At 41.0% G+C, this 249,001-nt stretch overlaps 6 protein-coding genes and 1 long non-coding RNA gene across 11 annotated transcripts; 3 read left to right on the top strand and 4 right to left on the bottom strand.

Annotated features, from left to right (window-relative positions):
* Positions 1-1,190: 1,190 nt before the first annotated feature.
* Positions 1,191-8,890, bottom strand: LOC116735275 (uncharacterized). The gene is made up of 2 exons (XR_004342364.1): positions 7,441-8,890; positions 1,191-7,140 (listed from the first exon to the last, which is right to left on the bottom strand). It is a non-coding gene; the product is annotated as an uncharacterized LOC116735275 (long non-coding RNA).
* A 2,267-nt stretch (positions 8,891-11,157) lies between these two features.
* Positions 11,158-16,614, top strand: LOC116735273 (epithelial membrane protein 1). Its single transcript, XM_032587028.1, has 5 exons — positions 11,158-11,298; positions 12,798-12,882; positions 14,513-14,615; positions 15,204-15,344; positions 15,455-16,614. Exons 2-5 carry the CDS (start codon positions 12,808-12,810, stop codon positions 15,610-15,612), a joined length of 477 nt encoding a protein of 158 aa, XP_032442919.1. The 5' UTR covers positions 11,158-11,298; positions 12,798-12,807; the 3' UTR covers positions 15,613-16,614.
* Positions 16,615-16,642: 28 nt separating this feature from the next.
* Positions 16,643-25,401, bottom strand: gsg1 (germ cell associated 1). The gene is made up of 5 exons (XM_032587026.1): positions 22,790-25,401; positions 19,957-20,004; positions 19,707-19,871; positions 19,503-19,614; positions 16,643-18,146 (listed from the first exon to the last, which is right to left on the bottom strand). Exons 1-5 carry the CDS (start codon positions 23,187-23,189, stop codon positions 17,690-17,692), a joined length of 1,182 nt encoding a protein of 393 aa, XP_032442917.1. The 5' UTR covers positions 23,190-25,401; the 3' UTR covers positions 16,643-17,689.
* Positions 25,402-27,335: 1,934 nt separating this feature from the next.
* Positions 27,336-46,379, bottom strand: tcf20 (transcription factor 20). 3 transcript variants are annotated; one of them, XM_032586603.1, is made up of 6 exons: positions 45,810-46,378; positions 35,206-43,056; positions 33,079-33,172; positions 32,916-32,965; positions 32,699-32,796; positions 27,336-28,874 (listed from the first exon to the last, which is right to left on the bottom strand). In XM_032586603.1, the coding sequence occupies exons 2-5, from the start codon at positions 42,103-42,105 to the stop codon at positions 32,737-32,739; spliced, it is 7,104 nt and encodes a 2,367-aa protein (XP_032442494.1). In that variant the 5' UTR covers positions 42,106-43,056; positions 45,810-46,378; the 3' UTR covers positions 27,336-28,874; positions 32,699-32,736. The 3 variants fall into 3 exon arrangements, with proteins under 3 accessions (XP_032442494.1, XP_032442493.1, XP_032442496.1); XM_032586602.1 differs by having other exon boundaries at positions 32,902-32,965; positions 45,810-46,377; XM_032586605.1 differs by lacking the exons at positions 32,699-32,796; positions 32,916-32,965; positions 33,079-33,172 and having other exon boundaries at positions 45,810-46,379.
* A 16,770-nt stretch (positions 46,380-63,149) lies between these two features.
* On the bottom strand, positions 63,150-235,148 carry grin2ba (glutamate receptor, ionotropic, N-methyl D-aspartate 2B, genome duplicate a). Of its 3 annotated transcripts, XM_032586918.1 has the most exons (19): positions 235,034-235,148; positions 232,773-233,211; positions 230,006-230,050; positions 224,981-225,127; positions 224,469-224,571; positions 179,642-180,277; positions 132,106-132,249; positions 129,282-129,552; positions 119,523-119,715; positions 104,919-105,033; positions 97,276-97,484; positions 96,718-96,889; positions 91,552-91,705; positions 89,418-89,543; positions 85,189-85,418; positions 84,931-85,091; positions 83,362-83,549; positions 76,104-76,342; positions 67,447-69,705 (listed from the first exon to the last, which is right to left on the bottom strand). In XM_032586918.1, the coding sequence occupies exons 5-19, from the start codon at positions 224,493-224,495 to the stop codon at positions 67,447-67,449; spliced, it is 5,124 nt and encodes a 1,707-aa protein (XP_032442809.1). In that variant the 5' UTR covers positions 224,496-224,571; positions 224,981-225,127; positions 230,006-230,050; positions 232,773-233,211; positions 235,034-235,148. The 3 variants fall into 3 exon arrangements, with proteins under 3 accessions (XP_032442810.1, XP_032442809.1, XP_032442808.1); XM_032586919.1 differs by lacking the exon at positions 230,006-230,050 and having other exon boundaries at positions 63,150-69,705; XM_032586917.1 differs by lacking the exon at positions 230,006-230,050 and having other exon boundaries at positions 232,222-233,211.
* On the top strand, positions 235,107-237,590 carry fmc1 (formation of mitochondrial complex V assembly factor 1). The gene is made up of 2 exons (XM_032586920.1): positions 235,107-235,305; positions 236,941-237,590. Exons 1-2 carry the CDS (start codon positions 235,177-235,179, stop codon positions 237,142-237,144), a joined length of 333 nt encoding a protein of 110 aa, XP_032442811.1. The 5' UTR covers positions 235,107-235,176; the 3' UTR covers positions 237,145-237,590.
* Positions 237,591-239,341: 1,751 nt separating this feature from the next.
* LOC116734876 (heme-binding protein 1) lies at positions 239,342-248,436 on the top strand. Its single transcript, XM_032586416.1, has 4 exons — positions 239,342-239,660; positions 246,384-246,522; positions 246,625-246,805; positions 247,444-248,436. The coding sequence occupies exons 1-4, from the start codon at positions 239,583-239,585 to the stop codon at positions 247,619-247,621; spliced, it is 576 nt and encodes a 191-aa protein (XP_032442307.1). The 5' UTR covers positions 239,342-239,582; the 3' UTR covers positions 247,622-248,436.
* Positions 248,437-249,001: the final 565 nt, after the last annotated feature.

Raw genomic sequence — 249,001 nt, 5'->3', positions numbered from 1 at the left:
ATGAAGATAAGGTGTATAAAAGTGGAACACCCAAGCAGTATGCTTTTAGTTTCAAATACATTGCAGAGACGATTATTTTTCTCTCTACGCACCAAAACACTAGGACCGAGTGAAGAGCGGCTGGTTGATTTGTAGACATCCCGCTAACACACCTGCTCACTAATTGGCACAAATTAATCGCGCATGCTCACTAGGTTCTGGACTACAACTCCTTCTGCATCCCAGTAAATATAGACATAATGAAAAGGTGAATGTATTTAATGAATGCAGCAGAATTAGATCGATTCTTCACACACACTGACACATTTTAAGCGTTCATTTCTGTCCATTTTTGCTTATTGCGGTTCCCAATGAATAAAATCCTCAAATTCTGTTTCTCCGATAATTAGAGTATTACATAACACTAATAAAAATAAATACATTTAAGCTTGCAATAGTTATGGCCTAGACTCCCGGCATAAGGAGGATAAGCTGCCAAAGGCCATTACTGAAGAAGTTGGCTGTTCCTAGAAGGCTGTATCCAAACATAATAATAAAAAGTTGAGTGCTGGGGGGAAAAAGGTTTTAAATGGCACCGCTATAATGTAATAAATCTCAAAGCAACATTCACAACATTTGAGAACTTTATTACTCACATAAACTCAGACTGGCATCTTAAAGAACTATTTACTTACAAAAGAGTAAAACTAATAATCTACACTGCTGTCTACAATATCGCAACCAGAAACTTCAGTACATTAGATATTTGTATAGAGCAACAATAAATACTGGATATATGATTTTCACATCTTCTGTTTATAAATAAAAATCTCAAAAGCATGGTGGAAATTTAGTAATTTTAACTAATAATTATTTTTCCGACTGGAAGTGACACAACTGTGTTAAAGATCAAATATTAAATTTTTTTTTATATCTGAATCATTTAGAAAATGTTAATTATTTCCAATATTGTGCAGCCCTTCATGACCTCACGGAATAGCTTCCTCCACTAGAGGGCGACAGTGCGCCACATTAGATTACTGACATCATGACAGTGAAGGGATTCTAGTAAATTGACCTTTGCCCTTCATATAAATAATTCCCGTGACTTTTCAGACTGAGCCAGTGAATTCCTTCCAAAAACCCACAGAGAATGTTTAGCTTCATTGTTAAAACACACTTTTATTTCATTGTTTACACATAAAATGCCATTTTAAAATGCAACCATTGTCATAAATTTCATTTTACAACTTCTTCAATAAGTTTTTTTTTTATGATGTCAAGGAACAGAATAATAAGTAAAACCGTCCTCGTATGCACGTCTGTCTTCCTGAAGCGGCTCAGAAACGAACCCACTTCGCTCTGCCAGATGAAACACGCAGACGTCCGGTCGCTAGTCGAATTATTCTCACGTCGCCTCTAAAACAGAACCTCGTAGAAGAGGCGGGCGGCCGATCCGTTGATGAAGGGCGCGGCGGTGGGATGACTCATATTTGGGGTTGCCTAGCTACGGCTGGGAGTTGTTTTCTTTTGGCTCGGAGCGTGAGGACGCCGTGTGCGTCTGGTTTTCATTGAGAGAGGAAGGCTTTGTGTGTGTGAGCTGGATGAAATAAAAAAAAAAAAAAAGTTTAAAAAAAGCAATGGGTGTCACTGTACTGGGAGCAGGAGGAAGTAGAAATGCTTTGCAACGACAGGAAGTGATGACATAAGGACTGCAGTAGAGTTAGATGTTGTGATTTGAGGGGGAAAAGTTGCCAAGTAACTGAAACCTCTGCGGTTGGTAATCGTGGAAACATGCTAGCTCGGCTAAATACATGAGGAAATAGTTGTTGTTGAGTGAAAACTGTGGCTCAGATGATATTTAACCTTTAGAAAATCACTAGAAATGTTTACTGTACAATAAAACTAGAGTTTCCGCTTTACAGATGCGTAAAACTGATCCCTAGCAGGTTTTATTAGTTGCTTGCTTGGCATACTCTCTTCGTTTGGCTTTAAGCTGGTATTTACTCGTTTCATTTTACTCATAAACCGAGTAGAAAGTGAGAGTGGGAAATATTTAAGTACATTTTCCATTGAGATACAATGCTCGAAAAAAGTGAGAAAGATTTATTTTTGCTTTTTTGTTACATTTAAATGGTCCAGATCATCAAACTATCTTTGTTCATATAAACAACTAGATAAAGGTCACATCAGTGTGTCTCAGATTTATTCTCAAATTTGACTAAGGCACATAAAAACCTTCATTTTGCATTTATTTGGGCCAATCAGAGGTGGAAGTATAGGTCCATGTTTGACTGTGTTTTTATTTTTGGTTTTTTGCTGAAATGTAGTTAATTTTACTCCAAAATTAACAGGACACACACCTTCCAGAAAGTGCCACAAGTAATTACTGGTGTATTTTTTTTTTTTTTTTACAATTCTTCTTGGTTCTCATTTAATTTGGTCGGTTCCTTCACACAGACGTGGCTTTAGAAACTTGACGCTAGCCTGCTTCGTCTTTCCTAAAACCATCTTTAATCTGTGTTTGACACTGTTGTTCCACTAAAACACCCAATTTTTCTCCAGCTTTTTATTGTCTCACCTAAACGGTCACAACCCAGGAGCCACTGAAGGGGAAGCCTGTCATCAAGCAGAAGACAACGGAAAACATGTTTGTCCGTGGAAATCAAACAATTTAGGATAGCTCTGCTAAACTTCAGAAATTTGTTGTTAAAAAAAAATAAATCTGCAACTCGTTGAAGGACATTGATCTAACTATAAGTGGTGTGAGCAGTGGCTGTGTTTGGTATGGGCGGTTGCCCAGGGTGGCATTAGAAAGGGGCAGGGTGACCAAGAACTAGAAAATAAAGTACAACTTATCTGTCAGTGGTTCTCTGCTATTGGTATACATGTGGAGTAATTTCATTTTGTTTCCTGCTAAGTGCTGGGATTCCAGATTACAAAAAATAAAATTGTGATCATTTTTTGCATTTTAATTGGTTGGGGGGGCAGCAGAAGGAGGGGCTCACCCAGGGCACCGGTCCTGCAAGAACCGCCGCTGGGTGTATGTAAACATTTGAGCTCATATGCATAATTTAAGAGTTTCTGTAACCGAGTCCAGTACATTTTCTCGTACAGTCACTCCAAAAGAGCAGAATTAACAGGATATTTTTGGACATGATGACTGCAACATATTAGTCACCAGTTTAAATATGGCAGCAGTTCACTAATATTATTTAAAAAAAGCATAAGTATTTTAGTGTTTACTAAGAAACCAGCATCTTAAGGTTCTCATGTTGGAGTCTAACCTGACTACTATATAAAGTATCTCCTTAAACCCGTCGTCAACCCACACAGTTTGTCACTCCATCCCTTGATGCTGCTAGAAGTCCTTTTATTTTAGGTGATAAACCTTTAAGAAAGACTCTCTGACCTGCTGTTACCTTCACAGGCATGAGCTCAGTGGAGGTGTGGGGGAAAAAGGCTGTTGTGTCGCGCGGGTTGTGCTGTGCAGGTCCAGCGGTTAGCAATGTGTTTTGTACCTGAACCGGAGCCACGTCTCAATAATCCCCGGCTGGTTAGGAGTGAGAAATGACTCCCTTCCTGTTGAGCAGTGTGAGGCGTAGAATGTGAAAATATGCATCCATTGTCTGGGAAAAGGAAGCTGGTAATAACCGCACTGCTAAGCAACGGAAACAGAGAAAATAAGGAATGGAAACTGTGAAGTTTGTGTTTGTCTTCAATATCTATGGTGACTTGTTCAGAGACGATAAAGCTGATATGGTGGTTTGGTAAACACAGAAAATAAATAAACTATAGTAAATCAAATAGGATGTGCATTTGCATTCAGTTCTTTTTTTTTTTTTTGTCTAAAACCCCTAAAAATATCTGAAGTAATTAGAAAATACAACAATCCTAAACATCCAGCCAGAACTACAGTGGAATAGTTCAGATCAAATTATAGTAAAATGTTAGAATGGCCCAGTCAAAGCCCAGAACTTAAAGGAGATCCGTTAGTAAGAAGTAAGAAAAAGTCTGTGAGAAAAGTTGTTTACTACATTCCTTCCACAAAATCATTCTCTCAAAATAGACTCTGTTCTTCCCATAAAAGTGACTCTGTCACTTTTATGCAAATGAGCTGCTTCTGGCCCGAAACTGTTCACCAACACTTTACACACGTGAAAATAGCCTGAAACACATGAGCAACTGTGCAACCCTACATCTTTGACCCCGCGGTTACATGCTGTTCCTTCCGGTCCATAATAAAAACCCAGCTCACCAGACGCGCTCGTGTTCTAGTAACAAAGTGGGCGGAGCTCTATTTGGGTTGCTAGGCGATGATTGTGATGTCAGTATTAAGAGGTTTCTGACACCAAATAACAGTAAACGATTACTAGAAAGTACATGAAAGTACATTAATGGTTTTTTTTTTAGCACTTGGACTATTTCTAGAAGAAGTGGAGGCAGTGGGGCTCTTAAGAGGGGGGGTTGAAGGGGCCACACATCCCCCACTGGAAAAGTGCTGGCCAATCATGTTCATGTCACAAAAAGGCACACATGTCAACTTCTTCAACGAGGACATAAATGTAAAAAACTAGCAGCCGTAATTGGTTTTACAAAGCACCGACTCACTGGGGCTGAATGCAAATGTACGCCACACTTTTCAGATTGCCATGTTGTTGTTTTGTTGTAGCCATGCACTGTTTTGTGTCTACCTGACATGAAATCCATAAAGTACATTAGAGTTTACAGATAAAGAGACAAAACGTGAAAAAAATTAAAGGCGTTTTCTTTCTTTTTTTTTTTAAATGCTTGTCCACCACCAGGACGTTTATCACCAAAACCAGCCTGGTGACGCCAGGAGGAAAAAGCTTAACTTTTTTTTTTTTTCTCAGTTGCTCAACAGCCTCAGGTCAGGTGGGAGTTGCAACACTAACTCTTACCTCCCCTCCTTTTGTGTGATCTGCCTCATTCAGAGAAGTATTTCACCTGCAATCCCTCCTCCTCCCTGTAAATCCTGTAAATGAGCCCGAGGGCTGTTTTCTTTTTTTTTTTTTTTTTAAAGTGAAGAAATCTCAGGGCAGGGTACGACGTTGTGCAAAACGACAAAGGAATGAGACCGCCGACCACAGACTGCAGAGATTTGTGATTGTGCAAAAAAGAAAAGGCCAGCAGTGACATGGGCAGCGGTCGGGCCGGCTTCAGGCTTTTGTTTTGAAATTCTCCTGACTCCTCTCTTGCACACACCTTTCATTTTGGGGTGGGGGGATTTGGGCTGCGTTTTGTTTAGATCCATCTCCTCAGATCCGATGCCTCACACTTCTCAGGATGATTGAACGCCGACATCAGTGGTTAGCATCAGCAGTGAGACAAACAGGCGGCCGTTAATTTGGTAATGCGTGACTCAGCCGCGTTCGCGCCATGACAGTGGAGTCCTTGTTCGAAAGCGGCCACCTCTTAAGTCATGTCTCCACTGTGTAAAATAAAATAAAAATGTCAAAATGCCAACGTGCAGGGTGGGTCGTTGTTTGAAGAGCAAATCCAGCTTTCTGACGGCGGGTTTAAAACCAAAACTAGTCCTTCCGCCCTGCGAGGGGAAGTCATTTTTAACGCAGCTGCTGTCAGCTGGGACACCGGACAAAAGGCTCGACAAAGTTTCCCCGCCTCTTTCCCACATTCTGTCACCTTGCAACCACAAAAAAATTATAAAAAAAATCTATCTGTTTTGTTGTTTGTTTCATGCGGTCGACCGACACGATCTATGCCTCTTACTTTGTTTTCTGCAAAAAGAGATCTGATAAGTGCGGTGTGCATTTGCGTTCCGCCCTTTTCCTCTCGCACCCCTGGATCAAATCCAGCGCAACAAACTTGCTGCCACAAAATCCCCCAATTGGGACGCAGAGGTTCGAAGAAAACCTGTGGACAGCTCAACTATTAATCCTGCACTCTAAGAATCTAAAGAAGTGACGGCAGCATCATGCTGTGGGAATGCTTTTCTAAAATAGCCACACCGATCAGAGTTTGACAAATTTAGGTTTGAAGTGACCTTTGAATTTGACCAACATGATTTTTTTTTACATGGAAGCAATAATAATGTTTCAGAGCAGCTCAGCAGGAACATGGGGGGGAAAAAGATGTTCTGCAGGAAACATTTGAAGAACATAAATTATTTTTGTTCAAAACTTTACTACTTTTTTTCCCCCGGTTTATTTTGTGCATGTTGGGCCAAGATAGTCAACTTATTGTTTTTGTTTGTTTCAGTTTATTATTTATGTTACTCCTAATTGCACTGACAGAACAAATTAAAGTTGTTTTTACATGTTTGACCAGGCTTGTGAATCTATCAATGTATGTAAGTGTGTTGCACCGGTGCAGAGTTATCAAATAAATTTATAATTCAGTACATTTATGCCTGTGTTTTCTTTTGTTTTGTTTGTTTTTTTTTTTTTTTTTTACAAAGAAAAGTGTTTAGTCAATCCAGTCTTTCTGTATCGGATCGGTATCTGCAGATACTAAGAATCAGATATTGGTATCAGAAGTGACAAAAGTGGATCGGTGCATCCGGGCGTGGCGGTTCAACTCCTTCTGAAAATCTGTAGCAAGACTTGAAAGCCGAGAATAAAACCGCGCGGCATTTTAAATCACAAAAAGAGAGTTTTACCTTTCTAAAAATGCATCGTCAATTCAGTCGCTTTAAGAAAATCACATGCAATGAAAAGTGAAAACTCCTTTAATGCTATGCTAAGCTGTGCTAGCAATTGATGTTGAATCCATAATGTTTCATTTTAATTGGTTTATTTTCAGTAATTTACTATAACATATGTCGGTTTAGACTTGTGCCTTTGTAAAAAAAATAAATAAATAAAAAAATGCAATATTTCAAGTTAGTCTGGCACAAAATAGCCATTAAATACAATGAAGTTGGTTGTAAGAAGTGAGATAAAGTGAGTTCAGGGGGTTATAATACCTCTGCAAGGCTGCGAGTCAAACTTCATCACCGCTCTGGTTTGTCAGGTAACTGAACCACTGGCCTCTCCTATTGGTTTTCCTCCAGGGCTTTTACAGGCACCTGATTGGTCCGTTTCTTCTGTTGGGATTTTAAAGACATGTTGTGACCAAACTCCTGCCTCCCCCCTCCCTTTCTTTGCCGTGGCATGGCTCAACATCCAATAGGTTTCCACTCTAAAAAAGAAAAAAAAGAGAAAGAAACTAAATCATAGCTGACTGATGCGTGACTCACGCGTTTCCTCTTCTTAAAATAAACTAAGATTTGAGGAAAAGCTGTAAAAGAACATTCTTTGCTTAGTGTTTTTGTTGTTGTTGTTGCCGTTCCACAGGCATTTCCCTTTGGGTTTTTTATTACTCAGACGCTGAATGGCAGACGCAGACGCTCTCTGCGCATACTGTTTGCTGCATAGATTAAGTGGCAGGGAGTGGCGCGTTTCTCCTAAAGCGAACGTTGCTAACCTTGCCTCATCTCACCTGCGGGGTGGGGTAGCCCACACCCAGAGCAACGAGCAGGTCCAACCGCATTCTGGTTTGTCCTTTTTGTCCTCAATCCTCCGCCGTCCGTCTCACATCGCGTCCTGGAAGCGGTTTGGGTCTCAAGATGCCTCACCGCATAGCTATTCAGTTATTTCTCTCCTCCCGCCTTCCCCCCCAACTGCATCCTGAGTCACGTTGCGAAGCGGGACTTGTGTTGTTTCCATGCATCAGAGGCCGAGTTACTCATCCCGGTTTGGTGTGTTTGTCTGAGGTTTTCCAGGCTGCGCGTCTTCAAAATTACCTCCCATAAAATCAAGCTGGCATGTTGAAAGGATTGTTTGAAGGTGTGGCGTCTGGGACACAGAATGATCCGTTCCAGTACATCTCGCTCCCACTCCGTTATGTAATCACGCTCGCGGCTTCTGCGTTTGACCTTCGACCCGGTCAGCCACACGCAGGCAGCCGTCTGAAGTCTGAGCCGGCTGCGTGTTTTCTCCTGACCGAGGGTCCGGTTGGTGTTACGTTTCCCCTCATGATGAGCTCAGACTCTCCGTATGTCCCAAGGTTTTTTTTTTGTTTTTTTTTTTCTTTTTCAGACGTTTTGCATATGAAAATGAACAAACTGCTCCTGATGCGCGTGCCGCCCCGACCCCCTTCAGCCCACTTCTTAATGAACTCGCAGTTACCTACAAACTGGATTTAAACTTGGAAGCCGTTTCCATTCAGCGCGCCTCCAGGCTGAAGTCGCCGTACTCGCCGTGTGTTACGCCTCCATCGCTGATTTGACGTTTCCGACCCAAACAGGCACAGATCTTCAATAAGTACACTGCAAAACATCCGAAGGTGGGTTTTGGCTTGACAACGAAGGTTGGAGATGCAAGTGAAGTCAATGGGAGAGCTGTTCTGGTTTTAATTCAAAAATGAAAAGTTCATCAAAAAATGATTCAGCAAAAAACAATTAGTCTAAACATTGTTTTTGTTTTGGGGTTTGTTTTTCTTTTAGTTCTGATAGTGCATTAACCTTTAATTGTGAGTCGTCGTGATAAATTTCTGTATCATTCTGAATTACCTTATCGAGTTAAGATTGATTATTTATTGTAAGTTGGAGGAAAAATGTCTAAAATGCAGTTTATTGAATTTTAGTCAGATTGAACAAACATCTGCCTCGATAACACACAAGAGGCGGGTCGGTGTAACACACATCCATCTTCGATACAAACACGTGATGCAAAGCACTCTGGGAAATAGTTCCCACTCCCTCATTCAGTTCTTTTTTTGTTTGTTTGTTTGTTTTTTAAATGCTCACTTAAAAACCTGAGCTCTCTCAACTTTTGGAGGTACGGCAAAATGAGGAAAAAGTTAACACGTCTCACAGCTGTAAGTTTGTCTTTCAAAACTCACATAATTGAGTTCAAAATCTTAAACCTGCAATATTTCTTTGACTTAAAGATCAGAAGTTAGACACAACTACACGTTTTTACAGTGTAGTTTATCGCAACTTTTGTTGGGATTAAATTTAAACTAAAGAGTTTGAGTTCATTTAACTGAACGACAGACGTTTCCAAGTCTTTCTAAAGATTTGTACACAAATTTAGGTCTGGACTTTGACTAGACCATTCTAACACACGACTATCCTTTCGGTCTGATGGAAGGAAAACCGCCAACAGGATCGTCAGAAATTTATCTCCACCTACCTTCCTATCTACTACCAACCAGACTAACAGTCCCTGCTGAAGAAGCGTGTACCCACAGCATGATGCTGCCATCGCTGTGTGTTTGCAGTGAGAGTTTTGAGTTCTGTTCTCCCTATTTGGGCTAAAACGTACCAGAGCACCTCCAACTTCTTCCCTGTCTTTTGCAAACACTTGTGGGGAGGAAAAATGACGAGAGGTGAATGTTTTGCCCTCCGTCGTGTGGCGGGGAGCGGAAGTAGCCGTCAGCGCCATCAGTGGGCTCGTTTGATTCCCGATGTGATTACCTTGACGCTTGTCAACAGCACATTAAATCGCGCTAACGTCTCCCGCCATCTTCGCCGTTCTGCTTCAGAGATGATGCCAAGTGTGTAGATAGTTCGGCTTTCAGCACAAAGCACTTCACCGATATGGAAATTGATGCCATTCTTAAGCAGCTTTTCTTCCCCCCCTCATCCGGAGGGGAAGGATGAGACTGGTTTCGCCGTGTTGCTGCTCTCTTCCCTCAGACATTGCCACATGTTGAGCCGTTTGACCTACTGAAAAATGATGCTACACGTCCTGGCTTCTGCCCCGGCGCCTCAGTTGTGTCGGATTTGAAACGCAGGAATCCGCTCCCGGCCCTGCAGGCCGACGATGAATAAGGAGATGTTTGTTTTTTATTACTTTTCCATTTGATTTGTTTTTAACGGATAGAAGGTTTGCTGCAGTTCAAAGAGTTTCCCCCTCAGTGTCCTGTTTCTTGCAAAAGTACAACCACAAATTTCTGGGAATTTTTTATTTCTTTTTACCAATACAAAGTACCGTCGCACATTTACAGAGTAAACGTTTCGACTGTTCAGATTTGGAAAATATTTCCGGGTCAATTGGACTTCCTGAAGAACATCTGTTAACATCCATTTTCCAGTTTTGCCGTAGATTCCCACTTACATTTAAGTCTGAAACTGGTCGGCTGATTCTAAAACACAAATATTCCTTTTTTCAAACCCAGGATTCTCAAAACGTGGTACAAGAACTTACTGGTTGTACTTGGGCTGCCTTTTCATGCCAGTCACAAGAATTTCTGGTACCAACTGCTTTCGAGGTAGATATGAATCTAGTAACTATATTGTGACAGTCAATATTAGACAGGAAACAAGTGCTGGTAGCTGCTTATTGCTAAGTCCTCCTCTCTGAAAACACCCAACTTAGATTTGGGAAACTCAACCGTGCTCCACTTGGATGTTTAGGGAACCACAACTCCGCAAATGCTCGACACCACCTCTAAAAAAACGCTGAGAAATGCCTCGTTATGCAGACGATAACATGCCTGCAGAGTACAAATGAGACGCCAAATAAACTATAGCCTCGCCTTACTTTAGTAGCTCACTGTAATCTAAATGGTACAACGTGTCTTAGAGGCAAATGACAATCTGTCACCGCGCTCATTTGGAGCACATCACTGAGAATGAAACGGTGACCATGAGTAATAACAATTGATGTCACAGCCGTGCGAAATGTCTCCCAACCTCTCCACCCTTTGCATACCAACGCGTTCCTCCTCGGTTTGCACTTAGGCAACGACTTGCACCCGTTTGCCCCCCCGTTTGTCCCCTGCTCTGTTGCCACCGGCGACATGCCTTCGTCCTGAAACACCCTGGGAAAACACTGCATGCATCAGGAGGAAGAAGCTACACGGGTCGTCGCTTACATGCCTAAATATACACGTGCGTTTCGCCCGTGGCAACGACATTGTGATTTTGCTTAGCTGGTTTGCAGTCTGTTGCCATGGCAGCGTGCGTCCAGTCAGAGTTTTAGGAGTTCCCCCCCTCAACATGGCCGGTGAGTCACCAGCGGCCCTCATGAGAGTGAAATCAACATCTTCAGCTGATTGGCAAAGGCATGAGAACGAACACAAAGCGGGGAAAAAATGACTTGCTTGGGTTTGTGTGTGTGTGTGAGAGAGAGAGAGAGAATCATATGGGCAGAACAGACAGGAGAAGGAGGCAGAGATTGTGTGAAAGGCAAACAAGAGGCTTGTCTGGGTGTGGACGTAAAAGAGGGCTGGGTATAAGTGGGCGTCGGAGTTGTTTCTTATGTTTGTGCACTTAGACTCGCAGCTTGGAATTAAGATCACTGACAGCAGGAGGAAAAGGACGTGGAAGAGACACGCAGCCGTCTAACAGTAAGTCAGAGTTTATCCCCGGTGCTTCTCAGGGCCGAGGCAGCGTCCAGGAGGGTCAGAGAAACCACATTTGATTATGTTTTCTTCTAAAGGTTTGCTTTTGGATGCTTTAATTGAAATGCAGAGAAAGAAAGGTGCACACTCAGTTGTCCACCTTAGCCTGAACCTGTTTTCCATTTTCCACCCTGTTACTCTTTCACTGCTGGTTTGACGTTCCAGGCATGGTGGGATACACTGAAATTTGGCTTGAAAATGTGGGTGAATTTAAGCAATTTAAATTTCCGACTTCTAAAATTGCAAATGAGATTTGATTTGATTTGATTTTTTTCCCCCGGGATTGGAAACTCGGCAACTGGTCCAGGCCAGACGTTAAAGTCCCTGCAGCAACATTTGACAAGTTTGGCCTTTTTGAGTGAATGTTGGAAGAACCGAATATTCCTCGATTAAACTTTCTGAAAATAAACAGTTGAATCTTTTTTTTTAATATAGATTTTTCTTTTTTTTTGAAATCTCAGCTCGATTTTATAATCTGTTTAATTTCTCGAAAGAATGTAATTTTTTTTTTGTTTTTTATTTTTTAGCTCCTCAGCGCTTTAAGCTGAAACAGCACAGGTAGCTCAAAAAAAAAGAAAATAAAAGTGAATCTCGTGGTGAAACGGGAGGCGGAAAAGTCAAAACGATGCCCGGGGGTCTGGTCACATGTCTGCCAGCTCCATGCCCCGTGCCTTCAGGAGGTTTTTCTTTTTTTTTTTTCTTTGGTGGGATGATGACACGAAACATGCCAGAATGTTTTTTTTTTTGTTTTTTTGGAGGACCCAACCCTTGACCGCTCCTTTCCCGAACCGGCACATTCCAACAACCTCTGATGTCTCCCACCCCAGCGTGGCTCCGCGCGACCGGATTTAACCCAAACGCGGCTCGTGTACACACGAGGCTCTTTACGAGCGACTAAAACTGTAATTACAGTTTTACAGTGAAAGCATGAAGCAGTTTGTAAAATGGCTTCTGCGGCTTTTAGTCCTGTTTTTAAAAAAAAATTTTTTAAAGGCAGGCAGGCAGGGCTGCATTGTGTGCCAGAGTGTGGAGGGATCAGCATCTTGGTGAGAGAACTGGGCGTGTACACTACAGTTATTTCAGGGAGTGGCAGGTATCCTTCAAGCTTTAGACAAGCCCATACTCATCTACCCACCAGGAAATCTTCCAGGCCCTCTCTGCCAACAGCTTCTGTGTTTACTGACCCCCCTCCACCTCTTTCCCCAGCAGAACCTCTTTTGTAGACATTAACCTGAGTTTGGTTCATGAGAATCCATTGGCTCTCTCTCAAAAACCCACATTAGAAATCGAGTAGGAACGCCCTGAGTGGGTGTGGCACCTTTTGGCTTCAAGCCTTTTAGAGTGAGCGTGTTGACGTCCATTGTGATGTTTTGCTTGTAGCGTCAGCTGCACGTTCAACACTGTCAACTTCAAAAACCCTGTTTTCTTTCTGTTCGTCCCTGCAGGAAAGTCATCATGCTGGTTCTCGTCGCTCTCTCGGTTCTGCACCTCGCAGCCATCATCCTGCTGCTGGTGGCGACCATTGACAATGTGAGTAACGGCTCCGTGTTGCCTTGACACGAAAACGCGTCGCGCAGGTTTGCTCAGTTCTAGCTCGTCATAAAGATTGCTCAAGAAGAGTGAAAAGGATAGCCTAGCAAATGCATTTAATAGAGTACCTATAACGGAGAAATAGGCGCAAAGAGAAAAAGATATGAATTCGGGGACTGACTGTCTGACAAGACAACCCCGATCCCCGTGGCAGATGTCCATCCGTGACATCTGCCACGCTCCTCCTGAGCAACATGCTAAGACTGAAGGGTGGGTCTTTGTTTTGGTTTCTACTCTTCCAAAATGTGTCTTGCCAGCAGGGGGCGATAACGTTGCGATTAGCATAATCAAGCAGATGAGACAGATGTGTGTGTGTGTGGGGCGGAGGGGGGGGGGGGGGGGGGGGGGGGGGGGGGGGGGGCGGATATAAAAGATGTTATATTATTGTTGTGACTTTTTTAACACAAAAAGTGAGAAGCAAGTCTCTACATCATCGCTTTCAACTGTTCTTGTAATTATCTCAGGATGTCCACACGCTTGAGAACATTGTAAAGTGCTTTTAAAAATATCTGATTTGAGATGCAAACGTAGCAGATAATATACGTTTTACTAAATATTCAGGTTAATATGAATAGAGACTTAAATTCAGATTTGGCTAAAGCTAAGCTAACTGCTTGTTCAAAGAGGGGCGGGGCCTGGAGTTGACTTCTAGCATCTTGAAACAACTTCAGTCAAAAACATCGTACTAGTTCATGCTAAGGCTATTTTAGCATTTTTTAAACCATCCAAACATTTGATATGGCTGATTATTTACATGGAATTATTGACATAGAAAACAGAGGTTGGAGGCGGTGCACCACCTCTGATCTTCCTATGTGAAACACAAACTAGTAACGGAACATGTAAAGGGTTCCAGATAGAGTAACTAGCTAAAAGAAAAGGTATAGCAAAAATAACAAAATAGTAATAACAATTTAAAACTAAATATTTTTTCTGCTTACTATCAAACAAACACTTTAAATATTCAGCTCTCGGTTTGTTTCTCTTAGGAAAATCATTGGTGGCGCACCATTTCTTCCCTTATTTCCCATATAAATCAAATTGTCTGGAACTAACCACCCAATGCAAACATGACCACGGTTTTAAAGGTTCACGAAATGGCATCAGCACAATAAACTTAGAGATTTTAGTTGTTTTAAGTCGTGAACTTCAACGACCAAGAAAGTAATCTAGTGCAGGGAAGATATTGACAGCATATAACCTAATCTAACAGACCCTCAGGTCTCTAAGTCTGTTCACCTGTGTGTCGTCTCTCTAGACTTTCATTCCTTTCCTGTTAGCGTTTCACTCTTCCGTTCCAGGCCACGTACCCGTCATTTCTCTTCGACACAGACAGATGACAGTTAGTTTAACGAGCCAACCTGCACACGCTGCTCAAGATACATTCAAATATCTAAGATTCCTCTGAGCGGTGAGGAAAGAGTATTGAGTAATACCACGGCTATGCGGCATCTGTCCTTTCAATCGACACACACGTTGCCTCTTCGCTAAGGCTAACTCATCCATTGACGTAATGGAATAACAAAATGGATTGTGTCAAAGGATTTGATTTGGCTGCTCTCCCCATCAGGCCTGGTGGGTAACTTCTACCACGAGCACCGACGTGTGGGGGCGGTGGTTGCTGACAGGCAACAAGTGGAACTTGACCGATCTCCCCGCCAGCTATCCAGCAGGTAAGCATCAACTGTCTTCCCAAAACACTGATGAATTTCACCTCGATTCCCAACCATGCGTTATCACTTTGCTCACACGAGTTCACATATTGATTGTTAGCATAGGAAAAAATGGCTCACCACTAATTTCACAGTTTAAAAAAAATTTTTTTTTAATGAATCTCAACTGGATTTGTTCATCTATTCTTTAAATTATAAAATACTCGACTGATCAAATTAGCGCCGCTTGGTTATCGTTTTTAAAACACAGCGATATAATCGAAAGAAACATTTATCCTGTTTGAAAAAAACACAAGACAAGAGCACTGTTAGTGCTAAAATTGGGACAATCTTCCATTGACTGAACTTGTAAAGTGTAAGTATATATATTTACATATAATTTATAGATTGTGATTTGGGACAAACAAGGGAAACAACCTGAAAATTATATACATGTCTCTAATAAATGAACTAATAAATGTTTTTTTTCTTCCAAAAGTGAAGATTGGGGTCTTGTTTAGTATAAAAACAATCTGTTATGATGTCACACGCCTCCTCCTTATTTGAGCCCTCGCTGATGTATGTTGCTCTCTCTGGCGCCCCCTGCAGACTACCTCCAGGCAGTGCAGGCCACCACCGTGCTCGCCTGCATTTTCTCCATCATCGGCCTCTTCGTGTTTATCGCTCAGCTCTTCACCCTGCCGAAGGGAAACAGGTTCACCGTCTCCGGCGTCTTCCAAGTCCTCGCCTGTAAGTCGCGCTTCATAACAACGTTTCTGCACGCTTCCCGACGGGACTAAATCGTCACCGTTCTTTTCTTTTTCTCACCCTCCCTCCTCCTCCTTCATCATCCTCTTCAGCTTTGTTCATCATGATCGCAGCGTCCATCTACACGGACCGTTTCCACGTCAACGAGCGCAGCATCGGTAACTACGGCCACAGCTTCATCCTGGCGTGGATCGCCTTCGGTTTGACGTTCATCTCCTCCATCGTTTACTTTGTGCTACGCAAGAAGTAGCGTGGAGCAAGTTGGACACTGGATCACACTCCACGTTGTTTGTGTTTTTGTCTTTTTTTTTTTTTAAAAAAGATCTACTCTTTCAGCTACAATCCTGTTTTTTTTTTTTTTGTTCCTTAATTAAATTTATGCTGCTAGTATAAAATCAACAGACCTGTGGATATTTTCACATACACTTAACGTTTGACCGACTTTGCCTTCAGACGGTTCCTTCGACTAATGAAGCAGGAGTCGAACTCAGTCGAACTCAGTCGACCTCGGTCGTGTCCAAGTGTGTTTTCAGCCCGGAGTCGGGCTGGCTTTCTTCAGGGCATCTAAGGATACGTTTTTTTTTATTATTTTGTTCAAGCTGAACAGAGAAATCCTTCAGGTTTACGATAAATTCGAACTTAATGATTAGTTTTTCGTCGAGTAAGTCACTATTTTCAAAGAGATCATTAAGTGCTCGACTGGCGGCAGCATAACGATGATCAATAAATATTCAAGTGTATTTTTTTAAAATGTACTTTTACATTTATGAATATGTATGTTACAGTAGATTTTAAAAAAGGGTATTTTGTTATTTTCTTTGATGTTTTTGCATTATTTTATTGTTAGTTTATCAATTTTCTTCTATCTTCTCTAATAAAAAGACGTTCTCTTACTTTATAATGCTGAACTAAAATGATCGAAAAGGCCTTAGATTAAATTATGCTCCTCTAAAAACGTCATAGATATTGGAATAAGAGATATTTGTAATTAGGAGAGACTAAATATTCTGGGAGTGAAGCTGTCGGCGCCACAGATTTATGTCAATTTTAGAAAAATCCAAACTTCGTGCGGAAACGCCGTTAAAATCTTCCCACCAGCCGTGTTCCCACAAAGGCAACCGTTTGAGTAATGAAGCGCGAGACATGATGTGTAAATAGGATTTCTTCCCAACAAAGCTCAGTGTGTCTGATGTTTATTTTTGCTACATGAATGATCCTTCACAGTGATTTTTGAAATAAAACTTTTCATTCAGTGGTGACTTGTCATTTATTTGTTTTTCCCCCAGCGTTGCAGTGAACGGTGTAGTTCAGCGATTTTGACTCAAAGGTGAAACAGACATCCGGGATCGATGGTTCACAACAAGATATTCGTTTGAGTTTAAAACAGAGATGAGGTCATTCATTCTGTGTTTAGACAGGTGACTCTCATTTAAGGACGAAATGCTGAGAATGTTGCGTTCTTTTCTAAGAAAAGGAGAAAAATCCAAAAATTGTTCAAAGAACTAAACTTTAAAAGTTGATTGGAGAGAGAAAACGCGCAGAAAATTATTGTCTAAAATCTCAAATTCTGCAAGGTGACTTACTATTTTGTTGTATTTATATGGCAATAATTACACATCAGTATATAACGGAGGATTGCTGTGTTATTTGAGTCCTCACTGATGATGACTGTATGTTGAAAGAAAATGGATAAATGTGGATAACCGCGGGACAGCAACGGACAAAAACCTGTCCAGAAAAGTTCTTTTTGAGATATTTTCCTTTTAAATCAAATTTGTAATAGAAGTAGACCGTTACGTTTTGCAGTTTCACTGTATTTTCCAGTCCGTACCTTCAACACTTCATAAGCAGTTACATAAAAATAATACATTTAAAAAAATTAAAATTTGTTTGGTGTTTCGAACTTCATAACTGTATGCTTATTGCAAACAAATTATGTTTAACTGCATAGATGTACATCTTTGATCGATATCTTCACAAAGAGACCAAATTTACTTTCACATGGACTCTAAAGGGTTGAAAGAACAGCAGCTGATTTAATTCAGGTTTGCTGTTTCGGACTTTTTTTCTTCCACTGAATTTTCCATCGAAATCCTTGGACAGAGTGCTCTGTGAACAGACAGGTTGTTGTTGAGTTACTGACCGTCTGCTGGTCAACTCAGTAGTCTTCAACCAAAACCTAACCTACTAACCTTGTTAAACATAAGTCGTTTTTGACCAAAAGTGTTGATATGTGATGATATGCATTTCACTTTTTTGAACAAATTCACTGAAATAAATTCCCTTTTTGACGATATTCTGATTCGCTGAGATGCGCCTGCGAGAGTTCAAAGCGGGCTGTAATCCTCGTCCCGATCGAAGGGATGCTCCCTGCATCCCGGAAGCATCCTGTGAACGGAGATGGAGGGCGAGAGAGACGGGGAGGACAGGGAGAGGCGGTGGAACGGGGACGCGGGTGCCGGGTGGGGCGGGGGAGGAGGGAAGGAGTCCGAGTGAGTCAGGGGAAGCGAGTGGGAGTGGGTGAGCCTCGGCGAAGCGGGCGGCGGAGGCTCGTAGTAGGGAGACAGGTGGGAGATCACGGGGGCAGGCGGAGGGGCGGACAGGGTGACGGGCAGGTTTGGGGGGGTGTAGTAGGGAGCGGGTGGCAGGAGGCCCACGAAGTTAAAGCTGCAGGGGTTGAGGCTGGAGCTACTCCTGGGCCCCACCATCAGGACCTTCTTGGTGTAGTTGTTCAGGGTGGAGACGCCCGCCACCATGCACACGGTGAAGGCAAGCCACACCAAACTGACAGAGACAAGAACAAAGAGGCACAATGTTCATAACGGTTTCTGAGTCTGTTTCAATTAAAGTGCGAGCAAAAACAGCTAAATCACCGCAGGATTTTTCTCTTTTGTTCTTTTAATCAATTGCATGTGTTTGTAGAAATATGGTTTGGTTTATTTGTTGTTCGGTGACCAGAGCAACCATTGGTAAACGCCAAAAGTGAAGGGGTCCTGTAGGACTTGCTTGTTTGTAGGGACTTCTGAAATAACAGGCAGGTACCAAGTGACCCAAAACCCTAACCGAACCCCACTAAAAACTGGGGTGCGAGAGGAATTCAGGGAGGCTATGGAGATCGACATTTGCTTGTCCTAAGGCAAGCGACTCCAACGGGACACAGGATGTGTTTGATTTGGGAACCTTGACTCCTCTGATGATTGACTGGCAGAACAAGTTCTTTCAAATATCCTTAATGCGTTCACCATTGATTAGACATGGTCATGGGAGCAGGGAAGAAGTAAATGCATCACCTTTACAAAGGTTGTTTCAATAGTTAAAAAGCTCCCCAAGGACAGTGTGGCAGGAGTGGATGACTTCTGTCCTGGGGAGCTGAAGGATATGGATACCATGGTATTATCATTGCTGGCCCATGGAGGACTGTAACCAAATGTCAGGAGTGGTAAACTGCCCCCCTCTGGATAGGGGGTCAATCACTGCCCCAAACAAAACAGTCCAAGTATCTAGAGTGTTGGGAGAGAGATAGTAACTTCCCCTTATAGGCCTATTAGCTAGCTAGCTTGAGGGACTCCTGCTAGCTAACTAGCTAGAGAGTGATGGGAAAGGGATGTATAGTAGGTTCTCCTGCTAGACTTGCTAACTAGCTAGCTAGCTTGTGGAACTCCGGCTAGCTAACCAGCTAGTTAGTTAACTAGTTAGATAGGTGTGGTCAAAAAAACTGAGATAAGTCTTGGATTCAATTTACCCTTCCTATACCGGGAGGGTAGCGAGGAAAATTTAAGAGCAGAAAATACTTTTTTTAATATAAATTAATTGAAACAGAAGTGACCCATTACAATATTTGGAATAGTAAGTATACCTGCAGCTTTGACAAAAACATGACCTAAAATAAATTAATAAGTGATTACAAGTTCATTCTTATTTTAAAGTTGAAATCTGAACATTATTTCAGAATATTAGGACGAACCTCTCCTGGCTGCAAATCCCCATATTTTTTGTCTAGTTTTACTATTGCTTTACTTTTCCACAAAATGTTACGGTTAATATCATATTCACACGCTTTGAGTTTCCGGCCATGTTGTTTCTGCTTATAAGTGCACCTTTAAAATGTTCCGATTCAACAGAAAGGTCCAACAGACTCACTAGAATGCCCAGGAGTAGCCGTAGCTGTGAGGTTTAAAGTCTTCTGGTCCCATTGAAACCGTGGTCTGAAACACCTGCATGAACATCATGTGACCCACCATCCCAAGAAGACCTGCAATGCACAAAACACCCCCAGAAAAAACATCAATGATTTCAGTTAAAACCAGCAACCCAAATACAGATCTGAGGCGGCAACAGCTGTACCTCCCAGGACCGTGAAGACAGCTGCAAAGGCGTTGAGCATCTGGCCCCAGCGCAGCGTGGAGGGAAACCAGGCTGTGATGCACAGCTGGGCGGACAGCAGCAGGCAGCTGACCAGCAGCAGACCGATGTACATGAACTCCAACGTGAGACACAGCCAAATTATTGCTGCACAGGAAGAAACGGAGGCTCAGAGCTGGAAGAACAAACATGGATGTCAAACAATCATCCAGCAGGAAGAGGGAGAATTTACCTTCCTCTGATTCGGGAGTCAAACTGGAAAACCATCGACATTTCTCTTCTAAAAAGACAACAAAAAAAAAGGGGGTTATAAAATAAACTCACAAATCTGTATGGACAGAAAACATAACATCCAAAGTCCTCACATTAAACAACAAGAATTACATCAGAAACCTTCTTTTTTTTCTTCTAGAGGAAACCCCAAGTTTAATTAAGCACATCCATCAACTATTATGTAGCAAGACCGTTTGCACATAGCGCTTCTAATGCCGGGCATAACCTGATGGGGGATTATAGGATTTGTTTGGTGTAAATCTGCCAGCATGGCAGCAGAAAGAAAAATATTAGCTGCACCAAAAGCTGAAACACAGGCTAGTGGGGATTTTTTCCCCCCCCTAAGACGTTAAAAATAATAATTTAAATAGGGGAAATTTCCCCAAGATATCAACCAGAAAGCAATTATTGCTCTCAGAAGAATCTTGATTGGCTCCAGGCGCATGCAGCAGCAGCAGCAGCAGCATCGTCCCGTCTCAGTTTTTAGTTAAGCTTCTTTGCGGCTTGATTGCCAAACTGTTTAAATGATAGCTCCAATAATCTGCCTCCCAACTCACAAAAGGATGAATCTTAAAGAAACAGGTGCAACTAGGGACGGCAGGAGAAAATCAAGCATACATCAACGACATGTACTACAGTCGGGAAATAGAACGGACCAGACGCCATTTTGTGCTGTCAGACGTCTTTTCTAACTTTAATACAGTCGTCATACACTTCGATTTTTTTTCCAGTCTCAAACACAAACTTCAACGTTACTTATGTGTCAAAGTGACATAAGGTAGTTCTGATTTGAAGTGGAGAAAAACAACAACATTAGAGACGTGGTTAACATCTCTAAAGCCAATCCAGAACAACCAATCGCCTCTAATCAATAAAAAGGTAGAACTGAGTCTGCTCTGATTGGTGATCTTCGACTGGGAGCATTTCGTCATACGACAAGCGTGGCGTTGGGAGGAGGTAGAAATGCTCAATGTTTTCACAGATTATCTGTCTTCTGTCACGAAACTGACAGTTTTAGCAAATATCAAACTTTTTGGCCTACATTCAAACTGTTTAAAGCTAACGCCACACATAACCCTGAGCCAGCCAAGAAAACCTTAGAATTATGCGTTACTTCTTGTTGATCTAGCACATTGAATCCCGGACGTACACTTTAGTTTTTGCATTTGAACTTCTTGTCCTTTCGTTCTAAAGAGGCGAGCAGTTGCTCCTACTGCGCAGAAGTTAAGAGGCCGACGGTTCAGCTCCCAACGTCGTTCTTGCTCAGTCCATCTAATCAGCTGCAAACGAGACGATGATAACTCGGCCCATGTTTGTGAATCCTGTTAACCTTTCTCCTCCCTGGCTTTTAATCCATAATTGAGTCTTGCTGTTGAAGTCTAAATCTCTGTGAGCAGAACTCGCCATGGTGATAATCCTCTTTGGGCCGAGCACACAGCACCACAGTCACACATCTACATGGGAGCCAAGGAGATCCTGGCTCATCCAAACTACCGTTCTGTGCCCCTGCTTCATAGTGGGACCAGTAGTGGCCTTGCTACATGCATTTCCAGTAAACAGCATGTTATTGCAATCCCTCATGATGAGATTGTTTTAATATTCTAAGCGTCACACGTAAAAATGGATTAGCATCTTTAGATTTCCTTAGAAATCCGTTGTTCTTTCATTTATTAATTTTCTTCAACCTATGTAATCCCTGTCAGAGCTTCTAGTGACATGTTCAGGCTTTTGCATCAAACAACAACAAGAAAAAAAAAAAGAAAACAAGCAACGTTGTCCTTTTACATCCAGCCATTGATTTCCTATGCAATTCTTCTCAATTCTAACTTCTTGTCGATGCTCCATCTGATTTTCTCCAATAGAACTCGATTTCTTTGGTAGAATTTCAACGGGGCCAATCAGCGAACAGGAGGAGAGGTTGTGAAGGATGACGTTGATTTTCGGTAGAAATGAACCAAAGTCGTTCAGTGGGTTTTTTGGTTGCTATTCCAAAAATGCAGCCGCCTTGTTCGGCTCCCCTCTTCTCTCTTTGCCTGGCAGGATTGTTGTTCACAATGCAGGCAATTTCCTGTAAGCTTCTTAGCATTAAACTGGCTCATTGCATGTGCCACGGGCAAACGTTGGAAATTGGATGATTAAAACCTCAACAGAGTCCACGCTTTCCTTTCCTTTTTTAATTTCACGAGCTTGCTGTTGTAACACAACATCAGTGGACATCGATATAATAACGCCACGCAAATTGCGTTAGCCGGTTTGACGTTAGCGGCGTCTCCATTTCTCCTCCCGCCTCTCAACAGAGAACGTCCGGTCACTTTTCAAAATAAGAGCATCAACATAAGTCACTCCAACGGTAGTGATAGAACATCCTGTCATATTTCAAAATAAGAGCATCAACATAAGTCACTCCAACGGTAGTGATTTTTCTGAGACGTTTATAAGTAGGGTGGGCTAAATGTTGATATCTTTCACCACACTAAAAACAAAATTGGCTTTTGTTACTAAAATAACGTGAAACTGACATAAGGAGTTAAAAACAAAAAAGTTTTATATTGAAGAATATATACTTTAACTGGCCTTGAGACAAAGAAATTGTACCTTTAACTTCATATTTTCTTGCTCAGTTTTTTCAAGTAGTCACTGCAGATGGTTTCTGGCGATTTCTGCTGCTGGAACTAGCCAGTCCTCTTTAGGACTTTACTTTTGAATCTGCAGAGAGCATTGTCTCTTCATTTTATTTACTTTTTTTTTCTTTCCCTCTTTAGGGCCAACCGACAAAACCCTCGCTCTCTCACCCCATTCGTCCACGTAGATGTTCTCCTCGCAGATGATGAACAGGCCGGTGTGAAAGTTTGGGAAGACGAAGCGGTCGTCGCCCGTCTCCCAGAAGAACTGGATGTTGGAGGTGTTGGACACGCCCGGCACAGGGATGCACCGCTTGAACTTGGTGGCCGTGCAGAGAGGCTTGGGCACCTTCTGCTGGCCCGTGCACCAGAAGGAGGAGGTGAGGGCCACGGTGCTCAGCAGGAGGGACACGACTGTCTGGAAGAAGGACAAGGAAGGGGAGCGCACTCTCTTGAGGAAGGCCATCATGGGAGGAGGAGGAGGAGGCTGGTCGAGGGAAACAAAAGTTAAAATAAAGATATCTGATCCCTTTTTTTTGTCTTTGTTAGAAACGCTTTGTTGAGATGACATACAGTTTTTCTAACTAAATCTCCAAGGAGATGCAACAGATGAGTGCATGTGAATTCTGTGTAATATACTCCTAAAACTTCTGTGTGTTTTGTTGTGATTTTGATGTGACAGACCGATACAAAATGGAGGACAGGAAAGGAGAAAGGCTGGAGGTTCACCCTTGACCGTAAACAGCCAGGGCTAAAGTGGAAGACAGCGAGTGATCTGCTCAGCTGCGTCTCATTTTAGATGTTGAGCATGGACTATTTTCTAAATGTAAATACGGAAAGAAAAAAAAATCAGAAACTTTTCTGCTTTTCTTTTAATGTTGCAAAAGTGCGAGAACCTCATGTTTCAACTCTACAATGAGCTACAGATTTCCCTTTCTACAACAATCTAACATTGTTTCTTTCAAATATTACATTTTCTAAACGAGTCATATTCACACAAAAATTATTTTCGCCTTTTATTGATGATAAACAAAATTGAAATAATTACTTCTTCCACCACGGATTTGGATCAAAGCATGTCTGAACGGCTCAGTGAGAGTCCAGCCCGACTGAGAATCTGTGGCAAGACATGAAAATTGATATTCACCCAAATCTGGGTTTGAATTATTTTGCAAAAAAGAAATATAATAATAAATTTCACTCTCTAGAGATCTGCAACCTCCTTAGACCATCCATTGTGGCTGTAACTATGGCTAAAAATGAAAAATCACAGCAAGATATATAAAAAAGTGGATGTAATAAATACATGCTGTTTTTTTTTTTTTTTTAACTAATAGTGCTAGGAATATTTTTTGCCTCTAGGTTGCAAACTGCCTGCTTTAAAAAAAAAAAGATACATAAAACGTAAACATTCTGGTAAGAAAGATCTATTTATTCCCTTTCAAGTTTTTCTTGAATCTAAAAATTAAATTCCTACAACAGATATTGATAAAAGTGGCTATTATGTTTTGAAGCGCCTTGTATCTTTTGTGGCTCTTCACGTTGTCTAGCTGGAGCGAAGACAAAACCTGCTTAGTGCTGTAAAGGTCGCTGACCCCTGCTCTGGCTGGACACGGCCTGTAGAGAAAAACCCAAAGGAATTTACCAGACAGTAGCTGGTCTTCAAAGTACTGATTCAGAGGCCTGAACAAAACTACACATCACACTGTCACGACTTTTTTTTTTCTTTTTGCTGATAGAAAAAGAAAAAAAAAACTTCAAACAATGCGTCATTCTTAGCCCCACTTCCCGACGTTGTGCCGTTTGTGTTGGTCGGTCGCAAAAAGTCCCAATAAAATTCACAGAAGTTGCAAAGGGCTACGAATGAATTTTTCAATACGCCAATCGTTGCCAACTTTTGCAGACAGACAGGAACTCACACAGCCCCAATGAAGACGTATTATATCAACTGGAGAGGAAATCTGGCATCGCCATGGAAACCATCCAGGGGACGGACGCGACACATCCGAGCCAAACTGTGTGTTGGAGACAAAGGAAGGATTCTTACCTGCTGTGCGTCTTCCCTCAGCCTCCTCTTGGAGAGAAAAAGTGGAAAAGAAGTGACAGCTCCCCACTCCCACTCCGCTCCACTGATGAGGGGAGGATTTTGGTCACCACGTTGACCTCTACGGGGGGGTGTGACTGTCACTCCGACACAAGCAGGAGCGTATCTCTCAATCACACACACACACACGCGCGCGCCTTTAATCCAGCCGTATAAATAAATCCAAAACAGACAGCTCAGGTCCATCTGTTTCAATTTCATTCCTAGACTCATCTTGATCCTTTTCATTCCCTTCCTCCCTTCCATCCCCCAATCTCCAGCCAAGCCTTTTCAGCCTGCACAAGCAATGTCGGTTTAATTTAACCTTGACACACTGACCAAAGCTACATATACACACACACACAACTTTAAATTTGGAGAGAGAAACTGTATATTGATGAGCAGTAGGACCTTTGGAGTCTTAGTCGGGATACTGACAAACAGCATTCATACGAAATTCATTTATTAAGACCTGATAGGTGCAAAGCACTGAGCTCTATGTATGTACCGCTCCTTTAAATAGAGTTTGTCCCCCACACAAGTTTCTGTTTTATACTTTTTTTTGTTACATTTTAATATTCCAGGCTAACAGTAAATTTCTGCCACAAATCTCAAGATGTTTCGAGATTAATCTATGAAATTTTCAAGAAAAGAAAATATATATATATATACTGTATATATAGTACAGACCAAAATTTTGGACACACCTTTTAATTCAATGAGTTTCCTTTATTTTCATGACTATTGACATTGTAGATTCACACTGAAGGCATCAAAACTATAAATAACACATGTGGAAATATGCACTAAACAAAAAAGTGTAAAACAACTGAAAATAGCCCTTATATTCTAGTTTCTTCAAAGTAGCAACCTTTTGCTGTGATTACTGCTTTGCACACACTCTGCATTTTCTTGATGAGCTTCAAGAGGTAGTCACCTGAAATGGTTTTCACTTCATAGGTGTCCTGTCAGGTTAATAAGTGGGATTTCTTGCCTTATAAATAGTCATGAAAATAAAGAAAACCCATTGAATTAGAAGGTGTGTCCAAACTTTTGGTCTGTACTGTATATATATATATATATATCTGAGCTTAGAAAGTATAAATTTCGCTAGAAAAAACCCCCTCAGTTTTGAGAATACTCAATTAGTCGAAGATTTTTTACATTTCTTTTTTTTTGGCAGAAATGCATTTTCCCCCCCTACCTACAATGGCCCTAACATGCTGTTGTAAATCAAAGAACCTGTGTGAATTTTAAAAGTTTTCAAATGACAACTCCATGTATTAAGGCTGCGGCGTCCAAAGTGCTGCCCGGGAAGCTTTCTTGCAGGACCCTGGATGAATTTGTGTGGCCCTGGACCACCGTTCTAGAGTGAGGCCAACACGACCTCTCATTTTGTTCCAGATAAATGCAACAAAGCGGCAGCTGACAAAGTCTGTTGGCACCTTAACCTGAACTGTGTGCGTTGGTCAAGTGAGGTCAAGGTTCGTGATAATTCTGGTAGAGGATCTGTGAGTCCGTGGGTGCGTTTTTCTTCAAATGGCTTATGAAACTTTAATAGAGAGCGTGGCGTCCTCAACTCCTTGTAAAATGAGATTTCCATCAGAAATCAGATGGATTCTACTAGAAATAGAAAAGAGTTGTCTCTGGGTCTTCCAGAAGAGTAGTGATCTAAAACGTGTGTCAAACTAAAACGTTACTTACATAAATATTCAGCCAAATGTCCTCCCAATTCTTATGTTGTCTGTCTAGCAGCAGAAAATCTGCGATTATGATTGCAGAAAAAAAAAAAAATCACAAGAAACCCAATTGTGAATCCTGGAGGGACTGATCAATGTGAAAAGATATTTAATTTTAAGAAGCACTTATCGAATGCAGAGGCAGCTATTTATTATTCTTTTATCCGTTTTTTTTTTCTCTTTACGGGTTTTATCGGTACATTCTGGCACAACCGGCCCTTTTGAGTGCATTCATGATTTTGAAATTGGGCGAAAATGAAAAATAAAACAAGTTTGAGACCTTCGCTCTAAAACAAATCAATAAAGAAAAAGGCTCCACCGGTCAGCTGCGTGATCTAATAAAACGTTACAGAAGACCCGAAGCTGTTCCGCTCGGAAGAGACGGTACAAAGTATTAACTAGTTAGATTAAAATCAGCTTAATCTGTCTTAGACGAATCACATAAAAAAGGTTTTATAGTCTGTAACACAAACAACAACCAAAAAAAGAAAAAGGAAAACAGCTTTTCTGCTGCATCTGCCACGTCGTCCTTGTAGTTTTGTTCCCGGATTATTTGCATCATCCTGCCGGTTTGGGAAACAATAAAATGAGCGTTAAACTTGAGCTCCATTAAGGCTTTCTCAAGCCCTACGATTGTTTTCGTCCTTTTGAACAAATCAGCGCAGGACTGTTTAACTATTGCCTGAAACCTGCGGTGAATGCCCGTCCTGGGCTTGCCGCAACAGGTTCTTTAGACTCAACGGTGCGTTTGTCAGATCTTCTATGGAGGGTGTAACTGTGTGAAACAGGCCCTGCCTGTCAGCTGGAAACATCGAAAGACATGGAGGGGAAAGAAAAAAATCAGAGAGAGAGAGAAAAAACCCGCACAAATCTGATGGAGAAGGCTGAAACAAAGTTGAAGCATTTTTAAGTGTATTCATAATTCATATACATATTGACAGGTTTCTAATACAGCATGGTTTCGATAGTGTAACTGTCTTTCAGTTTGACCTTTTTTTTCGTTTGTTTGTTTTGTACAAGAATAACAATAAAAAGTAATAAAGACAACACCATGTATGACTCACTTTGAAATCTGATGGCAATGGATTTTGGATCTTCCGCTTCATTTGCCGCTGCTTCACTGAAGTGGGAAACCTCTCTCGAACGTACTTGGTTCTGGCTCACTTTGACCAGGACAGAAACGGCCGGTCGCGTGGCAACGCGCGTCCAAAAGCTTCGGGTTCCGTCTCGACTTCGAATGTTTCGCCAGCGTACGAGGAAAAAGCTCCCCGTTTCGTCCTTCATGTGTCCTCCCGGTTAGAGACGGCAAGCAAAGCCTCGGTCCATAGTGTTATCTCGTCCTCTTACAAGTCTCTCTCTCTTTGCACATTATGAACGTTCTGTTCTTGAAAAATAAGACTGTCCATCTGATTTTTTTTTTTTCTTTCTCTTTTTAATGAATACTATCTGTACCGTAAAAACCCCTGTGATGAAAAATAAGAACACTTTCCAAAAAGGACCAAAAAAATGGAATCAAAGACCCAGATATCGGCATTTTCCCCCCCACCCACCCCCAGTCCCACGCGCGCGCGCACACACATCGCTCGCTCATTCACAACTTGGGTTTATTTTTCTTTCTTTTTCTTAAAGGCAACAGATGTCCATTCTCCAAGGCAATAATGTCTTTGTGGCAATCTCGACCCTGACATTCCAGACATCAGACGCTCCGGCTCTTTCCTTCTCCAGGAAAAGCGACAGAAAAGTATAAAAAAATAAAAATTCCAACTCGGGTGTTGATTGAATATAAAGCGGCATACATCCATTTTGTTGTCATAAGTAAATACTGACGAGGATACAAAATAATGAGGATTAAAGTAATAACTGCGATCATCCTAATACCATAACATAAAAACACTAAACTGGTAAAATGACACCAACTCTCCAAGAACATCTTTTGTTTTTGTTTGTTTGTTTGTTTGGGTTTCGACACCCAACTTGCTCCCGCTACATCTCTTCAAAGCAAACAAAAGGATAAAAAAAAGGTAAATGATGATGCAGAAAATGATAAGCAAGAGTTTAACGCTTTATGTTGTCTGGAAAATCAAAGAGAGCCTAGAGAAGAAGCTTGTCTCTTTTTGTTCTTTACAGCGAAATCCCTCCGTCAGTCTCGACGTCTCATTTCGTCCCCGCTTCGATCGCTGTAGTTTGTCGGGGGTTTTTTTAACGGTTGTGTTTAGTTTTTTTTTTCTCAGCTAAGTTCCTCTGTGTTGTTTCTGCTTTTGAGTAAAGAGCGATGACTCTGGTAAAAATGGTTTGCTTTCTCCGTTGTCCTGTGAATGTAAGTAATGCTGATTCAGTTTGAGAAATTGTACATTCCCTTTAGTCGTTCTCCTCGACGAATCCCTGTCCGGTCTCTTCACATTTCCCCCCACCGAGGCCTACTGTCCAAGGTACCCTGTGAAGAGAAACAGTAATTATCAATCGCAACGTTTCTATAGAGCGCCTTCCAAAAGTATTCGCACACATGTTGCCATGCTACAAAAACAAATCTGAACGTATTCTATTGGGAACTTGTGTAAAAGACGGCGTAGTTATGAGGGAAGACATTTAACTATACAATTTGTGCATAAGACTATATAGTAGTGGTGTTCTTTCCTCAACTCAAGAGGGCCAAAAAACCAGATTGGCATGATCTGTGTGATGTCATCAACAATCAACAACGTTCATAAATGACTGAGAAACTAAATCTGTTGAATAAGTGCTCAATATGAACCCAAACAAATAATATATCACTCAGCTAAATTACTAAATATGTGTAGGAGGATGCTCTCTGGATAAATAAGTACTCCTTCTAGGTTAGAAATGCCAACATTAGGCATGAGGTTTTATTTATTTTTATTTTTTAAACAACATAGATTTGGTTTCCTTCACATTCGGAGCCAGCTTTACGTCAAACATTAATCGCTGCGGCAGCTTAAAGTGAGTTAGAAGCTCATTAACAGCCCGTCTCAAACTGGTGTGAAGCACGGTGTCATCTGCATAAAGACGCACTTCAGGAGAATTCATTCCTCCTAAAGTTATTGATAAAATTAGAATTTGAAAATCTTCCATCTGCTTAACAACACCCAAACATGGAAGTAAAACATTTCTGCTTCCTGTCCGATGCATTGTTAATGTCACTGTTAGGTAATCAATCAAGTATTGTTTCATTTGATTTTACATTTTCAGAATCTCAGCATGAACTAAACCCAATTAAACCCTTCAATTGAATCAAACGGTGCTCTTAGTAATAAGTGTCCGAATGAGTTTGTGGAATTAGAACCATCGCTCTCAGGACGGAAAACAATAATAACAATTAAAAAAAAACTTGATTTCTACTTTATTCAGAAATAAAAAGTTAGCTATTTGTTACAGAAAAATAAAAACGCGCCTTTAACAGCTGGTACATCCTGACATCTGATCCCTAGACAGACGGATCAAAGCTCAAAGTCGTGTAAAAAGAAAATATCTCAACTACTTTAAACAGAATTTACTTTTTTTTTAGGTTGTGGATGGGGAGCACAGGAAAAACAAGGGCTGGGAAACACTTGTTTAGATCAAAGAAAATTCAGGTTGATGTTAAAAGTGCAACAGTTAAAATCTACTCCTGAATCCAACCGGGACTCATGGCGAGACTTTAAAAGAAAATGGATTTTCGACAGATGTTTTCCACTGAACCTAACTGAGCTTGAGATCTACCGTACATAAAAAGGAATAGGCAAACATTTCCATCTTTAGAAAGCTGAGAGATACAACCGACTGCCTTGAGGGAACTGCTCACCAAAAACTACGTAACCCTTTCCCTTCCAGTTCACAAATATGCACCACTCTCTGTTGGTCTATCACCTATAATCAGAATTCATTAAAGTTTGCGGCTGTTGCATGATGTGAAAACATTCAATGAGGAATGAATACTTCAAACTTTCAGAGGTAAAACTGAAAGAAACAAAAAGGGATGCGCCCCGATGACAAAGCCTGAGCTGTACATCGGCTTCATAAAACCTATGTCAACAGACAGAAATACGAGCTATACTGTATGTGGATTGGTTTCCATGGAGACTGGTTGGTTTGAATGTGAGGGGGAGGAAGTGACAGCGAGCGACAGGAGTACAGTTACAAAGGTGAGGGGAGCAGAAGAATGAAAAGGAGTGTGGCTCGTGCAGCAATGAGCTAAATGACATAGTTTGGGAGGATGAGGTATGAATGCACCGATCCACTTTTTTCACTTCCGATACCAATACAGATATCTGAGGTTCAGTATCGGCTGAAACTAATCCGATACAGAAAAACAGTGCTGAATTGACAAAAGACGTATTTTTCCTTTTAAACACAGACAGAAATGCCCTGAATTCACTACTTTATTTGCTAACTCTGCACCAGTACAGCACATTTAAATACACCAATTGCTTCAGAAGTTTGGTCAAACATGTAACAACAAAAGAACTTTAATTTGTTCAGTCAGTCCAATTAGGAGCAGAGCAACCAATGTAAACTGAATAAAGAAACTGATAAACTGGCTGACTACCGTGGTCAAACATTCAAACAACAAACTGCAACAAACCTTCGTTCAAATGGTTCAGAAAGTGCAATTAGGAATAGGAATAAGAATTGCTCAGAGCACAACGTGTTCAACAGATCTGCCCTTGTGGATCAGGCACACTGTCACCAATAGCCAATCTAAAATTTGTTTCAATATCGGCCCGATAACAACCAGTCTAAGATAATGAAAAAAACTGGCAATAATGAGGAAATACTGCCATATTTATTGGCGCCCTGGAAAAAGATGTCTTTGAGGCCTTGAAAGAAATAAATCTCTCTCTTTTCCAACAAATATGGAAGCATGCTGTGTGCTTTAACCATGTGACGTGTGAAAATTTACGATTTTATGATCAGATTTCCCGACCGTTTGAAGAGAAACAGGCCAACAACATCAGAAATCTTCCACCATGCTCAACACTAGGCATGAGGAGATTTCCACATTTTTGGATTGTTTATTAAAAAGCTCAATTACCAAACCACAGAGTTCCACTCGAACTCCCCATGTTTATGTTTGTGACGGAAAAGGATTTTTCCTCGCAACACACTCATCTGATTGGTATTTAGATATCATCCGATCGTTGCTATGGAGATGTGGTGACTCCAAGATGCCACTTTGGAGGTTTCTTTCACTGCCGTACATTCCTCACTCTGCATGGCGATGAGATAAACATCCAAGTGGTCGCTGGTTAAAGAAATGAGTCTCTGTGTCACGTCATGTCTGTACCCCAGAGCAACAGGAAGTCATGGGTTCCTAATCAGAAGTTACATGATTTTAAAGGCATTATTACACATAACAAATGTGCAGAACAAGATTTTCTTAATTTTGGGTTTTCTTACCCGTTGAATGAATGTATTCAAATTAAAGGTTGGATGAAAAAAAAAATTTTTTTTTTTTTTATTCAGACTTAGGAAGGTGAATTTCTTTTTACTTTCCAAGTTTCAGGAAGAATAATTGTTTCCTCGGGTTTCTGTCTTTCTGTCAGATGACCCTACTGTGACTGTGGTAGTCACAGTAGGGTCCTAAGAAGGCTAGTTAACCTTCTAAGGTCGTGGTTCTGCACACACACTCACAAACTCTAACTAACACACTAAAAGTCCAAAAGACTCACTGAAAACTTCCCTAGTAAAATCCAAAACGTCACTGCGCTCCTCCCGTTTCCAAAACTCTCTCCAGAGCCCCTCTCTCACCACGTCCATCACTCTACCGTGCCAGCATACTGACAAAAACTTTTTCATTGGTTGTTGTAGAAATGTGGTGCATTTGAGAAAATCGAAAAAAAATTGGTGTCATACTGCATTTAAGCACTTAAAATTATGGCGAAAATGATTGATCCCAAATCTGGTTTTATTTGGAAGTAAATAAAAAACAAAACCAATATAAAAACACTACTTTCATAAAGTTTAAAGTCTGTGCTGTCCAACCAAGTTGAAATGAACACTTGGCATGCTGCCGTTTTGGTTGCAGTAGCCTTTTGAATGCATCACGTCACGCCCGCCCCAGCGAGCGGACATCGACCTTAGAGGGCTAAGCTGCGCCTTTAAGTAAATCATGCAAAAATCTGAGAAAACAGAGAATTTATCATTTTAAATACAACTTATTGGAGATGAATAACTTTCTGTTTAGGTTTAGATCTGAGCCACGTTCTGCGATTCAATAAAAATGTAAAAAAAAAATCTGGTACCAAGTTAGTGTTGACTTACAGCTCCCCAAATCCGGCTCCTCCTTCTCCCAGTTTCCCTCAGCCTCTCCCTGACTGCTCCACATACACTGGCTTGGCTGGCCGGATGCTCTGGGTAAACTGGATTAATGGGGAGAAAAAAAAAAAAAAAAAGGTCACGACAGTTTTCCACGTGTGGGAATATTCTAATAAACGGATTAGTGAACAAGGCAGAGAAAAACGAACCTCTCCTTCTTTACCTTGTGCTTCGGACACCTCAGCGAGAAGTTATCTTCATTCAGAGAACAGTCTGAGTAAAAGACAAACGGATGCCAAAAATGAATGGGGAAAAAAAACCCCAAAACACAATGGTGCTAAAAGAAACAACAGACTTGGCTGTATGTATTTCATGCACCTCCTCACCTGCTTCAATAGCACACAGGTAGTGGTAGCGGAGCGTGCAGCCTTTACTGTAGCAGCCCAGCGTCGAGCCAACCATCTCGCAGAACGAGCAGCTCTGGTGAATAAACAATAATCTTAAAACTGGCAAGTGACCAACAGCTTTTAACAAAGCTCATACTAGATATAAAGTTAGGGCTGCTATAAATATGCTTTATTACTTTTCCAGCCTGAAGTTTTGACATTTGCCATTAGTTCTAAATAGGGGCGCACCGATTGCAGTTTTACGGCCGATCACAATCTTTAAAACATCTGATTTGCCGATACCGTTTTTTTTTGTTGTTTGAAAAGTTGCTAAATATAGTGGCACATTTGCTACGTTGGGAACAGAGGGGTGACTATTGTTAACCATCCGGGTCCATCAGTCAGCCCTCTCTCACGGCAGAGCACAAGAGGACAGTGGCTGATTTTCAGACATTCGAGGAGGGAGCAAAGATTGATGGATAAGATCGGTTTCACATGTAAAATTGGTCGACCACCAAAATGAAGGAAATCGGGGCCACTTCTTTGGCCAGACAATTTATCGGTGCACCCCTAATTCTATTAACACTTTCAGAGTAAAAAACATTTACCATAGTTGAGTTTTATGATCTGTATGTCCCAAAAATCTTCTACAACAAATCTGGTCTATTTTAACACCTATAACATTTATAGAAGCAGGCAGCGGTTTTCACATATAGAAGTAAAATAAAAAAAAAATAAAAAACGAGTTTCAGCTATTTTTCTTGCAGTGTCTGGAGATCATTTCTAAACAAAAAACAAAAATGTCTCATTAAGTTGTAAAAGTATCTCTCTCCTAATTATTTAATATTGATTGCACAATAGCAGCACTAGTAAACCTCTCTCATGGACTTTTCAATTTTTCTTTGCTTCTCTTAATGAGTTTTTCTATAATCTGCATCAGATTGTGGATTTTTTTTTAATTTAGAATAGGCTAAAGTAATAAAAAACAATGGTGCTGAAGGAAACAACAGACTGGCTGTATTTCATGCACCTCCTCACCTGCTTCAATAGTAGGTGAGGTAGTGGTAAGTAGTGGTGTGCTATTGAAGCAGCACACCACTACCTGGTGGTGTAGTCCCTGTAATGATAACTATAATCATTTTTATCCCTGAAAATGATTACAGGGATCTTCATGTCTGGTATTCACACCAGAAAATGCAGATTCTTTAAACCACTGTTTGTAAATTGATTCTTTTACTTATCTATTTATTTTTTTTGTTTCTGTTAACACACACTTTTAAATATATATATATATATACAGTACAGACCAAAGGTTTGGACACACCTTTTAATTCAATGAGTTTCCTTTATTTTCATGACTATTGACATTGTAGATTCACACTGAAGGCATCAAAACTATGAATAACACATGTGGAAATATGCACTAAACAAAAAAGTGTAAAACAACTGAAAATAGCCCTTATATTCTAGTTTCTTCAAAGTAGCAACCTTTTGCTGTGATTACTGCTTTGCACACACTCTGCATTTTCTTGATGAGCTTCAAGAGGTAGTCACCTGAAATGGTTTTCACTTCATAGGTGTTGCCCTGTCAGGTTAATAAGTGGGATTTATTGCCTTATATGAAAATAAATAGTCATGAAAATAAAGAAAACCCATTGAATTAGAAGGTGTGTCCAAACTTTTGGTCTGTACTGTGTATATATATATATATATATATATATATATACATATATATATATATATATATAAACTGTGTCACTGATTTGTTTATTTGGAATTTAAATTACTTTTTTTATTATTATTATTTAAATTTACCTAGAGGCCAAAAATGTAGTACAAAAAACATAAAAAATCCAATATTGACCCATCTTCAAAAGCAAAACGATTGACTTGGACATAAACCTACCTTTCAAGAGGAAAAACAAAGAGAAAAAGATACAATTTAGAAACAAGTTTCACTAAAATATTATTGTATATTTTATTTTTTGTTTTTTCCTTCATCTACCTATGATGATGTCATTGTTATGAAGCATTTTGGTCACTTGAGATTGTTGTAAATGTCCCATAAGTAAACGTTGACTTAACTTGTGGCATACAGTAAAAAGGACAAATACAGCTGATACTCACAGTTTCTCTGGCTCCATCTAGTGCCTCCTGCAGGCCGTACAGTCTCCCATTGACGAGGTACACTCCACTTGTCCACGCTATACATCCTTCATGCACCCACAGCTCCTCTGGGTCCATGGGCATCTGTGGCAGCTGTGCGAGTTGTGCCAAGGGCCCCAGGGAGTCCAAGGCAGGCGGAGGGGGCTGAAAAGGCAGGGAAGCCTTGCTGTTGGATGGAACCATCCGAGGGGAGTCCTCGCTGGACTTGTGTCGCCTTTTAAAGCGGGGATGTGAGGTCAGCTTTCTATGCTGAGGTCGCTGCTGAGTGTCGTCTGTCAGCTGCTGCTGCGGCTTCTGTGCCTGTTGCTGCTGCTGGTCGCCTTCAAGGTCTGGCTCTCTTTTAAGCTCAGGGATAGGTCGCAGATCGGGGCTTTTCTCCCATGTTAAAGGTGTTTTGTTGCTGAGCTTTCCGGGCATATACATCATCATCATCATCTCCTCTGTTGGGGCTGTGAAGGCAGTTCTCTCTGCTGGGTTTGAGCAGAAATTGTCGTTCTCAGATGAGGGCATGTTGAACTGAGCGAGCCGTGTTGGTGTGACTTGAAGTGTACTCAAAGCGTTCGTGTCTAAATTTGGTCCAGTTTTGTTTGGGCCTGTAGAGGGCTGACACTGTCTGATCTGGGGCTGGTTCTTGGGGAGCTTTGCGGCGTATTCAGCCGGATAGTATGGCCCGTAGAGATCTCCAAGATGTTTGTAGTTTGCCCATTTCTGGCACAGACAGCACAGCAGGCGCCCGGAGTGATTGGTTTCTGTGATCACAGACCCTGTAACGACATAGCCAGATGAAGGAAGTGCTTTGCCCGACTGAAGTGTGGTTTCCACCTCATCCGTCTCCCTTTTCTCCAACTCTCTGTCTCTCCGAGATAACTGGGAGTAAAGCGCTGAGGTCAGGAGCGAATCAATTCCAACACCTCCTGCTTTTCCTCCCGCTGCACTGCGCTCTCCTCTCATTTTGTCGTCCTCGGCGTTAACAATAGTGCACACAGCTCCGATCTCAGGTATTTTTTTCTCCACATGGATGTGAGGAATAAACAGGCCTTTTCTATTTGGATCTGGGCAACCTCTGTTTGTGCTGAAACTCCCCGTTGCCCCCAAAGGTGCATCTGGCTCATCTTTAGATATGGGTGGCGCCGCAGGTACCGGTGCTCTCCTCCTCCTCCTCTGCCGCCCCCTCGCCTCCAGCGCCTCGCCGTCGACTTTCACGCCTCTGCGTCTGCATCGCACCTGTTTCGCCTCAGTCTCTGGCTGCGTGTCCTCACTCTCGACGTCGGCTTTCACCACTTGGGTCAGAACAGGGGGGGCTATTGGAGGAGTGTTTGTGTTTTCTGACAGAGTGGGTATAGTAGGGGTTGATGTGCTGCTGGGAGTTTGTGTTGCTGGTGGGGTGGAGGCAGGCGCTGGGGTTGGAGGGGGTGGAGTGGTTGGAACTGGGGGAACACTTAGAGCTGTGCTCTGTGGTTGGATTTGAGCCTGGGCCTGCACCGGGACTTGGGTTTGAGCCCGTTTTTGCTTATTCACGCTTCCAACGGGCCTGCCCTTCTTCTTGCCAGATGGGAAATAGCCCTTGGGCACAACATTCTCCAATGGCTTTGAGTCAGTCGGCGACAGACTGGACCTTCCAGAGGACATCTGATGTTGTCTGTTCAGCATGTGGCCTTGGTGGGGCGGGGTGGTCCCGTAGTAGTCGCTGCCAGGGTAATCCTCAAATCCCATGCCAGATTCTTGGAGTTTCTGTCGAAGGAGGTTAGCAGCAGACTGCTCTCCCCTTCGAGTCTCAAGCTGCTGGTATGTGTTTGTAAAATGCTGAATGTCCGACAGGGCGGATGAAGACGGAGGCGGAGAACCCTGGACCGGGCGGGGAAGAGGTGGGGGAGGAGGTAATGGGCCGAGCAAAGCAAAGTCTTCCTTATCACCTGATGCAGACGCCACGGTGGCCCCTAAACCGAAGTCAAAGTCTTGCTGCTTGACTTGAGACGATTGATGGGATTCACATGGGAAGGAAGATGTGGGTAAAGGCCCGGTTTCATCAACTCCTCTAAATGGAATCATGTTGTTTAATGAATGACTTTCATCCATGTAACTATCCTCTCCTCCTGCAACCCTGGGGAAATTTGCCAAGTCTTGATCCTGTGACTCATTAAACGCTGGGATGTCTGAGTGCAAGAAACCAGGGTAATGATTTGACTCATCATCGGTAGGGGCTGCTGGCTTTTTAATATTTGGGGTAATTTTCTGCACTATTGCCTCCAGTTTCAAGCCTCGTCCTTTTCTGGCAGCCAAAACCTTGGTGTTACCACCTGAAGGAGACAGCGGTTGTAGGAAGCTGTTCTCACCTGGCTGTGGGGAGGAGAGCCGAGGACATGGCACCTCTGTGGTGGATGAGTCATCGTCGTTGTGATGGCTGGGCTCAGACTGAGCTCCAGGGGAGTGATGAGAGTTTGTAGCGGCTCTCTGCTGAGGTGCGTCCTGGAGCAGTCTTTTTGCAGGAATGGGAGATATGAAAGAGCGAACCCTTCTTCTTAAAATCAGGGGATTTGTGTCTCCGGAACCTCCGGTTTTTGTTGGACGCTGTGGCTGAGTGGTGTTTGTGTCTGAAGGAGGCTTAGAGGAGATGGATGGGGAAGGTGGGCAGGTATGTTTGGCCTCCTCTGTAGCTCCTCTGGATTCCTCGGATTTGACAGCATTGTGGCTGTGAGTCAGTTGTGTCGGAACGTGACTGTGTGAAGCTAGAGGAGGAGGGCCAGGAAGAGGAGGAGGTTGGGCTCTATAGTAGGCGTCTCCCTCCATCATCCGAGCGCCCTCTCTCCTAGGATGTGTAGACTCCCATATTTTCATATCATGGTAAGGATTTTGATGATGCACTGACTGAGTTTTGCTCGTGTGTTCAACTTGGATGTCAGCCAGTGGGATTAATCGCTGTCTCTGCTCTGACTGGTTAACCTTGTGTCTCCCAGGAGAAGATCCATGCTGCATCATCATCATATCCTTCGGAGGCCTGTTTATGGCTTTTACCCACTCACTAATGTCGTGAGGAGGGTGTGGGGGGCCACGTGGATGCGGATACATTTGAAGTTTACTGGTGGATTGAGACTGAGGAGGTAAATGGTGAAAGGGATGGTGAGAGGAAAACTGCAGATTACTCCGTGACATCACGTTGTCTTCTCTTGAGTCTCCATATTGGTACGGAAATGTACCACTGCTGCCGGACGAAAGATCGACTCCATGAAGATATGAGTGATGCCTTGTTGGTGAGGTCAAAGCAGTCATGCTCACAGGGTGTGAGGGCATGGGGGTTATATCGACAGTGCCGCGCCTGTAGGGGTCAGCACTTACCCCACTTGACAAATGAGGAGGTTTAGAATGATACTCCGCCTCAGATTGACTGCCATTATTCTCATTTTGTGAATTTCCAGACTCTTTGTGCACCATTTCCATTTTCACTTGCTTTTCTATAACATCCTTTTTACTGAGATCACTTGGTGCAGCTGGAGAAGAAAATGGTTGTTGGATCACCGAGGCTGCACTCTGACTTTTCTCCCGTTCCTTTTCTTTCCCCCCCTCCCTTTCTCGCTCTGGTGTGCTACGTCGGTTCGGCGACACGTCGCAGATGACGGATCGCCGTTCCGACGGGGCTAATGTGGATCCTGATTTCTGGGGCTCGGTTTGAGAAGTGAGAGTTAACGGTTCCGGCTCTTGCAAAAGGAGCTCTTGTACATTAGATAATGTTTTTCTCTGCGGCATAGAGAAGTCAGATAAGTTGATGTGTTTAGCTGGGGGCTGCTGGGAATCTACAGTCTGTGCTAAATGGCTCTGGGACACACCCGTGTCAGGTTTTTCAGCATTTTGAATAATCTTAGCATTAGAGACCTCTGACTTTACTAAGGACTGAATATCTGTGGCAAAATCCGGATCACTTCCATGTTTCTGATTTGTGGTCTTTACAATTTGAGCCGAGTAAGACAAACCCTCAGTGATGTCAAGTGAATGTCTAGATGGAAACTGCTGTGGGGCTTGATGACGTGCAGGGAACGTCTGCTCCTGTCTACTATAGCGTCTGTCTAAATTGTAACCCTGAAGAACTTCTTGCAGGAGACTTGGGAATTGCTGCATCTGTGAGTTCTCATCCTGAGCTTTAGACCCCACCCCATGACCTCTCTTCACTAGCATCTCAACCCCAGAACTGGACCCATCTTTTGGATGCACATGACTGTAACCGACCTGCGAGAGCTGGTATCCAAAGAATCTGGGGTTTGTTTCCATTACAGAGCCTGTGCCGGCCCTCACTCTGTTTTTTATCGACAAATCTGAGCCATATGTTGATTCTGGGTAGCTGTATTTATGCGAAGCAGTTTGGGGAGGATTCGGAGACCTCCCACTGTTTGACTTTTGATGATGGGACGAATACAGACTAAGATCTACACCTTCCTCCCCATTATGACTGCTTGCCTCTTTTAAATAAGAGAGTGACATTCTCTCTTCCACAGAGTTGTCTTGGGGATGCTTACTTTTGTCAGTGTGACTTGAAACAATTACACCAACGCTACTGATGTTTTGCTGTTCCTCTAATGCCTGTTTTTCTTCCTCCTTGTTAATGTGCGACTTGGACTCTGAGTGCAACATGCTTTTCTTTTCCTGGCCATTTTTTGCACTCATTCCTCCATCTTGTTGCATTTGGCTGCTGACCTTCTGTGTTTTCTCAGCTGCTGCTTCACTTTCCTTTTTAATTTCTCCACCTCTATGGTCATTATATGCCAAACCAGTTTCTGGGACACAATTCTGTGTTGTGGCAGGAGGAATATTGGAAGAGGAGGAGGGGGATGAGGAAACTGGTGGTGCTGAATGTAAAGTTAGACTACCTTCAGAGGATAGAGATCCTGCTGATGAAGGAATGTTAATTTCTTTTGTTTTAGTTTCTGCTGCTTCTTTTGACTGTGATTCGAGGACGAGTATTTTAACATTACATGCCTGTCCAGGTTGCGTTTGGGTTGGATTATAGCTCGTAACTTCAGACCCAGAGCTCGCACCACTCACCTGCCTTGCTCTCCCCCGCTCCCTCTCAGCCAGCTGCTCCTCTGGCTCCACTTTGGTCCCAGACGGGGCTCCAACAGGTAGCAGAGTTGAGTCTTCCTCTGCCCCGTCACCAGCTCTGACGTCTTTGACTGTGCTGCCGCTTGAGGCTGCACTTAAATTCCGGCTCCTGGGTTGCGATGGGGGCACACAGTGCGCCGCGTGTGGTGCTTGCCCGCCGTCTCTCTTCTTGTGCGAGAACACCGTGTCAGTGAGGAGCATGTGCTGTACTGTGTTCGGTAAATTGGCTACTTGGGAGCTCAAGGCATTGAGACTGTTCAGACCGGCATCCTGCATTCTGTCAAGAGAGGAAGTGGAATAAACAGAAGAGCCTTCCTCTCGGGATCCCTGGCTCATTTTATTTCGACCCACTGGAGGTAGGCTGCTCCCCCCAACTGCGCTCAGGCTGTGAGCTTTGTGGCTGCCACTGCTGCCGCAACTACTGACGCTGCTATTCGAGTTGGGTGTGGGACTCAACTGAGGTGCGGTCTGCAGTAGCCTACTGTGGCCAGGGCCGCTACGGGTGCTCGACATGGGAGGGCCGTGATTTGAGGCATTCCCAAGTGCCTCAGAAACCCCCATTAGAGGGGAAGGAGAAGAGCTACAGCTGGGGGAATGAACTGCAGAGGCAGCAGGGGAGGGGTTTGATATCGGGCTAAAGTTTTGGTTCATTTGAGTTTGCTGCGCATTAGAATGCATAGGGGATTTGGCTATTTCTTGGGAGGATGGCTGAGCTATACTTGGGTTGGAGGTTTGATGATGTTTTGCAAAAATGCCGCCTGCAGGCGGACCCTGGTGAGGCATTTTCAGAGATCCGTCATAACCAACCCCTAAACTGTGCTGCGAGTTTCTGTGCTGTAGTGTGGCTTGCTTGTGAAGTGAATGAGACTGTGGGAGATATCCGGAATAATTCGAAGCTGGGTAGCTCTGCTGAACATTCTCCACAGGGCCCACGTTATTAGCAGTGCCTGTACTAGAGACTGAATTGGAGCTAGTGTTGACACTTGGGGAACTGTTGACTTTAGGATCAAAGCTGCTGTTTGCAGCTCCATCCAGATATCTCTGCAGAGGTGGGCTGTACATTCCAGATGACCCTGTGGATGCTCCCCCCTGTGGAGAGTAATGGTACTGTGGGGTCATCCTGTGCCCGGAGTGTGGGTAGTTTCTTTGCTGCTGTGCCTGGTGGACAGGAGGAAAGCTCTGCCCATGTTGGCGCTGTTGCATTTGAGAGCCTGGAACTGACTGCATCACAGGGTTCTGATTCATATTGTACTGATGGGAAGGAGAGAAGGCTCCAGCAGCGCCCCCTGAACCGGCACTAGAGCCATAATCCACTGGGTATGGCGACATCAGGCCAGACGATGTAACAGAACTGGATCCAGGATGTCGATACTGGTGAGGTATATGTCCATCGATACCGGGGTACCCAAAACTTCCCCCATAGCCCATCCCTCCCCTCCTATGTCTGTCTTTTCCACCCATTGAAAAATAAAACTCCATAGCCTCCTTCCTGTAGGGGTTGTTATTGTTACCGGCGTGGACGTTACCCTGTGTTGGCGGAGGCTCCAAAGCTCCTCTGTTCCTCACGCCGAACGCAAGCATGTGGCTGGCTTGGCTCGGATGGTGGTGGCCTCTGTGAATGCTCTGCTGCTGCATCCCGACGTAATCTTCCATCATCCTCGGAGAGATCTGGGGCTCCACTGGCTGAGGGGGATACGGCGGTCCGCCCACGCTCCTCCCGCTGAATCCAGGAGGGATTGAGGGTGGAGCCGGGCTGTTGGAGAAATTCTGCATTTTTTCCCCCCGAATTCAGATTTAAAAAAGGAAAAAAATCTGTGAGTGTAAATAGAAGGGAATGCTTCAGACTGAAAAACTGGCAGGCTTATGGCAGTAACCATGAAGAGAGTCAACAGCCTGGCAGGAAAACAAGAAATGGTAAAAACTATACATTTATATCACAGATATCAAAATCTCCTCCTCTGGGGTTATTTGTGGAACTCTTTGTAGTTTTATCAGTGACCAGTAAACCCCAAAAAACAGTTCAGCGTGACTGTTGATTGTTTGCTAATCTCCAAAGTTTTCAGGAGATATGCAGAGATGCATTAGTTCATTTCCAAAAAGCGAAATTTGTTTGGCACAGTGAAAGAAATATCATGGACTTCCACATGGCCAGCAGGGATTTTCTTCATACGGATAAACTCCACAGACGTTCCAATCCAAAAGTAAAAATTCAAAACTTCAGAAACAAAAGTCTCAAAAGACACACGCAAGTTGCTCTGTTGCAGTGATCCTTTAGCTCCTTCTTGTGTGCGACTGTCTGTGGATTTGACTCACACCTGTGTGACACAAAACCCACCCGGAGAGAATCAAAAAGTCTAAACAGTGATCCTCATTAATCATTCCAAAAAGCAAAGTCTCCATGGATAGTCTAGTCAGCTTTTGGGTGCCAGATGAAATTATTTTTACACTCATTTGACCGGTCGATGCATTTGGTCCCTTTTGCGGTACTCTTTTTTTTTTGGGGTGTGTTCAGACTTCTCTGAAGGCGGCCGTGCTCTCCCGGCCGCCTTCAGCATTCAATTTGCTGTTCTTTGTCAACCGTCATTTAACTTCAAATAGCTCCACGGCAACAGTTTTCCAAAACAGGGTAATCCATTTATTCCACCTCAGATTCCATCAATTCCAGTTTGGGTTATCTGTAAATCCGCACACAATACAGCATTCAGGTTTCCATCAGATGTTGGCCTGGAAAACAAATGAAAAAAGAAACGTCAAAGGACTAAGGAAGTGTAACATTCTTAATTTTCAATTAAACAGAACTTGAGGAATATTCTAATATGCATTATAAAACAAGAGATTTTAGCTGAAACTTTGATCATTTTTATCCGATTCAGATTTTGGGACTTCGTTGAATTCTGACCTGCTGATTCTGAACCATAACACATAAGGTGTTGTTCGCTCACTGATAAGAGTTTTGCTATTGTAATTCAACAGAAAACGTGTGAAATCAACAATTAACCCAATTTTTGCATAAAAACATCAGTCCCAGACCTTTATCTGACATGTAACAACAATCACCCAATCAGAGCCAATTGTTCAGGGAATTTTAGCCAATTCCAATCTCTGGCCAAAAGGTTTGAGCCTCTCCACAGGTATCAATAATGCATTTAATAAACTATTTATTTATATTAATATTTTATGATTTTTTAGCCCTCCTGAACTTGGGATGTTTATTTTATTGCTGAAGCTTTACCTATTTAATATAAACAATCAAATATACCTAAAGATGTTGCAACTACACTGCCGTATAATTTCAGCTCAATAACAGGACGCAGTGTTTACTGAAGCAACAATGATATGAGCATTACCACATGGCACTTATATTACCCATTCAAGTCATCACTGGATTTTAATTTAATATGAGCACTGCATTAAATTCCTGCTCGTATTTTAATATGCACTGTGAGAGTGTTGCATCTGTTCTTGCTTTAACAATACATGCTCTCGCCGTCTCCTGTGGCCTATAGCAAACAGATTTGTTGGAAGAAAAAATAAAATACAATTTTTAAAAAGCTGGGGATTCATTTTAGCCGACAGAGTAACACATCCGCAAAACACTCGCTTTTATTATGTAAACAAATAACCTTGTGAAAGATCCGAGACAAACTAAAGTCCTTATCACATGTCCAATACTGGGACTTGTTTTGGGAGATAGCTGGAGGCAGGATCGCACCAGCTTTCATGGGGGGGGGGGCGGGGTCAGTATCTTTAATTGCCATTTGTGAGGACAGGCCTCTTCATCTGCTTCAACTGCATTGTAAAAGTGTTAGTAGTCCCCCAATACAACTGCGCGTGGCTTCTGAAACAAAGGCCACTCTGTAAAGAGTGTGCTGCTGAATGCAAAGCATGTGGTAAAACAGGGCCAGGAAGGGCTGCAAGCCCGAGCGACAACAGCCAATCAATCAGAGCGGCGCTGCGGCTTGGACCGCTTCGTTTTGATTGCGTTTGATTTCGGAGCGCAAATCTGAAGGACAGCAGTTCTGGAGGAGTTATTCATTGATCACAACATCCAGGGTTTATACTAATTTGTTCAAACCCCGTGTTGAAACTACATAGCTTTTCAAACTTAAAAGTTTTCACTTGATTTTGGGCAAAACCTTCAAAAACAAGAAACTGGCGTATGACTGACGGCTGGATGGATGGATTGACGGACTGATGGGGGAAGGGATGGCCAATGAATAGAAGGACGGATGGATAACAAAAAAATGGACAGAAATGATGGATGGATGTTTATTATCTACATAAAAATGGTTGAGAAACAAATAATGGATGGCAAACTAATAGATAAATGGCAGCAGGATGAACTCAAATTTATGGCTAAAAAACCCCAGATAACAGATGAATGTATAGATGCGTGGATATTGAACAGAGGATAAATAATAAACATATGGGTGTGGATGGATGATCAACTGAAAAAAGGGGAGAATTGTTTGATGATGATGGACAATTAAATCAAGTACACTTCTTAGAACAACCTTTATGTGTCAAATAAGGCAATGGAACATGCAACAAACTGTACTTTTTTTTTTTTCCCATTTTCTGTTCCCGTTTTCCCAAATTTCAAAAAATTGGATAACAATCAAATCGTAGCCATGTATTCCCCTTCCTGTTTAGGAACCCTAAACATCTCATTGTGTACTACCAGGCAGCAGCATTTCCAGCCCACAAAACAGTGCAGCAGCAATAAAAAAATACAAAAAAAAATATGTAAAAAAATCTGGCTGTCTCAGTGCAGCCTGTCAGCCAGTCAATCATCAGCAGAGCTGCCTAATTGATGCAAACAGACGCAGTGTTATTGCAGAGAATGAGCCAGCGTTAGCTCTGGTTTGTTTGTAAGGTTTGTCATACTGCCATCAATACCACATTGGGGGGCTTCTTGCACTGCAGATGTAGCGGCTACACATTAGCCGGTAGCAAAGAATACGCATTACAATTAGCTTTGTAGTGCTGCTGCCTCTTTTAGCCTTGTCAGGTTAGCCCTAGCTAAAACACCTCAGATATCTCCAATTAAATATGCGAGCTAGCCACGTAAACTGTGAGCTAGCTAAGATGGAACCACTCGATAGCATCCCTGAGTCGGTCTGTTTGTGTTTATTGCGTTATTACAAAGGCCACTGCACACAAAACGTATAGTTAAAGCAGGCTAAAAAGGAGCAGCTACTGAGAGGTGATTAGGTGCAGATGTTACTCCCTCGGAAATTACCAGAGCCTCTCAGTAAATGGGTTAGCTAGCAGCAGAAATAACGTCTCCCAACAGGAGACCTGCCGTGACTACCGCGTTACAAAAAAAAAAAAAACAAAACTGCCGTCTCGCAGTCTGACTTTTAGTTGTTGTTGTTTTTTTTCCCCCCCTAAATAAACACAGCAAACGTTCCCCGGAGGAGAGGAGAGGAAAGTCAGCCGGAGAGACGGGGCTAGCTAACACTCTGAAGGCATACCTGGAAACGCAGCAATACAAGGCCCCTCGAAGAGTGAAAGGCTGTTTTGTGACAATCCCGCTGCTGTGGCAGGAAACCCCAGCCTAGAGTCGACCGCTCCGCCGCTTTCCCCCCGCAGCCTTCCGAGCCCAGACTACCCCGAACCAAGCGGCGGCGGCGAAGTCGGGGGCCCCGTCACGACACCCAGAACCCGGGCCTTTTCTTCTTCTCTTTCCTTTTGTCCTTACACCTCCAGAAATGATGAGAGCGGAGCTCAGTCGGGGTGCCTGTGGGTCCCGTAACCAGCGAGGTCCATACACCCCCGCCCCCTCCCTGCTCTTGTTCCCCTCTCTCTCCCCCTCCGTTCACACACCGCTGAGGTGCTTCCACCTATGTCCAACTAAAATGAAACGCATCGCTTTCTCTTCCCTCAAGCCTCCTTCAACGCGCGCAGACTGTCCAGACGTGCCTTCCCGTCACTGGAAATGCACTTCCATTCCTCCATCAGCAGCTCCAGATATTCGCTTTCCTGTTTTTCTTCTTCTTCTTCTTCTTCTTCTTCTTCTTCTTCTTCTTCTTCTTCTTCTTCTTCTTCTTCTTGCAACAGAAAGACCGCCTTGAAAATGCATACACACTCATATTCCTGCACACCCCCCTCCCTCATCTGTCTCCATCACATCCCTCCACCTTCCCCTCCTTTCTGTGAAGCTTTGGCTTTTTCATCGATCTTGGCGTATTTCTGCCACAAAATCTAAATATTATATCAGTGCTTACAGATGGATTTTTTTTAATTTTTTTTAAAATTTTTTATTTTTTGCATAAGCATGCTGTTTCCTCTGCTTCTTTGTTCATATTTCATGTCAAGTGAAAGTGAATTAGCCTGATGAAGGCACCAGGGTACAAAGGCAATATGGAGAGGAGTCAGGACTGAAAGCAATAAAAGAAGGTTATGTCTGTAATGAGCAGGGCAACAGATGGAGGTACGTTTGTGAGGGAGAAATACGGTGCACTGGTTTGAGGTTCTAAAGATAGCAAAAAATAAAATCTAACACGTTTTTAGAGACGATAAAAAGAAAAAAAGGAAGGGATTTCCGCCGACACACTTCATGTAGAAAGCTAACAGAAGAAGAAGAAAGAATATGTCTGACTCTGCTTTGTATTTGAGTCGATGACATCACGAGAGGCTCAAGAGAACGGAGCTGATCAGCTGATGCTTGTAAATATTATAGCAGATGAGAATCTGACAGATTTCAACTGCTTAAAAGCTTTCGGGTTTCATTGGAGCTAACCCTGCTCGTCTGATGGCTCTGATGGACCACAAGTAGAGAGATATTGGGTATAATTGACTATAACCATTGACTGACTGGTCTCAAATCCAAAAATCAAATAAAGAATGAATTTAGACAGTAGGATTTCACAAAATACAATATACAGTAGTAAAAAAAGCACCTGGACCATCCCACAATTATCCCACAAATCCTGCTCAGGGCTACAGTATGCAACTCAAACAAAATAATGTTTTTTACATATTTGTTCAAAGTCGTGAGCGCTCCTGGTCAGAAACAACCAGTCAGAGCCAGGAGGAAGGTCTTCGTTAGCACTGCTTAATGTGCAACGGTCAGAGAAACAACTTACTGGCTAGTTAGCATCAATGGCCATGCTAATTAGCCTTAGCATTCAATGCAGGCTAGTGTTGTGGGGAACCAGCTGCAGTCACTACAGAGAAAAGGGGGAGGGTCTTAACAGAGTGAATTTAAACATATATATCAAGGTAGTAGCTTTAAGTTTGCAAGCCTCATTTACATCAGAGGATGTAAAAGGTTTGTTTACTCAAATCGAAGGAAACTTTTAAGACATGTATTAACTCCCCAGTCCATTACCACTGCCACTGCAACAGCGGAGGCGCAACAAACAGAAACCTTTCTCCTGGTTCAATTTATTGTGTTGTCTCTAGCCTGGCTTATCTGCACTCACACAGGGCCCGCGAGCGAGGCACAGTCTCCAGCCAACGTAATGATGTGCCCTATGGCCCCCCCAATCCGCGGTGCTGCACTTTTAATACACTGCAGTGTGTCATACATGCAGCCTCTTACAGCCACAACACGCGTCCGTACGTGGAACCGGCATACGGATGAAAGGCGGACTCCATCTTTTTATTCACAAACAGTTGGCGCCCGCCGTCCGCATTCAGCCAAACACTTAACCCGTCAATCACGGACTAACATCTTCCCGGTTCCCAACCAACAGTTCAATACATTTCATTCCCTTGCAGATGCACGTCTATTTCTATCATAGTTGCCATAGCAACTGCATCACAGCGCCTTAACGGAGGATCATTTTTACGCTGCCTTTTATTTTTCATTGACGATTTCACGCAGGCTCCCTTTTCCTCTTTGTCGGCGCAAGCAAACCCATCGCGAGCGGCTCGTGGTAGCCACAACAACAACAAAAAATAAATACATTTTTTTTAAAAATGTCGACGGGAGGGAGCAGAGGGGGCCAGATGAAGAGGGCCGCGATACTCAGGGCCAACAAGCCAGGCAGCCAGGCCTGTCCAATCAACAGGAACGCCTGCTGAGAAACACTCAGACTCTCTCCCTCACAGGCAAGGTCAGAAAATCTTCCACAGAGGAAGCTCGAAGCGCACAGATGTGGGGGAAAAAAGCAGCCAGTTTAGAGAGCATAAGGTTTAAAACATCTAGCGAATACAAAAAAGAAATAGACATGGAGAACACACAGGAGAGTGAAAACTGCATTACAGCTCCCGTAAAAAGGGAATAAGTCAGGAATTTTGAGGTGAGGTAGCAAGCAGTTAATATACAGTAGACGACACTCATGGTTATCTTTCTTTTGTACGGATCAAAATTCTGATCTGAAAACTTGTGCCTTGCGTCTGTAGGTTGGTTGGTGCTAACAAATGTTGTGCGTGCGTTTACTATTGTTAGCACCTCCACCATTAGCAAGTGACATCAGCATATTTTGTTCCATGAATCCCGATTAGTTACTTGGTCCCAAACCAACTAGTCAAGAGATGAGCGAAGACTAACATGCTCTATTTCTGTCTTAACATCAATCTAAGCAACTGCAGTTTACAGTTAGTTTCCCCCCCCCCCCCCCCCCCCCCCCTCCTTTAAACTTTTTTGTTTTTTATTTTTTGCATTGGGTGGTTATCTATAAAGATCCTGTGCAGTTGTGTACTGAAATAACAGAAACGCAGCATAAAGAATAAAACGATATTGTTGTAGACACTGGTAGGTAGGCTAATAAATCAGGCTGGAAATACTTAGCAAGTTTTCATCTCAGTATATGTTTCCCTCAGGAAGATTAACAGTGTTGCACATCCTCCAACCTTGTTTTGATGCAAGAGAAGGTTCTCTTAAACTTTCAAGCTCCTCCGACATGGAGTAGCAACTCACGTTTTAGCAAAGCTAGCTGTGCTAAGCATGCTAACTGTGCTAATCACTAGCATAATGTTAAAGACAGTTTGCAACTGTTTTTATGTTTGTTCTAAAATAGTAATACCATTCTTTACAGTGACTGCTCTTTTACAATGGTGAGATATTGCTCCTCCTTTTTTATACTAATAATTAAAAACTGTTTGCAACAAGAAGGTTTGTATTTGTTTTTGAACAATATGGAATCAAGAACATAAAAGATATATGTACGTATATATTAAAAAAAGTGATATTGCGAGAAATCTTTTCATTTTATTTTTAAGTTCTTCTTCTAATCTGAATAGACAACATACAAATGGGTCCAATATCGCCCCCTATCACACTGTACTGCAAACATGGCCAGAAATATTATAAATAACCGCATGTTCTCGTTGGCTAGGTCCAAGTAGCTTGTGTTCACTGATCCACAGAAATATGCCAAAAAATAAATAAAAATCTTATAGACTAATTTTACATGTGGGTTTGCAGCAACTGCTGTAGAAAAAAAAAAAAAACAATAACACAAAAGCCACCGTCTCTTTGCACCAATTTCTCACAATCTTTATAAAGATGTAAGCCAATATCTGCGCTCAAAAGAGAAAAGGAAAGAAAATCTCTTGACAAGTTTAAACCAAGTCTATCATCTCAAATTGAAAGCTTTATGTCTGTTGTCATACAAAGGCTTCAGCGGAGTAAAAGGCCGTAAAACTGTATGTCGCTCAGTCAAAAGAACAAGTGATAAAATCTCAGCTGGAGCACAACACCTGTGGAGATGGAACAATGGCTAAGTGCCTGCAGTTTGTGCTCACCGAATGCAATCTAGTTTTTCTGCGTCACTCTAATGGTAAAGTGTGATGCTACTCAGAGAGGTTTTTTCTGACCGGTGCTGATTGCTGAGGTTTTTGGAAACTTAATTCACATAGGGAATAAGAACACTGTAAAAAAAAACAACAAAAAAAAAACTAATACTTTTCATATTGTAAACCATTGTTAGACAAAGAATACTTTAGATTTTTATCTAATGCTGTAACGTTGCGTTTAAAAACGTTCTTGTTCATAGTCTTTTAGAACGGTGTTGATTGATGGTTCTCCAGGCGTTTTTAAGGTTTCTATTTTGCACTTTGGCTGCTAAAAGCTCATTTTCCATCCAGCTCCAGAACACAACCTTTAACATACTTGGATGTATGTTTTTATAAAATGAGCAAAGTGGACAAGTAAACGTCTAAAAAAAGTCTTAATAAAATACACAGAGCATATGAATAGTTTCTGTGGCATACAAGGAACATTTGGAGTGGCATATTTTACTTTGTGACAGGTTGTTGGCTTCACAATGTCCAATGATGGGATTTTTTTTTTTTTTTTTTTGGTCAAGTTGTCTGTCTAGAGGCAACACAGATTCATCCATTGATTATAAAGAAAACATTGTTTGGGAATTATTTGAGGAGCAAGCAAAGTAAGAGCAAGGGGAGACAGGGTCCAAATGAAAAAGTTCAATGAAATATTACAATATTATAACATCCCTTTAAACGAACTAATACATGTCAGGCTTAAAGATAAAAATAAATAAAAAAAAGATGAGACATGAGCACCACTTTTCTAAAGCACTACTTCTATTTACACGTGAACATTTGCTCATACATAGTAGTTTTAGTTTTTAAATCTAATTTCTTCTTCAGAACAGTAGATAGAAGTACATAAAATGATCAGGTATGACAATAACACCACTAACAGATGCTGTTTTTGTTTTACTATTTAACACAAATCATTTTATAGCAATTTTGTTAAAACTTTTAATAGCCAAGCAAATCAATTAAACATGCAATATTTTTAATAAAAAGAACAAAACAACTTGATTTTTATTTTTTAAACTTTTTTTCTACATGAATGTAGAATCAAAACGGAAAAAAAAGAGTCTTGCTTGTATTCCTCATCAAAAGCATAAAATCTTCTCAACCAAGACTGGATATGGATTCCACTGTCTTTGAAAACACAGTTTACTCAAGTTTTATTTTTCGATAAGTTCGGCTTTGAGTAAAAGTCACTGGATGGATTTGGTCCAATTTAATGTGAAATTAAAGTGAAAAAAGAAACATGGTTAATATTTGTGCTATTCCTAATATTTTTCATTTTAAAAGATTTTAACTTCGCTGGAAAAACTTGACCCTAAAATATTTTAAGAAGTGTCTAGCGGCTGGCCAGCTTTATACAACTGTTCAATTGCAGTTGAGGGCCGCAGGGGGGGCAATACCAAGGGCTGGAACTGGCCCCCGGGCCGCCCTTTAGATGACCCGGTGTTAGTGGGTGAGATGTAAATGTTTGGCTGAATATAAGCATCTTGTTGGCAGGTACTGAGCAAATTGCATGAGTACCAAATTTTAATTTCTGAACCAGATGATCTCCAAAACTGCAACTCTAGTTTGGTCTTCCAGGTCTGCAGTGAAAAATGTTAGAAGAAGTTCAAGGAAGGAAAAATGAACAACAAACATGTTCGCTGAAGCCCAGAATTCGTTGGTGACCTAACTGGTAAGAAGAGGGCGATGGGATCAACACATTGCTAGGCAAGTGGTCATAAAGCTATGCCTAATTTGAGTGTGTGTTTGACACCTCAAACACACACACCACACCTTACAGCCTCAGACAACAACAGCACTCTGATCTGTTCAACGTTTGAACTAAAAGCTGCATCAATCCGCAGTTTTTCAGACGACCACCAGGAGGCAGCGTCACACTATAAACAGCCATGGGAGATGTGTTGCTGCTCACAACCCATTGGCCTTGTGATGTAGCATTACACTGAACAAGATGACAAATATCCCTCCTAAAACGTGTCAGTGCCTTTGAAGTGTACGCGTCTCAAGCTATGCTTTGTGCAATTTTTCCATCTTTGATCCTTCTTCCTCTGGAATGCCTCACAGTCTCACAATTAGTGTGGCGTGGACATTAGGCATCATGTCGGTGTAAAGAGCACCGCTTTGATGCTAAATTACTGTAAACAGTTAACTGTCTGAGGCAGCGGTGAAATGAGTTGCGGAGGTGATTGTTATGAAGGTGCGTTGACCCCCACGGCGGTCTTGGTGAAACTGCTTGAGATCAAAGAACATAATGGTGCTCAGATGAAATGCCCTGGCTTTCAGGAAGTCTCTCACTGTTTCTTGAACAGAGGTTGATGATGCAAAGATGGATCCTCCTCAGAGGAACATGACACACACACACACACACTGGTCCTCTCTCTCTACCAGATCCAATCAAGCAAGTTGATTCCTCAAAATCACAGCCGTCGAACGATCTCTCTCACTCTCTCACTCTCTCACTCTCTGAAGCACACACAGACACACACGCACTTACCTCTGTCTGATCATTTGTGTGCTCACCAAAAAGATGAGGGCTGGTTTAAGGCATTAAACTGAAGCAAAGCACCGTCAGTAGCAAGCAGAGACCAGAAGAGAGTGCTCTCTCCTAATGTCCCTCGCCACTCTCCACAGCGCTCCTTCACACTGAGGCCTGCTGTCACACTCTGCCCGTCTCCTAGCAACCTCCTAACCCTACCTCCAGTCACTACGGATACCAGGAGAGATGGATGGAGGAAGGGAGGGTCTCAGACTTGTGAAAGAGGAGGAGGACGGTGGGCTGACTTGGCATCCCGACCGGCGGATGTGATTGGATGGAAACCTCAGTAAGTAGTTGGCGCATTGAGTTATTGGGGATGATCATGGCGGAGATCAAGTTTTTCAGGGCCACACGTAGGTCACAATTGGAGTCAGCGATTCCAGATAATGTGAAGTGCAGGAGAGTGATTGCCTGAATTTAAGCCAGCTTGTCTTGAGGGTCCCCTTTGTCTCAACATCTCCTCCTGTTGTCTCTTTTGCTCAACTACAGAGTCCTGCCTGTAAAATTTGATGGTGCCATCATCATCTCTGTTCTGTCCTTGTGACTCATGACGGGTCTCTGTTCTTTATGACTTTGCTCCTCCTTGGAGGTGCATACTTCATCCCCAACCTCAAGGTTTGATATATGGTTCACACGGGGAGTGGAGCTGTTTGTGCACAACGACAAAATGTGCATACCCTGCAAAATGTCTGATAAAACATCATACAGATATCATATGTAGTGCGTTGCAGTTGTGCCAAGCAGAAAGGTGAAATGTAAGGAAAGTGATACGTGACACCACTATCCAGTGCAACCCATTGTCTTTAGACGTCGCCTGATCAGTAAACAGAGACCAGGAAGTGGTACACATTCAAAAGTCACAAAGGAGACACACTTTCCACACAAATTTGAACAAGGTTTACCACACTCCTTGCGCTGACCTTACACAGCGATGGTCCGACGCCCCGAGGCGGCCGTCATGAGAGGAGGTGCCACACAGAGGCATGCATGACAGAGCTGGGTCTGGAAGACAGAGCTGCCGTCGGGGTCAGGCCGGTGCAGAAAACGAGCAGTTCGACTGAAAGCTGACACCGTTTTAACGGCGACACGACTCTGAAACGATCATGTTGAGGTATTTGGCCCTCATTGTTCATTTAACTAATGAACTGTCTGAATTACGGCACTTTCTACTTGTAAATATTGTAAAAAGAATTCAAGGATGGACTTGAAATTGAACTATAACCCTTCCCAAATTGAAAGTCAGACACAATTGCATGTTGAAGGTGATTACTGATGTCTTGCCATCTTGGGGTTGAAGTAACACATATCAATAGACTGCTATAACCTTTACCTCTGAAGAAGTGCTTGATTAGTAATGATCTCTTAAATGTAGCGACACCTACCTGCTACTTTGTCTCCAAAACCCTGAGGTAGCAGCAAAGTTATATGGAAGCTCATCACTGTTGCTTCCTACCTTCATCTCTTAATCTTTTGTCACAGGTTTGGGTTCTTTATAGTTTCTTGTTTTTCCACTTAATCCCTTAGAATGTTCATTTCTAGAGTAATTGGTTGTTTGTTGGTAATAATGGTGAAATACTCAACTATGAGTCACTATTATTGACTGGGAGGATCGGGTGGTATTTCCACACAACCAATAAGGCAGTAAAGACGGATTGATGTGGAAGACTGAAGAATCTTTTGAAGAAGTTTGACACAAAGAAAGAGCTGAGTTTATGCTTGAGTTTCTTCAATGACGATGAATAACTCGACTGAGTTTTTCTCTCGGTGGTGGACGGCCATTTGTTGAAATGAAATCTATCTTTCTTTCTTCCGTCACTCTGGTTGGAGTGCATGATTAATTGTTGCCTTGATTAGCTATCTGATTGGCTCTCTCTTAAAATAATTTTTAAATCCACTTTATGTTGGTCCGTCTCATGATGAAATCTTAATAAATCGCAGATTCGACGAAATGTGGAAAAACTACAAGCGGTATGAATACTTTAGCATGGCGCTGTGTGTATGTGTTGTGTTTTGTACATAGGTTCTTAATACGTTTTAAAATGTAGTGGTTACGCATAATATGACGTGGCATAAATGTGAAATGATGAGACGTGTTTAATGATTATAATTGTGCTTCCATATCTCACGTCACATCCCGCCAGGATCGGTGATGTGTGACGACAGGGACGGAACCCGATAATAATAATAATAATAATAATAATAAAAAATATGCAGTGCAGAGTCGCTCTTCTAAAAGAGCATTCAGTTCTTTTAGAAGTACCGAATGCTCTTGCCACCAGAAATGTCGCAAAACGCCCAACACCTGGTGAACTAGAGATGAATGAACGAGGAGGAGAGGATGTGAACGTTCTGTGTTTCTCTGTGTGTATGAGAGAGACTGTTAACAGAGCAAGCGCTGGCTGCTGTTGCCAAGGCGACTCTCTCTCTCTTCCTTCTCCTCTTTAACCCTTTCTCCTCACCACTTCCTTCTTTTCACCTTCTGTGTTTTTAGCGTCGCGGCGATCTCTCACTTGTTGATGTTCTGTCGCGCCATCTGCGCGCGCCTTTCTGTCGGCTCGCGGCGCTTGCGCAACCTCCGTTCCGCGGGAGCTCCGCGCGCTCTTATCTTCATCTTGATTATTCGTGGCCGTCATGTTGGCACATATGGCACGTGCTTTGTTAGCCGTGAATCACTCCGTGCAGCAGAACAGCGACAGTTTGTGCCGAACCGTGTTGAGCATCAGGAAGTCATTGTTTCACTCCAGATTGTGATGATTTCGGAAACTTGAAGACATGGAGGAACTTTTTATTTATTTATTTTTTCTTTTTTTCCCCACTGCTGCCATGAAGGAAAGCAATTAGCAAACCTGAAGCAGGAACAGAACTCGGGGAAATTGCTGATTTGGAAATTTTACTAAATGGACAAAAGCTAAATTATCATTGTTTCATGTATTTATCCCAATGTCCTTAGAAGTGGTGCCACTCACGATTCGTCACTTTTAAAACAAAAAGTTACATTTGAAACTATTTTTAACAAATGATTCATTCGTTAAATTAATCATTCATTTAATGGAGGAATATATTCGTTAAATGAATGATATATATATATATATATATATATATATATATATACAGTATATACTGTATATATCATATATCAGAATATCTCAATTACGAGACAAATAATCTGTGAAAAATATCAAGCTCCTCTGCCATCTGCAGAAATACAATGCTCTGTCAAAAACAACCAAAGCCAGAAGGCGGGTCTTAGAGCTGTCAATCATACCCGTATACACGCTGCTGACATCCTTCCTCTATGCTATGCTGCAGCTGGTTCACCACACCGGATCCTGTTATGAATGCTAAAGCTGGCTAGCATGGCCACAGATAAACAGTTTTCCTTAATGTTAAGTTGTTTCCTTGCCATTAGCACATTAAGCAGCGAGTATTTAGGATCGATAAATAAAGCAAAAATACAGATGATGTGTTTTTTAATCATAAAGTCTAATCTATTTTCAATTGTTTTTGCAAATATATAACTTGAAATAATTTATTAAAATTGACTGCCAGTCAAATCATTCAAACTGTTTTTCTCCTCAAGCTAGCTTAGCATGGCTAACTACAGTCAAATTATTATATGAGATTAGCATAAATGCTAAATAATAAATAATAAATATTGGGAATAGAGAATAAAAGTGAGAAAAATCATTCTAACAATTGATGTTTCTTTACATATTTTGTAGAATTGTTTGTGGGTTTACATTCCCCGTCTAGAAGCTGCAGCTGTTTAAGGGGAAAAAGTTTGGGAACCGTTGGTTTAGGCATGTGCAGTGTCTCCATGTGAACAGGTTTTCACATTTTACTTCTAAACCACATTTTCAACTGGTTTAGAGATCGGATTATTTGAACCTGACCTTCAAATAAAGTTTTGCTTAGACTGGTATTCATCTTTGTTTGCTGCCTTTTCTTTGTGTCACTCTGTCAGTTCAGCTCAATTTCATTTATGTTTTGATCCGATTGGAGTTTGCGTCGCATCTTCAGCCCGTATGGTTTACATCAAATTATGCTGTCGTCCTAATACATCGGTCTTCCCATATGGTCGTCGTCGTTATTAAAACTGTGCCGTCGCCGTTGTTTTTACGTCGCCGCACGTGCGGTTGTGCAGTCCAGGTGCTGTTCTGAAATGAGCACCCGATGTTGCTTCGCGAGGAGCACGATGCGTGGTAATCACAGCTTTCAGCCAAAATAAAGCTTAAGCAATACTTGGTTCACCATCTGCAGGATGTATGTGCTCAATCAGCAGGTGTCAAACATGGAGAATCTGACTGCCATTTGTTTAAATCCAACAATCGAGTTAAATTAGGTGTTCCTGTTCTGCCTTTTACTTTATATTACCTCAGCTTGAAATGCATCATTGACATAGAAATGTTACTGTAGAAACATATGGACACTACTGTACACTCACAGCGGCCTTAGATCTTGTTCTCTATTTTTTTTTGACATATCTTGTTGCTAGGTAACTGTTAATAGTTAATGTTTAGAGGAGCTAAAAAAAGAAAGTTGAGGTAGTATAGGAAAAATGTAAGCAAGAGCAAGAAAGTGAGAGATTATACATAACAGAAGCAACATTTTGCTAAAAGCTCCCCTAAGGACTTACAATGAAACAACAGTTCTCTTCCCTGGGATGTCTACCGTCCTCTTCCTCCTGAAGCCAGTGAACTCTTCGTCATAACTCACAGGCCCCCTCCAGCTTTTAGTCCCAATAACTCAGGCTGATGAACACTACAAGGACTTCTTAGCTCAAGAGCCGAGAGGAAGAGTAGGGTAGGAAGAGGAGGGATGGATGCTGGGAAGCATCCGTTTGGTTGGTGATTCAACAGATTTTCAGTAAAAGGAGTTGTTGTGTTGTTGAAACAGGATATCTAAGTTTTTCTGATCTTCATATTCACCTCCCCCTAGCTTGACAGAACCAACACCCGTGTTGGTTCTGTCATTTACCTTTCTTCAGGAAATAATCTCCAGTATTTTATTGTTATTTGCCCAGGCCTGCCTTCCATCCAACAGCAAAGGAGCAAAACGCTGCAAAAGACAGAGTGAGGCTTTTGCCCTGCGAAACCTTCAAGTTTCAGATTCCAGCCAATGTTTTTGCTGGGCAAATTCAGTGGAACCCCCGCTCCATTTACTGAAGGAAGAAATAAAACGTCATGTTAAGTCGTTATATAAGACATTGTCCCACCCATTTTTGCAATTATTCTTCTCCCAGAAAACCTTATAAGGTCTCACTCTCTCTCTGGATTACCCAGAGTTCAGAGCTCTCTCTTCTCTGTAGCTCACTTCACATTTTGTTCAACAGGATTTGGACTTAGGACCCGAGATGCCCATTGTGCATTGCTTCATTTAACATCAGATAAAGCTGACTTGGGTGAGAAAATAATTTAATTAATTCACACACCATGGGTGCATGAATAGCCTGTTTACAGCATCTCAATCTTAGATTTTAACTTGGTCAATTCAAAACTTTAAGCTTTTTCTTAATTTTTTTTTAGATGTGTTGATGCAGGATAGCTTTTCAGTGCCAGTAAAGATAGATAAATCAGTAAAGATTGATATAGTTTTGGATCAAAACTATATAAAACATATCCATGGTGCAAAGGATGTTAGTTTGTTAAAATATGGTGCTTGTGCGCCCCGTCTTCCGATGCCACCCTGGGAAATTGCCTATATATATCGAATGAAGACTAAAGTAAAGGTTGTGTTTCCCATTTTGCTATGGACTTTGAGTTGGATCATTATATTTAACATTTTTCTGACATGTCGTGTGCGACTGGAATTCAATATTGGCTAACGGCTAATCTTAAGTAACCTGCCCGAGGGCTAATTGTTTTTTAAGAAACATCCTTAAGTAGGAGAGAAACCACAGATAGCTGGGATGATGCAGCCCTGTGGCTCTTTAGTGGCAGCAGATTTTAGGATTGGTTGGTTTTAAACGAAATATCAGTAAAGGTTGAGAATAAAAAATAAAAAAAACGTATAAACAGAGTTTTAGCTGGGTGTAAAGCGAACTGAAAACCTTCTAAACAATGAAAAAACCCCAAAAAGCTTCAGAAACACAGACTGATTTAAAAACATCAGAACTGATGGGGTAATGTCTGTCTTTCTCCCCACACGGCACCCAACCTGCCTTTGACCAATTGAAAACGTGGGCAGTGGAGACTGAACAGGAAAAAGGAGCGATTAATATTTTATCACTGTACCTGGCAAAGTAAATGTTGAGTCCCAGCCGCTGATAAACAGCCCCATCAAGCTCCAGCAGATATAACGTACTCAGTTTGATGTAACCGAAGGGCTGTAAAAACCTTAATGCATCTTTGAGTCAGTCTGGATAAGATGCTTGACTAAATGCCAGAACGTCACTTCGACAACCCGCATCGCTCCACTCAGCAGAGGAGTGAAAAACAAGTCTGCGTTTATAGGGTGAATCATCTTCCCAAACCACCGCGTTAAACTTAAGTTTATCCTTTACTTCTGATTTTAAGGACATTACGCCTTCATCTCCAATCATTAGCACCCAAGGTAACAGCATGTTTTCGCAGATGATTTCCTTTGGGACATTTTGTCCATCTACTCATTTAGAGAATGTCCTGACTAATATTTATGCATGTGAAAAACACTTATTAGCAGCAGTGTCAAGTGGAAGACAAATGGCCCTCTTGGTTTCGGTTGGATGTTAAATGTAGAGACGGGACGACGCTTCAGTTTCCTTCACCATCATTGACCTAAATCCACTGCAGTCAGGAAATAATGAAGGTTTTCCTCATTGCTCAGAGGACCAAAAGACTGCGAATCCAAGCATACTCCCCACTTTTTTAATCTATACTTTAAGAAATCTGAAAAGCATGCATCACCTTACTTGTGGTGGTCTATCACAGAAAATGCCAATAAAATATGTTAAACTGTAGTGCAACTTATATATACTGTATATATACAAGTAGTTTTTTATACATTTTTTAAAAGTGTCACCATGTCATGACGGTATGAGAAAGAAGATCTGTGAAAAGATCGAGGTCCTCAAAGTTCTCCCAGTCCTGTGAAGAAATGCGCCGCTAGTCAAAAACAACCAATCAGGAGGAGCGTTTCAGCGTATACTTCCTGTTCATTGTACTGACAGCAGAGAAACTGTTGCTTTTTTCTTCTTTTGCTTGTTCGTAGAAAAGATTAAAATGACCAATACTAATAATAAAAGAAAACTATTTATCCACCATCATTGGTGGCCATGCTAACTAGCTTTAGCATCCATTGCTTGCTTTGTTGTGGTGAACCAGCTGCAGCAAAGAAAAAGAGAGATGTTTGAAGGATAAAGGATTGTGAGCAGCATGTATATGAGCTAGATTGACAGCATTAAGACCCGCCCCCTGGCTCCAATTGGTTGTTTCTAGTTAGCGCTGGGATAAAGAGGAGGAGATTAAAAAGAAATTTCACAGATTACACGTCTCATATGGTTACGGCAATAACAAATATGTAAAAATTTTACAAAATTAATAAAAGCTACACACTCCAGCTTTGACGTTTTGAGAAAGGGTTGTTGTTGTTACCGGCTACGGGTGCCACTCAAAAGCCTTGGCAGCGATAGGAGGCGAGAGAGCAGCCCGGGAGAACCCAGAGGAGCTGGACGGCCTCAGATGAGCTTGTGTGGAGCGCCAGCAGCAGTGTGGGTGACGGAGGGGGACAGACCCCGACCCAGCTACCCCTCCATACCGTCACCATATGGCTGCGGTTTCTCAGGCAGCCCTCTCCAATCGTGTTCTGCTCCTGCAGGAATTCCTGCGGGCCTGGAGAGGCAGAGCGCCAACCTGTGTGTGGCAGCAGAATGTCCATGCTAGCATCACAATTCAACCGTCCCACGGAGGAACGCATAAAGACACGAGACGAAAAACATCATAAATCATTTCAAACGACATGCAAACTCAAACAAGTGAAGGTTTTTTTAAAAAAACAAAACAAAAAAAACAACTCACTGCCATCCATCTGAAACTTATACTTTTTATTATTAATACTCAACACTTCATTTTGTTCATCATGTACAAAGAGAAAGAATAGTCTTATTTCAGCACTTATAATGGTAGATATCGGCATTATCCTTATTAGAAGTACTTTAATGATGTTTTTTTTTTCTTTTTTGCAGTTTTGTCATGACATGGTTAAATTTGCTATTGAGAATACGTCAATCATTTTGAATACAAAAAAAGGTGAAGGTAAATACTTTCCCCCCAGTATTTGGTATATACAGAACCTGTACAATTAGCTGTTTTTGTGTGGGTTTTCTGCTGTAAAAATTTTGGCATTATTTCAAAGAAAATGGCCAAGAAAAGAGAAAACAATGGCCAGGAGCAATGTTCTGCGCATGATTACGCATACAAGTGGTCACTACTCGTATGTTGCACTTCCGCCAGCCATGGTTACTGTGGTCAAGTTATGCAGTCTCAGTGGTTTTCGGCGACTTTGTCTCGCTTTGGGAAATACATTGTGTTGCAACCCCTTATGCAACACTGAGGACATACCTCAGCAATGACAGCGGGTGAAGATGGGAAGCAGGAATATTAAACAGAACTGTACACAATTGAGTAGAAAACTTGGTGTGCATCAATATGAAGCAGTATCAAGAGATAGTACACATACAGCACATTGAAAAGTAGTCCAACCCCTTAAACTCTAACACATTTTGGGGTTTTATGTGGTAAATCGACACAAAGCAGGGTATAATTGTCAAAGTGGAAGGAAATTTATATATAGTTAAAAAAAAAAATATAAAAAAAAGTGGTATGAATTTGAATTCAGACCCCTTTTCTTTGATACCCCCAAAGAAAAATAACACAACCACTTAATTTCAAATGAAAACCAGTAGCATCCCCAGAGTGTAATTTGATCCCATCTCTGGAAAACAAAGACAAATTATTTTATTTAGGGGTGTCAGAGTAGATGTGGCTCAAAGCAATTATGTCAAAATTTCAGATCTTTACTTCTAAAAAATTTTTTTTTTTTTAAAGTAGGCTGCATTCAACCACGTTTCCTTTGATACGCCTAAATAAAAAATGGCTTACCTAATTAGTACCCACAGCCAAAATGTGTAATTAAATATAAACAGAAAAAAAACTTTCATTTGCGGAAACATCTGAAAACCATTTTCCTTTAACCGCCCTTACTTTGACATGCCTAAATAAACAAAAATAAACAGACGTAGTTATTGAATAGAGGCCAAAACTATGGATGATTTTTCGTAAAAAATTTGGCAGATCCCCAGTTCAGCTTCAACTCGCTCACGTAGATAAAATCCCAGTAAAAGGTATTGCAGTTTCATGTGACAAAATTTAAGAGCCATGAATTATTTTCGCAAGGCACTGTATACACAGACAAACACACACAGAGGTCTGTAACTAAAATATGAAGGGGGGGAGGAAATGTTTTCAATGAACAGAGAGGAACTGATAGAGTGTGAACTGCTTAGTTACATAAAGGTTCAGAACAATCAGTTATATAATATCACAGTTTAATTCTTCCTGTCTGCATGGGGTGACATCACACGACTGACTCATATTTTTTTATTATTTCTTCTTTCAAATAAACGCAAGCAGTTTCAAAGACAGGAAAGTGAATGTCATCACACACCTGTTTTTCTTTGCTCCCCTGGTTCGGGTCGGTGCTCCTGATCGAAAAGAAAAACAGCCACTTCTTCTTCTTCTTCTTCTTCGTGTGTTAACACCGGGGAAAGAGGGGACACAGTGTTTTGCCCTTCGTGAACCAAATATGTTGTGACATGCTCGTTTGCAGAAACCGGAGACTGGGACCAATTTGGCCTTAAGGGGGGACTAAAGACTCCTGACAAGCCCAACTTAATCTGCTTCACAGCCGGACCTGAGCTGTAGGGGTGAAAATCTGACGGTTGGTATGTTTTTTTATTTTATTTTAATTTTTTTAACAGTATCAGGTACACCTCTACGGACCACCGTGATGCCTGTAAAACAAGAGCTGATAAATTAGCATATTTAGAGTACAATATGAACATTATTTGTTTGGTTGTGCTGTTTATTGCAAATGACTTGAATTATTTCAGTGCCTTGTAGAGGGGGGGGGCCGGGGGGGAATGGACCGCTAACAGAGTTTATGTGCACACTGATACATTTTTCACTTTTCAATCAACCCTGTGGACACGAAAGCAGTTAGAGAGAAAAGAAAAGAAAAGAAAAGAAAAAAAAATAACAGTGGAGAGATGAATTTCTTCTCTCAGGGTGTTGGAGAAGATTACACAGACTTATTGGAATTAGAACCACGCAAAATAAGGAGGAGGAAAATCATTTCCGAATGCATGGCGTCCCACATGCAAATTAATAAAGCTGTTTCCCTCTCTAATGCAGAGGAACACACAAAAGAGCTGAGATAAATAAATAAAATAAGAATAAAATGAATGAGAATAAGGAACATTTTAGGGCTTTTCGGCTGTCAAGTAACAGTTTAAATAAAGAAGCGGGGGGAAAAAAAGCCTGCACAAAATGAGACACGACGGAACTAATGTTTCACCTTTTAATAAGGGGTTGCACAAATGCATTTCAGCCGCACTCTCACGGAGATGAATCTGCACTTCAGCTTGGTTGGTTTCTCCACAATATTTTGCTGAAAGTCTCAGCAACATCAACACTGGAAAAACGTCCAGTGTACCTGTGTGTGTGTGTGTTTAATCTTCCATTACCACAGTGATGTCTATCCCAAACAAAGAGAGGGAGCAGGATAGGCCGGGCCGATGATGGCTCTAAATTCTGTGTGCAATTACGGTTTAGAGCCCAAGTCCAAAAAAAATGGGCAACAAAAAAGCACAAACGCCTCGAAAACGTTTAAACAAGAATGGCTGCTTCGAAATGAAGGATCACAATATACTGCTGCCTCTATATGCAAATATCACCTCTGTATACATGTAATATCGTATTATAAATGTTTAGATAATTGAATCTATGCTGACAAGCATGGAGAAAGAGCTTATCTTAAAAAGATAGTCTAACACAATCCAAGGGAAACTTAACATAGACTCCTAAAACTAAGCTTTCCCTTTTTAATCACTGAACGTCTACACCTACAGTAAATTATCCTCAGTTTGCAACAATTTAGAGAAAATAATAAGAAAAAAAATTTCAGAACTCTTAACATAATCCGTATTGGTAAAACTATTATAATCAAGTAAACATGAGATTTAAAGAAAAAGAAAAAAGGTTCAATTATATCACTTATGATTAGTAATATTTGTGTCTTATTCTATATTTTGCATATTTTTATTCATATTTTTTTTTATTTTATGAGTTTTTATCACAGTTTTATTTCTTAAATTGTAAAACATACTGAAAGTTACATCCTGTCTGTCTGTTTACTGTACAAAGTGAAAAGATTCTTAAATATATATTTATTTACATGAAAAAGATCGAACATACTAATGCTGACACTGATGCCCAAACCAAAGTCTCTCAGGTTCTTAAAGAGGCAGTTCTGAGTTTTTGAAGTGAGGCTCTCTAAAGTTATTACTAGTGATAGCTGCCCTAGCCGTGACAGAAAAATGTCATGTTGCAGTCGGTTTATAGAAAGGTTAAGGAATTATCTGATTTCAGCCAGAAACATGTCTAGAAAACTTTCCAATAAATAAAATAAAACACTAGATTAGCAGATCTTACCTGTTTGTGCAGGAGCTGTTGTTGTTTTCTCAGACAAATAACATGCAACCAATGTAGCTGCATATTATTTGCAGCTAGTCTTCCACTAATTAAATCTGCTATTATGTTGGTTTATCAAAAGAAATGTATGTTACATGTGTCTTAACGCGGATTAAATAAACACATTTTATGTTTAAAACACCACTGGTTTGCAAAATAGATGTGCACTGGGGCAAAATGCGCGGCGTCCTATATTGGGATAGAGTATATTAATATGCTGTGTCATCACCTTCTTTTTGTCTGACCATCTTGGGCTTAAAATGTAATGCTCTATAAATCTAAGTGCGCCCCCAAGAGGTTAAACAATCCCAAGATGAAATAATCAAAAAGTAGGTCAGACTGCCCATCTGTTGGAGCCACTCCAAGTATTTAGCACGAGTGAATTTTCCAAGCAAACAGAGCCTTTGCATGGTGTCGCGTGAAATTAACTAATGTTATTGTCGGATCATTGCCGTGGCATTTTTGCAGCACCTACATTCCTTTTGTAGCAGTGGCGCGTAAGTGTGCCGTTTATGGCGTCTTTAGCTGTAAAGGCTCATGCCATGATTTTTCCATATGTTGAAAATAGGCAATGCAATCTGGCTTAACTGGTGATGAAACTAGCAGCTATACTGTCAAATCTGCAGGAAGACTTTGTTGATACTCTATAATGTGATTGATGTATAACAATGTTTTCACTTTTCTACTTAACTCACTGAAATAACGGATCTTTCTAGTACAGCTAAAGAAACTACTCTTGATAACATCACAGAGCCTCACTTCAAAAATCTTAACTAGCCATTTATTTCTGCATCAAACCCTTCTTCCTCTTTGCCGAGTTTGGTTCACCTGAACTTTCAAGATGTGTATAAAAATTCCAGAGATCCCAAGTTATTTATTAGGAGTGTCTTGGGGTGTGTGTGTGGGAGGGAGGGTGCATCTGATTTAAGGCTAACTCGATCAGTCTCAGTGTTATCCGAGGAGTTAGGGAGTACAGGCTGTTGAAGTAATGAATATTTAACAGCGTGATTAGGGGGGAAAAAAGCACTTACTGTTGAATAATGGTCTGCTTCTCTTCAAACGCACAAACACACATATCAACCTATTGCATGAGTGCTATAATATTGGGGTGTGACATAATTACAAAAATCATTTAACACACAGTCCGGTAGGTCCTCTCTGTGGCCAGTACTCCTGTGTGATATCTCTCAGCCCTTGAACTTGTGACACCAACCAATCATAGATCGGACCTTCAAATAACTAATAGAAGCCTCTGAAGTCTGTACATGATGAGTCATCAACTTGGGGGAGAGGGATCGTAAGGCATGTCTACTGAGTGCCTGAACCTACACTGAGTAAAATGTCCTGTGCAATAAATGAGGCCTCTTTAGCTAAAGACTATCTACAACAGTCTGAGTAAAAAAGAAAAAACAATCTTTCACAAGACAGCTGCCTTCCCGTTGCCTAGCCAGTTCCTCAACTCTGCCTTTTATCAGCTTCTTCTACAACTTTGTTGTAGCAGGTCTGCATAAGTGACAGTGCATAATGTTGGTTTTACACAATGTCCAAGCAAAGATTTCTGTGCGAGCCTTCCAGACTGTTGGTGTGATGTGAAGTAATGCTAGCAAGAACCAAGTGACAGGTGTTGTGTAGGATGGATTAAACAGGTGGTCTATAGGCTTCCGTTGCTATGAACTGAGACGCATCAGCTTATTAGTAACAGTGGGACATCCTGATTACGACTGGTTCATAAAACACCATCCATACCTGACATATGAAATATTTTTACGAAGGTATAAAAGATCTCAAACAGCGTCTTGTATGGACACCATCATCATCTGCAGCCTGCTGTCGAATTTCTACAGCGGGCTTGGCTCATTTGATGGCAACACTGGGCAGCCTGAATGAGCGCTGGTCTGTTCTGGTGCAGCTGCGTGTGAACTGGAGGATACTTCCACTGGAGACCTTTAAGGCACGTCCTTCCTCTCAGTAGCTTCTGGTGAAAACGTTCTTCACAGTAACACGAGTTCAGACTGACAAAAAAACTGAAGAAAAACAAAAGAAACTGTGTGTGTTTTTAAGCATGTGCGTGCTTGATTATTAGGAATGTCTTAAAATATCAAGAATTTCCCAGCTCCAAATGTGTCTTTGAAATCCTGGAGCAGATACACTAATGGTCATGGAGTAAAATATTCTACAGAAATCAGAAGAAAACACAGGAGTAAAAGACTCAGTCTTTCTGGCTTGTTGGTTGAACCAAGAACAATCTTCCTGGCATCACCAGGAGCAAATGGAACACAACTACTACAGATACTTAGAGAATAGTCAAATACTATACCAACAGAATACAAAACAAAATGTCTGGTCTCACAAGCAAAGTTACCATAAACAGCATGAATGTCTTTGTTATTCACAACGTTATTGTTGTTTTTATACCCTGTTTTTCTATAAGAATATCTTATTATCATTCATGATTGTATTTCTCATCAGCAAACAGCTCTTTAGGTGTCAAAGATATGGAGGAGAAGCGGGGGCAGAGAAGAAGAGGAGGGTTCAGGGGGAGATGTCCAAGACAGGCTGTGTTGTGGCTCTAGCGAATGTGACGACGTCTAATTTCTAAATTGTCACAGGGGCACATTGGCAGTTCTCTCCCGTTGCCGCTCTTGCTGTGGTTCCTCACAAGGCCCCAACAGGAGCCCTCAAACTGTGGCCCCTGTAGAAAACTAAAACAAGGTGATGCTTTGTCAAGATATCAATCACGCACAGTGACTTCTAGCACACTGGTGGCTATGAGGATGGAACTTGTTGAAGTGTAGAGCTTTTGTGAGATTAAAGATAATGTTGATTGATTGTATGTGGATGTAAAAGTAGAGTAGCTTTGGCCATTTTGAGAGGTTTAGCATCCTTTACCCCCTAAGGATGTCCTGATTTTTTTATTCCCATCTTCATTCTCTATCTTGCACAACAGTCTCTACCTGTTTTGCCTCTGCCACTCATTTGACCCCTCTTTCAGTCATCTCTTTGTGTCCCCATGAACTCAAGCTGCTTTGTGTCTATATAGTTCTAAGAAATACCCCTGATCTCCAAACACTTTGAACCTCTGTTGCTCTCCTCCTTCTTCCTCTTTGTCTCTTACACGTCAGACTCAATGCTAGAGAGTTTCTCGTACACATGGCCATTGCTTCCATTGAAGGGACGTGGGGGTCCGACTGCCAACATAGACCCGTGATGGTTCATCCCACCAAGGCTGAGCTCTTTTGGGAACCGGGGGGGCACGTTGGATATCACCCCAGCTGTGGCAGATGCTGGCAGATATGACGTTGCACTCAATTGACTCCTGAAGTCACCTCTGCTGTTCTGGGCAACTTGTTGTTGCTGCTGCTGTTGCTTTGTCAGGTAATATTGTTTGGCTCCATGCATCAGACACTGGTCATCGCCGAAGGTGGGTATAAAGGGGTTTTGGTTTACCCGGTCAGGGTAAAGAGATTTGGATAAAGAGAATGCTGCCCCACCTCCACCTTCCATCAAAGATCTGTCTCTCATGTCTCTCTCTCCAATGGAGCGGCGGTGGAGGCCCTCACCACCTCTGAACAGTCCGAATGGGGAACCAGAGCCTTTTTGGCTCTCACCCCCATAAAACAATGGGTCTCTGTCCCTTTCCCTTTCTGAGCCCCCATGGCGTTCAAATATGTGTGCAAAGGGGCTGTTTTCTTCCATGTAGCGTTCTTTCTCCTTCAAACTAACACTCCTTGGTGGGGGCAGCATTCCTCCCATCCCAGGTCCTCCCATGCCTCCCCCTAAGCCTCCCATCAGACTTCCCATTCCACCTGATTCCTCTTTCTGAAGGTCAACAAATGTGTCGTACGAATGTTGACGCCTTAGCTGCTTCCCAAATCCTCCACTTTTTCTCCTCTGCTGGGCCTGAGATTGAGCCTGAGGGCCTGCGGCCATACATCCCACTCCTCCCCCGCCTTTCCCTCCCCCCATTTGTTCCAAGGGGTGGTTATTGTCCTCACTGATATCGTAAAGGTTTCCTGTCTTTTTACAACCCTCACAACGCATGCAGGTTGCAGAGCTAGGGCGGCTGCCACCAGCTGAGGACCCACAGCCCATACCACTTGAATACCCACCACCTCCTCCATGAATGGATATCTGCTTGCCCCCACTAGCTCGACAGTTCCTGCACTCCCATTCTCCGCCTGCCAATCCAGACCCTGGTCCACCTTTTGAGTCAGACTTTTTGGGTTTGCTTTTCAGAAAATCTTCAACTGGCACCAAGGAGGTGCATGTTGGCACTCCTCCATCTCTGTTTCCAGGGCCCTCCGTCAAGTCCACATGCTCCCACTGAGGGACTCCCTCTTTGGGACGAAACTGGTCGAGATAAAAGTCCCGAACACTCTCCTTTTCCCTGAAGAGGTAGGAGTTCCCATTGTTGTTTCCTCCTCCACCCCCTCGCTTACGTTCAGAGGGCAATAGTGGTGGGGAGACAGAGCGTTGGCTGTGGTAGTGGTGGTGGCTGATGTGGTAGGGTTTCCTCCTGTAACCCAGCTCAATTTCATCCAGTTCCCGTCTGGACTTTGCAGAGGCCGGCCTCTTTTTTAAGCTGTCTCGGTACTGTTTGCGCTTCTTGGCATTACCCTCCAAGTTTCCGTACGTTACAGTGTGTGTGGAAATGTCTGAAACATCTGAACGTATATTTCCATCATCGTCTCCTCTTCCCCCACAGTAGCTAGGTCCCGGAATGTAAGTGGAGCTTGAGGCACCACCTTTAAAGGAGAACTTCCCGTAGACGTCAGGCAGTCCTCCCTTAAAGCTCTGGCCTGAGGGAGGAGTCTGTCCGGACAACAGGTCAAACTTGCTCATGTTCCTGTGGGTCAGAGCTGAGCAAGGTTGGGTGGTGAAGATGGGAGCCACTCCCCCACCCAGGCTGTCACAGTCAAACATGCCACCCTCCAGAGAACTAGCACTGCCCAAACTGTGGGGTCTGTTGGGAGGAGGACCAGTGAGCCCTGGGGTTGAACCATGGTGGTGTAGATAGTGATCCTGGTACAAATTACTGTCCTTGAGATGAAGGTTGCCAAACGTCCTCTCCACTTCACTGATGTAGTCACTAAACATGTTGTCTTCAGGCATGTAAGGAGGTTTGCAGTCGGAATGGCCAGCCAAGCTGCGGCGATGCTCAGAGATGTCATAAACAGAAGAGTCTCGACGGATGAAGTCCAGGGCACTGTGCGGCGAGCCATTCACCCCTGACAGGGAGGCCATATTCTTGGCAGTGCGTAGCAGGCGCATGATGTTTGAATGGGTGTTGTTCATGGTGGCTGACGGGGAGTTCAATGCAGAGCTGCTCTTCTCTTCGATTTGGACCCCATGTATGCAGCTGTATATTCCCTGTAGAAAAGAGATACGGAGAAGGAGAAGCATTGTCAGTGTTGCACTTTAATGGTAAATGGCCTGTTCTTGTATAGTGCTTTATCAAGTCCAGAAGACCTCAAGCACTTCACACTACTTTCAGTCATTCAGCCATTCAATGGATAGTGGCCACAGTAACCCTGGGGCAGTCTGACAGAGGCAAGGTACCACCGGACGCTTTGACCACCACCAGCAATGAGCCGTCTTTCCCAAGGATATAATGACAGAGGTGGACGGAGCCGGGATTGAACCACCAACTTAACTGATTGACGATTCTTGCACAGCTATGATACAATGCTTCCGGCCACCATCTGCATAATTACCATTTTTGCATGTACAGTGTCTTGCAAAAGTATTTTTGCTGGATTTAGGTCTGAACTTTGACTGAATCATTCTGAAACATAAACACTCTGTATGTTCAAGGTCTGTCCTGCTGGAATATGAACCTCAACCCCAATATCAAGCCTTTAGAGGCCCCTAAAAAGGTTTTCTTCCAGCACTGCCCTGTTAGCGCCATCCTAAATCTGCTACAGAAGAAGGAATACATGTAAAAACTATAAAGTAATTTTTCATAGCTAAAACTGCTTCCCATTTATTCTCTTTAAAATATATTTATTTTATCCTATGAGGTATGAGAGTGTCTAAACATAAGAATGAAATAATTGTATTTTCCTGCCTACTTTGGTTCAGATTTTCTGTCTTTTCTGACAGGGATGCGCTTCTTTAATTAGCACTCCAGTCATTCCTTAGACTCATAGTTAAGGATAACACAAATATTAAGTGGCTATTTCTTAAAGTACCAGGAGCACTTAAAGAAATATTTCAAGACTGGTGCTGAAAAATAAATATGTCAGGCAATAAAAGTTTGGTTATCAACCTAATAAATAAACATTAATTATTCCTTCTACATTTTATTAGACTGTATTAAAAAAATGCTTAAAACTGCATCCTGACAAATGCTTAGAGTGTAGAGGACAAAAAGTTAGAACAGTCGTATATTGTGAGTAAATATCTATAAATGAATCTACATTTAACAGGATAAGGGAGAAAATCAAAAGCAATGTGATGCAGCATGTTCGCTGCTGTGAAACAGAGTACAATTGATCAAACAGCACAACCCTGGAGAGAGAACGGAGCGACTTGATGCTAGGTGATTGATATGGGCGGAGGGATTATAAAACCCTTTCAGATCCACTGGTCAATACCTTCAATCAATGCAATTAGAATCCAGCTCAACTATTTCCTCTGGCAGTTATTAAAAACCTCAGTTTCACAAGCCTCTTGGCGCCGCTGGCAGCAACACAATTCCTACTGTAAGACAAAGGCCACACTAAGGGGGAGACAAGCTGAGCCCCTCAGAGACAGAAAGACAAACGGCTCCATTTGCATTCAGTGATGTACGATACAATATTCAGATAAAAATGGATGTTGAGCAGAGGGCAAACCAGGCGTGACAGACGAGAACCTTAAAGGAGCAGATCAATCGCTAAGACTGATTCTTCACAGGAGGTTGCTCTGGATAATGGAACGGCAGCTGGTCAAAACTCAGCTGATCTGCGGGATCAGAAGTCTTTTACTGTTTGGCGTCTTCTCCTCGAGACCCTCGTAGTTCTTCCACAGTTCACGCATTTCTGGTGATCTGGACTGCTGCAATGGCGCAGAAAAGGCTTTGTTCTAATATTTATTTTACAAGCAGTGATATTGCTTTCATTTCACAGTCTGTTAATAGCAAGAGTTGTTGGGAAAGTAGGTGAAGCTGGAGAGGCACTTGGAGGAGGAAGACAAAAACAAACCCGTTCACCTGGTTTGATGATATTTTTGGCTTTTTCCACACAGAAGCATCTCGTCCTGGTTACTGAATTTGTCACATTTTCCCTCAAAAAAAAAAAAAAGTACTCAAATGTACTTTCTGGTCAGTTTAATTTTTTCACATTTTGTTACTCTAACAAGAGATACTAAGAAAAATAATTAAATTGGCCTAATTTCCAAATTCCTCGTAGATAAACCTGTTTTCTCAACATTGAACAGTAACATCGATGCATAATTTTACTAGATATATTTGTACTGTTTTTGCCTCCAGCAGTTCATTAGTTTAATCATTCAACTTTTTTAACTGTTACTAGCTTAGTGAGTTTGTTGAATAACATGTATATTGTATTTATTCCACAGACATGTAATATCCTGTTCAGATAACAGCACTGGACTTATTCCTTCATCTATTGTTATTTTAAAACCAAAACCGTAGCAGGTTATTTATAGTTATTCATAGTGAAACTAGACTCCTATAATGTTGAGGGTAACAAACTGTCTTCAAATGTCACCAAATTAGTAAGTAGAGTCCACTTGTGTGAATTTTAATCTTGGCATAAGTGCATTAAAGGCCTAAGAGGTGTTAGACAGAGTTAGTGGCCATCTGGACAAGCTGCAAGTCAGAATACCCTATAGTGGAAAACATTTTGGTGGCAGCCTCATGCTAAAGAGGGGTTTTCTCAGCAAGGAAGTGGATCAGCGTTGATAAGGATTTCGCTAAATACGGGACAATCATACACTGCAAAAAACACTAAATACTACTGAATATTTTTGTCAAGCTTTTAATGCAAACATCTCAGTACATTTGAAATAAGACAAGACTAACTTACAAGTAACTTTCCAGCAAGTTACAGAAGCTTGTTTTAAGGAAATACTTTGTTAATCTTGATTTTTAAGAAGTACTAGTTCCACTGGCATATTATCTCACTCCTCACAAGACATTCTTCCCATGTTCTGAGTAAAATAATCTGTCAGTGGAACTAGAACTTTTCCATCAACATTAAAGAGTTAAAACAGACTCCTATGTCTCTAACTTAAAGTTACCTTTACGTTAGTTTTGTCTTATTTCAACTCTACAAAGATATTTTTACTAGGAACTACACCAAAAATACTTGGTAAGATTTTGTGTTTTTGCAGTGTAGAGGATAACACTGTTAGAAATAATTAAAAAGCAAAACCTTCATACTAAAGCACAGATTTACCTTCCATCAGAACAATGATCTCCAACACACAGAATGAGATGAAACAGTTAAGATGAAACAATAATTATGTGTTAGAATGGTCCAGTCAAAGTCCTAATCCTGTTGAGAATCAGTGGCAAAACTTGAAAACTGAACATCCCATCCATATTTACCTACACTGAAAGAAAGAAAGAAATTAGATGTGCAAATCTGGTAGAGCTCTGCATGTGTCGGTTTATCACATGAAATCAAATAAAATTCCTGTTTGTGGCGATAACATGATGGGATGACAATAAATTAAGAAGTGGGAACACTTTTTCTCTACCTTTATCTCAGCATAACTCTCCTTCCATAACAGATAGAGAACACCATCAGCTCTATGATCATGGATATCACAGTTAGAGAGGAACAAAACTGTAGATTGTGTAGCACCTCCTAATTTATCAAGGTCCAAACGTTGGCAATGTTTACGCTGCGACGCGCAAATGAACTTCCAAATAATTTGTTGCGCAGAGTGCAGCGATCAAAACCTCCGATACGTTTACAGTTCTGAAGTCATCAGAGGCTTTTTAAATCAACACAACTCATTTGTCTGAGTGTTTTCAGGTGGGACCTGAAGGACCAGGCGAGTCTGAGGAGAGCCGCTCACGTGACCGCGTGACTCACGGCAACCGTGACGGATATCATTTCTCACTGCGCCGGGCCTAAAAGTTAATTGCGGCAATAGCAATAAGCTTTATTAGATTAGGCTATGAAATTAAAGAAAACAGAATCTGTCTGAGGAGCAGAACAAGAGAGAGAGAGGAAAAGAAAGAAGAGAAAAAGGAAGAAATGGCTGCTGCTGAGGAGACAATGTTACAGTAAATGAGACATGGACGATATGATGCTTTGGACATCGGGTTGTGCTGAGATGATAGAGAGTCATAACTCCTGTTGATGTTTTCCTGCCCAGTGCTCTAAATGCAAATCACTTCTTTCTATGAGTGTCTGCCCAGAATATTTTCTCATATTGAATCATCTCACTGTAGTCGTGGACACGCGCAGCTCATTCATTTTACCAGGCTGCGGTACGGACGGGCGTAATTTCTGCCATTAAGGACGATCGCTGAATGTTCCACAAAGCTTAATTGGTCTCTGTTCCAGCCATCCATACAAATTGTAATGATGCAATAACAATAATAATAGAAAAGGAAAAAAAAAAAAAAACATAAGCGAGCGGCTCGGCTTTGAAAATGAGAAGTCAAATGGCGTTTGAGAGGCAAATGGAAATCAGGGTTTGCGCCACAGTTTTCATGAAAAATTCAATACTGTTCCAGATTCGGCTATCCCGGATCCCCAGTAACTTTACGATCGTTTTAAAATATAAATGACCAAATATTCACTGTGGGTTTATGGCCGATACATCTGCTATAAGCAGACTCAAAGTATGGAAGAGAGACTGGAAGGAACCAAAAGAGTGCAGAAGGAACCGAGGACATCCAAATGGACAGAAAGATGCAATGACACAAGGAGGCAATGGAGGGAAGACATGGAAAGAAAGAAGCAAAACAAAGAAACAAGAAAAAGATGGAAAAATGGAGGATTCAATACAGGAAGGGTAGAAGGAAAAAAGTATGGATACAAGGAAGGACAAAAAACGGTGAAAGGACAAACAAATGTAAGACAGAAGTAGGAAAGAAAGAATGAATCAACTTCAGAAGTAAATAAAGAGCGAAGGACAAAAGAACAGAACGATCCAACGAAACAAGGGAGGTTAAAAAGACAAGGAAGCCTGCAATCAAGAAGGAAGGAAGGACGCAAAAACGAAAGGAATGATGGACACAAGGGAGGTATATAAGGAGGAGGGAACATAAAGGATAAGTAGGTAAGAACAGAGGCAAATACGCATGAAAGAACAGACATATAAGGAAGGACAGAAGTGAGGACAACATTTTGTTAGCTAATAATGATCTGAAAGTACAAATACTTCATTTGTACTTGTACTTTTGTACATTTCAGACAAAAAACCCCCCAAAACAATAATGAAGCTCTGTATTATTCCAGACTGCCTAGGAGGACTGGTAAACGGACACGGTTACACACAAACACACATCAACAAAATAAAACAACCATTATGGAGATAGTAATGAAAGCTGGGCACTCAAGCATGATCAGAGAGCTTGGAAACGATTTTAGCTTTGCTTTCTGGCTGCACAGCTCCGTCAAGGTAACGGCACACCGAATGGAGAGAGAAACAGAGAGAGAGAGGAAGAGCAGCAACATGTGGCTCCTCTGCTGTAAATTAGCCACGTGGTTCAGCCTGCACAGGTTCACCTTCAGAGGCATGCAGTGAATTACACCACAGCCAAGTCAAAACAATTGGGATGCAAATCCAACACCTTGAGGTGACTTTGGTCTCCTGGGACACGGTAATCTACCCTCACTGGTTCAGAGGCTGATTTTTTTTTTTCTTCCTTGAGTGAATTATTGATTTCAGCTCAGCATTTTGTAAATGTTTACCTCATGGGCTCCAGGAACGCCTATGAATCACAAGAAAAACTAAAGAGGAGAGCTTGTTGTTTTCTGTAAGCGACGAAAGGGAACGTCTGCCAACCTGTGGCCATCAGAAAATGGAAAATAAATACAGTGCCTTAAAAAAAACCCCATTTAATCTGTTTGTACTTTTCTACATTTGGTAACTGTAAAGGGAAAGGAAACAATTTTGTAAAAGGCAAAAAACAAAAATTGTATTGAATATATTCCAACTTTTTCTCAGTTAGGAAGTCTTTAGTGGCATGTCGGTCTGCAGAATCCATTTCAGACTGAACAAAGTGTCGGTGAACATCAATTTTCAAGGGTTGACAAAGATTCTTAACTGGATTTAAGCCTGCTCTTTGACTAGGCCATTCAATCATGTGGATATGCCTTAACCCTTCCAAATAAGGGTCAGTGGAACAAATTCAAGAATTATTTGCTACAGGAAATAGATGGTTGAAAAAATGCTTTTGAATTCAAAGTTTAATGTTTTAAAATGATTCTATCAGTGTCTTTAGTGCATGATATTTTATATGTAAGGACATGAATACTACTCAACTCGTCTGGACCAACTGTAAAAAAGAAAAAAAGTACATTTCTGCAGTTAATCGCCGGCTGCTGTTGTTGCCAGAACTCCATCATAAAATCTGAGGTAAAACATTTCTTTCTTTCTCTTTTTCCTTCTTTCTTTCAGCGTTACATGGCACCGTCAGTTTTAAATTGTTTTTTAGCTTACAAAATTTTCCTGTCACAATTTTACAGTTTATGGCCGTTAAATATGCAGTATTTTTTTTTACAGTGTATATTCGGGATGTCGTGCAGTCCTCGCTCCCGTTTGGCCCCCCAACCCCTTCTCCCTCTGTCGCCTCTCACCCTGCTGACGCTGAAGACGAAGCCGGGCTGGCCGGAGCAGACGCCCATGAAGCAGAAGCGCAGCTGCCAGTAGAACCAGTGCTCGCAGATGAAGGTGATGAGGGAGAGAGCCATGGCGGCGCCCAGCATGTAGAAGACCCCGGCCATGTTGTCCACGTCCAGCTGGCTGGACATCACCTCGTTCTTTTCGTGGTGGCAGATCCCCGTCAGCCACAGGGACTCCAGCTCCTCCATCTCACCTGGAGGAGGGGGAATGACATTGTAGAGAGGGAATATTAGGGGAAGGACGAAGGCAGGGAGAAGGTGAGGACTGCAACAGATGGTATGACGGGGGAAGGAAGCGGGGAGAGATGGATGAGGGGCGGAGAGGGGGAGGCATAAGGAGTTGATGGAGCACTAAAACAGGCAGTAGAGGCGTACAATGAAAGGTTGGGAAGTGGTGGGAATGGACATAAAACACACAGCTGAGAGGATGGATGTGAAGTAAAGAATTGGCGTGGGACGGCCTGAGACGCGGAAGTGATGACGCAGCAGATGAAACAAGGGTTTAATAAACGGTTCGAGGGTTTGCGAGGGACGAGGGCAGCGGCCTTCACAGCAAGACCGGCCAGTAGAAACACACACACGCACACACACACACAGTCGCACATCGATGACATCAAACGGTTCGGTCCCAGCATATGTTCGCAGGTGCGTATGACGCCGCTCCGTCAGCTCGCGGTCCCGTTTGTGGGTCACCTTCTGTTTCATCACAAGCTGCTCTCAATCAGAGCCGAGAGAGGCATGGCGGGAATCGCTTAATTAATCATACAGTCAGCGGCGGCGGCTGCACCGTCAGGAGAAAGCAGAGATATAGAAAACGCACGGCACACCTCCTCTGTGGATCTGTCGACGAATTAGGCAATTAGAGATTACTTTTGTTTTAATTTTCTCATTTTGAAAGTGTGGTTATGTTTAAAAATATGGATTTCTGCTTTTAAGTAGAGCTGGAAGTAAGTCAAGATGCAGGAAGTATAAAAAGGAAGCTGTGCATTCGATGCTTCACATCTTGTAAATAAAGAGAGAGGGAAACAGGACGTTTGGTGATATGGTATGAAAACCTCTCTCTCTTTTTCACTGATAAAACCTAAGAGATGTTTTGAACAATAGGATAAAAGGTGATATGCATCAAGTGAGGTAGTTTCTTTGAATGCAGAGAGATTTAACTGGGGACAGTGGGCAGTGGGAGGAATAGAGGAAAAAACTTTAGTCTCTCAAGAGTGAGAGTTAGCAACCCTGATTCGGTCGCGTAACAAGATTTTGTAGCAAAGGACTTCATGATATTAAAAAAGTAAACTAGTCTGTCTTGTGTATCGAAATAAGAAAGTTCTCGACCTGCTCTGATGGTAAGAACAGTTCTCCAAATGCAATTTATTTGTGTGAATTACCAAGGCTAGCTAACAACGTCGAAGTCAGTATGGGATTTGTACCGTAATTTCCGCACTACGAGCCGCTACTGTGAACACTGCGATGTGAGTAATGTGCGAGTTTATACCAAAAAAAGGCTGGAGTGACCAGAAGGACGGCACAAGTTAAAGGACAAATTCACCACCAGATGTAGACTGCCATCTGTCTTTTTTTGTTAAATACTGAGACTGATCAAACTTGAACTGGATGAATAAATATACAGAGTATTTAAAGCTTCAGACTAAGCCTGCTGCAATAAATCAATTAATCGCGTGACAAATTAAAATGCGCTCGGTAATTTCCATTTGCGTGGCTGTTCATTTTTCTCGTGTCTCTCTCTCTTTCTACCAAAGACTGGATGACAAAAGTCTTAAGTCTGGTCCATTGGTCTCCACAAGCTCCTTTTTAAAAGGCAATTCTGTTCACAGAGACTTCATAATTCATTTGATGCATTAAATGTCTTCCAGTACCAGTGTTAAATGTTCGTTAGAAATTCAAGTTTATTGATCTTTGACACGTGTACGTGCGTTATTATTCCACTACCTTTGAATCACTTGAAAATGATCTCAAAACAACAATATTATTATTTATCATTTGGGATAATGTATCGTCCAGCAGAAGTGTCGTGACTGGCCTATTTCAAGCTGATCAAACCTTTTTCCGATGAGAACATAAAGAGCATCTCCAACAATAATTTGTGGCATTAGAATCACTTCAGATTTAGACAAATATAATAAAAACACTCAGTGAGCAGGTTAAACTTTTTTGAGATCTTCTGATTTTATGCAGCAAGTCTTGGTTGATCAGAAAAAGGTCAAGCCACGTGAACATTTTCTATTTTATAGAAAAAAAACTGGAATTAAATGTGTGGTTTCTGTTTTTGTAGGACAGCTCTTGCATATACGTTTTGCTCCTGCCTGCGTCAAACAACCCACACACTCCCTCCACAGCGAACCACGGGGCTTTCCGCGTGAGCCGGATCCCTTTCTAGGCCACTAGGAGCCGAGTGGACGGCAAGGCGTGGCAAAGTGACATTGAAATCCTCAGAGGTTGTGAGATAGGGGCCACTCGGTTCCTGCAGTGGCACGGGATGGAGGGGGAGTGTTACAGCGAGCCGACCCATATTCACGTACAAACATACACAAGCGACTCTGAAAGTTGGGACGAATGTAGCCAGATCAGAAACTGCTGGTACTGGTGATCGATAAGTAAGAATCGATAAATGGAGAAAACTTATTAGACTCTTAGGATGTAGGCTGACGAAAATAATCATCTCTCTTAAATACGCAGGATCTCGACACTTTCTCACTCGTTTCACACGCATCGGCTCATTTTCAGAGGGCTGACCCATATTCACATGTGCGCGCCTTCACACATGCACTCTCACACAGCACCCAGTGTCGAAATACACCAGGAGCTATGCTGGCACCCCTAACTGGGACACAATGAAGCGGGCCTCCGGACGGCCCTCGTTTCAGGAGGCTCACAATGTGCTGGAGCACGTCCAGCCGAGTTGGCTCCGAGACGCGAGAAAACCTCCAGACACATTAAACTTCTCTTACATTTTCCGTTCTGCGTTTAATTGCGTATCAAAAAAGGTCAGCCTGATTATACAGCGGGTGCAGCTGCCGAGTTTGGCATGGGCTGGCTTTCAGTACGACAAGGTTTGAAAGATGTTTCAAATCAACTTAAATGGGCAGTATAATGTAAAAATCGACTTCTTTGACCTTTACATCATGTTGTAATGTTATTCCCTCATCAAAAACATACCAGGAGTTTTGCTTTGGTTCTTTCATGCATGTTTGAGAAATCCTTTAATCTCCATGGCAACCATTCGACTGTCCAAAACGCCTGGTTGGACCTAGCTCCACCTTCGAGACCCAGTTCCTCCTTGGGCCTACAGTTTCCATGCTTCCACCTCTCCCCTTGACTTCCCCCACTCGGCTCCTTCAGACTAGCCAGCAGCAATTAGCAACCACCTGGTGGAGCTGCGCATCAGCTGAGCTCATTATACGAGCTGCTTCTCAGTGCAAAGCTGGTAAAAACGTTGAAGGGTTAATAGATGATGACTTCCTGTAGGCGGAGCTTCAGAATAGAGCAGGAGTTTCTTAAAGACACAGAGGCCCAATTTCAAGGCGTTTAATTACAAAGTAAAATTTCTTTTAAGTCATATTTGATTCATACAGCATTTTTATAACAACTGAAGTTACCATAGTTACTTGATTGTGCTGTAAAATGACACTATATGCCTGGAAAACACATAATACTGCAATTTAAGAATGTCTGTCAGACCGTTCCTACTGTTTGAACTCTTTTTAATGAGATGTCAGAAAAGGCAACAGATTAAACAGAGTTTTCTCCAGATGTTCAAACCTTGGAGTAGATGGATGCAGTGCTGCCCCCGACCCACCTGTAGCTGCGTAAACATAGTCATTGGCTGAAAGAAGATTCCCCAACACTTTTACTCTCTGTTTTAAAGGTGCAACAACAATGGTGTTTTTTGTGTTGTTTTTAGAGAAATACAACAATGAAACATCAGCTTTTTCCTATCTGGATAAGTTAACCTCTGAGGAAGCAGAATACAAAACCTGTATTAATATTCTCAAGATAAAATACTTCAAAATTTCTTCTTCTTCTTGTATTTCTAAGCAAACTATATTTAAATCAGTACATCAGTGCCTCTTTGACTCTGTTTTAAAAATGTATAAAGTAGAAAGCTCTGGTTTAAATAACTTAAAACAGGTTGAACATGCATGTGGACTTATTGAGGAGGCTTGTTTTTAAGCTAATAGTGACTTCTAGACTCCCAGAGCAAAAAGGGGAAATGCATACTGGGAGAACTGGTTCACCTGGCCAATCGACACAGAAATTCTATTTCATATAAAGAGCCGTTATTATAAAAAGTTTGTTGAAATTTAATCGATGAAAAGCAGAAAAATGCCAAATATTTGGCCTAATAAGCACAAGAGGACAACAAAGATTGCTGAGAATTTTATCAAACAAATGATTTAAACTTAAATATACAATAGTAACATAAAATACGTACATGTGCAGTAATATTTTACTAGCACTTTGTGGTACAGACCTTCTGTATGAAAATGATTAGCTGTACTCTACCGCTTCAATCTGCACAAAGAGCGACTTTCAGACGACATTTAATCGCCACTTGTAGACGATTAAATGTCTCCAATAATGCTCAAGTTGGAGCTGGAATAAAGCAGCGTTTCAAAAGCAGAAACCCTGGAGAGTTTGGGCAAAGTCTTATGAAAGCCAAGCGCGACCATAAAGCCGAGGATCCCCACAGCGGAGCTAAATCACAGGTTGCATTAAAGCTCGGCCTTATCTTTCCTTGTCTGAATCTACTTTACATTTAAGTCGCAAAGCCAATCAGAGACCAGTTCCTTAGAAAAGCCAGATTTCTTTTCTCATACATGCTAATCAGATGGATAACGGCTTAAAACACGATAACTTATTGTCCTGGAAACGGCGTTGTTGCACCCTTAAGGCACTGTACTTTATAGAAATACAGCAGCAAATTCAGAAATGGAGACCAAAAATAAAGAGAACTAAAGTGTGTTGAAAATACACTTTAGTTTTATGTATCTGTCCCCTACAGGTTTAAAGGGAAAGCAGCTCAAACCGTTTTCCTGTCTGAAGCACGGATTGATGTGAGCATAGTGAACAAAACCTCTTATCTTTGAAACCTCAGAGGACTTTCTGTGACATTCTCCGACTTTTTTTTTTCTTATAGAAAACGCAACAACAATGGAGAATTAAAATACGCATCTGAAGATGATTGGAAATATATATGTAAAAACCCAAATTATCTGTACACAGTTGTCCATCCTTAAAGGTCTAGGCATGGGTAGCTGCCAGTAGACATGATAGGCTGACATTTGTTGATTAGCTGCTGAATGGAGCAACAGCGTGAATGCAGATACGTTAAAGAGATAGCACACGGACAAGAGCAGTCAGCTTGATTAAAGTTGAAAGAATCTGGATTTTTATCGACAGGGGAGTTGAGCTATAAAAGTACAGAAAAACTAGAAGATATTTTTTCAGCTCTAAGCCTTAAAAACAAGAGTTTCACTCATCAATCTGGCTTCAACTGAGTCAACTTTAGTCTCTTCGTCGTTTCGTTGCATGTCGTCTGCTTGAAGAACCTTACACCCCAGTTTCTCTATATATAGACTCTACAAATTATTATTTTACTGTCAGCTGAAGACAAGAGGCAACAGTAATAGCAAAATAATGCTTCCACATCTCCTTCCTTCACATTTAAAAATGTAGGATACTTAGTTTTGTCATCAAATATATATTTCTGGACATGTCGAAAAATTTCCCCCCATGAGCGCCACAGCTCTGGTATCTGATGGTGCGCATATACATCACTGCTGCAGAAACAAAGCAGCTACGAGTCACATAATCCAGCGGCGGCCCAATAATAACATCACTTAATCTTACTCTGCGCTACGCAGACGCCTCCTCGGACGGTTGAAACTGAAAGAGCAACTTAAGGCACACCTTACTTGGATTTATTCAGTTGTCAAATGGGGTCACGTAAAGTTCATTTAAGCTTCATTCCCAGTTGAAGAAAACAATGAAACCTTACAAAAAGTGACACACCCGGTCATGACGCAGCAGAATGCTGTGAACTCCGTCTCACATCTCTCAGTATAAACAATATTAAAAGTGATGCCCATACTTTAAAGACAGGACTCTATGTTCTATAAATCTAATTCATGCCCTCACGCTCAGACTCAAGTAACAAGGGTTTTTCAAAATGGCAGCATGTACGACACAATAGAAAACAGTGTGACAGCAGCTTTACACTTCTTAACAGAACTTTTAGTTTTTGACCACTGTGATATTTTGAGTTTTCAAGTGTTTTGCTTGACAAACAGAAACAGAGCTATTTTTGTCTCTCTCCTGGATGAGATATTGTCTTAGATCAGATATTTTCTCTGAATCTTTCACCAGAGATTGACAGCTGTAAGGCTCCTGACTTCAAACAGTCATGGCGTCCTTTCAGAGCCGAGCTCTGTTTAGTTTTAGCTAAATGGATCAAAATCAATTTGATGAAATGTCAACTCTTTTTGGAGGCAGCATTTTCGAAGACACTGGCAAAACCAAAATGTAGAAGGACCCAGTGTCGTTGCTTTAAAAGGTGATGCAGATGTTCCAGTATTTTTTTGTCGACCCGAATATTGCCTGTATGTCTTCTGCTGTATACCTCTGCTACTTTCTGCCATCTACCTCCTTCAACTTCTTTTAAATCTGATTAATACAATTATCAGATGAGTAGGAGCTAGCTTACGCATGCAATGGTTAGCATGGAGCAGAGAAACAGCAATGCGTGGTTCATTATTGTTCCGGTTTTTGCATTTTTCTTTGCAAGAAGACCCTTTAAAATGATCTTCTTAGTGACTTTAAACACCTTTCTTTATTGATGTTAGCAAATTTATCCCAAGAATAGATTTGCGGCCAACTTGTCAATATGCTCTTTTTCCAATTTCTTCCTCCATCAAGCTTTACTTCAGCAGTGTCTTCATGCCCCCAGCTACAAGCAATTCCCCTTACGAGGACAGTGTTATCAGCGTTAAAACAGATAACAAGTTGGCTTCATCCTTTCCCGCTCGCGTCAAGGTCGTTGAGAATTTGTGATCAGTTAAAATACGGTCGCATATCTGATGCATTCGCACGCTACTAAACCGCTAATCACATCAGTGCAGGCTTCCCGCGCGATGGAGTTGCAGGGAGCGCTAAGCATCTATAAATAAAAACGGTGCGGGAAGCGGCGAGCTGCGCTCACCGTCGCCGAAAAGCTGCAGGATGGCCAGGTCCACGTGTCTCTTCCACCCAGACTCCTTCTGGATGGCGATGCCGTATCCCGTGGTGGCGAAGATGTAGCCGCTGCCAATGGTCACCAGCTTGCAGCCCTCGTCCCTGCCAGCCATGTAGTTCAAGACGGCGGCGTCGTAAATGAAGGCATCCAGTTTGCTGAGGAAGGAGGGGAAAGAGACAGAGAGAACGGCAGGGAGAGAGACAGATAGGTTGCAATTAATTAGCACTTAGAAGTCAGACAGCTACAGCTACAACACGCCAATTAACCTGCTAAATAGCACTAAGCCGCCGATAAGAGTAATAGACTTTCAGTTGGTTTTGCCAGTGGCTGAGGCTGGCAAGCAGGCTGGCGAAAAGGAACGCACAGAGGAAACTGAAGAGGGGGACTGAAGGTATTATTAAGGTCATATTACAGTCCTATTCACGTTTAGACTCAGTAGCAAAGAAAATGATTTTTTTGTTATTTCTACTGTTTGGCAATGAGCTTCTTGTTTCTTTCGTTTTTTGAGAGTTCACAAAAAAACTAATACATGTTAATTCAGGCAAAGTGTTGAAAAAAGATCTTTTAAAAACGCATCAAATGTTGGTTTTCAACGCCATTCGGTAATTAATATTTCCATTGCATCATTATGCTGTAAGTACAGTCTGCCCTCATCCAGTCCTTCACATCTAGTTCACTTCTCTTCTATTCCGTATATTCATATATTTTACTGGGGTAAAAAAATGCTGCTCTCTGTCAAAAAATCTTTTTTTTAAATGGCAGAAAATGCTATTTTTCTCTAATAAGATTCAGATTTCTGTAAGTGTGCCGTAATTTAAAACCAAGGCGTTTTCTTCCCTCTCTTCTGAGCCTAGATACTGAGATCAAGCTGGTGAAGACTCACATCAGCATGTCAAATGCTTGAAGTGGCTCCAACAGCATTGCAGTCCGACTTACTTTCTCTTCAACATAATTCATTTAATTTTACCACTTCACAGCAGTTATAGATTTTGTGTAAGGTGTTAAACTTTGAACTCCAGGTGGTAAAGCGATCATCAAGCACACAAAGAAAAGCAAAACAATAAATCGCTGATTGTCATATCAACTTACTCTGTTGGTACACAAAACTTTACACCTTTTATCCAAATAAACATGCACTATGCAAACAGGGGGGGCGTCAAAAATGAGAAAAATATTTTATAAACATGGCAGGACTTGATGTTGAACTTTTCTTTTTGATTTATTTTTCTTCTTAGAAAAATGCTTAAAAATGAGTTTTGAACGCAGCTACGTGGAAAGTTAAGAAACAGAAAGTCGGCATGGCGACAACCTGAACCTCAAACTTTCACAAAACAGTTCCCTCTCCAGGAAAATATTCAGCAACTTTCCCTCTAAAAAAAAGTTAAGATTCATCAAACGTCTCTCAGCTTACCCAATTCATTGGAACTTCAAATTAATGTCGAACAAAAACTTCTGGGAGAACTGGCCTGATCTCTGCTGGGAACAATGCTTTTCAATCTGGTTGTAAACATGTCTAAACCATGTCGAGGTCTTTACCCGGCCTTCAGACTCTGCAGAGCTTCGTTGACGTTCCTCTGATGGAACGCGGTCATGTAGGTGTGCATCTCTGGATAGTTGTTCCTGATGTTTCTCTCCGTGCTCCCGTTCGGGACCGTGCCAAACCGGAACGGAGGAGAGAATTTATTGGGACTCTGGAACTAATTACAGGAAAAGAAATGAAAAAAATCTTCACAGCTTTTTTTTTTTTTAAGTGATACAACAGGACCGCTCTAGGTTAGAAACCCTCAACCTTACCTTCTTGTCCGAGAGACCCGTGACTTGATCCACATATTCCTCTTGGATCATGAAAGCAGCCAGGTTGGCAGTGTACGAGGCCAGGAAAATGACAGCGAAGAAGGCCCACACTGACACCATGATTTTACTGGTGGTGCCTTTGGGGTTCTGGACTGGCACGGAGTTGTTGAAGACGAGACCCCAAAGCAGCCAGATGGCCTTACCGATGGTGAAAGACGGGCCGTGAGGCTCTGAAAGAAACAGGCAAGGTGTGTTAATAAAATTTAACATTTTGATGACTTTCTGAACCAGTGGCTTATAAAATAATTTACAATTGTTTTCGTTTTCATTTTGCTATGTTACAATTTAAAAATGAATGTTTTTTGAGGGGGAGAGGGGAATTAAAATGATCGATCAACAAGGAGACACAAGATTGTGGGGCCTTTCATTTTTATATTTGTTGTAACTCACATTATCCAGCAAAGTCTTTACTATGATTCAAGTAAATAAACTCCAGTACAAGCTTTCGCCTTCAGAACTCTATTAAGTTTTAAAAAGACTCCACCTGAATGATCGAAGATTAAAAGTGATATTTGTGGAAGGAAACTGCCCGATTTTGCTCGCCTTCCAGCAGAATGATGACCCTTAAATGGCAGAGAGCGACAACAAAAGGTTTAAATCCATGCCAATTTATGAGTTAGAGTGGCCTAGTTAAAGTTCAGACCATAATCTAAATGAAAACGCGTCAACATCTGAAAATTACAATTAGGGTTACAGGTGGGCTTTTATCGTCTTGTTTGTTGTGATAAATTTTTTAACATGATAAGATTGTGATTTATCGTTGACGCAATAAATTCCAATTAATGATGTTTTAAAAAAAACTAAAACTGTTTTGTCTGGATTATTTTTACTATTTTTCTCCACTGTTTGTACAACAATGGTGCATCAATATTAGTGTTACAAAACACACTTCTTTATGTGATTGGTGTCCTAAAGAAGCGCATTACAAATGGGAATGTTTTTAAGAGCAATATTTGTGTCAAAACCAAACAATTATCATAAAAAAACAACAAATAAATAGCTATTATTGTCCCTTATCATTATCACAATATACTACCACAAAATATGGTGATAAAACTTTTAAGTCCATATCACCAACCTCTGGTTCAGGTTCCTTCAGTTTGATTTTGTGAAGAAAAACGGTCAAAAATGTGGAAAACTGACAAAGAAAGAAACGCAGAAAACTTGCATCTGCACCTTTTAGTATTTTTTGGAAAATAAAAACAAAACCGTGTGTTATTTCGCTTCCACTTCAGACTTGTCACACAAAATCCAATAAATCCATCAGACTTTGTGGCTGCACCATGACAAACAGGGAAAAGACGTTTTCTCATCGCTTCACTTCATTCATATAAGTAGCACAAATCACACCTTAATGAAATTGTTCAGTTTGTCTGTGAGCTGCTATTATACTGCAATAAGCGATCGCTGTGTTGTTGTTTTTTTATGTTTGTGTGGGTGTGTGTGAGCAGGAAGGGGTGAGTGTGCGAGTGTGTGGATGTGTGTTTTGTTGCAAAGTGCTTTTATTTTTTTATGTTCTTGGACAAACTGACTTCATACGGCGCCAAACGTTCCTCTGTTAAGTCTGCCAGCCAGAGAGCTGCCTAAACGCACCCAGCAAAGTCTTCACAACTCGCCGATGTACTCATTGATACATTATTACGTCAGGTCCTTTGACAGCAAACTTCGATCTGCACTCTTCATGACACCAAACTCCCACGACGCAACAACAAAACAAAAAAAACAACACACACACAAAACAAAACACAAGGAGTCCTAGGAAAGAGAACAGGGCTGTGGGGAGAAGTTCATCTTCTCCAGCAGATGATGAAGGATGAGAGGGATAAAAAAAAGATAACCACTGTCTATATATAGACACATCAGAGATAGACTAGAGGGAGATTGATTTTCCTCTTCTTTTTTTTTTGTCTCTCATCTGTTCAGATGGTAAGATCTAAGACGAAACTAGCCTCATGGTGTCATGTTTTTTTCGTTTGTTTTTTTTGGAAATATGGAAATTTATGCAAATGGCCGGTCCAGTGTGAGGGGAAGCAGCGGCAGAGTTCTGCTGAAACCAGTGTTTAGATCCATATGATGAAAAGAGAGCAGAGAGGTGAGGAGGAGGAGGAGGAGGAGGACGAAGAGGAGGAGGATGTAGGAATAAAGGCATTGGGTCAGTGAGAACGGCTGGTTTGCGTGCGGGGGCAGTGTGTTTCTGTGCCTGTCAGTCTTTGTGCGTGGCTAACACACACACACACACACACAGTTTGCGTTTGTGTTGTTGCAGAGAAGAGGAGCATCGTCTGTGAAGCATCTGTACTATCGCTGGGAGAAAATGGCTAGTTGGAGCATTACTCATCTAAACCTCTTTGTTTAATGAGGTTTAAACTGTCATTTTCTCTGCATTCACTCCAAATTTCTGTTTTTTTTTTGTTTACTACTTTCCTCCCCCTCCTTTAAAAGTTGATTGACATCTTGAGTTAAATATTAGCATGTTTGTTTGTTTTTCAGGAAAATTGCAAAAACCCAGAAAGGCCTGGGAAACCAAACAGTCGATCTCTGCAGATGCCTAAAATCTGCATTTCACCTCAGTTCCCCTGAGTTCACACTTTTTTCTTTGATTACAGCTGCAGGTCGTTTGAGGTACGTCTCTGCCAGTCTTATACGTCTAGATAATATTTTATCCTCTTTTCTTCCTCAAGCTCAGTCTGAGTGAACAGGGAGTGTCAGTGAACGTCGATTTTAACGTCTTATCACAGATTTCTCAATTGGATTACGTCTAGACCAGAGGTCTGTACTCTCCACCATCCAAAGTGACTATTTTTACCTTCTCTCCTGCCAAATACATTTTGCCTGGAGCCACAAAGTCTACACAACAATTTTGAATGAGGCAAGCCTATTAAGTTTTCAAATATCCATTATTAGAGAGCTGAACAATATTCTCAAAACCGATATGCGTTAATTCAGGAGAATATCATGAAAACGATGCGATAGAATTTCCAGTGTTAATGTCTTTCTAGTAATCAGGGGTGAAGGGGTATTCATTAAAAAAATAGCAAGGAAGAGGGAAAAGACGGAAGTAGGTCAGTTCTGCTAGCTTGACTTTGACAAGTCAAGTTGTAACATGTAGATGTGCAGCAGAATTTGACGTGTTTTGTTTCAGTAAAAAATTAAAATTAAAAACCGGCCTACACACCAACTCTAACAAATCATCAGTAGAGCAGGTGTTTAAATTAGCTAACCAACCACTGGTGTGGTAGCTAATAGCTAATAGCAGCAGTAGCTAATGTACCACAGCGATCACTTCTTAATAATCGCAACATAAACATCAAGGCTGAAAACATAATAATGTAACGGACTGAATGTTCTGTTCGTTGTGTGGGAAATATTTGCGTTTTTTGGTGTTGGATCCTGATGCATTAGTGGCGTTGTCGTCAGTTGCTATGGTAACGAGTCTGTGTGTACTGTAGAGTAGCAGACACAGAGAGCAAGAATGTGAGTGGTTGTTCTTCTATGGTTGTTCTGCGTTATTTTCCCCTTTGCTAAATTAATAACACCTACATCTCCAGGTTTCATTTAGTTAATGGAGTTGTTCTACTGCGACAGCGCGGATAAAAGAATCGTCTTTTTGCCCAGCATGCAAAACATGCAACATGTCTGTAGAAATCCTTTGGCCATGTGTAATTCCATTTAGTTTGCATTATTCAATGTTATTTGAAATATATACAGTATGTATATATATATATATATATATATATATAGAAAGAGAGAGAGAGAGATACAATTTTTTTTTCTCCTGTTAGGTTAGTGCTCTTGGGGACCCCCTGGTGGTGTGGAGGCCCTTAACTTGCATATTTGCCTTTGGCCGGCTATGGTTTTGTGCACGTTTGTGTGTGTGTGTGTGTTTGTTTGTAATACCGTGTGGGGACCATTTTCCCGACACATACTACGTTGTGGGGACCCACTGCTCCTTGTGGAGACCAAAGCTTGGTCCCCACAAGGGGAAACACTGTTTTTGGGTCAAGGGTTAGATTTAGGACTAAGATGTGAATTGAGTTTTGGTTAGGGTTAGGTATGTCATGAATAGGGTTAGGGTAAGGGTAAGGTTTAGGCTGTAGAAATTAATGGAAGTCAATGGAAAGTCCCCACAAAGATAGTCACGCGGGTGTGTGTGTGTGGGGAACTCTCACCTCTGCCATCAGCCAGACAGCGGTTGTAGCCCACAGGGCTGATGTACTCGAACACGAACACAGCCACTGCTGACACCAGCAGCAGCATCACGAACATCATCACCCACACATCTGCACTAAAGGGCTCTGAAAGGGTGCAGAGGACGAGGAAGATGAAGGAGGAAGACAAGGGATTGATAAAAGAAGGAAGCATGGTTGGAAAGAGATGCAGCAGAAAGAATATTTCAGAAAGGAGTCGTAAGGAGGAGGGAGGTGGTGAAGAAAGGAGGAACATCAGGAGGGAGGAAAAGTTTCCCTTGAGCAAGGGCAGCAGAGAGAAAGAGAAAATGAAGCGAGAGAGAGATATGCAAATGCCGGGTGTCATATTGAAAAGAGGAAGGGAGCGTCAGAGAAATTGAGTAGGAGTGGGAAACATAAGAGGGCAAAGAGAAAGAGAGAGAAAGGAGCAGTTAGCTGAATTATCATGCAGCTTAGAACACCTTGTCAGGGAAAGTTTACTGAAACTTATTTTAATGCATTTCCACCTGCTAGATCACTTTTAATTCCCTCAGTTTATGAAGGAGGAGAAGTAAACAAAAACACTTAGATCTAACTAAAACACCTGCTAAACTCACTCAAGAGAACAACGTCTAATTAAAAGAGCCTTTTGTTCTGAATGAACCAAAGGGCGGTCCGAAGACTTTAACAAAAACAATGGAACCAAACCAGCCAGAGGGGAAACTCAGACCAAACATGGAGAAGCAGCATTCAGCTTCTACGCACCACAGATCTGGAACAAACTTCCAGAAAACTGCAAAGCAGCTGAAACACTGAGTTCCTTTAAACCAGGGCTAAAGGCCCACCTGTGTAGAATGGCCCTTGAACCATAATAAATGACACACTGACAAGCATATTTGACGTGTATTGATGATTTTGATTATGGCGCTTGACAAAATGTAATTTTTGCTACTGGTTTCTGAAATTGGTGACTGTATCATGTTTTTATGACTTTTTATTTTTACATTTTTTGATGTAAAGCACTTTGAACTGCCTTGTTGCTGAAATCTACCATACAAATGAAATTGATTGATTGATTGATCGATTGGTTAATTGACAGTAGCTGTGACCTAGTTCATGCTTGAACTATGGGTATAATACATCGCAATATAACATATCAGGGAAAAATCTAGCGCTACCAAATTGCAATATCAATGTGTGAAACATAATAATGGCAATAGCATCCTTGAATGCAATACTTGGTATGTTATTATATTAATACGCAAGCAAGTCAGTAATATATTTGACCAGTTAGATTGACTCTCAGAGTCTCTGTGAGAGACTGAGAAAAGACTGAGAAAAACTTTGATAATTTGCAACACACATTGTCATTTTAGTATTTAACAATAACATAATGATTTTAACTTCTCCTATAATGGTGTGACAAGAGCAGATAAGCATAATTATTTCCTTATCTTTAAAAGAGAGTTTTCCAAATTTCCAACAATCAGGCAGAACATGGCTGAATTATGGCGAATTTGGTAAATTCATAGACTGTAAAAGGGTAACATGAATATAAACTATCAAACGTAAGTGCTAGCTATTAGATAATTTAGAGAAGCAATGATGTGCTGTGTATTCATCAGCTACCACATCTCACTAAGTCATTGAATTATTTTTTTCAAATTTCCAGGAAGCCAGGTAGGATAGTCAAATGAATCTCATCTAACTTAAACAAAACATCTAAAATTGCTGTCCAACAAGTACAAAGTACTGCCAGTTGCATTCTTGGATAAAGACAGTTTTTATATTTGCTTTTGCACATCGGTAACAACCTTTCCATATCCTGCATCTATTTTCAGCATCAGTTGCGCATCCTGGTTGTCGATGGCCAGTGCGCTGCGTGTTTCTGATGTGTCCATCCACCAATCGAGCCTTTTCAAATGGTACAATTACTTCCTCAGCATGTCATCGAGCTCAGCATATGCCTGGTAATGAACCACTCATTTGATTCAGGTGGGTTGAACCAGGAAAACATGAAACATTCAGGACACCGGCCCTCAAGGATCGACACCAGACACCTCTGCTCTAGATTTACTCGATAAGTGGAGGGGTTTTATTCATCTTTTAAAGATGGCGGCTGATCATTGCTACTCACCTAGAAATGCGGAAGGTGAAACGGTGCCGTTACTGCGGGAAACCATGACGCTAATTCCGGTTTCGATGAAGGGAACAGAAAAATCGATGACCTCTGACCTCTCCTCGTTGATGGTTAGGGATCCGACAGCCATGTGGGCATTTTTTAACACAACCTGGGCAAGAGAAAAAAAACGGCATCCGTTGCTTAAGCAAACATTGGAAATGAATCCACTACTAGAGCAGAATTAAGTCAAAAAGCGCAGTAAGTGAAAGAAAAATCACTTCAGCAGGGAATCTTAAAGAGTTCCTGACGGGATGCGATCTTAACGTGTTAGACTGGCCTAGTCAAAGTCTCAACCTGAGTTTGATCAACAACCTGTTGAACAAAAAATTAGGGAGACCTTCTAACCTCAAAGAGTTGGAGCTTGCTGCCAGAGATAAATTGTCAAAATACCAATAGAGACGAACAAAATTGGTCAGAAATTAACAGGGGCTTTGACTGCTGGAATACCAGTAAGATTCTCCAGTTGATTATTGACAAATGGTATAAGAAACTTTTGTCATGCCAAAATTTAATAAAAACTGAATTTTTTAGAGCTCTATTGTAATTAGTCCTACAGTGTTTACAGAGTCTTTAAAAACATGATTTGTGAAACCTTAATTGTATTTATAAAAACACAACATGGGGATTTTCATTTTTTTCAAACAGCTGTGCTAAAAGTCTCATGAACTCAGCATCATAATGTGTTGTGTCGTCTGGTTAGCTGATGGTATAGTTTCACCAACAACTAATGAATTGTCCAAGAAAGGCAAACGCAATGCTGGAGATTTTATTGTCTAAAAAAACCAAAAAAAACAACAACAAAAGAAAGCAGTTATGCTAAAAACAACATAAAAACAACACACAAAACAGAAAGGTGTCCAACGCCTCAAGTTGAACGTTCGTGCACTTAAAAGTCAGTCGGGTGATGTCGCACGTCAAAGACGGAGGTTGACGCTAATTCCAGTTTCAATGAAGGGAACAGAAGAATCGATGACCTCTTGACTTTTGCCCTTTTTTTCCCTTTGCGGGTCTCTTTATACAATGACTTGTGTGAGGATGTTCTAGCCTCTTGGCCTCATGACGAAACAATTACAGTCTTTGAAAGCAGGTGGCCGGCATATTTGAGGCCCCAGCACAGCAGGACTTCACAAACACAATCTCTTGCCACTAACACACATTGGACGGGTTCATCTGAACAGACTGGGGAACTTCAACCTACGGTAGTTCTTTCAGTGAACCAAACTGATACATTTTCATCACCATTGATGTGTAGCCCTTTAGAATAGGGAAATGTCTGTCGTTTATTTTAAGTGTGACACTTTACATTGATTCTGAAGAGTTTGTTTCCACAATGCCGGCTTGATTTTTCAAAGTACATGTGAGTAGGACATCACCGATTTGTTTGCATTGCCTCATAAATCATCAGAGAGGAGCTTCTCTTTGCTATTTTATGATGAAACCATGTTGTAAATGTGGTTATAGATAGTTTTCTTTTTCCCCAACATGAACTTGCATTAGGCCAATAGGTGATGAAATCACTGTGTTAGATGTCATAACCTGTTGAAATGAAGACTATAGTAAGAGAGCGTAATGGCATACTTCAGCAAAAACAGGAAAAGAAGTTATTAATACATGGAAAGTGAGGCCTAAAACTGGAGACACTGGAGACTAAGATGCAGTATGGCGTGTAGCGACAGGAGGCAAAACTACTTTCCTCGCAGAGCTCTAGAGTGGACACTCGTGATGCTCACCAGGCCACAGAAAGAGGGAGAAAGACAGAAGGAGAGAGGAAGAAAGTGGGTTACCACAGTGGGTCATGGCTACTGGAAATAGCCGGTTCAGTGCCTCTCGCTACCTGCCTAACTCCCTTCAGTTCTCCTGCACAGGTGGTATATTTAGACCCAAATTTCATAGCCTTAAAGCATTGGGGTAAAGTGGGACGAGATTGTCTCCCTGAGTTAATAAGGTGTGTGTGAGACTGTGTGAGTCAAAGCTCTGCTGTGCGCTTCAACACTGAGCACTTCCGTGTGAGTCATAAAGGGAAAAAGAGAAAGAGACGTGAGAGAAGCTTTGTTCGTCTACCTGTGAAGTGGACCTTTTCAGGCAGGGGAAAATGTGACATGCCTGCCTTGCAGATTATCTGCCATTCTGTTGTTTGCGCACGTTTGTAAGTTTTCAGTCATATTTATTCAGAGAGTATGCAAGAATGGATCTAAATGTGCATCGGAGCCTGCGTGTGTACGCCTGAATGCGCGAACATCTCCCTGGGGAGGCGAACGAGTGGATCCAGCAGTGTGTTCACTTCCCCTTTCACCATTCGCTCTCTCCATCTCCCTCCTACGGCTTGTTCTCTCCGTGTTATGAAAGTGACCCATGTGGGTGTTATTGAGAATGATTGAGCGAGGATCTGTGTGCGTTTGTGTGTCTCGGTTTGTGCGTGTGTTGACCAGTGTCTTCTGCAACTCTCTTAGCGAGGCGAAATTCAGAGTGTATTGTCTCTAATATTACAGGTTTGGAGCGCGAGTCGGTGCGGATCATGAACACAGATTCTGGCTGCCACAACAAAGTCAGGAAAAGGTGTGGGGCCTCTCAAAAAATTTGATGATTGCCTTTCTTTTTATTTGTTTTTCATCTTTTGAAGTCTGACGAGTGGTAAAAGCATAGAGAGATCTGCTCAGCATCTCTGTGTCAGTCAGTCTGTAAATCAGCCTATTGACAGTTTGACACATACTCTTGTTTTAGCAGCGTTGAAAGAGTAGGTGGACAGAAATATGTTGTCAACAACACCATAAAATTTATTTATTAATAACAAATCTGAAAGTCTTTACCCAGTGATTCAAAGATTCTTAGAAAGTCTGTCATGAAGGAATTTATTGTCGAATTTCCCTAAAATGTAAAGTATCAAAATTAGACAATAATGATCAAGTATATCATAACCCAAACTGTCTAAAGCTTTGGCTCAGTCCACCTTTATTTTACCATAATCACTGTAGCTGCAGACTTATCTGGTTGCTGCAGGTTCTGAGTTGTTTTGGTCCATTGTAGTTGCAAGGCAAGTATATAATTGCTTTAGTTATGTACATGGATGTTCCACAAGAACACTGCATCTGTGTGACGTGTTTGCCTATCTGAAAGGGATGCCTTTTCTTTGGTATATATTGTAACATGTCTTTAGTTTTATATGTATGTAGCTAGCTACATCTATAGCTACATAGCTAGCTAGATAGTTATCTACATAGGTAGCTATTCAGCTAGCTCTCTAGCTAGCTGTGTAGTTATCTACAATCTATTTAGCTAGATAGCTAGCTACATAGTTAGATATCTAGCTAGATAACTACATAGCTAGCTTACTAGGTAGATATATAGCTAGCTAACCAGCTAGCTATATAGCTATATATCTAGCTAGATAGCTACATAGATAAATAACTAGTAGATAACTACATAGGTAGCTTATTGAAATGGTAACTAGCTAGCTACACTAATAGGTAGATAAATAGATAATAGAGATACAGAAATTCCTCTTGAGTCTTACTCTCCTCTTTCTTTAATCTTTTATAAATGTTTTTGTCTCTGTGCGTGTATGTGAGTTAGAGAGGTGAGACAGAAGTTCTTGAACGCAGCTCTTTGTCTTCCTAATGACCGCTCCTCTGGGGGACAGGACGCATTACCGTGCTTTTAGCCTGGCTGACAGGGTTTATTTCAGGTGACCACATTTACAGTACCCACTAAAGACGCTGGCAGGATGACAATAATGGCTCTACGTGAGACATTAAATGGGTCGGTTTTAATGTAAATTGAATAGAACTAGTTCTAGTGGGGTGGGGGTAGAAGCATGATGTCCGTGACTTCTGAAGGTCTTTCGTGTAAACGTTCAGACATTGAGCCACTCAGCATGTTTCCAACGGATGACCTTTAGGGTACAATCGATTGGCTTACCGCTTTCCTCATTAACAAAACGCCAAGATCAGTCAACAGAAACACAGCTGGCACCTACAGACTTAAGTGTGAAAACTGACAGTAACCTTGCCACGGGACCAATGATCATTAGAGGTGTTGTCAACACCAAAGCGATTGATTTTGGCAGGCTGAAAACAAGATGCTGTAATACACATAAGAGGTAGTTTGGCAAGGGCCAAAGTTTTTGATTCAAAAACCCCAAAATCTGAATGGAACTAAAAATATAGCTATAACATTTTAAATAAGGGATAGACTCTGTTCAGGTAGTTGATGAAGTAGTTTATTTTCCTTAAGGACTTTAATTTAGCCCTCTTTAATTCCTCAAGCGTAAGGGAAGTTAATCCAGTACTGTCAAGTAGTGGAAACTGAAACATTTTTAAAGACAGAAAGGTCACCTTAACACTTGCCAGCAGAATAAAAGTACAATTCTTCTCTACGTTCTCTGTCTAACAAGTGACATTTTGAATACCTTTTTTTAAATACTTGGCAGGACTAAACTTTGGACTGGACTGGAAAATGATTCACATACTGGGCACAGAGGTTTGATATTAGGTCAATTACACATCAAAATATATAGAGATTTATTTAGTCTTGACCCAACCAAATATAGAGCAATTGCTTAAACATAAATTTAAAGGAGAGTTGCAGAATTGCATTAAATCAAGGGCACTAATGGAAAACAGCTGAAGTTTGGACCCAGATGACGACTACATTTTCCCCCCTTTGCATCATTTGTTGTATTTGCAATTATTTACTGACTAAAATTGACTTCAGATCTCTGTGTACCGAAGGCTGTTTGGTAATAGAGCATTTTCCGTGCTGACCTCAAACACTTCACAGCTCTCCTCCTGTCTTCACTTGACACTGAGCCAAATACAGCACAGCAGCACACACTTTGACTGCACAGGTTCTCACAACACCATAAACCTCGGTAATGTTATTAACAGTGTCACAAACAGTGAATTAGGTGCAATCTTCATTCGCAAGTTTCGCACGACAAATGATAAATGACATGGCAGTACAATTTTCAGGGATATGACAGAGTTGAATTTGTTGACCTGTGAAATCTGTCGGATCTGCGCTGTTTAAACACTGGAAGTGGAAAGCCAGAGCAACAACAAGGAGAGTAAACAGAAATAAGCGACAGGGAGAGGGGCTATAAAACTTATAGACTTTTCCCCTCACCTCTCCCACCATGCCGTTCCAGGTCCCGTTGATCTTTTTGCCATGCTTCCCGTTCGTGACCAGGTACAGGTCGTACGTAAACTTGACCGACTTGGCGATCTTCTTCAGGATGTCGATGCAGAAGCCCTTACAGCAACGCTTGATGTAGATCCCCGACTCCTTGGTCTGATTGCTGCATAAACAGAGAGATAAACGGTGTTTAATCCAAAAAGTGCATCTGTCTGAATTAGCGATTTCACTCATGAATGCTGTTTAGCGTTTCTGGCTTTGTCATTCTCACACTGTTGAAGTGTGAAATTATTCTACCTCCGGTGCTGTAAAGCAACCGTGAGAAACCTCCATAATTTACTCGGCTGCCAGTTTTTGTTTTTTGTTGCGGATGCCGTTTTTGCTACGGTCAGTTTCAGCTACTGTGACAGATGGGCTGGGGATGAGGAACGAAGAAAAGAAAAAAAAACGCAACAATCCGTAGCAACATGTGTGAAGATAAATATGTCACGCTTTGTTAATCTCGACTCTGTTAAACATGATTTGGTACATCTTGGATCACAGACTCACAGCGTTTTGATCTGTTTTCTGCAGGGGACGGTATTCCTCATGCAGGTCCCACTCAGCGGGTCCACGTCTTCCACGATGACGAACGGAGCCTCTTCCAGCGTCACGATGGACAGGTGGTCGTCTTCCCTGGTTGCCGCCCCACCATACAGCTCGTAGCGAGGCCACACATGGTACTTCATGGACAAGGAGCCGTTCTCCCATTTACCCACCTGCAGAGACATGCAGGAAACAAATTCAACGGTGTTTCACCTTCAAGACATCTGTTTTTCTCACAGAGTGCCATCCAAAGGCATTCATGACCATTAAAGGGGAAATAATATGCATATTCCATGCACATAGTGCTATTTTTAACTATGTTACCTTCAGTTATGATAAAAATATTATATACATCAAACATAGCTTAAAAAAAATGTTTGACTTTGCAATTTAGCACTTTGAAATTGGACCTCTGTCTCTTTAAGAAGCTCCTGCTTTATCAGGAACTCCACCTTCAGGAAGTCCTAGCAGCAACATTCCTCTATTAACCCTTTAACAAAGTTTTTACCACCTTTTCACTGAGCCGTAGCTCATATGATCACCTCAGTAGACTCTCAGATGAGCTTTGTCAAAAAGGCAGTGTTTGGTTACACCGCTCTTTTTCTGCACCCAGTCTGGTTGCCACGGGTGATTAAAGGATTTCTCAAACACGAATGAGCAATTTGTCACTTTTTAGGTGATTTTTAGGTGGCTAATGACAGTACTGGAGTTTGCTTAATGCTGTTAAAGTAAAAGAGATGAAAACAAATACAAGAAAACGCTTTTAAAAGATTTAATTTAGTAGAAAACCCATGCATCATTTTCAGTTAAGCTCTGCTTTATGTCGGCTTATAACAATTGTGGCTCTGCTGAGATGAAATGTGGTATGAATCCCTTTGTATGAAACTGTAAGTAAAACACAGATGAAACATTTATTCTTTTATTATTGTTGTTTTATTTTTTTTAAGTGTTTTTTTTTCCCCCCCCCCCACCAGCTCCGCTGTGGACGATTGTCCTTATAAACATTCAACGCCTCACCTGGCAGGAATCAAAGTTAAAAATTAAATCAGAATGCATTTCACACTACAGTAGCTTCAGTCCATAAAAAAATAACGGCTGCTCTGCAGCTACAAACAGTTCTGAGGCATATCATCAAAGAGGAATATGGAGTATGCATGCCTTACAGCAAAAACATCCTCACCCAGTTGGGATTTTAAAGCCTCATGTCGAGCATCCTGCATTTTATTGCAGGTGGGCCATCTGCCCGTGTAATACACAAGTTAGATCGGGTGAAAAGAATCTAAAGAATGATAGTTCATCCTTACTGAAAGTTGGCAAAAAGAGACGAAAAAACAAAACTTTTTTCGGTTTCTTAACCCGGCAGCTTAGACAAACAATGCGGTGGGTCTGGTTGCCTTGCGGTGTCAGGTCACATTCTCCTGTTGAATAATTGACAGGACTGACCAAACGGAACAATAGACTGTATCTGTTTCAAGAGGGCGAAGTGAAGAGGCCAAATCAATGAAAAGGAGACAAAGACGGCGGGTTAAGCCGGAGAAATGATAACCGGATCACCATAACGGTGACAAACGGAACAAAAGAAAGGAAGAAAACGAAGATAATGAAAAGTAAAAAAAAAAACAAAAAAAAAGGAAATCAAAGACAACGACGTAAACGTGTCCACAGAACCCACAGGCATTCAAGTTGCAAATGCATTTCTGAAAATTATTGTGCGGAAGCATGGGTGCATGTCAAAACTTTGAATATCATCAAAAAGTTAATTCAATTCAGTCATTCGATTAAAGAAGTGAAACTCGTATTTTGTAAAGATTCATTACACACACATTAACTTATATAATAAGCCACAAAGGAAGGATTTTAATACAAAAATGTCTGAGTTCTGAGTGCAACATGTCTAGTATAAGGTGCTTTAAGAGTGGCCTTCAGGTAATCAGCATTATTTAGTTTGGTGTCTCTCGTCTTGGTCCTGACAGTGCATGATGGATTCTGTGTGGGGTTCTGGTCCGACCATTTCGTTAACCTATCAGTCATGGCGATGGCGTGGTCATTAAAGCAGGCGTTGGTGTCTTTGTGAGTATAGGCAGATGCCAAGTCCTGCTGTAAAATGTATTCAGCATCACCATTAAGCTTGTCAGCAGAGAAGAATGAGTCCTTTGGATTATGGACCAAATGAACTGCAGCAAATCAACACCAGCAGATGACAAGGCTTCTAAAATCGTCACTGGGTGAGTTTACATTGATCATAAAATTATGCAAATTGAAAGTAAGAAAAGAAATTTGCTTAACGGAAACAAGCCAATTTGGAAAAAAAATAAAAACGTGGGTTTTATGCTAAAAGTTGTTGCGCTAGATTGTGGTGATTTTTCAGTTATACCATAAAAGATTTTGTAAAAGTTTTGTAAAACTGCAATCAAAACACTTTTTTTCGCATCACATGAGTCACGTGGTCAACAGTAGGACGTTACTACTGGTGAAAACGACAAAGAAGATGACAGGAAGTACAGTAGTAGGAGGTCGATAATTTGTTTTTGTTTTTTTCAGACAAAGTGAAGCTGAGCTCTCAGAGCACCGCACACTTCATAAAAAGTTCATAAAACTCTTCTGTAAAATCATCGACTACAATTTCCCCAAATTGCATATGCAGCTGCTCCAAAGTAGTAGCAGCTTGTTGCTCCAACGGCCGATGTTTCCTCTGACTGGCTGATAGATGATAACCCCTAGCGCCACAACTGAATTATGAATAAATGTCATGTAACTGTTTACATCTGTAGCTGCCATGATTTTTAATTACTTATCATGTGAACAACCTTATTTACATGGGATTTTAGTTTCATTTCTTATTTAACAGAAACACTACAAGTGTAAAATTGTGTTATTTCAACAAAAATGCAGACAAGAATTTTAATGGAAACAGTGTGAGCTGTGGAAACTTCACACTGAACGTCAAGCAACTTTTTCCAACGCACTTTTTACTTCCTCTCAACTCAGTACTTACATTTTGATCTGAAAACTATAACAAACCAACTTTTAAATGACAAATTCATCGAGATGCTCCTGATTGAGGGATTGTGCTTGCATCCAAACATGCGCTGTTTAAATATGGAGAGGAGAAGAGAGGAACAGGAGAGGGAGGGGCAGGACTGAGACTGGTAGTAGAGAATGAGAACAAGGTTAACCAGAAGGACGAGGTTGATACAGAGGATCAGGCAGAATTTAGATCACAAGAAAAAAAACAGAACAAAACCAGGAAGATTTAAAGAAAACAAGCTATAAAAACAGATATTTCTGCTGAATAAAAAGTGGAATCTGAAGTAAACGAGGGTGGTAAGAGAGTTTACATGGAACTCATTCAAATGCAAAATGCTGGATCTTGAGTAGAAGAGTGTCCAGCTGTACGTCTGGAGGGCCCTCCAGCCCCTGGAGCTCTACTCCACTGAACAAGCATCACCAATTAGTCAATTTCTTCACAATGCCACTCTGGAAAAAATAAAAAAATAAGATAAAACTACCTGGACATGCCAGTCCCCTTTCATCAAGGGGAACAGAGGGGGATTGAAGTAGAAACGGATCAGACAATTCGCCACAGCTTAATTCCAAGAGCAGGGAACTGTGGTCAAGTGTGTAAAGTCCAGTTTGCACACTCATTAAATATGGAAATGTGTTCAAACACATCGCTCTCTCCTGGGGTGGAGGATACAACACAAACCTGGCAACGCAGCCTGGAAAGGATGAGGCCGAGGCTGTGTATCCCTGGAGCACAAAGCAGCTCCTTTTTTTTTCTGTCTGGACCAAAACGATGTGAGAAACGAGAGGAGAAAGATGGGAATGGACGGGAAGCGGACGTTACCGCACCACTTTGAAGAGGAGGCGGAGGGAAGAAGGAGCCGGAGGTCATCGGAGACGGGGGTAGGGGGGTGAGAGTCGAGAAAATTTGGAAATCAAGTTGGGAATTAAACATGAGCGATAAAGTGGGGAGGTTGAGGTGGAGGAGAAAGAAGAGGGAGACCAGGGGGGAACGACTCACCTTGTTCTCTGATCAGAGGACAGAATATAGATTAGAAAGGCAGAAGAAGAAGAGATGTACGGAGAATAGAAAGCAGTGGGGGAGAGAGAGAGAGCGAGACAGAGAGAAAGAGAGGTGAGGGAGTCAGACGGAGCAGATCTCCAACACAGATGCGTGCTGACTCGGCAGGTGGCGGCCGGCGACAGGTTCATTTTGGGTGGCTTGAATTATCGATGCCATATGTACACCGCTGGCTTCTCTGCTCCGCCGTACTCCGTCGCTTTTTATTCTGTTTATATCATATCATATAACGGATTTTTAAAGCCGGGTTTTGTTCAAAACAAGCTGAATCAGCACGCAAAGTTTACCAGAAGTTTTGTTTTTCCTTACTGCTAATAGTATCCCTCTTGTTCCATTCAAAGGCCTCCATGCTTATGAACAATAGATGCTCTGTTTAGTCTGTTTCCTCCTGTATCTATAGCTGCCGCTGTGCTAAGGTGGGGGAAGGTGGGTATCTATAATAGCTCGAGAGGTGGGCGACACACTCCGGACGGACTGCCAGTCAATCACAGGGTCGACTTGAAAAGACAGGCAATTATCGGCAGGCACATCCACACCTACGGGAATTCTGAAGTCAGCAATTAAGCCTAACCTGCAAGTCTTTATGCTGTGGGAGGAAAATGGAGTCTGCAGAGATAACCCAGGCACACTCGGGGAAATTATGCACGCTTCACACAGAAGTACCACACAGCGAGCCCGCAGGTTCTAACCCCGAGGATGCGGAACATATGTTGTGGAGCCGAGTTTCAGAGTCTCCATGGATGGACTGAAGTTCAGCAGACAGGAATGTTGTTGTTGTTTATGCTCATAAAAAGCTTTCGAGTCGACATTCCAAGTGTTTGTGAACCGCATCCAAATAACGGAGCTTCACTGTAACATATAGTGGAATCTGATTAGATACACAGATGTACAACTACTATATCTGTGTCGTTTATGTCCAAGTTTACAGTTTCACATTTTACTTTTTTAAGTTTTGTCATGTTACAACCACAAGACCCATTTAGGGTTTTTTTCAATTTGATGTGATAAAGCAACACAAGGTAGTTCATAAAGTGTAAAGAAAATGATGCAATATTATCAGTTTTTACAAAGAAAAGTCTAAAGAGTATGTTGGAGATTTATTTTCAGAACTATCTTTCACTGCAGTTCTACCCATCATGACTGACAGTCTTTTCTTTTACCAGTTTATCATTTCAAGTTCAGTTAACTGGAATAGAGTGTTACGAAAATCATAAATTTTCAAGTATTGATACTGATTCTGAACCAGATTCTGGTCAGTACCTTTTTATTTTATTTTTTTTCAAGTACATTTCAGAAATGTGTGTCGTGGATTTGTAATCCACCACCTTTGCCACCAGGAGACACTCGGTGAAACCAATCTCCTTCAGAAGTCATTTAATTCACTACAGAAATATGAAAGTTTACCAGAGGGCAATCCCATGGTAACACACGGTGGTTGTGGCGTCATGCTTTGGGTAAGCTTCTCTTCAGCACTGGTTAGAGTGATAAATAGTTCAAATAAAGGCACATTTGTGCGTTAGAATGGCCCAGTCAAAGTCCAAACCTAAATCCACTTGAGGATCTGCATTGAAACTTAAATACTGTCAGTATTAAGTTTGAACTGTTAGGGAGCGATACAGGAAAATGTATGGGGAGCCAGAAGGGTCAAAAATAAATTCATCGGGCGTGCCGTGGTGGCGTAGGGGTTAGCGTGACCCATATTTGGAGGCCTTGAGTCCTCAACGCGGCCGTCGCGGGTTCGACTCCCGGACCCGACGATATTTGCCGCATGTCTTCCCCCCTCTCCTTCCCAGTTTCCTGTCAGCCTACTGTCATATAAGGGACACTAGAGCCCACAAAAAGACCCCCTGGAGGGGTAAAAAAAAATAAATAAATAAATATATTCATTGCTAATTCATTAATTAAATGTACCATGAAATAAATGTTTACATAATTTATTTAATAGACAATTGGTTGCAATGACTGCAACAGACTGGCGGCCTGTCCAGGGTGACCCCGCCTCTCGCCCGAAACGTTCGCTGGAGATTGGCACCAGCAGCCCTCCTTACCCTACTAGCGACAAGGGTGTTAGAAAATGGATGGATGGATGGATGGATGGATGGATGGATGGATGGATGGATGGATGGATGGATGCATTGAAAGAATTCAGTCATCAACGTCGAGTGATGGGGCTACCACTGATCCATTGAAATCCATTAGTTTAGCCTGATTCCTAAAAACTCAAACTTGTAACAGTGGGTGATGATGGCGGATTGGATAAAGTTGAATTTGGCTCAAAGAATCAGGCTGAACCAGTGGAGTTCACCAGATCAGTGGTAGCCACGCCGGTAACACAACCTCTCAGCTTTGACGGCCAAGTTTGACTGATAAACTTATTTTATGGTGACCCTGCAGGAGCAGGAACCATGAAATACTTAAATATACAGTACAGACCAAAAGTTTGGACACACAGTTGTGTCCAAACTTTTAGTCTGTACTGTATATCTGCATTTACTTATCTGCATTAGCTAATAAGCTTGGATTTTAACAATTTAATCACATATTAAATTTAAATATTTGTTTATTTCATGGTACATTATTACATGGTACAATAATGATAACACATCAAACTTATATAGCGCTTTTTGGGGCACTCAAAGACAATTAATCAACGATTTCGTGATTTATATATTTAATTTTGTCCCTTTTGTCCCTCCATAAAAATGTTGCTGCTGTAATTGTAGCAAAAGCTGACTCTTCAATGTATAAATTAACACACATTTAACATTTTGTTTTTGTTTTTTAAATGTCACAACATCTGGCATTTCCTTAGCACTTTGTAATTGAGCTGGTGTACCACATAAAATACCAATTATAATTGTAACAATAGTATTAACATGGCACTGGATATTAGGTAATTGTTCTTCAAATTATTTGAATCATTTCCAGAACACCTTTCTAAGGGCAAATGTCAGAAAAAAAAAAATAAAGTCACCTAAAAGTAACGTGAACAGCTGGATTTCACAGGCTGTAGCATACAAAAAGTGTAGCATGTATTGTTTACATCCCTTTTGCACGTCGTTTTTAGTCAACCTGATTCTGCTTCTTCAAAAAAAATGACACTATTTTATAGTAAAACAAAGTTACAGTTAAACTAAACATACTAGCGCCATAAACAGCAGCATTAAACTGTTGAATATCTACTTTTAGATCAGCAGTCTCTGCACATCCGAAGTCAAAGGCTTCTACTGAATTGAATGGCTCAAAGGCACCTTCACCGAGTTGATGATATCTAATCAGAGCAGCGCTTCAGAAGCCTAACACCGTTTAAATGCTTAAACAGTAAGAATCCGACAATAGGTCCGGAGGGAGATGAATACCTGGACCTCCCGCTCAATCCACCCGTTGTGTAAGCCAACAATTAGCTTCGAGTGTAGCTTAAAAAAAAAAAAATGCATGGAGCAGGTACAGCTCTTCCTCCAGATATCTGAAAATTGAGTTGCAAACAGACAACCAGACGCTGCCACGTCTCGCTCCATCTTACCCGGTCCCACTGTCTCTCTTTGTTGAGCAAAATAATGACAAGCTTGGGGTGCATCTGGTACCCGTCTTCGCTGAACGACAGATTGCGCCCCTCAAATGTCACATTCATCAGGTACCTGCAGAGAGAAACAAGGAGGAGAGGGAGAGAGCATCACTTGCTGAAAAACATTGTTGTCAGCGCCAATTTACATATGTCCTACATTTGCAATAGATGTCTAAGTATATCGTGTTGAGTGGTGTGGTTGCTTTTAAACAGTGAAGAGTCTTTAACATCTTATGCATCTTTGCTCAAAAACGTAATATTTAGACAATGTCAAACAATATTCTTCTCATTTTTATTTCTCTTTCAATTCCAAAATTCTACAAAATAAACATGTATATTCTAGGTTCATGGTCACTGCTCTCTCAATCATCTATAAGAACAGTTCCAATCTGATAGTCAATGACTTCACACAACTGAAATGAATCTTAAAAGTTACCAATCATCTCCTCAAGGTTGCAAAACCCTTGACTCCTTACTGCCCTTGTCTGAGTTACAAAATCTCCCACACCGTCATCACTGAACCATGGACTGCTCATATTGTCTGATTTTACTTATATGGTCCAAATAAAATAATTTTGTGAAACCACTTAGTATTTCCCACTCTCTTTTGGTGTACCCCAAGGCTCTGTGCTTGGACCTCATCGTTACTTAGCTCCTCCCAATTGGCACAATTTTCCATAAATGACATTTAATTCCAATTGGGATGTGGGCAACACCCGTGCGTGTCCATTAAGGGTGTTTGCTATGGCAAATTTAATAAATGAAGAAAACAATCGGTCCCATCAGTATGCAGATACACAATTATATTTCTTTCTATCTCTTGGATATCTTCAGTCAGTGATTGATAGGGCATGACACATTTCTTTTAAATTAAAGAAATGTAGATCCTTCACCTCCTCAAAGGTCTGAAAAATCAGCCAGGAGCTGCGTTTCCATGAACCATGTAATTGCTGTATTTGACATTTCGAAAATAAATTTGTCTAATGGAAGCACGCTAATAAAAAAAAACACAAAAAAACTTGCCTTTTGATAAAAAGTTTGGGTGCTAATGAGGCATTTTGTCCTAATCAAAAATAGATTTATTTCACAAAACTGCAATACAAACACTTTTTTCGCATCATGAGTCACATGATCAACAAGTGGACCTTACTACTGGCAGAAACCAGTAGTAACAGGAAGTAGACGACAGGAAGATGATGGCGCGGCTTGTTTTTTAATGACTTATCGTGCAAAAAACCTTCATTCATGCGTAATTTTAATCTGCTTTTCTTCTTTAATGGAAACATGGCAATTGCAAAAGTGTGTTTTTTCAACATTTGTAATGGAAACGCAGCTACCGTCCTCTTTTGCTCTGCCATGAGAAAGTGCTGACTGACAGACTTGGCCACCAGGTCAGGTCTGCACATGTGCAGAAACAATAATCATCCCCAATCGCAACTTTCTCACTATATTTAGTGACTCAGAAATAAACAAAAGACAAAATTGGTATAGGCCAAAATTGGAATCACTGCACCCCCTTTTGTCATACCACAGTGTCAGGCTAATTTATTGCATACAAGAATCAAAATACTTGCATAGCTTATGCGAAAGAGGAATTATTCTTGAAATATTATTTTCAAGATGATAATGATCCCCAAACACGCCAATAAGTGAAAAGCATCTTGATTCCAGACCAATTAGAGTAAAATTATGGAGTAGCCAGGCCAATACAAACCCAATGATGATACTGAAAACAGAGGAACTGACCAGTTTGATACAGAAGAACAGGAAACTAGCATTGACCAAACTAGGGCGACTAAATACTCTCCAGGGAGTCATTTGGGCCAGAACCGCTGTTGTTGTGTGACTTTTTAGATAGTTTAAAGATGTCTCACTTCATTTTCATTTTAATATTGCCCTTACAGTGCGACTCTTGGGAATTCCTACAGGTAGAAAAAGAGAGCAGTGCAATGAATGCCATTATTTTACGGACGCTGCGTTCTATACTCGTCATCTAAAGCAACAGGGCGGCAATTTCAACAAGGCAAACATTTACCGACAGGGCTGGTGGAAGACGACGCGCCTGTGGAGACAAAGCAGCTCGCATTTTGGCGTGTGCACATCTGGGTTTGTAAAGGAAAGTAAGAAAACCTTATTGCTTCTGCCAAACCAGATCGTTTGAGCCGTCTTCGAGCGAACGCTGCACCTCGCCCCCAGGCAGCCTCGCGGTGATTACGGTCACCGTGTGTGTAGGATTTTCATGTCAGGTGAAATCATCTCTTTCACACAAACACACACACACACATGCAAAACATTTTAACGCTTTCAATCGCTCACGCTGCCATCTCCTCCTCACTTTCCCTGTGACTGTTTCCATGGTAACCTTGCATCAAAACCGTGCACAAGTTACATATGATTATATGAAAAAAAAAAGATAAAGAGTAAGACTAGTGAACCTGACTTTAAAGTGATTATTTGTAATGCTAATAGGTCTGTAACTCGATATCTCCTACAATGCGTCTCTGTAATTCGACTTCCTGTATTAAATATTGATATTTTCCAATGGGCTCTTATGATCCGAATCTTCCCATCTCATGCAGCCCCATGTGTCCGACTAAGAGCCCCGTCCTGAAGAGTCCTGGCGCTGTTACAAAGTGCACAGAATCTGCTGCATAAATCATAAGCCATTTACAAAATGACTCGACACCACGGCAGCTTTAATCTTTACTGGGGGGGGAAAAAAGAGAGAAAAAAGGAAACAAGCGATACGCGGTCATTCAGATGGTGTGTGTGTGTGCATTTCTGATAGCAGCGAAACACAAGCATAAATGTGTTGCCATGGCACCCACTACCACTGTGATTTCTGAGCCAATATGTGGCCGTTGCTGTGGCAACGGTAATCTCACAGAGGGTGGGAATGAGACTAAGTGAGGGGTGGGCTTCGGAGGGGAAGAAAGAGGAAGCAGACGGGTGCTTACTACTACACTGTAACGCACTAGAGGTGGGAATTATGGGCTTAAAGTTTTCTTATGACATTTTGTTGTTCCATTGTGAAACCATAAAAGTGACAATAAGAACTATTTATTAGGTCTTCTCTTTAGGTAACTGTGTGCTTGTGACTGCATCATGGCCCCACAAACACAAATATCGCTCTTGAAAAACATTCCTCTTTGCTTCTTCAGGACACCAGTCGCATAAAGAAGTGTGATTTGTATCGCTAAACTGCACACAGTAACTGCATTTAATCATATTTTCAACTTTATTGACATTTATTGATACTTTCATTGAACAAACAGTGGAGAAAATCCTGAAAATGCAGATACATTTGGGGAGGTTTAAGCATCACCAATTTTAATTTAGTGATGCTTATTAGATTATTATGATAAATTTAGTATAATAAATAATAAACACACCTCATCCGCTTCTCGTTGTGTGACCAGGCTGGTCACAATACCAAAATTTTGCTGGACGACAAAACTGACCCAGAAATTACTGCGATAACAAAAAACACAAACAACACAACCCGATAAGAACTCGTCGGACTATGTGAGCGACGCAAACGTTTCCCGTGCTCGCTGCGTGGGCCTGACACAGATAGGTTTCAGCACATGTTCTGCCGTGAATAATGGAGGAGCCGCGTGAAACATTGATAAGTCAGTTTTAATAAATTAACCGCAGCATCAATTAGTCATGAATTACACTCCTTAGCAATTATTGTACTATTGGATTTGCGAAGGGGGCTGAGGGGGGGGATAATAAAATCCAACGTGAGGGAGGATAAAATTACCCATATGGTGATGTGGCATATTGTGGCTGTGCAGCGTACACACATGGGGTGTACAGTGCGAATGGGAGACGAGGTGCGAAGTTGTTTGTTGTGTGAACGGGGTTGTACTCTCAAGTGTGCATTCAGACTAGATGCATAAACACTCTAAAAACACAAAGTTGGTTTAACTTGAGAGCTGAGTGACGGATCATTCACAGTTCCTCACAAAGGCATGTTGGCATTTGACTTCATTTTGGGGCTTCAGACTAAAGGAGGATGAATACAGATGCATGCCGCACTTTTCAGATTTTTAGACGGCAAACACTGTAAAAACCATTCATCGTTTTTCTTATATTTCAAGGTTGAACTTTCGTTTACCTGAAATCCAAATAAAATAAAACATTTTGTAGCTTGATGTGAAAAATCTGGTACAAATACTTTTGTAAGGCATTAGTCATGGCTACATTTACAACCAAAAACAAAACCATACTTCTATTTCGTTGTGTTCATAATTTTAACAGGTAGAGCCAAAAACGACAGAGCAGCTACTAGAACTGAGACATGCGGCTCTGATTTGATTTATTTTTGGAAAACGATGCGTCTTAAACAGATTGGGTTAACATCCTTGAAAAGAGGAGAGACACCTGAGGCAATGCTTGCCTTTTTAAACTCCTATTTCAGAGTATTTTGGAATGAAACCTGCATAACATAGGCACAGGAAAACAAATGAGAAACCTTTTAAAGCCCGCAGCAGAGACAACTAAATAATGCAGCTCAGTAAAAGTAGGGCTGTGCAAGAAAATGACTATTTTTTCTAAGACAAACGCAGCTTGTTTAAACAAAGTTTTCAAACTGTATTACGCCCTGTAAAGAAAGCTGACTGGAGTTAGTTTTTTGTTTTTTTGGTGGTATGGACTTTCTCTCAATGCTCCATGGGAATTTAACATACTGCCTTCCAAATTCAGCTAACTAGTAAACAGCGTCCACCTGCATGTAATTTAGTCTGAGTGTAAATACAGATGTTCTGTAAAGAGTACAGGGGAACAACAAATCAAAGCAGAACCGCTCCATCCCTGGAGAAAACTCTCTCAGCAAACTAATTGGAGACATTCATTTTTGATTTTTCCATGTCCTCTGTGGTCTGACCTGGCTGCAACAAACTAAGTGGTCTTTTGTAAATAACTGCTCAATTTACATGAGCAAATATTTCCATGGATACCTGCGTTTTGTGACCGTGAGAGCACATTAGTGTACAGGAAGGCCAAGAATCTTGTTATTTTATAGAAACAAAGAACTTTAGGAGAAAGGCAATAGCAGGTCACATAAATTAGAAACAAAACCAGTAAGACAACTCTTTATTAAAGGCTTATGGAAGTTTTCTTATTGATATTTTCTGACCGAAGCGGTATTTACAGTATGTTCCTAAGACTTCTCTCAGATTACTTTAATACAACTTGTGCTTTTAAGGCCAAGATTTGGGGTGTGTACAGTTGGACCAAACAATAGTTCAGGTCTCGTCAGCCTTTTACCCGTTTAATCAAGCAGGCATGAACAATGAGCAGTAGCTGTGATAATCTGATTTTAAAAAGTTATTTTTCCTGTAGAGGAAACCTGGTTAAATCCATCCATCTTCAGAGGGTTGCAAGGTGGCTGGTTGAGAGGTGAGGTGCAGTGGACACCATATTCACAGGATTAGCAGGGTTTCTCCCAGAAAACTTGCTAAGCACGGTGGTCGGGGCGCTAAGGCGGTCCAACGGGTTTTTGTATTAAAAGATGGTAAGTAGACAGGAAATGTAAGGTGTACAATTCCCTGTCTGTGTCACCACCGAATGAGTCCAGCCAGACCAACACAGACTCCAGTAAGCATTTTATCACAAACTCTTTTCCCACCTTTGACAACACTTTTCTCTCCCTCAGCTCCATCAGAACTGGAGAGATTTCGTTTGGGGAAAAGTGTTTGCCTGGATGTCTCACTGCTGAGTGGATCAGACTCGCACGACATGGGATCGATGAAGCCTCTATAAACACCCTTTCCCGAGCGAGACACCTCCTGGTAACGCTCAGGTTAATGATGGACTGGAAACTGGCATTCACCCAACTATTATGGAATTTGTTGGAGAACGTAAAGTAGTTCTCCTCCTTGTTTCCCATGTCAGTTTGTCCTTGTTGTGTGGCTTCTGTCCTCTCCACATCTGGGACGTCTGAACCAACTCCCTGTTCTGAATTGTTAGCCTCCCCGTCCGGGTTGGTTTATTCCTTTCGGAACAGTTGAAAAATCGCTCACAGCGGCTTTGCTCTTGTTCTTAGAGCCACCCCAGCCGGGGTAGCCTCGTCTGTGGGAACTGTTAGCAACACACCACTGGTTGGGGTTTCACTGATGTTTTTATCGGTTAACTGAACTTCCCTGTCCGGGGAACAGTTAACCTCAAAAACAACAGAAACCCTACAATTCAGAGATTACCTTTAGGACAAACTGGTGGCTGTGACGTCTCTGACTCTCTCTGCCTCTGAGATAAGTTCCCCATCTGGGGAACTTGGTAAATCAAAGACGCTGGTGTGTGTGCCTTTTAGTGGAGGCTTATCTGGCAAAGCCAGAAATGAAATTGAGGAAGTCAAAACTTGACACGTCAGTTCAGCAAAGGCTTTTGCTGTGAGGTCAGCCGCAGAAAAATCTTCCCCAGCCAGGTCAGTGTTTTCTTTGGGAACAATTGAAATTTAATTAATTGGAAGAAATTGCATTAGGTTTTCTATGACTTTAATATGTCTGCTATAACTAATGTATATTCACATATAAAATAGTTTCATTTACACTTTTTTTTATGTTCTTGTCATGTGGTAGATCTCAGCCAGCTGCTGAGAGAAAAATTACATCTTGGTCTCAAAAAGTTTGGGCACACCTGATCTACAGTTTTCCTTACCTCCGCTCTTCGGGGTTCAGCCAATCAGTGCCAAGGGTAATGAATGGCGCTCCTGGATTGGCTGCTTTACAAACACTAGGCAATACCATTTTAAGTATCATTGCAAGTAGCAAACTAATAGGGTTATTAAATGGAGTCATGCGTCAATGTCTGAAGCCCTCCATCCCTGCTCAAAAAAGTAGTTTGTAAAATTCAGTTGGTAAAAATGTCTGATTTTTAGATGAGAAAAACTCAATAATAACTGGCATTTCAAAAAATAACTTAACACGTTCACCTATGATTTAATCAGGAGACGTGTCAAACCAGGAAGACGCAGGTCTGAAGAGGGTCTGACAGACAGCAGTGGTTCACACTATTGATGAGTAAGAGTTTTATTATTCATGAATGGATTGCACAACAGGACTGAGAGCCAGCTGCAACTGTACAACAGGTAAAACTGATGATTACATGAGAAATTACAAAGAAAGAGAAGTGTTCGACTTTTTAACATGTCTGCATAGAGCTTGGAGGAAACGACTGAGTGAAGGATATTTAGGGACAGACAGATTAAAATATTAAAGTTCAGATAAAAAAGACATGAGGATGGATGATAGGGGGAAAAAAAACAAGTTTTCTTGACCTAGTTCCAATCATCCTCCTCAACCCCCCTCAAAAAAGAAATGCCACCTTTCAAACTCCTCCCTCTGATCTGCTCCATAAAAACACAGCCAAATGTTCTGATCCAGACTCAGACATGGGGGAAAACAGAAAAGCCAAGACAAACAAACGCACAGAAAGACATCTGAGGAAACAGAGGCGCACACTCATCCCTCTGCTCCGCCGGGTCAACACGCTGCCTCGGAGTGTTCTGCACCCACACACACACACACCCCCACACACACACACACACAGATGCTCCACTGAAAGCTTACCGGGGGCCACGCGAGTTCAAACCCGTCCACAGAGTTTAAAAGCACTTGACACCTTTCCAACTCCGAGCTCATCTGGAACCTGTCCACGCCTGGCAAGGTCAGGGCCGCCGTTGTCAAACTCATGATTCTCGCGCCGTTGTGTATTGCTCACAAGTGATTTCCGCCACCATCTTTTTCTGTCTCTGCGAGCTTTCGCCTTTGTTTTTCTTCTTCTTTGCTGCTATCTTCTTTTGTCAGGCGGGTGCTGTGGCGTTAGCTGGAATGTCACGGCGCTGGCTACGAAGGACTTCATTCACTTAGTGCAGTCATGTGTCCTTCTCTCGTAAATGCTGAGCCAGGCAGAGAGCGTGCCATCGGTGTAAGTCGACCAGATGACAAAAACCCCTCGGCAGATCGTTCAACGTAAGACAGGAACTCACACTGGGTGAGGTTTTCAAATCCGGAGCATCGAAAACTCAATGCACATATTCAATCAACAGTGTTGTGATAAAAATGATGCATAATCCAAATGGGAAACAGACTGTAAAGCCATGTAAGATGTTAATTAGTGACTTGCGCTTATTATGAAAAGGCTTAAAATATATGCAGCTTTTATTGCTGCAGCATGATCACTGAAACAAGCAGATAAAAGCTGAAAAAGGAGTTCATTTCTGTCAAAAACCTCTACATTTATTTGACATATTTACAAGAAAAAAATCTGGACAACCTGATCATTTTTCACGATTAAAGGCATAAATTTACAATATTAACTTAGATTTTCTTTGACAGTGTGAAGTCAAATATCTACATGAAAAACCGATTATAAAATTAGACATTTGTGACAAAAAATGCTTAGATCCTCTACATTAGGACTGAAGTGGTAAATTTAGGAGATAAACATCAGGATATGAAAGTGTCAGCGGTACATCAGGGCTCTTTTATTGTATCAAAACATTTCACCAGGAAGGCCTTGAACGGGAAAAGGTGTTGCCAAATACACGCCTAAGAGTGAAGAAGAAGCTTCAACATGGCTGCATTGAGTCTGCACCCAGAAAAAGAAGCAGGATGTACCAGTTAGTCTCTGGAAAATATCCGGATGCATATCTCCTAAGTCTACCACTAAAACCTTAGAGGGTTTCTGGCTCTTTTTTCAAAAATATCTGACATTATAATAATCTCAAATACTTATAATTTTTTTTTTTTGGTTTTATTTTGTTTTGTTTTATACAAATATCTGACTTGACAATGTCAGAGAATATCAGAGATTTAATATTGTACATTTACTCCATTAAATGTGAAAAATTTGCTTGAAGTACCAGATAATATCAACTTATTTTTCTACATATATAAATTAATGTTGACATTTCCGAATCTTTTTTATGCATCAATCTGGGGTCAGACTTTTTTTTTCTTTGATCTCGCCTTATTACTCCATCATCCTTAAATTATTCTTTACTTATTGGTGTTTATTTGAGTTTCAACAAACCACTTAATGGTAACCCATGACTTCCTGTTTCCATGGGGTTTAAATATGAAGTGGCCCGTTCCTATTGGACAGCGGACACAACTCTGATTGGGAATCACTATTTATTCTGTCACCACAAAAGATCTGCAGGATGATAACAAAGAAAATATTACAAACACACCTCCAGAGCTCCCAGTTGGAGAAGTGCAGCATCATGAGATCACAAAGTCTCCATAGCAACCACCAGCATCTACAGGCCAACTGATTGTAGAGTTTGCCAAACTCTTCTTCAGATTTTGTTGTGTGAATGGAGAATCTGCGACTACAAGCCAAATCAGAATCTAGAAACATTAAAAGAACATAGCTACCCAAAAAACTAAATACAGAATATGTGACAAAACCAGAACCAAGTCATAATCAAAATACCAAGCTAAAGGTCAAACCTTCGTCACTCTCTGCTTTATGGATTCAGCCTTTCTGTGTGAGATTATGGTGCTGCAGCAAAAGATTAATATACATTTAGGTCTTTTTACGCATCCTTCATCGGGGAAATCATTAAATGTGACAGACAATATATGAATTCTTCTCCACAATATAAGCTGCATATTAGATGTAGAAACAGAACCAGGTCAAACAGACGATTCATTTTAATTTAGAGGTTTCAATGAAACAGGAGGGCTTAAGATCTTCTCCAAACTGGATATGTCTAACAACTGTGCCTTTCTAAGATGAGTGACCAATGAGTGTGGAAAATTCATAGCACCATTAGAAAGAGACGTCCATGTGTTTTTAAAGATGTCCTTTTGATTGCTAAGCTGGAGCGTTTAGCAATAAAAGTGTGAAAACAAAATATTCACAGCACCCTGTTTTCTGTTTTTCTTGCATTTTGTCCCTCTTTAGTGTATTAAATGTTATGTGATAGACCAACACAAAGTAATGCATAACTCTAACATTTGTGCTTTTCATTAGCAAATAAATAGGAGAAAGTCATCAAAAAAAAAAAAAGTTTTGTCTCGTAGTGTAATGTTTTCAGAGTGGTTTAGTGGTGCACAAATGACAACGCTTTTCCTTTTATTAAAAATAAATCGCAAAAGAAAGGAGCTTCAAAACGTCATGTGAAAAATGAAAAGGCTGTCATAGGTTTCTTATGGTCTTTCCTTGTTTTTTAAAGTATTTCATCATTCATAGGGATGCACTGTGGAGATGTACAACATGGTTCTATAGTCCAGCTAGAATAGAAACACCAGCTAAATGTTAAAGTGTAGGGGTCTTGTTTCATCCAGCTGACTAGCAGTGCACAGAACCAACATGACAGGAGAAATGTAAATCAGTTACTCTATCATCCATGTGGCTTTAGACTTACTTCGACACCTAAAAGAACTTCAAGCTATTAGAGTAAAATAACTGACAGTTCATGAGGTTTGAAATTCCTAAAAAGAAATGTAAGGGAACTATTTAATCACCAATGATATCGATGACATCATGATGAATAACTAAAGCAACATTGACAGAAATGTGGAACATATTTATCACAAATACTCTGCATATCTAGTCACGCTCTCCTGATCTGTTGTTTTGATTCTCTAAGGCTGTTTTCACACCAGGTAGTCCGGTGGACTCGGCTGGATTGGGGACCAAAACTGGCTGCACCAAGAACTACAGAAGAAAACGACACAAAAACCTCTGAAGAAGACACTGAGTATGTCAGATTTTTGCAGTTGTAGGATTTCTATTTTGTCTCTGATAAAAGACTGTGAGCCATTTCTCCCACTAGGGCTAGACTCACGCGTTTGTTTTGGTTGCATTTACCCAGAATGCCTTGCATTATAGTCAACTTCCTCCTTTTGGGGCGGTTTCCGGTCCGCTTGATGTTCACATATACATTGAACTGAACCGAAGCATAGGTTTTCTGGCGGACCACAGTTTGCTTTTTTGTTCCGCGTCAGAGTCCAATTCACACCTCCCCAAAAGAACCAGACTTCTTCCTAGCCAAACAAAATAGACTCAGCTGTGAACTGTCCAGGAAGTGGAGCATCCTTCCAGCCAACTAAGAGCTTCATTCAGTTCAGAGCAGATAAACTCTTTGCCAATTGCTAATCTCCTGATTGAACACTTGAAGACAAAGGTTATCACCAAACAAATTTAGTTAAGGCAGCGAAAGGCGAAGGATCTCAGCAGCACTCGCAACTGATCTAATCAACTACACAGCTAAGTTGATTATAAAACTGCAGGTCTGAAGTGCAGACAATGGCCGGGGAGGAGCAGAGCAGTGCAGATGAGAGGAAAATCACCAGGAGGACAGAAGAGAGGACAGAAGGTGTGAGCACCAATTCACAGAGGTGAGCGTAAAAAGCAGAATAGATGAAAACAGACGTGGGGGGGAAAAAAGGCACCAGAGAAGAAGAAAAGAGAAGACCGTGGGGGCAAGGCGGACAAAGGCAAACAGGAACGGGGTTAGGATAAGGTTCAACAGAGCAGGGAGCGGCGCAGGAGAGTTGAACAAAGCAGTTCAGGCACACACAAACAGAGTAGGGGAATAATATTCCAGGGGCAGCAGCAGCTGCCATGAACTCCACCACTGGTTCAAAGCAGGAAGCAGTAGTGAAAGAGCAAAACCTCAGAAAGGAGTAAAGCACAGACTGGGACTGAAGTGATATCAGAGGAGTACACGGCTGAGCTCTGAGGTTTTGGTGAGGGCTGCTGGGGTTCACATGCAATCAGCCACAGAGGTGAGCATGTGTTTCTGCTGATGCCAAAGTGGGATGTTGGAGTGTGATTATAAAAAGAAAAAAAAAAGGTGGTGTTTTTGTATTAACTTAAGCTTCTGGTGAGCAGCTAACACCGGGATGGCAGAAAATGTTGTGCGCAAAGTGTTTCTAAGCCTTTTAAGCAAATCTTTTTACTTTGTCACATTATTTCTGTTCAAGCCAATATACATACACCCAAATTAAAATTAAAATACTTCAGAAGTCATCTGAATATGAAAATAAACTATATACATGTACAGTATATCTACTAGCTATACAGTGACTAGCTACTAGCTTGCAGTGCTAGTGGATATACAGGCAACAATCCTAAACATACAACCAAATCCAAAATGCAATAGTTTAGATTAAAGCCATTTAAAGGAATGCCCAAGTCAATGTCCAGATTAAATCTGACTGAGGAAAAGTGCCAAACCGTGACCATCCATTCTCAAAGTAGATCAAGGTTTTTTGGTAGAGGCTTACCCCCAAAACTTTGCAGCTGTAACTGCAGCAAAAACTGTTTCTAAGCGTTATATATGAACAGAAATCTCGTCAGATCTTTTTCTAAAAACTTGTCAGAAAACATGCATTATTTTTCTCCCACTTCATATTATGCACTGCTTTGTGTTGCTCTGCCAAAATTGAGGTGTTTTTCATAAGGAATATCTAAAAGTGAAAATGGACAGGGCACAGGGGTCTAAAATTCTTTTATAGTGTGTGTGTATGGGTGGGTGTGTGTGTGTGGGCGTGGGCGTGTGTGTGTGTGTGTGTGTGTGTGTGTGTGTGTCCCTTCAGCTCCATTTCAAAGCAGCATTGTTATAAGACATGAGCAGGAAGCCGATTTTGTCACAACAGCAACCAGAGTGGTGTCCTCACTGAATCACTGACAACCTCTTCAGTAAACACGCCTCAGACGGCGCTGCTTCTCCTGCACAGACAGACCTGTTCGGTCCTGACGGCATTAAACCCCCCACACTGAGTGAGCCGACATGGACAGCGGCGGGAAGGTGAGACTGCTCCTGAAAGCACTCTCCGGCGCTGTGCTCTGGAGCACACCGCGACAGGGGACGGCGTTCGCCGACTGAAACGCCACTGGGAGCAATTAGGCGGAGCGCGGCGCGGCCGGACGCACGCTTCGAGACCGGTTCAAGAGGCCTGCTGCTGGAACGGACGGCTGAAGGGGCGGGCTTTCCTTTCAGGGGGATAACAAGGGGATCTGATCTCTGTGTAGGGAAGGTGTGGGATTGGCGTTCAGGAGTGTGGACCAGCATCTGTGTTCTTTTGCAAACATGCTGATCTACACCAGACTAAGACGCTGAATCACCTGAATGTGTCCTTTTATGAAGCAGCTGTATGTGGCATTTTCCCTTTAATTAATCAATCCCATATTAATCTGTGTTAATTTAAAGGAAAGTGAATGCTTAAAACTTAAAAGTATCTAATGTTTGTCCCCCCAGCACCAGTCTTGCATTCGATTACATTTTAAGATAACAAATGTGTGATAATTCGCTGAAAGTTAAGAGAAAAGTGTAGTTTTTAAACCCATAAAGATTTATTTTAGATCTTAAAACTACAGTTTGTAACTTTTACTACAAATATATTTTTTTACATATTTGCTGAAACTGACACTATGTTGTGATATTATTGTATGAAACAGACAATCTGAAAAAAAGAGCTCCTCTGTCTTCTCCCAGTGCTAACTAGAAACAACCGATAAAGCCAGAAGGAGAGTCATAGAGCTGCCAATCATGCGTGTGTACTACCTCCTGATTTCCACCCCACACTTTCCTCTCTGCTGAGCTGCGCTTCCTGATAGCAGAGCCAGTTTGTCGTGAATGCTAAGGCTAGTTAGCATGGCCACCAATGATGGCAGATAAACAGTTTTCCTGCAAAGATAAGTTGTTGAGCAAAAATCTGCTTGGTCCAAAACATTAAAAGGACTAACAGAAATGTTGCAGCTACCCACATGAAAAGGCCAAATTGGAGAAAGATTTTATGGTCAGACAGAACAAATATAGAGCTATAAGAAAAACCTTTAAATAAATTAAAGTGAGGCTTTTTTAAGACAGGGCCCGCTGTCAAGCATGGCGGTGGTAGTATCATGCTTAGCTTCCAGAGGAGGAGGATTGCACAAAGTGTCTTGAATAATAACTGCCGAATTATTTAACTTTGCTTCAAGTCATCTGCTTGAAATTTGAAATGTACATAAAACTGTGTTTTTCCACATGCGACGGATGGCAAACACACAACAAAACTGGTTTCGTAAAGTATAAATCAGGCTGATTTTTAAAGTTATGGAGTGGAAAGCCAGAAGTTTTTCAATAGCTACAAAAAGTGTGTGGTTGAGGTGCAAGTTACGACTTAGACACCTATTCTAATGTTAGTAGAGGTGTATGGAAATATTTGAGTTTACTTTTGAGCCTGTAGGAAATATGTTCAAAAATTGCCATTAAAATTACATTTTTGAAACTTTTTAAAGTTCAAAATGAAAGTTATTTGCTGTCTGATGACACCCCAACAAAAAAGGAGCAACAAAAATGCTTTGACTAGATATGTTCGGTAGATTAAAGACCATGACGAATGTACGTAAACGCATCAGACTTGGACTTGGTTTCTGTGAATTCCTATTGCTAAATGTCTCAGCATTAGGGACAAAGATTCTTGACCTGGTGAACCCCAAATTAAACTTTTCCCTGAGGTGTGGAACATTGTTCCCTAATTGATCCAATTGCTGCATGAGTGCAGGTGTCTTCCCGTTAGAAAGTGTAAATACGGTTTGCTGTGTCCTCCGTCTTACCTGAGGACTTCATTGGGGTTGCCTGAGATTGGGGTCTTCTTTTCCGGCGCTCCATGGCATTCAGATTTCAGCAGGGTGTGAGGTCCACGGTCCATCATCATGGTGGACGTCGCCATGGTGATAATCGCCACACCGTCCCGAACACGGGCTTCCAGACCGTAGTCCCACTCGTCGTAGGATACGGAGAGCAGACCTGCGACGACGAAGCAGGACGACGAGGTGAGATTCAGAGTCCTGACAATATATGCTGTGAATAAGTATTTGCCCTTTTGTTTTTTCTCTTTTGTCAGATTTAAATGTTAAGCTTATCAAATATTGTCCAAATTCAAAGATAACCTAATAAACCTGCCTTCTGCCCCCTCTTATTAAATCACAAATTAACCTAGGTGACATCACTAGCTGCACCCACAGGTGATTATTGTCAGACCAGCAGAACAAATAAATCAGTAAAAAAAACAACCTGTTTCACAACGCCAGGCTATAAAATGCTGCACTTTCATTTAATTAAGGAAGATATGAGTCAGCTGATTCTTCTCCAGGCAATTTCTAAGAAGAATGAGGACAGGTCAGCCTTGCTCAACACAGAGAATTGAAAGTCCGACTCAGTTTTGCCCAATACAATTGACGTGTCAACAAGATTACAACAGTGGGTTAGTCCATAACATGACATAACTAGTTTTTCTATGCTAAATAGAGACATTATTTACACATTACATATCAGCTGTGATTATTTCCACACTGTCCTGGACAATGTGCTTCTCATTCTCCCTTGTACTTTGTAGTTTAACACTCCTAAAAATGGTTGTAAAAAGGAATAATGGAGGAACGTTGTTGTGAAAAAGCAGGAGCTTCTTAAAGGGACACAGGCACAATTTCAAGGCATCAAATTGCAAAGTCAAATTTCTTTTGAGTCATATTTGACATTGTTAGCATTTCTATACCAAGTGAAGGCTACTTGATTGGGCTATAAAATGATGGTATGTGGCTATGAAAGGTGAGAAACAAAGTCTTGGACATCTATCAGTCTTGATATTCTTTGGGATTTACAAAGTAAATAAGTGCCATTATCCACAAATAGAGAAAACGTGGGAACAGTGGTGAACCTTCCAAGGGAAGCTGGCATACTGACTGACTTCAAGACAGCTTCCAGGACTTTGGGCTTGTTTTTACTAAAGTCACTTGTAAATTTAATGAGTCGTGGGTTGCGGTTTTTTGGGCTCATTTTTGAATGTTGCTCATTTGGGCTTGGACATAAGAAGAGACACATGAACAGCCCCAGAATTTGTCTGACATCCAGTTAGTCTTAGTCAGACTCTCCCCATCCATTATTTCCCGGATGATCCGTCCCGCTGTGTCTTTGTTAATGTCAATTTAATATATTTGCTGTGAATGACGTCGAGTTTCGCGTTGCGCTCCAAAAAACTGCAAACATCGAGACTAACCTGGACAGCGCAATAAACGTGAAAACAGCCATGAATGAACGGGTCCGTAACTAAACGGCATTATAATTGTTAATATTAAGATAAGTGTCACAAATCTGTGCAACAGGTCATCTGAGTTGTGGAGTTGCAGGAGGAGCTCTGTGCGCTGCGCTCTGACAGTAAATGCAGGGCCGTAACGCAGAACCTGGAGGCTGTAGGGGCCTGGGGGGGGGGACATGTTCTAAATTCCTATTTATAGTTTTCCAGACAATAGTGGACCACGCAAAAATTACTAACGTTTTTTCTGTTGTCTATTATAGCCATTAAACAATCTCCCATACAGCTCAACCATATAAGTGGAGACATACAGTATTGTTGATGTTACCATTATGAAATAACTTGCAATTAAGTATTGACAATGATCAATGTAAGATGGCAGAGGGTTGTTGTCAGCAACTGTTGACAATACCTAAAAAAGATACTTTTAATGTAACTTAGTTACTTTCCAAATCAAGTAATCAGTAATTTAACTAAGTTACTTTTTCAAGGAGTAATCAATAATCCAATAAAAGTTACTTTTCAAAGTAACTATGCCATCACTGGTGCCCAGTTGATTTTTTTTTTCTTTTTTGGGAGGGGGGGGGATTTTATTGTAATCCATAGGGGGGCCCAGAAGAAAATCTTTGGGAACCACTGCCTTAAAGAGTTTGTCCATCTGTCCAAAACAGACTGGCCATCTGCTGGCCTTTGTACCGCCTGTAACCTTTTCTCTTGTCTTTTTTTTTTAAAACCCTAGTTTAAAATCTTTACAAACATGTACTTTCATTTATATGTTTTGGTGTGTTTATTTTTCTCAAAGCCCATTTCTGAGGGTGACCTTGAGAAAACTCAATCTTCATTACATTGTCTTGTAACCAAGTGCTTAAACCATTCAACATAATTGCCTGAAGCTCTGGGAATTGTTTTATGTTTTCCCATAAAGCTGGGGTCACATCCGGCACTTTGTTTTTGCTCGTTATCTTATTTTGGAACAATATTAATCTGAGAGGAATTAAGAAAAGGGAGCAGACTAAAGTATGATGAGTGTTGATTTATTTTGAAAATCATCCAATCGTGCATCTAATAAACAGCTGTCATTTCAGATTAAAATCTATATTTCTCATTCAGAATGTAATTAACTAATGACAAAGCATCAGCATTAAGAGATGAGACGCAGTGTGTGTTGCCTTGTGCAAAAATGTTTATCTCTTTTAATGACAAACTGGTGTCGTGATTTCATCTCGTTTAGATCTAATGACGCTCCTCAGATCGGACTTACAACAAGTCCGATTCATTTAGGAGCTCATTCATTCCTCTTTGGGAAGCAGGTTTGTGTATTTGTACGTTTAAATCAGTTACAGGTCTGAATACGCAAACTTTTTAAAATTTTGTCTTAATGTGTTAATTGTTAATTGTTGGCCAGGTGTCAAGGTGAGACCCAACAGATTTACTTTCACAGGCGGAGCATCACGGCTTCCGCCATGACGCTCTACTTTTACCTAAAACTTTATTTGACATTTCGTTGGGTTTATTTCAAATGTAATGGAGACAAGGTGCTTTAAGCCAACCAATGCTAACGTTAGCCCAAAGCGCATAATTTTGGTATTATACTATACGCAACACATAGTGGCGCTGTGCTAGAGAAGCCACCAAAGCTAATGGACAGAAGAGAAAGGAGGTTATCCAGGTAGATGGCTAGCTTAGCAAAAGGGTAGGGATAGGGTTAGGGGGCTTCTTATACATATAATTCAAACTATTCCCTTCTGAGCTCCACTTTGGTGTTGAGTGAAAGGTGCACAGCTAATCTCAACATGTTACTTTGCTAGAGCTACAACCCTTTAAATCTTTGCCTGTCATTTAGGACATGGAATTATTTACACAAACAAACAAAAAAATCAGTTCAAGTTTGTTTGTATAGCAGGTTTGCACAAAGCAGTTCAAAGTTCTTTATATGATAAAACAAGAAAAACATTAATACTGCGCAAATGTATCAGCCAAATCAATAGTTCTTTTAATCTGTGTGAATCTAGAAAAAACAAAATTCAGAAACCAGGAGGCTTTACACAATACAAAGTTGTATTATTGTAGTGCACTGAATTGCTCTAGTTTCCTAGCAACTATTCATGACATTTTGCCTCAAAGTGGGGGTGCCATTTAAGAAAGCCAGTGACTATAGAGCGAATTGTTTACCTCAAATTCATTTTAATTAAAAATGTACATTTCTGCCAGCTGTCCATTTCGGTACGTTAAAAAGCAACTGGATTTCTGTCACCGTTTCGGTCTTTGGCCCGGTTCATCTCGCCATCCATCGCTCCGTCTTCCATTTAGCCCCGTCCTTTCGTCCTCTCCCTGTGTCTTTCAGTTGATCTGCGGCGATCTGACAGTGTATGACCACATGTCAGCCAGTCCACTATCATGTCAGTGGGCATAAATAGACAGGCGGCCTGGCAACCTGCCCTCCTCACGGGGCCTTAGCGCTGACAGCTCCGGCCCTTCAGGACCACATCTAAAAATCTCACAGTTTTGACACTTTCTTCAAACTCGCTCCCATAGCTTGTTCCTTTTTTTTTTTTTTTTTAACACAAAGTCACTGCTTGTATCTTATGGGAAGGAAGCGGTAGGAATGTGTGACATGTGCTCTGAGGTGGGTTCCTCTGCACTTTGGGAGCAGATGGATTCATTCCTCTCTCAGGAATTGTTGAAATGTCATAACACGGCCACGTAAACCGGTGACGTATAAGCTCAACGCCACCACATCTGTGAAATGTTTCACCGGCTATAAAAAGCGACTGCTGATTAAAATCTGGATCTTCCTGTAATATGCTCACCAATAAACTCTAAAAAAAACATTAATCTTTTATTGCAGCTTTTCAAAAATGCAATCTTTAGTTCACATACTTTTATGTTCTTGTGACGGGGGGGGGGAAATCCCCTCCAAGAAGAAGTAAAAATATTTGTTGTTACAAAACTCCTACAACTAGCAGCATTAATAACAATTCATAACAATTCCTATAAAAAATGTAGCTGTATAATTTTAGTAATTCAAACTTTGCCTAACTTTAATTACCAAGTCATGTTTTTGGTTTTTCCTAATATGGTGTCCTATATCATTTAGCAACTCCTCAAAATTGGAAAGGTAAGGGAACATGCCATTCAGGTGAGGCAGAAGTGTGTTTTGAACTTTATAAAACAGGAAGTGACTTCAAAAACACAGCCTACATTTTCTCATTTCTACAGTCAGAGGAATGAAATTCTCCAGATTTTTTGAGGAGGCTAGTTTCATAACACTTTGTGTTAAGTGTTGTACCAAGGGCAGAATTAAAGTTGTACTGTATTATTCTTTATGACTGTTTTACGAAGCCCAAACTTTATTTCAGAAGAAGTTCATTGCTACGAGTCCTGCATGTGCAGTGGCTTGCAAAACTATTCATACCCGTTTAACTTTTCATATTTTGTCACATTACAGCCACAAACGTAAATGTTTGAATTTTTTTGTGAAAGATCGACACCAGGTGTTCATAGCCCAACCATGCTCTAAATGTCTCCATAGATGTTTCCCTGACCTGTCTAGACTGAAACTAAAGCAAAATATACAATCCATGTAACACTGGTGGTGACGTTTTTGGCACTTTATGGAAAAATAACATGTTTACAGTGAAGATCTGAATGATTTGTAAGCAATGTGCGAACATGACAACTGGCTATCCATTAGCAACAACAATGCTAAAAGGCCTAGTCTCTGGATTAAACTACAACCTTGTTAATGGTTTTTTTAAAATTATTTTTACTTCATGACAAAGTCTGGTTTGCATTTATTGGTTTAAATTTCAAATCTAGAATTCTTAGCTTGGTAGCGTATTTATGTCAATAATGATTACCATTTGAGTGATGATGCTAGCGCATAGGAGTACAAGCAAAAAGAGAAATGTGAACAGAATGAACAAGGAGCAGGCGGGAGTAAGACAGAAACCTTACAGAAATGACAAAAATACAATAAAATGAAGAAAATGGAAATGCTAATTTTGACAGAGCAGTGAGTTGCTTCCCCAGAGAACGACTTAGCGAAGGCATCACTGGAATTACCCCTGAGGTTTGGAAGCACTTCATCACACACCGTGCAAATTATTAAGCGCACCAACCAAGCAAATTATCCCCACAGCCAGCATGCACCTTCTGCTGAACTCTGAACCACAAATCATCAGTTGCATGCTACGCCACAGTGTCGTCTCACCCCATGTTTGTTTAGAAGTTGGTGCGCTTGACTGCCCCTGAAGGCATCATGTGGCTCCTTTAATGTTCAAGTTGAGAGAAGAGATAAAAGCTTGCTGAATGAATTTAGGGGGCAAATATTATGTGTCCTCTTTTATTACAGAAGAATTTGTATGCTGGGCGAAGAGGACTATTATCTTTTTCATGACAATGTTTTTGGAAGAGAATTGTTTTTTGTCTGGATATGAGCATTTCTCCACTTCAGCAGGTTTTTCAGAGTCTTCTACACAATGGTTCTCAAACCTGTTATCACAGCTACTACCAAAGTAAATACAAAGACTATCTTTTGAACTTTTTGAAGCAGTTGTACAAGACAAGATAAATGAAAGATATTTTATACATTGGCAGTGCATGTTTTGTTGAATGATGCCGTTTAATTGATGCATGTGTTCCAGCTTTACCCACAAGTTCAAATTTTCAGGTTGGAAATTGGAAAAGTTAAAAGATAAATCAAAGGTACCACCAAACCAAAACTCAAAATCCAATATGGCCGCCTTACATGTAACCTTAGTCAAAGTCAAACTGAAAAAACTAAAAAAGTTTTATTTCACATCTAGTTTCTGGTTCAGTCTTTCACACTCAGTGACTTTGTTGCCAGAGAGTTTAAGAGTACAAAAGGAAGGCAGTAGCTTGTAATGCTAGTAGCTAGCCTGATACTGAAAACCAACGGCCATTGTTCTTGGGCCATTGTTGTCGTTTCCATCATTGTTGATTTTTTTGGATCTATCATCCAAACAATTAATACACACTTTGCTTCTGAATACGCCTAAAGGCATACTACAGTTTGAGAACCATGGCTCTATTGCAAACCATACATTAAATGTTATTGTATCCACACGGTTTCAATAAAGGCCTTAGTGTTTTTTGCAGCAGACTCCTCCACAGCACGGACGGTTCCTTCGGTCAGAAAGAGGAGCAAGGCAAATTACATCTCAATAAGTTATTTTAACTTTAAAAGATTAGATTTTATACATTTTTGGATTAAATCCTCACTTTTTTTCATCTTTCTGAGGTCCCGCCACTTTGACAAACACCACTCAAAAAGACTTGCAGTATTGACTAGTGGGGAGTGAATACAAATGCAGTTGAAAACCATTTATCATTTCTCTCCCACGTCACAATTAAACACTACTTCTATCACCTAAAAGCCCTATTGAAAGATATTTATATGTGTGGCTGTGACAAAATGTGGCAAACTTTAAGCAATATCAACACAGTTGCCTGGCACCAGCAACAGCAGGGCCATCTACAATCTGACTTATGTTTCAGCATATTTCATTCACCATGAATTACACGCTTTCCTCTCCATTTGATGCTGTTCAAAATCCGGGCCTGCTTCAGCTAACGTGTTCTGGCACATTCTGTACCTTATTCATCACGCATAAAACGAGAGGTTGACATTTTGCCTACTATTTGTCATTACGTCCCATTTGATTTATGCCACGATAATTCAGCTTCAACAACGACAAAAAAAAAAAAAAAAAGCAAGGTTTGTGTATGTAACCACTCTACAGTTCCACTTAGCAATCAGTCAGGCAGTACACAAACAACACGATTATCTCTTTGGCCGCATAAATCAAGCGGAAAGTCATTATGTGATTTAAATAACCAATATGGTGATGGATCAAACTTCACAAAGTGAAGGTGCGTGAACCCACCATTTTGGCTCCGTAGGCCGACATGAAAACACACTCAGGGGCGGTCCTGGCCCTCGGCCGACATGCGTCATTTAGATTACAATGTACCGTCGCTGACACACTTAAGATCTCGTTCTAATATTTGATTTGAAAAAATGTGGGAGAAAGAGTAATACTATAAACACATAGCAAGGCACAAATACATACCATGCAATGAAAAGTAAAATAAGTGAAGCTGACTAACTGTACCATTAGTCAAACATTTATATAATTATGTGTACCACATTTTGATCAAGACACAAATTTCATTGCACAACCGTCAGTTAACATCTAAAGTTGTTTTAAAAGACAGTTTAAACTATTATACTCCAAGAAACAAATTAATTTGGACAACTATTGTAAAAAAAAAAGTTCTACTATTTGTGAAATAATTATTTTTCAAACAAGAAATAGGCAAAAGATTTTACTGCAAAAATGTTTACTAGTGTGGCAGCTGATGCCGCCCTAGAGGTGGAGTCGCCCAGGGCGTCTGCCCACTTCGCCCATATCAGAAAACAGCTACTGAACACACTCATCGATACCATGCAACACACTGGGCTGCGTTATTTTTCTCCTGGTGCTCCAAGAGGCTCACTTTCTAACAAAAATGTCCAAAGGGGCAGTAGAGGTAAGAAGTTTCCCCCTGAAACTGCTGAGGACAGGCAGTGGTTTAATCATCACTGTAAGTCAAACACCAACAAGCTCCTCGTGTGCGCACATCCACCCTGACTGCGTCACGGCGGGGGGAGCAGACAGAAATAAAGTGACGTTCTGATGGTAGAAACGGCAGCTCCAGGCCTAACACTGAAAGGTTTGGCTTCCCGCTGGGAGCTGGCCTTCCTCAAACAGCCTGTCCACCTCAGAGTGCTGCAACTCGTGTTACATTTGGCAGCCTGACAGGTGTGCCTGATAGACCGCGCGTGCAGGTTGAGTTCTTAATGCGCCCCAACTCAGAAGTCACTTGAGTTGACCTTCAAAGGTTAGAGCCACTCCGGCGGTGATGTGGGCGGAGACGAAGACGAAGAGGCTCCTAACTTATCATTACAAAAGGTCGCTTTGTTTCTTTTCTTTTCTTTTTTTGTCTGAGGAAAAGTCCCTAACATCCGGACTTAAACTCTGCAGTGAAGAAATCAGTTCTCAGCAGACCGGAAGGGAGAGAATGACGACTTTAGGTAGATTAAATCAGCTCCTTTTCTTTAGACATAGAAGCACGTCAAGTTCGGTTTACAATCGGTGTTGAAAGCTGGTTTCTTTTTATTTCATCATGCCATAAAATGGAACAGACCACTCTTTCTTAACTAATGGGCCCCAACTAAAAAGTGGGCTGTGGTTCACTCAGCTTGATTTATTTAGATTATGGCTGCAGAACGGATTTACACTTCATAGAACAAGAGGAGGGAATGCTTCGTAACTCTTCTCATACAAGGTGATGATCTCGAACTAAAATAAAAAGCTAACATTAAGATTTAGGGACACAAGTTGTTGACTATCTAAAGATGATTGCTCTCATCAACTAATGAGTAATTGATAAGCTGTCATTTTCTAAAAAAACTGAGCTTTCTCTTATAATAAGAGGGCTAATTATCTTTCCATGACATAAAGGGATAAATTTTTTATAATATGCCTAAATCCCCCAACCCCTCCTCACACTACGTTTCAACATTATTTTGGGTGAGCTGTATTAAACACTGACTGAATAAACAGGAAAAAATAGAAAAAAAGAATAAAATATGTGAAACACTTAATTCCCCATGAACAGAGAAATGTTGATACAGAATCTGTGGCTGTGCTTGAAGGGATGTTAAAACTTTGCTTCATGAAATGCGACAGCTCTCAAAAGTCAACCGCGCTCAATTTTTTCCATCATGTTACAACTTTTCTGCGTATGCCCTCCGCTTTTCTGTCATCACATCCTAGCCTTCATAGCACATCCGTAATTTTTGGTCGAGAAGTTGATGCTGCTCTACCACACAACTCGGCTGAATGAACGCTATGAGGTTTAAACTTAGACAGCTTGTCATGTGTTCATATTTAAAAACAGAAACGCATAAAGTGCATTTCCCATCCCAGACCGAACTCTGTTTGCACCGTTTCTCTTTTCCGTTCTGGTAAGGTCCCGCCATCTTTATTTTAGCAACTGGCTCAGTTTCAGAGTGACCAATAGCGTCCTCTGCTGGATGGCAGCTAAACTACAACAATGAAAAAAGGTCTAAGGGAACGTCATCAGTTAATCGATTGGAACAAATTTTTGTCTAATAACCATTTATTGGTAATAAGTAGATTCATTTTTTGCTTCCCTAAATAGGATAAAATTGTATTAAATTCACAGAAAAGGAGCCATTTTTTTTGCCTACCTGTGGGAAACTCTGCAGGCACTACGACAGTGTCTCCAGCGACCAGCGAAGGGACGATCCACGTGTAACCGTAGCCAGTGATCCCTACGGAGTGGGCCACCTCGAAGATGGTGTTGGCCTCCTCTTTTGTGCAGTAGAGAAGAATCACGGGACTCTGGAGTTTCTTTAGCTGGTTCTGGATCTTTGAATCACCGTCATCCACGGACATGTCAAGCAGGAGAACTTCCTCCAACTCCCAGCCGACGAAGCTGTTCTCAATGGTGTTTCGGATCTGAGACGGACATGGAGAACAAAGATGGGTTATGAGGAAGAACTTCATTAACATCCGAATCCAGTAACATGGCAATATACCATCAAAGCCAGTGTTATGCCACCATATGTACAGATTAAAATTCATTTGTTTGCATTTTAATTCAAACATGGTTATAACACAATACAGCCAAATTCAGTTGCTGCTAAATTATCTGAGGAAAACGTGACTCCAGTTTCAGCCTGAAGAAAAAAAAATCCCAAATGTGACATCATCAAACTTTTGTGTGTTTTAAAATTCAGGTTGTGGAAAAAAAAATAAAAATCTTTCACGTTATTGGCACTGATATGATTCCTGAACCACTCAGTATCCTCAGAACAGTCAAAGCTGAATATAACTTGAACACTGGTCAAAAATATTTGTTTTGACAGAAGTTATTTTCTACTTACAGTACAGACCAAAAGTTTGGACACACCTTTTAATTCAATGAGTTTCCTTTATTTTCATGACTATTGACATTGTAGATTCACACTGAAGGCATCAAAACTATGAATAACACATGTGGAAATATGCACTAAACAAAAAAGTGTAAAACAACTGAAAATACCCCTTATATTCTAGTTTCTTCAAAGTAGCAACCTTTTGCTGTGATTACTGCTTTGCACACACTCTGCATTTTCTTGATGAGCTTCAAGAGGTCGTCACCTGAAATGGTTTTCACTTCATAGGTGTGCCCTGTCAGGTTAATAAGTGGGATTTATTGCCTTATAAATAGTCATGAAAATAAAGAAAACCCATTGAATTAGAAAGGTATGTCCAAACTTTTGGTCTGTACTGTATATGAAAGTAAAAAATAGTTACAGTATAAAATTTTTGTAATTCTTTCCTGGATTGGTTTTATGTCTTATAGTTGAAGACCAAACAAAAAAAAAACACCCACGCCACTGTCTGAAGTTAAATCAGAACAAACTTCTCTCGTTTTAGGTTGGTTAGGATTACCAAAATTATTTTGATCTTATAAAGGCGACAATAATGAGATTTCATTATTAATGCCTTCAAAATGAGAAGTTTACATGCAGAATGATTACTATCTCTTTAAGGAATGAGAGAAAGCTCAAAAGAAAAGTTTCATCTGATTGAACTTCTGACTGTGTGGGGGGAAAATTTAGATAGTTTTCTTATTTTGTGTTTGTAAACTTCTTGTTACTTTGAGACATAATATTGGTAATGCCTCATTTTTAAGCTGGTGGATTTATTGCAAGTCAACACTTTGAAGCCACAGTAAGAAATGTGTTGGATGCATTAAGAAAGTGAGAAATGATGCTAATTAAATGTCTATAAGGCAAACATGAGGGTTGAAAAGTTTCCAGGTGACATTCACATGAGACCAGCTGACAGGCGCCAAACAAACATCTGGCTGCTTTGAAGATTTTTTATTTTTAAAGAAAATCTGGGCATACGTCGCAAAAGCTTTGACCTTTCTCACATTTTGTCACAGAACAAACAACAAACGTTTTGTGTAAATGATCAAAACAAAGTAGCGCATAATTGAAAAGTGGAAGGAAGAAAATCTATAGTTTTTGGTCGACCAACATTTTTCTTCCATTTTCTATAATCTACTCAGTCTGCAGTAAGGAAATATGGTTATAATAAACTCCAATAAATAATATCTGCCAGCAGAACCTCCCTGGGGGGTTCCTTCAGTTTGATTAGGTGTTTTAGTTCACCATATTTCATACGAGTGAGCTGGACCAGATCAGAGCCGAGATAAAGAGCATTTAATATAATTACATGCAATGACATTAGAATCCACATGAAATTTTAGGACTATTCTAATCATCCATATTTCATGAAAAGACATTTATGTGTAGCAAGTAGAAGTAGGGAGGCACAAAATGACAAGTTTTAGGTGCAAAATGAGATTTGAAAAGGGACAAAAGAACCAAAATGACGATGTTTTACTTTGTTTTATTAATTAAATTATATTTTACTGTCCCTCCAGAATTTTGTAACTTTTTTGGTGATTCTATTTTACAGTCAAAATTGCAGATTTTGTGGTGCTAACTTAGAAATATTTGTAAGGAAGTTTGCAATATTTGCACTTATGTATATTGTAAAATGTGATTTTTTTTTTTTTGTTACTCACCATATCAATCACAAACTGTAGCTGGACCTCAAAGCAAGGATGAGGAAAATGTGTCGTAAAAGTAAGAAGTACTGCCACCTGCAGGTGGGAGTTAGTCACCCAAACCCAATGTTTTTGACCGTTTTTGGTTACATTTTTCAATAAACTCAAAGTTAGCTCACAAATAGCTTGAAAAAATGAGAGAATCTGTTTATTTGCTGTGAATTTCCAGGGAATCGCAAAGAACCGGAGTGATTGGTTGAAGTAATTTAGCATCTGGAAGGCCACAGAAAAAGCAATGACGGACCAAATTTGACCACTGGGCCTTGAGTTTGACACGTGTGACGTATCGTCTCGATAACATACTTTGAAGATCGTTATATATTAGACAAAGTAATAAAAAGATCAAGGGGGTGTTAATACTGTACATTCATGATCCTCGGCCTTACCTTGGTGACGAAGTCCTGGTAACCGGGGTAGTACGTTGTGACGATGGAGAAGATGTACCAGTCGTACTCCTCCATGATGTTCAGGATGACAGAAGCCTGCTGCTCGATGGAGGGGCCAAACTGAAAGAACATGGAGTTGTCGTCCTGGCAATAACAGAAAAACAAAGACAGAGTGAAAACGGTTACGCAACGCCGTACGACACTGGCCTGGACTTTAATTTAGCTGGCATTGCACACAGAGGAGAACGGCCACGACTTAAAGGACAGTGGCGGGTTTTGTAACATTATTGGAGCGAACATTAATTTAGCCGCCTTTCTTCTCTGGCTCACTGAGGAGAGCGACAAGAGGACTCCTGTGGACTTGTAATGATACCGGTCATCATTTTCATTAGTTCCCTTTATGACGCCTTTAATGAGTTTGTGGCTGGAACAAATTCTGTGGACTCAAAGCTGCCGTCTTTAATCTTGTCAGCCGCTTTCATCAGTTTGTTTTATTACAACCAACAAGTCTGTTTAATGTTAGATTAGATAATATATTAGAAATCGCACACGTCGAGTGAGCGATTTTACCTCACCCAAATATCCTCTAGCCGGGAAAAAAGATGCGAGCTTCGAGAAAGTGAATGAGCAAACATGGCAGAAACTGCAAAGGAAATTCAAAACGTTCACAGGCCGCATCCCCTCGCCCAGGAAGTGTTAAATCTCAGTTTGACAGATAGAGAACAGGCACCAAATAAATAAGCGGTGCCACCTAACAGACTCTTCAGCAAACATTTCTTAAACACTTCTTTTCAAGCCTGCGCGTTGCGATTGGTGTTGGCACCAGATCGCTGAGCCAGACAGAAGAAGAGGAGGAGGTGAGAACTACTAGTCTAGACACGGTCCAGCAGTTCTGCCTCATCAGGTGGCTGTTGTGTATGTGAGTCGCTGTGTTAAGAGTCAAACTCGATGTACAGTAGCATGTTCATTTTCCTGGAAAGCCATGCTGCAAACGGGCCAATTCACGTCAACGAGTTTTTTCATTGTTTTGTGCATTCGAATGAGGCGATGAACCGTCTTCGAGGTTCTTTCAGAATCAAATGCTCAACGCGAACTGCAGTGACTGATTCACCTGTCACTGCAGTTCCCCTCCTAAACACCAGGCACCACTAGAGAGGAACGTGTCACTGGCTGAATAAAGAAGAGTCCAGCATGAAGTCATTCTTTATAAACAAATGCTTCAGATTTACATTAAAAGTAAAAAAAGTGGGAAACATTAACTGCAATCAGAAATTCTTCTGATTTTTAAAGCAGATGAGTCATTTTTAAACACTTTCTTGGCATGAAAGATCTTCACTCAAAGAATTGCTATGACCAGAAAATAAATTATTTTTTTGAGAAAAAAACAACAACTTTCTAGCAGGAATATGTCCAGTGGATGTGTTCTCAGAACACAAAAAACCATTGAGTGAGCGTTCTTACAGTACTTTACCCAAATATCCTTCAGCCAAGAAAAAGAGATAAAGTTTATGAAAGTAACTGAGTCAGAAGGACATTTTTCTCCACACCCACCAAAACAGAGTTTTGCTCCAGAGTTATGAAGCAACTACATTTTTTTAAATAAAAGATAAGGAACGACCCAGTTCTGAGAGATGAGGGCATAACTCAGTTCATGCCCCACATGTAACACTGTTAGCTGCCAAACTATTGAGGTAAGAATGGGTCTTGTTTGTGAGCATAAAGTTTCCAAGCAAAAAAAAAAAAAAAAGCTTTGTCTTCTGAAGTCTTTTAAACCTCTGTGGCTCACATTATTGTCCTCTCCAAATATTCCTCTATTTTTCTCAGTGTCTGAGCCAAATGAATGGCTTTCCTTCCAATCACCACAAATGGAGCTTGAAGAGAACTAAGTATAGATGGACACAGGAATTAAATGCTATGGCAGACCTTGTCCCCACCACAATGCTCTGACAGCTACATAAATGAATAATACAACAAAACTGCAACAAGTAAAATAATATGAGACTTTCAGCAGCTTCCATCTACTAATGCTATGTGTTATAAAACTGTGCGTGATAAATAATATGAAGTAGCCTTCCGGTTCTTTGGACAAAAAGAGGGAACTGCTACATGTGCATGTCTGCTGTGCATTTACTGTTGTGGAATCACAATCCGACCGGACTTACCAAACAGTGCTTTAACTTCTAGGTAGGGTGCCGGTTTTTTAGGTCTCGGGCACCAACTCTCCTGACTTTTTTCCATCTCTGAGCAAACATGAGCAAACATTTGATTTGAGCTGGAGGCTTTTCCCACACAACTTGAAAATGAATATTACTATCTGGAGCTAAAAGCGCAAATACAATTTTAAAGAAAAGGTTGTAAAAATGATGATGTGTGCCCTTCAAACAATTTCTTTAAATGTATTTAATGGTTTATGTACAGACATGGTAAATTAAAAGTACATAATCTGCTAATCTGGGTTTTGAATTATTCAAATCTAACATCAAGAGCAAATTCCACCGAAACTGAAGAAGTATGTGGAAAAACGAAGCACAACCCCCAGTGGTTCACACTCCCCATTTTACAACAAGCGCTTCAAATATGAAATTTGGTCATTTTCACAGACTTTGAGTCATTTAAAGGGTCACTAAAATGGTATTAGCCTCCTTTGCTTTTAAAGCTACATTGAATAAGCCTTATCTAAGGAAGTAATCACTGTTTGATTATAGTGAAGAAATGGTGAGGGTTATCTAAAACAGGTCTGGTCATCTCTTCATAACATATTTCCACTGTAAAAGCTCTGACATATCTCTCTAACCTGGACCTCCCTGATCACAGAGGTAGATTTACATCCACTCGGATTCACTCTTATCAGGGCTTTAGCAACGATTTGACATATTTCATTCAATTTAGTTTCAAGTCAGGTAGCTTAAACGTTTAAATAAGAATACACAATCTCATAATAAGGTGACTGTGTTTTATCTGGCAGCTTGCTTCACTGGCAGCTTTCTTAAGATGAAGATATAATGACACACAAGCACTGACCTTGCATCATCTTCCCATTTTCACTTCAACGCATTCCTCCATTTCTCTCTGTTCATCCTCTTTCCCCTCTCCCTCCCCTCATTTTTCATCCATCTCTATCTCTTTTCCCGCTCTGCCGTACCCATTAATACCACTGGAATCACGGACAGGGCACACTTATAATTGAATTTCCAGACTTGCGCCGCACGCCCGTTCCCCCCCCTTTATACTCCACAGAGCGCCCTCGTCGCCACGCACCCCCGCCTCGCCGATTCCCCTGGGTTCCTCTCGCCGTATCTCTCTTCATAAGAGCGGTATTAAAGCGGCGCCTAACACACTGAGACCAGAGGTCTGAGGAATTTATATTAGGCTGGGGAGGAGCGCACGCTATGAGAAGAGCCCCAAAAACAGAAAACCGGAAGGAGGAAAGGAAGGAAGGAGAGGAGAATACAAGGACTGACCAAAGAAGGAAGGAAAGAAAAAGGAAAAAAGTATACAGGAGAAAAAGAAACAAACAAATATGGACACAATTTAATAAAAATGAAGCAGAAAAGACAGGGACACAGGAAGAGAAGGACAAGAGCAAGTATATCAGCAAGGAAAGAAGGATAAAGGAAGACAGGAAGTAAGGAAGAGAAGAAGGGTTGAAGAATGGAAAGAAGGAAGGATGCCAATAGTAAGGAAGTATGAAAGGAGGAGAAAAGGAAGAAAGGAGGGAAAGATAAGAAGGATGGGAAAGATAGGAAGCAGGGAAAGAAAGAAAGAAAGAAGAAGGAAGGGAGAACAGTAAGACAGATGAGGTAGTTCACAAGTGAGGAAGGATACAATCAAGGCAAGGAAGGATCAAATAAATGCATGAGGAAGGAAGGATGGATTGAAAGGAAGGAGGAGCAAACACAGGGATAAAAAAATGAAAAAAGGAAAGGAACAAAGGAATGAATGAAGAACTGAAGAAAGAAAGGAGGAAGCAAAAACATGAGGATGTGTACAAAGGAAGACATGAAGAAGGAATTATGGGCATGAGGAAGGAAGTTGGGAATGAAGTGGTGGACCTGGAAGAAAGTAAGAAAAGAAGGAAATACAAGAGGGAGGAAGGATGGAAGGATACAAGCTGAAGGAGGAACATGAGTAAAGACGGAGGGAGGAGAGAACGCAAGAACAAAAGAAATTACAAAATGAAGTATGTACTGTAAGGGAGGAAGTAATGAAGAAAACAAGGAAGCATAAAAGGGAGTAAAAAAGCTTATGGAGAGAAAACAGAAGAGTAAAGGAAGGACACAAAGTTGACAGAATGAATGGGAGGAAGGACACAACATTTAAACAGTGGAACAGAAAATAAATACCAATATTCTTTTTAATCGTACTTCTAGTTAAATCTTTCCCCAAACGCATCCAGAGCAGGAAAATACTGAAATCAATTCCAGTCTTTCCTCAAAACTGCACAGGAACCCTGAGGACGAGGCTGTGAGTCAGTCGACTGAAATTAAGTCCTGCAAAACGCTACTCTTCATTTACAGCTACACCAATTAGGCTTTGGCCACATTATCACCTCTGCTGGCACAAAGTGATCGATTAGCGAGTATTAAAACTCCCAGAGGGGCAGAAAGGCCAGAGAGCCACCCGGCCAGATGCAGGAAGGCGGCCAGGACGGCTTTAATCGGGCCGCCTCCTGACGTCAGTGCTGGCTACTGTACACAGAAAACAATACGAGACTACGCCACATGATGCGGCAGAGTGGATGCTCGGTGGAAGCAATAAAAAGAGAGAGAGGAAACAAACTAAAGCAAGAATAAAAAGATAGAAATGTCCAAAAAAAAAAAAAGGGGGTGGCGGCAGAGATGTGAAGCCTCCAGAGGGACAGGAGCAGAGGACAATGTGGTGACAATGGGATGAATGGAGGAGCGAGGGGGGGCCGTGCCGGCAGATGGCTGTGGCCCTGCATGGAGCGGGGCGAGCGGCAGAGAGCCAGGAGTCGCTGGAGGGCGTGTGTGTGTGTGTGTGTGTGTGGGTGTCAGGCAGTCGGCCAGGCGCTTACACAGAGAGGGAAGGCGACTTTGCCAGAGCTGCCCGACCGCGGAGGACAGCCGCTGTCAGGGGGAACGACAGAAGCGGGACGCGGGTGTCCTCCTCTGTGGGGAAACCTGGGTGTGCTGCAGGACAGAAAGGTTTCCGTGTCTCCACTGACGCGCGTGCAAGCTTTATAATCCTGAATACAGGTGTGTTTTCATTCATAATTCACAACTTTGTGTCAAAGACGGCAAGCTTATTGACGAGTGAAGTTGCCGTCAAACGTTTGTGTTGCAAAAGTTTGCGTTTGTGCCGCTATCGTTTTAAAGATATCAATCAATGTTTCCAGGGTTAATCAAAGGTCAACCAGCCTACCCACATTTACAAAATCACACTAAATATGGTGTTAATCAACTGCGCAGCAAAAATATTTGGTTTGTGCCGTTATAATTTTTAAGATTTACAAAAAAAAACTCCAGACGTCGCCACATATCAGCTTTCCATCCGCCTCTCTCACTACATTAACAAAATCAAATGAAATTTGTGGTGTTAATCAGTTTTGCTACGTTGGTGAAGCAAAAAAAAAAAAGGGGTTTGTGGTTTGTGAAGAAGTTTCCAAAGGTCATCAGAGATCAGTGTGTTTTCCAAGATAACATTGACAAAACTGACATAAATAGTTGTGTTTTTTATTTGTGCCGCTATCATTTTAAAAACCGTTAGTAAATGTTTTCAGAGGTCATCAAAGTCCAACCAATCAGTCCACATTCACAAAGTCAAACAAAATATGGTGTCAACCAACTGAGCTAAGTTTGTGCAGCAAAAATTTTGGTTTCTGCCGTTATAATTTTTAGGATTTACAAAAGAGATCACCAGGTATCAACTTGCCTTCCGCCCTCCGCCACATTAACAAAATCATTATAATTAATCGCAGCATGTTTGATGACGTCGAGTAACACTTAATATCTTTCAAATGATAGCCGCACATATAGAAATAGCATAAATGTTTGACACCAATTTTGTTTAATTTGAAGAATGTGGCGGAGGAGGGCGGGCAACTTCACTCAGGCAGTTTGGTGTGTGTGTTTGTTCTTTTGGGTGGGTGGGCGTGTACGTGTGTGTGTGGGGTAGTCCATGGTTGATGGGCCATGGTGTGCTGTAGTTGCTGTCTCTGCCCCAGAGCTTTCAAATGAGCGCACTCACACACTCCTGAAGCACTTATTCGACTTGAAGGCTGGGAAAGTCGATAGCTCAGGTACTTCAATTACACACACAGGGGCACATCACTGGCTATGAAAGAACCAGATTGGTTGCTGCGCTCTTCCTCTAAAATATGCAAAAAAAACCCCACACAAACACGCATGCACATTTGAGCGGTCTCAAACATATACATCTGCACACTGCCAGCGGAGTGCGAGCACGTGCACAAACGCATCTACGAAAGCTGCAGCACGACCGAAACGCGCCGTGAATGACGAACCAGGATGAGCCTCAGCACTCGTACCTGCTTGCAACGGTGCAGGAAAATGCCGTGAGAGGATCTGCTTAACGGGAGAGTGCGCCGTACAACGAGCACACAGCGAAGGTGAGAGGGAAGGCGGGACAGTACGGGGCGAGGGTCAACATTCACTCCTCCGCCTACAGCGCTGTGTGCAGATGTGCCTAAATGTCACATCAGAGGGGACATGAATGGGACGTCATTTCAGCTGATGAAGGTTTTATTGCTTTGGGTTATGCGCTGGTTGCCACAAGAAAGTGAGCAGCAATGTTATGGCTACAATATATAGTGGTCAAGCTGTGAGAGGTTAGGCTAAGTATAAAGAGTGAGCACTTCATTTTCACTTGACCCTGGCTGGCAGACAGTGTGCATCAAGTTAAAAATCAATAAAAAAAATGTTTTTAAAGTCTGTGTGATCCGTTTGCCGCGATCAGTTTACGTTCACACAATATAATGAAATAGGACATCTCCAAATGACAAATGATGCTTGAAGCAATGGAGAAGGACAAGAACATAAGGTTAGGTAGTTTTTCACACAAATTAAAACCTTTAAGGGTCAGTTTAATGTAAAGCTGACTTTTTTTTCCTTTTTTTTTTTTTAGCTTTACATCATGTTATAATGTCATTCTCTTTATCAAAACATACCAGGAATGTTGCTTTGATTCTTACATTCATGTTTGAGAAATCCGTTAATCTCCCATGGCAACCTTTCAGCTGTACAAAATGCCTGAGTGGACATAGGGGTCCTCCTCGGAGCTGCGGTTTCTGAGCTACCGCCCTCAAAGAGCAGCCCTCCCCCACTCAGCTCCTTCAGACTAGCCAGCAGCAATTAGCAAACGCCTGGTGGAGCTGCGTTTCTGCTCAGCTCATTATATGGGCTACTTCTCAATGAAACACTCGTAAAAACATTGATAAAGGGTTAATAGAAGATCGATGCTGTGATCATTTCCTGAAGAAGGAGTTTCAGGAAGAGCAGAGATTTCTTAAAGAGACAGACGCCCAATTGCAAGGCGTTAAATTACAAAGTCACATTTGATATATAATAGCTGAAGGTAAAGGTTACTTGATTGTGCTGTACAATGGCAATGTGTGCATGGAAAACACTTAATACTGCCCCAATAAAATGTCTCATGCATCTCAGCATACTGTAATACTCGTAAAGAAAGAAATCAATGTCCTGAAAAGTTTTATGCACTAAATGCTCTTTGGAGATCTAATGGCGCACGCTTCAATCCATCATCTGAAAATGACAGCAATACGGTAAACCTACCAATATACAGTCATGACAGACCAGGCAGGAGGACCATTACCCAGAAAATTAGCCAAAAAGGTCCCGTTAACTCTGGAGGAGCTGCAGAGATCCACAACTCTGCCCCACTCAATGTGCCAACATTACAAAATGCTACCAACGCCCCTGATGGATGGACAAAGACTAGCCAAGACAAAGCCAAGGTTGCCTCAAGTATTAAAAATTGATGCTCACAGGAAAATGTGAGCATCAATTAAAATGTTTCTTAAAATGTTTATTTGTAAAATAAAGCTCCCCTAACGGTTATACACTACTTTGTGTTGGTCAATCACAAGAAATGCTAATAACATCCATTGTACTTTGTGAATGTGAAGAGGGTCGAAAAACATGAATACTGTTGCAAGGCAATTCTAACTGTGATTTTGCCACATAATCTTGGATTACGTTCTGGAGCTGTACGCACATCATTTGGGTTTTTTTTCGTCCCCTGTAAGAGGAACTGAGATAAAAACAGAGATAAGAAAATGTAAGCCGTAGAGCCAATGGAGTATGTCGCTGGGAGGGTTTTTGGCAATGCATATTTCTGTCCTGCCTATAAAGGATCCTTTGAACTTGAACAGGGGGGTGTTGCTATTGACTGCTGCTGCACTTCCTGATGGAGAGTACAGCCAGCGTGGAATAGAGGAAGAGAGAGAGAGAGGATGGAGGGATGATAAAAGAGAGTGCTGGAGTGGGAGGTGAGGAGAGAAGGAACAGCTGGCCTTCGCTTTAATATATGAACTGAAAAGACGGTGGGAAGGAGACAGAAACTCACCACAGCCACAGGCATTCATCGGCAGAAAATGATACGAACACCGCCGACGTTCAGCTCTGATAAACCACATGCGCCGAAATTATTGATAACAAGCTCCCTCCCTCCCCGCACTTCACACACACACATATATACACACACACACAATTATTATCTCTACCTCAATTAAACCTGAGCTCACTCCCAGCCTCCTCGTCTCCTTCTGTTTCCCTCTCCTCGTGCCCCATCGTCACATCTCTTATCAAGCAAGCCTACTTATCTTTAATCAAACACATACAAGCTTAATTGGCTCGAACATTTGTCGGAGCGTCATCTAATTAGCGGTGACCTTATTTAAGTACTTTTTGAGTCTCAATTAAAAACGGACACGTCTTCATTAAAGCGTTGGGCTGAATCCGCCCCAAACTAGCTCGGAAAAGCAAAGGGACGCGCGTGCGGCCGCCCCACACGTCACGCGCGTTAAAACTTAGAAAGACGGAAATGAGAGAAGTGGTGGGGATCAAATCAAGTGTCAGATGAGGTTCAACTTGAAGCACAAATGCCAAAAAAAAATCGAGCAAGTGTTTCTCTGTGGCCCATTTCTGCTCCAAGTTTAGCCGAGGACCTAATGAGGCAGTCTGGTGCCGCTGCTCCTGTTTGTCCTCTGGTCCTTGTAGGCCGCTAATGGGTCTGTCACAGAGCGAGTCTGGCTGAGCCTTGTACAACCAGGCGAACGAGGCTCGACGGGGGAAGGTGAGCGAGTGAAACGCACAGCTGTTCACGTTTTGTGTGAGTTTCTGCTGCTGAGAGACGCTAAATGAATATTAGGCGAGATGGAATAACTAATGGATGAGTGAATTCTGTAGGATATTACAGATTAATGGCTCATCGAATGGTTGAACCCAAATGTAGGGGTGGACAGTGCCGTGTGGATTTTGTTCACAGTTGTTCATTGTTAATCAGAATATTCAATCTGACATGTAAAAAAAAAAAAAAGATTATAAAAAGTGTAAAATGTAAAGTATATAACCATTTAAAAAGACAAATATGTACCGTCTCCCCACTGTATGATGCAGTCACCTCTGAAGATATGCCAAACTTTTCAAATTAATATTTGTAAATAATTTTGAAAGTTCATTTCCGCTCATTTTTGGTCTGTCACATAAAATTCTAATAGAATAGATTGAAGTGTGGTTATTACTTGAGAAAAAATGTCAAAAAGTAGGTATGCATACTGGAAGCAAGCTAGGTAGCTGGCCTCGACTACACAACTGATAAAACTTGGTGTCATTTTGATTTAAGGCAGCACCTTTCAAAAATGTTTGACCGGATAGTGAACCACACATTGTTGCACCTGATAGTTCGGTAGACTCTGTTGGATTGGGTACCATCATCTGTTACATTTTCAGCTGGTGCGGTTCGCTTTCACACTACAATGTGTCAAATGGTTCAAACCCTTTGGAAAACCGTTTACCTCCTAACCTGAGGTGGCGCTGCACAAAGACTCATTGAAGGAAACGACACAAAAACCTCTGAAGAAGACACTGATGTATGTAAACAAGAATGAAGTAGCGTCAGATTTTAGCGTTTGTAGGATTTCTCTTCGTCTTCGGTAAAAAATTCCTTGGTGAAAATTCTCCTGCTAGTGTTTGTTTTGGTTCTATGTACCCAGAATGCCCTGCGCTTCAGTCTACTGCCTGCTTTTGGAGCGGTCTTTTTTCCATCACAAAATGGAAACGCCTGCAGAAAAGCTAGTCCAGACTAGCTATAGCTTAAAACAGAAACTTTACCTGCTTGTTAATTCAAAAACAAAACAGAAATTTAACTTGGGAAAGGATAATTTCTTCAGTTCAAACCAATAAAACATCCGATTTGCTTCATAGTATATGGGATGTGTCCTGTGTCCACAGATGAACCTAGCCAAAATAAAATCAGACCAGATGAGTGCCACAGCAGTAAGGGGAGTATAGGTTGCATAGCTTCGGGTGGAAGCTATGTGGACGCTGAGGTTCACCACAGCGTCCCGAGGCGAACATGAAGTGGTTCGAGGAGTCACGGGGGTGAGCATGCTTACGCAGGCAGACATCTTTCTTCTTGTACCTCGATGCAAGCGAAAAGGAGGCAGGGAAAGGTGGTGCTTGTGCTGAGCATCAGAGAAAAAGAGACAGAGACGAGCTGCGCAAAGGAGTGAGGGGTGGAGGGACATCCAACCAAATCCGGGGTCTTATTAATCCATTTATTTCCCTCCAATCTCTGCGTCCGTCCACTGCTATTTCCAGCGCTCTGGTCATATCGTCTGATCGCAATCTCTTGCTCTCGCTTTCCCATAAATCTTATATCTCGGCTCTTTCGCCTCTACTCATATCATCTCAGCCCATCATCCTCTTCTTTTTCCTTCTCTCCTTTTCTTTTTGTCTTCCTCTCCCGGCTCTGTCGCGCGACCCGGGTGGCACCTGTGCGGCGGCGTCAGTCGCAGGCACAAAGCCATCATCGTGCTGAGGCTGTTTCTCACCACTTCACACCCCACAAAAAAAAAAAAGACAAGAAAAAGACGGATTCAGTCCCACAAACACACCCCCACACACGCCCCCACACACACACACACACACACACACACACGCACGCACCCCCCCCACTGGCATCTTTGTACATCCAGGCAGTCTCATCCACCCTCCCACCCGATTCTACAGTTTATCTGCAACACGTAACAGGTGCAAATTAAACAAGGTGAGGATCTGGAGGCAGCCATTAAGGAGATAGTTATGATACTGTTCAGTCTGGCTTTTGTCGAGTAGCTGTGAGTAGTCAATATCTCTACTGCATTAGAAATCCGTCTTAAAATGTTTATTTGTGAGGGATCATTTTTCTCTTCTGAGATGATTTCTCGGATTTTGATTGGTTATATGGAGTAACCAAGCAATGTGGAGCAGGTACATAAGTTTCTATTATCTGTTACCCATGAAAATCAAAATTACAATATTTCACTCCTCCTGTAATGAATCAATGTAATACGAGTTTCAAATTAGGAAGAAATTCTTGTTCCTAATTTCTGAAATTAGGAACAAGAAATTATTCCTTTCTGCATCTTCCTGTAGAAGATGTAGAAAAAGTGTGGAAAAAAAAGTTTGGAGATCCACAGAGATCATAAAATTGGAGGTGTTGGATTCTGTGATGTTTTCAGAGCAACACTGAAAGGGTTTAATGCCACCCCTGGTCAAAGGCGAAACTTCTCCACCCGCAGAACAATCCTCTCCAAAGAAGGAGGAAAAAAAGGGAAAAACCAGCCTTCCTTCCTCTTTCATCTCCTGAGCGTTCTCTCTCTTTTAGTGCCCTGCACTTTTAGCTAAATTTCCCGCATTTAGCTGGTAGCTTCATATCAAACGTAACTTCACAATGAGCATGTAGTTCTACTCTCCTACACCACCGGGAACCAGAGGTCAACAGAAGAAGCTCTAAGGTTTTACAAATGCTACGAATCAATGAAATGATGGAAAGAAGCAAACCTGAGGAGCGTCTGTGCACTGATTTCTCCTCCCTCACTCACGCGGACCACCCTCTCTGCAAGAGCAACACGATCTCTCGCTACAAACCTCCTCTTGGGAGAGCTGCGAGCATTTAGTGTGGCTTCAAATTCAAATTCTAATCTGTTTTATATGCGTGACGGCGGCAGAGGGATGTCTCCATGACGCAACATGTTGGGAGAAAGGCTGAGACAATAAGCCAATTTGCATGCTCCTCTTTCTCCACTCTTCCCTGCATGTCTAACGAACCGTGTTTTGGCTTTGAAAATCCGTCGCATAAAGCCCTCGTGTCCTCTGCCTGCCACCCTGCCTTGTTTTTCACCGCTCTTTCAAAGACGCTAACATGGAGGAATGCTATTGCTAGCAGGTGGAGTACAGATCTAGCGTTAGTTGGGACAACTGGAGGGAAGTTGGTTGCCTCTTTCAGTCCAGGGATTGATTGTTTTCCACACCTTCCCTTCTTGTATTTACAGTTGCAGGAAAATGTTTGCGAGCTAGCTTCAACGGTACAAGCTAAAGTCTCTGTTTTGGTTTATGATGCTGGTTTTCTGATTCGCTCTCTTTGCTTGGCTTTTCATTGCCATGTAATTGCTGTTAATTGATGCACAGGATCCCGACGGTAGCACACCGACCAGCACATTCACAGCAGAGAATAACCCAGGCGTGTAATTGAGCCTTGCTGTCTGCCGTCAGCCATCGCAATTCAGCCTGCCAAAGTAAATCAAAGCCTTATCAAGTTCCCGCTAATGTACACTCAACATTGTAACTGCTCATGTAGTCCACCAATAAAAAAAAGGGAGTTCAAATTATAGAAGAGATTAAAGATAAAGAATTTATTCAGATTCTATTAAGGCTGAAAATGTTTGTGCTTTTAATCAGACAGTGGCGTGTTTACAAGGTTCATCAATAAGTTTTTTCTCAAATGAAAATGTCAAAGATTTCCTGATTTCCTAATTCTTTTTTATTTATTCTTTTAATATTAGTTTAATATTAATAGTATGGATGGACAAATGGGTAAGTATTGGGATAGTAATGTAGAGATAAATTATACAAAATCAGGAATCGTTTATTTAAAGTCAGATCTACTCAGTCGGATTTTGCAATTAACTCCCTCCTTAAACCAAATCCTTTGTTGTGAAAGAAGTTTGAGCACATAATCCTCCAGTGTCAAAGAAGAACTGCTGATTTAGCACTTTTACAACAAAAACAAACAACAACAATCAGAAAAGTCTAAACTTTCCTCTAAAACCTGTGCACCACCTGCTGCCGTCAAGGTTTCCCCAGGAAAACTTGCTAAGCCTGGTGGTTGGGTGACTCATCCAGCGGCCTGTAGTGTTTTTGAGTTAAAACTGTTTAAAGTTGACAGGAAAGTTGAAAATATCACTTGATGATTATGTGTTATTGGAAGACAAACACCTGAACACCAACTATAAAGTCTTAAAAATGCAAAAATTAAAAAGACTTAAATAAATAAGCAATGCTAAGCCTGGTGGAGGCGCAATTAAAGCCTGGTGGCCCGCCAGCCTTACAATACAATGGGAGAAACCCTGTGCCGCGATCAATAAGTCATATTTGATTGAAAAACAGTGGGAAAAATCTTTTTATATCATTAAAATATAATATTTCATATTTTCATGATGAAAAAATGAAATATGTGTGTGTCTGTACACACACAAATGTCTTGTCGCTGTAGCAGACACATAAGACCTGTGGCTTGTCGTCTCTCAGCAGGAAGAAGGAGTCCTCTGCGTCTGCCAAAGCTTTTTAGCCACAACAATATCTAAATGGCACACAAAGGCCCATTAGAGTCATCAAACCATTACACCAGCAACCGGCAACCTTCAACTTGGCAATTACATATATTTGATTCACTCTCACAGCCCTGCGCGCACACACTCACACACACACCAGCACACGCCCTCCTCCTGTCTCTCATGCATGTGCTCCCTCTCTCTCGCTTTCATCTCTTCCCTCTGCTTCCATTTCATCCTGTTCTTTGCATGTGACCATACCGTCTCACGTGCCATCTCTCTTCATTTGTCTCGCTCTCTCTCTCTCCACAGCCGTCGTCACCTCACTACGGTGCCGGCAATCAATGTCAGGATCGATTAACAGACTTGAAACCGCTGGATGAGGAGCTTTACGGCACGCTATCCGCAGTAATCATGGAGAATATGGAAAAAGGTTTAGTGTTCATGGAAACAGTCGGCACAGAACCAGACCAGCTTCCAGAGACGATGTAGACTGAAGGGAAAAGGAAGCAGCTGTGGAAGTGAAAAAAATACAAGCTTAGGTACAAAGAAAAAAGAAAACAGGGATTGAACGACATCTGGAGAGTAAAACCACTCAACAAAAAGTTATTGACACTCGTTTGGTTTTATGTGCATTTTCTGTGGTTTGTCACTTTCATGGATTGTTAATGTCAAGAGATGTTGTAGAGAAGAAGAAAAATCCCTCTCAAATATCCTCTCCTAGTCCTTTTCTTTCTGATGCTGCTCAGCCAACTCCGACAGTAATAACTCTGGAAAGCAAGCGGAGATGGTAATGTTCTGGAGCGTTTTGTAAATACTCGTTCTTCCATCTTTCCATTAGAGATGTCAAAGTGCATGCATTATTAATGCCAGGACAGGTTCCTCCCCCCCCTTTTTGGTAAGTCTGCAGCCTCATCATTAATTCTCAACATCCTGCAAAACCAAAAACTGTAGTTTAAACAACCGACCTTTTGCCTCACAGATACTGCAGAGACACTTCACTTCCATTCTCCGGAAATTCGTCGATGTTCGTCGAAAATCAGACCAAATGGTCACGAAAGCTGAAAGGGTGGCCACATGGGGGCTTACACTGCAAAACCACAAAATCTTACCAACTATTTTGGTTTAGTTTCTAGTGCAAATATCTTAGTAAGGAAAATAACTTACAGGGAGCTTTTCTGCAAGATATAGGAGCTTGTATAAGCCAATAACTTCTGAATATTGATTGAAAAAGTTCTGCTAGATTATTTTACTGATATAAAAAATGTTTCATGTTTCATTGCCACAATAAGGAATAAATCAATCAATTGCATGAAAAATGAAAATGGCCGCCGTCATTTTCATTTGGTCGTTAAAGCGATGCTCCACTTTAACGTTTTTGAAAAGATGGAAACATTCGACACGAAGTCGTTAGTTTGCACTACTTGCCACTTTTGCCAGTTTTCCCTGTCTAACCTCAGTAATTATTATATTTTGAAATGCAATTTTGGATACAAAGACTTCATAATCAATTTGAATTATTACTGTTTTGGATATTCAAAATGTTTTCTGGTTACAGTCTTGAATGTTTTTTTAAAAATCCCTTTTATTTCCAATCTTTGAGTGGGTGTACGTGTGTTAATAAGACATTATTATTATTATTATTTTATATTTGTTCAAAAGGATCTTGAAATGAGAATACTGTCATTTATCACAATCATTTCTGGGACAATTTGTCATCCAGCAAAATTTGTTTTTGGGACAGGCCTAATATGTTGCTGATTTAATAATAAGAGGAGCAGCTTTTAAATCCTAACCTTCAGAACAATTGCAGAATTCCTCCATCGATTTAACATTTGTATTTAAAATGGCAGTAAAACAGCAGAAACACTTTAAATAAATGTATAATTGGGCCAGTAAATATGAAGCTATAGAGTTTACAGCTACAAACAAACACCCAGCACCTGTTTGATCCAAGGCTTCAACTTACAAAGAGGATTGGTTTAAACATTTTTATTTTATTTTTTTTAAATTTAATGGTGTACTTTTATCCCTCGGTACTCAGAGGATGAGCGCTTTATCCACAGATTGTGTTATGGCATTAAAGTCTTTCAAAAGGAGCGTTTTGATCCTCTAAACTGATGTCAGGTAAAATATTCAACACAAGCACCTCTGTGAAGCCGCTGATTGACACCTGGGTTTACACAGAAGACAAGCTGCAGACTAAAACACACACGGAACGACCTGTTAACCCTTTGGCTGCGATTTCATAAGTGATAGAATTAAAATAATAACTATATACTGTAAATACTAATCATTATATTTAAGGAGGCCTCACTGAGGGAAGCGGTCGACATGAATGTTTTGAGTGAGGGAGCGGGTGCAGCCGGTTTCAGCAGATAATCGCTCGGCAAGAAGTTCCTGTGCCCTTGACACAAAAGACTGTGTGAAGCTGTATAACTTGTTTTTGTTTAATCGTACATGGACATGTGTTCCAGAAGATATGCTGTGTAACCCTGAATCACGTTGCAGCTGTGTGACCGTAGAGATGCAACGTGCATGTAACTGGGGAATGAATGAAATAAAAAGAGAGGGTGCGGCAGGACGTATTTTCAGGGCGGGTCGAGATTGTAACTGAGTACGTCTCTGTCCATTCTCCTCGCGAGTAACAAGAATCTAACTCTCTCTTGGCTTTCCTTGTGTCTGTATTTAATGTTCTAGGTGCATAAACCTGACAATAAGCATAAACAGCCCTGATGTATGGTTTCTGACACTCACACGAGCTGGTTAGGATTTCACACCGTGCTCCCATCCCCCCTCTTCATCTCCTCTCCTCTTCCCTTCTCTCCTCTTCTCTCCTCTTGTCGGCGGCTGACAGTTGGTTGCGGCAGCAGCCGCTGAATACACACAGCAAAGGTGTGAGCTCCTCTTCCTCTCCCTCGCTGAGCGTCTGTGTGCACGCGTACACGCAGTGGTGCACATGTATGACTTTTGTGCTTGTTAAATGTGCGAACCCCCGGCGCCTGAAATCTACCTCTCAATGCAGAAGATATGGGAGGTGCAGTGTTGTATTTTCAGCCAAACACACACACACACACACCCACGCCCACATGTGAGCACACTCTGGAGCCTGTTTTTTTTTTTTCTTTTGGCAGACATATCCATTTTTCTCCTTGCTTCCCTGCATGCTGTGCCATAGATTAGAACTTGAATTCTGCATCTGGAGCTTTTGCTTGTGGCGCTCTCCATCTCTGTCTAAAACACAAAAATGAAAAATGTTGCTGTGCGTTCTCTGAAAACTTTGTTTTTATCAGTTTTGCTCATATACAGACTCATTTATTTGTCTATTCTTCTCTGCAAACAGTTTCTGAGGATTTAGATTAGATGTAAGCAGCACGTCAATCCTATCATCAAAGACTTGTGGCCTTTGACTGGACCATTCTGACAAAAATTTTGATTTGATCTAAACCATTCCTCTGCAATTTAAGATGTTTGTATGAATTGTTCTGCAGGAAGGTGAAACTCAGTCCCAGTCTCAAGTCTTTCGTAGCAAGTAACAAGTTATTTTATTTGCATAATTTCCCTATATTAAGCTCTGTCATATCATTAAACCTGCAGTATGTAACCTTTATTAAAAACTATATGTTTTTTACATATTTGTTAAAACTGAAACCATGTTGTTACAGTATTATATGAGACAGATGATCTGTAAAAATATCAAACTTCTTCACCTCCTCCCTGGGCTACTATTGCCGTCTGAAGAAATTCACCGCTCCCCACCAAAAACAACCAATCAGAGACAGGAGGAAGGTCTTAGCGCTGTCAATCAACCTCGGGTATGCACTGTTCAATGTGCTAATGGTGGAGAATAACCTTCGGTTAAAAGAAAAACCATTTATCCGCCGTCATTGGTGGCCATGCTAACTAGCCTTAGCATTCACAATAAATTCTGTTTTATGTAAAAAATACAAACAAACAAATAAAACTGCTAAGACCCGCCTCCTGGCTCTGATTGGTTGGTCCTAGTTAGCACTGGGAGAAGGCAGAGGAGCTCCATTTTTTTATTTTTACAGCTTATCTGGCTTGTATTACACTGTCAGAACATAGGGACAGTTTGAACAAATATGCAAAAAATATATTTTTTAATAAAAATTACATACTGAAGCTTTAAGTCTGACTTGTTGAAGAATAGCATCCCCACAACATGATACTGTTGAGTTCAAAGTGACGTGCTGCTTTCCATTCTTCCATAAAGGCCGGACCTGAACTTTGGTTCTCAACACCAGAAAAAGTGATTTTCCGTGTGTTTCTCTGCTAAACTAATCTCTTTTTTTTTCAAGCCATCTTTTTGCTGCTAATTAGTCCTCCTTTTCTGCTTCATCATGCTACTCATTTCCTTCGTTTTCCACGATCGAACCTGAATTCATAATCAAACCGCATTAATTGGAACAAAGAGACGCTGAATTATCACATCACGGCCGTGCTTGAGCTCCCACAAACAGGCAAAAGAAAGTTGAGGAAATCAATGGCAGAACTGGAAGTAACAGTGGGGGGGAAAAAAAATCCCAAAAAGGCGTGAAACAGAAACACAGGTGAGAAAACCGTGTGAAGCACAGCAGCACCTGCAGCATGAATTAAAGTGAGAGGCCGACCGCATTCACCAGACAAATCCCTCCACAGGAAGAGGAGGCGCGGTGAGGGGGCGCGCTTTTACAGCGAGCCCGAGAGCTGAGCTAGCGCGCCTCGGAGAGTACTTTCAGGGTATGAACTCTAAAAGCAGGCATAATGTATTGCACAATTACTGGCAGAGGGTAAGTTGCGTAGCTTAGTTACTGAGCAGGCATGCTGGGCTTCAGTCCAGTAAATAGGGCGACAGAGCAACAATAACACGCACAGGCAGCACGCATTTCATTAAACCCGTCGTTAAAAAGCAGCGTCGGAGAACTGGAGCCGCCTGCCTGCTGTCCCGGCACGTTTGACGTTTTATTAAACACAGCCCATCTCTGTACAATATTGGGGTCATTACACAAGTTAATTATTTGCTAATTAGGAAATTATTCTATGATACATGCTGCTCCGTAATGAATGTCTGCCATGCAAACGACAAAAAAAGGTTCCCCCTCTAAATTTTCTCTAAAAGGATTTTACAAAAATCGTGGCTCTATAAAATGAAACGGCAATAAAAGTCAGTCGAAATTAAAAACACTGAATAAAAGTCGAAAAAGTCGGTTGTAAAAATATGTTAAGATACTGCAGCTGTATTTGTTCATCATAACTGAATTCTTTGTGCATTTATGTACTAGGAAATGCAGGTTTCCAAAATACTACTTGAATATATCAGAGACAAGGAAAAGAAACTGAAGCATTGGTGGAAAGCAAGCTAGTTATAATGTCTTATAATGTGTCCTATTTTTATACCGTTTGTCTGTTGGTTAATTATTTCTTGTGCAAATGTTTTATTTTGTTGGTATTATTATGTTTTGACTTCTTTTAATAATACGTGTACTGTGTTCTGTCCTGTGAATTGTAAAGTGAGGTTGTTTTTTTCTGCTTAATCATCTTAAGACGAAGGATGAAATTTAGCTAGTTTACCGATTCCTGCATATTTACACTGCTATGAATTGTGGTAATGTTGATTAATGTCCACTGTCCGAATCAAATAAATGAAATGAATGTTTTCAGAGTTTCATGAGAACCTGAGCCGTGAACACAAAACGACAACTACAAAGCATGTCAGCATCATCCTGGAACAAAACTTGCCTAGTCAAATTCCTGATCTAAACCCAGTTGAGAATCTGTGATCAGTGTTGATACCAATGTTTTCAGGTGCTGAGTTACCTTGTAACAGCGAAGAGTGAAAAATGTAATTCTCTAGATGTGAAAAAACTAGATGAGAAATTCATTAAAAGACTTCCAGGTGTGTCCACAGTATCTAAGGGTCATGAAGTGCGGGGTGTGGTGGTGAGGCAGAGGCAACAGACCCAGGTCGAGATGAATGATGGAAGTTTAATGATGAAAATAAGCCCAAATAAATTCAAAAAGTCCAAAAACCTGGCAGCACAGTTAAGCAGAAGGCTAGGGCTCAGCACTGGTAGCAACAGGCTACACGCATGGACAAGAACACATTGACAAGGACCCGACAAAGACACAGACACACAGGTGACACTAAATACACAGGAGGTAATTAGGGAACGAGAAACACCTGGGATTAATCGAGGGGAGACAGGACAACACGGAGACACAGAGACACAGAAAACTCGAAATAAACACACAGAAAAACACGGAACATGACACTAAGGGCGTTTTCACACCTGACAGTCCGGTAGACTAAATTCCACTGGGAACCAGTATTGTAACATTTGTTACATTTGTATGTATTTGCCTTCCCTCTGCATTGTGTCAAATGATCCAAACTAATTGAAAAACCTGTTCCCCTCCTCGCCTACGGTGGCGCTGTACCAAAAACTATTGAAGGAAATGACACAAAAACCTCTGAAGAAGACACGGGCCTAACTTACTTCTTTGCAAAATGTCAATAAAAATGGTTTGTTAGCAGTTGTAGGATTTCTTTCATTTTCTCCTGCTAGAGCTAGTCTCGCACGTTTTTTTTTTTTTTGGTTGTATTTACCCAGAATGCCTTGCATTATAGTTTGCTTCATACTTTTGGAGCAGACTCTGGTCCGCTTGCATCCACATAAGCAGTCGAATCGCACCAGAGTTCACTTTAATCACGCAAAGACTTTGGGTTTTAGGCGGACCAGAGTTTGCTTTTTTGGTTTGCATCAGAGTTCAATCACAGCTCCCCAAACAAACCAGACTTTCTGGACAAATGGACTACAGTTTCATTAAATTGAACTGAACAGGGCTGATGTGAACGCACCTTAAGTATTGACTTAGAAGAGTTGAATACTTCACCTTCACCATTATGCACTAGTTTGTCTTGGTCTACCACATAAAGTCCATAAATGAGCTGAAATGTGGGGTTGTGATGTGACAAAAGCGGGTTTGAATACTTTTACAAGCTTTTATAATCCAAATAATCTGAAAAATCCCACACTGAGCACAGCATCCGGGCTCCGCCCACCCATCTTTCTTCTCAGGGAAATTAAATAACCACCTGACCGGGATTCTCATTAGTCTAAAGGGGCAGGTGCCCCATCGCCGGCATTTCATTTCCATCAGGCCCTCTACTTACAGAGACACATGTACAGCGTGAAGCGTGACTTGGTGCTTTGCTTTATTTGTCTGCCCAGGTGTTTAAAAGGGGGAGGAAGAGCCGAAAAAACCGACGATGGGTGAAACTGTAACACAGGAGGAACCAGAGAGTCAAATCAGGAAAAAAACAAACCAAAAAAAAATCAGTTCTTCCGCTTCCTTCCTTTTTGCTCCCGCAGCTTCGTTTTCATCCATTCTCATCCCGAACATACATTACTCTTCTCCTCTCTGCCGCTATCTTCCTAACAACTCCTTATCTGCGGCGCGCGCGTCCTCGACACACCCTGTTCCCGTTTTCCCACGCTCAATCTTCCCTCCCCGGCTGTCCTCCTCCCAACGCCTGATAATTCCCGTTCGCCCTCTTTATCCAGAAGCCATCGGTCCGTCTTCTTGCACGATGCACGCCCTTCTGATTGGATTACTATTATTCTCGCAAATGGATTTTTTTGTCCTGACTATGCAGCGTTTTGAATGAATATTTAAAGGGGAATTTCGAAAGTCATCATCCTCCAAGATGAGTTATTATGCAGGACGCAGCTGGAATTTAGAAAGCAGTCAAAGTGTGTTTTTCATATATATCTACTTTTTTAATTTGGCTCATCTTGGCTTGACTCTGTGTGCTCCTCCTTCCTCTCTTTGTCCCTCGCCTCCCTTTGTCCTACTTTTGAACCCAGTTATTCTCTCCATCTCTCTGTCCACCTGCCAGAACCTCACTCTCCCTGCCATTCGTCCTCTCGTCCTCCCGCCACCCGGCTTACTTCTCCCCCAGTCCCACCATCCTGCCGCTCTACTCTTTCTCCCTCCTCAATCACTCTCCCCCGCGATGTTAATTCAAATTGCCTGGTTTGGGAAGAGAGTACAGTTCCAATAATGCCGAAAGCACTTAAGAGAACATAATCAATCTTGCTCTCTATCGCTCCGTTCCTCCACTTGTTCCTTTCTCTCCTTTTTCACACCCCATCTTGTATTCCCTCCATATGTGCAGCAGGAATCGTTCCCCCTCTCTCCTTCGGTTCTTGGTTGTAATCTTCCTTTTCTTACTCGCTCTCTGTCTGCCAGTTTCAACACCTTTCCCATCATTTCAGAGTTCTATTCGTCTTGAAGGGGAATTAAGGAGTTGAGGTGGTTCCAACATGTAGAGAAACGTGGGATTCACGCAGTAAAACTGCAATAACGGAGACGTAGCAGCATGTAAACAGAAGTAGGAAAGCTGTTAACAGTGTCAAAAACTATAGTAATAAAAAAAGTGTGTATTATTTTTCAGTGTGGGGTCCAAGTTTGATGGGGCTTAAGCAGAACCCAATGAGTTGGGTTACATTTTTTGATAAAAATGTACTTTTAGGAATATTTTACTATGGACTATAGGTTGTATTTCTACCAGAGTCATTTTACTATGAAGTATTGCTACTCTTACAGGAATAAAATTTCTGTATACTCATTGTGAGTAAGTTCACTGAGTGATGAACAAGCTTGTTTTAACCAAACAAGACAGAGACACACCTGTTCTTTTTTATTGAAAGACACTGACATTGAAAAGTTTTTCTTCTGCCTGATTTTGTTAGTTTGTAATCGTCTTCTATGAGTTATTTTCATTTTGTCCTTAAAATACCCAAATTTCCACATAACTTTATATTTGGCCAGTCTGATGATGTCATTTTTTTTATTTTTTTTTACCCCTCCAGGGGGTCTTTTTGTGGGCTCTAGTGTCCCTTATATGTCAGTAGGCTGACAGGAAAAAGGGGAAGGAGAGGGGGGAAGACATGCGGTAAATGTCGTCGGGTCCTGGAGTCGAACCCGCGACGGCCGCGTCAAGGACTCAAGGACTCCAAATACGGGTCGCGCTAACCGCTACGCCACCACGGCACGCCCTGATGATGTCATTTTTAAATATAAAATGCTTGTTTTGTTCGTACTTGACTAGCCTTCTTACCAAATACTTTTGGTAATTTCTTGGACGGTTACTTTTTACTTTTACTTGAATAAAAATATGTTGAAGTACTGTTACTCTCACTTGTGTTAAATTTTTCGGTGCTCTCTACCTACTGCTACTAAAACACTACCGATATTTCATCTGTATCATCGTTAGCTACATATATAAACAAAACGTTTCACTTATGAAAAGAAAATCACAGTTTTGTTCAATTTCGAGTCTCAAGAAAACGTCTTTAAGTTTAATTGGTTGTTCTTGTTTTCTGTACATATCTATTAGTGTATTTGCTAAGTTAATACAAAACTGAAATAAAATAAAATAGAAAACGATTGTGAATCTTAACTGGGGAAACAAAATGAGGAGAATCTCAACAAACAGATTGATACGTATTAAGTGTGAGTATTCAAGAGCTCTTGGTTGCCCCATGCTGGTGTAAATGTCCTAAGCCATGGCTTAGTTTGTGTATGCCTGGTTCTGGCTCTGAATACCTTTTCTGTTTGATATTAGAAGCAAGTTACAGCTGGGTGGAAAAGAGGGTGAGTTTAAAAAGGAGATTTAACTAGAAAACAAGCGATCCAACAGCGATGACTTCTGAAGACGAGGTGAGGTGTTCAGTGTGGGTTACAAAACAATGAGTGGGAGGTGTTAATTTCACTTCCAGGAAACACATTAACTTAAAAAAAATGATTGTTGATAGCATGTTTTCACAATAATTGGTCAGAGAGACGAAAACAGAAGTCATAATTGGGCAGAAACCTGCATAATGGCTCCGGAGGATGTTTGTTTTATAATTAGGTTGGCTATTAGGGTTCACGGGTCATTTAGTAGGGGCAGAGACTGAAAAGTATCGATATTTCTGAAACATTTTCTCTTTCAGAAGATGCTTGGGGATCCTGATGAGTTTTGTTATGAAAGGTTAAATATAAAATGAAGAGCTGGACGCCGACTAGAGGTCGCCAAGCCCACCGATAGTCAAACAGGTAAAGGTCACAATAGCTGTAGTTTCCATTGATCATAGAACTACACAAATTGGAATTAAGAAAATAAATTCTGTTAATGGAAACATGCCAATTTTGAAACAAAAACAAAAAAACTCACATTTCAATCAATTTCAATCAAACACCAATTTCAATCATCCGCATTGAAATTGGCATATTTCACAAAACTGAAACAGAAACACTTTTTCACATCACACCAGTCGTGATCAACAACCGGATGTTACTACTGGTGGAAATGACGAAGAAGACGACAGGAAGTGGTGGGAGGATTATGGCATGGAATGTTTTTTTAAAGACTTTATCGCGTGAACAAACTTATTCATGGGATTCTAATTGAGTATATAATGGAAATGCCACAATTGCGAAATTGTGTTTTGTCAAAATCAGCAAAATATCAACAAAGTACAGCTAATATTGAAAGGCACGGCTGGTCCCAGGGATATGAGAACTAAGCCACTGCTTGGGCCACCAGACCATGAGGGCCTGTAATAATTGCTTAGGCTTAAATACATCTCTATTTGTTGTTGTTTACAGTGAATAAGAACATTAAGTTTGAAGAATCAATATGGTAAATATCTTAACATTGTAAATAATTTAGAATTTGCTACATTTACTTTGCAGAAGTTGCCATGGAGATTAGATGATTTCCCAATCATGCATGAAAGAATGAACACTCCCGGTACGTTTTTCATGAGTGAGTAACATTATGACAATGTCGAGCTCAAACAAGCCGATTGTGAACGTGAGCATAGTTTTTGACACTCGTCTTTCTTTCTCGGTCCTCTCATAGAAATGCCGCTCCATTTGCCATTGCTGACTCTTTCATTTATATGCATCTGCCTGAACCGTCACCAACTTTTCCTTCACGCCTGAAAAAAAGGCTACGTTTTTTACCTCGAAAAAAATATTCCATTCTTACTCATCATCTTTTTCCCTTGTCAGCCCGTCCCCTCGCTCTTTGATGTACACGCACACCTGTCTTCAAGTGTCAGCTGCTCTCCCCCCCCGTCAGGATTACGGGGAGCCAGGTGAAGACGAGAAGTGGAGATGAAGAGACAGGAAGATGGGGGAAAAAAAGGAGAGCTGGATGAGGAACAGGAACAGGGTGGGAAAGGGCTGAGAGAGAAAGAGAAGGAGAGAGCGGGAGCGAAATACTTCTAATTCACAGAGACAGCCAGCGTTTCCACAGCAACATGGTTGCCATCGTTACAGACCTGCTAAGGATGCCATTAGTCAGGAACTAAAAGAGAACGCCACTCAACGCTTGTATGGGGAACACAATATTACACACAACTGTCTCCTACATGCGTTTCTACATCCTACTACTCTGACACACACACTCACACACACACACACACGCGCATGAAGCCACCCACACAGCATTCTGCCACCCCCCTCCTAAACCCATTTCACCTCGCAACTCAGTACTGCTGCTGCCACTTCCCCACTGCCCACACAGGAACTCAAACAAATGCAGACATATACTACTCTACCTCTCACCTGCAATCAGTCCTGCTGGGGCTTCTGGGTAATAAAAGCATCCAATCATTCCGTCTTTTTAAGCCGTGCAAGTCTCGGCTCATCAAGACTTCTCAGAGATCTTTGTGGGGAGAGGGGGAAGACGGACTCAGCGTGCTGCAGTTTACTGGAAACAACCCAAAAGCTTGTTTGACACCCATTTATCCTTCATCTGGTTCTCCAACTGTAAAAAACACAAACCCAGGGCGCGCCTCTTCGCCCCAAGAAGGTCAACGCAGCAGAACCCGACCTTGGAGACTGCAGAGAGATAGTTTCCTGTTGGTATTCTGGAGAGACGTCGATAGTTTGTCACATTTAGCATCCCCATTCGGCGACGAGCCTTGATGAGTCAAGATAGACTGGCAAAGAGATGGAGGGCATTAGAGAGGGTTTTTTTAAAACTAGAGGAAATATTTGGCTTCAATTTCAAAACAGCAATTCTGATATATTTGACTTCACAATGCGACTTTTGAAGAGGTTTACTAAGAAACTGGTAATCTGCTGCACTTACGAAAGTTTTCAAACATCTTAAAAATTTTAACATTTCACTTCATCACAAATGAAACTACGGTCTATTTTGTATTTTAATGGAAAGTGGAAAGAAAATTACTCAAGTAAAAATCTCAGAAGTCAGTACTTCTAGATTCATAAATGTTTTCCTATTCATTACAATTCAAAGCTGTTTGCTTTCTCTTGCCAGACCTCACCTATCCTGTGGCTTTTATTCAAAAGTGACCTTTGACCTTAAATTCTACAGATCCATTACACGTTATTGTTTACGTCCAGAAATCTTGCAGTTCTCACAACACTGGAGGGCAAAAAGACAATTCCTTCACTTGCTGCAGTAAAACAATCCCATTAGTTAAATAAAACCTGAAGATGTAGGTGTTATTCATTTTTCCCAGTGCGCCACAACAAAGGGAAAAATAACACAGAAAACCCATTGAACAACAATTCAAAAATCACTCAGTCTTATTTATTCCTGGCTCTTTGTGTTGACTACGCTACACACAGACCCGTTGCCATAGCAACCGACTGACAACTCCACTAGTGTGTTATGATTCAACACCAAAAAAACAAACAAGCAAACATTTCCTACAAAAAAAACCCCAAAAAAACCAGAATATTCAGTCCGTTACAGTTTTATGTTTTTATATGTTTGTTTTGCGATTATTAATAATTGATCGTCTGAACACAGCGGAAGTAGATTAGCTAATTTAAACACCGGCCACTGGTGAGCTGGCAGAGTTGGTGTGAGGACCATCTTCTTTTTTTTTTTTTACTGAAGGAAAACACTGAATTCAGCAGCACATCTACATGTTAAGGTTGGCAAAGTCAAGCTAGCATTCCCTTGCCATTTTTTTAAAATTAAAACTTCCTTCTGACCTGTAAAATGTGATACCCTTGGACCTTGTTATCTAGGTGTCATGATGACATTTACCAGCAAAGCGCTGCGTCCCCCTTTTTCTTTCGCAAATCACGCATACATTTATGATTTAGCTCAGTAAGTTGACAACTTGACAGCTAAAACCAACGGCAGTCATAGTCGGCGGTTCTAATGTTAAAAAAGCTGTAAAACTTCCGACAGCGTGAGCACATTTCCCTGTAAAGCACTTTCTCCAAGTCCGGACACAAGACAGCATGTGGACATCACTGTAGGCAGCGGACACGTTGGTCGCTCGCCGCTTCGCTCTGGGCAACCCGAGACAGCAACCCAGTTTCCACGGCAGGGTCGTAGAGCCAAACAGAGCTTGTTCATAATCCATCGAGCGTAACAGAAATTTCATCTCCACGTAAAGCATGTTCTGATTTTTTTTTTTTTTGGTCCTTGTTTCCAAAAGAGTTCAAACAAACAAATGTTTAAAGCAGATTCATTCCTAAATGAAATTCTCCACAAAAAAAGAAACAACCTTGGAAAGTGCTTTTATAGTAATAGTACAGAAAATGAAACATGTCAAGGGTTACAGTCATTTATTAGAGTATTCCAAAATGAATGCCCTGCCCTGTAAATCTTGCTCTGCTATTTCATTTACATTTAATCACGCATCCTCCAAGCCAATGGTGGAAAAAAAAACACAAAAAAAAACAGAAGTGGTTGAGGACTCAGACGCTACATCCTGAATTATACGTGAAAATCTACTTCAGCTGAGTGAGGACTTAACGGGCTATGGGCTCATCTGCACTGGACTTAATCTAATCACTTGTGTGATATTAAAGATTATGATGCTGATACCGGTCCTGGAAGTGGAACATGCTCAACCTCTGGGGTTATTCTGAGGAGAGGAAATACAGAACGGTTCGGTAACATAAGGAAGTGATGCATTTTCAACAGAAATGACTGAAAAAAAATTAACTTGTCTAATTGATATACTGATTTTTACAAAAAAAAAAAAATTGCTCCTTATAGATCCCATGTGGGAAAAGTAATCAGCATTGTCGTTAAATCATGAATTGACTGTAGTTAACCACACTCATTTGGATTGTGAAGATAAATTTCAATAGCTACATACACACACCTGATTACCGTCTGTCCTGTAGAACAAAATTAAACCTATTTATACAAAAGTGTTGTTTGCACAATCTTTAACTCATATATGTGTCTTTAGTAGAATCTGTACATACTTTTCTCGTCTCTCTATTGTATTCAGCACTACTGTACAATCTCTATTCTTTTCCTACTGTTAATGTTCATTTTTGAGAACCTGTTCTAAGGCAAAACCATTGTTGACCATAAAGACTCGTTTGCCAAAACATCTGGATGATTCCCAAGACTATTGGAGAAATACTCTGTAGAGGGAAAAGACAAAAGCAGAAGTTTATGGAAGCTGTGAGTCCTGTTACATCTGGTGTAAAACCAACACAGTAACTCGGAAAAACAGGATGTTATACCATCACTTCAACATGGTGGTGTGACGGTCTGGGGTTTGGGAACCTCGATAATTTGTGACATATAGAACGATACATTCTGCTCTCTGCCAGAAAACCTGGAAGGAAAGAGCCCGGCAATCGGTTCATAACTTTATTAACAAGTGTTCTTGGATAATGATTCTAAAAAAAAATCTGTTTTTTGAAGTGGCCTAGTCAATGCCTTGACTTAAATCGGATAAAGATATTGTGGCTTGATCCAAAAGCTCAAAAACTATCCAATACGACTTAATTCAAAAAAAAATTTTAAACGAAGAAAACCTTCACTCATCGCGAGACATCACAGCAACATCAACAATGGCTCAACTAGTTATTAGGTTTAGAAACTTTCACATACGGTCAGGTTTACTTTGTTAGATTTTTTTTTTCCCTACGTAAAAATTATTGTTTGAAATCAGATTTTTGTATTACTGTCTGACAAAAAACTTGTTTTATGATTTGAAACAAATGTCACAAAACATCTCTAAAGCAGCAAATGTTTTCTAAGACTGTATTTCATTTATCCAAAAAAATACAAATAAATCTTTATTACGGTTCCGATATTGATTAACAACCGTATGGACTCAGGGATCTAACTTTGCATTGTGAAACAAAGAGGATTGCTGTGGATTAACATAGAGAGTTAACTGCAGACTTTCTAAAAATAAGCAGGACGTTTTTTTGTCTTTTTTTTTGTAGGGACAATATGCTACGTTTCTCACAGATGGCTGACCTGCAGCTGTCACAAACATGCTTTATTGTTCAAAAAGGCTTAAAATCTCCACAAGCTCACTTCTTCACTGTTTTCCAAAAAAACAAAAGGTAAAATATTCATGTCAACGTGAACTCTGTGCATCTGCGGCTCGTGTCTCGGAGTCATTTTGTCATTTCGTTCCATGAAATCCAAGCAATGCACAAAATGTAATGTGAAGAAACGCTGTAGTTCTGGCACACAGGACGGCATAGAAGGCGACACGCTTGTTCCCCTGTGTGCATATCTCTATCTGAAACGCATGTTTCACATAGTAACTACCTCCAGCGTCAGCCAAACCACTTATGTCAGCAGCACTGCTTATGGAAGCACATACGATGCAGCAGGCAGCAAGATGGTGTGCAGCCAAGAGCATTCTGACAATGAAAGCTCATTTTGATGAGGGAGTGGAAACACAGGCCACTTCTGACGCTTTTTCCATTTCTGTCCGTCGCTGCCGAGCCAAACAATGAAAACAACGCCAATCTACAAAGTGTTGAGATCATTGAGTTTATGCTCGAGTGTAAAAGAGTGCCTTGCTAAAGCTTTAATGTTACTCGGCACAGTGAGCGTTTGCCACGAACCGTGTAGAGGCGTTCACGACACGAGACCAAAAGGAAAGTCACAAAAATTTCACAGTGAATACTTATAAGAAAATGCATGCTAGTTTTGCAGTCAAAAAAGGTAGCATGCTCCAGACTCTAACTGTCCTGCATAGTACGTCTACTCCTCTATTCATAAATAAAGAGAATACAGAGAAGGATCATATTTGGCTCTGCATGCGTAATTCCTGAAAACAATGTCAAAGATTTACTGCTGACTTATCCTATAGGAGCGATTACTTCCCTCAGTTACGTAACAGCCAACGGCTTTATGGCTGCTGTTCTGCTCCGCGTGCTGAAAAACATATTTCACAACGTGGTCACATGTCATCTTTATAATGGCTTTTATACAAAGTGCTTTCATAAAACGGGGATGAAATCTTTCCACGCTCTCCACCGAAACCTACGGGTGCACAAGGAAATGTGGATTTACGCCCCTTTCAGCCGAAGAGCAGCGATACATTTGTTCTCGTCGAAATCCACCAGGGCACTTTATTTTTAACCTTTTTTTTTTTCTTTTTTTTTTACCTCCGTGCATCATACTAACCATTCTAGATGTCTCCATTACAACATGGTGCCATACATAATATAAACTCAGCATCTCATTTCAGGTCTTTAAACTAGTGCTGCTTTCTCATCGCATGGGGGGGTCAGGTGCCAAAAGGATCCAAAAGCCAGTTCCTTCCAAAAGGAACTGGCTTTTGGAAGCTGCTGCATGTCATATAGTTCACTTACCGATATGAAAGTGCAGAATGCAGTATAGCATGATGCCCGCTTCCCTTCAGCAGTCAATTACTCCTAATGGTAAGCAAGGTAATAATACAGCACTGGCTTCATGCTCCATATCCACGCCTGTCTACCAAAATAACCATAAATCAAAAACGGTATGGGGGGGGGGGCGAGGGGGTGCGACGGTGTGAGCTGTGACCCAAAAATGCCACAAACCCAAACGTAACGCTTATTGATGTCGATTAATAAGGCGCAGGACTGCATGGGCGCAGATGATGTCCTGGTACAAAGAGTTCTGTTTATTAGCCTGTTGCATTGTGTGAAAAGCCCGCCCCACCAATGCCTCCTGCCAATAAAAGTCTATTGAGCCAGTTTGACTTTGCTCATGCAAATTAGCCTTTAGAGGAGAAAAAAAACTGGAAGATAGAGAAGAGCCTGACAGAAGCCTGATATGACCGAAACAACGACCAGTGATTGTGATGATGATCTCTAATTACGAGGACGATAAAGGGAGTTAACAAAAAATAAATAGGCTAAATAACTTCCATGATTATGTAAAACTCATTAAAAAATGTATTCAATTTGATCATTAAGTGATTAAGAGCCTATTTTAGGTCATTTATACTTTCTATCCTTCATTTGAGTTACTAAAACAGACCTTTGGACATGTTATAGTCTGTCTCCAATGACAAAAATATGACTGCTATGTGATTTTTTTGTGTGTGTATGTCCATAAAGTGCTAATTGTTATTGTAACATTTTTCAAAATGTCTTTAAGACAGACTCTTTAGGTTAAAGTGTTTGCTTAGTTCAGAGGTTTTCAACCTTTCTAACACTAACTAAAATTCATCCATAGAGCCACAAAACTTACTAGGCACAGTGAAAAAGAATGACTTGTCAAGCTTCTGAAATGTCCATATAATATATATATATATTTATTATTATTTAATTATGGTTTTTTTTTATTTTTATAAAAAAAAGCTAAATAGATTTAATTTTTATCTTTAGGTTGTAGAAAACAGAAACAATTCAGGCTTAGGGTTATTACATATTTAAGTAAAATTAATAAAAGATGGCTCCAGGTAAAATATATGTAGCACACAATCTCCTACATTATGCAGACTCTCCGTCTGCACTGTTGAAGATTCACTGTTTGGACCAGCTCCAACTGACGGCAGCCTGACCTATTTTCTGATACATATTTGACCAGTTAGGAGAACTGTATGTTGAGCCTTTAACCTTCATTTGATCATATTATAAAATACAAAATGAATGATGACAAACTGACAGGAAAGAAAACTTCCTAAATCCTTTATCCAAATACACACATATTGTCCAAAACGGGGATGAATCTACAGTGCTGCACTACGGAATCTACACTTCCAAAGTGTAAAAAAGAAAAACAAAATGCAACAAATACTTTAGTCAGAGATTCTCTGTATATAAAGATGTTACCATATTCATGTAAAGCCAATAACACTGTTGTAGGAGGGATTATTACATAACAATTGTTGGCGTTCTTCTTCAGAGCACCACTACCAAGTCTTCAAAGTCATATTTGTATTTTCTCAAGTTTCTTTAATATCCACAAACTTTCTGGGTCAAAAATCACTTTGCCATCCAGTTTAAATCATTTGGCCACAGATAAGGTGAAAGAACATTCTTTGCAATTCTCTCTTGTGTCAGATTGATTTATAACAACTGATAAATATGGATACGGTGGTGCAGAATATGATAAGAAAAAACTAATAAAAAGACATCTGAAACAAAATCTTGAGTGCATTATTGTTTACTTCCTGCTGCAGAGCACATCATGTGCCCTGTATGTCTGGGTTGGCACTTCAAAGGGCCATACGAGTGATTATGCTTGTTATTTTTACATGTGAAGAGGAGAGATTCATATGCGGGGAATGAAATAAGCGTTTCTTTATTTTCAGTTTTGTAAAAACCGATTTAACGAAAACATTTTATCCCACAAAACTGCCACGAATCGGGTAATAAAACCGGCTGATCATGTGTGATGCGACGATAAGCATATTGAGCCTGAGGAGTCCAGGATGGAGTCAATTTTCTCCATCCTGGACTCAGAATAAGACGCCATACATCCCGGAGGTAGCTTTCTTCCTTTCACAATACTGTGCCGTGTGTGACTCATATGTCTGTGTCTGCGGCGCTGGAGGCCGGGCAGGCCGCCCCGTCGACCAAACCGCAGACGGAGACGGGAGTGAAGGCCTAAGAAGCGACGGAGCTCGCTGTAATTTGAGAACAAACGAGGGGAGGGGCGGGCATTTACATTCATCACAAAAGCCTCGACTCGCAGGACGCGAGAAAGAAAGGAGAGCGGAGCAGCTGAGATAAAACAATATATATATATACAGCGGGAGAGACGAAACCAGACAGAATGGGGTTGAGCAAAGAGATCTTTGCTCTGTTTTGTGTTTTTGTTTTTTTTTTCTTGAACCTTAAGGAGTGCTTGCTTTGTTAAGAACCTAAAAACACAAGGTGCTAAGATTAAAAAAATAAGTGAGCAAACATGAGAGCTGTTTTATTTGCAATTACACCAGGAATAAACTCACAATGCAGTTTCCAGGTTGAGCTTCTTCTGTTTTGTTTTTTAAAGCGCACGGCTCTAGAAGAATAGAAACCTCTGGGAATGTTCCTCCTGTGGCTTCATTATGTTTATGTTAGAATGCACCAAAAAAAAGTACAAACCGAGGCCTTGCATTTAAGATATATTATCCTACCTGTAGGTGCTTAGATTAGAATGAGGACTGTGAAAGAAAAAGACAGCGCCCTCACAAAAGTATTAATATTTCTTACTTTCCAAGCATTTTAATGGGATTTCGGGACGTAGACCAAACAAAGTGGACCACAACAGGGAAGTGGAAGGAAAATAATGCCTGGTTGAACATTCATTTTAAAATTTTGCCTCAGAAACCCAGTGGGATTTAGGTCTGGACGTTGACGGGACATGAATACGTTTTGATCTAAACCGTAACATGGCAGATCGGATTGTGTTTACGGAAGAGGAATAGAGCCATTGAAAAAAAAATCATTACATAAAAAAAAAAAACATTTCTCAAACTTTTAAGTCTGAATTATGAGGGGGAAAAAGCCCTAATTTCTACATTAAAGTCTAAATTAGTTGGAAAAAGCCAGAATTTTGTGATTAAAGTCTCAATTCTGAGAATATTCTGAGAAAAAAGTCAAAATAATTTTTGGCAGTGCCCCTAATCAAGTTCCATATTATGTTTGTCCTCTAATTTTTTTTCTTTTTCAGGATTGACTTGTATTTAGCTCCATACACCTAACAACTGTATGGATTGTTAGATGTCTGAACAACTTCCACCTCTGAACAACTTCCCAGCATGATGCTGCCACCACCATGGTTGGGGATTTTGTGTTATATTCTCCCACCTGACCTGAGCATCTCTGCAGCTGCTCTGAATAATTCTCTCCTCGTCAGTTCAGGCCGACATATAGGTACGATTTTCAGCGTGCCATGAACATATCCTGCAAACATCTTTAGATGATTTTAGCCTGCAGGCTGCTACGGCAACCTGCAGATCCATGCGTGTCGGCTGCCTCTCCGAGTCTCTCTGCCAGCAGCTCTGATGTGGCCAGCTTGACTGAACACCGGTGAATAATTAAGTGAGCACATCACAGTCTTGCGGTTTCCTTCGTCTACATCTCATCCTCTTCCATCTGCCATTCTGTCTTCTTTACATGCCCCTCCACTTGTCCTTTCTCCTTCTCTTTTTTTAATATGTTCTCTCTCTTTCTGGCTGATCTCCTGTTTTTTTTCTCTCTCTCTCGTTTGTGGACAGACTTAAGAGATAATTTCACAACACAGAAAGTCAAGACAGAGAATGGACACTGTTAAAACAAATGCAGGGGCAGCAATTAGAAATCATTACGTTACTACACATGAAGGCTGAGAGGTTTGAGAGGTAACAAGTGTAAATCTTGGTTAGTGATGCAATGTAGGCTACATAGAAGAAAAACCAAACAAAACAAGAACCGAAAGAGTCGAGGCAAATGATCGAAACTAAAGTAAAAATGACTTGGACGCAAACAAAAAAAAAAAATCCTGCAACTTTTCATGAGCACAATAGTTCCCACCTCTATTTTATGGGTAGGTGAAGGCAATACTGCACCATTTATTTTATTCTGGAAGAAAAATCTTCTTAATATGCTGATGATATTCTTTTTCAGAAAAGTGTTTAAGTACACTTTTCGGAAAATTCTCCCTTTTGCCTCGTCGGTCTATAGAATGTTTTCAGAAAAGTCTTTCGAATCGTGTCCAAAGTGAAAGATGTCAGACAATGCATCAAAAATGTAAAAAAATTAAAATAATCTAAAAAAACACCGGACGTTAAGATGCTTCTGTCATCACCTTTGATCGCCGCTCTGAGCCACACGTTCCCACAGCGAGGACGCGGTGAAATCTCGCTCGGTTGTTTCCTCACAGGAACACAGTGGGTGTTGCTGGGCCAGAATCTGTGGCAGCCTGTTAGCCGCGGTGTCAATGTCCGTCAGTGGCAACGAGAGCGGCAGAGGTTTGAAAGTGGACAGACGGGACGTGTTGTGGTGACTAAAGGGGGGCGGAGGGGGTGGTAAAGGTTAGAGAGGAGGATGTGAGGGGAAGTGTCACAAAGCTTCGGTAATTAACTAGCCCTAATTATTAACGTCTTTCTTCTACTGTCCAATATGGAAATGCACCGACTCTCAATTATGCAAATATGGAGCCCCATTGCCTTTGCACTAAATCAGGGAGGAGACAGGCAAAGATGAGGTAAAAATGGGTAAAGGTAGGTGCAAGGTGAAAGGGGGGAAAAGGAAAATGGCTGGAGGTCAGACGAGGAAATTTTGTGCAAATATGAAGGTCATGATCAATGTAAATAGTAAAGGAGAAAGCAAGGGAGAGAAAATGTGGCTGATATTACAGCAACAACACAGATTTGTGGAGTACAGGAGAATGACTTCCAGGTTTATGAGTTACTACACCAAACAAATTCCCAAAATTCAGCTGGCATTTCCATATAACTGAGCGGAAATAATGTCCATCACTGTAAACAAATCTGCAGCCATAGGACAAGAAACAAAGGCTTGAGAAAAACGTCTGTGTGTTTCACTTAGTATATTAAGTTTGATATACAATAAATTTTAAATTATATTCTAATTTACTGAATATGACCGAATATCATTTTGCAGGGGTGAAAAATGACTTCATAAATATTACAGAAATATTATATTACCCAAGTTCTCACTCATTATGGAGTCTTTAAGGCTCTTAAATTTTTTTTAAATCTTCACCGAAACAATAACCAAAGCACACGAAAAGCTACTCAAAGTCTTCCATTACTGCACTTAGTTTTGTGACAGGAACACGAGTTCTCGACGGGCCTGGACTCAGGTGAGCGGGGTGAGCGAGCGAGTGAGTCACCACTCTCTCACGTCTGAAGCCTTCTCTAGTTGAAAAGTGGTGGAGAACAGGGAGAGAAGAGACACGGCGTTGCCCAGCGTAAAGATAAAGGCCCTAAATGATGACGCCGTCTCCTCCAACACTGTTTTTAAGAATTGCTTTTGATGGGTGGGCAGCCGATTTTAGTTTGATCTCCAACAGGAACAGGTCCGTCTACTGCGGCTCGTTGTTAGTCACAGCGTAGCAGCCCGGACTCGTGCGTCTTCTAGCTTCATGGAGTCTGACTACAGCGATGTCTGATCAGCTACCAAGCAAACTGTTGCAATCTATCTGCCAGTAGTTCTTCATCACACTGCTGCAGTGGGCTTTGTCGACCTTTGACCTGCTGATCAGGTTGGGTGATGCCTTGTACCTCTGGGAAGTGTCTGGAACTTGATGCAGTGGATAATAACGGCTTCCGGTTGAACATGTTTCTGTGGGATTTTAATAAACCTGGAGATGATTGGTCACATCTCCAGATTCTGCTTATTAATACGTCTGTGAGTAATTTTGTCGCTCTAGTATTTTCAGCATGAGCTTGACATGTCTGCATTGATGAGTTAAATAATATAACTGTTATAGAAATAAGGTACATGTTAGAAATATACATACATTCATTGAGGGAATTTTGATAGAGTGATCAAACAACCAAGGACACTGATTAATTATTATTTTTTTAATTATTTGGTTGCACAAATTTGATTCTATTGTGAATTTTCCATATCCACATAAGCTAAAAAAATAAGTAAATAAACTTAGAGGGTTTACATTAAGTTTTTAAAGAACACTGTGCCCAACTTGCTAGCCTGGATAAACGTGGGTATCCCAACAGGAACGTGAAAATGCAGAGTGTTCTCTCACCTGTAGTTGCTTTGTTTTATTCTGAATCAGTTTAACTGGTAAAATAAATAAAAAAATAAAATAAAAAACATTTTTACTAGCCTGGTCTCACCACCCTTTACTAAAACTATCTAGAGTGCCACTGAAAAAAAGAAAAAAAATATTCAATTATAATAAGTTCACAATTATGCCAGAAATTGATTGGCTACTACAGAAACTGCCTTTCAAAGTATCAGTGGAGACTTAAATATGTGTTTGAGCTTGAATGTATAATTTTGACCCTGTGTGGATTTGAGAAAATCCACACATTAAATAAAGTTAAATAAAATGCATCACTGAAAAGAGCTTTACATTCTTCTCATGATAAATGTATGTTAATTTTTGACCAGCCCTGTACACATCACTTAAAAAATGATGAAATCCTACAAACATTTCAGCTTTATATTGTTAGAATATGTGTAAGCTACACATCCCAATTTTTCTATTTCATCTTCTATTTCGTGGAGATGAAATGGAGGAGGTGAGAGGCAGGCAGCTCAGGGAGGCTGAGGTGTGGATGAGAAAGTTATGGAGGGAGCTAAATGGCCTGGGTAAATTGAGACCAACAGGGTTGGAAAATAGGACACATAAATTTAGGACTCGCGATATTTTTCCCCACGTCTTCCCGTCTCGCTCCCTCTCTCTGTAGAATAGTGGAACACACACAGTGGGCCGTAACACGAACTAAACCAGGACAATGAGAAAGTGGGAAGAGACACAAAATATGAGGAATTTAGCGTGTGAGCCTGAATGGTTGGTGGGTCAGGTGTGACCATAAAGTCAGCACAACCATAAAAAAAAACATTTTCTACCATTTCTTTATCTCTTGTGCGAAATAAAATGTTTGACTTTTACTATTTTGTCATAAATCTGTTATCAAACTTCGGTTTAATTATGGCTCGTGCAGTTAAGGACAACATTCATATTTTCTTCTAAGGTTTTGATTTAATTTATGTTAACTCTTAATCCGGCGGCACTGTTGTGTCTCTGCTATGTGTCTCAACGGTGTGAAGCTACGGTGCTTCAAGTATCACCTTTCGATGCATCTGACACTACTTTTCTGATTCATTTAGTTATAATTTATTTGATCAATAGACTTTCTTCCCGTTGAAAGGGAGTCATTTCTTTCCACAGTCACCACATGCTTGCTTAGGCAGAGGGATTGTTGCAAACGCAGTAATTCAGTGAAATCTACGGAGACAAACAACTTTATTAGTTGGTAACATAAACTAAATTTGCGTGTACTGTGTTACAGCTAGAATCAAAGTAGATTAATGTCATTAAATTTAAATCTGAATGATTAGGTTGTACCGGATTGATCTGATTATATATATAATTTTTGAAAACCTCTATTTTTAAATCTCATTAAATAACATACTTTCTCTTTGGCTTTTAACCCAGAGAGAGTTAGCATTTAATGTTGAGTTATATTTCTTATAGTTGTCGTATTTTTTTATTGTTTTCCTTTGGTTTTCTATTTTTGTTCAACACTCTCGATCAGCTGCTGTGTTGTATTTGATGGGATTTGGAAATAAATGATGGCATAGTAAACGAATAAAGATTTGTTATGAGAAGTCATTTTTTTGTGCAACTGTTCATTCAACTTTAAAAAAAGCTTCCCCTCCAGGATTTCCCTAGAATGCAGTTAAATTTGCTTCCCGTTTTGTTTTCTAATGACAGTTCCTCTGCGCTTTCAATTCGTCCTTCATTATCTTTGCGTGTTCACTCTGTCAGTAACCCCTACCAATCTATAGTCAACTACCTTTTTTGTCAGATCAATATATGTGCGTTTAGCTCAGGTACCTTTCCTGTTTGCTTCATGGATCGCCTGCTCTTTTTTTAGAAGTTTTAACCTACCTGTGTTTCGGTCCGTACTCCCCGGTGACACTCTGTGTCCCAATAAAAGGAAGAAGGTGCAATCTCCACATATGTGCAAAAGTTTCACACAAAGAAATTTCCAGGTCACTGCTCGTGAAACTCAAAACGGCAATGCTCTCAAATGATGAAAGAGATGCGCCTGTGAATCTGGGGTGAGGAGATGCAGGTAGGGTGTTTTACGGGGCACAGATCGAATGAAGGGGACAATTAAAAAGGGAAAAAATAAAAAGAAGCAGGAAAATAAAAACTGGCACACCAAGAGGCACGAGGCAAAGGAACACTCACTTTTAATTGTCTTATCGTTTACAAATGCTCCTAATTGTGACTGTTTTAGCAAGGACATGGCGCTGCCAAGCTGAGCAGTACAGGACCTCAGTGATTACTACTACAATAGGCTCTATTGTACAACGTTAATTGCCGATATAAATGCAGAGAGATGTTGTTGAACCTCAGAAGGACTGAGGCAGTGCACTCCAAAGAGGATGCAGTGTTGACGGGAGTCGTCGGTTTTTTTGGGGTGGAGGGTGAATAAAAACGAGGGACGGCTTTCTCCAATGATCCGGTAAATACTGGAAGCAAGGGGGTACGAAAACAGTACGGGTGGTAACTGCTTCGCTGAGTTCACCCATGAGCTGTGATTAAACGCTTCACACGAGCGGACACAACAATTACCCCCAGACGCAGTTCAACGCCGGTTCTGCACTATGATCGGACCTGTTTCCTCTGAAGAAACGTCACGAGGACAGACGCGGGGACACAGCTGTTCTCAGACTAAATTGCTGCCTTTCTTCTCACAGAGAGACAAAAAGCACAACCACAGGCCAATGACCACATTGGAAACGATGAAAAGCTGAAATTAGTTGGGCAAAAGTTAACAGTACATTCATGAAAAAAAGTCTTCCTGCTTTCCCCCGTGTGTCACCCTGTATATGCTCGCAATGGGAAAATGCTACACATTATCCCTGTTCCTCTCAGGTCATCTAAATTGGCTGCCTTGCTCCTTTTCATTAGTTGCAAACCGTCTTGAATTTAAATCCTATGTGCAAGTGGATGTTATCGCTCCAGATCTGCAGCAGCAGCCGACTCTCATGGATTAGCTCTGTGTACTTATTGTGCTGTGGCCCTGGGGTGATCAATGACAACTGCAGCTATTTGTACCGCTACAAAAGCCAAAGCTTCTAGACAAGCTGGGGAAAAATAGCTCAACATGTCTTGATAATATGACCATTAGCCACAGCTTTAGATGGCAGTGATTGCTGCAGTCCAACAAACTCTGTGGAGCAGCAGGGAGCTGGGCGACCCGCGTAAAAAGACTGGCAGTAACAACCACAAAGGCTCCATGCAAGAGTTCGTACTCTTGAACTCTGTCACATTGTGTCAAGATTTCAACCAAAACCAACTAAACTAACCAATTAACCAAACAGTCATGTTTTTGGACCGATGGAGGCAACCGGAGTAACCAGAAAGAACCCGTGCATGCACAAGGAGAACATGCTAACTCCATGCACAAAGACCCCAGGTAAGTCAGACATGCTACCTTCAGGCTTGATGCAACACCATCAAGCCTGAAAAATGACTGGAGATTATATAAATCTCCTTTTTTACGAATGAAGACAAAAATTGACATGCACTTTGCATTCATCAGGTCTGTGTCAATGCTTTATAGAACCACTCTGTTATACTGTATCTCCTCCCATTTGCACTGAAATGTTTATACATTCTTTTCTGAAAAATTGCTCAAGCACAGTCAGGTTGGATGGAAATCATCAATGAACTTCAGTCTATGGACTTTTAAGTGGAGTCTCCAATTGACTTGGATTCCCTAATAGCCGCCTCACGAGCTCGGTTCTTCTCTCTTTGCGGTGGAGGACGGTTGTTTACAGCACAGGCAATTTCCGGTAAGCTTCAAAGGGTTGAACTGGCGCATTACCCATGCCACAGGCTAACTTTAGCAATTGGGTAAAATTTAAAACCTCAACAGAGTCCATGCCTCTGGGTAGGAATCGTTTCTCAACAGCCGACTTTCCAGACTGTACCAAGCAAAGCGTAAAACAAAGGGCTGGTTTTTACCAAACTAGATGAACTGGGGTCCTCGATGGCACCTTTAGATGTCTCCGCTGTCCTAAACACTTGAATTAAATGGCTGAACTGCCTCACAAACATCCAGTGAAGCTCTACAGAACTCTGCTATTGAGCTAATATTGCAGCCACATGAGTTAAAGTAGAGAGACATCTTAAAGTTGCAGGACGCCAGCCAACAAGGACTGAAGTTTGAGGCTACTGATCTACTGTTATTAAAGTAAAGGCAGCTAATTGCAAATGAATGCCACACTTTTATAAATTTTCATGCCAAATAAAAATTCAAACCATTTATAAATCTCCTTCCAGGTCATAATTTATGCACTGCTCTGTGCATCCCAGTAAAACAGACTGGGGAGTTATGGCATGTGACAAAATGTGAAGAATACTTTTTGCAAGTCATTGGCTAAACCACTGGAAGAGTCCCTTTGCCTTCTCCGTCTCTTCCTCCTCCTTTATCACGCCACGTCTTTCACAGATGTGGGCACAGCTGTGCTCTATCCATCCCTCTTCTTCCTCAGCCCTCCTCTATTCAGGCTGTGATTTCCAGAGCAAAGAGGCAGCTTCTGTTTTCCTTCCATGGATAGACGGCATCACACCTGCTGCAAACACCCTCCCTGTGTCACTCCGACTTCCCCCCTCTCCTTCGCTCCTCTCCCAGTCATGTGGCCCTGCACTCAGTGCACTCATCCTCTTACTTACCGCCTGGTCCTCCCTCACCAATCTCATTCATTGATATAGATGCGAGTGCCCTTTGCCTTCCTTCCTTTCCCCCTACCTTCCCCATTCAACTTCCTCCATCTTTTCAGCTCTCCTTCTTTCAGGGTTTTTCCCTCTTTCACACCGGCTACAGAAGAACTTCCCGTTGGCATACAGTGTGTGGACGTGTAATAGGCGTGGCAGCTGGAGTCCCACTTTTTTATTGCTGAGCCGCTTCTGCACTTCCGCTCCGTCCTCCGGAGGAAACCGTCTAAAATATCCAGTTTTGTACTCATTACGGATCCCGGAAGGCTCAGAGGGGGGAATGGGGCTTATTGAGAGAAGGATGCGTGGCATGCCTCAACTTTGCGAGCGATGTTTAATCTTACCGGACTTAAATGAGTGTCTGTGTCTCCCAGCGGCACGCAACAGTGGGCTTAGCTTTGTGTTTTATCTCTGAACACCTAGAAACTCTGTTTGTATGCAAGAGCAAGAAAAGTACATTCCTGATCATAATTCAACGCGACGCATCGTGCAGCACAACGGTAGGCCTCTCCAGAGAGTAGATTTTATGGAATTATCTTGTATTAGTCCTTCAGATTCTCGCTACTCTCACTAAAACCCTAAATGTTGTGTTTTCTCCCTGCCGTGTCGCTCCCTGTTACCCTCTTTTCCATGGATGTGTAATGAAAAAGGAGGGGTTGTCTTGTCAACTGTAATAGCAGTATTTGGCCTTCTCCCAAGATGGGTGCAACCCTGTGTGTGTGTGTGTGTGTGTGTGCGGGGGTGCGTGTGCGTGTGTGTGGCACAAGGCCAGAGATAAACAGCACCCTCTGTCAGTCCATTTTCTTGAGATGCTCAGTCAGAAAAGGAAAAGACAAATGGCCAATCGTTATTTTTCTTAAACTCTGCCACAATGTCTCAAACTTTGTCTTTTACTTTTACTTCCTCCTCTTTTATTTGATCTCAGCTGGCCAAAAGACAGGAGAAACAACAACAGCCCTCTGTCTTCTGCCGTCTCTAGACACTGTAGGGAACCATCAGCCTCATAACTCATACAGCACTCACGGCTTATCGAGGAAATTACTTTTATATTGAGCGTGAATCGCACGTTATCCACAGGTGATGAGAACGTGTGTCAGTGGTGAAACCTCCCAAGAGTCGACCACATCTACTCAAAGAGCTCGTTAGCTGAATTTCCATTCGTCTCAAAATTGTGCAAATTGGAATTATAAAAATAAATTGGCTTAATGGAAACACAACAATTTCAGGAAAAAAATATTTTATACAACGTTTTTGCGGTATGATGGCGTGATTTTTCAGCCATACCAAAATGTATGTATTTGGCAAAACTGCAATGTTTCCATTGCAGTTTTCATTGCAATGGAAACTGCAAACTGCGCTTATTTGTAGGCAGTGGCCTCCTTGGACAATGCAGCTGGCTGCACTAAAGGTTGCTCAGTATCATATAATTCATCAAGAGTTGATAAGAAAAAAATGGCGACTACAATTTCACCAGAACGTCGCATACATAGCCGCTTCCAAGTATAAGCAACTTGTCACTCCAACGTCTCCACTGATGAGCGCTAGTGCTGTGGCTGAATTATGTGTACATTCATCACTGACATGATTTTCAATGACTTATCTTGTGAACAAGCTTATTCACATGCAATACTTGTCTAATGTTAACACCGCAACAGCAAAGTTGTGTTTTTCAGACATTAGTAGAATATTGGAAAAGTTTTATGTACATTTGCAACAGAAACACGTCTACTGAGAGCTCATCCGATAGGTCACAAAGGAACCCACAATAACATCCAAAGCACAGCTAGCCTCATCGCTACGGTAAAGCTCAGTGTTCATGATTCAATGGTGACAAAGGAGATGGACATAAATGGGATCCATGAAGTTGAGTCAGTGTTAGAAACTGTGATATTCAGCCAGGGTGGATCGGTCTTAACGTTGTGTTTGTAAGTAAAAATGTAAAACTCTTGCTGTGTAAGCTAACATTATCAGAAAGATGCCCAACAGAGAAGGAGATGACTGAAACAAAGTGCTGGGGATATTTAGTTAGTGGGATTTGGTTAGCCTACTTCTATCATGAAGTGCCATGTTTGGTTCAGAATCCATCCTTTCTTGGTTCCACCTGCTTTTGTCTGATGTGGTTCTGGTTCCTGTAGCGGAAACCTGCCCAAACTTCGCATAGCACATGATCGTAAACACCTGCAGTCCATGGGGTGATTGACCCTTTTTGACATGATTGATTCGGCTTCATGGCTCAATGGAAGCTTTTTTTCCTTTCCCTAGCCATTGACATTCAGGATGTCAACTATTTTGTCTCTGATAAGTCTGCTGTAGGCAGGGGCGGACTAGTACAATAATCCAGGCCAGGAATTTGAAACCATTCCAGTGAATGAATGCAAACTAAATGTAAGCAGGTTTGGGACAAACAGTTGTCTGTCTGCACTGGCAGTGAACTTTACATTGAAACAAATGGAAATGTTTAATATCAGACAAGAAACCTGTTATACATATTTTTCAAAGTTGCTTCGTCAGTCATATTTCTGTTTCCTCATCAATATGTGGAAGTTTTGAGCACTACCGTTTTCCAGCGAAAGGGTGTGCGAGTAACTTGAGCATGCCCTTTTTAGCATAACACCTGCATATGGACCGTGGTGTGTGTCTGCATTGCTGTAACAGGCAGCCTCAGAAAACGAAGGGGATACGTCTGTCTTCTCCCCATCAAACTTGTGGAAGTTTTAGCCAGGCAAATACTGAAGCTGCATGAATTGTTTTTTATTTAGTGCGACCTGAACCAAATCTTTGGTCCTGCCCTTCAGCAATCCTGAGCGGTCCAGGCCAGCGGCCAGGCCAGCGGGAAATGTCCCAGTGCTCCCGATGGCCTGGTGGCTTTAAGTAAACAAACACCACAACAAATAGCGTGGAGTGTCAGAAAGACATTACTGTTTTGAGAGACCAGAAAAATTGGGAGAAAGATTCTGTACCAAGAGTTTAGTGAGACTAAATAATAAAATTCTATTTCTTGAAGTGGCAGGAAAGCAGAGTCTCTTGGGAAGTTTTTTTTTTTTTTGCCCTCTTCTCTTTTGCCTCCCAGTCTGAATTTGTCGATCACCTCTCCAGCACCTTCACAAGCACACTTTGATCAAGCCAAACCCTCTTCACCCAAGTCCTACCTCTCCTCTCCCAGCTGCTTCTCTTTAAAAGCACAATTTCTTCCACCCAATCTCATTCTCTGCTCACAATCTCAATTACTCTACTTTCCCACATGTCTCGCTTTTTTTCCCCCCTTCTCCCTCCTTCTCTCTGATCCTTCTCTATCGTATTTTTGCCACTCCATTGTCTCAGTCCATTAGGCAGACACAAATCCGTTTGGAGACAGAGCCTGAGCGCAACCCCGTCCTCACTCTCCAGGGCCAGGAGAAAGCTCTCAGGGGAGGCAAACTCTGCCTCGTGGCCTGGGAAATCCATTTAAACCTTTGCCACGGAATACTGCTCTTTCCTGCTGCCTGCTGCACGTACAGTACATGTGCTTAATAGGGAATGCTGTCCCTGCACACACATACAAGCCCGCGCAGAGGTCTGTGACTCTCTTCACTTCCCAGCTGCTCTTTTATTCTCCTACAGGCCTCGAACTTTCAGTGTAACGTCAAAACATTCATTCAATAGGCAGTCGACAGGAAGACCAAGATTGAGGTACTCATCAGAAATGTTAGTATCTACAACTTACTAGGTAAATGGTCAACAAAAATAGTCAACTGTGATTTACAGCTAGCAGAAAACCATTAGGAGACGCTGATCGTTATGATCTATGACAAGCTACCAACTGTTAGCAAATACAAGTTGATAAGGGCAAACACTCAAGTAATTGTTCACTTTCAGAGGTGAAAGATTTAAGAAGATATTGGTCAAAAGCATTAATAAAGAGTTTATCAAGGCCGCCAATACTCTGTTTAAATCACGTGGCAGCCATATTGATTCTTGAGTTTGGGATTAGGGATTAAAAATGGCCAAATCTCCAACTTAGTAGTAAATGAACCACACAAATAAAGCACATACATCCATCTCTGTATCATCTATCCTTCCATCCATCAAGCCAAATGTAGAAACATTTTAGCAAATTTCTAAAGAACATTTGTATTTACTATTAAAAAAAAAAAAAAACATACGAATTTGATGGGGTATAAACAATTTTGAGCTTAATTTGTATATTGTCTACCAGGAATCAAACTGCCAAATGTGGGTGTCACACAGCAGTCCACAGCAGTGTGTATGAAGGAGTGCATTTTTAAATGGAAGCTGACGGTTCCCCGCCATATCTTCCCTTCCAGCAGTAATGAGAAGCAACAGAAAGTAGAGCTTCAGTGGTGGCTGCTGGTCTTGTCACTCCAGCTCATGTCTCTGCAGCTACAACAACCTGTTGACACCAGAGGGTCACCAGACAAATGCAGAGATGACAACAGAGACACCGATAGGACGGATGAGCCAGAGCGTACTCGAGTGTGGGCTTTACACTGCCACTTGAAAATGTGTCTCACTTTCCCCAATACAAACAGCATGACCAAAGCAAGTTCAGTTCAGTTGTGCCTTATACTCCCTCTTTAAAGTGAATATAACAGTTAAGTACATCAGAAAAGTCAACATATTGTCAGCAGCTGAGGAAACTCTAATGGGTGCATGAGGTTTCACTTTCTCCACATGGATGGAAAGAGATTTTGTTTTCTTAACTGGTCATTTTTCAGTTCGGCGACAAGACAGCACAAACCGAATGAGCCGATTTTGCTCAAATACAGATCTCAATGGGCCACAGATAAAGCAGCAGCAGATTGCTTTATCCCATTAGGCAAGGCCTAGTAAATAGGCAGAGATCTAGCGCTCTGTCCTGGTGCAATCTCCAGCTGATCCTGTCGCTGGCATCAGCTCTGTTGGCAGTTTGTCTTTCAAGTCAGGGCCCCCAGCTAAGCCCACCTGTCTGTCTTTATGCACATGGAGATAATATGAACCAGCGCGGTTCACTTTCACACCAAGTGAGAGCACGAACTGAGGCGTTTTTCTGTTTGCAGGATGCGGTCATGAAGTCACAATAGTGCAAAAGAGGCATGCTGAGGCTAATAATGGTAAAGCGCATTAAAATCCAGATTGAGGAAAAGTGAATTATGAGAGCAAAATTTGTTAATACCCTGCGTTTCACCACCAGATGAAAAGTATTTGCATTTACCTAAATGTTTTGGATATTTAATGAAATTTTAACATCAGACGATTTTATTTCTTGAGAAAAAACGCACAACTCTTCCTTTAAAATATTTTGTGATTGACCAGATTTTTTGGGGGAGGTGCAATTTTACAAGCCACACTGGGGATTGATTATTGTGAGACAGGTAGAGGTAACGCATCACTTAAATAGAACCTGTCGGATAGCACAAAGCAGGCTAAGAGATGACAAATGGTCATTGACAAGTCTATAATTTTCAGAGGCTTAGGGATTGCAGCAAACCACAGTGGGAGCCATTTTCATGATGAAACAATAGCAAATCTTCCTTGAAGTGGCTGACCTACCAAAAATTACTCCATGAGTCCACAAATAAACATACAAAACAGCAAAGGAACTGGCGTGCAAATTTAACTGGCGTGCAAATTTAACTGCACGCCAGTTAAATTTGCATTTGTTTTATGAAAAACAAAAACAGAAGTAACCTGCAAATACGCAGATGAACACTCCAACTCTGAGCTTCGGAGGCCAATGAATCAATATATGTAGCCACTAATTATCTGTTTTGGTTCACTGGTATACATTTAATCACAGTAAAAAAAAAAAAATTATTTACCTTAGAAAATAATTCATGCCAATGTACCAATAAAGGCGGCCAAAGTACCACCAGTGGTAAATGTGCTTAAATTGCACTTTCAGAACTATGGATGCAGAGGTTGGTGGGCTAATCAAATCTATTAAGGTTATGCTGGACTAACAGCAGTCTGTAAAAAGTGAAATCTGTAGGACATTTTTGCATAAAAGCAGGACAGAATCATTGGAGAAGAATTCTAGAAGCTTTTGGTTTTCTGAAATCTTTCTTGAGTCCTACCTTGGCGGCCATGATCATTGAAGAGCCTCCACGTACTCCAAGGATGGGAATGTGGGTTTGGGCTGAAATGAAGTCCAGGATCTGAGCGATGGCTTCCTGGTCTGTGTCGTCCCCAAAGACGACACCCTGCAGCCAGTGCTCTGTCATCAGGTCACAGATGCTCTTTATAATGCTTTTGGGGTCCGTTTCATTCATGGTCAGCACCTCCACGTTCGGAGCTATGTGGAGAAAGTCCTCCTTCTCTCTGGCCCCTGCCAATGCCACCTCGCTGGAGTTCCCCACCAGTACAACAGCGATGCTTAGGCCCCGCAGGATGTTAGGCAGGGCCATGTGGTGCGGAGGGGGCTGAGGGATGGGCATGTAATGGCCGCCACCGCCTCCTCCACCCTTTTCTCTCCGTGAGTGACAGGCTGGGGGTAGGTGGAGAAGACAGAGCAGCAGAAAAAGGAGAGGCAGGCATAAAGACGTGCCTGTGGTGCGGTGAACCGATGGAGATGGAGGTGGATGAAGGGTCCGAGCCCCATGTTGCACCTGAGCAACCATTCGGGGGGAGAAGTGAGCCCCAGCATGTTGGTGAGGAAGGGAGGAGCTGCAGCGTCCACGAAGAGGCATAATGTAGGAGTGGGAGAGAAATACCTGGAAAGACAGGAAATGAGCAGGGAGTAAGGGAGAGAGGAAGGAGGTGAAGAGAAAGAATCAGAAGTTAGCATAGAGTTGTAAATCAATTGAATTCAACAAAAAATTCAAATGTTACATAAATCATATGTTTCAGATCATATCGATATGCTCAAAGATTTGGAGAATTGGAGTAATGGGGAAAAAAAGGGAAACCCTTGTTCTAAAGCATCTTTGTAGATCGAAGAAATCATGCTTGACACTTAAAGCGACAATACAGAAAACAATGTCAAACATGAATCAATAATGTATGCAGAATCTGGAGAATGAAAGTTACAGTACATGTTACAGATAAGACGCTGGTTTCTTGATTGGATGGGAGAACAGAGGGACACAAGGAAAGGAGCAAAGGAGAGAGCAACAGAGAGAGGAGATGTAGGGGAAGAAATGAAGCAAGCAAACGCAAATGACAGAAAGGGCAGATGGAGGGAAAGACAACTAAACGTCAACTCAGGCTGAACTGACAAACTGTCTGGAGCAAGATGAGTGACACACCAACCCGAGACGCAGACAAACTGACTGATGCTGAAACTAATTAAGTGATTGACGGTAGAGGCGCTCTGGACAATTCACAAGGCTTTGAAATGAAACCCGCCCTCTTCCTCCGTCAGCCCCGGTTGGCCTAGTTTAACACTCTTCTGCTGTCCACCCCTCCCTTCATCCTTACACTCCATTTGTTCTACTTGACCGTACCTTGCTCTCACTGACTGACTCCCTCTTTTTCAGTGCTTATTTATAGAGTTTCTTAATAATGGGAATGCAGATGGGTGGGAGGGCCTGGCGAGACAATGAACAGTGGGCAGAGCAAAACGGAAAATGGCAATGAAACTTCAGAATCAAGAGAAACACTGTGATCTTTCTTGCTGTGGAGTCACTGAGCCAGTCATGGTCATTTTGAGGAAGTTCTGTTGGACCACAGGGTGGCAGGAATGCATGTGGGAGCTATGCAATCCTTGTATAGCCAGAGAAAGAGCTCTGTTGACATTCCCAATCAATATTCAAGCTTGTTCTCAGTGCAGTGATTCCGATTTGTGTTGTTTAAGGCCAGCATCTCAGCATATCTGTGGAGAAGAAATGTCTGGTTTGGTAACCTCTGGCTGTTAGATGATGATGTCTTCCTGTTGACATCTTCAAGTCATAATCTGTCAAGAACTGGAATGGTTCCCAAACGAGCGTGAAGGGATAAGAAGGAGAAGCACAGCCTCTGTATCTGACAAACAGGGGTTTGATCTGGAAAAAGGTCGCCTGGTCCTACAAAGTTGAGGGTAATTTCAGTCTTAAGTGTCTTGATGGTCTATCCTACCATCACTCTTCTTTATGAGTGATGGTAGGATAGATCTGCCAATGGACAGAGATTGCAGAGTTGTCAGCAACAATATGATTCCATCTCTGGTTTGTCATGGTAAAGAAAGAATAAAACTAAAAAGAAAAGCTTTTTTACTCTTTTGTCTATCTTCAAACTCCCACCCATTCTCAAGAGATGTGATTGGAAGATTGACAAGCTGGATAAAAGCAGCTTTGTTTGTGGGGAAGGTGGACTCAGATCTCCCTCATCCATGAAAAACTAATTAGAGTCACTGCTCTGCCCCGTCAAAAGGTCCACTGGAGGTGATTCTACTGTCCGATCTGGATACCTCCAAGAACCCATGGGAGATTTGCAAGGCATGTCACTGGGAAGAGACCCAGCGGCAAACCAAGAAGAAACTGGAGGCACTTTATATACTTCCTGGTAAGGGATACCTTGCTATTTTCCTAAGTGAGCTGGAAAGGGCTGCTGGGAAAACGGTTGTGTGGAAAGGTCTGAGATATTGGCAGGAAAAAGAGACAAAAAGCTGCAAATGAAGTAGGAGCTCTCTTAGAAGACTGTTTGTTACTGTATGTTTACATGTGACTGAGTGGGAGGGCGTTCGTCCTCCTGAGTTTGTTCGCATATAGTCAGAGTGGGTGTAGGTGGAATGGATGTTTGCCTCACTTTCGTGGGCAGATGATACCAGGGAAGATGTGGATGTAGCTGCTCATAAACTTGAGCGGCGCATCGTGGGTCTAACTCGCAAATTAATGCAGCTAACGAGGCAGATGGAAGTTACAATGGCAAACAAAAACACTCAGACAATATCCACCGCGTGAAGCTGACAGCTGATAAGACGGGAATGACAAAGAGGGAGGAAAAAGCAAGAAGAAGATTGAGGGAGGGATAAAGGGATGCATGCGGAGATGACAGAACAACTTCTTAGGGGAAAACTAATTGCTGGAGGTTCGTCAGCTCTAATTACAGGTCCCTGTGTTAATATTCAATTGCACACCACTCCACAGGAAGGGTGGCGAGGTGGGAGGGAAAGGAGGAGGGAGAGATAATAGGAGGCACAAGGACATGAAGTGGGGATTGGGGAGAGGAAAGCAACAGTGCAGACTGGAGGATGGGAGAGAAAAGGGAAGAGAAATTCAACGAGAAGGATGGAGGGAACGAGAAAGACAGCAAGGAGAATTACAGAGAGAGAAAGATTTGGCCTCTTTGAATCTGGACTTCACTGGCAGCACTCTGTTTCCATGGCAACAATTAAAATAGGCCTACATATACAGACACAGTTGATGGACACTGAGATATACACATACCCACCAGCATGCACCGGCGTTTTGTAATAAGCACTGATCACGTAAATGCGGCAATACAGTCTAGAGTGCACTCACTCTGCTGTGCATCGCTGAAGTGGATGTACTTAAACCAAAGTTCCCGCCGCACACACCAAGATTTTGGACAGATTTTTACAAATAAACACACACAGAAATGCTGCTTTTCATGCATCCTCTAACAGCAAAATTACCATCTTGTTCTCCCTTTCGCTGCCTCTAACACAAGTACTCAGCACCCGGCAGCCACGTACACACACGCACACACACACTCGCTGGCACTCGACGCAAACTCGCCACCCCCTTACAGATTATATTAGCCAACAAACTGTGTGATTTCAATGATCATTCAGAGAGATGCAGCCATTAAAAAGGTCCCACAGTGACTGGAAGAATGTCTCATGAAGGAACACAAGGGGCATGTATTCACCTGTACATTGCACAGTTGATGTTATGACACTAAGACAACCCCATTTTCTCATCAGGGAACCTACCATTTGCCCCATTACCCACACAGGGAACATAGCAGCCATATCAGTTACACAAATGTGCCCTGCAGTTTCTACAGACTGAAGACCGTGCAGGTACCCAGGGTTAAAAAAGAAAACAACTTAAATCGATAACATTGGTGCAACAAGGATAAATATTGCACACCTTATTTTCAACATAAGTACTGGGTTTATACTGCTGGAAGAGAAGTTGAGAAGTTTTACCCAAACATCGGCTAATATATATATACTGTATATATATATATTTATTTATTTATAGAAGGATTGTGTCATGCTCCACAAACTGCCATTTTGAACTCTACGGCTAAGTATGTATGTGCTCCCATAACTTGGATGATGACTTTTCTATTGGCTCGTAAAAAAATAATTTTCATTTAATGTTGGGGGAAATTCCAGTTTCAGGAATTTCCCATGATAATGCAAACGTAGCCCAAATATTATCTTGTGTCTTTTTTTGTGTAGTTTGCAACACAGTTTGGCCTTACTGTTGAAGATTTAAAACAATCATTTAGTTGATTATGGGTAGATTTTTATTTTTATTTTTTCCAAAATCAACTAAATAGTCTTTTGGATTCTGTTTTTAACTTCATAAATATGCAGTTAAACATTTTTGACGATCATGCATAATCAGCCAGTGCAAAGTCCAGATGCAATTAAAAATTTGAAATAGCTTTTATGATAATTTACCCATATGTGCATGCTTTTTGTTTACAGAATAACAGAGTACTTTGGAGAAATTTTGTGACAATAAAATTGTGACTTTTTTTTGCTCATTATAAGGACCAATACATTTTTATCTAACCACTAAAAAGGCAAAACATTTATGTCGAAATGTCCAGTTCAGCATTTTGGCACTCAAAATTGTTTGAGTGCTGAGGAAAATCCCAACAGATTTATTTTCACGGGTGGAGCATCACGCCTTTCTCTACAATGCACAACCTGACATATCAGGGTTTCCCCCAGTGTATTATTAGCCTGGCCCGCCATGCTTTACTAGCCCCTCCCCCAGGCTAAGCGTTGCTTGTTTATGTTTTTAGGAAAATAATAATTTAAAAATCGCTTAATGTTTTTTTCTTTTCTTTTTTTAAGCCGGATTGCAAGCGTCTCTGTTACTCTGAGCATTTCACTAGCAGAGCAGATTTATTTCTAAAAGATACGTTAATAGTTGATGCATTTTAAGCCGACCAATCACAAAGCTTGCGCCTCCTCGCGCGGCAGCTGCTTGATGAAGTTTACCTCAGCGCAGATCGCGCGCGCCTCTTTTCACTAAAATTGGACACAGGCTCACCTGTATGGATATTTACATCAGCTTCCTGCGAGGATTTATGTTTTTTTGGAGAACTCAAGGCAGGAGTTTAAAACCCACCGCGTTAGCTCTGGTTTACGTGAACCTCAGGAATAACTTGTAGTTGCGAATTCAGAGGTGCGTTGAGGGAGCAGTGAGAATGATTTATATTTGTGAACGAACAATTATGTGCGGTGTTTACATCTCGAACACGCTGCCCAGCGTGTGGCTCTGTCTGTACTGAAAAAGTTTATGTATTTGTTCCCGGTTGGCCAGAACGTCAGTGGTTAACGAACCGGCGCTAACCTCATCATGCAGGTTCAGCCCGGCGAGGAGCTTTGGCGCTCGCCTTGTAGTCACGCATCATACTGGTTTTATATATATATATATATATATATATATATATATAAATATATATATATATATATATATATATATATATATATATATATATAGCCTATATATTTTTTCTTTTTTTTGTATTATTTTTCCAAACCGTATCAAATGCGTTATTTAGTCAGCCAGAGTTAATGCGTGCACCCTCTGAAAATCTCGTCCCGTTAACTTTAGCAACCAGAACAGTTTCTGTGGCTCTTATTAAAAACTCAACAGACATGAAATGGAAGAGCTACCGAAGCCACATTAGCAGCATTAAATTAAATCTACCGCTTATTGCACATTTCTGTGCGCAGTGCAGTGGATGTAAGTCATCATGTGGGCCGGTCCTACGCTGCATGAGGCCTTGAGCAGAATTTGACCCTTTTGCTGCTAAAATCATCAGCACCTCTAAAAGCTTATTTGTTAGATTTAGTGAAATCTGGGAGGGGGGGAGACGTGTAATTGGCCAAAATAAAAAGCAATAAATTATAATTACAGTTTACTAATTTGTATTTGTGAACAAACAGAACTTAAACTCAAAGATTAAACTCACAGCATCAGACTGTTGCTAGGGTAACAAAACAATCTAACTATGAATACTGTTGTTTGAACTTCTACAAAGTAAACTTGGCAGCTCCTTAAAATCTTACATTTAAATGTTAACCAATTTAAAATCTTTTATGTATGCTGAAACCATTAAATCAAATTTAGCAGCATTGATAATTCCAATAAACAAATGTTACATTTATGTGTCATCTATGTTAAAATATTAGCATTTATGGGGCCCCTGAAGCCCTGGGGAACTTTATGGAGCCACTGACTTAATTTGAAGTAAACAGAAGTGCAAATAATTAATATTCATTTTTATCGTATTTTTTGATTTGTTGTTTTTAAGAGTAGTTGTGGGTTTAAATAGCGTTTCACTGGCGATGTTTTCCCGTTACATATAGTTACTCAGTAATAATTTCACATTTCTTGTCAATTTAACATAATTTAATACAAAAACCCGGTGGACCGCCTTGGCGCCCCGACCACCGGACTTAGCTTGTTGTCTGGGGGAAACCCTGTTTATGTACATAAACACAAATTGCTTCGGGTTTATTTCTAATGCAAAGGGCACAAAGACAGAAAAGAAAGGGAGAGAGGTGGGGCAAAAAGTAAAAAAAAAAAGAAAGGAGATAATAGAATGAAGGAAATACACGGTGATATCCTAGAAGTCTGCTTCTACACCTCCAGAAAGAGAGAAAAAGCAGAAAACTCTGATCCTTTTGTTATATATATGGATTTATAACGTTTCTTAAAATTAAGGATTTCAGTGTTTAAAACATGACTGTCTTCATTCCTAACCTAAATGAATCATGTTCATTTCACTGTGATTATTTTACATTTCATAATTTTTTTAGTTAAAACTTTTACATGAGTTTGCTACCTGATACGACCTAACCAGACTTCTCTTCCACATGAAGGAATACAAGGAGGTAAGATGGTGAAATGCTGTATAATAATGTTTATGTCAGTGAGTTGTGCTAATGACTTTACTTTAGTCTTGGGATCGAGTTTGGTTCACTTAAAATAACATTCACCCATTAGCCTTTAATCTGCTAAGTAGTTAGTACAAGCTTTGTTAATTATTCACACTTATACCAAAGAACATGTCATCAAGTCAGTTTTTTCTAGCAATATTTTGTGCAGAGTTTTATATTGAGTCTGAATTGCTGCCTCGCAGCAAGAAAGTTTAAATCCCATCGTTCCTGCGTGGTGTTTGCATTGTGGGCGTCTCCCACAGTACCAAAACATAAAAGTTTGGTCAATGGGCTACTGTAATTTACCCCTGGGTGTGACTTTGTGCATAGTTATTTATCCTGCAACATTAAAGCAGCGGTAGAAACGGGTTAGATCAGTCCATGTTTGACCCAAGAAAGGCTTAGCAAAATAACCCAAATGAGCTGATTTTATCCCATCAGCTTTCAGAATGTATGTGTGTCCTATTTACATGAGGGGAAGAAGAGTACAAGAGTAGTTAGAGGCAGACCATCTAACTGGGGCTAGTCCTACTTAAAACACTAATTTCTTTTCTAAATTTCCCAAGTCAGTATGTCCCATTGGGATCTAGTAACAGAAGATTCGATATGGAGTCAGTGATATCCAAGGAAAAGAAGCCTTGTTTCTCCATGTTCGATAATAAATCCTTTTGTTAAACTAACACCACTGTTAGGAAAGGCTCATATTTCACACCTTTCACAAACACCAAGACAGCAGTTTTCCTTTAAGAACTGAAGTGGGCCTAACGCATTGAGCAGTTGCCACATTTTACACAAACATATTGGGAACAAAAGGTAGCATTCCTGCCAAGAGACCGATGCCATCAGTAAACGCAAAGAAAACTTTTCAGGACAAGTCAAAACAGCGTTTTGTCAAAAACTAATCTAAAATAAGAAACGATGTAAAAACAAAGCAGTTCATTTATTATGAAGGAAGAGTTTTGAAAGCACTGTGAATTGATGTAAAACAGAACAGTGAATACCTCTCACTGCGGCTACTGTGGAGGCCAGAGGCAGATTCAGTCATATTGGAGCCCAAGGCGAGATATAGGCTTCCGGCCCTCCAGTTCCCTATTTTGTCATTATTTTTTAACCGCTATTTCTCTAAGACCTACTTTCTGCTGATTGTTTCTTACTGCTGCAAGTAAGAAGTTTATCTAGTTTAACTCACATTTGCTATCTCAAAATCTCTATAAGAGCAAAGAGATCTTGAAGTTCTTGATTTATAGTACCTTAAGAGCTCTTAAGGTACTATAAATGTTTATAGATGTTGAGGTTAGTTTTTCTGAATACAATCAGCTTCTGACACTGGTAGAGGCACACCCCAGCTTGTCATAAATAGCACTATATATATACAGTATATATATATATATATATATATATATATATATATATATGCATGTTCTTAATGATGAAATATAGATAATCGTGTTCTTAAAGGGCCAGTATTATGTAAAATTGACTTTTTTGAGTTTTACATGTTATAATGGTATTCCCTCATCAGAATCATGCCTATAATGTTGCCTTGATTCTTTCATGCATGTTTGAGAAATCCTTAAATCTCCCATGGCAACCATTCAGCTGTACAAAACGCCTGGGTGGACCTAGCTCCACCTTCGAGGCATAGCTCCTCCTCAGAGCTGGAGTTTCCAAGCATCTGCCTCACAGAGCAGTCCTGCCCCGTGACTCCCTGACTCTGCTCCTTCAGACTAGCCAACAACAATTAGCAAACACCCTGAGGAACTGCGCATCGGCTGAGGTCATTATAGGAGCTGCTTCTCAATAAAACGCAGGTAAAAACATTGTTATAGTGTTAATAGAGGAGTGATCTTGTGATGGCTTCCTGAAGGTGGAGTTTCACAAAGAGCAGGAGGTTTTAAGAGACAGAGGGGCAATTTCGAGGTGATAGATTACAAGTCAAATTTCTTTTAAGTCATATTATATATATACGTATATATGCAGCATTCTCTCCTAGATGAAGCTGCTAAAGCCTAAAAGGTGTATTGCCAGTAAAGTCTTCCTTTCCTCTAACATAGAAAGTACTACTAGATTAGTGCTTTGTTTCGTTTTTTGTGTATGCTCTCTATTCTCAACCTCCAGATGCCCGTTCACACTGAGCCAGGTGCTGCTTGACTTTTCTGCTTGCTAACAGGGAGCGTTCCTCTACACCAGGGGTGGGCACTCCTGGTCCTCGAGGGCCGGTGTCCTGCAACTTTTAGATGCATCTCTACTTCAACACACCTGAGTCAAATAATGAGGTCGTTAGCAGGACTCTGGAGAACTTGACTGCACTTAGGAGGTGATTCAGCTGTTGGATTCAGGTGTGTTGGACCAGGGAGACATCTAAGAGTTGCAGGACACCGGCCCTCGAGGACCAGGATTGCCCACCCCTGCTCTACACTGTCGCTACATGCATGCTTGGTACGAGGGGAAGCTGCAACTCAGTGATTCGATTCAAACTGCTGGATTTCCTGAGAAAGAAAATGTTTTTTAACCAATTTGAATAACAAATTGAACTTGCACTACACTGTTTGATAGCTGGGATGAACTGGAATGTACATGATTGAATTTAAATTACTTCTTTAAAAAATTCCATGAAATGAAAAGTATTGTGAATTGGTGCTAAATAAATAAACTGAATGAAAAATAACTCACCTTATTTGACTTTCACCCACTTTATAAGTGATTGTACTTCCGGAGAGGTTGTTGTGACATTATTAAACTGTAGGCCTGTGTCTCGTGCCATTTGGAGGTGATTGTTAACATTCCCTCTAGTCAAAATACCATTCTCACTCGTCAGAATTGAAATTATCAACCTATCCTAATGTCAATCTTGGTGCCATTGGCAATTCCCTATGAGCTATACCGCACAAATATATGACAGGAGCAGAAATTAGCGGCATGCAAGCAAAAAAAGAAACCAGAGGAGTAAATGGGAGAAATAAATAACAGTGGGATTCCAGTTAAAGAAAGAATGTCTTAGAGGACAGATATCAATATATGAGACATGTCCCTCTGAAAGGAACTACCAAATATGGGCTATGTCATCAGGAACTGCACAGCATGGCTACCCAATGTTACAAATGGATAAACAATTGTTTTCTTGACACATATTGTGTATTGGCAACATAGTAAATATGGAGTGAGGATGGGACACAACATTATTTATGCCACAGGGAGGCAAGCAAAGTGTTGTTTGTGAGCATAAAGTTTCTCACGCTCAATAAGAAAATGCTTTAATTGCGATTTTTAATTTTACATGTTTACTATTAGCACAAGATGGCTGCTCAGGTCCACAGATGTAAAATAATTAGCTGCACTAAAAATGTGTTATTTCAGTGTCTGAGCCAAAAAAAATTCACAGATAATTTCCTCTTCCTTTCTGACCTCCACATTTGTAGCATTAGCTTAAAGTGAAATGTTTGCGTAAGAACAGAAGGCAGACTTACAGAATGTGCTGTGTGATAGATGGTGGCCTGGTCAGAGTGTTCTGACAGCTACGTTTCTAAAATGAAGCTAAACCATCACAAATTAAAAATTATGAGTAGAAAAGTGAATCTTTTGGCTTTTTCCATTCACATATGAACGGAATATATTAACTTTTTAAAGAAACACTTGAGGAAAGGGAGTGCTCTTGCATGGCAATGTCAAAGATTATTGCCAAAATTTTCAAAATTATTATTATTCATAGTTATTGTCACATGTAGTGAGTTACAAGAACGGTTTGTTAGATCTCCAGGGTAGTACTTTCAGACAACATTTCTCTGTCATTGTAACTCCTCACTGGACAAATTCTAATCAAAATATTTGAATTATATATTGGAGATTTTAGCATCACTTCATGAATAATCTGTGATGCTTAATTTTAGCATTCTGTATGCCTTATTCTCAACTAAACCGTTATTTCCCCCCCATCTTTTGTTATTTTTTAACAAATGTTTGATTTTGGACATTGAAATGATTTTAGCTATCGTGAACCGCAAGCTCGGAACATAATTAAAGGGAAAAAGCTGGGAAAAAAATTATTACACGTGCTTTTAAACTTTTAGATAATTGAAAACACACAAAAGACTGAGCTTCAGGAAGTTAGCACCTTTAAACTGGAACAAAAAATCCAAGCGTATTTCAATACGTGGCCATAGAACAAATGTCGGTATGTGTCAAAGGACCAGGATTTTAATTGTGTCCGAGCGCTTTGTCCCTGCTGGGGGCGGATGCTGCTGCCACTCTGCTGTTACCATGGGGTGAGCATGCTCGCTCTGAAGCAGCGTTCAGGTAAGTGGCACTTGTCGGGGTAATATCTCACGAACGGCTAATCAGTATTACTCATGTTTCCTGACAGGAGTTTTATGATGTTGCAGACTACAGTATGAATTCCTATTTTAATTTGATGGTGGAGGGGGAAAATAACCCTGCAGGATTATTTCCTTGTTGGATATTACTAGATCTGCTGCCTTTGTATGACCTACTCGAGGGAATGACCAGATGTAACATGCCGTAAGCCAATTAGGTTAAAAGATGGTGATTTGGGAAGCTTGGCAGCCCTAGCAAGCAAACGGGGTCCAAGTAAGCCCAAATGCACAATAAAGAAGGCAATAGTAATTAATTTATTTCAGACACAATATGGGTCATACTGCTGTAGCGGAAATGAGGACATGAAGGATGGCACACAAACAACAACTCCTTTGCTGTGTTTTTCACAGATCTTTTTTTTTCTCTCCTGTTTGAAACAGGGTGGCTGAAAATCGGCTTTCCAGTAAATCAAAAACAGCGTCTCGCTTTACAGGTGAACAAACAGGCCTCTTGTTTGAGCTTTGTATTTAATATATGGGGCCCAACGCAACTCCTTTCCAATTACAACATATTCTGCTCTCGCTGTGATTAATCTACACCGCACAGGAAGCTTTACAGCCTGAAAGGTTTGTGCCCTTGTGGTGCCATGTAAATGTGTGTTTATAGTTGATGGATTCAGTCTGAAAGGCAGTGGCCAGTGCCAAAAGCAGTCTGCTCTCTCTAACACCTTTTCAGAGACCAAATTTATGCTTTTTTTTTCTTCTTCCTTTTTGCTCACATGAAAGCAAACAGAAACATGGAGCTTGAGCACTTATATAATCTGTGGTGGTTCTAGCATGAACTGTAATGTAGAGGGGAGAGAAAATTTGAAGCTAGATGAGAATAAAGTAGAAGATATGTTGAGAATTGTAATTTTAAGCTGAGCAACTCTTCCCATATTCCTGCCCGAAACTATTTGAATCTTTTTAGCTTTCCATAAAGAAATCGGTGGAAGAGAGCAGCACTCTGTGATAAAGGCATTGATGAAGCTATCACCATGTCCAAATTGCTTCCATTGTATCTTCTAAGCACTCTGGTTGACCAGATATCAATGATTTTGTAAGCACTGTGGGAATACAGAAACTGGCAAACGATTAGCCGCTAATGATGCTAAAGTTAGCATCTACTTCTGGAGCTTTCTAACACAAGACGCAACCAAAGGACAATATATGAAGAGGTCAAACCTGGACTAGATCACTATAAACTATATGGAGATTTAATTCAAGCATAACCTGTGAGTTATAACATCTTTACTACAATTTTAAAAACAAGTTTTTTCTCAAAATATTCCTGTGTCATTGGAGCACTTCTGACTTTAACCTTTACCAATGTAAACATTTTCAGAGCAGGTTGTGTCAGTATTAAACATTCATCCGAGTGAGGAATGACTTTAACCCATGGGCAAGCCCCGGCTCCCGTGGAGACTTGACCAGGCAACACCTCGGGTCACCGCGCAGCGTACAGACGGAGACAGAAATCAGCTGGACGCCAGATCCGCTGCCAAACCTGCGATACTCGAGATTATGAAAGCGCCGTTGGTCTGAGGAGTGAGTCCATGAAGTGTTCGGATAAATATTCATGTAGGACTGACTGTGCAGTCTGCTGTGGAGGTGGAAGGTGGTGTGTGTGTGTGTGTGTGATTAGGTGTTTGGACATGTGTCTGTACACGGTGTTCTGATGCAGCCACTCACCACCTCCACCCCCGCCTCCCCTCCACACCAGCGCAGGGCCAGCCAAGGTTTGCAGTCACATGTTCGCCGGGTCTCCAGGGCTAATCGGCAGGTACGATGGTCACCGTTTCCAGAAAGAAGGGACCACTGAGGAGGACATCCCTATCTGCCCCATAAAATTTGCCCTCTCTTCCTTCCTTCCTTTCTTTCTTGCTCCACACTTTCGAGCCCTTTCTTTCACTCCTGCATCATTTTGCGCCTGAACAATGCTAGCACTCAGTTTTCCCACTTATCTCTCTCTTGTGCTCGCACTCTCTCATCACCCTCTTCTCATTATGTGGTAAGTGTCAGGTTTGTCGATGGCGTTATTTGCAGGACAAAGGAGACTGTTAATTCTTCATGCTCATTGTCTGGTTTGATATTTCGGAAAACAGCAGAGGACGACGTCGCGACGGCCTTCCCACACGTCTCTGGAATATTTCTAAGTCAGTTGTGCTAAGCTGACAGTTTTCCCCCTTTTAATTCAAACGACCATGTGTCGATGAGAGGCTGACATGCCAGCTGCTGCAGCAGCAGAGTAAGGACCAGGCCTTCTGTCAAACCCACGCACACTTGAGCCTACTTAGAAGTCTGACTCTTTTGTCACCACTACTTTGTCGTTTCACTGTAGGATTTTTGAAGAATGAGCAGAAACCTCAAATGTACCTTTAAAGGGTATTTCAAAGTGCGGATTCTGTTACAAGTTACGTTTATTTGTATGGGCAGTTCAAACATTACACAATAAGCAGGCGCGCTTTTAGCCTTAATTTAAAGCTCCTCAGTGTTACAGCATCGTTTTCTGAAAGTTTGGTCCAGATTTGTGGCGCATAAAAGCTGAATGCTGCTTCTCCATGAACCTGAAGAGATCTGATTATAAATACAACAGGTCTTTAATGTGTTTTTCTACTAAAACGTTTAGTGATTTATAAACTAAAATAAGTATTTTAAAGTCTATTCTCTGAGCTATTAGGTGCATATTTAGGTGAATGTCACTGAACATTTAGACTAGGGCTGTCTTAGCACTGTTGTGAGCACAGAACCGGACTGAAGGACATCAAAGCGGTAGGTGATTGTTAATGAGCTATTTAAAAGATTATTAGCAGCTATTATCTTACCTGATAATTCTCTTGCTGTCTTCATTTAGCATAAATCTATATCAGCTGGCTCCGGAGACTGATGATAACAGCTGATTTTTTTTTTACACTCAAGCTAATGATTATTTAATTTGCAGAGGACATGGAGGTTGGAGTTGGTGTGCCACATACTGAAAACTGAATATCTTTAGATTCTTATGTCAAAGTGACTTCCTGATAGAGAGCTAGTACATTGGACCCCGAACATTCAGTATTCCCAGAGACATTTGCATATGTCTGCGGAACGCCACTCCAAATTATTTGTGGAAAATCCATCTATTTGCTATATTTTACTGTAGCGCATGTCTAAAATACTCAAAAGAAAATGCAGCTTGGGAAGATGAAACACCTAGCGACAATGCTATGTGCATGCTACTGGCTGGCATATACAAAGCAGTCAAATAAGGAGCACTATTCATTTTCCTCAGGTATGATTGGCTGCAAGCCTAAGAGCTGAGATAAGAAAGACAGTAGATTGTAGATATTAGCTTCTGTAGGAGTTCTAGGACGGTTTTCACTGTGTGTATTAATGCATAATGTGCATAACGCATCATCTGGATTCATACAAAAGATGCTAGGAGAGTTAGCCACTGCAGCGAGGATATTTAAGCTTATAATATATGAACAGAAACCCACTCAAGAATTGCAGAATGGTCGAATAAGAAATTTGACAGACTTCGGCAGGCGTTAAAAATTTCCTGGATACAGTCACTAACATAAAGTAAAGCAACCTAAAAAAACAGAAATTTTACAAAGCTTTAATTTATTTTTTTACTAGGTTTTACAGTACCTTACTTTTATGTGACAGTAAGTTTAATTACTGTTACATGTTGCATTCTCGGAACGTGCTTTAAACAGGAAAATGACTGGTGGCGCACCACTTCCTTTGACAGTTTCCCATTTAAAAATCCGTTGTAAATAAATGTGCGTTTAATAACTACATAACAGACATTTTCAAGTTTTAAAAATAGCATTAACGTAACTGCAATCTGGAATCAACTAATTTGGGGTGTAAACAACATGACGACACCAGAAGAGTCATTTTTGCATATAAGATATTAACTTTAAATGAACCTTGTGACAAACATCCTGTGGTAAAGATGGAAAACCGGTAAGACTAACAATTTATTTTTGTGAGTGAGCAGGTCAACTATTGATTAACACGTTAATGGATAAAGGTTGTGCAACAAATTGTGTGCATAAGAGATCCAGATCTATCCTATCCATCACCAGATGGATCCTATCACTGCAGCAGGCACTTCCTTTAAGGCGTCAGGCCACCAAATTTAAATTTGATGCGGGCGCAGGAAAGATGCCATTACTTTTCAAAAATCCAAATTTAAAAGAAGGTTTCCAGTTGAATTTGGGGATGAAGATGCCATGAGAGTTATCTGCTCCAATTAAGATATTACCTCCTCACAGCCTTTTCACATAAGCTACTTAAAAAATCCTGGAGTATCCCTTTAAGCCTCTGTCTTGAGTGAGACTGTGGAAAGTGACTAATTCGTTTGAACATGCTGTCCAAATCCTGCATTTTTTTTGCTGTTATATTCAGTGGGACTCAAGGACAAAATCGTCAGGCGACACTTTGTTCTGACCCAGAGAACAACCGCTGACAAGTGAGGAAAGAAAACGTTACCTGGACAACCTCTTTGACCACACAACAGCCAGACATGGGGGCGCTTGATAAGTCACACACACACACACACACACACATTCACCCCGTCTGTGGCACAGTGGTGGGTGGAGAAAAAAAAAAGAGGGCCCACAATAGCTCCAAACTCAAACCCTGGTTCGTATCTTAAGGCTTAAATATTAAATGTAGCTTGAAATGCGATTCATTTTATAGTGTTTGGACTTGATGTTTCTGGATATAAAAATCTGCAACTAAAATGTAAAGAACCTGGGATGCCATCCAGATTTGTGCCAGTTTTTAGCTTGATTGGCCCTGACCCGTGACTAGCACAGTGGAAGCCAAAAAATTTAATCTTTATTCCAGTAAGTGAACACACCATTTCTAAAGATGATGATGTGGTGGTAACAGCTCTCTTCGGTGTGAAAGAAATGCTGTTTACCTTTTGGTAATGCCTTTTGTCTAATTAATGCTAACTTTGCTAAGCGCTAATTGTCTTCTGCGAGGAATGAAATGCAGTTTACCTTTTGATAATGTCTTTTTTTAGTAATGCTAACTTTCCTAAGTATTGTCTGGGAGATTCTGATCAGTGCATCTCTGTCTTTCACTAGAGCATTCTTAAACCCATGTCGAGATGGATGCGAAGAATAGAAAGTCGACATGTTTTGCCATTTATGTTGTATTTTTGCATCTGAATGATAGGAATAATTACAAACACAGATTACTTTAACATATGGGACAATTGTCCCAGGAGAAAAGCAGCAGGGACACAATCACTTCCTATACGAAAGCTCTGTGATTACGCCTCTGCATACATTTTCTACCTTATTTATAAGCCAACAGAGTGTGCGTGGGCGTTTAGGCGTGTGTGTGTGTGTGTAACCTGTTGTGTTCAATCCTGCAGGTGTACAGCTCACCACCTCTGCCTTACAGCCATGACTTACATGAAAAGTCCCGGGTGAGCAGAGTGATTTCCCTCCCTATTCAGAAAGCCCCTTCTTGCTTTGTTTAGCAGATATTTTTTATCTAGAGGTCGTCTGTGAGAGGTGATCTTTTAGAGCACATTACTGATTTGAAAATAGATATATACTTTTTAGCATTTTTCTTCATCCACAAAAGTTCCTTTGAAAGTTTTGCTGCTATCAATCAATCAATCAATCAATCGATCAATCAAATGTTATTTGTATAGCTTATGCCAGCAGCAAGGCATTTCAAAGTGCTTTAGATCATAACAAACACAAAAACACAGAGTCATGCAACATAGGATCAACAATCACAATGTTACATTAAGTCGAGTTTCATCATTGAATTTGTAATTGATTACGTTTCAAATACAATTCTAAACAGGTGGGTTTTTAGTTGAGATTTAAAGGAAGTCAGTGTTTCAGCTGTTTTAAAGTTTTCTGGAAGTTTGTTCCAGATTTGTGGTGCATAGAAGCTGAAAGCTGCTTCTCCTAGTTTGGTTCTGGTTCTGGGGATGCAGAGCGGAACCAGAACCAGAAGACCTGAGAGGTCTGGAAGGTTGATACAAGAACAGCAGATCTTTAATGTATTGTGGTGCTGAGCTGTTCAGCGATTTATAATGCTATGCATTACACAGGGCATGAATTATCTCTGAAACAAAGGAAAATCAAAACTAGACATCAAATTACATTAACTAAGACAACAAAAGTATAAACATTTGTAAATAAATAACATTAATTTAAAAAATAACAAAAAGCCCCTGTTTTGGTGCACAGACAGTTTCATGCCAGTTCTACATTTATACATCCACTCCTTAATAAGTTATGACTCCCAAAAGTTCCTGGAACCTTTTTAGGACTAAATACAAAAGCTGACGTTGACCCATCCTCACTGGCAGACAGCCCAAGTGTTTACTGATGGTAGTGATTCTGATGTGATGGATGCAATGTAACACCAGCCCTCAGACAAACGACGCTGCCCTCCTCAATTACAAGACAGCATGAAGTGGCTCTCCATAATGAATTGATAAGATTACGAGGTTATAAATTCATTCTGGCCTGCCGCCAGAAATCTCTTCAATGCAAAGAGGAAGAGAGGATAAAAACTTGTAAATATTCAGCTGTTTTTAAAAAAAACCCATCTTAACAAGAACGTTAACAGTTTGTGGGCGTCCCAGCTTTAATGCACATAAGTGCACCACTTGGTCAATTATTCTCTCTGAGGATAAGGTTTTATGAACTTACAATCCACTCCTTAATACCCCTTAGTATAGGATTCTGTGCAATAAACAAGACAAAGCATCGCCTTCTAAGCTGATGTTAGACTTTGTTCAAGCCTCTCCTTTCTTGAGGTAATTGCAGTAAGTGCTGGGAGCCTCAAAACATCTTTGTGGTGCTGAATAATTTGCAAACTGGCAGGAAAAGCTGGATTGTGATTCAACCAGGTCGAGTTTGCACGTTGGTACATGTAGTCGTACTAACACATGCAACGATGCATGGAGAAGCAATGGATAGATGGATGTTTTTACATTGCTTATCTGTTAAATACATGTTAGCTTAGTATGCATAAAGAAAGTACCAAAAACACATGAAAAGTCCTAATTGACATTTCATACCTCAGTGGACTGATGTAGTCACTCAAGGAATACATCACCATTCTGAATCTTGTTTTTTGTTGTTGTTTTTAAGCAAAAAAGACAATAATTAGATTAAGATACTGTGTAAAGCAATCCACACCAAAGCAATGCAGGAATAACTGGTCCTGATGATCCGCCTACTTGTTTTTAAATCAGTAGCTCACAGAGTGTGATATAACAGCGGTACAGTTCGAGCAGCTCAAATAGCAGTGACTGGAGAGTAGCTCGCTTATGGCAAGACAGTCTGCGTATTAATTTGACATCTTTGACGACACGTGTCATTTTGCTTATTAGTTTGTGGTTTTCCATACAGATTCTGCTAGGCCTGATACGCCTGCAGGCACCAGCAGACAATTAACAAAACAAGCCCGATGGGAGAAAGTGCCTAAGATTTTGAAGCCCGTTTACTTTTTGTTTTCACCTTAAGAGAAGTTATTCAGTCGTGTTGCAGAACATTGGACACTTAATACTCACACAGTTATTTTGTTCCATTTTCATCAGAACATTGTCAGTTAGTTTTGCTCTAAATCAAACTTTCTGATGGCCTACAGGACACCTTTCAGTTCAAATTGGAGGAAAACATTTTAGATTTTAAAGAGACTTTCTCGATATGCAAAGCTTTCATTGCTGTATGTAGAAGCTCTTGGTTTCAAGAGTGGATTCTGTTTCTGTCTATTTCTTTGAGTGTTGTTTTGTGTCAAAAGAAACACCAGGTTAGAGCATTAACTTGACTTCCCTTCCTGTTGTACTGCATTTCATAACAAAGACCCAAAAGACAAAGGTTGATACCAAACTGTAAATTGTGTGTTTTTGCATTTGGATAATACATTTTAGCTTTTGTCTACTTTGAATTCGGTCAATCTTAACAGTCCAAAAGATTTTTCCAGCTGCTTTTTCTCATTCTTGTCACACTTGATCACATTTGTGCATATAAAAGTATCAATAACTGTTACTGTGTGACGTTCTGTATTTGTAAAGGTCCCTATTGTTCTCTCAGTGTCCATTATAAAGGTAAAAACTGAGCAATCTCTTTTGATTGCCTACGCTTCGACATCGACAGCTGTAAAAGTAACGGGCTCTTCTTTGATGAGATTTTAGTTGCTTGGGGGGGGTGAAGAGAGAGGGACTCGTCTTGCATGAATTGAATTCAACGAGATGGCCACTTTGATATTAAATATTGATCCCCATAGATTAACTATAATGTAGATATGCAGCCTGCAATCCCAGCAGCGACTCCTGGCAGAGCTTAGGCCGGAAAGCTGTGCGAGTCCTCCACAAGACGGGCCGAAGATGCTCCCAAAGGAAACGGCGCATTGTGTTGGGAAGAACACGGCGTGGCCAGGGCCCCAGACTCCCTCGGCTAATTTACTGGGCAGAGACAGTAGCAATGCGAGCCATTTTGTCATCATTTTGTGAAACGCAGCAGCTGTTGAATGGGTACAATTGCCCGCAGCTGTTTGATGATGATGTGCCTGGTTCTGCCACTGAGAGACAGACACATGGATGATGTACGATTAACTTGCTGGTTCTTACTGGGTCCATCATGCCAGGGGCTACACGCCATAGCGGACGCAGCTTTGTCTGATTACAGGTTGACTTTGTTTGCTGTCCACGTGAGCATCTGCGGTTGACGGCAACAATCTTGCTGTGTCCGTTAGATGTTTGCTTTTGAGTATCGGGTATCTTACAGACACAAAGACACAGAGATACTCGAGACTGGAAAATGTGTTTTGACAACACTCGGAGAGATAAGAGGCAGGTCTCTGGAATCTCACTCTGGGACATATTTTTCTATTTACACCTCCTCTACTACGCAGAAGGGATGCTTAATCCTCTCCGTGATTTGTGGCTTCACTGCCAAAATCCCCTCACTCTGTTCTTCTTCTCCTCCTCCTTTCTTGCATTTTTTTTCCTTTCCTTTTTTTATCTCTTACAGTCCATCACTGCTTTTATGTGGAGTCATGTGGCAGTCAGTTCAAAGGTAGGGTTTGGGACAGAAAAGAGCCCAGTGCATTGAAATCCCCCCAAACCTCCAATAACAGTCCTGTAATCACTTTTAATGTGTTTTATTGTCATCTTTTTCACAGATTAGACCCACAGTAATCTGTCCTCCTCCCTCCATCTCATTCCAAGCTGTTATTTTTGGCACCAGGATATTCTGCTTTTTTGGATTAGTAGGTGTGCAAGTGTTTTTTTCCCCTCTCTCCCTCTCAGGCTAAGTGAGTTTATGTGTGTAACTGAACGATACAAAAAGACTACTTTTTCTGCCACTATTTTCCAGGAAATATTTCCAAGTTGATTTTTGGATGGATCTGTTTCAAAGCAGAAGATAATGTGGCTCCAAACCCAATATTTGCTGCATTACATGGAAGGCTGTATTGTATAGAGGTCTAACTCGACCTTATGTCATGAGATCTTGTAATAATGTCACAAAAAACTGGTGTTAAAGTGAAGTCTATGACTTTGTCCAGTCCTGGTTTTATTGCATGTCGTCTTCGTACTCGGAGGTCGTATTGTCCGACTTCCCAGAAAAACAACAGCGGGAGGATTTAAGTTCAGAAATCCTCCCAGGAAAGTCAGATTTCATCCAATAAACCAGGGGTCAGGGTGCAATAAGTCCCCTCTCTATACAATGCAAAGTATATTTCCGACTTAAGCTATAAAACTTAGCACTGCATCCCATTAGACTAGTGACACATATGGTGAAATATCTAATGCTGAACACTTCCAATGTGTTGGAATGCAAAAAACAGAGAAAAAATATTGTCTTATTGCATTTCTTATAGTGATTAACACCAAAATGAACAACGAATCCCACCGTTTTTGAATGTGTGGTGTCATTCTTCATTAAATGACATATCAGGAGCCTTCCTGACTGACCTGTGTTGTGTGTGTGTGTGTGTGTGTGTGTATGTAGCCTAACTACTATTTACTCTTGCCATTTAAATATGTCCTGACTGATCAGAATACAGTTAAAGTCCTGCTTTACATTTATATAAAAATGTTGCATTAGCTTTTACCACCTGTTTTTTTTATTGCTTTTTAACCGTCACTAAGGCTACTTTAAAGTTGTAAATGGGTCTCAAATGCTTTAAAAAAAAAAGTAATCTTTGTTTTAAAAAAAATCTCATTTTGTGCATAAAAACCTGTATCTGTATGGCAGTAGACAAGTAGCATCCAATGCTACTTGTGTATAAATCTCATACACCTCAATCCCATTTTTGTGTATCTACTTGGCATTTAAGTGGTGTTTGAACACTCCAGTGTAGATATTCTACTTATCAATCCAAGTGCTACTAATGTATCGCAGCAATGAGACACTCATTGAGTAATCTCATGCAGCAATATGCAGACTCTCTCTCTGCACTGATGAAGTTTTGTTATGCTTTGCAATGCTGACTGGTCAGAGATGCTTCATTCGACATGCTATGACTTTCTTTCCGGTTACTCAACAAATAATTTGACCAATTGGGTCTAATGGTCTGCTAATTTCCAGAGCATTGGGTATGGAAAAAAATAAAATCATGAACAATTCAAAGATGTGACCGAAGCTGATGCTCAGAAACGCTCTTCATTTCCACACATTTAAACCCACATAGCCAACGGCAAGATCACAGCAGCTTTAAGTACACGAGTACACATTTTATCAAAGAAGCAAAAAGTAATCTTCGCATATAGGAAATCCAAATTACTTTTGGTTTGCAATGTATCATTGTTTAAATAAATGATAACTGCACAAATTCAAGAAAGCCCTGTGAATAGATTAAACAGAAAAAAAGGTTATGTAAAGTCACCCGCCTTTAATCTTTTGTAGACCCCTCTAATTCATATCAACCTTGGAAAGCACACAAAAAGAGCTATCTCCTCGTTATCACCCTGGGCTGAATACTGACTGATGATTTTCATTTTCAGTTATCGGCCACGTTGCTAATTTTACATTTTTTTAATTAACTCCCAAGTATTCTTGGAGAAGACTCACTCTGATTAGAAGCTGCAGAAGGGTTAAGGTTTTTACCCTTTTAGACGTCAGCACAGCTATTCCCCTTGTTTTTTAATATAAGTACCCACACGGCCACTTTTCATCTGCAACCTTTTTTCGTGTAATTTATTTTTTTTTCTCACTTGATCGTTACAATTTTCTTGCCTACCCAAAGCTGTCATGACTCTTTCACTCTCTTCCTCTCTCTCTTGCAGCCTTCCCCGGCCCGCTGTGTGGAGCACGGCTCTGCTGGAGGATGGTGATGAGACTCCCCACAGGGATAATGACATCTAAGAGTGTCTCTCCAGCGGATGTCCCCTGGATTTAATGCCATCCAACGCTTAGCCCAAGAGAGATGTGCGCCCCCGAGACAGCGGCACAACACACAGGCGCGCGCGGACAGCCGGTTCTGCCAGTTCGACAGGCAGCCGTTCGTTGAGATACACAAAGAGACAGTTAGTCAGACTGGCCGGCTAACCGGCAGACATCTGGCAGGAATAGAAGCAGACAGGAACAAACACACTGACACAGGTGAACAACTACATGAGGTGGGTGGCATCACAGTAAGACCAGTCTCCACACAGCTAAGACAGCTTTTCTAATCCACCACTAGTACAGGGGCGGGGATATCTACTGCTGTGTATATAAAACTAGCTTGATGAGGTTATACATCCTATCAGCTAACTCACTCAACCTATGATGTAAAAGATCTGTTAAAAATAGCCTTTTCTTAGAGAACACCGCACAGTCAGGGCATATAATTGAATATGGTGTAGTAGGACGAAGATTTTAGCAAGTTTTCTCTTTTTTTACGGTGGCAACTTGCATCGAGTCTGGGCTGCTACGACAATTGATGGCATGAAATGCAATTACTGAAAAATAAATTAAACTTAGCCACCTCACTAAAAATCCATACGCACCGTGCTCAGCCCTTAAGCAAAACAACTTGCTGGCATCATTTCAATGATCTCAGGAGAAACTGGTAACGAGGAAGGGGCAGCCGTCACTGTTTTCGTTTTGATCGAATCAGAGAAGCAGAATGATCGCTTTAAAAAGGAGCGCCGCTTAAAATCATTCTTCTTTTGTCAGCCGTGGTTACCTCCAAAGAAACATGTGCTGTCATCATTACTTTCCATCAAAATGGCTTCATGGGTAAAGATATTGCTGCTATTAATATTGCACCCGAATCCAATAGTTATTTAATCAGCAGGAACTTTAAGGACAGAGTTTCAGTTACTGGCAAGAGCTGAGAACCAGCCAGTGCCAGGACTACGCCCTAAAGAGGATTCAGCTGGGGGATCGGCTTGCCCCCGGTGCACAGACCGCTCCAAAATGGCGGCATACAGGTCAAGATTTTGAATAATGGAATGGTTTCAAGAAGGGCAGCACAGAGACACTTAGGGTGATTTCACATCATTCTTGCTTAGTCCGCTTTGATCAAACTCTTGTTCGTTTAGAAAGGTGTAGATATTCAATCGAACTCTGATGAGGACCAAAAAAGAAAACTCTGGTCTGACTAAAAACCTAGGTCTCGGTTCAATTGAAATTAACTCTGGCACGGTTCAAACGCAAATGTGAATTAAAGCGGACCAGACTGCTCCAAAAGCAAAGAGCGAACTACAGTGCAGGGCATTCTGGGTAAATGGAACCAAAACAAACCCGAAAGTCTAAAGTTCGAGGGAGAAATGTCCTGTGCTCTCTTACCAAAGACAAAAGAGAAATCTTACAACCACTAACATCTGTCTCTACTCCATCTTTGTTTACTTTTAGTAAAGGCGGAAGTTGCACTCATGCCTTCTGAGGTTTTTGTGTTGCTTTCTTCAGTAGTTTGCCTCCACAGGTGAGGAGGGAGAACAGGTTTTTCAATTAGCTTGGATCATTTGACATATAGTGTGAAAGCAAACCGCAGCAGTTGAAAATGTAACAAAAGTTGCAACTTTGTTCCCCAATCGAACCGAGTCCACTGGGCTATCAGGTGTGAGTCCACCCAAAGAGACTATCTTAAAGAAAAGCATGAAAGACAGACTGACATTCTGCTATATCTGAAACGACCAAAGAGAAATGACAGGTGGATGCCGACTTAGTCAGTAATGGATTTTGACAGATTACCCTGTTAGCAAGTGAAGTAAGTGGCTGCACAGGCACCTCTCCCTCATACCTGACAGTGATGTTATCATTCCAGTGTTCCTGCAATGCTAGCACCATTCATACGAGTTCATATCTCTTAGAATCTTGTCTCAATGGCATAATACTGATTTCATTCATAATCCAACCAAAAAATCTAATTATTGTACGTTCCATACATACCAAGGATCAAATTGCAAGCGCTTTGCTGCCACTTACGGGTCAGAGTTTGAAAGTTATCAGTCATGTGATTTTTACAGTGTTAGGCTGTTTTGTAAAATCATTTTAGTTTGGACCAGAATGGATTGTACAGAAACTAGTGTCGCAATTTCAACGTCCTATTTATTTGTAGCAGCATTCATAAAATAATTAACATTGATCTGGAAATTTTTGTAATTACTGTTGCATCCAATTATGCCTAATGTCACTAATTTGCATTTTACCTAAATATCTATTGTTTGTGCATGCATTCAAATAAATAATTGAGTTAATTTAGCATCTGCTTGGCAGCAAAAACAGGATTTATTTTTAAATAACTAAAAAAAATTCAGACAGTAAAGAAATTTAAAGGGGCTTTAGAAACAAATAGCAAAGTGCTTTTTAAAATGTGTCTGAAAAGTTAGCGTTCGCTGTAAGTGGTGACTAAAATGGCTGTCACAGCTGGGGACGACGTGTAAAATAATGTTTAGAACAGTTACTGGTGCACCAAATGCAAAGTGTTCACTTATCCATATTTATGGATGCAAATAAACCCAAACGGTGGCAGCAAATAAGGGGAGCATGTGTAAAAAAAGATCTGATGCCAGCTCAGGTCAGGAGACCTCCAGAGCCTTTCTGTGCCTGTCGCCATGGCTACCCGGCGGAGTCCATTTGCAGAGAAACAGTCGGCAGGGTGAATCGCTCCAGTACCTTCAATTAGCAACCCATTATCATTCATGAGTTTGTTTGTGCAAGGCTGTGAGATTGAATTCCTGTTAGCCCTTTTCTCCCCGCACACTCGCCCCGGCTGAAATAACGGTGAAGCACGCAGCCGCGGATTCGGCCGCAGCAGCGTTGAGTTCCAGCACAGAGCTCTCAGTTCATCCTCCTTTCTCCCTGGCACGGTGTCAGTTGGAACTCCCAAGACATTCAAAGTTCAGAATTTAGCAAAATAGCTATTTAAAGCTGCAGTATGTAACTTATGAAAAATATTTTTTGCATATTTGTTGGAACTGTAACTACATTGTGACAATATTGTAATAGAGACAAAATTGAGCTCCTCCGCTTTCTTCTGTGCTAACTAGAAACACCCAATCAGAGCCAGGAGGCAGGTCTTAGCGCTGTCAATCACAATACCTTTTGGCCTTTGACCTCTGGTACACTGCAGCTAGCATAGCCTCTTGTCAATGCCAGGCTAGTTAGCACTGAAGACGGTAGATAAACTGTTTCTCCAAGTTGTTTCTCTGTCATTAGCACATTTAGCAGCGAGTACATAAGGATGATTGCCAGTGCTGAGACCTTCCTCCTGGCTCTGATTGGTTGGTTTTGGTTGGGAGCGGTGTATTTCTTCAGACAGCAATAGTAGCTCAGGGAGGAGGTGGAGGAGATCAATCTTTGGTGACAGTTTTACCCAATATGAAAAAAAAAATCTTTATCAAAGTTACACTCAGCAGATTTAAGGAAGCTCTCTGAGAAGAGCTTTTGAGAGTAGCCATCTGACATTTCAATTTGAACGCTATTTATTATTTTCCAACAATATATTTCTGCTATTATCATTGCCCGTTGTGCAGTCAGAAGAGCAGCTCTTTCCATCTGCTAAATCTGCACAAGGAGCAGAAAATCAGCCGACATGTTGTGCACTTACTTCTCATCCTGCATTGCCAGAGGGCAGCAAAATCTCCATTGTTATGATCGCAACACTAACCGTTCTCTCTCTGATAGGACCAACAACAACATATTTCACTCTCGATGCAACACAATTAAAGCAGTGGCAATAAACGCAAGACAAACCTCTGGCCTTACAGCTGCCTCTGGTGCTGTATTTGCCCTCCTGGCTGTTTCATGTGATAGAATGGTGTTGACCCCAGTGGTGCCAGACCCTCCATATCAAGTTATTATATTTATGCAACCGCTAAGCTCCTGTACTATTTCACAACGCTGTCAGCCCCGAGTTGCTGTGCATGGAGGAGGATTGCTGTGGACGTTCTCAATTTATTGTTGAAAATTGAGTTGCAAGCAACAAGAGAGAACCTGAGAAAGAGGGATGGGAGGAGGAGGTAGGAGAGGCAAAGAAGAAGAAGAAGTGAGCCCTGTATATTTTATTCAGTGGCAGCGGAGTACAATTCATAATCAGGCCAGACTGATTCACAGTTTTAATTAAAAAGTAGCCTTATAGTGCCGGTGGTAACATCTTGATTTATGTAGACCCAACTGCAGGCTTCCATCACCATCGAGAGTGAGTTCACTGGGGGAGAGGATGGGCAGGGTGAGGAGCAGGGGGTGCTAACACTGAGGGAGGGGAGGCATCTCATTCCTCACAGCAAGGTGGTAGGCTCTGTGGGTGTCTCTGTGTGAGAGCGTCAGACTGGCTGTGTGCAGGTCTGTCTGTGTATGAGCCTGACTGATACTACTGCAGTGTTATAATGAAATGGATTTCCTCTGTTCGTGCATTTCTTTGTCTAACGTAGATGTCATCAAGCAAATGTTTTTATATCTCACTAATCTGAGTTATCCTTGTCTAATAAAAGCAGAAAAATCCATCCAAGCCAATCTGGCACTATTAAAAGATGATAACTGTCTCCTTTAATTCTTGACTTGATTATTAGCCCTATTGTTTGTTCATTTGCACACAGAGGCAGATTCTTGCAGTCTGGTAGAGTCAAGTAATCACTTATCTGCACCTGGCTGACAACACAAAGACTTCCAAAAGCAACACAAATTAAAAATGGATAACAAATCAAGGCATTGGCATCTATCAGTCTGGAAAGCCTTTTTGAGGCTTTGGGATTAGTGGTGCACTGATTTGAAAATTTGGGCCAGTGTTGATACCCGATATTAATATTGCTTTTATGGCCAAAAACTGATATGTACATCACTTTCCTAAAATTATGTCCTAATAAATCTTTTGCCCAAGAAAATGATTTTTTTTTTTTTGTCTAAATCACCTTTAGCAAAAGATGGCAGACCTTTATTTACTCGGAAGGTGACACACATCTTTTTATTTAATTTTTCTTTTTGTTTCTTCTTAAATTTGTTGCCACCAAGGGTGGCATCTTTGCTCCCTTTTCATTTGAAAACTACACAACTTGTTCCATTTACTCAGTCATCTAACATTAAAATTCGCTCGAGGATGTGAAACACTAAAGTGACAAAAGAGGCTAAAATGCCTTTTCACATCATTTTCCTAACTTTGGTTGTCAGGAAGGTATATTTAGGTTCCTCTGGGTCTGCTGTCCTTTATGTTTAGAGGTCTCTGTCCCAGCGCACCTGATTCAAATGATTGCATTACCGCCTCACTATGCCGTTAAGTGCTGCAGAAGCCTGTTAATCGCCCATTTAAGACACGTGTGTCAAATTCCAGTCCTTAAAGGAAAATGCCCTACTTGTTGGAAATTTGTCCCTACCCCAACACATCTGATTTAGATGATTGAATTACCTCCTAAACATTTCATCAAGTCCTGTTAAAGGCTCACTGAATTAGGTCAAATGTGCCGAAGCAGGAGCACATCGAAAACACGTAGGGCATAACTGGACACCCCTACACGTCTACTGTTATGTAAAATTCTATTTATAAAGCATTTCCTGGTTATATTCTCTAATAATGTCTTTTTTTTTTGTACCTTTTTTTCTTTTAATCAAATTTAGAAAAGACAGCCAAAGACGGTTCTCTACTTCTTATGATGCTGGCCTATTTAGAAACTAAACAAGATCAACGTAAATTAATCAAGCTTATTCTCTTGACTTCTCTCTGCTGTGCTCATTTTCAATTCAAAACAATGTGAAAATCTGGGTGAAAAGTGAAAACATTATGTATATTGGTGTCCAAATGAGAGTGACAAGCATTTGGGGGAAAAACAAAAGCTAATCAAGGCTAATTTTTAAAGCATCAATGGGCGTTCATCTTATTCTAAATGAAGACAAAGACTTCCCAATGTTAAGTAGCCATAAAAAGATATTTGTAGACATTCAGCATCCAGTCATGAAAAAAAAAACAGTAACTGTGAACGGAGTTCTTGTTCGCATACATGTTGGCATGAGCGCTACAGCACAGCAAGCTACAGCTTAAAAATAGAGTGAGGTAACCATTATGCACATTTTTATTGTAGAAGGTGTATTCTGTGGAGTTGCTGAGGATGTTGTAGCACAGACACAACTAAAGTCTCAGGTTGAGATCAGACATTATATAACAAGTTTTGTAAAAACCAAGACACAAAGGGAGTACATGTAATGAATGATGGAGAATGTGTCAGAGAGGTAAAGATGCCTTTTAAAAACTGGAAAAGGGAATGAGTGGGAGGACGAGAGCCAGCTATGACAAATGAGAAGAATGCAGACTAATGAATAAAGACATGAACACAGAGGGAATAAAACACAAGATGATCTTACCAATCAAAAGCTTCAAACATTCTTAACCAAGACACAAAAAGCAGAACACAAGAAGTACTAAGAAACACCAAGGAATGAGTTAGTGACAATAATCATCAAACAACCATACACACACACACTCACTGAGGATTTTAGACGGACCAATTAACCCGACAGTCATATTTTTGCAGAAAGACGCCTGGTGGGGATTCAAACCCAAGATCTTCTTGCTGCAAAGCAACAGTGTTACCAACTGTGCCCAATCAAAATGTAGAAAAAAAGTACAAAAAGTGGGAACCAAACAACACAAAGACTTCTGGATCATCACAGTAGCCGTTTCCATTGACTGTATAGAATTGCGCAATTTGACATTTTGAAAATAAATTCGCTTAATGGAAACACACAAATAAATTTTATTTTATTTATTTATTTATTTATTTTTACCCCTCCAGGGGGTCTTTTTGTGGGCTCTAGTGTTCCTTATATGACAGTAGACTGACAGGAAACGGGGAAGGAGAGGGGAGAAGACACGCGGCAAACGTCATCGGGTCCGGGACTCGAACCCGAGACGGCCGCGTCGAGGACCCAAGGCCTCCAAACACGGGCCGCATTAACCACCACGCCACCACGGCACGCCCACAAATAAATTTTAAAAACTCCAGTTTTTCAATAAAAGGTTTTACAGCTAGGATGAGGAGGTTTTTAGGCTGTATCGAAATTGGTTTCTTTTTCAAAAGTGCAAAGGAAGCACTTCTTTTCACATCACGAGTCACATGATCAACAACTGGATATTGCCATTGGTGCAAACCATGAAGAAGACAGCAGGAAGTGGTTCGAGGATGACGGCGCCGCATGTTTTTTAATGACTTGCATGATTTAATGGCGTTACTCAGCGGAAACACTGCAATTGTTAATTTGTGTTTTTTCTACATTGATATCGATAAGGTTTTGTGCACATCTGTAATGGAAACGGATCTAGTGAGAATCCACCATGATTAAAGTTCCTTCAGCAAACACTCACACACTGCCAGCGAAAAGCCAAAGACAAAATTTACAAATGATTTTCTGTGGGTGGTGACCTTTACTCATCAAGATGGGTGCAGAGTTGAAGTGGAATGAATTACTGGGGAGGTATGGAGAGCTCTGAATTTAAAAAAAAAAAACAGATCCAGCTAATTAATAATTAACATCTCCAATGCATTCTGAACACTTATTTTGATTAGCTTATGTTTGTAGAAATTGATGTTTATTGAAATATTCACAGCTTTTTATGATGCTTACAAAGCAAATCCAGAATATGAGCTTATATTTCCAAGTCTGGTTCAACTTTGGTCACCTTTTCATCTTATGTCTACACAAACAGTCTGACAAGCTTAAAGTTATTAATCTCCTGTCTCAAGTTTTTAACTTAATCAACAAAATAAGTTGGCTAAATGGATATCATGAGAGGATATAATAGATAGGCAGGTGGTGGTGGTGTAGAAAGAAGCTAGCACCCCAAATTTAACCAGGGCTGATGAAATTTGCTTTGGTCTGACAGTAATGTTACGTTTATGTCAGACCCTCCATTTAAATCACCACTGAAACTGAATCTCTTGATATGGTCAAATTTTAATTAAAAGGCAGTGAGGAAGAAATGAGAGACGGGACATGAGAAAAAACATAAACGACGGCCAGAGCGCGGAGGAGTTCTGAAGTGAGATGGAAAGCAGGAGAGAAGACGAGAACGATGGGGGAAAAAAACGCTGAGAGAGATTACATGAGCGAGATAAGTGGCAACTTATTCTGCAGAGAAGTGAAAACAGAACATCTCTGTCTCTGCAATATTGTCCTTCCTCTGCACTTATTTTCAATGGCTTACAGGGCTCTCTCTCTCTCTCTCTCATTTAATTTTTAAGGGCTAGTTCCATCACAATTGTGACAGAAACCAAAGTGCACACATGTAAAACCGCTGAATCACATGCAAACATGCGCCAGAGCGTACCCTGACCCTCTTCCCACGACACATTCATCTAGTGCTTCACTATAAAAACACAAAATCCTTTGGTCTAGTTTCTAGTGCAACTATTTTAGTACACTTGAAATAAGACAAAACTAACTTACAAGTAGATTTTTCAGCAAGATATAGTAGCTTGTTTAAGGTAAATAATTCCTTAATATTGATTGAAAAAAGTACTAGCTATAAGTGAAATAATCTGCCAGTGGAACAAGACATTTTTACCATATTATAAGTGAAAATGTCTTGTTCCACTGGCAGATTATTTCATTTATAGCTAGTATTTTTAAATTAATATTAAGGAACTATTACATTAAAACAAGTTTGTGCATCGTGCTAAAAAGTTACTTGCAAGTTAGTTTAGTCTTATTTCAAGTTTACTCAAATATTTGCACTAGAAATTAGTCCAAAAATACTCTAAGATGTTGCCCATATACACTTTGTATGAATAAATCTCAGACACTACAGAAAGGTAACTTTCTGTACTTATATTTAATGAAGGAACTAAAAGAGATCTTGCATATTTCGACTCATTATTGCAAGACTTTAGTTCGACAAGCGGGAATAATCCAAGTTTTTTGTTGTTGTTGTTTCTAACTGGTTGTTAGTGCCAACTCTTTTACAAACAGATGACTTTCCAGATTGTTGGGTATCACACACCATCTGGTTTGCTGATTGTTTTTCATGCAGTCAGAGGTGGCACAAATGGGTGCCTCCTTTTGTTAGTAGGGCATAATATTTCACAAGCTTGGCGCAGACAGAGAGAGGTATCTTTGAGCAGTTATGTTTTGTACAAACTGGACCTTGTTTTAGGATCTTTTCTATTCAGCTCAACCAGCAAGAGAATTTCAGGTCTGAGTGAAGAAGGCTGATGTTTTGTGAACCTCGTTGTTATAGTTGTGCTTATGTTTATGATGGCAGGAGTGAAAACTCTTGCCTGGCATCCCTCCCAAACAGTAGTTTGGCACATACACAGCCTCCAAAAGTCTGAAATGTTCTTTTAATGGTTTTCCAGCTCTGGATAAATATGGAAGAATGAAAACTGTGTTTGGAAAAATGTTAGAGTTTCCCGTCTATCATTTTGTGATTTGAAGGATAAGAAAATGTTAATCCAATCCGGTCCTTTTGGGTTTGAAATATGTTACTTTTATGAAAAATTACATTTTATGACTGATAAAACAGTCATAAACAGAATTAAGGAATCAAAGATACAAAATAGTGGTTGAGAGACTGAATAGTAGCGTCCAACTTTTCCAAATCTAGTATCCACCTGAAAGATAAGCCAACTTGAAGAGCCACTTTCTTGTGTCATCTGTTCATCCATCCATTGTCTAAATCTGCAACAAATTGTAGTGTCATGTTTGGGCTGGTGGGCGAGAGACTGCATGCATCCCGGACAAGACCCAGTCCACTAAAGTGGCAACACGGAGATGGACGGCAATGAGAACCGAGCACCAACATACCAGACACTTTGAGGCCAGATACACTAAAATCATGATTTTAGCCTGGAGTACCTGGAGGGAACCCACACATGCACAAGGAGACTTGCAAATACCAAGCAGAAAAAGGTCATGATGTAGCATGGCAACAGTGCAAACAATTGCACAAACATGGGGCTTGTGTTCCTTCATGATTAAAATAAGTAAATAAAACCCAATTAGTTTAATGTTTTGTACTCAGCTTTTCAAAATGTTACAAAAAAATAACTGACAGAAGAAGACACTTTGAAGCTAAAACTTGAAATTTGTGAAATGTTTACTTTAAAATGACTTTTTAAAGGTCAATTAGAAGCTTCTAGAAATGCAAAAGTAGAAACTGAATAGCTCAATGTCTCAAGCTGTATTTGTGTCACTGGTATAAAATTTTCGCTGCACTAAAAGGATAATTTATGTTAAAGGTTTTAACACGTCTGTACAAACGGTGATGCTCACCAGTAACATCTTCCAGTCATGATGCTCTCTCATCGCTTTATATGCACACACTCTTGCTTTTTTGAGGATTCAGAGCAATAGAGAAGGTGCTATCTCTTGTCACCCTGAGGGTTTCCTTGCATTATAAAGGACATCAGACTCCTGGGTGACAATTACAGATTATGTCAAAGGGTAGTTTTGTCATGACTGACAATGTTATTCCAGTGGCCCTGGACAGAAATATATTATCCAGGTGTCAGACCTGAATGTGCCCATACAGGCAGAAAAGATGCTGCTTGTTTTTAGACATGGGAGGAAACACAATTCTTTTCAGCGTCTTTCGGACTTTGTTTAAAGTAAATACACTATCAGAATATTGTTAGCAGCTTCAGCATGTAATGTTCTTCCCAACAAGTCTGCATTGTTTGTACTTTGCCCATTGATGGTATGCTGTAGTCAATGAAACATGCATTTGTTACCTCTTCAATTCGCTCTTTCATTTTCCTTTAGACGTATATTTTACTCCCTCCGCATTGTGACCAAAACTGCATCACGTATTAGCGGTGCAGCCAAAGCCTTAGAAAGATAAATAGGCACATTATGCGAGAGCCCTGAAGCAGAAACAGCTTGAATCTTGAGATAAGCTGTCAGTTTTCACTATTAATATGAATGTCCCAGAGCCCTATACCAGCCTGGGACAATTTAAAACAGATAATCCAGCTCCAGCTTTTATCATAGATGAATTTAATAGAACATATAGATGACTCAGCGCACTGGCGCGTGCATCGTGCAACGTTTCACTAGTCTCTCCTGGATTGGCCAGTGTGTGTGTGTGTTGTGTTTTTCTTTTTTATCTTTAGTTTCTGCAGAAACACACACTCTCACACACGCATTCTTAATAAGGTTGCCATCAAGGTCTGGCCGCGTGTGCATGTTCTAATTATCTCATCTTTTAAAGGTGACACATTGTTGGACTGGGGTTTAATTTCACACCTGATCCTCCTCTAGCCTTGCTTTTTATTTACACTCCACCTCCAGCAAAACATCTCACACACACGCCCGTAAGTAGTACACCTACTCCCAGGACTCTATTCTCCAAAAGTAGTCTTGTACCCTCACCATCACCCCAATGAGTCATACCACTCACTATGTGGCGTCCCATACCGATGAGCTCACGGTAGATGAACTGACGAGCTACCGTTTTGCATACCACCTGTGTTAGAAAACAAGAGTACAGGAAAACTCACTTTCCAGCCAAAACACAAAGACTCCAATTAGACGGCGTCCTCTGCGAATCAGACAAACCGCAGTCAGATTGTATTAACATCACATCAACTACCGATTAATCATTGTTCTGAGAAGAACTGCGTTTAACTACCTGAGAGAATGAAGTCGCAACTAATTACAGTTTAGATCTGGGAGGGAAGCAGCATCCAAGCTTAGCATGCCGCGCTTTAAAGTCACAAAACCAGTGGATTATGCTAATGCTAGTGCTAGCAACATGAGACTGAATTTCTCTCAAACACTAAAGGTCTGTGCTGCGGTGGGCGATTTGGACTTGAAGGTTTATCACAATATTTTGTGGTACTATTGTGATAATAATAAAAGTGACAATAAGAAATATTTGCTACTTCTTCTTCTTTAGTGAACTTGAGGTATGGCTGTGACTGCATAACGCTGCAAACAGCTCCACAAATGTAGCGCTTGGAAAAACTTTATGACACGCTACTTTAGGACACTAGTCACAAAGAAATGTGATTTGCACCACCACGCTGCACACATTAACTGTATTTAGTCATTGTTTCAAATTTGTTGACATTTATTGATGCTCTCAATGGGAAAACGGTGGAGAAAATGGTCAAACTAACAATTGCAACAATACGTAGAGCTTTGGGTGGTTTCAAACAACTGGAATTTATGGTGACAACGATAAATCAATATGTAAATTTATCGCAATAGTACAATTAATGCAGACTCCTTGTCTGTACTACGTGATAATCAGACGTCTTAGACAAAATCTTTTGTCGAATGAATCTCTGGCAGTGGTTTAGGGTCACTGCCACTGCCTCAGAGATCTAGAGTCAGTTAGTGTTACAGACGCTTTATTGTAGAGATTATACGAATAAAGACGACCAAAATCAAATATCAATCATTGAACTAGATGGATATCTCTACAAACAAAAACACCAACAAAGTAAATCATTTTAGACAAATCGTTTACTTTGAGTACAACATGAACAGGCAGGAACAGCCAAAACGGACAACAGTGAAGTACCACTTCAACACAGGCTGGCAAACCGGTTTAATCCTCTCTTTAGAGATTCTATTAATACTGCTACAAATTACACAAATAAATAAAGACATGAATCTTTAGCAAATGAAAGCACCTGTGTGCATATTTTCAGAAAAAAAAGCATTTTTAATACCTGAGTTTTAAAGTAAAAAAAGAAACAACTATCCTGAAAAAAAAAAAAGATTAAGATGGCAAACTTTTGGCCAACATTATCTTTCTTCGTGATCGTTGGCAGAAAAAGCAGATAGGAACAAACTCCCGGTGTGGATGAAACTGCCGGTGGCGATTTTCCAACTGAGCAATTTTATACTGTTTTCAATAGTTGTGATACTCCACGCTGGCTCCCAGAAATCGATGTGAGATGCAAACAGGAACAATCGACTGAGCACACAGACGAAGTTAAATAGCTGCAGGAGCGCTGCATTGTGTTCAGGTGCATTTTGTTTAATCAGTCAGACTTTGACAAACCCATTATGTCTGTGTGCTTTAGAATAGCCCATGTGACATCTCCTCTCCTTCCTTTTGTCTATGAGCCCGATTTTTTTCCCAGCATTTTCCCATTCGACACTGCTCCTCTCTCCAACCATTTCTCTCTGTAGCCTATCTCCCACATATCACAGCTTTTGACAGTATGTGAATGGGGTCCCTCAGGGAGGTATTAGCTCCCTATTGGGAGTTCTTCTGCTATACTCCTAGCGGCCATTTCCCCCTCCCCACTCTTTGACACAAAATAATCAATAACTTTTAATATAGAGTCCCAGCGAAGGGCTGCTGCAGGAGGTTTTGGGCCAGACTGAGGTTGAGAGACTGAAGTGGGGGCAGATCATGCTGTGGTGAGCCCACAGATAGAGGGTGAACATTAGCCTTGACATTTCAGCTGAAGCGGAGCTGAGAGATGCCGCCTGACATTCGGCTCTGCTAACAGAAGAAAGCGTATTCAGGGATGGTTTAGGGTCACTGCCACTGCCTCAATGTTTTATCTTCACAGCTATAGAGGCAGTCTGTTAAAGATTTTAAGAGTGGCAAGAAGACAGATGATACACTGCCGTCTAGTCTCTTATAGCGAGGCAGGGGATGTAACTGACTTCTGTACAACACTAGCAGCGGGGGTCTTTTGTTCCTGCTATACAGTGAATTATAGTCTGGCACAGCTTATGTAATCGGGGTATAAAAGTGACGCTGCGCCGGAGAAAAAGAGATTTAAATAGAATTAATTAGTTGCAGCTTCTGTATAACAACATAATCAAGTCTAATTGTCCAGTATTAATAACCCAGCAGGACACTGGAGTCGCTATTCCAGAATAGTACTGGATGCACCTTTGAGAAGATAATTCAAGATTTTTGAAAAGGGGGATCTAACATTGGTTTGTCCTGGAGGCAGAAGGTGATGGGTAGTTCAAGAAAAATTATAAACGATCCCTTTAAGCTCTGTTTAGAGCCATTTCTGAGGAAATCTAATCATGTCTGATACTAACAAAAGAGTTTCCTGAAGAGCTTCAAGCCAGAGAAACTGATATAGAAGTAAAGCATTGTTAGAGCAGAACTATTACAGATTTTACACTGCCTTACCTTTCTAATTCTGAACAGAAACATCTATATGTTACATTCTGATGGAGGTCGTTGGGGGTGCACCACCTCCTACGTCTGACTCCTGTGTAAGTAAATAACCAACATATAAATGCAAAGGTGTTTGCAGGTTTTCTCTATCCATGAGCAGCTCTGGTCCACTGTAACCTGAAACTATGTTGTTGAGAATGCAGTTGTTTTAAAGCCATAAAGTCCCCTTTTGTTTTTGCTTGTCTCAAACTAATCTTCTAAGTAGTTATACTAAATGAAGTTTAGTTATTTATAATAGTTATTTACAGTTAGGCATGAGACTGCTGCCAGGATCAAGGTATAACATATATAAAATGTTACCTTTCAATAAACCATCTTTATATGTTAAATTCAATTTATTGAGCTCTCAGAGAATGTTTACGAGTTGTTGTTTTTTTTCCATCTGTATGGAGCCCAGAGTGCCTGTCCCCAACCTGATGCTGCACACTGTCAGTCAGCTGGCTACACTTTAATCACACTTACAATCCGCTGACTGGCATTTTGAGCAAAGATCTTGACTGAATAACTTGTTGATCAATAAATACCAAAAGGGGTCAAATAGTTTGTAAAGTAAGAATTTGGGAACTAGTGCTTACTCAAATTTTAATAAGTGAATATTTTATATTTTTGCTTTGTCATTTTTAATATAACAATAATAATAATAATAATAATAACAATAATAATGTTTCTTTATTTTAAATATATACGTTAGTACCATAACATTAAGAAAATATGCCATTTTTAGAAAGTTACACCTTACTTTAAGAAAAATATTAACTGCTTATAAGGTTTTAACAGAATCTTACCGTAAAAATAACAGCCTATCCTTGTAGAGCAAGAAACCCAGAACATCATTTTAAGTGGCATTATTTTTCACCGCCACTCCAAGCCACAGCACACACATGTAAAAGTGTGTTTGCTTTGCAATCATGCATTGCCTCACCTCCGCAGCAAAACAATCAACACTCTGCACCGTTACTCCTCGAGGCGCAAGTACAAGTGTTTCCTGTCAATCACGGCTGCATAAAGATGCTGACCCCTGGCATTCATGCAGCAAAAACAAATCGTTCACCTGCCTCCGCAGCCCAACCTTTAGGTGAGAACGGAAAACGGCAGAGCTCAGAAAAATGATGGAACACACTCAAAGTGAGGAGTTGGGAGAACATGAACAGAAAAAAAAACACGTTTTTGCAATGTCAGCACACGCAGTCACACATATGAATACAAGAATAAAAATGTGAATAAAAACAAACGCTGGGAAGAAAAAAGACGCTTTCATTTCAGTTAATTGCAGCTTGTTCCAATCAAGCTTACAAGACTGTCTCTTTGGTTTACTTCAGTATGTATTTACAATAAAAATCTAAAACAAAAACAAACCTCGCTCCTTCACATGTCGACACTGACGCCAAATCAGGTAGAGCAACCAAAAATGATCCAGTTCTTCGCGGCTCAGTTCACATAATCAGCAACTCATTTAGGCACTAGATCTATCCAACAACTGGAGCACAAACATTGACAGCACCTGAAGCCTCCTCGCAGCAGCGTCTGAGCATGTGCCAGAAAACAACAGATGCCACCAAAGCAAATGTTGGAAGTGCAGCGCTCGGCTAATGACGGGATCTGCAGGCCGTTTTCCAGGTGACTTATGTTGCTGCGTCTCAGCCGGGGGGGGGGGGCAGGGATGAGCGAAGCCCTATCGATCCGGTGTCCTGCAACCCCATTCATCCTACCACACGGATCCTAGCAGTCGTATATAGGTCAAGCCAAAGCATGTGGGTTCGAATTTAATTCATGCTAATGAGCATTGGACTAAAATAAACAACCGACTGGGACCTCCTCCATCTTATTGGATGTCAACGTTTTACTAGGTTATTCTGTGAAGAAACGCAGCATCGTAAGATGCCCAACATGCTCAGTATGATTGGTGTTCATTAAACTGAGGCAGGCCTGAATGTTTTAGGAAAATTAGAACCATTAGATTAATGAGATTTGCCCACACACTGCTGCGGGGAAAAAAACAACAACAACTTTGGATTATTTGGAGGACGTGCAGCAGAACAAACATATCAAAGGTCATCAAGTCAAAACGGTTCGACTGTTTACGTGGCGTCCACAGAGACGGGTTCTCGATACATACTGAAAATATATATCCATATGTTTAGAAATAAATGCAAAACCGTGATGTGTGCCACAAATTTGACTTTCTTTCCTCCCTCTTAACTTGCTGATCCCCCGCCCCCTCCCCCAGTGCTCTAATTAAAGACGAATCATTCCATTTTAAAAAACTGAAAATATAAAAGAATAGTGAAAACAACAACTGTTTTTTCTGTGACATTACAGTAGAGGAGAAAACAGAAGGTGCTCATTTATCTCACTGCTACACCCTAATGCATTAATGTGTCAGCAGAGAGAGAGAGAGAGGAAGGATGACCCTGGAAAAAAACAAACAACAACAACAGCATATCTTTCACACATCAAAGATCGCAGCCTCAGTATATTTCACCAGTTTATTATCTCTGACTGATGACATGGCTTCCCACAGTCTGAGTGGGAAACTCGTGTTGAATGGATTTGACTGAAAAATGATTGAAAAGCCACACTGCAGTTAATTAATGGCACTGGGCTGTGCTGATATAATGAGAGGGCCGGAGTCCTATTAAGCTTAAGGGACACAAGGGCTGGAGGTAGAGGCTTTTAGAGGGGGAAAAAACTCATGAGCCATTATTATTATAATATGTTCTCATTTATTTTTACCCATCGTTTTTTTCTAGAAAAACTACCAGCTTCATGGACTTCAATAACACTTTTAATAATTAGAAGAAAATTAGTAGTCTGTAAGAGTAAATGTGACAGAATAAAAAAAAAAGGTTTTGTAGGCTCTAATGGCCTTTATCTGACAGGTGTCTGACAGGACGGACCGGGCTGAGACTCGGACCTGTGACGGACGCGTCAAAGGCTGCGATCACGCTGCAGCCTGAAGTGACCCAATTCTGATTTTTTTTTTTGTCAAATTGGATTTTCTTGCCTTGGTCGTTCACACCTCCACATAAATGCGACCCGTATTTGTTCTCCGGTGTGAACGGGCAAACGACCTGAAAGTGTCCCGCATGCGCAGTGAAGGGCGCAATAACGTCAGTGTGTTCAGTGTTTTGCCATCAGTCTCTGCTGAACAATGCAGTTGTTTTAAACATAATAACCCCTGTTCTCCATAAAATGGACATAAATCCGTTTTGTTAGTATGTTATTTTTAAAGAGGCAATAAAACCCATTTGGTTTATTACAAATTCAGATTCAGTTTGTCTAAAGGTAGATTAGGAACAACATCTTGACAAGGTACAGCATCTGCCATGAACTTAATTTTGTTTTATTCTAGCGAGTTATGTTTCTAAAATTGGAAGACATTTGATAATTTGCACGTATTGAAATAGCTTAAATTTTTTATTTTTTTTTTCTCCCCTCCAGGGGGTCTTTTGTGGGCTCTAGTGTCCCTTATATGAAAGTAGGCTTAGAGGAAAGAGGGGAAGACGTGCAGCAAATGTCGCCGGGTCCGGGAATCAAACCCGCGACGGCCGCGTCGAGGACTCAAGGCCTCCAAACGTGGGTCGCGCTAACCCCTACGCACCACAGCACGCCTGAAATGGCTTAAAATTGACCTGAAATTTATACTACTCTGGAGCCAATTACGGCCTCAATCCAATAACATTCTGCATTACAATTATTTTTAACAGTGTTTTTTTAAAGATCTTTTCTCTTTTTAAAAGTGCATGTCTTCACCAACTGTAGATCAGGTGTGCCCAAACTTTGAGACCAAGATCTGCTTTTTCTCTCAGCAGCTGGCTGAGATCTGCCACATGACACGAAGATATAAAAATTGTAAATGAAACTATTTTATCTGTGAATATACATCAGTTAAAGCAGACATATTAAGAGTGACAGAAAACCTAATGCAGTTTCTTCCAATTAATTTAATTTCACATAATTATCGCGGTACAGCCACTGCAGTGAAGACATCTACAAAGGGGGATTCATTTATGTCTATGAAAAGGACATAAATGGAGAGGAAGACATCACTCAACAGGACATGATGGTTTCTCCTGCCTCTCCTTCTGACAACCACAAAGGTGCTGTTGGAGAGGACTTAAAATTATTTAATTTGGAAGAAGAAATAATCTTCCAATAAGATGAAATTAGTGATCATTTTGAGGCAGGAGAAGTTTGAGTGATTTGGACTGAAGATATGTGTTGCGATGTGTTCACTGACTTAAATTTAAGGGATAAAAAGATTTTTCAGGTTTCCTGTTTGCAGGTTTCTCTGCGGGCGCTCCGGCCTCCTGCCACAGTCTAAAATCACGACTGTTTGGTTAATTGGTCTCTAAATTCTGATTAAAACATACATTTTTTGAATAAAACATCAGGGCTGCACAGTGGTAACAATCTTGCCTTGCAGAAATAAGTCCTGGGTTTGAATCCCCGCCTGGGTTCGTTCTGCATGGGGTTTGCATTTTCTCTATGTGCATGTGTGGGTTCTCTCCGGGTACTCCGGCTTCCTCCCATAGTCCAAAAATATGACTGTTGGGCTAATTGGTCTCTCTAAATTTTCCTGAGGTGTGAATAAATAATACATTTTGTGAATGAAATAGAAAAAGTACATTTTATTAATAAAATTGTGAATAAACTATCAGAAACAGGGTGCAGTGGGTAGAGCACACGACCCGTGTAGAGAGGCCTCAGGCCTCACGGGTTTGAGTCCCGGCCCGTTGACCTTTGCCCCATGTCTTCTCCCCTCTCTTATAAGCCACTTTCCTGTCTACTACTATGAAATAATAATGTATGTATGCATAAATATACATACACATGTATATATACTGTATATCTACAGTATGAATCGGATACGTATTGGATATCTGACACATTTGAAGAAAATTCGACCTGTGTTGTTCAGACTGTCATGAAAAGATCAGATACAGGTCGCATTGCGTCAAAACAAATTGGAGCTGGGTCACTTCAGCCTCCAGTCTGAACGCACCCATAGTCTAAAGTCGTGACCAGGGCCGGTCCAAGCCTTTTTGGGGCCCTAAGCAGCTTTTTTGGGGGTGGGGGCCATACCAACATGTCAGCACCAAATGATTTATTATTCCTAAGCAACTCTTATGTGTGCAACACATGTACTATCATAAGAATCATTTGTAAATAGCATACATTATACTAGTGACATTATTACTGTTAATTCTAACCTTACAGGAGTAACGAAGAAAAATAAAAATCGTCTGGATTTTGAAATGCAGTGTATTACTTAAATTTTAAGTGCCATTTTATTTTAACTATCTGAAAGTAACATCAGTTGATAAACGCTAAATTTAACATCTTATATTTCCCCAGTGGCAGCAGCCATCAACAGGAAGAGATGAATCATTAATAGTTATAAAAAACAAGACAGAAATTGTTTTTCCACGTGTAATAGCATTTAGTTTGCAATATTCAATGTTATTTAAAATATATGTACTTTTGTCTATCATGCTAGTTTGGTGCTCTTGGGGGCCCTAATCAGCCGCTTAGCTTTCGTTGCTTTGGGCCGGCCCTGGCAGCGACCTTAATTACTTTTTCATTATTGCAAAACAAAAATATGAACAAGACACAACATCTATGTGGTAATGTTTTCTGACGTACGGTGGTAGTAGGAAAAGCGCCGCGTCAGCAGCAGCAGCAGCAGCAGCAGCTGAAGTCGCGGTGTGACTTTCAGCTAACGACGTAGTGGCCGACGCCGAGGCACTTCATTACAAAGCTGCTCCGCCGCTGGCCGAGGCAGCTACTTAAAGTAATGGGAGAAACTGTGTCCTGGCACTGCTCTCTCACACACACACACACACCCACACACCCCCACCAACACACACACTGCCTGCATACTTCATTACCCCCACTGCCACAAGTTCCTGCTCTTCCCACAATCGCTGGCTCCCATCTCTTACTAAAAAACAAAGAAAATTCATTCCTTCCTCCTGCACCTTTGAAACAAGACTCATGGCTCTTTTAACGTCACCGCTGAATAATAGAGTGCGAGAAGAGAAGCAGGGACCCGGAGGGAGGGGGAAGAGGGTTGGTTAGACAGGTGCAGGGTGTTAGATAAGTAGTCGACGAACAACTTAAATGGAGTGTTTAATAAAGCTTCATGTTGGGGAAGAAGAGAAAGAAAAATGACGAAGTGACCTCTCGTGAGAACTTGTTGCAAATGTGTTTGCCCTTTGTAATCTAACATCATGAAAAATATGCCTTCTTTTATCTTATCATACAAAACATGCAGCTGCCCTGTTTCATCCACATTACACACAACTTTTGACATGTTACAGCCACAAACTTCAATATGTCTTACTGGGGTTTTATGTGGTATGGTGTTTAATTATGAAACAAAATGCTTTGGTTTGTGGAAAACTAACATTACAACCATACAACGCGACATGGTTGCTATGGGAATGCTTTTCTTTAGCAGGGACAGGGAAGGTGGTCAGGACTGATGGGAAGATGAATCAAGATAAACGGAGCGCAATACTGGAAGAAAACATGTTGGAGGGAACTAAAGAGTTCAGACTGAGGTTCACCGCCCAGCAGGAGAGCAACTCTTAATATGCAACCATAGCAACAATGGGATTACAGTCAAAATCCAGAACGAAAGCCAGTTAAGAATCTGTGGCGAGACTTAAAAACTGATGTTCACTGAGCTTAAAGTTATAGTATATCATTTTAATAAGAATATGTTTTTCACGTATTTAGTAAAACAGTCACCATCTCGTGGTGTCCGACAGATAATCTGTGAAAAGATCGATCTCCTCCAGCTCCTCCTTGAGCTACTATTGCATCTGAAGAAGTACGCCGCTCTTGACCAAAAACAACCAATCAGAGCCAGGAGGTGGGTCTGATTGGGTCATGTACTCGCTGCTCAATGTGCTAATGGTGGAGAAACAGCTTAGCATTACAGATCAACCTTTCATCCGCCATGCTAACTAACCTGACCATTCACAACATGCTGCAGGGTACCAGAGAGCAAGGGGGGGAAGGGAAGAGCAGCGCCACATGAAATTCTGATTAACAGCGCTAAGACCCACCTCCTGGCTCTGATTGGTTGCTTCTGGTTAGCACTGGGAGCACTGGAAGAAGGCAGAGGAGCTATAAAATGCTATAAAAAATTACATAATGCAGCTTTATGGTATTTTGCAAAGAAAAACAGGCAAAATGTAGTTTCTAAAGGTGTAAAGCTAAAGAAATAGTGGCAAATACAATGCATGCCAAGTTTTTAAGATATTAATTTGGAAAATAAATAAATTTCCCCTCTGCTTTACAGTTTTGTACCCTTTCGAGTTGGTATACCACATAAAATCCAAACACAACACATTGAAGTTTGCGATTTACATGGGTCAAAATGTAGAAAGGTTCAAGGCAAATGACTACTTTTGCCAGACACTGCACACACTGCGTACATGAACATATCTATTATGAGTTCCTGTCCCAATACTTTCACACTTTGACCACGAAATCACATCCAACTAATCCTTTATTTGTCTGATCAGTGCCTATAGAGCTATAGAAATGATGCAGATAGTCGATCTGGCCTGGGGTCAGGCCAAACGTCCGCCGACCAATGCGCGCCATTGATCAAGGCGCGCGCCACTCTACAAACCAAGGATTAAACCATTTATTTGCAGGCTCTACCTTGAACCCTTATCCTGACCCTCAAGCAAACCTGGCATGAGACACAAAGCAAAAAAAAAAAAAAAAGCCTCTGAGGAGTTTCAGAATATCCATCATGGAGCTTAAAGGAGAGGCACACAGTTACTGGGAAGCTGCAGACGCACAAACACACCACGCAGCAGAGATAAGATGGGTTGTTACAGCACGTCTCTACGGGGATGAGAAAACAGTGGAAGGAGGCCCCATGCATCAATATTGTCTTACCTCGTGTTTTGCCAGCCAAAGTCTCATCCCAGCTTCTCAGAAGTAGCATGGTGGTGCGGCCTGGGACTCCTCTCTCCCTTTCATAGCCTCAGACTGAGGGAGGCTGGGGGGGGAATCAACACGAACCAAAAGACAAGATGAGTATCGACCGGGAGCAGCTTCTGGATTTTTAAAAAACGTTCAGATTTATGGATTTTTGCTTAATAACGCTGACTGAATAAAGGCAACGCGGCGACTATTTTTAACAGAGTACAGGTTTTTTATTTTTGAAAAGTAATGACTATGGTTTATAAAGAAAACTCTTCTTTTCTGTTCTGCTTTTTGTGTTTGCTTTAACCAGCTTTGCAATGTTTTCGTCGGCGGTATAAATGGAGTTCAGATGACATAAATCAAGATGTTCACTAATCACTAAGTTTAAGAATGAAGCACAACTGCTTCACTCTTCTATTTTTTCCCCTCCAAATTCCACCTTTTTTTTTTTTTGTTTTGACCGTAAACAAGGAGCTACTCACAAACAACTTGCAGCCGTTTTAGGTAAAATCCTCAGACGGTCAAGGGAGCAAAGCATCAATGCTGAGGTAATTGCACTCCACTGGACCGGCGTCACTTCTCTTCCTAAAAGATGCTCGGAGAATCTTGTTTTTCTTACGTCTGCCACTCTGTTATTGCAAAGGGAACAAGGAGGACAGAGGGTTAGGAGCAGGCCCCGCTCATTCAAGACTCTAATTAAGCTGCAATGTGCTTTGGCATGATGTGCAGTCTCTGATCGGCTCTCCTTCGAATGAATAAATCTGGTTAAATGGGTGGGGCGAGTTAAAACGTACAACTGAGAAGTTAAATGGTTGAGTTAGTTGAAATGGGTTCCTGTGCAGTTCTGACAAGGTTTGAGTGTCGTTCTTTTTCTAAAGCTGGATATGTGTGGGGAAAATAAAATATGAGTATGGAAAAACATGAGCTTAATTGTATTTTTTTTCCAGTATCTTTAGACAAGAATCTGAATTCAACAACCTAGTAACTAGTCGTTTTGTTGCGATATATATTTAGATCTTGACGGTTATTTATGCATTTTTATCCAACTCGCTGATCATTTCCGATTACAGCAAAACAAACCCATTAAAAAAGAAGAAGGGGAGATTTTGCTGTTATGGGTTTTCTTTTGCCTATATGTACTTTATAGTGGCTACTAGGTTCTTGAACTGGGTTTGGTTTAGATATTAAGAGTAATTGAAATATTTACTCATTTTGTGACACAAAGGTATCACTTATCACAAATTGTAACAAAAACAGGATCTCTATTTCTTCCAAGTTAACCCTATTAACTTTTTTTCCCTTCTTCTTCTTAAAGTTTGACCTGAAAGAAAAAAGAAAAATCTGGAAAATAGTTGTATGCTGTTAAATACTTTGTGGTGAAAAAAACCCAACAAAATAAAGCCCAACTAGGAGAATGGTTTGTACTGAAATATTCATTATGTCATAAAAACTGATGACCAAAATAAAAAACATTTTAAAAATTAAAAGTATGACGTTTTGAACTGTAAACCTTGTAGGAACTTCAGATCACTTTCTACATTGCTATTTTGAAAGAAAGCCAAAATGTGAATAATTTTAAATTAGTATCCCCAAAAGGCGGTACAAGTTGGCGGGAAAAGAAAACTGATAGAAAAACAAAAGAAAGAATCGAATAAAGCCGATACACATCTCATATTTAACAAACAATAGTACAAGAACGTCTCAGTTTTAGAGGCGTGTTTGAGCCAAACTTTAGGTGAATAAATGATTAAGTGAAAAATGTTAATGAATAATGAACCAGTCTCTGCGGGGCAACAGATTGTTCTTTTCATATTTAATAGATTGATGGGCCTCACACACACACCCACACCCCCACACACACACACACACACACACACAACAGACGAAAACGCACATGATCACAAACACGTCGCCTCACAACGAGCGTGGTTGTTTTAAAGCGTATTAAAGCAGAACGATTTTCAGCGGCCACTTGACGCTCAGAGGCATTTGTCGAACCTTCGTTCTTAGCTCAGTCCTAATCCTGTAAAGAGGCCTAACTGCATTTCTGTGCACTCTGTGTACATCATTTCTCATGGACAGCGTCTCTGTCGATGCGAGTCCTCTTAATCAGCTCAGATGAATTATTGAACAGCCTTTTTTATATCAGATCATGACCCATATTCTGTTTTCTTGAAGTGAATATACAGCCGATAAAATCCAGATGTACTTTTTTTTTTTTTTCCCCCTTTTCGGAGTTGTCCCACACAGGTTAGCAGCTCTGTAACGGGTGAACGGGATTGAGACGCGAGCGGGCCCATTACGAGCTTCAGATGGAGCTCTGCGGACTGATTTTCTCATTTAGAACAAGATGATGGATGGGGTCGTCTTGCAGCACCGCACATAAAAGTGAATCCGAGGTGTTGGGGGTTTGAAGCTCGCTCTGCGCCGACGGTTCTGCTGCGCACTGTCAGAAGCGGCGGTGAATTAGGATCCTGTGATCCCTAGATGGCACAGAGTGGAAGTCAGTGGAATACAAAACACCTAAGCGGAGGGGTTACTGCTGGCTCTGTCGAGGCGGGCGCAGCGCTCGGAGCCACAAACAGGAGTTGCTTTGTTGTCTCATTAAGCAGCAGAGAGGCAGAGTGGAAATCAGTAGGAAGAGGGGATAGGATTATGAATCTCCTTAGCCCCTGCTGTCTTCTCTCCATCCTGTTTATCAATGGAGACTGCAAACGTGGCGCCTTTAAAATCTCTCAAAGGGAGAGTTTGGAATCGTTCAAGGTTAAAGGTTGGAGGCAGTTCGTATTTTTGCCTGCAGACAATAACTCTCTTGCATCTTTACCTTGCATAAATTCCGATTAGTTTTTTGCCCCAGATGCTGAGGCTAGCTTCTTTCTAGCCAAAAGTTAGCTAGTCTAACCGAGGCCAAGACTAAAGTGCATAAATCACTGTAACAAACTCCAATTTCAACAACGCTGTTGCAGTTTTTGCAAATATCGTTTCAAAACCTTTAAACTTGGAATTGGACAGTTATTCACAGTTGACAGGAAGCTAGGACGTAGTGTGCCACCAATGATTATCCCTGTGAAACACTAGTTCAAAATTGAACATGTTAAGCTTTTCTGCCCAAAGAAAAGTAAAATATGCAGAGTAGAGATCAAAACAACAAGGTTTGCTTGAACTGCTTTGAGCTTTTTTAAGATAGAAGTGTGCTTTGATATTGCTCCTTCAATTGTCTGTTGGGTTTAGTCGTGAACTTTTTTGGGTTCACTCCTACTAAATCAAAATAGTCTAGATCAGCAAAAACTATACAACCCTTCCAAAAAGCACAGCTTTCCAAGATTTGCTAGTATAGATTAAAGAAGTGTTTGCTTTAAAGTTAAATGTCAAGTCCAGATGAGTCAAAAGTGCTTTCTGTTAGATTCAGTCATCCATTCATGCACACATTTACACGCTGATGGTAGTAAGCCACAAGCAAAACGGTCTGACATGGCGCTTGAACCGGCTACAGGTACATTACAGGACACATATTAAACCTTTATAGCAACTGACTTTATATGTTTTTTGACAGGAGGTTTTAAATTTATGCAGAGTGAAGAATGAACCCCATACTGTGTGATCTATTGATAAAAAACAAACAAAAAAACTCAACAATTGAAAATAAAAAGAACCTGTCCATATACTTCTAACTACAGTACGTTCTAATGGGGAACTTCTATGCAGAAAATGAATGAAAGTTCAGGAAAAAAACAACACGAAAAACATTTTCCATCTTTGTTTCTAAAAAACCGGTAAGATCAACAGATTGTTTTGACTAACTTATTGAGACTCACTTTGGGCTACATCTGAACCTGCAGGGTGTTGACCCCTTAGTCTGGGAATAAAACTAATTGGGAACATAACTAGTTTTATGCTAAATTACGATTCTAGAAGAGATACAGAAAACAATATAAATGCCTCAAACCTTTTAACAAAACCACACTAATTTCTATCATTTTCATCTAATAGATGTATCAGAGTGGCTCAGTTGTTGGAAGACAACGGATTTATTGGTTGGTCAAATTAACGCCAATATATTATAAATGGTATTCATTTGAAATAAAGTTCAAACTGGGTAAAACAATTACTGTAGTTTCAAATTAGCAGCTAGCATCTTTGTTTTCTATAAATCAAGACTAGTTTTTGACCCGGAAACTAAACCTTTTCCCTGTCAGATTAGCTTTTAGCTAGCTGTTTGCTAGTCAGCTATGGGCCAAATCTAAACATCTTACAAAAGTCCAATCTCAAACTTCATAAGGGTTTATGCAAATGCAATTTGATGAACAGTTTTAGTTTTCATGACATTTGGATTAGTTATTTACACCAGAAATGGAGGAAGGAGGTTGTGCATCACCAAAGATCTTCCCAGAAAGGTTATGCTTTTTTTTTTAATGCTTTTATTGTTATGCTTTTCCCGTCCGTCTAACAATTTGGTAGTAAAGTATTGTAAGGTAAAAATCTACAAAAGAAATATTTGCGATAATATCTGACTTTTTCCTTTTTAGATTGAAACTTTTAAAAGTGGTACAAGACTGCTTTGTCTAAGTCCCTGTCAGAAATGGTGTTAGCTTAAGGGTCTGGGACAAGAACTAATCTTTATTTAAACAAAATAAAGATACTAATACTCGTAAAGATATTACTATCCCTTCGATCTGATCTGTGATTAGAAACAATAAGATGATGTCTTGTCTTCAATTGTGAGGAGCTGAAAATTCCTGGAAGTCCAGCTTAGTGGTGAAGTTTTTCCAAACGATTTATTGTTCAATTTAATTGCTGGCAATACAGGTTAAATGTTATTCATTGGAAACTGGAGACAACATTTACTCTTGACAGCAAGACATCAAGCTAGATGATGTAATTTTATACGTATGAGCATGATTACAATTCGCAGAGAAAACATGTTCCATCCATGGTGTCAAACCCCCTCTATACCTGTATTTACAACTGCTTACTTCACACCATCGATGTGCTCTACAGAACTAGTGGATCAGCTAAAGCAGGCGTACGAAATGCCTTTTTCCAGCTAAGCGTGCTATAAAGTCCACATCAACATCCATTTTGACTCCACTGCCTATTCTCAAGACCACACGACAAACATTACGCTTGACCATAAAAGACTACCACGGACGGTCTCTGTAATCATTACGGCGGCGGGCCATGTGTCAGGCCGCAGAGCTTGAGCCCCGAGACGTCCGCTTTGCAGCGTGGCAGCGGCGGTGACAGCTCTGACAGACTACCTGAGCGTAAGTACCCATCTGCGGAAAGGCTACGGAGGGTCACATGTGTGCCAGGGAGCAGCTAGCAGAATGGGTAATAGACCCTGAGTTTATGAGAGCAGGTCTCAGGTGGGTTTTACAGGTGTGACGCCACAACCTTGACTGAGCAAAAGCACTCACACAAGCACAAACACACACTTGCGGTGTAAATCCAAATCACGCTGTCAGACAAATGATTGGAAAGTTAATCAGAGAAACAGGGTCAATCACCGCTGCACGTGTGGTAGATAGATGGACAATGGGGTCTGTGTGTGTCTGCGATGAGAAAGAGATGAATAGAATGGGTTTGTATGTGCATTGTGTTGCAGATATAGAGTAGGAATTTGACTCTGGAGTAACATCATTATCACGTTCATACTGCTAAAGCAATTTGGGTTTTGGTGGAATAACGTCAGATAAGAAAAATTGCTCTCAGAAAGGGAAATGTAGGTTTTTTTTCGTCGTGCAGATTACTTTATTGATCTACAAATACAACATCTTCCCGCACCGAGTAACAGTTTTTTTTTCCCTCCTCCTTGTCCAGAGCGAGTAGCTATACAGACCAAGGATTTGAGATGGAAATTATTTTGACATTTGAAGTTAATTTTTTACAAGGCCAGACAATCATTATTCTTTCATTTTGATTCTCATGAATTAAAAAAGGAGAACGAAAGGCAGAATTAGTGGAGGAAAAGTAAAAAAAAAAAGATGAGGAGGTGAAGTTTGAGACCTATTAATGATGTAAATAATCCACCAGCATTTAGCACTTAGACCCACACACACACACACACCCACACACACACACACACACATATATCCACGCATGGATATGGAAAAACGTCGACTCGAAGACTAAATCAGCTCTTCGCCATCCAACAGCAGCAATTGAATGTGTGGATCCAGAGAAACATACTCACCTACTCAATTCTAAACAATGAAATATGTGAAATGTGTTGAGTTTTTGTAGGATGGAGAAATAAAAATCAAGGTCAACCGACAAAGATGCTGCTTCAGTCTTTAATCCATAGTTGTGAAATCCACTTAAGATTTAAAAGCTGAGAGACAGATCAGCTTCGGTCCTTTGAAAATTGTACAAAAAAAAAGAAAGAGAGAAAAAAATCTAAATCAAATTGAATACGTAAAAGTCCAGAATTTTATTTGTTTTACTTTTAAATATATATTTTTTGGTCATTCAAAATCTAATCCAGGATTAAAGGGTAATTCCACAGAAAAAAAAAACATCTATATCCAAAGTCCCACTTTTCCGACGTCTTCATTCGGTTTTAAATCTCCGTCAGAAACAGAATGGAAATATTAAAGAACGTTTAAAAAAAACTGAAAATGAGATGAATTGTGTGATCTTCCTCCAATGTATATGTATTTTTTTTGCTATTCATGTGTATGCCTATGTGCTTTTTGCTATGCCTTACTACTCCAGATTGTTCTGTTGCCTTGCAGTCAAAAAGATATTTAGCTGTCTTGTAATTCAAATAGTGAAGTTTAATTTACAAAAACAATTTACAAAAATCTTCCTTTGATTCTTTTTCCACAGCAAAGAAAAATGAAATAAGGAATAACAAATCAATAAGTGGGATCAGTGTGTAAGAGATGATTGGATGTTAGCAAAGGAAGAGAAATGAGTAAAGTAGGTAAATGTGAAGCCAAAAAAATATCATAAAAAAATTTTAAAAACTCCTGGAAGACTTTTTTTTTTTTTTTTAAATCCAGTTTTTTTTCCTAGTCCATTCTCTGTAGGTGCTTGTGTGTGTCTGTATGCAGGAATGGGAGTCAGTTCAGTTCGGGAAAGATACGAGACAGAAAGAGGGAGGAGGCAGAGGGGAGGAGAGAGGAAAAGAGGGCATCGAAAACGGAGCCAGAGGACTGTGCAAACACAGATGACGCCCTGGCAGAACGAGCTTTGAAGCGACCGCGTGAAACGGGCCCTTCCTGCTCGGTCTGACCTTCACCTGATCAAACGGGGGGGTGGGGTGGGGGACTGTAAAACCGACGCTTTTCAGCAGATGAGGAAGTTTCGTGAGTTTGTGTGTGTGCGCGTGTGAGAGACGAGAAAACAAAAAGGAACAAACATGTAGACGTGATGAAGCCGCTTTAATGGATACAACACACTTCTTAAAATGTGACAAGGCAGTCGAACGTTTCACGTCCGTGATGATGGCTGGAGAAGGTGCTCGCACGATGAGTCACTTTAGGAAGAGGGGTTAAAAAAAGAAGAAATGAAGTCAGAAAACAAGGATGAAAGAAGGAAGAGTGACGTAAGGAGGGCAGGAATCAGCTGAGAGCGAAATGGGAGGAGAGCCATGGATCTGCTAAATGTGTGCGTGTGTGTGTGTGTGTATGGATCATTGTCAAGGTGTGCTACAAACACAAAACGTCTCGCACACACAGGAAGGAAACAAAGACAGACACTAAACACTAATCAGACCTACCTATAGTTAGAGTTAGGGATCAGCCAGATAAGATGCATAAGGAGGGAAAAAAGAAGGGGGGAAATAGGTATAAAAGTGAAAAAGGCATAAATAGAACGAAAGCTAATTAAAAGACTCTATTAGAGCTGCTTAAAGGAAATAAATAAAACGACAGGTGGAGTCAAAAAAAAAAAAGTAGCCAAAGTTACGGGTGGAGGGGGAGGAGGATGAGGCAGGGAGGAAGGGAGGGAAGAAGGAGGGAGCGTGGGCTGCACAGGGAGGGAAAGCAATGGAAAGGGAAGGAAGAATGGATGGAGGGGATAAAAGAGGATAAAGAGGGGGAAACAAAAATCCCCCTCCTCTGTCTCTTTTTCTCTGTCTTTCTGCTTCTCTCTCTCTCTCCCTCTCCCTCCTTGTCTGGCTCATATATGGACAAAATTGTTGACCAGGTAAATGGCAAAATAGATGAGGAGGCAGAGGACCGAAAGAGCGAGCAAATGAAAAGGCAAAGCACCTCCCAGCAGCGCAATGAGGAAAAAAAAGAACAAAAAACGAAAGATAAAAGCAAATACTCCGGTGGCCTCCGTCGTCTCCAGTCTGAGAGTGGACGGGGGGGGATTGGCTGGTGCCAGTTGTTCCCCTTCCCCGGCTTGCCTTCCGCTTTCTTCTCTCTCTGTCTCCCCTGACAAAAAGCACTTCCCATCCAGATGACGGAAAACCAGGCACAGATGTCCTCTCCGCTTTTTTCCTCTCAACTCTGCTCAGACGCCGCACGCCCCACGCACAGGCGAGACATTGTTGCAGTGGCAACGGACGGCGTTACCAATATTGCTCAGTGTGAGAAAGAAAAAAGAAAAAGGAAAGAAAAAAAAAGGCATCGTTGGGGGGGGGAGGTTCGGGGAGGGGAAGTTGATGCTGCTGCTGCTGCTAGTCAAGCACAGCCTACCTCATGAGGAAAGATACTGAGCTGGAATTGCTCTGTCTCTCCCCCACCTCCTCGCTTGCCCATCCCTGCAAAAAAAAAAAAAAAAAAAAAAGATAGGAGGAAGGGAGGTGAGCCCACTCGTTGCATTAGTATTCATTGAAAGAGAGTGTGTGTGTGTGAGGGAGAGAGAGAGAGTGATATGGGAAAGGTAGAAGGGGGCCTTCCAATAAATGTCGAGGAACCAAACCGGTGTGAAACTAATAAGAGACTGGCTCCCTCTAGAGTCCATCATCAATACACGAGTTTTGGGAAACATTCATGTTCAACTAACGTTCACCAGTGGAAAAATTTAAAGTGTTTTGTGCATTCGGATTGTTCGGTGGTGGCAGCATCATGCTGTGGTGAGAAATGAACATTGATGTCTGACCAAGCTTGAATGGAAAAACTCAGATCTAGATGTGCAATGTTGCTAAAGGCATGAGCCAATAGACTTACAGCTGTTGCTGCTAAGTATTTTTATATGGTGGCTGAAGACAAGTGTATGCAGTTCAGATTCTTTTTTTAACTATTATTAGAAAGTCATGCATCATTTTCCTTCTACTCCTAAATTATTCACTACGTTCTGTTGGGCTATCAAGTAAAATCCTAATAAACTACATTTATATTTGACGTGTAACATAATGTGAAAAAGAACAAGAAGTGCCAATACTTTTGCAAGGAATTGTATGATTACTTGACGTCAAGGTGACGTTCAAAACGATTTACTGCTCGGTGTAAGACGAACTCGTGTAATTAGTTTTCTCTCCCTCTACTTTTCGGGTTTCCACGAACTCCATCTTGTTGAACTCGAGAGCATTAAAGGACTTCTGATTCATGTTTGCATGGCTGTGAAAACAAACCGTCTCGTTTGCATTTCGCCCTCACCCAAACCCACTGTTGCCATGCCGATAAATTTGCTTCCACGCCTGTAATGGCTCTCAACAGACCGCTGTGCTTGGTTTTTCTTTCAGTTTTGGACATTTGTTTTTAAGCAAATGATCATGTGACATGGCACACATCGCAAACCACAAGCCAGCCTGCATGTCTATGTCATTCTTATTTTTCAATTCACTTTTGTTTCCGCATGTTGCCATGTTGTGGCTCATAACTTTGGCTAAAATGATAAAGAACCAGCTAAGGTGTTTCTTAATACAGATATAATGAATGGAGGTTTTATCTGTTTTTAAATTTTATCATGAAATAATTGCATTAAATTTTCAGAAGGATATTAAAAGTACCAATGGCAGTGTCTTAGTTCTGTTTTTCTTGTCATTGGGTGCCTTTTTTTTTTCTTTAAACATAATTTTTACACAAATATAAACAACCCCCATAAGAAAATTTATCCTCTTTTTAAATGCTTTTCTGTATTTCAAAACCTAAATTCAAATAAAATGGTGGCTCTTTAAGGATGAGCATCACAGTAGATCTCAAAAATTGCGATTTGTCTTATTTTAAATGGTTTAATGTCATGTAACATCTATGGAGTCAAGGCAAAAAAAAATAATTTTCCATGATATTTTATTTATCTATTTATTGTGCTTTGATATTTACATACACCTACACACTACTTTTGTGAATTATCATAACACCTAGTCAAAATAAAACAGCTCCAACTGACTCGGTTATTAATTATTGGAGCTGCTCAGCTTATTATAGATATAAAAGCTTATATAAAATTTTAAATTATATTATTAATAAGATTCAAAAAAAGGTGGTCCAAACGGTTTTCTTTGATACTATATACTTTTGTTGCATTTTCTTTTTTTTTTCATATCAACATTAATTTCATTCTTGATTATTTTGATTTTTTTTTTTTTTTTTGAGAGGCTGCACAACTAATTATGAGTAAAGCTATCAAAGAAACATTACCTGTTGCAGAAGCCAAAGTGCCGTTGTGTTCATTATATGCAAGATGCCGCCATCTTGTGGTTGGCAGACAGAAGGGCAGCGCTGGGTTTGATTGGGACTGTCTGGCTGCCTTGAGCTGCTCCACTTCGGTACATCGTGGAGAGATGGCGTCGCTGTCATCTCCTCTGAGAGCCTGTAGAGGAATATTGAAAGAGTTACGTGCCATTCAAGGGCCGAGTTACAAACAGTCGCTGGCTTATAACTACGTCATAGATCAGTTTCGCAAGAATAAGGTGAGTTTAGTCCCAGCTTAGCAAAAGGCTAATATTAGCTAGGCTGCTACCAGCATCCTTAAGTCTCGTAGCATATTCCTAATAAGTCGTATTAAGCATATGCTAGTTGTCAAAGCTCTTGAATCGTTTATAAGCAAGGCTAATGTAAGGAAAACAGAACTTGACACTCACAGGCGGTTGCCGTCAAATAATAAAACATTTTAAAAAGCAAGGTGAGTTGTTGTGAAGGGCATGCTAGCATTAGCCAACGGCAGTCCTCGAGCGCCACAGTCCTGTAACTTTTTCGATGCGTCCCTTCGTGCATAGTGACATAAAATGACTGAACTGCTTCGCTATCATGCTATGCTGATTAGCTAATGTTGGAGCCAGGTGTGTTGAAGCAGAGACGTAAAAGTTGCAGGACACCGGCCCCTGAAAACTGAAGTTTGAGACCACTGGCTACCCGTTGAATTAACTTTATTAATGACTGCCGTGCAACTTTCTTGATAGGTTGTTTGCTTGTTAATTCAGTTATAACAATTTGCTGTAGATACCTGCTTTAGTGGTAAATAGAGAGACAACTATAAAATACTTTTTTTTTGCTCAGGACACTTTATGTAATGTAAAACCTTAACGACGCCTTAATAGTAATAATAATGCATAATTAATAAAACAAGGTTTCCCCGAGAAAATTTGCTAAGCCCGGTGGGTAGGGTATCAGCAGGCATTCACCCAGTGATCTGCCAGGTTTTTGAGTTAAAAAAATGTTTAAAGTTGACAAGAAACTTGAAAATATCACTTGATAATTATATGTTTTTTGGGAGATTAATATCTCCCAAAAACACCAACTATAAAGTCTTAAAAAATGCAAACATTAAAAAAAAAAAACTTAAATAAATAAGCAATGCTAAACCTGGTGGGGCTACAAGTAAAGCCTGGTGGCTCGCCAGGCTTATAATACACTGGGAGGAAACCCTGAATAAAGGAATGTGTTTATCTGCAGTAAAAAGTAGATACCTCCTCAGTAGACACCTATTTAGGTGCTGTTTAATGTTAAATAAAATGATGATTTGATAGTTTATAACAAAATAATTATTCTAAGCTTGTAATTACATGTTTAGCTCTGCTTTTACCGCTGCTCTATTTCACATGTGATTTTCAAAAATCACTCCACATTGTCCAGAATGCGTCAGTGTGCGTGTTGTTTGCCATGTAGGCTTAGAGCTTGCATTATTAATGCTTGGGAGAACATGGCTCAGCAGGAATACTGAATGCATGTCTTGTCACTGAAGCAAAACAGCTTAAAGCAACTCTTGCTAGTCATGTCAAACTGTGCATTGCTCTCTAGGCTCTACAGTGTACATTAAAGTATCTAAATGGACCCTACTCTGTGCTATTGTACTTGCAGTGGCAGATGAATGTCAGAAAGCTCTTCATTGCGCTTCCCTTATTTGCCTGAAGTGTATTCACTCAGTTATTCGTACACTTGACGTTTTTGCATTTTTAGAACTTCATGAGTTGGAATACCAACTCGGTCACAAGTCAGACCATTCTTATGGTTTCATGCCAGGGGTTTTTCTTTAAAGTGATGGAAATTACTGTCATTTAATCGTTTTACAAAGAAACGATTTGTTTCTTTCTTTTTCCTGATCGCAGGTTACAGGGGAAAGGTACTGCAGAGCCCAGCAGGAGGCGTACCACGCCTCGCTCACATACCTGTGTTTGCTGACGTCCACCAGGAACCACCTGGCCCTCCACAACCTCTACCATGGCAAGGGAGAGCGCAGCCCAGAAGAAGTGGCCGGCCTGGTGGGGCTCAGGCTGCCCACGCAGCCAGGAGGGAAAGGCTGGGAGAAGTAGGGACAGCGGAAAGTCAGTCTGCGGGAGAAAATCAGGAAACGCTCCTGGAATTACATCTATATGGACAGTGGATGGATCGGCTGCCTTCATGTAACTTAAACTCTAGGAGTTTGCTTGTTGTGGCATTGTGGACTGAGGGAACTTGTTCTTCATTCTCCTGAGCAACCGTCGTTCGAAACGAGGGGGGAAAAAATGTGAACTCATAAAATTAAAAAATAAAAACGTCAGCTAAAATATAAAACTTGTTAAAACCTTTGTATTCAATAGCAGCACCTCAAAAACACTGAATATCCCATTATGTGGTGTATGTCTACTCATTTAAAGGTAATCCTATAAATGGTGATTAATACTTGACTGTATGTAAATAAAACTTATTTGTTTTTTTGAAGTTGTGTGTAAATGTGCACATGAACAAACAGGCTAAAATAAATGACCATCAATATTTAGCTAATTGTCCAATTTATTATTTGGCTTTCATTTCCAAGATCTCAATGTGAAATTGAGCTTTGGGATATGACCTCAAACCTTTTTTTTTTTGGCAACAAAAGTAAAAATATGCATATTTTAGTCATTCAGAAAATGCAATTTCTTATTTGTATCCAATATGTCTCTTGAAAAGTATTTGTCTAAAGCTTCATACAAACTTCTTTTTTAACAATCCTGTGCATGTAAAAGTGTATCCATGCATTACTGAGGGAAATGTTTCTTAGGTTTCAGAAGACAACAGTCAATAAAGCCCATGTAGGTAGTTATTTTTAACTCAAATGTAAAGACTTTTCTAAAAACTGATGGAAAATCCAGAAAATGAAGTGTAGAAGCTTGAGATGGGAAAACTGTAGAAACCTCACCAGCTAGCTTAAGGCTATTTCATTTGTATATTAGTATTCACTTACATGTAGCTTTAACATTTCTTCCAAGAACAATAAAGGAACAGATAATGAAATTACATTTAAAACAAGAAATGTTATAATTGTAATTCAACACTAATAAATAGTGAAGACCTAATAAAGTAATTGTTGACCTAGAAAAACCTATAAAAAACAGTTTCTGTTCATCTCTGCTTTTTAGAGAGTCGGCTCCAAACCCAAGTATAATGAAGCATGGCGGTGGCTGCATCATGCTTTTCTTTTCTAGCATGGACAGGAAAAATTAGAGGAGCTGATGGAAAGATGGGCACTAAGGATACAGCCAGAGCTGCAATCGAATGGTTTAGATCAGAACATATTTATGTGTTAGAATGGTCCAGTCAAAGTCCAAAATTAGAAGAGGCATACCCAAAAAGTTCTGTAGTTGTAAATAAATGTAAAGGACTGAATTTATTTGATTTTTGTTACTGTTTATGTCAGGGCTGGTTTATGTGTGTGACTGGTTGCTTTGATGTTATTGAAAAAGTTTGTTTGTTTGTTTGTTTGTTTTTCCATGAAGCCCTCATTTGCAAATTGTTGGAGCAAAACCAACAAAAAGAGATTATCAATTTTTGCCACACGCTTTCCAGACAGCCATGGCTTTTTACATTGACCACGTGGGCGGTTGTCCAGGGCGGCATTACAGATAAGGAGGCTGAGCATGAGACACTATAATGTAACTTTTACAGCCTGTTTTTATGGATGTGCAGGAAGAGTTCTCTGCTCTCTCAAAAATCATACCTCCCCTCCCCAACCACCATCATATGATTCCTCCCTTTACCCCCTTTTTTTTCTTTTTTTTTTTGCTCTTAGTGTGCAGCGGTGACTAACGTTGCCTTCAGTGTGAATTAAAATAGACTAACCCTGCAGCAAAGCATGCTCACAGTGGCACAGGGGAGGGAGGAGAGAGCAAGACGTGCGCTGCTCATGTACAAACCCCAAACTTAACATGCGCAAACGCAGCCGGGGACAAATCAAACGCACAAAATGGGTAGTGACAAAGAAACAACTGTAGTGTCAAAATTGATTTCGCGATTGCGCGTCTCCTGGTCCTGCCATCCTGGAACAGAAACCAGGTGACCGAAAGTGGCGCTGGAGGTTTGTAGCTTCCAGAGAGGTGGAAGTGGTGCGAGTAAAAAAAAAAAAAAAAACATCAGCAAAAAACGTTTTAATCAAGTCGGCGCAACTTTAATTATTCCGGGGGGAAGGAAGGAGGGGATGAGCATCGAGCTTGGAGGAGAAGAGCGGGAGGCGGGGACTGCGGGGAGCCTGCTTCGGTCATTGGTTTGTCAGAAGGTGCAGCATCAGCTCAGCAGCATCATCTTCCTCCTCGAGAAGAAGAGGAGGGGCGGGGACGGGGAAACAGCTGTTGAGGGAGTTCACAAAGACGAGGTGCTTAGTTGTTTTTGATTTGCAAACCGCAGATTGTCTCTCCGGGGAAGCAGGTTGCTGGAGGAAGGGAGGGCAAAGGCGTTACCAGAAAAAAAAAAAAAAGCGCACGGAGCAACGAGAGTGGAAGTGACCAACGGAGCGATGTTTGGCATGATCAGAAATTCGCTCTTTGGGAATTCAGAGGAGACCGAGTACAAAGTGCTCAGCAGCGAGACAAAGGTAAGCAGAGAGACATCTGTGCGCCTTCTGCACGATGGCTTAGGTTTTGTTTGTTTCTGCGCAATTTTACGCACAGATTTTTCTGCTGTCCTCTCATCAAACTCCCAACTCTAACATTAGACACATGCAGCAGAATTTATTTTTAAAACGCAAGTCTCTCACTCGCCCTGCAACCTTGGCAGTAAGGCTAATTGCCTGTGACCTGTGAGGATGCCCGCTGACCCACAGCGCAAGCGCGCGCGCAAAGAAGGGAGCCCCGAGGGCCCGTGTGGCTCCACAAGGCAGAAACGAATAATGATGGAAACGCGTGAGAGAGAGTGAGTCAGGTGGCCGCACATCATGGCAGCACCATGCTGGGTGAATCTGTTCGGTCAGGCTGCACAGGGGTCGCAGCTGGTTGGAGATAGGGAAAATACTCTAAACATACAGCCAGAACCATGTGTTATGTTGGCCTAATCAAAGTCCAGACCTAATTCAATTGAGGATCTGGGGAAAAGGACATGCCTCGACAGCACCCCAGCTTTAACAACAAACAAATATACGTTTTTCTCATTTTTATTTTATTCTTTTGTTTTTACAACTATGCATAATTTCCCTTGCATTTCACAATTGTGAACTGGTTTATTTTGATCATTATGCACAACTGATTACTCTGGACGTCATTTTTAACACACCATCCCCACCCCGAAACATTGTGGTGGCAGCATCACGCTGTGGAGATGAATATTTTTCCAGTATCTATGAGAAAGATGGTTAGAGTTATTGAATTTGCATGAAAAATATGCTGATATGTTAGCGACTCAACACATCTCATTGAGAGTTGATCTGACGACGTTGAACAAAATTGCTTTAAAGGGGCAGGATGTATGTTCTCCAGCGACATAGTCACATTTTATAGCAAAGTCAAGTAGCAATGTTAACTTCAGCTGTTACCAAAATGCAAATATGACTTAAAAGAAATTTTTCCGCGTGATTTGACGCGTTGAAATTGGGCCTCTGTCTCTTGAAAAACTCCTGCTCATTCTGAAACTCCGCCTTCAAGAAGTTACCAACTTCTCTCCTCTATTAACCCTTTAACAAAATTTTTACCAGCATTGCACTGAGAAGTAGCTCCTATAATGAGCTCAGCAGATCAGTCAGTCTCACGCAGGTGTTCGCTAATTGCTGCTGGCTAGTCTGAAGGAGCTGAGCAAATGTTTGATGCGATCTTACATAGTGAATAAAAAAAAAATGTCAATTTTAACACACTAGATAAATATCTGGTTAGGTTGTATGGCAAAATAATGTAAATGTATTCTCAACAGACTTTATACTCTACCTACTATATAAATCATCACAATAAAAACCAACAGCCACTTGACAGCTGTGAAGAAAAATATTCTTTTAAATGTTTGTTTCATGTTGCTTTGCAGGATGAAACAACAGCTGGCTTCAAGAGTCCTTTCTAAATACCCGTCTTTACATGACGTGCACTTGGCCGTGTCAAAACTGATCTGTCTGTCAGTGAGTGTGTGTGTGTGTGTGGGTGTGGGTGGGTGTGTGGGGGTGTGTGTGTGTGTGCGTGTGTGGGCGTGTGTGTGTCAGTACGGGCCGTGTTCTCTCATGTGGAATGGGAATCCGCCTTTATCTCTTTGTCTCCCACTCAGAAGTTGTCTTTTGTTCGCCAGATAAACGAACAAAGGGACTTTGAAAACTCAGCAACACATGGCACATGTGAACATCCACAGTCCAAAGAGGAGGAGTTTTATTGGTGGTCCTCAAAAATAGACATCAACACAATCCCTGTTAAAAGTTTACATACACACCTCATGGAGATGAACAGCATGTAGATAGCTGACTTTTCTTATCACCGAAGTTTTATTTCATTGATCTGACTTTGCTTTTTAAGCAAAGCACATCATCTCTGAGTAGAGTTGAGGTCGGGTTCGTCGTAGAAACTTAATATCAGCCAGCTTTACCCATTTTAAGACCAGTACTGATGAGTGTTTGGGATCACTGTGCTGTTGGAACAACCAATTGTGTCCGAGTCTAAATCATCTTACCCAAATTGTTCTCCTCTGATGAAAGGAAATTGGTTTGGATTTTCAGGAACAATCAAAGCTCAAGCACGCTAGAAGATGTTGGTACAAACCTTGTTCCAAAACCAACATCTTCAAACTCCAGGAGCCTCATGCATAAAAAGAGTGCGCCGTTTTCACACGAAAACTTGGCGTACGGAAAAATTTAGAAAAGCGCGGCGCACAAAAAACTTTGAATGTATAAAGCCGTGCGGACACGTGGCCGCGCACCTTTCCTTTATACCTCCAAATTTGCGGGAAATAGAGCGCAGCTGCTGGTCCGCCCTGTCACCTCCATAAATATGTAAATTAGTATAAATACTAATTTATACTGCCACCACATGAAGCAATAACCATGGCAACATCCTTGTTTGTAACAGTACAAGTATTTATAATAATAATAATTATTATATTATTTAAAAGGTGCTTTCAGGGAACATACGGTAACCTCACAAAATAAAAATAATACATTTTAAAGAAAGAAAACAATCCAAATAATAATAATAAAAAGAAAATAAAGAGATCGCGCAAATGCCTGTTTGAACAGCAGAGCGTTCAGCCGGGATTTAAAGACAGACAGAGAGTCATTTGAGTGGGTAAAATGGACGTTTATTAGAAGTAGTGGAATCATGTGCATAAGTTGTACATTTACAAAATAGAGATGCTTTCTGTCCAGAAAGGCACATTCACAAAGCGGGCGACTCGACTGAAGGATGACTGCAGCTGGACCGGTACCGGTACCACACGGCTCCTTCTATCAGTTCTGCTCAGAGCTCCGGGATAATCAGTCTGGATTAATCTAAACGCTAATAAACCATCATCACCATTTCCCAGCAGATCTACATGATCAATCGCTCCCTCTGAATCCTTCCCTTGGCGATGTTCTCCATCAGATCCAAAGCGCTCCACAGTTAGCGGCTCACCTTTGCGCAGCTACTTTTATACGTGTGATTGCATACACACCTCCATCGCCTTAAAAATAATCAAACCTGTTTGGAGTTAATCTGCTGATCCAACCATGTTTTTGTTTTTTTGTGAGAATGAAATTACCCCATAGATGCATTTCATTCGCTTCGGCGCACAGAACACTGCGTTACATCTTTATGGGACAAAGCTGAGGAAATTAATTTTTCACATTCTAGTGAGGTTTTCGCATCCTTTTATTTTTGCTTTCTTTATTTTGTGTGTGTGTGTGTTAGGTTATTATCTGAGGACAAATGGGGTTCAGTTTCATTGTGTAGTTTAAACAATAAAATATTAAAAACGTTTAAAAAAAAACCTAAAACATCGGGTTTGATGCTTCTTAGTCTAAATAACACTGAATGTAGTCAGATTGTAGTGTATTTAGGTGAGTTTTGACGCTTTGTAGTTTGATATTGTCCACAGAAAACGTTTGCGTGGCTGCCGCACATTTTCACGCCAGCGAGAAAGTGTGCGTATATTTACGCAAGCTTTGACGCAAAGTTAATTTTTATAAATGCGTGCGCACATTATTCATGCATGAGGCGCCCGGGTCTTTTCCCTTTTTTTTTCCTGACTTAAATCAACAGAAATGTCCGTTTCAAATTTGGGTACATGCCAGCTAAAACTTAAAGAAGTTGCAGTGTCCCACAGTTATGACTTATAAGGTTAATGTAGCATTTCAATATGGTCGCTCCTCACATCAGCAGGTAGCAAGCTGCGCTGGAAATCTGTGTATGTTAAAACACACACATTTAACCCTCCGGTGGTCTTTGCACAACACAGGGGGGCACGGTAAATGTCCTGGTCAGACAGAGAGGAAGCAGGGAGGGGGGGAGGGTTGTTCCGTCACACCATCAGTTCCCGATACCACACACAAAAAAACCTCTGACACACTGGATCACTGTACACCGCCCCCTCCCCCACACACACACACAGAGTAAAAATCCTGTGGGGTCAAAGGCTATGTAGCCTAAATGACCTCAACTCTTCAGACCGAGGGAGGGTTAAGAGTGTGTCTGAAATCAATGCAACTCTAAGCTGAGCAAATTAAAAGTTGTTATGCTTCAACTAATGTTTCTAAGAGGTAATGCGAACAGTGTTCAAAATCTCAACTTCTTACCCTGGAACATTGTCACCTCTGGTCTGACGGCAAACCCAGCTCCGAGTTCCAGGGTAACTGGAACACATCGATGATTTGGAGTGGCCCTAATCTCAGACAATTTTAAAGTGGAGCTAGAAGAGTGTGTGAGACCCTCTTTTTCTCCGGGAATGGAAAAGGCCAAAATTCCAGCAAGCTATTGTGAACTCAAAACATTTGACCCAAATCACAACTTGTGGCTTTGGAGATAGTAAAAAAAACAAAACACCTCTCACCATGATTCAGTCAGCAAACAAAAATAATCTAGTTTATCCCAAACGACCCAAAAACGGCAAAGTTCTGGATTTACCGTCAGAAAAAAGGCGTCGAGAGAAAAAACGCCTTTTTTGTACGCCCCGTGTCAAGATCTGGCTTCTGCTGCATAAAGCATCTGTCTGACACTTTTAATTAAAACCGACAGCTCCAGAGGAGATGCCAGGTGGGGCACATTCACACACTCACAGGCTGAACAGCAGCAGCAACAGTGGGTGAAACCGAGCTCAAACCCCGCTAATGAGCACAGAGCACGATTTTAAAACCAAAACGGCAGAATTTTTATTTATTTTGGTGTAAGCCCTTTTTTTCTTTTTTTAGGCAGAGGCTAATTACAATGCACATGCTCACACAGACACAGCCTGCATGCACATGACAAATTAATTGCACTGTTGCACAGAAGAGAGGCCTGTGCTTTCGTGTCAGCCACGCACAACTTTTAACGTCGGCCCCAGTGACAACTTCTTCAAAGCTAACTCTTTAATTGCAATGCAGGAGCATGTGGATCTGACACGAGATACAGCACAGTGCTCCCCTTTTCGCTGCAGAACTGGAATTAATGCCTCTGGAGGAACATTTGTTGAAGCGCTTTATTAAAAAAAAGAAAGTGCATTTAGTACCTTGGGACCGGGAAAGAGGATTGAAAGTTACACATTTATTTTATGGGATGAAGATCCCATTATCTGAATGATACTTCTTAGCATCGCAGGTTGCTCATGGGGGAGGAAAATAATCCCAAACGGCTCACGCACGAGTGAAAACATAAGACATCATTTCTCTGATTTCATTTCGTGCTACAGGTGTCACACTGCGAGCAACGATCATCCTCAGCAGCCGGCGGTCCATTTTTTTCGAAGCGTTAGAGAAATTAAACTGCAATATGACGCGATTAAATTCCAAGCGACACACTGTGGAATACTTCGAAAACGACAGCGTGTAGCAGGAGCCGCGTAGCAGGAGCGACCGCGCTCCACGTTGACCCCACATAGTGGCCTGCTTTTAAAGCAGATGTTCGTGTGTCACCTTAATGCCGCCGCCACGCCGTTACGTAAGAGCACACACATCTCTGGCCCAGAATCCCCCGTGAGCTCACTGAACCCTGCAGAGCAGAACAAGACATTTAATCGGATCGGGGCGAACACGGTTCACGTGGGTCTGCCCACTGAGGGTTTTGTGTGGCCTTTGCGAAGATTATTCCCACTCCTTGAGCTTTTTGCGTATTTTGTCACCTCAAATTTTGAAGTAATTCATTGGGACTTAACCAACGCAGGCCGAGCGTTGCTGTGAACTTGAAGGAAACAGATGCTTGCCCTCCATTTTTTGTTAAAACAAATAACTATGTATCTGAAAAGTGCGGAGTGCTTTTGTTTTTAGGCTCCCTAACAGCTTTATTTCTACAAATGCAATACTTTAGGTGTGTGTTTCTACCAGCTTCGCACGTCTTGGCAGACAGATCAGTCAGACTGGACAGCAATTTGAAGTTTTACTTCAAATTCTCAATTAGATTTTGATATGGACTTTGACTAGGCTGCTCTAAGGCGTAAATGTGATCTGATCTAATCTATTCCAATGTAGCTAAGAAAATAGTCCTGCTCAGGTTTCATCATGAGGATGGTGTGCTCATTATGATGTACCTCAATGGTGTCCAAAGCGTGGCCCGGGGGCCATTTGTGGCCCTTCAAATGATTTTGACCCCTGACCACAAGTCAAAAATGGTAACAATTTTGGCTAACAAATAAAAAAAACAATCGCTAAGCATAAAGTTTGGAAATTGCCTCTTTTTCTTTTAATAAGGCAACAGTCTGAATCCTTTTTATGTTTTGTTTTTTTAATGATAAACAGATTTCACAAAAACTGTTCATTGCTGAGCTGGTAAAACAAAACAAAAAAGATTTTGCATTTTTAATTCGATTAACTTTGTAGCTCGCCAGTAGTTTAAAATTGCCAATCATGGCCCCCAGGACAAAATGTATTGGACACGACTGATGTACACTGATACTTTTCTACCCAGAAAAATTTTTTACATGTCGATCAAACAGCTTATACTTTTGGTCAAAACAGACCGGAGTCCCTTCCACCACATATTTGCTGTGTCTCCTGTAGAGAAAAGTACAAACAGAACTTTTTGTTTTAAGGCTTTCTTCTCACCACCCTTCCATACATCCCAGACTCGGAGGAACATATGGCATAAACAAACTAAAATTCGTGTCACAATCGTCTGTGTTTCAGAAGGGCACCACTTTGTTTGCTCCAAAAACTATTAGCATTCTCTCGTTTCTCTTTGTTCCACAGAACGGAGTGGGCTTTGAGGTGAGACGGTACGATGCGGCAAAGTACGCTGCCGTCTACTCAGAAGGAAGGACCTATGAGCAAGTAATTGGGGAGCTGGTCCGGAAACTGCTGACGTACATCGGTGGAAACAATGAGCAAGGTTAGAAAGAGAAACGCTTGAAACCAACCAAACCCCACTTTACATTAATGAAACATCAATGCATCTTGTCGTATATTTCAAATTCACATTTCGTTTTCTAAGGTGAGGCCATGGGCATCGCATTTCCCATCATCATCACGGTGTACCCGCGGAACGATGGCGTTTTCTCCCGACGTCTGGCGGTGGGCATCAGGATCCCCAACGCCTACCAGCAAGACCCCCCAGCTCCCACCGACAGCGCCATCGTGGTGGAGGAGCGGCCCGGCATGACTGTATACACGCTGTATGTGCCATTTGTGACAGTGTATCTTATAATAATGTTTATTATTTTTTACAAAATCAAGTTGTTTGTAAAGGCTTGCAAGACATATTTGTAAACGCTGGTAAATTGGATTAAGAAAGCTCAATCCAACACGCAAGAGCTGATACATTATGTTTAGCCTATTTAGTATGGAAGGTGATCCAATGTTGTCTACTTTATTCACTTTTTATTTAGAGTCGATGCTATGAATGCAACCTTGTAGGATCACAAGGTTGCATTCCTACAAGGTTGAAATAAAAAAGACGAAATAAAAAAAGAGATTTGCACAAGTCACTCTTTCAAAATGCTCAAGGACAATGTTGGGAAAGGCCAAGTCAAAGTCTTTGACTTTAAGCTAATAGAGATGACGTGAGCGGTTCAACTGAGGAAATGCACCAACGCCCCAGAGACAAAGCTGTTCTGTAGAGTGAACTGGACTGGAAATACCTCCCAGCTCAAGTTCAGGACCGAGTACAGTAACACCAACGAAGAAGCTGCAGTTCTTACACAGAGGCAACGCGAAATACTACACTTTTGATTCCCATTGTATGCGCTGCAACTGTTAAGACATTATAAGTGACTACGAGTTGAAATTTACCCGTTCTGTTCCGTTTTTGCAGACAGTTTGGCGGCTTCGCCGGGGAGAGCGAGTATCGGGCCGAGGCCTCCCGCCTGACGCGCGCCCTGGGCGAGACCACGCCCTTTCAGCGCAAGCAGTACTTCTGCTGCAGCTACGACCCTCCGCTCAAGCCTTACGGACGTAGAAATGAAGTTTGGTTTCTACAGGAGGACCCGTGAAAGGCCACTCAGTCCCATCTGATGCTTAGTCCTCCGAAAAAGGAAAAAATGTAATCTTCACCTACAGCTGTAAACAGAGAATGGTCTCAAAATGAAGCTGGAAGAAGCGAGACTTTCTGTATCTACGCTTCCTACACTAGAAAAAACAAACAGTATTTACCATAAGAATGACCAAAAGAAAGGAAAGACAAAAATATTGGAAACTAAATTAGCTTCCACTAACATATAGTTTGAGACTTGTATTTGTTTTTTGAAGGTGATAACTCCCAACAGAGTTCCCATGTTTTTGAGTACTAATTTGCACATTTTTAAATGACAGTAACAACTAGAAACATAAAGAAAAGTAGTTGCCAAAGCAAGCTTCTTCTATCTGATTAAGATGCTGTAAAGTTAAACCATTAAGTGGAATTAAACATTTTGAATCAGACGAATGGCAGCTGTGAGGAGACCTTTGGTTGTTTGAGCCACAATACTTCTACATATTTGTCTAAAAATATTCCGTGTTTTCAGTGGCGAGTTTTGTGTTTTAGTGCATGAGATATAAGCTCATTTTTACTTCGTGAAACTCTACTGTTTTGTGATCCATCTGCGCATGTAGGCCGGGGTTTTGTGGTCGATGTTAATTTCATTTTTAAGGCTTGAAAGTGTTTTATTGCATAAATAAAAGCATTATTCAGTTATAGTCTGTATTTGCTGTTCTTGTCTTTTCATTTGTGCGACACAAAGTCAGTCAAAATCTCTTATTGTTTGATTACTAAAAATCGGGAAACTCGTATTTAGGAGAGTGGCAAGAATAAATCCTGTCTGCATTTTGACATACGCCTTTTGGGGAAGACAGCAAGTACTGTGGTAAAATAAGACAGACATTTAACTTTTAGGTTATAGAGTAATGAGTTAATCTAAAGTTGATTGATCTTACCGAACGGCTTACGACTAATTGACATGCGGCCATTTTCTTGAAAACCCGAGGTTTCTCTTGTAGCAAGAAGGCTAACCGTCTTTGCATAACACGAAGGGCTACAATTTTCACAACATGCTGAATTTAAAAAAAAACACCATTATATTTTAGTTATTTTGTGTCAGCTGTATTAAATACTTACCCAATAGACCCTTTTCACATGACGTCACACAACTTCCGTTTTGGCTCGAAGCTGTGTATCCTTAGTTCCGGTGTACATAGTAAGTAATGATAAAGTTGTCTATTTCATATATATATATATGTCATATATATATATATATATATATATATATATATAGAGAGAGAGAGAGAGAGAGAGAGAGAGAGAGGTATAAATCTGACAGCATATGTTGATCAGACAGATCATCGGAGCATGGAGTTTACACAGTCTCTAAAACATTTGCCTAAAATAAGATTTGAAG

The sequence above is a fragment of the Xiphophorus hellerii genome, chromosome 16 (assembly GCF_003331165.1).
Source record: "Xiphophorus hellerii strain 12219 chromosome 16, Xiphophorus_hellerii-4.1, whole genome shotgun sequence".
In the NCBI taxonomy this organism is placed as follows: Eukaryota; Metazoa; Chordata; class Actinopteri; order Cyprinodontiformes; family Poeciliidae; genus Xiphophorus; species Xiphophorus hellerii.
This window is presented reverse-complemented; position numbering and strand designations above follow the sequence as displayed.

Bases quoted from the DNA above. Each gene is read 5' to 3' on its own strand.
- LOC116734876 (XM_032586416.1), top strand. From the start codon at position 239,583: ATGTTTGGCATGATCAGAAATTCGCTCTTTGGGAATTCAGAGGAGACC. The intron at 246,523-246,624 runs GTTAGAAAGAGA...TCGTTTTCTAAG, and splicing joins CGGTGGAAACAATGAGCAAG to GTGAGGCCATGGGCATCGCA. The intron at 246,806-247,443 runs GTATGTGCCATT...CCGTTTTTGCAG, and splicing joins GGCATGACTGTATACACGCT to ACAGTTTGGCGGCTTCGCCG.
- tcf20 (XM_032586602.1), bottom strand. From the start codon at position 42,105: ATGCAGAATTTCTCCAACAGCCCGGCTCCACCCTCAATCCCTCCTGGA. The intron at 32,966-33,078 runs GTGAGGAGGTGC...TCTTTTACTCAG, and splicing joins CCTGTGTGCTATTGAAGCAG to ACTGTTCTCTGAATGAAGAT. The intron at 32,797-32,901 runs GTTCGTTTTTCT...CCATTAATCCAG, and splicing joins CACAAGGTAAAGAAGGAGAG to TTTACCCAGAGCATCCGGCC.
- gsg1 (XM_032587026.1), bottom strand. From the start codon at position 23,189: ATGTCATCTCAACAAAGCGTTTCTAACAAAGACAAAAAAAAGGGATCA. The intron at 20,005-22,789 runs GTGAGAGAGCGA...TTGTCTTTTTAG, and splicing joins CATCTACGTGGACGAATGGG to AAGAGAAATGTCGATGGTTT. The intron at 19,615-19,706 runs GTACAGCTGTTG...TGTGCATTGCAG, and splicing joins TGTCTTCACGGTCCTGGGAG to GTCTTCTTGGGATGGTGGGT.
- grin2ba (XM_032586919.1), bottom strand. From the start codon at position 224,495: ATGAGACTTTGGCTGGCAAAACACGAG. The intron at 132,250-179,641 runs GTAGGACTCAAG...TGTTATTGCCAG, and splicing joins CAATGATCATGGCCGCCAAG to GACGACAACTCCATGTTCTT. The intron at 85,092-85,188 runs GTAAGGTTGAGG...TCCTGTAATTAG, and splicing joins CGGGTCTCTCGGACAAGAAG to TTCCAGAGTCCCAATAAATT.
- fmc1 (XM_032586920.1), top strand. From the start codon at position 235,177: ATGGCGTCGCTGTCATCTCCTCTGAGAGCCTGTAGAGGAATATTGAAA. The intron at 235,306-236,940 runs GTGAGTTTAGTC...TCCTGATCGCAG, and splicing joins ATCAGTTTCGCAAGAATAAG to GTTACAGGGGAAAGGTACTG.
- LOC116735273 (XM_032587028.1), top strand. From the start codon at position 12,808: ATGCTGGTTCTCGTCGCTCTCTCGGTTCTGCACCTCGCAGCCATCATC. The intron at 12,883-14,512 runs GTGAGTAACGGC...TCTCCCCATCAG, and splicing joins TGGTGGCGACCATTGACAAT to GCCTGGTGGGTAACTTCTAC. The intron at 14,616-15,203 runs GTAAGCATCAAC...CGCCCCCTGCAG, and splicing joins CCCCGCCAGCTATCCAGCAG to ACTACCTCCAGGCAGTGCAG.